This window comes from Peromyscus maniculatus, chromosome 5 (genome assembly GCF_049852395.1).
Source record: "Peromyscus maniculatus bairdii isolate BWxNUB_F1_BW_parent chromosome 5, HU_Pman_BW_mat_3.1, whole genome shotgun sequence".
In the NCBI taxonomy this organism is placed as follows: domain Eukaryota; kingdom Metazoa; phylum Chordata; class Mammalia; order Rodentia; family Cricetidae; genus Peromyscus; species Peromyscus maniculatus.
This window is the reverse complement of record NC_134856.1, coordinates 121,594,694-121,839,797: the sequence shown is the minus strand read 5'-3', so window position 1 is coordinate 121,839,797 and position 245,104 is coordinate 121,594,694. Positions and strand designations below refer to the sequence as shown.

At 45.6% G+C, this 245,104-nt stretch overlaps 4 protein-coding genes and 2 long non-coding RNA genes across 9 annotated transcripts; 2 read left to right on the top strand and 4 right to left on the bottom strand.

Moving 5' to 3' along the window:
• Nucleotides 1-10,994: 10,994 nt before the first annotated feature.
• LOC102922433 (N-acetyllactosaminide beta-1,6-N-acetylglucosaminyl-transferase) lies at nucleotides 10,995-59,778 on the bottom strand. Its single transcript, XM_006972791.4, has 3 exons — nucleotides 52,987-59,778; nucleotides 15,771-15,863; nucleotides 10,995-13,860 (listed from the first exon to the last, which is right to left on the bottom strand). Exons 1-3 carry the CDS (start codon nucleotides 53,906-53,908, stop codon nucleotides 13,670-13,672), a joined length of 1,206 nt encoding a protein of 401 aa, XP_006972853.1. The 5' UTR covers nucleotides 53,909-59,778; the 3' UTR covers nucleotides 10,995-13,669.
• Nucleotides 25,083-119,946, bottom strand: Gcnt2 (glucosaminyl (N-acetyl) transferase 2 (I blood group)). 2 transcript variants are annotated; one of them, XM_042278390.2, is made up of 3 exons: nucleotides 119,801-119,946; nucleotides 113,752-115,182; nucleotides 25,083-25,117 (listed from the first exon to the last, which is right to left on the bottom strand). In XM_042278390.2, the coding sequence occupies exons 2-3, from the start codon at nucleotides 114,668-114,670 to the stop codon at nucleotides 25,098-25,100; spliced, it is 939 nt and encodes a 312-aa protein (XP_042134324.1). In that variant the 5' UTR covers nucleotides 114,671-115,182; nucleotides 119,801-119,946; the 3' UTR covers nucleotides 25,083-25,097. The 2 variants fall into 2 exon arrangements, with proteins under 2 accessions (XP_042134324.1, XP_076429322.1); XM_076573207.1 differs by lacking the exon at nucleotides 25,083-25,117 and adding an exon at nucleotides 80,584-80,715.
• Nucleotides 62,550-80,341, bottom strand: LOC143273219 (N-acetyllactosaminide beta-1,6-N-acetylglucosaminyl-transferase-like). Its single transcript, XM_076571584.1, has 3 exons — nucleotides 79,423-80,341; nucleotides 78,638-78,738; nucleotides 62,550-70,614 (listed from the first exon to the last, which is right to left on the bottom strand). The coding sequence occupies exons 1-3, from the start codon at nucleotides 80,339-80,341 to the stop codon at nucleotides 70,420-70,422; spliced, it is 1,215 nt and encodes a 404-aa protein (XP_076427699.1). The 3' UTR covers nucleotides 62,550-70,419.
• A 29-nt stretch (nucleotides 119,947-119,975) lies between the features above and the next one.
• LOC143273475 (uncharacterized) lies at nucleotides 119,976-122,886 on the top strand. The gene is made up of 2 exons (XR_013051592.1): nucleotides 119,976-120,586; nucleotides 121,759-122,886. It is a non-coding gene; the product is annotated as an uncharacterized LOC143273475 (long non-coding RNA).
• Nucleotides 122,887-205,505: 82,619 nt separating this feature from the next.
• On the top strand, nucleotides 205,506-227,828 carry Tfap2a (transcription factor AP-2 alpha). 3 transcript variants are annotated; one of them, XM_076573206.1, is made up of 7 exons: nucleotides 205,506-205,662; nucleotides 214,720-215,154; nucleotides 218,280-218,331; nucleotides 220,146-220,377; nucleotides 222,183-222,301; nucleotides 224,227-224,368; nucleotides 226,137-227,828. In XM_076573206.1, the coding sequence occupies exons 1-7, from the start codon at nucleotides 205,630-205,632 to the stop codon at nucleotides 226,423-226,425; spliced, it is 1,302 nt and encodes a 433-aa protein (XP_076429321.1). In that variant the 5' UTR covers nucleotides 205,506-205,629; the 3' UTR covers nucleotides 226,426-227,828. The 3 variants fall into 3 exon arrangements, with proteins under 3 accessions (XP_076429321.1, XP_042134323.1, XP_006972850.1); XM_042278389.2 differs by lacking the exon at nucleotides 205,506-205,662 and adding an exon at nucleotides 209,880-210,040; XM_006972788.4 differs by lacking the exon at nucleotides 205,506-205,662 and adding an exon at nucleotides 212,476-213,467.
• LOC143273474 (uncharacterized) lies at nucleotides 209,058-212,402 on the bottom strand. Its single transcript, XR_013051591.1, has 2 exons — nucleotides 209,930-212,402; nucleotides 209,058-209,699 (listed from the first exon to the last, which is right to left on the bottom strand). It is a non-coding gene; the product is annotated as an uncharacterized LOC143273474 (long non-coding RNA).
• Nucleotides 227,829-245,104: the final 17,276 nt, after the last annotated feature.

Genomic DNA, 245,104 nt, shown 5'->3' with positions numbered 1-245,104 from the left:
ACCCTAGAGGTCTGGAGGTCTGTACAGACAGACAGGAAGTGACAGAGCTGGGTAGGAAGAGGAAGTGATGTAGCTGGACAGAGAGAGCAAATCAGATGGCAGAACAGCAAGGCATATAGACGTGGGTAGACAGGAAGTAACTCGCTTTTGGAAGCTGCAGTGTTGGTGAGGTAAGGTTGGCTGGTAGCTTTCCCTATTTTCATATCTCTAAGGCTTTCACTCCTATATTTGGCTCCATGTTTTTTATTTAATAAGATCATTTAGAATTCATCTACAGCAGGGAGATGATGAAACAGCTGAATCGACATGATTTCTTGGGGTGATGGGTAGATTGGAGGAGGATGTGATTATAAATATTTCCTTTATCATAACATCCCTATTCTAGAAACATCAAACTGTCTTCCAACTAGAGAATTTTATTATGGAATCATGCAATGGGGCCAGAAGAAATGGCTGCATGTCAAATAGTCTGGTCTGAGCGTTCTGTTTTCAACTTGTTGGTTGTGTGACAATGTCTGCCCTACAAAGGGAAAATCATAATAGGACTTGTATTGTGGGTCCCTTGTGATAAACTGAGGCAATCCACCAAAAGCTCTCAGTGCAGTGTTTCTCAACCTTCCTAATGCTGCAACCCTTTAATGTACAATTTCTCATGTTGTCATGACCCTCAGTTATAAAATTATTTTGTGGCTACTTCATAACTGTAATTTTGCTACTGTTAAGAATCATAACTTAGGGCCAGGCAATGGTGGCACAAGCCTTTAATCCCAGCACTCAGGAGGCATAGGCAGGCGGATCTCTGTAAGTTCCAGGCCAGCCTGGGCTAAACAGAGAAACCCTGTCTCAAAAACAAACAAACCAACCTACCAAGCAAACAAAAGCACCATAATGTAAATATCTGCTTTGTAGGATATATGATATGCAACCCCTGTGAAATGGTCCTTTGACCTCCCAAAGGGGTGGTAATCCACAGGTTGAGAACCCCTGTCTCAATGCTACACCGGGCACACACACAAATGTGGGTCCAAACAGGTCTCTTTAACTGAAAAAAGGGTGATGTCTAATCTTGGTTGTCAACTTGACTACATCAGGGAGCAACTAAAAGCCAAGCAGCCAGGCACACCTCTAAAGGATTTCCTTGATTGGATCATTCGAGGTGAGAAGACTCACACCGACCCTGGGCAACCCCTTCTGGTGACACCCCACATAAAAGGACATGGAAACCGGAAGTTTGGCTTCTTGCCTGCTTGCCCTCACTGTTGCTGGCAATTTCACCTACCCTGCTACTCAGACATCCTTTCGTTGGTATTAGAACCTACTTCAGGATTCCAGCATACATTGAAGACAGGCTGAGACATCCAGCCTCTTGGACTGAACAACTACTGGGTTCTTGGCCTTTCTGTCAGGAGACAGCCATTGTTGGACTAGCAGGACCCAGCCTATAAGCCACTCCAATATTATATATATATGTGTGTGTGTGTATGTATATATACATATACATATATATGTATATATACATATATATATATATCCCATAGTCTGTTCCTCTAGAGAACCCTAATATACAGTGATATTTGTGGCACCATAAGTAACTTTTTTGTACATATACAGCTGATCCCCAGTATCCCTAATTTATCTCTGGACATCAATACAAATTCTATGGCGGTCACATGGACCTTGTTAATGGCTACTGTAAACATGCCCCTCACCCTCAAAGACCAATAAGCATCATCACTCTAATAGCAGATCACAAATTTTTCTTTCTTTTAAAAAAAGATTATTTGTTTTTATGTATGAGTGTTTTGCCTCTATGTATGTGTATGCACTATGTTCATGCCTGCTGTCCAAAAAGGCCAGAAGAGGCGGTCATATCTCCTGGAACTTGAGTTATAGACAGTTGTGAGCTGCCATGTAAGTGTTAGAGATTGAACCCAGGCACTTTGTGAGAGCAGCAAGTGATTTTTTTTTTTTGCATTTGATTGAATTTTTTATTAAGAAAATTCTTTATTCATTTTACATACCAATCATAGATCCCCTCTTCCCTCCTCCCACCCCTTCATCCTCCCCCCACAGCCCACCCCATTCCCTCCTACAAGAAGATAAGGCCTCCCATGGGGAGTCAGCAGAGTCTGGTACATTCAGTAGAGGCAGGACCAAGGCCCTCCCTCTGCCTCAAGGCCGTGTGAGGAGTCCTACCATAGGTAGTGGGCCCAAAGAGTCTGCAGCAAATGATCTTAACTGATGAGCTATCATCTCTCCAGCCCCTGTAAATTTATCTTATAGCTACATAAAATTACCAGCACAAAACTAAATTTCTGTCTTAAACATTGATGTATAACATAAGTACTATAAAGGCATGATGGGAAAGATAATACTTTTTATTAACTTCATTCAAATATTTATTATTACCTGTGAGGAGGTATCTTCATTCAACAATAAACATCATTTCTTTTGCTTTCTTTCTTTGTTCTCTCTCTCTCTCTCTCTCTCTCTCTCTCTCTCTCTCTCTCTCTCTCTCTCTCTCTCTCTCTCTCGATAGGGTTTCCCTGTGTACCAGCCCTGGTTGTCTTCCATTTGTCAACAATGCTGGCCTTAAACTCACAGAAGTCTGCCTGCCGCTGACTCTCCAGTGCTGGGATTAAAGGCGTGTACCACCACTGCCCTATTGTGTTGTGAAATTAAGGAACTGAATAAGACTTTGTGTCTTCTAGAAGGTAGTCAATCTGGATATGGAGAGAAACACACATTAACTGTAACATGAGAAACTAATCTCAGAGGAATAACAAAAGTGAATGGGAAGGGAGAGGAAAGGTTGGTTATTCTGCCTGGGAAAATCAAATAAATGAGCCTGTCCTTCAGTACTTCTGTTTATGTTAAGCTTGTTCAAATGCCTTCTCTGCTTAAAGAGGGAAAAGAAGAATCAAGGACAAAGGAGGATTCTGGAATGTGGGAGCCAACCCAGAAGAAGTATGTAGGCTGTGTCAGAAGATTCTGCCTGGAGGGAAGACAGGTGAATGCAGAAAGAGCAGCGTGGGAGGGAGTGGGTAGATTCTCCCAGGGGTACGTTCATGGGTGTTCACAGGAAGTGCATGTTTTAAATCACTCAGCGATTATAGCCTACACTAAATCGGGACAGCTAGCAAGGACATACATGGGATCAGAATGTAGGCAGAGTACTCAGCTCGACCCCGAGAGTCCCTTGCCCTCCCTGACAATCAAACCTTAATACAACCATGATTTGCCATCCAATTCTCGGTCTGCAGGAAGTGACAGAGTAACAGGTTAAAATAAAATAAAATGAGTGCAGTCAGTCACTTCTTGAGTGTGGGACAGTCTACAATGAAAGAGCTAAGGAAAATGCATTTCAAAGAGATTAAATTCAAAGAGAAAAACTTGTACAGGTTCTTATTTCCTTGAGTCAACTCTACACATTTTTAAATCACTTATTTATTTTGATTTTATGTGCATTGATTGGTGTTTGACCTACATGCATGTCTGTGTGAGGTGTGGGATCCCCTGGAACTGGAGTTACAGACAGCTGTGAGCTACTGTGTGACTGCTGGGAATCGAACTGGGCCCTTCTGGAAGAGCAGCTAATGCTCTTAATTGCTGAGCCATCTCTCCAGCCACAACTCTCTATATTTTTAATATTTAGAGAACTTTGAACTGAGAATTCGATTAATTAAAGGAATTGATCTTATCCAGGTGATGATGGCATTATGTTGGGTGAGAAAGGTTCTCGTTTTTTTCTTCCTGTAAGATTCACAATGAGGTCAAATTACATAAAGTCCTAGATATGCTTTAGATTATTCGGGTTGTGTTTTTAGGTGGAAGGGGATAAGTATAGTATCATACAGACAGTTGTGAAGTTGATTGATAGGGTTGTGAGAGTTCACTGAATTCTATTTGAAAGAATGCCGAGAAGCTCCGAATTAAAACAGTAAAAGTAGGCTACAGCTGAACTGTAGCTAGAGTTTTCCTCTCTGGGTCCCAACAAGCCCTGGCGGTCCCTTAGCCCACTTATAAAATAAACATACAGACGATTATATTATTTAAACTGCTTGGCCATTAGCTCAGGCCTACCATTGTCTAGCTCTTACTCTTATACTCAGCCCATTTTTGTTTATATGTCACCACGTATTCTGTGGCTTTACCTGTTGCCTCTACATGATGCTCCCTGGATGGCAGCTGGTGTCTCTCCTCCCTGACTTCCTGTCCTTTCCTTTCTCCTCTCTGCTAGTCCCGCCTATACTTCCTGCCTGGCTACTGGCCAATCAGTGTTTTATTTATCAATCAATCATCCACAGCACTGAACAAATATGTAACATTGTCAGGAGGAGAGAAGGCATGGCAGATGATGGAAATGCAGACCTGAGAAGCTGCTCCAGGGGAGAGTTCCCTGGTGTATGTGTTACCTGGTATTGCTAGAGTGGACAGTGGAAGCTGTCTAGTGCCCATCAGGTAACAAGACTTCACTGCTATCAATTTTCTAGTGTAACTACGTAATGAACTGATTCAGATGCCCCTATGTATTCCCCAAAGCAGAGTCTTGCCCTGAGGACAGCAACTTAAGAAAGGGTTTGATTTGGCTCACAGTTCAAGGGTCCTCGTATAGCAATTTCCTCTGAACTGAAACATCTCATCCCTGAGGGAAGCTCACTGAGACCCAGGAAGTCCCTATAAGCAAGTTTTGGTGGCCACCAGCAAGGACAACTGAGGAGAGACCTTCATTTGTGTCGACTGCCTGCAAGATGCAGAGAGCACCCTACAAGCTCAGCTTTTATGAGTCACTGCCCACCATCAGGTGATACAGCTGCTTTTGGGCCACCCCTGCTCCCATGAGTCACCTGTCACTCATACTCATGGAAGAACTCATTGGTTCACCAAGTTGGAGCTCAGTGGTGTTATGACTTTGGCGTGTGGTCAGTTTCCTACCTGGGGTCACTAGATGTTTGTTCACGTCTCCCAGGAACAGTGTCACACAAGGGTATACAGTCAAGTATGACAGGAAAGTCGTAGCAACAGGAGCCTGAGACGGCTGGTCACCCTGCATCTGCATTCAGAAAGTAGAGACCACTGAATGCTTATGCTCAGTTCACTTCTCTTTTCTATGTAGCCCAGGACACAGCACACAGAGGGGGTGGTGGGATCTTCCTAATTCAATCTAATCAAGATAATCCCCCAGGATATGCCCAAAGGCCCATCTCCTAGGTAATTGTGGCTCTCATCAAGTTGACATTTGAGATGAAACATCATGACTACCCAACATATTGCCTGAAGTATTGACTGTTGGAGAATGTCTCTTTCCTGCTCTCCTGGAATGTGGAATACACACTGTCTACTACATTCCCTGAAGCCATAGCACATGGGTCAGGGAATCAAAACCTTCAATGGGGAATGGCTCCATTGTTGTATTTATTAATTCACCTTCACTGTTTTCACCCTGGCTTTTAGATGATCAGTAGACCTTGGAATTCATCTGGGGAGGTGTGTTTTAATCCCAAAGATGGGAAGAGAAAGACCACCAACTCAAATCATCATGACCAAATTAATGAAAGTAAGCAATTAACTAAAGCAAGTTTTTTTTATTTGTGTTGTTCATGGACTGCCTCCCCCTAAGGCGAGGTTTGAGAGGTTAACATTGAATGTGAGGAAGACAAGGCTTTCATAGCTCAGGTGTAGGGGGTTTCCAAATTGGGGGGGGGGGCTTGGTAGGCAAAATAGGCGGGGTTATAGGAGCAGGACAAACAAGTCAGTCCTAATGAACAAAGACATGATGGTAAGGTGGGCGTAACAAGGTAGTCATGACAACAGTTAGTCATACAGGGTAGTCATAGGTGGTCATAAAATCTTTTGAAACAAAGGTATGGTTGCAAGTGGTTATAAACAACTTTTTGAAACAAAGACATGATTGCCATTCCTGGAACAGGCAGGCCAGGACCATTTTCAGTTAAGGTTACAGGTGGGGCATAGCCCAATCCTTGAGAAACAGAGGTTTAATCATAAACAGAATGAAACTAGTTTGTCTGTATATAAGATGGCTTTTGAGCCTAAGATGGAGGCAGGCTGGTTCTTCAGTGTAGTCATCAGATGCACAATAGATCCCTGGCTTCCAAAGATGAGGTACTGCTTGGTTATTCCAAGTTGCTAATCCTACTTTACCAAACTGCTGGTGAAAATGATTGATCCAATTCTTCAAGAAGGAAAGCACAATTCTAATGGAGGGTGTGTGTGTACAAATCAAACACTGGAACTCAGATAGGGCACCTCTTAGCCTTTCCAGGCCCAATCACAAAGGTTAACTGAAAACTATGGCAGCCCAAGGGAAACAAAATTATTGAGGTTCTTACACTTCAGAAAAGATGATTTCAGTCACTCCATGAGGGAAAGAAACTTAGCTGACTGAGGCCAGGCTGAAGGCAAGGGGAACATGGATGGTGTAAGAGACCCAGAGACATTCTACAGCCTTCTGATGGATTGTAAAGATAAGGATTTAGTAGCTTTCTGTTCTTCTTGTTTGTGTGTATTTATGTGCACATGGTAACCATTTCTAATTTCTCTCCTGCTCACTATTAATTTATCAGCGATGGGAGATCAACTTTAGATTTGTACTGTAAGGAAACAGAACATTCCATTGGGTTGTGATCATGTAGTAGGACTATAGCTTGAGTTTCTGGGGAGAAAGGAACTACCATGTATTCACCCCAGGTAGGGCATGGATGACACACCAAAGAAACCATCCCACACTTAGAGCTTCATGAGCCAATTGGTATATTCTGGTTATTAACAGGAGTATGGCCAGGGTGGGGGGACACCTCAGGGCAGTTGGAACACTGAAACACTGTGAAGGCTAAAACAGGCTGCATCCCAGGAGCTGCCTGCTCAACTTGTAGGCGTCTCCACAGAAGAGTGTCTTTCCCCACAGCAACTGCTCACTGCCTATATGACTGTGGAGAGGGACGTGAGGCTTGTAACTTTCTGCACCTAAGCATGCTGATTTTCTATAGATTTCCAGGTCCTGTGAGCATATCTCCTCCCTCCAAGGATGTTGCAGCATGGAGGAAGTAGCTGCACAAGAAGGGATCATCTGCTGACTCTAGGACAACCCATCTTTCAGTTGCGGGGAGTGTCTTTGTTGTGGGATATTTGTACACTAGATGAAGATGCATGGCTGTGATTGGTGTAATAAAAAGCTGAATGGCCAATAGCTGGGCAGGAGATATAGGCAGGACTTCTGGGCAAAGAGAGGAAAGCTGAGAGGAGGAGCCTAGGTACATGATTTCGCCAGCAGATTGGGAGCAAGTTGGATGTGCCATACTAAGAAGCAGTAACCCAGCTATGTGACAAAATGTAGATTAAAAAACTGTGGGTTGATTAAATTATAAGAGTTAGTTGGGAAAAAGCCTAAGCTAAGGCCAAGCTTTCATAATTAATAATAAGTCTCCAGGTCATTATTTGCCGGCTGGCGGTCCAAAGATAATCCAACCAAAAAGCTTGTTACATGTCTTCACTGAGGGGGCATCGTGGATGGAAACAGCACTGTGATGTTCTGGGGGAGCTGACAAGCAATGGAAACAAGAGCATGGGGGTGGACAGCGCTGGGCACAGTTTCTTCCCCTTCAGCTCCAATGCGTTTCTTTCCAATACAGAGCTGGGCCCTTCAAACCCTTCTCCTTTGCCCGCTCACACAGTGTTTCATCAGCAAGGGCAGAAAGAGGGCTCTCGCAAGAGGAAGTGGTCTCCTTCCTGGTCATGGTCCTTGAAGGCATTGGCTTTGAGTCTAGTACTTAGAGCAGAAGTTCCTTAAACTAAGCTGGTGGAAGGGCAGATTCCTCCCAAATTTCATTAATGCCCTGCAGGTGGCTTCTGAGTGTCACTTGGGCTCTTTAGTGAGCCTGAAAGACACCCAGTGCTGTTCACCTCTGGCGAATTGTGTGGGCACCCCAGAAAGTAGCTTCTGAGAGAATGTCGGCAGCATCCTAGTTGTTATCTTCACAGAAGGGTCTGTGTCATCCTGCTGAAGGGCTTTTGTAGCCAGAAGTTTTCCTATGCCCTCCAGCCCCCCACCCCTGGTCCACAGCTGCTCAGACCCAAGTAAACACACAGAGGCTTATATTAGTTAAAACTGTTCGGCCATTAGCTCAGACTTACTACTTACTAGCTCTTACATTTAAACTCAGCCCATTTCTGTTAATCTATATGTTGCCGCATTTCCCGTGGCTTTACCTGTGTGCCATTACATGCTGCTCCCTGGATGGCAGGCAGGCGTCTCCTGACTCAGCCTTCTTCTTCCCAGAACTCTCCTTGTCTGCTTATCCCACCTATACTTCCTGCCTGGCTACTGGCCAATCAGCGTTTTATTAAACCAGTGTACAAAAGCATTATCCTACAGCAGACTTCCCGTCATTTTACCTGGGGAGCCTTGCAGATGCCTGCCCTGCACACTTGGCAGTGCCCCAGCAGGCGACTGAATCTTGCTGGCACCCCAGGGGGTGGTTTTACATTTGCAGCCTCATCCTGTGGCACCTTAGCACACTTCTTAACCATCCAGTGAGCCTCGGCTACACCCTCTTACTGAGTTCTGAGCCCCAGACTAGATCAGGGTCTTACGCTGTAGCCTAGACAGGCCTCAAATTCACAGCCTTCTTACTGCCTGTGTTCTGGGATTTGAGCATGTCCCCTATGCCTGGCCGATGTGTACAATTCATTGATTCTGCATGTATAGCCAAAGTGCTCAGTAAATAGCCCTTAGACTGGAAAGCCGTTGCAGCCCATGCTTAAGTTTCCCAACAGCTTCAGGTCAAGAGATATAAATAGGAACCCCCCCCCCCCACCGCAATCCACGGATGTGTTGTTTTAAAACTCCCACCTTTTCCTCATGGGAGATTTCCCAGCAGCAGCTCAAGCAGACTCCATAAGCTCTCTTAGGCAGCTCTCCTTGCTCATTTGGATGAGCTGTTTAGCCGTGCCTTAGAGACGTAACCAAAGTCTAGAAGCCAGCCTTCTTTCTGTGTGTTTGTTTCCCTCCTCCTGGCTGGGGATTGTGGGTGGGAGGCGCACTCAAGCATTCCCATCAGGAGGGAGTTCACACCTAAGAGGATGCTCTTTGGCCCTCTTTGGGCTTGACACATGTTAGAGGAGGATTGCGTGGAGTAGGAAATCACAGTCTGCAGCCTGTGAGAGAGGGGCAGCTTTATTAGCACACAGCCCACGCTCATACCTCGTCATCTACGGGTCTAACAGCAGAAGTGAATAATTGCAATTGAAACCATGTGACTCACAAAGCCCAAAACATTTGCTCTCTAGCCCATCACAGAACCAGTTTGCTCAGCCCCAGGTGAGACAAAGAACCATGACTGATTTGTTGGTTGATTGCTGGAACCAAGAGCAGGAACTCAACTTCAGGTCAATAGCCTCTTACACATTTTAATTATATTTTATACGTGCATTTATATATATGCACATGTGTACATATGCATATATTATTCATGCTTGGGTTCTTATTTTAGTTATTGGGTCACAATATATTACTGTCATAATTTTGATGCAGTAGGAGAGTTCAAGGTAACTTCTGAACCTGTGACACACGTTGTCACCCTTTTAGGACTCTTGGGCCACACATCACAACAGCGTGTTCTGGGCTCATCCCAGGGCTTCCCTGCCTAAGCTCTGGAACCAGCTATGTTCCAGGCAGACTGTGACTGACTGGAATTTTCCCAGGGCTAGAAAAATAAATGATGAAAGCAAACCCTAACATCCAGGTAGTCTTCGTATTCACCTGCAGATGGCAAAATTGCAGTGCAAAGTATCCCATCAGGCAGGGCCTTCTGACAACCTCGTCTAATGAGGCCCTCACCCCCACCCCACCCCACCCCACCTGTGCCACCACAGTGTTCTGGTGGCCTTGGAGTGCTCTGTTAAAACTTCATGGTCTATTTCAGAATTTTGCTTTCTCTCTCCATCTAGAATAGAAGGGACCTACCCCCTCCCCTTTTCAATTAATGGTGACTAGGAGTGATCACACTTGACTTGGTTCAAGTATCATATTTGACATGTGACTCATATCAAAGGTAGATCACTTGGTATCATTCACATCCTGTTGCTAGACAACCTGATGCTAACTGACCCTGAAAAATCGCCAACTTACTTGTGATAAGTTCTGTGATTTTGCCTGTTGGTCTCCAATAATGAGCTCAGTTGCCTAGCAGGCAGGAAGCAGCTGTCTTTGCAGATAGCCAGAATCAGATGCACAACTTGATGTGTAGAGGTGGAAACTCCTTGGAGGAAGTAGATTGCAGGGAGTGTATCTTTGTGACCTCTATCTTGTTCTGGCTCCCACCTGCATCCCTTTTCTGTTTCCTAGATGCTCTGCTATGCCTTTTTCCCCAAGGCTAGACTGACGCTTCCAAATACTGTGACCCTAAACAAATCCTTCTGCCTTTAACCTGCTTTCCTTGAGCATTTGATCGTAGTGACTGACAGAAAGCCTGACCAGCACAGCAGACTATTTTAAAATGACTTATGCCTGGGGGGGGGGGGGCTGCCTAGAACTCCAATGCAAGGGAGGAGTGGAGACAGGTGGATCCTGGGGGCTCATCAGCCAGCCAGTCCAGCCCAAATGGCAAGCTCAAAGTTCTATGAAAGACAGCTTCCATGCATACATACATACATACATACATACATACATACATACATACATACATATAACACACACAAATGCATAAATAAAACCAATTTTCCATTTCATTCTGCTGTTCTCAATGGCTCTCCCCTCACCCCACAAAGGGAAAGGTCCATTACTGGTTTTAGTGGACAGATGATTTTAGACAGCTACACATACATAGAAGTGGTTTTTTTTTTTTTGGTGTGTGTGTGTGTGTGTGTGTGTGTGTGTGTGTGTGTGTGTGTCCTTTTTAAAGCTGGGGGAACTGAACCATTGAACATGTTCCTTACTGCATATTAACCAGGTATCAAATAAACACACATACTATCCCTGGAGGTGGAAAACAATATATTACTTTATTTCCAAGAAAACAAAAACAGAAAACATCAACAGCAAAACAGATACCGTAGATGAGGGAGGGGACCTCCACAGCTAGCTTACTGGCTCAAATGCTGCTCTCTTCCAATAATAAAGTATGTACGACAAAGAGGGGACCAGCAATAGTCATGTAAACTTCTATTCCAGAAAATTTTCTCATTTTCCATGAGAGATCCAGTGTAAAACATTTCTTTTCAGGTGCTACCATCCAAATAACATAAAAAAGAGACCCGTCTTAGACTTCACCGTGAACAAGTGCATCCCTACCTTTTGACCCCTTATTACTCGACACAATCCCATTTGTTTTTCAGGAGAAGGAAAAAAAAGTTTTACATGAAAATGATTCCCTTTAAAGATGATTAAATGCAGCAGGCACAATTACAGCACAAGAATGACATTGTGGTAAGTGACGTCATTTAAAGCAAGTGTTTTTTTTTTTTCATTAGAACAAATAAATATTTATGAACACATTTTTAAAAATTATATCTATTCATTTGTGTGTTAGGGAGTGACTATGTGCAACCACACGTGTGCTGGGGTCAGAGAGTAACTGTGGGAGGGAACTCTCTCCCTCCATTGTGTGGGCCGCAGGAATCGAACTTGCATTGTTAGGCTTGGCAGCAAGCATCCGCACTTGCTGAGTCCTGACCTCACATTTTTCTGAATGACAGAACTTTTTTCTCCAAATTAACACTGAGTCCATTCTTAAACTCTGCCTTCTCTGGAGATATTAAATATGGCTTTATTTGACCTCCTCTCAACAACCCTAAGGAAATGAGCTGTGAGGATCAGCCTAAATTCTTAGAATTTGTTTCCTAATGGTCATTAGCCATCCTAAGGCTTGTGACATCATCTGCAAGATGCAGCTACTCACGTCACCCTCGAGAGAGGTGTGAGTTTTGAATAAGTGAGACAAGAAGGAGCTGGTGGGAGCCAACAGGCTTTAGCTTACATTTCCTCCTGCCCCCATGTCTGTGGATTAATCTGGCTGTAATTACTGATCCCTCTGGCCTGATGGAATATGCAGCCAGAACAGGGCACCTATGCAGTGTAGCCATTTTCTAAGACTCTAGAGCAGGGTTTCCAAAGCTGACACCACTCCCCAGTTTTATAGCGGAGAAAATACCTCGTGTCAACGCGTGACCCTCTTGTGTCAACATGTGTCTGGAGGATCACAGATGTTCAAGAGGCATTTAGTGAATGCAGGCTGAGTCAATGAATGAATGAGTGAGTGAGTGAGTTAGTGAGTGAGAAAGGACACAGATGTCCACCTACAATCGAAAGCTCTTAAGCATCCAGGAGCTCTTGTCAGCACCAATCATTGCAAGCTACCTGGATGCCTTCCTGGTGTGGTTAAAGCTGTGTACAACAGAGCTGGGTTCCTATCTCTCATATAGAAACGGAACCCCAGAAGTGAGTTACTCACAGGTTCCATACCCACAAAATAGCACCTTTCCTGTGGGAAAGAAAACAGTTCCCTCATTCCTGTGAGGATGTTTCAGTGTTCTCCACGAACATCCTGGAACAGAACATGGAAATGCTCGGCATCCCTGAGGTCCCCTTCCTGCCGCCACAGAGTGGCTCCTGTCTTAAGGGCATGTTCTGTCACTTCATGGCTTTGTACTGTAAGCACAACTTCAGACACAAGTAAACTGAAAATGTCAGTGTTCACAGGCCGTCTGTGCTGCTGAAGATGAAGCCCAAGTCCACACATGTCAGTCAAATGCTCAGACACGGTACTCTATCGTTCCTCAGCTCCTCGAGATCAGTTCCTTTTGTGTGTGTGTCTTTTGTTTTTCAAGACTGGGATTCTCTGTATGACCCTGGCTGTCCTGGAACTGGCTCTGTATAGACCAGGTTGGACTCACAGACCCACCTGCCTTTGCCTCCCAAGTGCTGGGATTAAAGGCATGCACCACCACCTCCAATCAGTCCTTGATTAAATGAAAGTGGGGAGTTACTAGAAAGCTCTCTCTATGACTATATATGGCTGAATGCATAGTTGCTACCAAGATGGTATGAAGCTTCCTCCTCAAATAAACCAAGGGTTGATAGTCTTAGACAGTATTCCCACCATTCTTCTTTCTGGCAGGATATACTAATATGAGTATCTGGCACAGAGAACCGATGCAATTAAATTTATCATCAACCACAGCAAGTAGACTAAGAGGCAGATGAGCATCAAGTGACTGCCAGACATCAGAGCCAGGTGTGGTTGTACACACTTGGAACAGCAGCACTTGCAGGGTGGGGTGGGGGTGGGAGGTGGGAGAACTGAGTTCAAGGCCATCCTGGGCTACCTGGCAAGAACCAGGGTAGCCAGAGATATATAGCAAGAGCTTGTCTTTAAAAAAGAAGAAAAGAAGAAGAGGCGGAAGAGGAAGGAAAGACATTCAAATGAAATGGCCAGGCTAGCTAAAAACACCAGGACGGCTGCACCCAGCCATCTAGTCAGTGAATGTATCACAGTGTCCAAGTGGATATTTTAAGCATAGCCATGAAGCCAAGTCCTGATATTTTCCTGAAACCCGTTTTTGAAGCCTCCAGCATAGCCAAGGCAAGAGTCTCTTGGAGAGGAAGGCTCTTCTTTACGCCTTTGATTTCCCATCAGGCCAGAGCTGCTGCGGATCAAAAATACCAGCTGGGTTGTATGGCAGTTTCACTCTGGTTGAGGGTTCTCTCTCGAAGCCGCAGCTCCAGGCACTCCACAGTGAGAGGGTACGTGTTGAGCTCAAATTTGTTAGCGAATAGGCTTTGTGAATTTACTAGCCATTTTAAGTCTCCATTTCCATAGATGCAAATGCCGTGTACATAGTGACCTGTTGGGGAGACAGGGCAGAAAAACAGTTAGACGTGCCTGTCTTTAGAAGACATGAGGGGTGAACTAGAGATGGCAGAAACCTAATCAAGTCTGATGAGATGCTAATGAAACATGACTGGGATGCCCTAGCCCACCGGGAGCTTAAACTGCTTAGGACCAAACGGCGCAAATATGCACTTGAATAAGACGGCATCGGACATAGTGAAAACAGCGTCCTAGAGTAGTTCATGCATGAGCACATGAGAGTTACAGGTAAGTTCTAGAAGCGCGGGGATGAAAGAGGCTCATTGGGTTTGTGTCGTCTCTTCTCTGAGCTCTGATGGAGTCTATGGAACTGTCACCTCCACCTTTGAGTGCCAGCTAGAGTAAGCCTCGCTGAGGGAGCATGTCAGCAGTGGACTCTGAGACAGGGCTTCTCTGTGTAGCCCAGGCTGGCCTTCAGTTAGCTATCCTATTGCCGTGTCTCCTGAGTACTGGGGTTGCACATGTCACTCTCAGGCCAGGATAGCACTGAAGTTCTCAGTCTCATCCCTTCACGACTGCTCCTCTCCAAACTGTCCCCACCATGCTCCGCAACCACCACCGCGGCCCACGCTGCTTCCGTCTTCCTGTCTGGACTGCTCTGAAGGGTGGCTCCTCCGGTGACTCCTTTGCGCGCGCGCGCGCACACACACACACACACACACACACACACACACACACACACACACACACACCGCGGCAGCCAGAGAGATTCAGTGAACATGCGGGTGGAATGGATCTCGGCTCTGAACTCTCAGCACTGGCATTTGAGACTCCTGAGCCTGGCCACTCTTTGCCCTTCTTCAACCACTTCTGACACACCATCTCCCCTGCCAGTCCCAAGCACAGCAGGCCCACTCTCCCTGACTCTCCCAGGGGCTACCCCCACACCCCTATAACCCTGATCCCTCCCAGATAATGGACAGCCCAGTGCTGGACATCACCTCAAGGTCACGTTCTCAGTAAGGCCCTCCCTACCAGATTTCCCTCATTCATTCGTGTTTGGTATTTGTGAGAGGGAATTAGGATACAGTCAAAAGACCCAAGAGGATACAGGGAGAAGAGGTCATTGAAAAGTCACAGGAGAAAGGCCAAGGAAGGAGCCAATTCTGTGACACGTGATCTTGCATTTCCAGTCTGATAGGTAAATTGTCCAATCATGCTGCGTTGTTACAGCAGCATAAGCAGGTAGATACACCTGCTCACTATGTGCTATGTAGTGTTGGGAGTGGATGATGCCCAGGCCAGATGGGATTCCTTCTTCATGAGAGTCAATAGAAAGGACAATGGCACATCTCTGCAATCCCAGCACTTAGGAGACAGAAGAGGGAGAACCCAGATCTTCCTTGGCTACGCAGCAAGTTCTGGGTGACTCTGGAATACACGAGACCCTGTCTCATTCCACCCCCACCCTGCCGCAAAAGGCGTTGACTTAGGGTCTCTAGTTCTTGTCTATTTAGGGAAGAATCCTTTCTCCTTGATGTCACCTGCCATGTGCCTGAGTGGTCACAAACACCTGAAGTTCTCCAAGTCACTCCTGGCCTGTGTGTAGAGGGAAGAGCGTGATGTGGGGACAAAGTGTGAGCATGCTCTGTCACAAGGTCGTGACATCACCTGTCCCAGCTCCTGCACTCCCGAAAGGAACAGTAAGCAAGGGGCAATGAGAAATCAGAAATTAGCAAGAACAGAGTTCATTTTTAACTTGAAAGTACTATCTCTCCCTGGCAGTTCTAAGGTTGAGAATGTCTGAGAAATGGAAACTTATCTTCAGGAGACAACGTGATGAGGTACCCAGCTTTCTCTGCACAAGAACCCCTTCTATTAAGTTAACAATGATCCCCATGCCAACAACAACAGGCAGTATGGCCTGAGAGCGGGAGACCTTACCATGGCAGCCTCCATGCTGAGCTTCCATATCATTCCACTTTACAGCTCTGAGGTTGCCCGTCCAGGATGCGTTAGGCATGGCGCCGGGAACTCCTGCAATGATGATAAAATAGCAATAAGAACCGGGAGCCCCACCCACTGCTCCGTCTCCACAGCTCTTCTTTGTCCTTCAGGCTGCTGTGTGCTGCCTGGCAGTCGTTTCCCTGGGGTTCTACACACCCGGCAGCAATGGCATTCTCCTTCCAAACGTGACAAGCCAAACCCTCTGCAAACATTGCCCCATGTCCTGTGGGGAAGCAACACTGTTTCATTTGAGCAACACAGTGGCAAGCCATCTCAATAGATTCTGGGTAAGCCATGAAAGGGCCCACTGAGCCATACAGGGCAGCTATGCCTTCAAATAACATGAAAGTCACGACTGGAAATGGTGGAGGGCTTTAGAATCCAGACGTCCAAGGCATTTGAGAGTATATAGAAATCAATACAAGTATGAAAGGGGCACGCTCTGCGGTGTGAGAACTGTAGCGTTTTCCACCATGACAAGTACAATCTACACAGAACGTTATTTAGAGGTAATGATGCAAGTATCTGTACCCAAAATGCAACAGTTCTCTCTTAGGAAACTCTAAGATGATAAAACATACTTTGGTAGGAAGGATAATGTCCCTTTTACACACACACACACACACACACACACACACACACACACACACACACACACATACACTTCCACATTCTAAACACTGGAAACTGGATATGCTGTATTTCTCTCTCTCTCTCTCTCTCTCTCTCTCTCTCTCTCTCTCTCTCTCCCTCTCCCTCTCCCTCTCCCTCTCCCTCTCCCTCTCCCTCTCTCTCTCTCTCTCTCTCTCTCTCACACACACACACACATTCTAAACACTGGAAACTGGATATGCTGTATTTCTCTCTCTCTCTCTCTCTCTCTCTCTCTCTCTCTCTCTCTCTCTCTCCTCTCTCCCACATTCTAAACACTGGAAACTGGATATGCTGTATTACATGGAAAAGCGGAATGATATTTCATAACAAAGAGGAATGGCGGTTGCTCTTCAGCTGGACTTCAAATAGGTTATCCTGAATTATTCTCTCTGCCTGCCAGCCCCGCCTATCCTTTCTCCTGCTTCACTAGTGGCCGTTCAGCTCTTTATTAGACCATCAAGTGTTTTAGACAGGCACAGCAACACAGCTTCACAGAGTTAAACAAATGCAACATAAACAAAAGTACCACACCTTAGAGTAACATTCCCCAACAGGACTGACATGAACTTACAATTTAAATAGAGGCAGAACTATTTAAAGGGTGGGATGGAGGCAAGAGTCAGTCAGGCCGATGAAGCTAGCTTTTGCCAAAGCCTGATCTGGTTGATCATTATCTCTCCCTTGGTTGTGAAAGGTGGCTGGAAGAAGTCCTGATTGCTGGGTAAGCCAAGTCAGTTCCAGGAGATGATTGCTCCTGCTTGGGTGTGATCTCACCGTGGGATAAACAGATCTACGAGGCTCTGCCGTTCCTAGAACTCAGCACAAGTGCAGGTTCACTAGAGACTTCCCGTCATTTTGGGTGGAACGTTGGAGTGGAGCCCCGGAGGAGAATGCTGTGAAAGCTGCTCCTGCTCCTTTTTGTTGTTGTTGTTTTTCAAGACAGGGTTTCTCTATCTAGTCCTTGCTGTCCTGGAACTCACTTTGTAGACCAGGCTGGCCTTGAACTCAAGATCCGCTTTGCCTTTGCCTCCCCCCAGTGCTGGGATTAAAGGCGCCGCTGCCACCACCACCACCACCACCTGGCCTGTTCCTCTTATCGTTAGGCCTTTCGGCCTCCAGTGAGATGAGACAGTTTTAGTAGCTTCGGATTTTAGACAGACACCTCTTAAGTGCAGAAGTAAGCAAAATCCAGGAGGCAGATGCAAAGAGAAGACAGACAAAAAAGAAGCCAGCCTGTCATCCACTCTTAGTTACCCTGTGATGAGGATTCAGGGCTTCTCAGGTTCAGTTTATAGTAACAGTGGGAGGGGAAGACCAAAGAGGGGGTCAGCCACGGTAATTTGAAGGTAGGGGAAGGACCCCCAGTGAGGAATTCAGGTGCAAAGGCAAGGGACTGGAGGGTGCCCAGAAGCAGATGGGGACGCGGCCCAGCCAGTGGCCCTGCAGCATTACTTCCAAGCTCAGAACAGCAAGACAATCCCTGTATCGGTTAAACTCTCAGTTTTGTGGTAATCTTACGGGACTTTTTAGGGCAAAGGCTTGGGCTCTGCTGCTCCAGCAAGCTAGGACTGTTTATCTACCTGTCCCCAGTATAGCAGTCAATGATTAGACAATAGTCATAGTGAAGAGGAGAGCAAGATTTACTCAGTGTGGCCACATTGGGAGGACAAATGACGGGGTCCCAACCCACCCCCCAAGCCAGTCTCTCAGTGTCCTGACACGAGGTTTCGGTTTAAATAGAGGCCAAGGAAGGAATGCACATAATCCCACAGCTTTGATTATGGTGCGGTCTCACCTATCACTGACTTTCTGCCCTGTTCTGTAAGGCGGTCAGAACTGTGGGAAATCCCTTTCTGGGATTATCTTTTCCCTGCCAGGACAGTTAAGATGTAATTTATTACTACAGTCTCAGATGGAAAACTGACTACTGAAGAAGATGACATTTTCCAGTAAGGGTAGGGGGTTAAAATCTAAGGCTCAAACTTTGAAAGAAATTTAATAGGATGGCACATTTAAAGTTAACCCACCTCAGCTGGGCGGTGGTGGCACACGCCTTTATTCCCAGCAGTCAGGAGGCAGAGGCAGGTGGATCTCCTTGAGTCCTGGTTTACAGAGCCAGTTCCAGAGAAACCCTGCCTTGAAAAAACAAAAACCAAAAAAATACTAATCCATCTCATTAAAAGAAATTAATAAAAAGGTACATTTCAGAAGAAAACAGTCCCGTCCTGCCGCCCTGTTGACACATGATAATTGTGTGCCAATCTAAATCTAGAGTTGTACCAAGTCTCCCAACCAGAAGGAACGGTTGTCACAGCCTTTCCTGTCAACAGGGTGGCTCTTTAACCCTGGGGCTCTCTACCAGGTAAGAATCCCGTTTCTTATTTTGTCTTTTTGGTTTGTCCCCCAAGCTTGAAAGCATGTAACAGAAACCACAGCAGTTCCATCTCCTGCTGCTTTGAGTTAAACACCATAAAGGTTACCATAACGCTTGCCTATCCAAAAAGAAGCTCCCTTATTTTGCTCTTGATACACACTCTCAAATAACCTAGAGCAAAAGGAAAAGAATTTATATTAAAACTTGCCTGGGGAGTGTGGGAAGCCAGGAAGGAATTCAGTTTGTTTTACTCTGTCAAACTAATCTGTGTGTGATGTTTATGAGTCTATTTAGTTTAAATGACCACACCAGACAACCGAATAAAACATCTTCCTGACAATACAGCTCTTAATCTTTAAGCAAGTACATTTCTGAGAAGACATTTTTCTCTTTCACGCTCATGAATATTGATTGCACAAACTGAGAAATGCATTCCATTATCCCAGTGTTAGGATCAGTACATTTACAACTAATGATTCCCTCCCTCCCTTTTGAATGGATACATACACTCATTAATCTCTAGCGGATGAAATTTCCAAACTCCTATACTTCCTGTCTGATGACATGTCGGTTTAAATATTATCTGTGGTTCATGTTTGTGCATAAAATGACATTTATTAACAGAAGAGGGAGTGATTCTACTTTGTCTCCCCGCCCCCATCTCCCATAGACCCCTGGGGCATAGAGAAGTCTGCAAGAAAAGGGTGTAGCCCCTGGCATAAAGAGAGCTATTCCAATGTGGTTCTTGGACCGCAACATTAGTATTACCTGGAAACGCACTGGAAATGCAGAACCTTTGGCCCCACCCAGACTTCTTGAAATAGGACCAGCACCGCCCTAGGAAGGCAGACTCCTCTGCATGACCAAGTCTAAGAAAACAAGAGGCACCCTCCAGAGGCCACAATGGCACCCTCCCTTCCCCTCCCTCTCTGAGATCCTTCCTTCATCCAGTTTCAAGTTTAATCCTGTTCTCTTTATCCCATCTCACTCAAATCTGTTCCAGTTGTCAAATTACTACACTTATATCCTTTCTTCAGTTGAATTAATTAGGCTCCATTGCTAGGACATAGGTATTTGTTTTTTATTTATTTTTATTTTATGTGTCTGCTATCCTAGGAGCCAGAAGAGAGCACTGGATCCCCTGGGGCCTGGAGTTATTGGAGTTGTGAGCTGTCACAGGGGTGCTAGGGCCCAAACCCAGGTCCTCTGCTCAGTATTATGGGGCATTTTTTAATGTCTGAGAGTTTCTGCACCAGTGAAGGGACTGAATGAAGTCAGTGGCTTTTAGTTTAGAGTGCATGCAACCCACAGGGAGGAAAATTACATCACCATCTCTCTCCCACATTCATATAATACAAACAGGAGTTTCGGAAAACAGGACTCCGGCTGCTTACACGCATGGCATTTGTTTACACTGCTATCTAGTGCTAAGTAGGGGTTGGAGGTATAACCCAGGTGGTAGAATGCTTACCTAGCATACACACAGCCCTGGGTTTGATCCTTAGCACTGAATAAACTGGGTGTGGTGGCTAAAGCCTGAATGCTGGTAATCCCACCACTAGGGGGAGGGGGCAGGAGGATCAGAAGTTCAAAGCCATCCTCTACCACCTAGTGAGTTGGGGGCCAACCTGGGATATATGAGATGCTGTCTCAAAAAAAAAAAAAAAAAAATGACTAAAGTGTCTTCTGAATACTGTGATGGGAAATAACTGCTGTCTACCTGATTCAATGCTGTTGTTGTTGCTCCCATTATTACTGCTATTGTGCTCACTGGGCAGGGGGCTGGGAGGATCCCCACAGGGCATCTGGGTAAGAGTTTATCTTTGACTTACAAGAAACCTAACAAAGGTTCATTTTTCTCATTATTTCCAGGATAAGGCAAAAAGAAGATTGTCAATGTTATCAGAGAAAACATTTTCACCAAAAAATCCAATTCTCTCATTTGCTCTTCATAGGCTTCTGTAAATAGAACATTTGAGATAAGGTTTGCAGAGTGACCTGGAATGTTTTTGTTGGGTCTCAGCCTTTACTGGTCAAATAACTGTGTTTGTTAAATAAATGGATGTGATTCTTTGAAATTTGAGCTCTATTTATATGAACCTCATTTTGCTCATTATCTCCCCAGAGCTTCCTCCTCACTTGGGGAGACTCGTGCATGATAGTAAGTTCCAGGAATTGCTTGATTCGAGCTCAGATATGTCCTTTGACACTCACTTGTTAGACACATGGGAATTTAAATATCAAATATTAAAAGGGATGTCTCACAATTTAATGTTGGTGCTAGACAATGAGACAATTCTAGAACAAGCTTGGCTAACCAGCAGGAAAAACTACCATAACTGCACTCTGCCTTTGTCCATTCAAACCAATTCCTTCAAAATAAGGTGAGAAAATAATTTTTGGAAGATACAGATCTATGGGGCTATTGACTATGACATTATTACCCATACTGACTGATACACAATTCTGAAGTCAGGACTTGTCTGTCTGCTATTATTAGTTGTTGGACTTTAAACAACTAATTACTCTTTTGAAGGCAAGGTGTGACAAATCCTGGTGGGATTTTGTCAGTATAGCCATCTCTACCTGTCCTTGGGGGATTGGATCCAGGATCCTCTCTCCCTGCTTCTCCGGATACCAAAATCTGAAGATGCTCAAGTCCCTCATAGAAAATGGTGTAGGCTCTGCCCATATAACTGGTCTGGCACAAAACAGGATCGTCTGTTTTTGTTGTTGTTATTGCCCCCCCCCCCCCCCCAGACAGGGTCTCTCTATGTAGTCCTGGCTGTCCTGCAACTCTCTGTAGTGACTAGATTATCCTCAAACTCACAGAGATCCACCTGCGTCTGCCTTCCGAGTGCTGGGGTTAGAGGCGTGCGCCATCATGGCTGGCTTAAGGATATTCTAGAGACAGCTATGTCCTTCCCTCTGGCTATCTGACTACTGAAACAACACTCCCCAAGGAATTGGGATTTCCCCAGGAATTTCATGCTGGCAGAACCTGGTGCCAGTCAGAGGGGAACATGTCTCCTAGGAACAGATTCCTGCAACCTTGCAGGAGGACTCAGAAGAGACAATGATGGACCAAACCACACCTTGTCCAGGATCCACTTAGCTTCCTGTGCCTCGAACCCTCCACTTCTACCTAAACCTCATACCAGGAGGAGAGAATAGACTTGGGGGTGAACCTCTCTGTCCTTCTGAATGTAGCCAACATTGACTAAAGCTCCTTTTGCTGCTTTTCATGGTCAGTTGTTTAACTGGCTGACAGAGAGTGGGGTGGCTGAGCCAGGCTTATTATCAAGGGTGTCAGGGCTCAGGGTCTGGTAACTCCAGCAACATCTGAAACAACTTGTCTTTGGATCCTGTAGATTAGCCACAGAATGTAATACTGTGTTCATAGTTCTCATCCCATGTTGTTCAGGGAACAAATGTTGGTACACGCTCCATAGAGCTCTGATTATTCTCTTCTTAGTACTTTCGGTCTGTAGTTGGTTGAATTTGCAGATGTGGAAGCAATGGAGAGAGACAGGCGACTTGTAAAAAGAGACACAACGTGTGTACTATGTTTAGCAATTAATACTTCATAAAAGTTTGAAGACAAAATCCTATTAAAATCTCAGGAACCGTGTATGTTTCCATTGCTATGATGAAATACAAGGGCAAAAACAACTTAAGAGAGAAAAAGATCACTTTGGCTTACAGTTCCCAAAAGATGGGTCTGTCAGTCTGCAACCACACTCAGGAAGTACTGAGGAACAGTAAGTGGGACGGGCTATAAAACCTCAAAGCCCACCCCCAGTGATGGACGTCCTCTATCAAGTCTCCCTCCCCTAAAGGTTCCGCAATCTTCAAACAGCGGTACCAGCAGAGGACCAAATGTTTCAACACACGAGCCCTCAGAAGACATTTTACCTCCAACCCACAACAACTTCTATATGATTCTCTATTGTGGGATGCCCTGTATACTGCAGGAAATTTAGCCACAGCCCTGGCCACTGCCCAGGGGCAATCCTCCAATCCCAGTGTGTCAATTAAACATCTCTGCGTGTATTGGCAACTGTCCTATGAGGCTCAAGGTCACCCTTCATTATATAAACAGAAAACAAAGTGACACACACAGAGTATCAATTTGTGTAAAGGTAATAAACTGTGTATAAACACTTGCGTGTAAAATGTAAGTCAAGGAGAGCAAGAGATGGCTCAGCGGTTAAGAACACTGGCTGCTTTTCCAGAGGTCCTGAGTTCAATTCCCAACACCCACAGGACAGTTCACAACTGTCTGTAACTCCAGGTCCAGGGAACCTGACACCCTCACACAGACACACATGCAGGCAAAACACCAATGCACATAAAATAAAAATAAATAAATAAATCTTTAAAAAAATGTGAGTCAGGCTGGGCAGTGGTGGCCCATGCCTTTAATCCCAGCACTTAGGAGGCAGAGGCAAGTGGATCTCGAGGCCAGCCTGGTCTACAGAGTGAGTTCCAGGACAGCCAGGGCTACACAGAGAAACCCTGTCTTGAAAACAACAAACAAAAACAAAGCAAAAACAGAAACAAAACAAAAAACAAAAGTGAGTCAAGGAAATAGCAGTTTGCTTTATTTTGAAAAATGTCTGTAATGTTAAGACTTCGTAACAAAGTTTATTAATATGTATCTAAATTATTGATGTAGTAGTTGGGTCTGTGACTATGCTAATAATTCAACAAAAGAAAAAATAGGAAACGTCACTGCTGATTATCTTTAACAGTAAACAGGGTGAATGCTAATAACAGGGATGTGGTGTCAAGTAACCTAGACCCTGTCCTGATTATAAATGTGACCAGTGAGCATCTGGCACACAAAGACCTGTTTTGTTTACAGTGGGTGTATTCTACAGCTTTTCAGTCCCTAAACAGTCCCCTAGCATCCACGATAGAATCTTTGCATTTATCTGGTAACTGCTAACAAATGGACTCTTCTCCAGCTGTGAGAAGAGAAGGGCGGGACAGATAAAGGGACCCCCCAGTCTCCCCCACCCACCCCCACCTCCCCGCCACAAGAGTTTTAGAATCCAAGTGATTTTGTAAATGTTCTGATATACCCCACCTTGTTGCCAATCTGTATAAACCAGAACCCAGAGAATAGATGGGACTCGGAGTGTGGAGGGGTGAGCCGATGTGGCCTGGGGTCCGGTGGGAGTTTGCTAGGGTTTCCTCCGGGCCGAACCGCCATTCTACCGCTGAGCTGCAGCTAGACCAGCTTGTTGATTTTATTTCAACATAAAAACTTACCTTAAAATAAAACCTATCTAAATTCTTTCTTGCATACTTCCTATGTCCTAGAGTAGGTGCTGGTGGGACACAGGCAGACACACAGACACACACACAGACACACACACACACACACACACATACACATCACAGTTGTTTTACCAGTAGTAGGAAGTGAACCCTGTGCTAACCTAGTCAAGTGCCTTAGTTCTGAATATGTGTGTGTGCGAGAGAGAGTGTGTATTAGTGTGTGAGAGTGTATGTGTGTATGTGTGTGTGTGAGTGTGTATGAGTGTGTGTGAGAGTGTGTGAGAGAGTGTGTGTGTGGGTGTGTGTGAGTGTACATGAGAGTGTGTATGATTGTGTGTGTGTATGAGTGAGTTGCGTGAGTGTGTGTGTGTGTGTGTGTGTGTGTGTGTGTGTGTGTGTGAGAAGGCAACCTCACACATTATCCACCTTGTTTTTTGAGACAGGGGGTTTTAAGGCCCTGTCTCAAAAAACGAGCAAAATGACATGAAATCACAAGTTGTTGATAATGGCTCTCCCTTCAGGCTACCAAAAGAAGCAGATGGGGTGAGGGTAAGGCTGGGGGAGGGTGTCTGCTGAAGAACCATGTGGGGAGGGCTCAGGTCCCACTGGCCAAAGACCACTCAGAGCTCTGGCGGTACTTGAGGGGAAGTTTTCTTTTCTTTTGTTTGTTTTTCTAGCAAACTTGGCTGATTTTTAAAAGCAGCAGCAGTTGGTGAGGACGGAATGAAGGGCCAAGTTGACACACCAGCAGCTTCCATTTTTCAATGTTTTAAATGTTGTTTTTTTATTTTTAATTATGTGCACACGGGTGGGGTGCGCACGGGGGGGGGGGGGGGGGGGGAGGCCAGAGGGGTCTTATGCTCTCAACCATCTCTGCAGGCCCTGTCCTTCAGGCTTGGATCCCTGCATCCAGCTTCTACACTCACGTGTTTCCTCAAGGCGGCAGCACGCTAGAAGCATCCGAGGAACTCTGAAAAACAAACAACCATCCCGGGGCCTCCACACTGGTGTTGCACAAGAACGTGATCCCAGCCCTGGAGAGGATGAGGCAGGAGGATTGTCATTCCCAGGCACGTCTGGGCCACATACACTCGGAGACCCTGTCACAAAGAGACAAAGCCTGAGCTCCCTCTTGGGGATCTGGATTAGGACCAACTGCTGCTATTTTTAGTTATGTATTTTTGTGCCTGTGTGCTTGGGGCAGCCAGAGGACATCCTTGTGTGCCACCCTCAGGAATCTCACTGCTTCCTTTCAGATAAGCTCTCCCGTAGGCCATTCTGGTAGTCTGCCTGACTGTGTGACCTACTGGTCCCTGGTCCTCTGGTCCCTGCCACTCCAGTGTGGAGAGTAGAAGCAAACCTCGCTTCAGGTGGATCAATCGCTTGATCGGTTGATTTTTTTTTTTTTTTTTTTTTTTTAAGAAAAGGCTTCTGTGGGCTGGGTTGTCTTGGAACTCAATATGTCCAACTCACAGAGATCCTCCTGCCTCTGCCTCCTGAGTGCTGGGACTAAGGGTGTGGGGCACTATACCAAAGCTGGCTCCCACCTTGGGTTTGTTTTTTTTTTCTGGGAGCTCTAAGGATCGATTCAGCTCCTCCAGTTCCAAGGCAAGCACTTCGCCTGCTGAGCCTTCCCTTCCCAGTCCCCACCCCCTTTTCTAAAGGCCAAAATGGAATTCGCTTTGATGTTTTCCCCTGAGGTCCTGGGAAAGCCACTCAGATCTTACATGTGCTAGTAAGTGCCCCCAGCGACGTTCCCTGGTTGGCGGTTTTGTTTGTTTGTTGGGAGGGGATGTGTTTAGACAGAGTCTAACTCTGAACTTTAGGCTGATCTGAGCCTCACCAAATAGTCCAATCTGACCTCAAAATTTAAGGGCCCTCCCGCTCCAGCCCCTCGAGTGTTGAGGTGACGGGCGTTTGCCGTCACACCTGCCGGACTCCCAGGCTTCCCGGACCTCTGTCCCTGCAGGACAGACACTCTGCAGGATTAGCTATGCTGCCCTTCCACAACACCAAGTGCTGAACCTCAGGGAGAAGAGACTTTATGTAACACAAATCGCTAAATGGTCTTTACTAATAAAAAACCTAGAGTCAGATATTGGGGTGAATTCTGAAAGATCAGAGAAGCAGAACAAGCCACAGCCAACCTCACCTCAACAGCTCCTCATCGGATCCTATTTCTATGAATCCTCAGCCTGAAAGCTTCTGAGTCCTCACCCAAAAGGATCTCAGCTAAAAGCCTAAAAGCTTAAAAGCCTCTAGTTCCTGGTCCTCACACTTTATATATCTTTCTGCTTCCTACCATCACTTCCTAGGATTAAAAACATGTGTCTTTCCCAAGCAAGACATGAGATCTCAAGTGCCGGGATTAAAGGTGTGTGCTACCATGCCTGGCTCTGTTCCCAGTGTGGCCTTGAACTCACAGAGATCCAGATGGCGTGTGTGTATGTGTGTGTGTGTGTGTGTGTGTGTGTGTGTGTGTGTGTGTGTGTGTGTGTGTGTGTGTGTGCCACCACTGTTTGGCCTCTATGTCTAATCTAGTGACTGTTCTGTTCTCTGACGCCAGATAAGTTTTATTAGGGTACACAATATATTGGGGGGGGAACAATATATCACCACAAGTTTATTTATTTTTTAATTAAATCTTAGAAGTTTTAGTTTCACGTTTCAGGAATTTAAAAAGTAACATCTGAAGAAGCAGCTGTTTATTTTTCAGTTTACCTAAATTAGCTGTTCCTGGCCTCTCATTCGCTTTATGGATCTAATTTTCCCTCTCAAGTGATTTCTCTACAGCTTTGGAAAAAAGGGTAACAAGGGTGAATGTAAATAATGTATAAAAGTACAAACAGATCAAAGTGAAAATACACATATACTATAAAACCTAATGCCTACAAATAATAAATTGATAAATGTAACCCACTATGTAAACAAACTAAAAGACCAAAACCACATGGTCATCTCATTAGATGCAGAAAAGGCCCTTGACAAAATCTAACACCCCTTTATGATAAAAGTCCTGAAGAGATTAGATATACAGGGGACAATACCTATACATAAGGGCAGTTTACAGCAAGCCCATAGCCAGTATCAACTTAAATGGGGAGAAACTCAGAGCAATTCCACGAAAGTCGGGAACAAGACAAGGCTGTCCACTCGCTCCATACTTATTCAATACAGTACTTGAAGTCTTAGCTAGAACACTAAGACAACTCACTGAAGGAGATCAAGGGGATACAAATTGGAAAGGAAGAAGTCAAAGTATCTTTATTTGCAGATGATGTGCGAGTATACATAAGTGACCCTACAAATTCTACTGGAGAATCCTACAGCTGATAAACACTTTAAGCAAAGTAGCTGTATACAAAATTAACTCACAAAAAATCAGCCTATGTACAAATGACAAAATGCTGCAGGCCACAGGAATATATATATATATATATATATATATATATATATATATATATATATATATATATATATATATCTCAGCTGGTTATGGCAAAATCACTACCTGAAGGGATCAAGGAATTCCTTCAGAGGAAGCCGAATTCCAAGGAGCTTTTAGTGTTATTTGGCTTGTTATATATCAGCTGTCCTCTGTTATGAAAATCATGTGTGCCTTCATAGTTTTCCCAATTGATTTTTCCCTAAAAAGTGCTAACAGTGTGGACTGATCACTCTCTGGACATACACATTCCAGGTATTTGGAGAACAGGCTCAGGAAAGGCTTCCTCCCCCACCCCCCCCAGCCCATCCATTTCTCCCCTTTCGCACTGGAATCAGATATCCCTTAGCCAATTTCAAGGACTAACAGAAATAACAGTCCAGACCACCACATGCTAGTCTCCTGATTTAAGGTATTTTCCACAAGGAGACACCGCCTAGGTCTGGTGGACCTTAAGTAATAGCTTTACACAATTTAGCTCGGACCCTCCTTTCTTACAGCCTTACTAACTTTATAGACTCCTAACTTCTTACCTAACCACTTCTAGGAATGTAGATTGAGCACACAGATCCCCTTTTTCATACACTAATGGCCATTAGCACTCAGGTGACCTCCTCTTTCACCACTCCCATTTTGGATTGTAAAAGAAAGCCTGGTGGTCACTGCCTGAGGAAAATGCTTACCTGCCTTTATGACCCCTTAAGAATTCTAACCTGGTGACCTTGCTCCACCAGAGGATTGCTATTGCTTGGGTTTATAACTGGATTCCTGAGAGACTTAGGGAGAGTTGAGAGAATACAGAGAACGGAGAGGTAGAAGGAGGGATAAGGAGGATTTTAACCAGAGAGAACATGTGGACAAGATGGAAGATGAGGAAGAGTCAGGTGGGGAAGTACTAGCTGGGTAAGAACGAGATGAAAAGGACCCAGATGAGGCAGAATTAAGATGAGAGAATTAAGATAGAACTTAGAGGGAGCAGAAGATGAATATCAGGCAAGAAAAGAGCTAAAAATGAGAGCAGAATAGAAGCTTGTAGAGAGAGAACACACACAGAATAATAAAGTGTGTGGACTAAGGAGTTTTGTGTACATAGATTCATTTCTTTTCATCAAAGATTAATTATCAGCTGGTTGTAGATTTTTCCTGGACCCTGGGAGGGGACTATTGAGGGGTGGACCCTTGTAGTCCTTGATAACAAAAGGGCTGAGAAAGAAATCAGGGAAACAACACCCTTCAGAATTGTTTCAAATTATATAAAATATCTTGGGGCAACTCTAAACAAGAGGTGAAAGACATATGATAAAAACTTTAAGACACCGAAGAAGACATCAGAAGATGGAAGGATCTCCCATGCTCATGGAGCAGTAGGATTACCATGGTAAAAATGGCCATCCTACCAAAGCAGTCCCCAGATTCAATGCAATCCCATCAAAATTCTAACACAATTCTTACAGATCTTGAAAGGCAATTCTCAGCTTCTTATGGAAAAACAAAACAAAACAAAACCCACAATAGCTAAAACCATCCAGAATAATAAAAGAACTGCTGGAGGTATCACTACCCCCAATTTCAAGTTGTACTACAAAACTATACTAATAAAAACAGCATGGCATTGGCACAAAAACAGATACATTCATCAATGGAGTCAAACTGAAGACCCAGACATAAATCCACAGACTATAAACTCCTGATTTTATAAATCCATAGACGTACGGACTCCTGATTTTTTGGTAAAGAGGCTAGAAATACACACAGGAAAAAAGACAGCATCTTCAACAAATGGTGCTGGTCAAACTGAATGGCTGCATGAAAAAGAATCCACATAGATCCATACTTATCAACCTGCACAAAACTCAAGTTCAAGTACGTCAAAGACCTCAACATAAAACCAGATCCACTAGACTTGAGAGAAGAGAAAGTGGGGAATAGCCTTGAACGCCTTGGCACAGGAGACAACTTCCTGAACAGAGCACTGATAGTACAGGCACTAAGGACAACCATCAATAAATGGGACCTCATGAAACTGACGAGCTTCTGCATGCCAAAGGACACTGTCGTTCAGATAAAGCAGCAGCAGCCTACAGAATGGAAAAAGAGTTTGACTAACTACACATCTGATAGAGAGCTAATATCCAAACTATATAAAGAACTCAAGAAGCTAGATGTCAGGAAAACAACCCAATTTAAAATGGGGTACAGATCTAGACAGAATTCTCAGAAGAGAAAACTCAAATGGCTGAGAAACACTTAAAGAAATCTTCAACACCATTAGCCGCCAGGGAAATGCAAATGGAAACTACTTGGAGATTTCCTCTTACACCTGCAAGAATAGCTAAACAAGTGGCATGTGGAGTAAGAGAAACACACACACATTGCTGGTGGGAGTGCGAACTCATACAGCCACCGTGGAAATCAGTGTGGCGGAATCAATCTACTTCAAGATCCAGCTATACCACCCTTGGACATAATAACCAAAGGATGCTTCATCCTGCCACAGAGACACTTGCTCCAACTTGCTCATTGCTCCTCTATTTATAATAACCAGAAATTGGAAACAACCTAGATGACCTACAACAGAAGAACAGATAAAGAAAATGTGGTACATTTACACAATGGAGAATCACTCAGCCATTAAACCATGACATGATGAAAGTTGTAGGCAAAATGAATGATGGAATTAGATAAAATCATCCTGAATGAGGTATCCCAGACCCAGAAAGACAAATACGATATGTATTCACTTATATGTGGATATTAGGTATTAAGTCAATGATAACCAAGCTACAATCCATAGACCCATAGAGGGTAGGTATAGAGTAAGGGACTGGAGAGACCAGGTAGATCTCGTTAGAAAGGGGAAGTAGAATAGACAGACATGGATGGATGGGGCTGGAATGGGAGGATCAGATGGGGAGAGCAGAAGGAGAGGAAGATGCAGGAGGGAATAATAGGGAGAGACTTAAAATTTAGGGGCATTTGAGAGGCAGCATGGAAGCCTAATGCAGTAGAAACTTCCTAAAATATATTCATATATGGCAGAGCAAGTGCACATGAGAGAATGTTATTTCATAAAGCATGCATTTTTTGCACAAAGAAATACTCCTATGTCACTTCAAGCTCAGCACGTGTGTGTGTGTGTGTGTGTGTGTGTGTGTGTGTGTGTGTGTGTGTATGGTATTGAGGCCAGGTGCTTAGCACATAGCTTACCACTGATCTACACTCCCAACCCCAATTATATGACTGTTAACTAGCTAATTAGTCTATACTGAACATAGGTGGCAAATAACCTTTTAAAAGTTACCTTTAGTGGACAAGGTTGAGAGAAGGTCTCTTTATTTTCTATCCATGTCTAACCTGGAATTTACTATGTAGACAAAATGGCCCTGCACTCAGAGATTCACCTGCCATGTAGATGGTTTTTTGGGACAGGGTTTCTTGGTTTTGAGTCTGTCCTAGAACTCACTCTGTAGACCAGGCTGGCCTTGAACTCAGAGATCTGTCTGTGCCATCCGAGTGCTGGGATTAAAGGTATGCGCCACCACTACCAGGCTGTGTTAGGTTTCTTTAACTCAGAGTTCAGGCGTCTCATATACATTTAGACTTTTGCTGGGCTTGTGAGCCAAAAAAAAAAAAAAAAAAAAAAAATTTCCTGAGAACATAAGTCTGACTGGATTCTGGAAACCCGGGAGAGTCTGCTGGTTAGGACTTTCCTGCAGTCTGTGTCTTTAGATAGAGCTCGAATGTTTATGTACAGCTTGGGTCAGGTGTTTTCAATGTGGTATTGACTGGGTTTTCTGAGACTGTCAATGAAACGTGCAGTGTTGCTGTACCACCTGCCGCAGAGTCCTGCTTTCCTAGTCACCAGACCCGCCTGGCTGGTGCGGTTTGTTTTACTGCCTGGGGGAAAGCCCTTCCTGACTCTGTTAGTAGATTATCGTTCTTGCTTTACACACAGTGCCTTCTTCACCTTCAAAACAAGGCACCAGGCTACACGAGGTTGGACCGCAATTCAAGAGTTCATTTACAACCTGTAACCACGCCCCCATCCATGTACAAACAATCAAATAAAAACTCGCGCACACAGGGTGGTTGTCTAATTTTAACCCCGATTTACAGTCCAACCCTCGTCAAAAGCTGTTGAAGGTCAGTGGCGGACGCCATTTGTTGCTGCACACACTGGGATATATATAGGTTGTTAGTTCTGGGAACCACGTCTCTGTCTAGAACGAGCCTAGCCTTGTCTGCAAAACAGCAGAACAGGTCTATTTGTAGTGCTCTGCCAGCTAACTTAAAAAGAGAAGAACCACAAGAGAAAGGTCTTGCCCTGGGCCTGGGAATCATGGGTACCCTTCCTATGCCCAGTCCTCAGGAAGCATGCAGCAATGAAGAAACCTAGGCCTGCAGCTTTCCCACCCAAACATCCATTGAGTCCGAACTTTGGGATGAAAAGCACCAGGCTTCAATTAGAACTCACAGAGCACGGGGGGCTGGAGAGATGGCTCAGCATTTGAGAGCACAGGGTTCAGTTCCCAGCACCCCACATGGATGTTAGCTTACCATCACCTGCAACTCCAGTTCTGCAGGAGCCCATGCCCTCCAGCCTCTGAGGACACATTAGGTACATAAGGGTACAGACATACCACACATAAAATAAAAAATAAGTAATTTTAGAATGACATTATACAACAACACAGGACCAGACATGTATGGGATCAGAATAGTCATGCCAGTGGGAAGGGGCTGGAAGGGAACCCTCAACGGTGCCAGAAGTACTGAGGACGCGCTTTCTCACAGGAGCTGAACAGGTAAGAAGCAGAGAAACCTCAGTGAGCTGAGGCTGGGGATGTAGCTCACTTGGTAGAACGTGTACTTAGCAGGCGTAAGGCCGTGAGTTCAATCTCCAGCACTGCATTAAACTGGGTGTGGTAGTGCACACACATCATCCTAGAACCCCAGCACTTCCCAGCAGCCTCAAACCGAAACAGAGAACGCAGTGATCTGTTCCATTCTGATGTGTACAGTTTCCATATGTAATACTGTACTGGTGCCCAGACCTCAGCACAACTGACTCCATGATGGAAGTACCATTCAGGCCACAAAACTCAGCATGTAGACGGCACTGCCTGCCAAAATGAAAACAAAGACCTAATCCATCGACATCCGTAGTTCCGGGAAAGTCTCTAAATGTTAGACTAGCCTCGCTTTTTGGCTTCCGTAGCTCTGCTTCTGGCTAACTGTTCTTTTTACCTGAGGTGTGTTGAGGTGTGTTGTTGTGGAATAATCTTTTTGCACACCGTGAAGATGTGCCACTCTGATTGGTTTAATAAAAAGCTGAATGGCCAATAGCGAGGCAGAATTTCCAGGCAGAGAGGACACTGGGAAAAAGAAGGTAGAGACACCAGGAGAGGCAGAGCAAGCCGGATGGGCAAGTACGGAGATGAGATAATAAAGCCACGAGGCAGAAAGTAAGTTAATAAAAATGAGTTAATTTAAGTTATAAGAGCTAGTTAGAAACAAGCCTAAGCTAAGGCCGAGCTTTCATAATTAATACAAGTCAATTTTTTTGTGAGCTGGCGCGGCCCGGCCTCCAAAAACAATCCATCCACAGTGTATCAACCCAGAATATGTCTTTTTGTGCTTAAAAGCTCAGCCTGAGAAAGGCTCAGAGCTACACTGGGGTCCCGAACACCTAATATAGTCACTGGCTGGCTAAGAGACTTTGTATTGGCTTAATCCCAAGTGAGATACCAAACTGTTCTGTCATTTATGGAGAAGACATCTGGGGGAAGTGACCCCAAAGAAACAAATACTTAATGGATACTAAAACTGCCAGGGAAGCGGCTGGAAATCATATTCACCAACAAATATTCCAAGGGAACTTTTTTTTTTTTTTTTTAAGAATAAGAGGCTGTCTTTCCAGGCCCCAGTGGCTACATTGTCTCTTTATGTAGCCGGCCTTGAAGGAATTCACAATCTTACTGTTCACACCTTCCAGGTGCTGGGATTACAGGTGTGCAGCACCAGGACTGACTTCTTTTTTTTTTTTTTTTGGTTTTTCGAGACAGGGTTTCTCTGCGTAGCTTTGCGCCTTTCCTGGAACTCACTTGGTAGCCCAGGCTGGCCTCGAACTCACAGAGATCCACCTGGCTCTGCCTCCCGAGTGCTGGGATTAAAGGCGTGCGCCACCACCGCCCGGCCAGGACTGACTTCTTTGATTTCCCTTTTAACAACATTCTGGAAAAGGTAAAAGTCATTGTGGTGGGAAACAGGTGAGGGCCCCCAGGAGTTTTAGGGGAGGGCCTGTCCATGAGAAGTGGCACAGAGCATCTTCAGACTGACAGAATCATCCTTGGTTGTGGAGGTAGATGCAAGTATGAAAACACCTTTGTACTGAGATGGGGATTGGTGGTGATCCTCCCAAGCTGGCCCTCAGCACTCAGGAGACCGAGGCAGGAAGACCATGCTTTTCATGCTAGCTTAAACTACATAGCAAGACCCCACTTAAAAAAAAAAAAAAGAAAAGAAAATCCAAACCAAGCAAACAAATATAGTAAACAATGTTGCAAGGGATTTCAATGCATATATATTTTTTAAATGAAAAATTAAGCTGCTTCAAAAATTCAACAACATAGCAAGGTGTGATGAAACTATCTCTTTTTAGACAGTGGTGATGTTTTCTGTTCTGTAGCTTATCTATAAAATTGTTCGTCTGAGAACTAAACAGCATCATCTAAGCACTGGAAAAGGGAATTCTCCTTGGGACCTACTAGTCAGTTTTAGTCAACACAGACAACAGTATATCTTCTTTTTTAGAAGATTTATTTGTTTGTTTGTTTGTTTGTTTATGTGCATTATTGATTATTTATGTGCATCAGTGTTTTGCCTGGATAACCTACTACTCAGTTTTAGTCAACACAGACAACAGTATATATATATATATATATATATATATATATATATATATATATATATATATATATATATATAAGATTTATTTATTTATGTGCATTATTGATTATTTATGTGCATCGATGTTCTGCCTGGATAAGTGTCTATGTGAAGGTGTCAGATTCCCTGGAACTGGAGTTACAGACAGTTGTGAGCTGCCATGGGGGTGTTGGGAATTGAACTCAGCTCCTCTGGAAGATCAGCCAGTGCTCTTAACAGCTGACCTATCTCTCCAGCTCCAACAGCATATTCTTATTGCTCTTTTACTCCAATATCTAGAATATTCCAGAAGACACTAAGAGAAACACTAAGTACACAATGACTCCTGTACTGAGGCTAGAGAGATGGCTCAGCAGTGGAGAGGGCTGATTCTCTTGCAGATGACACAGGTTTGGTTTCTGACACCCACATTGGGTAGCTTGTAACCACCTGTTACTCCAGCTCCAAGGGGATCTGACAGCTCTGTCCTCCATGGGCACCCCACACTGTGTGTGCGTGTATGTGTATCCCATACACATACACATAATTTTTTGTTTTATTTTATTGATTTATTTGTTTGTTTGTTTGTTTGTTTTTGCCTGAACATAAAAACAGGTTAATTTAAAAGTCCAGGGTTATTTTAAACAGTAAAATATTTTCTCTGTAGAAAATAGTATAAATGATAACATTTCCCAATAAGCCCTTTTAAGCCAAATGATAGCTGAATCATACATATAAATATTGATTAGATTCTGGGATACAGAAGAGACCTATCTTCATCTGTTCAGAGAGCTATGCTTTACTTAAGTTGACATACACATAATTTTAAAGATAAAATCAAAATTAAAAAGAACATTGCATTACAACCTAGAAGTCCTATGCTTTGGTGGCTGGAGAGATGTCTCAGTGCTTAAGAGCACTTGCTACTCTTCCAAAGGACCTGGGTTCGGTTCCCAGCACCCGTATCAGGAGCTCATAACTGTTTGTAACTCCAGCTCCAAGGGATCCCAGCTCTGGCCTCCAAGGGTACCTGTATGCACATACACATACCCACATGCAAAAACACACACCTACACATAATCAAAAATAATAAATTAAATCTTTTTTAGCCTCGTCTTTTACCTCAGCTCAGCTGCTAAATTGTGTCATATGAACTGACTGTCTTCTCTCCCTAAGCTGGGTCTCCTTTTTCGTCTTTACTGAGGCTACTTATTCCTAACTTCAACTTGAAGTCACTCAGTCTACTCTACGAGGTCATTTTGCTGTCCTTGGGTTAACCACTCAAAGTTTCCCTTGCATGCATCTTCTTGAACAAAACCATCACTGTTAGCATTCTGAACCACGCCCTGAGGCCGCCCAGCATCCTGAGGTCATTTTATGTGAAAGCCTCCTTTAAGGGAAAGCCCCTCCCTCTTTCTTCATCTTTTCCTTTTCCCCTTTTCTCGCCATGAGGTAGCACACACTTCCACTTTCCCTCTTCTCCTCCCTTTCTCTTTCTCTTTCCCTGCCCACCCCATTATAATAAACTTTCCACGTTGATGCCATGCCTGTATGGTGTGAGTAACTTTCCACTGCACCACGCCACCTGCCACTGCATCTGCACGGCATGTCTCCCTCATCCGTGGGGCACTTTGGCCCAACCCGCCAAGGCCTGTGCCATATCATAACAATCCCCACCACCACACTCAGAACTTTCTTCCATCCAAGCAGCAACTAGGGCTGACTGTGATAAGCCCCTGGGGATCAGATGCACTGAGGGTGGTGTGCAGGCCCAGGGTTGTGGAATATTCCTTTACACTGTGTGAAGATGTGTCACTGTGGTTAGTTTAATAAAAAGCTAAACAGCCAATAGCCAGGTAGAAGGTATAGCAGGGACTTCTGGACAGAGAGAGCTCTGGGAAGAAGAAAGGCAAAGTCGCCAGCCAGATGCTGAGAGAATGCAGGAGGAGAGGTAAAAGCTAAGAGTCACGTGACAACGCGTAGATGAATTGAAATGTGTTTTTAGGTTATAAGAGCTAGTGGGACAAGCCTAAACTATCGGCCGAGCTTTCATAATTAATAGTAAGTCTCTGTCATTTTTTTGAGCTGGGGGCCCAAAGGAAAATCCGTCTACACCCCAGTGCTTTAGAGTTCTATTACATGTCATTAAAGGGCTAAGATTCACGTCTCACATTACATACACTTTCTCTCTAGTGTCCTGTCTGATTCAAGCCCCCATATTTGGATGGGAAGGATTCACCTTCTCTTCTCGGCCCTAGTGCTCAGTTCCACATTGTCCTGAAGACAGACAAGGCGGCATCTAATTCATTCGACATACTCCTCCCTACCCTTGCCCCTGATGGGACAGAGGACAGAGGCTGACAGGGAGATGATAAGCTGTCCCTCATAGACATCTCTTTCAGGCTGGTTCTGGTGTCCTTTCATTTGTACAGAAACAATATTGCTGGTTTGTTTGGTTTGGATTCAGGTTGTCTGGAAATTGTAGGCATCCTCTTCCCCAGAGTTGAGACATCATCCCTGTCACGGTTGTCGGCCCCTGTGTTCTCTAATACTAAAACACCTGGTGCTCTCCAAACACCCCACACGGTACAATGGGTCCCACCAACCAGCATATTCTTAGTTGCTCTGTTCCTCTCACTTCCCAAAGTAGGGGGAGCCCTAGTGAGATGGAAAGTTGAGCGAAGGAGGCATTCAAGATGATCATGTCTGCTTTCTAGAAAATTTTTCAAGATCTTTGCAGTCATCTCAGAAATATCAGGAATTTGGAGGTTCGCCTTTTTCTAGTTCTTCTTCCTCATAAACTGCCCTGAATAAAGGAAAGGGCTTGGGAAAAACGAAACAACTAATGCCAGGCACCAGACCCCTAGACACGTAACTATGTATCAATCCGCCATGCACTCAAGGTGAACGTTATGGTTTCCCATTTATAAATAAAGAAACACACCGTCAGAGGTTACATGATTTGCCTTGTACATGAGAAATCTTCGGAGCTCCAGCTCCGTCTGAAGCCAAATGGTTGCGAACCAGGGGATGTCTCCTCTGTCTTTGTACACTTGTCACTGTCTGGTCCAGCATTTATGGCACACCACAATGTCTCTCTAGAAACTAGCGGGGAAACACTCCATATTAATACAGCCAGAGAAGAGGAGACGCTACACGCATGCTCAGAATCCAGCTTCCTCATTGGATCTCTACACCGCCCTTGGGCACCGGCCTGAGCTCACAGTCCTGCCAGCGGTGGTGAACGGCATCTGCAAATGGACATAGTCACTTCGACAATGAGAGAGATCGACTGTGCAGAAGCCGTTGTTCCATCAACCCTTCAGGTCACAGTGACACATAAATAGGAATCACTGCATTTATTACATAGAAAGACACAGCAGGGAAGGTCTGAGCTGGGAGCCAGGCTCCCGCTGCCCTGAAACTCCTAGCGATCTTAGGAAATCAGTTCCGTATGAGTAAGCTGAAGGCCACCTGTGACGGGTTAATTATTAGGCAAGAACCTCTTTTGCCATCACCTAGTCCAGTCTGTTCTTTTACAAAGCAGGAAACTGAAGCCCAGGAAGGTTACACGACATGCCCAAGGACAAACTGCAAGGAGAGAGCTTAGGACCTGGATAATAAATTAATAGCGTGGGGAACCAGGTTACTGGCCTGCCTCTCCTTTTTTATGGTGCTGGAGATGGAGCGCGTCTTTAATCCCAGCACTTGGGAGGCAGAGGACAGCAAGTGGAGAGAGAACCGGAGCTGGAGGGAGGCAGCACTGGCATTAGATCAAAACATATTGTACACATGAATGAAATTCTTCAGAGAATAAATGAAAATACTATTTTAAAAAAACATAAGGTGGAAGCGGTAGAGTAAGACACCAGACACTCCATATCGACCCCTGGCTTCTGCACATATGTACACATGTGGACGCACTCCTATGTACACAGAGAAATGTATGTGCACATATATCCACACAAGTCAAAGGTGTGCTGGGTGTGAATTGTAGCTCAGTGATAGCATGCACGGGCTATAGTTCAATCGCTGGCACTGCAAAATATGAAAAGAAAGAAGGGAAGGAGAGAAAGGAAGGAAGGAAGGACGGAAGGAAGGAAAGAGAAAGAAAGAAAGAAAGGAAGGAAGGAAGGAAGGAAGGAAGGAAGGAAGGAAGGAAGGAAGGAAAGAGAAAGAAAGAAAGAGAGAAAGAAAGAAAGAAAGAAAGAAAGAAAGAAAGAAAGAAAGAAAGAAAGAAAGAAAGAAAGAAAGAAAAAAAGAAAGGAAGGAAGAAAGGAAGAAAGAAAAGGGAGGAGGGAGGATAGGAAGGAGGACCTGTCAAAAAAAAAAAAATTACAAGCCACTGTTCCAATCCTGACTGTCTTCTGGGGTCTCTTACAGCCACCCGGCAATTCTCCCAATCATTCTACAAACATCTGTTAAAAGAGATATGGGCCAGGCATGGTGGCCCATGACTTGAATCCCAGCACTCAGAAGGCAGAGGCAGGCAGATCTCTAAGATCGAGGCCAGCCTGGTCTACAGAGCAAGTTCCGGGATGGCCAAGGCCACACAGAGAAACACGAGCACATCCATTCCCCCAGTGCTTTGTCTCCAGACACATCTCAGATACACTCTATGGGGATGAAGTTGTATTCAAATAATTCCTACCTGCTAACAAACTCTCAAACACCACCTAAACCTCCTTTTCCTCCCTCTTCAGCCCCCGGGGCGGCCCTGACACACTCCTGTCCCAGCCCAAGTGTTTAGGTTACAGCCACAGGACACCCAGCCTGGCTCCAAACTTCTGATGATGTGGTGTTAGCATTGGCTGTGTAATCTGTCCAGTCACAGACAGGCTGTCAAAGTGACAAAGTGGGGCCTCCAAAGGCCACGTTCTTTTCTCCACACCCCACGGCAAGGACAGAGCAATCTCAGAGAAAGCCCCGACTCTTGACAACAGAGCCCTTCCCATAATCATGCTGCACAGGATTTTGCAAGTCCGGCCACATCCTGCCCACTTGGGGTGTTCAGAGTCCTCAGAATTAACATGAATGTCACCTGTAGCTTCTTGCGGGAACAATTGCTGAACCTTACTGTAAACAGATAAGCACATCACAGGACGGGGGAGGGGGTACTGGTAATCCCAAGCTCGGTCAACCAGATGATGTAGCTATCGACATGTTACAATGTATAAGAAAATGTAACATTTATGACAAACCTGATTTGACTATGATTGTCAGAAATGAGTAACTTTCTTTTTTCAAAGGAGTATTATATTCCACAGTGTCTTTTTGAAAATTCCATTATAACAATTGGTTGAAAAGTGCAAATATTTTCACCAGCTTAAACATTTAGGGAATACATCAGTCAGACCGAGTGTCTTTGTCCCTTTTTTTTTTTTTTTTTTTTTTTTTTTTTTTTTTTTTTTTTTAGTTCAATCTGCCAGCATAGCTCCTTTTGAATTAGGAGAGTCAGAATTCTGCTTGAGATTCCCATTCTCTTGGCCACCACCTTCTTATTGTGGTATTGGGGAAGTGGGGGGGGGGAATAAGGGCAGTGTGCTGTTTAGGGGTGTCTTTTTTACACTTCTTTATATTGAACATTCTACTTCTACTAAAAAATATAACCAATAATCTGACAGCCATGCAGTGAGCCAATGTTTTGGTTTTATTTTTCAAATGTATATATATATATATATATATATATATATATATATATATATACATACATACATAAATATATACACATGCATATACATAAACATATAATACATATATGCATATGCATTTGTAATACATACATAAACACATATATAATACATGTACATATATAGATATAAACACATACATACATTTTACACACACACACAGCATCTCAGTTGTCCACTTAATGAGATCTAGTATCACCTGGGAGATAGCCCCACTGGGCTGGGATCCTGAAATATAAAAGAGCGTGAGATCACATTGAATCCCAGACCCAGAAAGACAAATGTTGTTGAATGTTCTCTCTCATTGGAAGCTCTCAGCTTCAAACGGAGATGTGAGCACAAGGTCTGTGGTAACTAGAGAAACCAGAGCGGGAAACAAAACAGAAAACGAGACCACTGCTAGGACCGGGGAACGGGAGAAAGAAGGAAGGAGAAAGCAGGCTACAAACAATCTGAGCAGGGAAAGGGGGAAGGGGGCCCCTGAGGGAGGGGGAGGGGTAAACACAGAAGAAGGCAGGAGAGTGAAGAGGAATAGCAGGACACAAGTGAGCTGATGGGCAAGCAGGAGACGGGGTGCTCTTTAGGGAAATAAGAGGGAGATAACACAGAAGGAGGGAGGTAAAATAATAATAATAATAATGATGATGATGATGATGATGATGATGTCTGAAAAAGGCACAAGGAATCGTATTATTAGCGATTCCAACAAACAAACAAACAAACAAACCAAAAGTGCTCCCTCCAAGAGCCAAAGCCCACCTAACAAAAACTCCGATACCATACATGAGAAACCTCTTTTGAGTTGTTGGCCAGGGCTGTCCAAGAGACTCCCAAAACATAGAGTCTATTGCCTTTGCTTTGGTTAGCCACCCACCCCCCCACACACACCCGGCCCAGGTGGAAGATAAGTCCCTATTGCTGAAGATACCATGCACTTCAGACACAGAGCCCAAAGGCCCCTGAGCTGGAACTGACCTGAATGCCTCCTCCTTGAGGACTACAAGGCACCACAAAGACTTTCAAAGGAGGAAGGCAACCAACAATCCTCCCTCTGTGATGCCTATGAACCACATCAATGACCAGCATGGCATGATAACCTGAAGAGTGTAGAGTGACGCAGGGCAGTGGTGGCGCACGCCTTTAATCCCAGCACTCGGGAGGCAGAAGCAGGTGGATCTCTGTGAGTTTGAGGCCAGCCTGGTCTACAGAGTGAGTTCCAGGAAAGGCGCAAAGCTACACAGAGAAATCCTGTCTCAAAAAAAAAAAAAGAAAGAAAGAAAGAAAGAGAAAAGAAAACACAACACAACAAAAGTGTAGAGTGATACATATAACTTGGTGGTAACCAACAGTTCTCTAACTGGACTTAAGACCTATTCAACAAAAGGGAAACCATGTCTAGTACCAGAAGATTAGCCATCGACTCATTGCTAGTAGAGTGACAGTTACTGGAGAGGAATCTACAACCACTTATCTATTAAACCAGAATAATCCCTGACAGCAGGCTATAAACATCTGTCCTTATATCCACAGAGAACTGTAGTCTTCACGCCTTATTAAGGAAACTTCTCTTGCAACAGATGGAAAAACCACAGAAAAAAACACTACAGAAAACCACAACTAATCAAAATGTAGAGTTGGGAGCCCAGTCCCAATGTATATATCTACAAAAACCTCCAAAGGCTCAGGGAACACTGTGAAAGAGAGAGCAGAGTCTAAGAGCCAGAGGACCAGGGAGTTTGCTATGAGACTGTGTCTCCTAGTAACTCCACCCGTGAAGTCTCATCAGCATGACTGCCCAGATAAGGACGACATTGATGTTCATGCCAAATCGGATGGGACAAAGCCCAGGAGGCCTCAACCATACACAAGGAATTACAGGCAACTGGATAAAATCTGGGAGCAGATGTGATCCTCTTCAGGAAACAACACCAATTGATTGTCTGGTGTCAAAGGTCAGCCCTGAAAACATACATACAAGTAACATTATACAGCCTGAAGAGGCTATACTTAGGAATACATATGTACACATACACAGGCACGCGTGCGCGCCATAACAATTAGTGAAAAGAGATCATGAATTTGAAGGAGGGTGGGGAGTGGTATATGGAAGGAAAGGAAAAATGTAATTTTACTATCATCTCAAAAATCAAAATAAGCCGGGCGGTGGTGGCGCACGCCTTTAATCCCAGCACTCGGGAGGCAGAGCCAGGTGGATCTCTGTGAGTTCGAGGCCAGCCTGGGCTACCAAGTGAGCTCCAGGAAAGGCGCAAAGCTACGCAGAGAAACCCTGTCTTGAAAAACCAAAAAAAAAAAAAAAAAAAAAAAAAAAAAAAAAAAAAAAAATCAAAATGAATCAAAAGAACGTGAGCTGAGCGGAAGTATTCGCTTGCTCTCCTCTCTCAGACTGAGAATGCACTGTGACCAGCTGCCATAGGCTTCTATTCCTGTGGCCTTCCACTACTAACCTCAACCGTGGGCCCGAATGATCCTGTCCAGGGCTCTGGGATGCTGCTAAGACCTGGCTGTGCAAATTACCTCTCCTGGGCCATTGTTACACTCTACACAAACGAGTTCTTTCTGAGACTAAAGAAAATAAAGCTGTCAGTCAACCCCAGTTCCTGTTCTTTTTATGCAGTATGGATTTCAGAAGGAACCCCCAAGATGTGGCTGCTGTGGACACGTTGTTCTTTCTAGTGGCTAGCACACTGCTGTGTGCCTGGGACTCAGGGCTTTTAGGCATCTTAAAATAATCACACCAATAACATTCAAGGAAGTCCAAGTGATCAAGAGTTTCCCTGAATCTCCATTCTGTTTCTTTTGGGGGAGGGGAAGGGGGATGATCGGTATCTAAACCTAGTTTTACATGGTGGGTAAGCCACGGCACACATATCCACTGGTAGTGAAAAAGACTAAAATTTGTGTGTGTGTGTGTGTGTATGTGTGTGTTTAAAAACATCTTCAGGGTCTCTGCAATAGGAACTTAGACCATTTTCAGACTTCCTCTGTCTTCTTGTTGGTCAGTGGATACCTTATGCTCTCTGTTAGTTCTTTATAAATATTTTTGAAATGTTGATTTATTTATTTTGTGTGTGGACGGCTGTTGAGAGCACAGGAGGTCAGATAACAACTTTCAGGGCTTGGTTCTCCCCTTCAGTGTGGATGGACAGTGTGGGTCCCGGATTGAACTCAGCTTGTCAGGCAAGGTGCCCCTGCTGACAGAGACAAAATTAACCTCGCCGTTATATTTACATACCACAAAGCCCTGGTATTTCCTCAGCATGGGTACGTCCAGACACTAGTCGCTTGTCTGTCAGAAAGTCTGCCATGTGCAGTCAACACCGTCAAGCTTTCCCTTCAGAAGCCCGCTGTCCTTTTCACCCGTCTCTACCTTTGTCTCAGTCAGCTAGGCTCTTACTGGGCGGAAACAAAGTCTGCTGCAAATCTAACTGTGCCTGGGTCTGTGAAGGATGGAGGAGCCCAGCAGTTTTCAACCCATCCCAGAGAAGGAACTCCATGGCGCTTGCTAGAAATATATAGATGCTGAGGCTGCTGACCGGGACCCAGGAATCTCTGCTGTAGTGGGATTCTGAGATGGCCTGAGCTCTGGCAAACCCCAGACTACACGCACTTCTTGGTAACGCCACAGAGGAGTCACCCTAAGGTTCAACAGAATCTTAGGGTAGCATCACCCATTTAGCAAACACTGGAAAGATTTAAAGTATGTTTTTCTGATTTCAACACCCCACCCCTTGGCTGAGAAAAATTTTTTTCTTTAGTCTCACAATTCAAAGAAATTCATAGTTAAGCTATGAAGCATATATTAATGTTTAATGTACTATTTTTATTACATGTATTTATTGTGTGTGTGAGCATGTGTACATATGTCACAGTGCATATGGAACTCACATGGGTCAACTTCTAGGAGTTGGTTCTCCCATCATCTGGGTTCTGGGGATCAAACTCAGGTCAGCAATCCTGGAAGCAAGTGCCTCCCCCCTTGACCCATCTCACTGGACTCTTAACTATTAAGTAAACACACATACCTCATGTAGATCTGTCATACAGCTTTCTAAACTCCTTCTATATATTTACATATCCTTTTTAAATTTTAATTTTAGCTAGAATACCAAATAACAGATAATAGAATAAAAACAAATAATAGAATGCCAAATGAATAAATATGCAAATGTGACATTTTCATATGTACACGTTGTAATACTCTTTGCTACTTTACCACCCCGCCCCTTCCCTCTACCCTTGCTGGTCCCCTTCCTTCCCCCAAATTGCTCCTCCTCCTCCTCCTCTTTTTATGTCCTCTAGTACCCCCTCTTGTCCAATAATAATGTACTTAACAAAATAGTCACATATATTTTAATCTAATCTTTGAAGGGCAAGCAAGGTTTTATTAAGAAGTAGCAATGGAGAAAAGTTGTCCCTATGGCAAGAAGGGGTCCCCAAAATGGGTTACCCCTAATTTATGTTTGACCAGATATTGATATTGATGAATTGCCTCCAATTTATGTTTGAGAATAGATATTGATACTGGTCTTGAACTCATGATCCTCTTGCCTCTTTCCTCTTCCTCCTGAGTGCTAAGATTAAAGATGTGCTGAACCATGCCCTCCACCCTCCCTCAGGCCTCTTCCCTTATGATGCCCTATACACATCTATACATACATGTGCATATATAAATTTAAGTATAGACTCTGAATATGAGAAGAATGGACCAAACCGTGTGTGTGTGTGTGTGTGTGTGTGTGTGTGTGTGTGTGTGTGTGTGTATGAGAGAGAGAGAGAGAGAGAGAGAGAGAGAGAGAGAGAGAGAGAGATACCATTTGAACACAAGGAAGAGTGGAAAGAAATGCTGAGGTGTTTAGAGATAATTAAAATGTCAAGTGTATATGGACCATTTTATACACTGAAAGATACCTACATCAACTATATGTGGCCTTGGTATACAATTAAAATTGAATCATTCTAAGGAGTCATTGAAATGTAATTACATTTTTGTTGTTGTTGGAAAAAAAAAAAAGGACCTCTTCGGCTTCCAGAAAAGGTCTGTGTTGTACAATTGTTAGAAAGAGTGATAGATGGGTGGCAGGGTTGAAGTAAAACAATGTCGTCATTTCTAAAGTAGACCTATGGCAGCCTTTTCTACCGGGAATAAATCCATGTTAAATTCAGCTTAGCAGATGTTTGCCAATTATAGCTGTATTTGTACATAATTAAATATTCATATATACTTTAATCCATTTTGTAGACAAGATCTCACTATGAAACCCAGGCTGGCCTTGAACTCATGATCTTCCGATCTCCTCCTCCTCTGCAGGGCTGAGATTACAGGGGCACAGAATTATGCCCAATTTCCGAATTTTCTTATCTTGTAAAAATGGTCTAGAGATTTGGAATTAAATGCTAATTAAGAGAAGTGCTTCCTAATTATTTCCTTCAGGGTGGGTAGAGAGCAAAGATGTTTGGCACAGCTCTCTATTAAAGGAGTGGCACTCACATTGTTTTATTGGAGCCCAAGGCTGGAAAGATTTCAATGACTTTACAAACTGCCACAGCATTAACATAGTTGGATTATCCAAAGGTGCCATGATCTCTTATGGCTTCTCTACTACCAAGCACTGAGCATTTTAATGGTGTTAGACTCAGGAGTCTAGGTTACAGAAGACCTGGGAACATTGTAGATAACAATCTTCCCCCAGGAGCCTCAAGAGCCAATCTGGATTTCTGGCCAAAGAAGAGCCTACACTCTCTTACCAAAGAAGGAGGACAAGTCAAACAGGTCACCCACCACCAATGCAGCATTTTGAAATCATCTCCCCCTTTTTATCACATTCATGTGATATGATCTAGCTATCCTAAAAATGCTATTTTGAAACTATTCAGTGGATAGAAAATCATGGAAGCACATTTTGTGAAATTCCTCCTTTAACTGTATAGATTTTATCTCCACATTGAAAGAACAATGGTCTTCTATACACAAAAACAGACCTGAGTGTTTGGAGTTGCTGACTGAAGTCTAACTCTACTGGCCCATGGCTGTTATCATTCTCAGTTAAGAGGACAGTGGACACAAATGTTTGTATCCTACATTATTCTAGAAACTGCATTCTAAATTTGGGCTGATGCACAGAGAACACAATACATGCTCTGAAAAGGATTGGGACTGGTCCAGCCACGCCCTGTTTAAGGCCCCAGGAACCTTCCCGTAGAGAACACAGTGTCTACACTTGAGCGCTACACCTGTTTGAAGTTTCTTCCTTCTGTTTGGGCATGGACTGTTCTTAACCTTTCATAGTCTGGGTTTATTTCCTAAACCAGCATTATGGAGCACTTTCACAAGAGCAGACACTGCATGAACCATGGAGCCGGCCAGAATGGTTCTAACAATGGGGTTGACGCAGTGCCGGGTGTGTGAGAAACTCAAAGCAGGTTTGTGTAACGCCAAAACTCGGTGAAGGTACCTGCATGCACTTCCTGCTGGTGCCCTGTCTTGGCATCAGATGCTGACTGCATCACCATCCTAGGGTGGCTACTTAGAACCATATTTTCTTTTTTTAAAATGACTTATTATTTTTACTTTATTTTATTTTATGTGCATTGGTATTTTGCCTGCATATATGTCTGTGTGAAGGTGTCAGATCCCCAAGAGGTAGAGTTACAGGCAATTGTGAGCTGCCATGTGGGTGCTGGGAATTGAACCTAGGTCCTCTGGGAAAAGAGCAGGTGCTCTGAACTTCTGAGCCATCTCTCCAGCCCCCCGAGAACCATATTTTCTAACACAGTACTCTGTCCTCTTAGCAGTCCATCTGGAGCTTTGGAGCTTACTAAATGTGCCTCCCTCTCTCCCTCCCTCAGTGATAGATACCATTTGTTTGCCTAACTGGAACGCATCACCACATGATGTTTTATCTACTGTTCTCTTTATCTCTTCACTATCAAAGCGCATTGCCACTCCAGGCACAGGACACGCTCTTACGCCATTCCCCCATTTAACTGTTCAGCTCTTCTCCGACCTTCCCCACACTCAGTAACCATCCAGCATTCCGTGGATGTTCCGTGAGCACGATGACAAGTGGCAGTGTGCGGTGTGCGGTGGTGACAGGGAACACAAAGATGGGCATCACATCTCTTGCTCTCAGAGGCTCAAATGCTGAGGAGATGGGGGCGAGGAGAAGTTTATTACCGGGCGACTGTCACCTGGTGCTGGGAGAAGCAGCTTTGGCTATAGAAGAGCCAGATATGGAGCGGCAGCTGTCCTGGAGGAGGGTATCAGAAAGACCAAAGAAGACATGTCATCTACTGCGGTCACACAGCATGAAGAGAAGTGGGATTTGAATGGTAGGAATGGAATCTTTATGACAGTGTGTCATAAAACAACACTAACAGGAAAGGCGTAAATTGCACAAGTGCAGTGGGATGGTCTTTCTGTACGCTGTGAATATGCGTTGCTATGATTAGTTAATAAAGAAGCTGCTCTGGCCTATGATGAGTCAGGTTATAGCCAGGCAGGAAATCCAAGAGAGAAAGAGGAAGAAGAAAGGCAGAGGCAGGAGAGACGGCCAGCCTGCCATCCACGGAGCAACATGCCAGCAGACTGGTAACACCACAGCCACGTGGTAATACATAGATTAATAGAAATGGGTTAATTTAAGATGGTAGAGCTGGCTAGCAAGAATTCTTAGCCACAGGCCATACAGTTTGTAATTAATATTAAGCTTCTGAATGAATATTTTATAAGTGGATGTGGGACTTTGGGTGAGAGAGATTTGTCCTGACCACGGGCCAGGCAGGACACAGGAACTCTTTCTACTACACAGAAGTACTAGGATCGAGTAGTCATCAGAGCATAATGAAGAATGAGTCATTTTATAAAGAGATGAGGGTAGGAGATGTGCTGTGGATGATTGTTTGATAAATAAAACACTGATTGGCCAGTAGCCAGGCAGGAAGTATAGGCGGGACTAGCAGAGAGGAGAAAAAAAAGGACAGGAAGGCAGAGAGGAGAGACACCAACTGCTGTCCAGGGAACATCATGTAGGGGCAACAGGTAAGCCACGGAACACGTGGCAACATACAGATTAAACAGAAATGGTCTGAGTATAAGAGTAAGAGCTAGACAATGGTAGGCCTGAGCTAATGGCCAAGCAGTTTAAATAATATAAGAGTCGGTGTGTTTATTTTATAAGTGGGCTCCGGGACTGGTGGGGCTTGGCGGGAGCTGGAGACAAACTCTCCAGCTACAGAGATGGGTGAGGTTAGGGTGATGGATGTCATGCCACTGTGAAGGTCATGGCCCTGAAGATAATGAGAAGCCATGGCAAAGCTTTAAGCAAGGATGGAATATGTTCACAAGCCTGCCTGACCACACTGCACACTTAACTACCATTGCACACTGGGGTAAACGTCCTCCAGTCATCAAGCCTCACAGAATTCTTTAGACCTAAATTTTAAAATGTTTTAAAATAAGTAATTGGCTTTTGAATTAAAAATAGCTCCCCACATGTCTGCCTGCCCCCTGTTTAAAGAACAAATACATCAGGCAGAATTTTGTTCCTAACAGACAACATGGGGCTGAAAAGAAAGACTTTTTTTTTTCTTCTGGATATATTTGTAGTGAGATTTTGAGACACTTGTAGTGTTTCCTACACGGTGTTTTGTTAGTGGTATTATTCAAAAACATAATAAAATACCTATGGGAGGAAAGGTAAGGAAACAGTAAGGTCAGTGGCTGCCGGAACACCATCTTCACAACTCTGAGCCTTTGAATATTTTTTCAAATTTGTTTTTGCATTGAGAATTGAACGCAGGGCCTTGTGTATGTTGAGCATGTACTCTGGTCCCTGAGCTACACAGTTGGTCCCTCCTATTTTTTAAAGCCAGCTCAACTATATTTATACGATTTGTTTATTTTATGTATATTGATGTTTTGTCTACATGTATATCTATTTGCACACCAGAAGAGGTGATCTGATCTCATGAAACTATAGTTACAGGTGGTCGTGAGCCCCCATTTGGGTGTTGGAAATTAAATCCCAAAAGAGCAGCCAGTGCTCTTAACTGCAGAATGATCTCTCCAGCTCAATATTTTAAAAATTAGAAACAGATATTCAAAGACAATAACAACAAACAAAACCCAAACCAACAACAAACCCCAACCTCCCCCATAAAAAGCACAGCAATGAAATTTGAGGGGTTAAGGTGGGGGGAAAATTAGCTCCAAATCAAAGCAACCTCAAACACTTCGTGCTCATCCATTCAATTCCTCAAACTTAAGAGTATGGAGTCGCGTCTGCTTCTGGCTCGGCCCCCAGCACATAGAACAGTGCTTGTTACAGTGCAGAACTAAATAAAGAACGGTTGATGTCTGAAGATGTCGAGTCAGTCTAGCTCACTGAACGGTGTTTGCTGCCAAGTCTGACAGCTTATACTCCATTTCCCAGGACACACATGGCGGGAGATGAGAACTCCTGTCTCTAGCGCGCACGCGCACACATTACAATGAGAAGATAAAGGAAGAGAGCTCTGTACTTGGGAAGACTTCTTTTCCACTCGGTGTGAGGGTGAAGTCCTCAAGACACTTCATTTTCTTTCTTCTCTACAAAGATCTCCTGGGACTGGGGATGTAGCCCAGTTGATCAAAGTGCTTGCCTCACATACACCAGGCCCTGGGTTCGAGCCCCAGCACCTCATAAAGCAGGCATAATATCAGAAGCCTGCAATCCCACCCAGCCTCTGAGGTAGAAGGAGAATCAAAAGTTCACGGTCACCATCAGGCCACCAAACAAATTTAAAACCAGCCTGTACTACATAAAACTGTCTCAAAAATTAAAAAATAAATAAAAACAGAAAGAAAAAAGTGGTGTCCCATATCTATTACTGGAGCAACCTACAAATGCAGAACATAGAGACAAAGGAAAGAATCCTTCGCCCTAAGGAGCGTTCACTGTGTGGACAGTGATGACGCTCCAGGCTTGATGTGGTGAGATGACATTGGCCTTTAAATCTATGTGTCAATTATCTCCTGTGAAATTCCTCATAAACCTACGCCCTGGCTTCTAATATCTCCTTTCAGAATCATAACTGGTTCGATCACATTCTCATCTGAAGCCACTGTGGAGGCTGGGTGTCGATAAGGGGTGGATCGTCAGGGAGACAGGGACAGAGAATAAGAATCCAGTAAGGAATGGGCCAACCTTGTTCCTGTTTCTTGATCCTGGAAGTCTATTAAGAGGACACAGGGGAGCAGGAAGTCAGGAGCACACACCACAGTGATGGGGGAAAGCGAGAGGACAGTCAAGAGGGTAGTGTCATTTCTCTTATTGCCACAGTGAGTCCAGCCCAGCGGCTGGCCCCACTCCCAGCCCCTGAGAACCTTCACCGATGGCCACTCCCCATGTCCACTGACTGGCTTGGAGAAGAAGTCCCAGACAAAATCCTCTGACCACCGCACATGGGCCCACATACATACATCATAAGCAAGAACACAATAATAACAAAATAAAACATTTTTTAAAAAAAGAAATGGGTAGAATAGAGCTACTTATAATGCACCATACTGAATGTTGGCTCACTCCTCCTCCTGTGAATCTGACCTGAAAATTTGGCATCTCTGAAATCAACTCTCATGGGACAGCTTACATGTCTGTCCCTAGCCACCAGGGGACACAGGAAATTGGCATAGCAGCCTGCAGGAGGTGGTGATACTTAATTCCAAAATGGGTGTCTTATGACTCTGGTTAACACAGTGGACCAAAAAAGCCTCATGTGTTTGCTGCCTTCCAACACACATAGGCGCGCGCGCGCGCGCACGCACACACACACACACACACACACACACACACACACACTACACACACATGCACACGCACGCGCGCACACACGTACACGCACGCACGCACACACACGCACGCACGCACGCACGCACGCACGCGTCCTTGCTAACCTTGTTTCCAGGTCAGACAGTTTACTTCCACAGATCTCATTTTCCCTAATCCTTTGTCCCTTCTGGTAAGACATTTCCTTCTAATATTCAGGGGGAAAAACGATTATTCCTTCTTTTACCGCTGCAACAGAAATAGTTGAAACTTCAGGCTACTTGAATCCAGGGCCAGATCCCAGCTTGACCTGGGACCAACTGTGTGACCCACATAAGCGAAAGCGCCACTCCAGTCTAAGGCTCCATTCATCTGCACATGGAGGTAAGAAAGGTGACCCTAACATCTGGTACCAACTGTACCAACTAAAACAATGCCAGATGCCACATGCAGAATATTGACATGTCTTTTAAACAGAAATTTGTCCGACTGGCAAGATAGCTCAGCAGGTCTAGGTGCATAATGACCTGAGTTCAATCCCCGGAAAGAACTCCACACAGCTGACCTCTGACCTCCACACATGGGCCCACATACATACATCATAAGCATGAACACAGTAATAACAAAATAAAACTTAAAAAAAAAAAACACAACAACGGGTAGAATAGAGTTACTAATGCACCATAATGAATGTTGGCTCACTCCTCCTCCTGTGAATCTGACCTGAAAATTTGGCATCTCTGAAATCAACTCTCACGGGACAGCTTACATGTCTGTCGCTAGCCACCAGGCTTGTCCACTTTCTGCCTCTAAGGGGAATTCTGTGACTGCCCTTCTAATTCAGCTATTAGGAATGCTGAATTATCAGAGATCTAAATATGTCTAACTGCCTTTTGAGTCTAGTATGAAGGTAGCTTCCAACAGCACTCAAAAAATGTGCCAAAGATAAGGCTGCCACTCAGAAAGCCAGGAGCTATTCCAAGAATGGCAGGCATAGGACCATCCTTGCCTAGACACCCACAAGCCACCCAGTACAACACTGGAAACCAGTGTACCGGGACATTCCCACTACAGCTCACACGACTTACGGGAAACAATTTTGAAAAGCAGCCCAGGTCCGAATCAAAGGAGGAGTCTGTCTGCTGCCATCGGTTCACAGCCTCCTGGCATACCTTGGCTCCGTTTCCAAATCACCAAAAAACACCCAAAAGACCTCCCCTAGGTGAAGGCACAAGGCTGTGCACAGGAATCGCTAATAAGAAAATGCTGTAACCTGAAAGCTGAGAATTCTATTTGGACCGACTCTGGCCGCAAGCACTCCCGTTTGTCTCCAATGCGGTAGAAACAGCCCTGCCCACAATGTTGCATGAAATTTGCGCAGTAACTTCCCTCAGACAGAAACATGGCCTGTTACACCTCATGTGCTCCAACATGCTTACTTAAAAATCCGTCTCCCAGCACTTAAGACTTCAGTCCTTATCTCGAACTATGACCAGGGTTAATTCCAAAGATGGGGTGGGTGAAGCACCCCAGCACCCATCTAATACACAGTAGAAGGTGTAACAACAGTTTTGCCAGTTACTGAGGTGCCCCTTAGGTCACTGCTTCTCGGATATTTATAAGACCACAGAGCCAGCACAAAACTGTCAGCAAAAGCAACCAAACTCATCATTTTCAAGAACTTAAAAAAATTTTTTTTCAAGTAACTTAAATGAACAAGTTCTTAGAACTCAGTAAGAGGGAGTATTGTGGCCATTGAGATGGGTGGGCAGGTAAAGGTATTTGCCACAGCCTGATGTCTGTGTTTAATTCCTGGAACCCATGCGGTAGAAGACTGAATGACACCCACAAACTGTCCTGACCTCCACAAACACACACACATTCGCAACCTGAAAATAAAGAGTAAACATGAAATTTAAAGAAAAAATGTCAATGACAATTCGGCACTGACCTGGAATCCTATTGAGTGTCACCCAAAAATGTTCGTCAGGACTATAGGTATCTTTAGACCATTCTAAGAGATCAATAGCCCTTTTGTCATTCATGATAAATCTGACAAAGTCTCTGGTGAGGGCCACGTAAGCCGTACCAAAGTAGATGGTCAGCTGGTGTGGAGGTGGAGTTTTCAAAGTATTTGTTTGTTTCATAAAAAATCCACCTTTGCCTGTACGTTCTTGGTGGACGTATTTAGTCCGCACAATTGCATGCTTTGGAGGCAGCACCCCTGGGGTGATGTTTTTTCCCTTAAATCTTTTCAGATGGTGAACTATTTCCTTGTTGGTTTTCAGGGGGAAGTCCTGCCCACAGGTGTTGAGGACATATTTCCAGCGGATCTTGGATGCCAACAGATCTTTCATGCAGTTCAGGTCAGCCTGGAGACGGGAGAAGCCACCATAGACCACCTTCTTAGTCTCAGAAGCCAGAAAAGCGTTCGGGAAGCACTCCAGTAACTGCCAGACCGCCTTTTTAAACTTCCAGGGGGCTTTTTCATCCACGTGCACGCAATAGACGTTCTGGGGCGTGTAAATGGCCCTGAAGAGCCTTTCAAAAGTGTTGAAGTCTTTGTGGATCACCATGGTGTAGGCCAGGGGGAAGGCAGCCTCTTCTTCGGACAGGGGTCTGGTGATATAGTGGCTCAGGGTCTTGTAGAGTTGGCAAGAGATTCTTCCCAAAGGATGTGGCAATGTGTTCCCCCACATGAGGAACGTATGATTTTGCAAGCCGTAATCACAGGCGATGACAGACGTCTTTTCGCTGGAGCTGTTGAGCGGCTGGTAGAGATTGGACGGGCTTAGCTGGCTGGTATATAAGACCACAAAAATCACCACGCTGAGAGCAGTGAAAGCGAAAACGCAACTCATCCATACGTTCATTATTTTCAGATCCGGGCGGGAAGAATTATCTCCGGAGACTGAGGAGTGATCACAGTTCTGAAAGCCCAGGCGCGAGAGGCGGACCCGGTTCCCCCAGATCCTCCGGCTTCTCCCGCAGAATTGCGGGCTCGCGCTCCCCAGTTCTCAAGCCGCAGGTCTCCAGTGTTTTCTAAGTCTGGTCCATCCTCTCGGATGGGCTGGAGATGCGCAGCTTTCCCACCGCACGCTCGCATCCGAAGCCTGGAGCCCCTAGCTGCCAAATCCTGGCCAGCAGGAGCCCCGCCCCGCCCAGCCTCTGGAAAGCCTCTTCATTTGCACACGAAAAACAAGAGGCACCTCCGAGCAAGCTGCGTTCTGGAACCGAGTGGTGGGACCAGGAACCGACTTTCTCAAGCGTCAACCCCACCCACCTACCTCCCCTCCTTCCTTCTAAACTGCTCTCTTTTCGCATACACCCCTGGCCTTCCAGAAGAGGTGGCTCTGTTTTCTGGCCAGCCTTAGGGCAACAGCTCCTCCGTGTCTGTTTCTCTTCTTTCTAGTTTATTTTTTAATTTTTTTTTTTTCATTTCAGTGTTATCTCTGCCCCTGGGCAGAGGGAGAGGTAAGAAAGAGGATTGCAACATGCCTAAATAGATAATCAGCAGGAAAAACAAAAACAAAAGACAAACAAACAAAAAAAAAAACTTTGTGGTGAGCTATGCTGGATTAAATCATTGCGATGTGTTATGCCTGCTCAGACTATGAGAAGCGGGAACTAGGAATCAAACCGTGGGACACGATTTGAAGACGACTTCTCCTATCAGAGGGTCTGAGCTGATGACATGCTATGGTGAAATGTGATAGCCTTGCTTTCTGTTTCACACAGAGAGCTTCAGATGTCTTGAGCTGTCAACACACTATTATTTGTAACAGTCAAGCACCTAGCCACCGAGTCTCTTTTAACAGCAGGACGTCATCGCATTTGTGGTTTTATAAAACTCCTGGGATTCTCTAGTCTCTTTCCCACCCACCCTTCTTTCCCACTTCCTGGACTCTGAAGAAAGAACAAATGCTTCTGGGCCGTTGTAAAATTCCTGGAAGTATCAGTCATTGTGACTCAGGGAAACCAGGAAGAGCAGGTCTGGTTACAAGGCTTGGAATTCTCTTAGCTTACCTGTGCACGTGTGGCCTGCCAGCTCACAGGGGATGGGGAATGCTTTGGGGGACCAAGGCTGGTCCTGTGACTATTTCTAGGCAGAATGAAGCTGGGAGACTTTGGCAGTTGCTCCAGGGAGAAGTTCCTTGCCTCTGTAAGAATCAGGCTCTTGCTATGAAATGGCAAATAAATGCCTAGCTACAGTTCCAGTTTGATTAAATGAGACTCCTCCTGCTCACACAGGAAGCAGGCCCCTGTCTGAGTGTGAATTCCAAAATTTTGCCTTTGGTTACTCTTTTTCCTTTTTTGAAAAAAAAAAAGCCTATACTTCTGATCCTGTTAATAAACTGATATTTTGATTTCTGTTCTTAATGACGTAAAAGGAAAACATTTACCTTAAGGCTTTTAAGTGGGTTAATTAATCCCAAGAACTAAACTGCCCTCAAGTTAATACTTTGTGTCCTGCCTCTCGGTGGCTCAGGATAACCTTTCTGATCACAAAAGAGACAGAAGACAGCTAACAGCACACATGGTTGGGCCCACACACCAACAAAGAACTGAGCAGTCAGGAGAGGCCGATACAGGACCATCCATCCTGCAAGGACTGGCTTCTCATTAACTTTGCAGAGGCTCATCTTCCAGCTAATGAAAGCAGAACAGGATTGGGACTCTGGGTGTGATTCTTGCCTATAGAACCAAGGTTATGCTCATTTATCTATTAACTGACATGATATTTGCATCTCAGGGCCCAGTATTGCCAGTCAGCACACTCCAGTATCACTTAGGGTTGCATCAGAGTATTTCACATTGTCATTGCTCAATTGTCATTATTTCTCTGTTAGGAGCCCTTTATCTCCTTGCAATGGATACTTTGAAAGGTAGAATTAATTTTTGATCATGGCTGCCCTCCCATGCCATACAACACAAGGAGTCTTCCCAGCCTCCACACAGGCACAGGTTGAATCCTCCATGTCCTTGTTCAGTCATGGGAGCTCCAAAAGTAATGGTTTGATTGAGTCCTCCAGACTCCAGCAAGATCACTCCACCCAGTCCTGTATGGAAGGCTTCAGTTGTGTCTGTCCAGCAACATCTAACTCTTTGGCCTGAAAGGAGGTCAGAAAGTAAGCAGAAAATCCTCCAGCAACGAACACAATGATCAGAAGTTGTGGGTAGGCCTTGTGCTCTCCCAGGCATGGGGAAATGAGAGCATCGTGCTGGTGGAGGCTGACAGTGAGCTGACAGATGCAGTTACCACCTGGCCAATGTGTGTGGCCATCAGAAGAGGGAGGGGGCGGTGGGGAGGGAATGAGAACCTGCACCCCTTCCCTCCCAAAGCAAGCATCTCCCTTGCCATGCTAGCAACTAACACCAACCAGGGACCAGGTGCTGCCGGCTCTTCTGATGTTCCAAAACATGAGAAAAATCTGACTTTTATCAGAACAGTTCACAGCTTTTAAATTGCTATCCGGCAATTAACAGATCTTAAAATCAAAGTACATACACACTCATACACACACACACACACACACACACACACACACACACACACACAACATTACTTAGTCCTCAGGATGATACTTTTTACCACTTTGCATTTACACATCAAAACTCAGGCAGTATTAGCCCCCTTGGAAGCTGGCATTATTGACTCTGTTCGCATACCACCATAACACACTTTCTCAGAGCCAAGCATGGATGTGGGACCAGCAGACAGAGGCACCCTACTGTGAGCAACAGGTGATGGTCCAAGAGAGAAACAGGTTCAAGTTCAAAATCTCATGAGGTCATTTGGATTCCAAATAGCCATCATGGTACGGCTCAGAGCCCATCTTTTTATGTAGCCTGTTTATGTAGCCAACACTGGCTTTGAATTTACTTAGGTAACCCAGGCTGTCCTCAAACTCTCAGTAATCCTCCTGTCTCAACCTCCTGAGGCCTGAGATTGTTGTGCCACCTCCACGTCTCTTTTCAGTGCCTGTTTTGTTGCTGTGTAAGATCAACACCTCAAGCCTTTACAAAGTCAGGTATATGATTAGCTGTGAAAGGACGTGAAAACCAGGAAGCTCAACGCCGGCAAGCCTAGATCAATGCCAGATTTCCTCTGACAATAAGCAGAGTACAAAGGCTAAAATAGAAATACAAACTAATAGTCTGCACATTCTGTTTGAAAAAGTGGCTTTCTTCTTTCCTGAGAAAACAGCCAACGGCAGACGCACCAGGGACCTATGCTTGAAAGGTCACAGAGGCTTCAGTAGTGGCCTCAGGGGACCCACGATGGCTTCCTGGACTGTGGTGGAAGCCCTGGGGCCAGACCACAGGGATCATGAAGGCAGAGGTGAAGACAGGGAATGGTCTTCCAGCACTAAGCTGGGATGCTGAGTCATGGGTAAAAAGAACAAGTCCCTGGGAAAGGTCAGTCTTTTCCCTCTGCCCATCCAGAGTCCAAATTATTGGCTTTTTGCTGCGGACATCTCCCCAGGGTGAGGCTTTGAAGATCAGGCTGGAGTAGAAGTAGACTCATATTGGCCATTAGACAAAGTTCAAGATGTTGTCACCATTGGAAACTAAAATGGTCATGATGGCCTTGACGTTAACTACTCCACCTTGGCCAAGGTCTCCACTGATCCTGAGCAGACAGGCTGCTAAGATGGCAAGGCCATTAAGTCCCACACCGTCCTGTGACAGGTGGCAGACCTCTGTCCTGCTTCCTCTCCTCCCCTTCTGTGTCCGAGAAGCCAGCGCTGGTTCCAATGGCTGCTCTTACTTCGACAGAGGCTGTGCTGACACCTGGGTGACTTCACCAAGGCCACTTTTGATGTTGTCTCCCAAACATATAGCTACCTGACCCCTGACCCCTGGAAAGTCCATACCATGTTCATCAACTCTCCCTATCAGAACTCATAGCCCATCTTCTGAAGACCCATGCCAGAATCTCCCTGCATAGGATACAGGACCCACACACATTTCTGTTGCTGCTATTGTTTTTGTTTTCAAGACAGAGTCTCCTGAATCCCAGGCTGGCCTTGAGCTCACTATGTGGCCAAGGATGAGTTTCTATTTCTGATTCTTTTGCCTGTATCTTCTAAGGGCTGGGATTACAGGCATGAGCTAACCTTGCCTGGGCAAGCACTCTGCCAACTGAGCTGTATGCCCAGCAACTCCATAGTGTTTTATACAAGAAAAATCAAGTGAGTTAAGTCTGTTTTTTAAACAACAACAAAATGCCACAGCTTTGAAACATATCTAATAATTTTTTTTTGTGTGTGTGTATAGTGCTGAGCATTGAGCCCCAGCACACTAGGGAAACACTCTACTGCTGAGCTGCTCATCAGCCCTGCAATGTGTTTTAACTAATCATTTTGTGCTTCAATGGGTTGTGTTGTCGAGAAAACTCACAACCGCGATCCAACTTTTCCATCAAAAATTCCAGGCAAATATGTTTATCATACCGTATCTGTCGGTAACACCTTCTCTGAAAGGGTCAGGTAGTAAATATTTCGAGTTTGTAGAGAGCTCATTTATTCATCCTCTTGCTGTTATTACACAGCTTTGTGCTGCAATAGCACACATGTAACTAAAGCATGTTGTGACTGTTTCGCAGCAAAGCTTCCAAGTGTGGACACGAAAATCCGAAAGCAACGTAACTCTTGACGTCTTGAAGCGATCTGTTCTTCCATGCTGTTCTCAACTGGTGAAAATCAAACTAAGTGGGCAGTGGTGGTGCACACCTTTAAACCCAGCACTTGGGAGGCAGAGGCAGGCAGATCTCTGAGTTCGAGGGCCAGCCTGGTCTACAGAAAATCAAGCCAGGACTGGGGAGATGGCTTAGCAATTAAGAACAAGGGGTATCCTGCAGAAAGATCTGGGTTCGATTCCCAGCACCCACATGGCAGCTCATAATCATCTGTTACCCCAGTTCCAGGGAATCTAATGTCCTCTTCTGCCCCCGACAGACATCAGGCACACACATGGTGCACAGATATACATGCAAGAAAACACTCATACACATAAAATAAAAATTTAAAAATTCTTAAAGAGAAAAAAATTGAAGCCAGGCATGGTGGCACATGACATTAGTCCCAGAACTCAGGAGGCAGAGGCAGGCAGTTCTCCATGAATATAAGGCCAGTTTGGTCTACATAGTGAACTGCAAGACAGCCAGCGGTACACAGAGAAACCCCGTCTTGAAAACAAGCAAACCAAAACAAAAAAAGGGGAAGGAGGGGGAGGAAATAGTAGACAATACCAAAACAGGTCAGAGTAAGGCCACAGGCGGTCTCAGGCTGATCTCTGCGCTAGATTTTTCATTCTGCATCTCAAGCTGACTATTGCCACTTAACTGTTGCTGAAATCCATTGTAACATCTGCATCTTTCCCCAGGAAGAAGTATGGAGGGATGGAAACTTTGGTCATCCTTATGTAGACAGGGAAGCCCTTTTACCTACACCGTTTGAAAGGGCACAGTGCTGGATTTAGGAACAGTTTTGACAAGTAACCGACGCTTTTAACCTCAAGTTCCTCATCTGTAGGATGCAGATAACAGGAGCTACAGCGCTGTGGAGATGAAGTGGGCCAGTGTGCACAAAAGCACTTGGCGTACACATACCCTGGTGCCACCCGTCCCTGGTTTCCAGGAGGGTGACAGAGGACTCAAGAGTGGACAAGTTTGTTTGGCTAGCTCTAGACATGCTAGGGCAGAATCTGATGCTGTCATTATGGTGGATGCTCCTGTATGCCACAGCTTCCTTCCTTCCCTTCCTTCCTTCCTTCCTTCCTTCCTTCCTTCCTTCCTTCCTTCCTTCCTTCCTTCCTTCCTTCTTCTATAAAATGGAGATATTAAAAACACAGTTGGATGGCGACGGAGAGATGGTTCAGTAGTTAAAAGCACTGACTGCTCTTCCAGAGGACCCAGGTTCTATTCCCAGTGCCTACATGGCAACCCACAACTATGGCTAACTCCAGATCTGAGGGGTCTAGCGCCCTCTTCTGGCATCTGCAGGGACCAGCCAGGCATATGGTACACAGGCAATATATGCAAGCAAAACAAAAATAGGTATGAATAAACAAACAAAAAAAAAAAAAAAGGAAGAACTCACAATTAAGCAACAGGCTTATTACAAGACTGAACTAGGCAGGCACGGCACAGTGTGGTGCCTCAATCACACACCCTGAGAACATTTATTGCCCTCAATGTGCCTTAGTTCCTCTATTACTGAGTTTGATTGGAGGGTGTTAATTTTTGAGACAGGATCGCATGTAGCCTAGCCTGGCCTTGAACTCCTCATCCTCTTGACTGGCCCCTCCCACAAAGTGCTGGGATGACAAATGGTATATGCCTTGACGGTCAGCTAAGTCTTCCAGTGAAACAAGAAAAGGTCTAGGAGAACAGTAATGGCATCTGTCTAATGAGCCACAGGTGTCTTCTCCCCCTGTCCCATCGTCCCACCTGCCTAGCTCACTCTTCCAGACACACTTTTCTGCTCCCCTTAGCCAGCCCCACTGGGTAGCAGGGTTGCCCCTCTGCCAGCTGGAACTCCACCTAAGCAAATCCAAAGCCAGCAGGGAACAGGAACCCTCAACCCTACATTTTATATGCGTGTGACTATTTGGTTCCATTTCAAAGAACAGCGTAAGTAACTATCTGTCTTTTGAAACAACCTTTACTGGATCCCCAGTGTCTCCTTTGGGGGAGGGAAAGATTGCAAATTCATGAGACGTCTCCCCACTCCAGGTCTAAATCTGCGTGTTCTCGAGGTCTCTTCTCACACCAACTACTTCCAAGTGAGTCTCAGACCCACGGGGTGTGTTGAATTGGGCATGCTGTTTGTTTGTTTGTTTGTAGTGGTGCTGGGACAGAATCTCCAGCTCCCACAAGCTAAGCATGAAGTCTCTACCAAGCTCCAACCAGACTGGGAGACATTTCACAACATCGCTGTCCTCAGGAGTCTGCATCTTCAAGATCCCATTGTCTGGACATTTGCAAATAAATGGAAACAAAACAAGGCAGCCCTCTGCTCCAGTTTCTAATTTCAATAACCCTACGAAATTTTAAATTCGTTTCTAGTCTCCCCAAGCCACTTTTTCTCAACAGAGCCTGACGTCTGCTCAAGTTTAGACAGTTTGTTAGGATGGAGTTCTTGGGCAAATTACCAAACTCAGGGATTTCTTCTGCTCCCTTGGAAATTATAGCTGACACAAACCTGCCTGCAAGATCTGTCCTGCATTGGTATCACAGTTCTGCATCTGCTGCTCCCCCTGGATGAACCGGCTTTAGTTTCAAAGTGCTGGTCCAGGGAACAGAGCACAATTCCTTTTCTTTCCTCCTTCCTTCCTTCCTTCCTTCCTTCCTTCCTTCCTTCCTTCCTTCCTTCCTTCCTTCCTTGTGTAAGAATGAGCACTTACTCCAGATTCAAAGCTGCTATACTTGAAGTCACTAATGTCTGAATGAACTTCGCTAATCTATAGTCTTGCTTCTCCTAAGACAGTGAAGCTGTGTATTCGGCGCCATTTACTCACTCTGTCTGAATGTGCTCTTAAAGGGTCTGGAAGCTTGCCTGTCTGAACTGACGGCAGTGCCTGAGCTGCAGGAGAAAGCCTTTCTCCACAGCCAGTCAGGTGTTGAGCAGTTACAACAAGAGGCATGCATCAGTGAAGAGAACAGAGAGATTGGAGGGACTGATTCTGGCCTGAAGCTGCATAGCTGAGGATGGATGACCTTGCACTTCTCATCCTCCAGTCTCTGCCTGCTGAGACCTGGGATTACAGGGGTCTGCCACCATACTGGTTTATACAGTACTGGGAATCAAACCCTGGGCGACGTGCATGTTAGACAAGCACTCTAAGCAGCGAGGTGACATCTTCAGTCTCTAATTAATTCTTGATTTTGATATGCCTTGGGAAAGAAGGGTGAGTGAGAATGGAGCCAAGGAGTCTCAGGGTGACCAGATATCCCCGTTTGTCCAGGGCTGAGGGAATTCCCAGAACATGTCATGCTCAGTGCTAAAACCTAGTAAGACCTGGGCAAACCAGGAAGAGCTGGTCCCCCTGGGCACCTTTGGTCCCGTCCACTCTCAGACTGAGAGCCATTGCTGGAAAGGTATTACTGACTGCGGAATCGTCACTAATTGATCAGAATGAAAGGGAAAGAGAACCTCAAACCATTGGCAAGGCTGGGGAAAGAACCAAACGGCAGAGTGTCTACAGCCCACAAAGAGTCTATGTGACCCTTCTTCACATTTCTCCAAACCAGTGAGGCATGGGGGCAGAATGATTAACATTCACAGGATGGGTTCTCAGTGAACCCAGAAGAATTCACCTAAACCAAAGCTAACTACAAATTCCTCACTCCCCCTTGTGGACAAGAGGTTTTAGTCACAAAGGATGGGGAAACCTAAAAAGATGATAATTATCATAAATGATACTATATCTACCCCTCCTCCCTGCACCAATACACGTGAACTGGAGGTCTTTCTATGTTGTATGGCATTAATTAAAGGGGGGGGTGATTTTATGAATGAGAACATTTATTCTAAGATGGTCAGGAAGTCATAAGAGGCTCAAAAATCCTTTTAAAGGGCAGACCAAGCAACCAGTCATTTCGTCTCTCTGGCTCATAACTTCCAAGTTTGCGCGTTAGGTTTGGAATGAAATGCGCCCCGTGGTTCCTTCTGTCTTGAAACGTCACCATGAGTCCCGCTGCCAGCACAGAGTGGAGGGCTGTCTGTATAGGGAGGTTGCAATGGGAAGCTTGGTCTAGACTGAGGGATGGCCAGGGAAGTCCAAAGGTTGTAAGATAATCGATAAACCAAAGAGGCTGTGAAGTGGGGTGGAGGGCAGCTAGCTCAGGCACCGCCTGTGTGGGAGCAGAAAAGGGCAAACAGGGAGTGGTCGGCCCTTTCCTGGTACTGCAGGCTCTGAAGAAGGCAGCTTCTACACGGGAACCCAGAGATGAGCTGGAGTTCCAGGCCGGGGTCTCCTTTCTACAGAATCCCAAGATCGAGATGGAACTCGGACTTGAATAGAGTACAGCTCAATGAAGGAGGAGTTATGCAAGAACTGGGGTGCAGAAAGGAGATGGCCGCTGAGGAGGTCAAACAGGAAGTGTCTTGAGAGGGGGTGGGCTGACCTTGGCCCAAAGCGGAATCCATTAAGTGGACCTGAGCTTCCAGCCCCCGTGAGAACGAACCATGCTCTATGCTCTTGTGTCTTCACCGTTAAATTTTGATCTTTTCAATCTGGCTGAAGGGAAAGACCATGACGTATGGAGACTGTGGAAGTGCAAGGTTCAGGGACACAGCTTTGATCCCGTAAACTCCACCCTACTGTTTCCTAGAATCATGACACCAAAGGGACACACAAGGGAAACACGTTTGGAAACAACTCTCTGCCACTCATGGCTTGGTCCGGAAGGAGCTTAAGGAAGGATCACACACACGCTGTGTGGGTCAGAGGGCGAGAGAGGTCTCTGAATAGTTCTGTCCCGGAGAATCACATTAAAAGGTAGTTCCTATGGCTCAGCAAGAAAAAACCTTATCCCCACAAGCCTGATGAAGTGAGTCTGACCGAGTTCCAACCCTGGAACCCACGTGTAAGTGTAAAGCAGATATGGTTGTGTGCTGCTGTAATCCTAGTGACCCTGAGTGGAGAAGGGAGGCACACAGGAATCAGCCTTTGGGCCAGTGTAGGGAGCAGAGCAAGCCCTGAGTGAGGGAGTTTCTGATGATGTATACTTATGCTCCCAGAACTCCAGAGCTCACCACCATGCCCACCTTGAACCCACTGTAACGCATACTCCCAGAACTGCAGAGGCTGAGGCAGGTGAATTTCTGTGAGCTCAAGGTCAGTCTGTCACATGATGTGGAAAAAGAAAAAGGAAGAGCAATGAATGCAAATTTGCTTCAGTTACATAAAGCTTTCTAAGGTTAACAATTGTCTGCGGCAAGACTCACGGTTAAGGGCAGGGGTGTACCACCATGATGGCAAATGTTGGGCATCCTGAGAACCGCCAAAAGTCCTTTGTCCATTCCGAAGCCAGTTCCTCGGAGCTTCCCCATCCCCCACCCCACCTTCAATGACTCAGCACCAATGGCCCAGACATCCAGACATCACCAACTGCCAATGTGTTTCCATGGTAGCACATGCTCCATACCTCCTATAATGCCTTCCATCATGGCCTGCCCTGCCCTTGTCTCCATCCCTGCCCAGAGGCAGCCATTTTGCATACCCACCCCAATACATTGCTTGCACGAGGTCTGTTTTCGTGATGTGTTTTTTTGTGGCGTTCTTTGACCCCATCGCCCAGATTCTCTTTCTCTGTAAAACCCTTTCATCGGTCCTGATAACTCAACTTCTGGCTCACCAATTGCTCCTCCCTCCACCCATCACTGTCAATTGGTAAGCGATCCTGCTCAGTCAGTGTAAGCACACCCCTGAGTTCAAGGAAGTGACCGTTGAGTGTCCAGCACCCCTCTGGTACTCTTGGAGGCAGAGGTACCCCCAGCCATGGTTGGTCCTCTTCACCAACCCCACTCCTGACCCCTTCCCTTGGGTAAAACTTCATTCTTGAGATTAGTTTTTCAGCTTTTGGCTTCACTCAAAAGCCCTGGTTCTAGGCACCAAGCCTCCTCAAGCTATTTGCCCTGACCCTTGTTGAGAGTGGTGATGACCCACTGAACAGCTTATGTCTTCCTCCAGTCCATCCTGAGTCCTGGGGACACCCTTGACTACAGGCTGCAGTGATATTTTCCCTCCCCACGCCCTCTTTCATTCATGGGAACAGGGTCTTCTGTACCCCCTCATTCCTTTTTGGGGTACCTCTCAGAAGGGCTCCAGTGTCTCCATCTGGCACCTGACTTGAAGGGCCCCAAATTTATTTGCTTTTGCAATAAAATTTGACCTCAAATATCCCTTAGATAACCAATCCAAATGTCCACCCAATGGCACCCTAGATCTCAATATTATTCGGGACCCTTACAAACACTGCATGGTCCCCCTCCTACCTCCACACTCCCGTCGCTAAGAGACTCTTTAGCCAAAAAACCCGTTCAGCAAGATCATTCTCTTAACCTCATGATGGGTTAACTCCATGAAAAAGGGGGGCTTTACAACAACTCAAATGTGGTCTTTGAAGCATTGGCCTTTGAGTTGCCAATGACTGCTCATTTTTGCTTCTTCAATGCACAATGTGGCTCGGTAGATAAGCACGGTATATTAGCTACCTTTTTATTGCTGTGATAAAACACCCTGACCACAGCAACTTGTAGAAGGAAGGGCTTACTTGGAGCTTACAATTCCAGAGGGATTGGAATCCTTTTCCATCACAACTGGTGGAGGGAGTAATAAAGTCCTCAGTGAATGTGTGTTGTTTGATACGGGCACAGCCATGTCAGGGACTGTTGCCTCAGCCCCACAGGAGGGGCAAGGGATTCCAAAGCCTTCCAAAGGTCTGAGTGCAAATGTTGATAGCGTGTGCAGAAAATATCCACCTTTCTGTCCTCGGCTGTTTATGGCCTGAAGACTGCTTCCTTACAGAGAGGCTGCTCCAGCCAAGATTGTCTAAACAGGCCTCCTAGTTCAACTGTATACAATAACCCTACCTCCTTGTTTAGCTCAGTTAATAACCCCGTCTCTTTGTTCATCTGGATGTAATAACCCCACATCCCTGTTCAACTGTATATAATAAACAGACTGAGCTTGCGGAGTGCTAGGGCTTCTCTCTCGGAGAGGCCAGAACACCCACGTGACTTAATAAGTCGAGACAACTTACAGACACTGTTAGAATCAACAAATGCTTCTGTCAGAGCTGTGCTTTGATGAAAGTGTGTCCAGAGCCTTTGACTATTTTGAGGGAGCACACAGGCCAGAGATCATCTGGATGGGTCAGAAGGCAGTCAGCTTTTAAGGATTGAAGGCCTGAGGTAAGGGTGGTAATTAGGAGAACCCAGAACTCACTAGACATCCTTCACAGGCAGACGAACAGAATGTGCTGGTTGGATGGGAGGAAGAGCACATTGAGTCCTGGCCGGGGAGAAGTTGGCCACCAGGAATAATGATCATGACTAAAGAAGTGAGTTTGGAGGGAGCAGGCAGATGGAAGGGAGGATCTGCCAAGTGGGTATGAGTAGGAGATTGGAAACAGGCACCCCAAAAGCAAAGAGGAATGTAGGGGAGAGGCAGGTGAACTAGGCATGGCTTTAGAGATGTGCTGCCAATGGCAAGATCACCAAGACAGAGGGAGAGTGGGAGCCCAAAGGGAAGGGAGAACAGAATCAAGGAATGTGTTCACCAAACCCTCAATGGCCTTCATCCCAACTTCCCGGAGAACAGTCATCCTAAACTCAGCTGGTATCCTAGGGTCATTTCGGAAGCTGGTGACCAAGAATGCACAGAGGACAAAATTATCCGTTTCAGTGGAAGTTTCCCAGCAAGGGATTAGCCAAACCATGAACTCTGACACATTTGGCTGTGTGGACAGCCCTGTCAGGATCTTGAAGTCGGAGCTCAAAGTTTCACAACAAATTCTTCATTCAAAGACAGCTAGCGTCTGTCTTTCTCTTTGAGAGGTTTATTTCTCCTTACTTTTTTTTTTTCAATTTGACTTTATGGATGGGTGTTTCGCCTGCAGGCACGTCTGTGCACCGTCTGCACACCTGGTACCAAGGAGACCAGAAGAGGCCACCCCCTGGAGTCACAGACAGTTGTAAGCCGCCATACAGGTACTGGGACCAGAACCTCTGGAGAGCAGCCAGTGCTCCGAACCGCTGAGCCATCTCCCCCTAGCATTTTCATTCCATCTGCCTTCTTAAGTGAAAACAAGCAGCAACAACAACCATACAGCTCTAGAAGAAAGATTCTGCAGATTGCAGACAGAACATTGAATTGTGTGGACAAAGATAACGAATTTCCCCCGGCTTTGGCGATTGCTATCTGTTCTCTACATCCAGTGAATGGAATCATTCAGGCAGTTTATATATCACAAGGGTCAGGCGACAAAGTCCGTGTACTACTAGAAAACAGCGTCGCTAACACTCGTAATTGCTTTGGGAAAAATCCCTTGGGAATGTGTCGTATTAGGACGACATGCAGGCTTTCCATCATTCTAACACAGACAATTTCCCCTTTAATCTTGCTCCAGATGGCTGTTTCTCCTAATGAGCCACAGATGAAGAAGCTGGCTAGTGCTGAGGCTCTTTTGAGCCTCTTACCCACAGATGTTCACTGTACTTTAACATTAACCAGTCTTGGGGACCACACCACAGCATAGTGATAAACAGAGTCCTTGCCTCTCTCTGGACCTCCTGGGATGGAGTGGAGGCCAGGCTGGGATGAGTCCCACCACTTAAATTTATGTCACATCTGGGCGTGGGCACACACCTATAATGCTAGCACTTGAGAGGCTGAGAAAAGTGGACCATGAGTTTGAGGCTAGCCTGGATTACAAAGTGATGACGAAAATGGAAGAAATAAGGAATTAAATCTACATAAGAGAATCTGCAGACTGTGGTGTTTCCTCAGGATTGAAACTTCTCTCCTGGAGAGAGGAGGGAGGCTTAGAGGCTTATGACACCCATAAGAAACTTACAGAACTTTTTTTTTCTTTTAACAGTGTTTCTCTGTGTAGCACTGGCTGTCCTGGAACTTGATCTGTGGACCAGGCTGGCCTTGAACTCAGAGATATGCCTGCCTCTACCTCCAGAATGCTAGGATTAAAGGTGAGTGTTACCACTATGGTGGCATTCTATTTGTACTGAAAGGTGATTTTAATTGTATGTTAATAAATAAAGTTGTCCAGGGGTCAGAGCTATTAGAGCCATAGAAAGAGCGTGGCAGTGGTGGCACACACCTTTAATCCCATAGATCTCTGTGTGTTCAGGGATACAGCCAGCATTGAAGACATATGCCTTTCAGACCTAGAGGGCTGTACATTCAGACAGTGATGAGGCAGTCACATGTTTGGGTTTACAACCAATGAGAAGGCAGAACAGAAAGACTATTTAAAGACGTACACACAGGAAGTAGGTCTCTTTCTTTCGGGAAGCTGGGAGCACCACAGAAGAAAGGGTGAGATTTTAGCTCTGAGCTCTGACCTCTTGGCTTTCTCTTTTACATTGGTTCTGTGTTTCTTATTTAATAAGACGGTTGGTTACATCTACACACCACCACTGGGAAAAACTTACAGAACTCTAAAGACCCCTCTAGGATATTATAGGAACAGTAAATGGTTGCTAGGTGAAGAGAGTCTTCAGCTATGTAGTCGCTGAAGTTGTCCAGGAAATCCAGGGACACAGTTTTTAGAGTCATTGGGCTATCCCATGATACAGCTTCTATGTTCCTGTGAGTAGTCTCCTACAACAGCCCCTTACCCACACACACTTCTGCTTGACTGGAATCCATTCTCCTGTGTGCTGTGACCCTATCAGGAGCGAATAGGCATTTCTGTGCCAGTCCTCAGGAAAAGTCAAGAACCATCATCCAGTCCAGTGTATGTAAATGACATGAATCTGAGCCTCCATTATACTAAGCACTGCTAGTGTGTGTTACCGGTGGTTGTGGTCCATCTAAGGGAAAGCTGGGCATGAACAGTTGCTACCTAGGAACATTCAAGACAGTAGTACAAGACTGACTGACAGCCAAGTGTGGGAGCCCAGAGCGAGAATGAGAATAGGTTTGCTAGAGAATGTGATTCTATGCTGTATTTTAAAGGAAAAACGTCTGCCAGTCAGGTGTGAGTGAGACCAGAAGAACGTCCCAGGACATCCTGTCCTGGCAGAGGGAATGGCGTGGATCGTGACAGGGAAGCTGGAGGCGGCACGGCTGGGACCCACGAGGTGTCTGGTAGAGCTAAAATGTAAAACAGAATGGGGCACAGATAGAGGAGGTGCTGCAAAGTCCACAGTCCAGGTGGCAGTGAGCACCCCTGTCCCAGCAAAGAGGTTAGGATGTCACACTGTGGATGCATACGTTTCTAAGGAAAGAAGTGGCCGTATGACCAGAGATGCTTCATGAAGGTCATCCTGTCACTGGAGGGTAGGCCAAAGTGGCCTGGAGAGCTGAGATGGCTTAGCAGATAAAGGCACTTGTCCCACTAGATGGATGACCTGAGTCTGATGCCCAGATTCCACGGTGGGAAGATGGAATTGACTGTAAGTTCTCCTCTGACCTCCACACTTGTGCTGTGCACATGTACACCCACCCATGATAAAAGTGAAATACAAATCATTCTTTAGAGTAGTCTGGAATGGAGTCAGGTTTAGAAGACATGTTATTTTAAGAGAGAGGGGCACAGGATGTTTCACATAGGAACAGGGAGGCAGCTGGTGCCTGGGGTGCTGGTGCCTAGGTGCGGTTTACTGAATGTCCGTATGAGTGTTCAGCCTGGCACCTCCCTCGCCTCTAGCTTCACCTGCTGATACTCCCTGGGAAGGTGCTCTTAGTGTTTATCATCCTACAGCATTGGCACAAGAGCCGGTAGAGTTCACGCTCGGCCCACTTCACCTCCACCCTTTACCTCCACCGCAGCTCCTGCCCTCGGCCCCTCTGCCACAGCCCCACGGGCTGCTTTTGGGCTCTCTCATGCAGTCCCTATTCCCTCTGCCTGTGACTTCCTTCCCAAGAGTGTGCTGTCATTTGGAGATGCAGATGGCATGCCATCCCTGCCAAGAAGATTTTGTAACCTACCTGATCTGAAGAATGCCCTTTTTTGTATCATAACATTTACCATAATCTCCAATTCTCTTGCTTAGCTTCAAACGTTTTATTCTCTTCCTTCCCCTTCTAGAATATTCACTCCATAAGGCAGAGGCCTTACTTGTCAAACTCATGACCAAACGCTAGGTCAGCCTCCAGTTCCATATATATCTATTGACTGAATCACTGCTTTACAGATGAAACTACATTCTCCATTAAGCATCCCTAATCCAAAAATTTTAAATCCGAAGCCCTCTAAATACTAGAAGCACATGTAGAGAATTCCACCATGGCAATTTGTGCACAAAATTATTAAAAACATCATAAGAAATTACCATAAAGCTATGTATATAAAATATAGGTGAATTTTGTGTTTGGACTTCGAGCCCCATCTTTAAGATACTACATTATGTTCGTTCAAGGATTTAAAATTTTCTAAAATCAGAAACGTTTCTGGATCTAGACATTTCAAGGTGTGGGATACACAACCTGAACTACAGTTACCACAAACACTAACACATCAGCTGTTATTCAAAGGACTGGTCTAATTGATTAAAACCTCATCATGTATTTGACAGGTGGAGAACATGGGATACAAAAGTGGGTGACCTACCCAAGGCCATACAGCTTGTACATAGCAGAATCCAGATTCAAACTTTGAGCCACAAGGCGTATGCTTTTAGCACATGGACTAAATCTGCTCTCTGAGGCCAAACTTTACAAATGGCAGATGGTATGGCTGGGGCTGGAAGACCCAGGACTCTGACTTGGTACTCTCTGACTTAGAAGTCTGCATCCCAGACAGAGCCAAATCTCCGTCAGTGAGGGTGAGAGGCAGTGCAAGGTCCCAGTCCCAGGCATCTGCGTAGGGAGAGCGTGAGTTTATCTATGAGCATGAGTAACACCAGATGTGTATGCATTCTGGGCTTCAGCACAGTGTTTATTGCTCATCTGCCCAGAGCACATCTTCCCATTTGCAAAGCATTAATTCAAGTACCCACCAATGGGATTTCTGGGAAGAGTCAACAGAGATGATGTAGACCCATAGGCAGATGTTCAGTAAATGTGAATTTCCTTCCCCTTTCTTGGATCTCTCACATGAAAAAGCCAAGGGTTCTGAGAAAATGGACCATTAGGAGGAAAGGGAAAAATTCTTGTGGGCCCAATTATATAATCATTCCACAGCTTAATGAAATATGAATTTGTCCTTTCATTATCTGGACTCTTGGAGTTATTATAATAATTAAATGAAAGATTAATAAAACTAGGTTTAATTTAAAATTAGTACATAATGTGTTACTTTGCTTTTTCTTGCTTAGTATTATACGGTTCTGTTTGTTCTTTCTTCTTACTAGGACTTGTCCTGGAGGAGGTGGGAATGGAGAGTGGGCTGGGGGTAAGGGGAGGGGGTGGGAGGGGGGAGAATAGGGGAACCCATGGCTGATATGTAGAACTGAATGGTATTGTAAAATAAAAAATATATATCACAAAAAAAAATATTTTTCTGGCAGCATAGAAAGAAATGAGTGTCTCTATGAACATTTCATACACGTTTCAGTGTGTGTGTGTGTGTGTGTGTGTGTACTTCTAGGGATCAAACCCGGGGCCTTGAGCATCCTAGGCAAGCTCTCTACCATTGTGCCACTAGTCCCAGGCCAATACACCTGGTGTTTGTCCACTCCTCCCTGTCCTACATTGTCAGGTTAAATTTCCTCATCTGTACATTGGGAACAGCAGGCCTCCTTTCATAGGGTCATTATAAGCATTGAAGGAGCTCAAGCATAAGAAATCCTTTTGCAAACTAAGTATGTCCCCACACAATGAAGTCACACTGTGATTCCAAGATTTCTGTGGCTTCTGGGAGGAGCTTTATCCCCTGTGTGGGCTAACTCCAATTAAACTCTTGTAGATTGTGTGTGTGTGTGTGTGTGTGTGTGTGTGTGTGTGTGTGTGTGTGTGTGTGTGTGTGTGTGTGTGTGTGTGAAAATGCACAGATAGGTATGTTTCATATTTAGGGATATTCATGTATATTACATATATTTGGGAAGCTTATAAAGCAGGGTTTTTAACCTTCTCAGTGTTAGTTATATACCTCCACCACAGCCCTAACTTTCCCATCCCTCTCCCCATTTAGGTTGCCAAATAAGAAGCCCAGTGTATGGGATGCACCCCTCCAGTTGTTGGTCAGGGGTATTCTGGAGACCCTCAAAATGATACAGGTAACTGTAATTGCTCTTGGTGGTCCACAGAGCTTGATGGTAAGACTCTTTTGCTAAAGCCACACTTTAGTCACAGGATGCAGAGAGACCATGTTGTCAGTGACCAGGAAGCTTCCTTCCTTCTGGCTAGCTTTCATAGTATTAGAAGGTGCTATGTAGGCTGCTGAGTCCTATCCAGCTGTGACCCCTGTGAACTATAATAATGACTGGCATGGCAAGATATGCCCCTGGATATCATACTGGCATAAATGTTAGAGGTAACCAACCATTTTCTGATTGGATTTGAGACCTATTCCACAGGAAGAAACACATGCCTGGGACTGTAAATCTGGCGAGGAACCCATCATTGATTGGGGAGCTCATAGGCCCAAGGGGTGTACCTACTATACTATTACTTTGCTAAACTAACATGGTATCAGACTAGTCTCTCTAAATATGCATCTCTCTTATAGATGAGCGTAGCTTGCAGACCTCATCAGAGAAGTTTCTTTGTGCAGTGGATGGTGGTTAATGCAGAAACTTACAACTGGTTAAGTTACAAGTGCAGAGAATAAATATCTGTGAGGAGCTCTGCCACAATGAGGCATCTATATCATCCACCCACCCACCAAAGCTCAGGGACTATTAGGGAGGGAAGAGTGAAAAATTATTAAGAGTCGGGGGTTGGGGGTAGAGAGACTTCAAAGAAACAGTGTGTCTGGGACATAACAGCTGAGCTCATGAACTCACAGCAGCCATGCTAGACTGAACAAGTCCAGAACAAGAGCAAGCCGGCCAGCATTCCAGCATGGATCAGGGAGGGGCTCAGTAGGCCCCTCCCCTCACAGAGGGGCTATGGATAGGTAGATCCTCCCTCTCTCTCTTAGGGGGAGGAGTCCATTTTCCGTAAGGATAGGGCTCCTAGTGGGTTGGTTGCGTCTTCTAGTGGCTTGCCCCCAGCCAGAAGCATTGGGGAAGCACAGATGGGACTCGGTAAGTTATTAAAAAAAAAAAGCAATGCAGTTGGGAGCAGGTAGGGAGTAAGGCGTGATTGTGGGAGGAGTAAGGGGGAGGAATGGAGTAATTATGATCGAAACACGTTGTATGCTTGTATTCTCCAAGAAATGATTTAAATAATGTATATTTAAAATAAAATCTTCTGTGGGAAGATGATATGGTGACAACATCATGCCTTTCCCACAAAGATTATTGCTATATCCATGTTACAATTTCTCAGGGGGTTAAAGCCACATAGGTGGTTCCCCTTTAATACCAAGTGAGGACAATATGAACAGCGTTCTGGTGTAGAACAAGGAGACATCCAGGCACAGGCGTGTGCCTGACTGTCCTGCACCTTGCCACAGTGCCATTCGGAACCAGGGCTGGCCCTTTGCCTTTAGTTTCTGGGCAGGAAAACAACCCAAGAAAGGCATGTCAGCACTTTACAGACCTTGGCTTTATCCTAATGGTAATCTGGACAAAGCAGTACCAATGTGAGGTCCTCCCTCCTTGATCTGTTCCTAGAACTGCCGGGAAACCATCTTCTCTTCTTCCCAGGAAAGCCAGCCACCCCAACCAAGTAACGCTGGAACTATTTCTGGCCTCTCTGACACTGTGGAGAAAATCTGCCCAAGAGAAGCTAAGCCAGAGCAAGTCAGAAACAGGGGGACCAACTCATCCCTGTTGCCCAAGGATATGTCTGGTTCCCAGGCTAAAGTCCCAGGCCCTGCCCCCTCACCCCCACCCTTCGGACTTGGGCAAATAGAGATGGCTGGTCCCCTATGGATAGAGGACTTGGTAGGAAAGACACTGTACACTTTGTTTCACCCTTGACCCCGCTTGATTTGGAGGCCAGATCCCAGGGCTGTGGCTTCATGAGTAAGCTCTGGAATTCGTTTAAGCTACTTTGAGCTGAGTTCCTGACACTCGCACCCTAAAATGTTAACACACTCTCCCCAAGAATGTGTCACAGTTAAAATGGGAAAATAAATCAAAGTAGGGAATACGTTATTTTTAGAATTTAAAATATGAGGAGGAAATGGGGTCATGTGGTCTCTTCTAAGGTGGAGATCATTTTATCCAACAAAGAAGAACTGAAAATGTACGTATACAAATAGGCCGGGGCGGGGGGGGGGGGGGGGGGGGGAGGCAGCAAATGAAAACATTGTTGGGAAACAATCATGGCCGAGAAAGGTCAGATTGCTCATGAGCAAAGACTCTTAAGAACAAACAAGGCTGTTGGGGGCAGGGGAGAGGGCAGAAGGCCAGAAGGCAAAGTAACTTCACCTTTTCCTTCAAATCTGGCCTGCCCTGAAGGAAGAAAAGGCAACTTAGCTATCCCAGCAGGCTTCGAAAAAACTAGACCAGCCAACGCTTCCATAGATGGGGATCCATTTCACAAGACTTGAACCAGAAATCTTCAGGAGGGCTTGGGGGGTGGGGGCTCAATGGGAGAGATCTCTTGTAGCATCCACCATGAGGCATGTCTGACTTTGTTCCCAGCCCCTCCCCCAAATACAACAAAATGCAATACACTACATGATCATACAGTGCTACATGGCCATATAGAGCTACATGGCTTCTAGAGGTCTGTCTTGGGCAGAGAAATGAAAATATGACAGAACAAGAAGAGCTAGGGAAGAAGAAGGAAGAAGAAGAGGAGGAGGAGACGGAGAAGGAGGAGGGGGAGGGGGGGGAGGGGGAGGAGAAGAAGGAACAGTTCTTTGAGGTGGCCTGTACCAGTGAGAACAGAGCAAGTCATGGGTGCCTCAGCACCTCCTGCTGCCTAGTGACAGAGCAACCTGGGACCCCACTCAGCCTCCTCTGAAAACTGCTGTCCAGATGTGCTCAAGAGCCACTTCAGAATGGCAAGCATGCTCCCTGGCTTTCTGAAGGCCTGAGACCGGGGTGGGGGCCCTGGCCCTCTTTGTGATCTTCCTGGGTACCTTATGTTTTCTTCCTCTCTTTCCCTTACTCCCCACGCTCTTTTTCTCCCCCCTCCTCTCTTCCTCCTCCTCCTCCACCCACTCCTTCCCAGCCCCCACCTCCTCCCTATATCGTTCCTCTCCTCCCCCTTTCCTCTTCTGCCCCTCCTTCCCATCACCTTCCCTCTCCTCTCCTTCCCCTGATCTCCTGTCCCTCTTTCCATCCCTCTCCTCCTGTCCCCCCTTCTTCCCCCACCTCATCTTCATCTCAAGGTCTTGCTGCCAGGCAAGGGTCCCCCCACCAAGCCACCCTGGCAGCTCTCCTACTTTCAAGCAGCATTTCAGTTTTATCCTCCATTCTTAGTTTTTCTCATTCTGACTCATGCTGTTCTTTCTGCCTTAGACCATTTTCTTGATGTTTTTTAGAGTGTTGGAAAGAGCACATCACCACACTGGGATGCTCTCATTGTCTTTAGAGAGGCTAATCTGGTACTTGTGGGTTTTATTTTTCCTTCTCATAGCTGTTTTGTACAGGAATTAACCTACATATTTTTCCATTGGTTCATTTTTTTTATATGAACCCAAGTTCCTCAAATTTTTAAGAGGGCGAGTTCACAGAGTATGGCTAGCTTTGGGCCATACTTTTTTGCTTTGTTTTGCTTTGACTTTTTCTTTTGTTCTTCTGTGCTAGGGATGGAACCCAGAGCATTGCATGTGCTAGAACAAATGTCTTATCGCTAAGCTACATCCCCACCCCGACACATTCCTACTGCAGTGATTAAAAACTAAGAAACACGCCATTCTCTTCATAGAAAGACAACGCAAGGAAAAAGTAAGCCAGCGCTGTGATGATGTCATGTGGCACACGGCAGCCTCTCTTCTCAGCCTCTTAAATGATTCATACTTGGTTTTCTGACACCATATCAGATGCAATCAACCTCTCAGTCATATTTCTCTTGGGAATGTTCTGGGGTACTGATACATTTGGGCCGCATCTTTCTAACACACTTACACTTTGAGTGATGCCTCTGAAGGAAAAAATAACACTGTGCATGCACATAAAGTGTGGGCACTGGAGAGCCTCTCCCTTTAAAAGGCGACAATGCCGAACACTGAGTGAGTGTGATTAAAAACTACCTGGGAGTAGAGAGTCAGACACACACCCCAAATTTTAAACCACAAAGATGGCTCCACGGTTAAATGCCAGCATTAGCCAAGCACATGGTTAGATTTTTTTTTTTACATTGATTTGAAGATTGGAGAGTGCTTTTAATGGTGTGTGCTTGAATTCACTTGTAATTTGGGAAGGCCCCACCTAACAAACAGGATTTCCTTTCCCTCTAAACCAGGATGGCCCCAACTGTCCAAGAAAGGAAAAAGGCAGAACCCCAGGAAGTGTCCTATTATCCTGAAGTGTGTCTCATGCAGAGAGAGCCCACTGGCAAGGCCTGCACACACACACACACACACACACACACACACACACACACACACACACACACACACACCCTCCTCCACAGGGAGTCGCTCAGCTGATTGCCCTCCCTCAGCTCCTGCAGAAAACGGAGCACCGTCAATGAAGCTAACAGGCAGTGTGACTCCCAGGCTCCAAGCACTGCCCCCCACCCGTATTACTTCAGGTGCTGTGTACCATGTTCTGGGCACTGTGTCTTCTACAAAGAGTGGCCCATGTCGGAACAAGTGGGCTCTTTCTGCCTGACCCTCTCATTTTGTAGCTGGAGATGGGTGAATGTCCACACTTTACTTGAGGTTATACTGTTGCTGCAAGAAGGGAGAAGCTGGTATGCCACACCACAGACCTCCAGACAAAAAGGTTTTCTCTCCTGGACTAAATTGGTTATCCTATTTTGAAGATGGAGTCTTGTTATGATGCCCAGAGTAGTCTCAAATTTCTGGGTTCAACGGAGCCTCCTGCTCCAGCATCCCCACACTAGGATAGCAGATCGATGCCACCATCCTGGCGAGACTGGTCGGTCATTCTTTATCTCTCATCTTGCCTTTTGACTGGCAGGAAAGAGGAAGGAGGCTGAGGGAGAAAGAAGATTCTTCTGTCCTTGATTATTATTATTTTTTTTAATTTGGCATGGATCAAACTGGCCACTCCTTGCTGAAATAATCAGAGATATTTAACAAAAACCAAAACCCAATGTCATGTCTGCCTTCCTCCCTCATTTCTGAGGCAGGGCCCCGATGTCTAAGCTGGCTGTCTTTGAACTCACATCCTGCTGGTCCTCTCCTGAGTGCTAAGAGTACAGGCATGTACCACCACACCTGGCCATGTCTTTTTCTATTTTAAAAGAAGTGACAAGCCATACTTTGGCCGAGTTACATAATGACCTTATCTCACTCAGGACCATCCCCGATGTGCACATGGTTAGACTCCAACTCTCATGAATTTTAAGAGAATCCTGGAAATAGAAAAGGAATAAATATTTAAATATGAAAATCAGCTTCTAAGTGCTTAGTGTCCCCAAATTATATGCCAATAATAGAAGCAACAGATTCAGGGTGAAAAGACGATAGAGTACGCCGAACCTGAGCTAAGTGCCTCTGCCAGCCACACTGGGATGCAGAGACCAAACCCGCTGGTATTTTCCAGAACACGAGCATGTTTATTACCCGGCAAGCCCTGCCTGCTGCCCCAGAGCACTTAGCAGCCTTCCCAGCTTGGCATTCCCCCAATGGCAGGACAATGATTGCTTTTCTCTCACCGCAATCGCGCTGTCTAGTTCATTAGCAAGCCATTTGTCTTTCCCACTGAGTCCAAAGCACGCTGCTGCCTTCCAGAGAAATGCTATCACAGTTTATATATGTTTTAAGGAACGTGATTCAGGGCTAGCAAGATGGCTCAGCAGATTAAGGCATCTGCTGCCAAGATGGACCCAAATGGGGGAAGGAGGAAATCAACTCCCAAAAACTGTTCTCATGATCGAACTTGGGGGTCACAGTATATACCCTAAGAAGTTAGAGATCCGGTGATGCCCTGCATCCCCTCTACCCACTGTGGCCACAGTGGATAAGTCTCTTTTTGCTTTTTACTGTTAATGTGACTGTGTTAGCTGGCTTCTTGAGGACAAGTGACCAAACTTGGTTTCTTGGGATAGAATAGGACACTCTGACATCCACATCTGTGCCATGACATACTCTGCCCCCGCACACACAAAATAAATAAAACTGTAATAAAAATAATTGGTCTAGTCAATTATTAAAGGTAAAAAAACTCTTTTGATAAGAAAGAAGGGGCTTTGTCTTGGAATCACATTATTTCTATGAAGTAAAATGTAAGGTTTTTTTTTTTTTAATATATCAAATGTATTTCTTAAATTATCTATACATAAGTATGTCTATTGTGCAAGTACCTGCACATGAGTGGAGGCGGCTGTGGAGGCCAGGGTCAGATCTCTGGAACTGGAGTAGCAGATGGTGGTTGTGACCGCCTACATGGGTGCCAGGAACTAATTGACCTCTGGTCCTCTGGAGGAGCAGTATGTGCTCACAGTGTGATATTTGCACAGATCCAAGCATCTCTCGGCATTCTGCATCTTGCACAGTTAGCTACAGCCCCATACCTAGCAAAGCCCCGGCTTCTGCCATTTGTTCACTCATCACTCGCCTGCTCACACTCTTTCATCTAACACAAACCCACTGAACATTTGCTATGGGGACTAACCACTGGAGATAGAGCAGTCATTGAGAAGCAAGTGACCTCAACTTCACACAGCTCCCACAGAAAAGATCAGCAACAAATCCATGCAGATTGGTATACATGATCGTTACACACAGTGACTCTTTGCCGGGAAAACCGGGCAGTGCGCTGGCCCATGGCTGTGGGTGAGGAAGGGGTAGGCAGTTGGCCGGAGTTGTGGTCTGGCAGGTGAGAAGGAAGCTGTATGGTTCTGGAGGTGGGCAGAAGGGTGGCTCAGGTAAAGATCTTGGACTACGAGGAAGTCTGATAAGTCTGTGGAGAAGAGAACTTCTAGTATGAACTAAACACGGTGCTAAGAGAGGACGGCGAGAGATGTAAGCTGCCAGCGGCGCACGGGACAGCAGTGCTTGGGAATGATCCCACAAAGAGCATTATGAGCACTCATAAGAGACCAGGGTGAGGACTCTACACTGCAGTCTACATCTCTAATTCCTGTTTCAGTTTCAAGAGGCAGATCCTTCACAAGTCCTATAAACACAGCCACCCCTCAGCATCCCTGGGTGATTGGCTCCAGGGCCCCATTGGGTGATCAAAGCCTGTGGATATAAGTCCTTTATATCAAATGGTGCAACATTTTCATATGACCTATGCACACACATCCTCCTGTATATTGATATGGTCTCCTCATGACTTGTGACTCCTAACTCAGTGGAAATGCCATGTGATTATTGTTAAACTGCATTGTTTAAGGAATCGTAACAAGAAAGTTTACATATACTCAACACAGGCACATTGTTTTTAAATGAATATTTTCTATCCAAGGTGGATTGGACCCTGAGGTGCCACACCCATGCATAAGGAGACCTGCAGGCATTCCTTTGCATGTAACATGGACTCTCACATACCTGGAATCCTATTGAGCGTCACCCAGAAGTGCTCATCGGGACTGAAAGTGTCTTTGGACCAATGGAGCAAGTCAACTGCCCGGGGGTCATGCAGAACAAAGTTGGCAAACTCTCTCGACAGAGCGACATAGGCAGAGCCAAAGTAAATGGTGAGGTTGTGGGGAGGTGGAGGCTTCAGTGCGGTGGTTCTGATGACATAGGAAAGCTCTTTGCTCAGGTGTTCCCGGTGCACATACTTGGTCCTTCCAATTGCGTGAGCTGGGGGCAGCACCCCTGGAGTGAGATTCTTCCCCTTCAGCCCTTTCAGGTACTGAACTATTTCCTTGTTGGTTTTCAGGGGGAAGTCCTGCCCACAGGTGTTGATGGCGTATTTCCAGGGGACCTCAGAGGTGGACAGATCTTTGATGCAGTTCAGGTCAGCCTGGAGCCGGGAGATCCCGCCATAGACCACGGGTTCCATCTTAGAGGCCAGGAAGGCGTTGGGGAAGCAGCTCACTAACTGTTCCACTGCACCTTTGAATTCAGCTGTTGCCTTTTCATCCACATGAACACAGTAGACATTTTGAGGCATGAAGATAGCCCTGAAGAGCCTTGCAAAGGTGTCAAAATTGTGATGGATGACCATGACATATGCCAAAGGAAATTCGACCTCTTCCTGAGATAAAGGGGCTGTGATATAGTGACTTTGGGTCACATATTCTGTGCAAGAAGGCTTCTCATGGATCATCAGTTTGTTTCTCCACAGGAAAGGGGTTTTCCCGTTGATGAAGGATGTGCACACCTGCGTCAGCATCACAGAATCTGAGATGTTCAGCTTCTGGTAGCTTTGATCTCCCCCAAAACTTAACAGGTAGAGCACAATAAAAACGATGACAGTGGTCACAGAGACTATGAAGAGGTAACGCATGGACGGAGGCATGCCTTACAGAGGGGGGAGATGTCAGCGCCCATCAAGCTCTGCAAATCCCTTCCCAGACTTACTAATTCCTGGGAGCTCTGGCTGTGGTACATGCTCCAGTCACTGTGAATTCCGGCCGTTTCATCTTCCCCAGCCCAGCTGCGGGCTCTCTCCTCAAGCCGATATTAGAATCTGATCCCGCCTCTCTAAAAACCTCCTTTGTCTAAATCCCAGCAGCAGGTTGCCGGAGCCCAGCCTTTTCCTCCTCTTCCTTTGGCCTCCCCGTTTGCATCTGCGGGCTGCTTTCACTCCCGCTGGTACTTCTTTTCCAGTTGAGTTTCTCACCCCTCCTTACGTTCTTTTCCCTCAGGGGTTTCTCCTAGCTCTTCCTCCTCCTGTTACAATCACCACAGCAAAAGCCAAAGTTGAAGGGATGAGCCGGCTAGGCGTACGGCTTCCTGCCCTCCTCTACTGCCTCTCCCGCCTGCTCTGTCGCCTACTCTCCGGGGTGCGCCAGCTTAACAACCCAGGGGATCTAACACAGCCTCCGTTCTGTTAGCTGCAGTTTCAGGAGACTCCGCTCAAATGACACACTCTGAAATAAAAGCACACCTCCTCCATCCCAGCTCCATTGTAATGTTTTCTGGCCCCACCCCACCAGTTTCCAAAACAAGAGCTCCCAGGGGGAGGAGTTCCGGTCCTAGGGGATCTGACACGGCAGAGGTGGGGGGGGGGGAGTGACTTTGACATGAACCCCTCTCCTCTTACTCAGGCATCTGCTCTGGTGTTACAGAATGTTGGGGTCTAATGAGCAGGTAGTGAGCTATACCCTCTAATTTGGATGAGACCTGAAGGCTTCGCAGAAAGGAGCTTGAATCCTGGTCAGAAACGACCTTCCGATCTGCATCCAAACAGGGTTAAGAGTTTAATCATCTCTATCTATTCTTCCATTTTTTTCCCCATGACTTTACATTAAAAAACAAAGTGAAAACAGGGTCTCCGGCAATCCAGGTTGTCCTGGAACTTACTATGTAGCCAAAGCTAGCTCTGAACTCCTGATGGCCCTGACTCTACTTCCCAAGTGCAGGCTTTCACCCACACCCAGCTTTCCATGACCTACTTTATGTGCAATCTTAAGCATCCTCTGGGCTGCTGATTGCCTTTCCATTTTCCTTTCCATTTGTCTGCATTTCACAAGGTAGAGTTTTTATTGACTCCCAGTGGAAAATGAGCTTTTGTTCCGGCCTGTGAAGAGAGGGTGCTCTTCAGGGCTCATTCTCCCCCTGGAAGGTCTCTGCGGATAGACTGGAACACCTTCCTACAAGTAGGAACTTGAGACTCAAAGCACCCAGACTCCAGCCCAATGGCGTGTCCTCAGCTGGAGTTTCACTCTCCCCGCTTTTACTATTTACATGTTTTGTTTTTCTGCTTACGGATTATTTTTCTTTCCCCCTTACTGAACTCTTTCTGCACCTGCCTCAAGCAAATGTTCTGAGGAGCCCTCCCCTGGGTCTTTAGCTCAGCAGTGAAAGAAAACGCAGCCATTTCATCAAGCAGCTCCCTTCCTGTCCCGGGTCTTCTTCGGTGAGGTGCAAAGGACAGTTCACTCTCTGGCCTCATCCCTTTTCCAAAAATAACACTGTTAAATATTAGGTTATTACGTCTGCTGTGTCTAAACAACAGAGGATAATTTTGGCATCGGTAATTTCATTTTGGCAAAGCCTTGTGGCTTAGAATGAATACTGAAATTGTTGCAGCCTGACAAAGCCCTCGGTATACAGATACATAACTTAATTAGGGTAACCGAATCTGTTTACATTACCCTTTCCAACTGGCCAATAACATAGAGGTTCAGATTTACACAGACTGAGGGAATAAACATTAATGACATTACTGTATTAAGAAGTACAGATACCAACTAAAATAAGAATTACCATAAATGAACTTAATCCGGTACCATGCCGATGATGCTGTTCACATATTCAAAAATATAGCTATAGTTCCTTTTGTGCCTGCTCTTGGACCAAATTCCTGGATTAAAAGTCCTTATAGGAGAACATTTTACAAAACTGGTTATTGTATTAAAGGATGCCCGTTGCCTGTTACTCCTCCTTCTGAACAGGCTGCAGTCCAGCCTGCTTATCCCGAATGGATGCTGTGAGCTTTTTGCTATTGAGATGGGATACCTCAGCCTTTCCTACCTGCCTTTTCCTACAGTCAAGAACAAAGCCGATACTCATAAGCTTAGCAACCATGCCCCTGGTCCTCACTTTGGAAGCAATTACTCCTGAACTAGCCAATTAATCAGGCTAGACATGTCTTTCCTTCCCTGGGGCCATCTTAAAGATATTCTCTGTACTGTAGACAGAAGAACCCTTTATGTGGTGAACACTATTCTTTTTGAGGGCTGAGTGTGTAGCTCAGTGGTAAAGCACCTGTTTAGTATCCCTAAGGCCCTGGGTTCAATATCTAGTACACCAAGGAAAACACACACACACACACACACACACACACACACACACAGAGAGAGAGAGAGTTATTAAGATATATAGAACACAGCTCCAAAATCCAGACAGTATTATTTATGTGAAGCAACAGAAGACTTGGAAGTTCCCATAGTCCTGTTATCCCAGCACTTTAGAGATTAAAACGGGAAGAATGGCAAGTTCAAGGCCAGCCTGGGCAACTTAGTGAGACCCTATCTCAAAATAGAAATAAAAACAAATACTTTTCAAAAAGAGAGAGGAAAAATGGGAGCATAGTGAAATGCAGTTTTAAAAATTTTAAACTGCGGCTGGAGCTACAGCTCAGGGGTATCAGGTTTAGTACACACGCTGCTCAAGGCCCTCGGTTCAAACCCCAGCACTGAAAAAAAGATAGGAAAGAAATGAAAGGCCATCAAAGGTGAAGGGAAGGCCTGTCCTTTGGGCACTCGGCACCTCTGACCTTCCCCTAAAGGAGGGAAAAGATAGAGCTCACCTGACCCTGCAAAACCCAGAGAAGAGCAAGAGAGAGGCATGAGACTCAGAAAGTTGCCGCTTGCCCCACCCAATCAACTGTAAAGGAGGAAAGACAGGGATGTTATGCAAAAGCAAAACAAACAGTTTGGGTTTGGGCTTAATCCTGTTGCCCAGAAGTACACAAAGGATCACTCGCAGGAACACCTCCAGGCAAGCTGGGGCAACTAGTGGAAGATTTCTGGCTTCCCCGCGAATCTTTCCCCTGCTGAGCTGCGGTACCGACGCACTCTCCATTACGCTTTCATAATTGTTCTGGGATTTGGTTTTCATCCCCAATTAATCATTATTCTTTACTCAGGGAAGAGCTTGAGGAGACACAGGTTCATACAGAAACACCAGGTTAGTCAGGTTAAATAATAGCAAAAAGGGCCCAGGAAGCTTGGCTGAGAGAGGACTGACTGAAAATTTAAGGTCGTTGCATCGAGTTAACAGTATGAGGTGAACTTGAATTCGTTCTTGGGCTTCTCTTTGGAAGGACATTTTTACGTAGTTTGCTTTGAGGTTTGGTTTGATTTTGTGGCAGCACCTTTATGAACTGACCAGGCCAGCCTAGAACCCTTGATGCTCCGGCATTAGCCGCCCCCCCCCACCCAAGTGCTGGGACAACAGGCATGTGCCTCCATGCCTGGCTCTGCAGTTGGCTTTGCTATGGGAGCAAATCAAAAATGACGCAGGGATTCCCTCTTCATTTAAAATGTAGAGATTTGTTTTCACTTTGAAGGAAGCTGAGAAGGTAGAGGACTTTGACATCCCCATTTACTCTGTCTAACCAATTAAGTAACTCCATCCCGGGTTGGCTGACGGTTTAGAAATGACGCTTTTGGTGTATGTTTCAATAGTGATGATCGTGGCAGCGCTAAAGTGAAGGAGGATGACATTTCCAAAGCCCATCTTTCACCAAAACAACAATTCTTCCACCACTCCTACGTCTTCCGATGGGGTCCTCTCGGGAAAACCTTCCTCCTGGGGCCAATCATTTTGCTTTCTATTTCTTTTATCTAATTAACAACAGAAGAAGTTGTTGTCTGATCTGCAGAACCCAAAGCATTATTTAAAATTCTTGTCTCAGTGTGGGTCGGGGCATAGTTAACATGGAGCCCTTTGAAGGCCCCAGTGGTCACCAGTCCATGGCATCCCGCATCAGCTGGAGGGAACTGCACCTGATGTTGCTGAGGCAAAGGTTGATCACGAAGACTCTTGCTGGCTGCAAGATGGTTTGAAGCAAATACTTGCAAAATACAGTTTACAGTGCATCCAGATCGAGTCATGTTAAGGTGCACCCAGTGACAGTATTGCATTTAGTAATCAGAAACAATAAGATTTTGGCTTTAGAGAATGCTTAGAAAATGACAGGGTCCCAGTTTGTAGCCCAGGTTGAAGCCCTGACCCATCTTGAATTAGTTCTCCTGCCTCAGCCTCAGCTTGGTAACATCTCCTGACTCTGAATCATATTTCAAGATGTACCTGACAGTCACTTGTAGAGATTAAGTATTTAACCTTGGGAGAATAACAACTCCTTAATTATGTTGCCAGAACAAGGGTTCTGCCAAATTGGGCATGTCTGTAGCTGTGGGGTAAGGATGGAACCAAACAGTGGTTTGCCAAAATGTGTTCCCATTGCCTGGGATTGCGGTGGGGGTGAGATCAGGATTCTTGGCCCAGGAGTTCAGTAGGTACCAGAGCAGTCAGATGACTTCAGTCCTAGATAATGATGGTCGTGCAAATCCCTGGAGAACCCATGATGGACCAAAGACCAAAACTCCTTGATTCCCTACCTCCTCCATGGTTGCATTGGACTTCCTTTGCTATTACTGAGCAATATGCTTTAAGAAAAAAAAAAGTTTGGGGATTAAAAAATACCGCACTATGTAAAAAAAAAAATTAGCATGAACTAAAATGATAGGTAACCTGATCCTTACAGCAAAATTTATCATGGAAAATGAATGGGAAGAGTGGCTGCCCCAGAGTATCAGTAATCTAAGATGTTGGTCCTAGGGTATCCTCTGCTCCATACATGTCACTTATGGAAAAAGACAACATTTTGCATATACCCTATGTATATCTTAAAACCACCTCTAGAGGACTTCAATACCTAGTGCAATGTAATTGTCGTATAAAGAGTTGTCACGCTTTGCTATATAGGGAATAATGACAAGAAAAAAGTCTGAACGCGTGTAGTACAGATGCCATTGTTTTCAAGACAAGGTCTTATGTAGCCCAGGCTGGCCTTGAACTCACTATATAGCTGAGGTTGATCTTGAACTGATCTTCCTGCCTCTACCTCCCAAGTACTTTACAGGTACATACCACCACACCCAATTGCTAATATTTTTTGAGAGAATATTTCCTATCTGAGGTTTGTTGAATCCATGGATTCAGAGCCATGCTATGACAGGCCAACCATACAAAGAAGAATGCGAGAAGTCGAGCATGCAGACGTATGGCGGTTGCCACTGAAATGAGAGAAACCCTAGTTACAAGTCACTCATCCCCCTGATGCGTCTCTGATTACAATTCGCAGTGGCTACCCTTGTGTGTGATCTGCCTTCACAAGCCATGGGAAGGAGACCTTCACACACACTGCTGTGTGGAACATCCAGTCTTTCTGAATTAGGGTGGAGGGATGTCTTAGAAAAGAATTTTAAAAAATAAGAACAGAAAACTGGCTGGTGTGGATCTAGCTCAGTTGATGGAGCACTTGCAGAGTACACGGGAAGTCCGGGGTTCAGTCCCTAGCCCCACATATACCAAGCACTGGCCATTCATTCCTCTAATCCTAGCACTCAGACAACGAAGGCAGGGGGATCTGAAGTTCAAGGCTGTCCTATCAGAGCCCAAGGATGTGACTCGGTGGATAAAGTGCTTACCATCCTAGTGTGAGGACAGAAGCTCAGCTCCCTAGACCAGCATCAAATTATGTCTTTGATGCCAGAGCAGGAAGCACAGCCGTAAACCGGCTCCATAGACTGGCTGCCTCTTAGAGCTGCAGGTTCAGAGGGACCCTGCCTCAGCACCTGAAGCGGAGAGTGATGGATGAAGACTTTTAACGTCAACCACTGATCTGCACAGGTACCCACACATGTGTGAACATGCATACATGTGCTTGAACACCACACACACATACACATAGGAAAAGTGAATGGGGGGGGGGTATTAATGAAGATGTGAGACAATGAGAACCTTCTAGGGAAGGGTAATCAGTGCCTGTCAGAAATCAGGAATTTCTACAAACTTGTGGCTCATACTTGACCCAGAGTAAAACAGTCAAATGCCTGCTAACAGTTATTTCACAGGGCATTGCTCAACCCTGGCACGGTTGACATCCAGGGCTGGAACGCCTCCTGAGTGCCTGTGTGTACAATGTGGGATGTCTAGAGGCAATCCTGTCCTCCATCCTCCAGATTACAGCAGTATTCTCTGCCTCAGCCTCCAGCTGTGACCGCCACAGATGTCTCCAGGTCCTGTTCCTTCTCTGTATTTAGTAATGAGAAATCTTGAATAAAATTGAACAGCCTGTCATTTTTTTTAAAAAAGTAAATTTCCTGAACACGATGTTGAGCCCAAAGGGCCTGCCATGCTGTATATTCCTATTTCTATAAGAACACAAATAGGTGAATGTCACCTGTGCTCTTAAACATGCCAGTATCCAGTGGAGTGTCGCTCACAGGAGTGTGCAGCCTCATCTGAACATGTATGTGTGCATTCTTCAAACATGCATGAATGAGTGAGTGATCCCCGTTCTGAAACAGACACTTAGAACTGATTTTGCTGTTGACTCTTCCTTCACACAGGCCTACAAGTAGCTCAGAGCAGGATGAAAACCCTGACATCTCTGCCTTCACTTTGTGTCTGTCTCCTTTACTTTGCCTGAAGGTACAGACGTAAATCATGGTTCATAACTGTTCCTTCTGAGTCACCTCGGATTCCCTAAAGAGCAGAAACAGACACCTCCATGCCAGATGAGGACAACTGTCCCCCATGACAAGGCTGCACCCTGGAGCGGAAGGAACCATCTCTTGAGAATCAGAATGATGTGGTAGTTTGAATATATTTGGCCCCCATAAGTTCATAGGGAATGGCACTATTAGGAGGTGTGGCTTTGTTGGAGTGGGTGTGGCCTTGTTGGAGGAAGTGTGTCACTCTGGGGGTGGGCTTTGAGGTTTCCTATGCTCAGGATACCTCCCAGTGAATCTGTTGACTTCCTGCTGCCTCCTGGTCAAGGCATAGCCAGCTTCATGTCTGCTCCCCGTCATGATGATAATGGACGGGACCTCTGAAACTGTAAGCCACCACCTCAGCTAAATGTTTTCTTTGTAAGAGCTGCCATGGTCATGGTGTCTTTTCACAGCAGTGAAAACCCTAAGACAAATGATATCCTCAACTGATGACAGCCATGGTGATCAAGACTTCTTTAGGCCGCCTTACAGAACCAGAGAGGAAAGCATTATCAGCCTGACCACTGGAACCAGGATGGCAGAGTTAGCACACCCATGGTCCTCTGCATCCCTTCTTTCTTTACGTAAACCTAAATTTCCTATCAGGACCCTGAATATTTATTTCACTGGACCCCTCTGTCCATTTCAATGTGGCTACATTGAAGAAATCCCATCATCCACTCTTCATTGTCTGATTTTATCATCATTTGGGGTCCTGTTGTGGCTCCTAGGGCCTCAGATTTTGCTCCCAAAACTCCGTTACATTTCTTCCCCCAGAAAATACTTTTAAGGTTAGTGGGGGATCAAGAGCCCCCTTTCAAATAATTTATTGCTGTGGATACCCTACAGTACCACATCCCAGCTCATTCTCCATGAAGGACTTCTTCCTAAAGTAGGAACTTCTCAAGGTTTTTCTACACTGGTTCTTTTGACACCAACCACCTAGCTATTACATAGCTGTTGCCTCCCTTCCAGTGAACAATGTGAAGCAGAAAAACAGTTAAGAAAATCAGGAGGTTAATACTTAGTCCAAAAGGACACTCTGAGGACAGAACGAGGCACTGGCCCTTTAAGGCAGCTGGATTCTAGATTATGTAAGGAGGGGGAAGGAACTCAAAGACAGCCTGATTGATGATAGAACAGGAGCCAGGAAATATACATGGCCTTAGTAGCAATTATAGCCCCCACTTTGCTGATAAGAAAACTGAAATTCAGAATGCTACGTCACTAGTGAGATATTAGCAAGCTTGAGAGTCATGTACAATGGACTTTTAGCTTACAATCAGCAGCTCGGAAAACTGCTAAGCCCTGCTCAGAGTTACTTCATAATGAGGAAAGGTGTGACTTGGAGGCTGCGCACCACTCTGCATCACTCCATTTGTCTCCATTTTGAGCACAAACACAGTGGCAGGATGACTGTATCTCACTGCACACATAGACACCACACCTGCCCAGCACCATCCATAAGCACAGGTCAACAAATGATGCTCCTAAAAGTCCACTTAGACAGTTAGCAAAGTAGATTGGGTTCATATGAGCATAGGATTGTATAGAAACCAACCAACTAACCAAACAGGCCCAAGAACCTCCCTGTGGTGATATTTCATTTGTGCACCCCAGTAAAGCTTACCTGAGGATCAGAGGACAAAGCCAGCCACCATATTAAACGTAGAGGTCAGGCAGTGGTAGCACATGCCCTTAATCCTAGCATTCAGGAGGCAGAAATTCGTCCAGATCTCTGTGAGTTCAAGGCCACACTGGGAACAGAGCCAGGCATGGTGGCACACGTCTTTAATCCCAGTGCTAGTTAACCATAGAGGTCTGGAGGTCTGTACAGACAGACAGGAAGTGATAGAGCTGGGCAGAAAGAGGAAAGTGATGTAGCTGGGTGGAGAGAGGAAGTGAGATGGCAGGGACAGAAAGGATACAGGTGTGAGTATACAGGAAGTGGCTCTCTGGCGGAGGATTTCCTAGAGATAAGAACATGGCTGGCTTGTTCTGCTTCTCTGATCTCTCAGTTTTCACCCCAATATCTGGCTCCGAGTTTTTTCTTTATTAATAAGACCATTTAGCAATTCATCTCTCCCAAAACACTGGCTTGAAGATGGTCACAACACTCCCACCTACACCCCTAAAAAGGGAGACATCTAATACTGGATGACAATGGCCCCCACTGATCTGTCCTCTTGCAACTGGTGGCAGGGGCAGAGGCTCAGCTTCACTCCATCCTCCACAGAAGCCTGAAGCATTCCCATGCCCCAGAAACCCCTACTAAGCAAAACCAAGATTCATGGTTTCACTACAGAAAAGAATTTCAGGATGAGCCAGGATGAAACAGAGTTGGAGTTTATTAAAAGATCTTTTAACATATATATTAAGCACAAAGATTAATAGAGAGATGCTCAAGGAGAGAATAAAAATAGCTACCTATGGTGTGGGCTTCACAAGGGGGAGTCTGAGTTTCTTTACAATGGGATTTGGGTGGCTGTCAAGATACATGTCTAAAAGTTGCTAAAAATCACCACATACACACGCAAACACATACGTACTTTACAAACTGCTCAGAGATGTAGTTTACAGCCGTGGCAAACGTTCAGGAATCTTCTTGTGTAAACAAAGTTGTCAGGTGGATTTATGAGGGGTGGGGTTTAGGTTGAAGACTGAGAGAGGAGTACTGGAGATTGGAGATGATATACCAGTGTGGCACTACGCAAGCCCGGGGTAGCTACTGTCCTTGACAAGGTGTCTTTTGGAAGACACAGATGTCTTTGTGGGCAATTTTGGCCTGAAGATTCCTGACTCTGTCAGTGGGTCAGGCACACCTTCTTTCTCATGCTTTCCTTCCCAGGTCCCCACAACTGTCCCTGTCTTTCTGTCCTTTGGAATCTGACCACCTGGTGTGTGCTAAAGAACCTCCAGAGAACTCCCAACTGTCCTTGTGGTTTCAGGTCAGTCTGGTCCCCAGCAGTGATACAGCCTGGTAGAGTTGTCATCTCTTCATCCATCTGTCTGTCCATCTGGACCTGGACCCCGAGACTTACCAATGTGACCTCCATGGTCCTGTACCTCACCTCTGCAGTTCAACTCAACCCTGAGGCATGGCTGGGCTTGCAAGTCAGCAGCTCAGCTCTGCTCACCTCCAACAGCTCTCCAAACTGGGCTCATTAACATATTGTCTAACCATCTGCAGTGAGTTCCCTCTGAGTCTGAATTAGCTGCCCCTGCTTCCAGGTAGGCTCATCACCAATGTGAAATAATCCTTTTATACACTGTGAAGATTTGTCACTCAGACTGATTTAATTAAAAGCTGATTGGCTGGTAGCCAGGCAGGAATTATAGATGGAACAAACAAACTAGGAGAATGATGGGAAGAAGAAGAGTGGAGTCAGAGGAGACACCAGCCAGATGCTAAGGAAGCAGAATGTATAGAAAATGAAGTAAGGAAGCAGAATGTGTAGAAAATGAAGTAACAAAACATGAGCCATGTAGCAAAGCATAGATAAGAAATGTAAGAGTTAGGTAGTAACAAGCCTGAGCTATCAGCTGAGCATTTACAATTAATATTAAGTCAATTATTTGGGAAGCTGCTGCTAGTTATTTGGGAGGTGATCAAGCCAGTGGTCAGGACAGGAAAACTCCACCTACACTATGTGCAGTGAGTTCCTGTTGAGTCTGAATTAGCTGCCTCTGCTTCCAGGAAGACTCTCATGACTCCTTAAACTTGTCTGCAGGCCTCTTTGATCCTCTTCTATTCATTGTATAATCTACATATATCCATATATATAACTATAATTATTGAGTAATATATAATGTGTGATCTAATCATTAATATCAGCAATTAAGATTACAAACTAAGAACTTGTGTTTGCCAGTGGCCAGCCATCAACTGAAATTGGGACTACCTTGCCAAAAAACTGATGTAGCTTGTAATTAATAAATTTTGACATTGTGAAAAGACACAGACATGTCTTTCTTAATTTCTGGCATAACATGCCCACATCTCAACAAGAACCAATAAATGAAACTGTAGCACTCCAATTGTTACCTACCCTCGCCCCCCCCCCAAACCAAGTCAGCTGGGGAGATAGCTCAGTCAGTAAAATGCTTTGTGCAGGCAAAAGGACATATGTTCAATGCCCATAATCCACGTGAAAAGAAAACAAAGCCACGTAATTGCAATCCCAGGTTAGGGAGGCAGAGACAAGTGAATCCCTGGGCTGGGGATCCCTGGCTAGCCAGGCTAACTGGATTGGTGAGCTTCAGGTCAATGAGAGCCACTGCCCACTGGATGAATGAGACCAGAGGTTGTCTTTTGCTGTACACACACACCATACACAAACACACATACCATACACACAAACACACACAAACACACACACACACACACACACACACACACACACACACACACACACACACACACGAGGCAACAGAAATCAAAGGAAGAGATACTTTTAGTTAAGTCTCAAAAACACACACTTCCTATTTTACAAAAGGGAATTATGGGGCACTGGGTGGAAGTTCCCTGTGCTTGGCAGAATTCCTTGTCCATGGACTTGTCCTCTGACCTCCGAGACCGACAGACCTGCAGGGTGCTGGCTTGATCTCTCTTTTCCTTTAAAAAATCAGCTTCATGCTCCACCTCCTGTGTCCCTGTAACCTCACTGATTTTAAAAATATTTATTAATGTGCTTCCTTGTGGGTGTACGTGCCACAGCATGGGTGTGGAGGTCAGAGGACAGTTTTCATAATCTCATGGGATGGGGCTGCAAAATAAAAAGGGGAAAAGGAGAAAGCCAGCTGAGTACCAGCATTCATTTGTCTCGACTTTGGACATGGGGCCAGCCCTCAGACTCCCGCCGCTACACCTTCACTGCTGTGAAGGACTGACTGTTCCTCCTCAAACTGTGAGCCAAAACCAATCTGTCTTTCCTTAAGTTGTTCTCATCGCAATCCTGTCACAAAAGCAGGAAAAGCAGTTGACACACCATTCTTTTCTCTTTCTGCAGATAACAGTCCAAGATGTCAAAGTCATCCCCCTTGGCACAGAGAATGCTCAGCTCCTACAAGGGTTACAATCCTAACCTCCTTAGGGCCAGAATGGTTACAATCCTAACCTCCTTAGGGCCAGAATGGTTACAATTCTAACTTCCTTCTGGGGCCAGAATGGTTACAATTCTAACCTCCTTAGGGCCAGAATGGTTACAATTCTAACCTCCTTCTATGACCAGAATGGTTACAATCCTAACCTCCTTAGGGCCAGAATGGTTACAATTCTAACTTCCTTCTGGGGCCAGAATGGTTACAATGAAGATACTATTATTTGAATGGCCAGAAAACATATAAAGATTTTAATGTTTTCAACTTTTATTACTCAAAATTGTTACACTTAAAAGAATTATACAGTTTTCTTATGTGCCACCCATAATAATTAGCCACATTGCCTCATTATGATCCTCTCTCTCCCTCTCCCTCTGTCATTCTCCAATTACGTGAACATTTCCAAGTGTGTCCCAATAAAGGCTTCTCCTGCATCATCAGTAGATATTCATTACATTTAATCCACAAACAAAGAGTATGTCTGGGACCTCCGTCTAGATGAAAGATATATTGACATATTATAATAAAATTAATTGCCATTTTAATAAAAGTTACATCATTTCACTGAGTAACTTTCATGTGGCCCTTTTAGTCCCTATCCTGCTTCCAGTCACCATATGAGAGGGCTGGTCTATAGAAAGAATGTCAGTGAGCTCTGGCTCTAGATGGGTACACCAGTGAGGAGGCAAAAGGAAGTCAAGCCTCAGTTTCCCCATCAGAGAAGGAGATCATGAGGGCCCCCCAGTGCTAGAGAGGAGCTTGGTCACGTGATTCTCTGTTGTCACACCCATTCTGCTTGTCAGTGGAGCCCAGCTCAGTCCATCCATCCTTCCTTCCTCTCCCCACTGGCTTTCCCTGCCTCCTTCCCTGCCTCCCTCCCTCCCTCCCTCCCTCCCTCCCTCCCTCCCTGTCTCTCCCCATTCTCCTCTCCTCACCTCTTCTTTTCTTTTAGAGTTTGCTTTTCTATTTGAGTCAGCCAGTTACTGCGTAGCCCGGACTGGCCTGGAACTCTCAGGGATCTACTTGTCTCAGCCTCAGAGTGTTGGGATTACAGAGGTAGTTTTAGCTCTGCTCTTCCTGGTCACATTAGCATGGCTGTAATCTTGGACTGAAGTCCCAAAGACCCTGTTCTCCAAGAGTTCTGTCCACAAAGAATTTTCTCTATTTATTTATTTATGTATTTATTTATTTATTTATTTATTTATTTTAAGATTCTCAGGTAGCTCTGGCTGGCCTTAAACACACTATGTAGCCAAGAATGACTTGCCACTTCAGATCTGCCTGCCTCTACCTCCCCAGGGTTAGGGATTATAGATTATTTGTTACCTTATCTGGTTTATGTAGAAGTGTTTAAGCCTAGTGCCTTGTACATGCCAGGCAGACACTCTCAAATGAGCCACATCCAACCCCACAGTACATTTGTTTAACCATTCTTACCTCAAGACTAGAAGGAATAAACCTAGCCAGGCGGTGGTGGTGCACACCTTTAGTCCCAGCACTCAGGAGGTGAAGGTAGGCAGATCTCTGTGAGTTTGAGACCAGCCTGATCTACAGTGTGAGTTTGAGTTCCAGGATGCCAGGGCTACTGAGAAATTCTGTCTAGGAGTGTGTGTGTGTGTGTGTATGTGTGTATGTGTGGGTCGTTATATTTCTAGGCTGGGTGGTGGTTGTACATGCCTTTAATTGTAGCACTCAGAAGGAAGAGGCAGGTGCATCTCTGAGTTCTAGGACAGCCAGGGCTACACAAAGAAACCTTGTCTTGAGAAAAAAAAAAGAATGAGTAAAAGTCCATTATTACTAATTTCAGGTATTACAATGCTCCCATAATTTCCTTCTGCACTGGCCACATGTGAATCCTGTCTTTTGTATGTGGTTCTGGGATAGTACGAGCAACAGGGATTGGCTGAAAGGACACAGCCAGCTGAAGGGCTCCCACCTGCTTAGTCTTGGGTAATCTGAGCAGCAAAACAAGTAGAACTAGTAATGTATTGTAACCTACCGACTAAAAAGGAATCCAAATCCCTAGGAATCCAGATAAACACATGGAGACATAAGATACCTCTGTCTTATAGCCGAATGCCAGCTAATCAACAGAGAATGGAAAGTGAAAGGAAAAACAGGATTTAGCAACTGTTAAGGCAATGACTGAGTGATTCAAAACCCATCTGTAAGAGAATGAAACAGGACTGTGTTTGGGTGGGAGCTCCACCTCAACCCCTGGCACCCTGGCATCCACATACCCAAAGAGCCTGGAATGTTCTGGCAGAAGATCCACCTCAACTCCCCTCCCCTATCTCTTTCCCCAAGCCCACCCCTTCAAACCCTGCCAAACACAGCTCCTCCCCCAGAGAGGCTCAAGACCACTCCCACAGGGTATATAAGCTGCATCCCAGAGAACAGACATGTGGTTTTTCAGGTCTCTTGTCCCGTCCCCTCCCTGGGGACCCAGAGAATCACCTGAAACACTCTACCCATTAAACCAGGGCTTTTTCTAATTCATTCTGATTCGGTTTGATTTGGATTGCTGCATTGGCGGAGAGGCTTATTGGGGTGCAAAAACTTATCAGACTGAACATTTGTCAAACAGGGCATCTAAAAAGTCTAGAATTATCTGTCTACAAAATACTATCTCATAACCAATGCAAAATACTATCATTTCACTTTACAGAGGAAAAACTTGGCAGGCACTGTCTTAACCAAATGAGAAAAAGTAGCCTCATCACCGTGGAGACAAATAAACATGGCAGGCCTGTGCAACATTATTTCTTTAGGATTGCTGCCCAAAAGATAAACTAAATCTAATGATGAGAATTTTCCAACCTGAATTCTTCAAAAAATGATAAGGTCACCAAAAATAGACAGGAATTGTTCCAGGTGACAGTCAAGCACACAGCTGAAGACTCTTGATCAGAACACAGATTTGTGTAGTCCACTACTGCCATGATTCACAACCAGTGGTTCTGGAGTTGAGTTTGTGGATTCAATGTAATGAATATCTACTGATGATGTGGGAAAAGCCTTGATTAGGACACACTTGGAAATGCTCATGTAATTGGAGAATGACAGAGGGAGAGAGAGAGAGAGGATCATAATGAGGCAATGTGGCTAATTATTATGGGTGACACATAGGAAAACTCTGTATAATTCTTATAAGTATAACAACTTTGAATAATAAAAGTTGAAAACATTAAAATCTTAATATGTTTTCTGGCCATTCCAATAATAGTGTCTTCATTGAATACTTTGCCTGAGGAACTTCTGAAAGACCATGCATGGTGGTGGTGGTGGCGGGGGGGGGGGGGCGGGGGGGGGTTAGATTAAGCAATGCTACCCTGGCTTTGGACTCAGCTTCCTTATCTGCAAATAGAAGATAACAATAGCCACCTCTTTTTGGTTACTTTTCTTGTTACTGTGACCAACTGTCTTGATAAGAAGCATTGGAAGGTACTGGAGAGGGGGCTCAGAGATCAAGAGCACTTGCTGCCTAGACAGTTATTGTTCTATTGCTGTGAAGAGACACCATGGCCCAGGCAACTTCTAAGAGAAAGCATTTAACTAGGGGCTTGCCTACAATTTCAGAGGGCTAGTCCATGAACATCATGGCAGGGAGCATGGCAGCAAGCAGACATGGTACTGGAGCAGCAGCTGAGAGCTCACATCTGATCCACAAGTTGCAGTCAGGGACTGGGGCTAGTATGGGCCTTTTAAACCTCAAAGCTCACTCTCAGTGATAACCTCCTCCAACAAGGCCTTACCTCCTAATTCTTCCCAAACAGTTCCACTAACTGGGGACCAAGCATTCAAATATAGGAGCCTATAGAAGCCATTCTCATTCAAACCACCAGAGCGCTCTCATGGAGGACCCTAGTTCTGTTTCCAGCATCTGCATGGTGGCTTGAAACCATCTGAAACTTTGGGACCCAAAGCCCTCTTCTGATCTCTGTGGTTACCATATTCATGCGGGCAAAACACTCATATACATAGAATAAATAACCTTTAAAAATAAAAGAAGCAGCCAGGTTGTGCACACCTTTAATCTCAGCACTTGGAAGGCAGAGGCATGTGGCTCTCTTGAGTTTGAGGCCAGCCTGGTCTAGAGTGAGTTCCAGGACAGCCAGGGCTACACAGAGAAACCTTGTTTCAAAACAAACAAACAAAACAAAACAAAATCCAAAAAGCAGTAATGTAAGAGCTGAGTGCACACCTTTAATCCCAGCATTTGGGAGGAAGAGGCAGGCCAGTTTGTGAGTTCAAAGTCAGCCTGTCTACACAGTGAGTTCCAGGCCAATCATGGCTAAACAGTGGGACCCTGCCTTAAAAAAATCATAAAAGCAATATGCAGCAGAAAGGGTTTATTGTGGCTTACAGTTTGAGGCAATTACAATCCACTGTGAAGGGGAAGAGGTGAAGGTGAACTCCATGGTGGCAAGAACGTGCAGCTAGGACTCCTCATCTCTTGGTGGGACCGGTGTTCCAAATGTCCTGGCCTTTGCCTATGCTACTGGTGTGAGTAGGTGGCCAGGCTGTAAACCATTGCCTGCACATCAGCATGCATGCAGGAGACTGACTCAGCAGTGAGGTTCGGAGTACAGCAAAGAATGAGGTACCCTCCTGTGTACCCTGCATCTTGTTGACAGTGACCTACGATTGAAGTTCATTGTTGACAGTGACCTACGATTGAAGTTCGTATTATTCCTAACTCTGCCTTTTCCTTGATTTCATTTCCTCCTTTTGAAAAAGAGATTTATTGTGTTACTTATGTGCATGTGTGTATGTTGTCTGTGTGCATATATATTTATATATATGTATATACATATATATGTATATATCTGAGGCCCCAAGGGAGCCTCAGATCTGGAGCTAGAGATACAGCTGTTGTGAGGTACCAGATTGTGGGCACGGGGAACTGAACTTGTGTCCTCTGCAAGAGCAGCAAACACTCTTAATAGCTGAGCTATCTCTCCAGCTTCTTCCCCTTTCTTAATCCCCCTTTCATTGCTCTGGAAACCAGATGAAACTTACACCCACGCCTGGCTTTTTCACAGTTGAGTAGAGACATTAGAGCCTCGGTGAGCAGGACTGAGCCCTATCAACGTCTCAGGAACACCAAAGAGCTTTGCATGGCTCTGTATTTGAATGGAAAATTATGTGAGGGTGACTGACTTATCCTCCATAAAAATTGTTATTATTTCTTCACCAAGGGTGAAAGAAGGTTAGAATTTTTTTTCTTCTTTGTGTATCCCTGGCTGCCCTCGTACTTCCTCTATAGACCAGAATGGCCTCGAACTCAGAGATATACCTACCTCTGCCTCCTCAGTGCTGGGATTAAAGGCATGTGCCACCACCACCTAGTGGCCTCAGAAGGAAGTTAGAATTGTAACCATTCTGGCCCCAGAAATAAATTAGGATTATAATCATTCTGGCCCTAAGGAGCTTAGGATTGTAACCATTCTGGTCATAGAAGGAGGTTAGAATTGTAACCATTCTGGCCCTAAGGAGGTTAGGATTGTAACCATTCTGGCCCCAGAAGGAGGTTAGGATTGTAACCATTCTGGTCACAGAAGGAGGTTAGAATTGTATCCATTCTGGCCCCAGAAGGAGGTTAGAATTGTAACCATTCTGGCCATAGAAGGAGGTTAGAATTGTAACCATTCTGGCCATAGAAGGAGGTTAGGATTGTAACCATTCTGGCCATAGAAGGAGGTTAGAATTGTAACCATTCTGGCCCCAGAAAGAGGTTAGGATTGTAACCATTCTGGCCATAGAAGGAGGTTAGAATTGTAACCATTCTGGTCAAAGAAGGAGGTTAGAATTGTAACCATTCTGGCCCCAGAAAGAGGTTAGGATTATAACCATTGTAGGAAGTTGATTTTATTCCTGACTGGAAACTAGGAAAGTAAAGCAAATGTATGTGGAATGCTGTCAGACACTGTCCCAAGTTTGACAAACTAAATAACATAAGAATTGTCAAAGCAGCAAGACCCCATAAGAAAGCATAGCTGGGTATTGTTGCACACATCTGTTATCCAAGCATATAGGAGACAGTGGCAGGAACATCAGGAGATTAAGGCCACCCTTAACTACTTAGTGAGTTTGAGGCCAGCCTGGGCTACATGAGAGCCTGTCTCAAACAAAACAAAACAAATACTAATACACAGAAAAGAGAAGACTGTAGTCACACTGTGAGATGAAAGAAACCGAATAGCAAAAGCCACAAACACTCCCTAGAATACTAGGACAGGTCCGAGAGCTCTAGGCTAGGGAGCTGGGAGAGAACAGACACAGACTGGAGACAGGCTCTTATGAAAAGAGAGGGACAGGACACTTGGTTCCTATAAATCCACAGAAAGGGGGTCTAATTACAGTAGCCACGTGCCCTGTTTGCACCAAAGGGCCTACTTTTTGTTTTGTTTTTTCCTTTATTGTTATTTAATTGCCTGGTTAGGCAGAAACTTGAATTCACCCATTACTATATTATGTTGGACACTTAATCTCTTCCTTTCTCCTGCTTCCTTTCCAAGTTGTCCAGGCTACCCTTGGGTTCTGCCTTTCTGCTTCTGTCTATAAAATAGCTGGGACTGCAGATGTGTGCCACCACATGCAGTATGACAATTTCACTTCTTCATGGGTCTCATTTTGAACATAAATGCAGTCATTTGACACAGAAGAATGACGAACTTGGGATCTGGGGACCCCAAGCTTGGCAGTAGATCCCTCATCTTCTATGTGCAAGGTCCTGGGTTCCACTGCAAACTTTTGAGAACATTAAACATAATGTTACAGTATGGATCAGTGATTCCACTCTTGTTATCTCCTAAGGAGACATGAAGCATGTGTCCCCCAAAGTTGTTCACTAATGTCCATATCAACATCATTCCTCAGAGATAAAAATAGGAACAGCCCAAGTGTCTGTCAGCAGACTAAGGGGTTTTATCATTGATTATTAGAATCACTATGTTTTGTGCTGGAGACTGAACACACAGGAGCTGCTCCGGAGAGCCATCACAGGCTCAAAGCCCTGCACCCCTGCAGCCCTGCGTCCTTACATCCCTGCACCCCTGCACCCTTGCAGCCCTGCGCTCCTGCATGAAACAACCCTGCAAAGCAGATGAGGAGCAAGATACAGATTTAAACTCCAACAATGATGAACTTGAAACCATCAACTGTGTGCTTCCATTTGCACACAACTTCCAGAAATGTGATCCTAAGTTAGGATTGGCATGGGAAGTGCCTGTCAGTGGGTGGGATTACAGGCATGAACCTCCATATCTGACTAGGTTTCCTCTGGAGGGGGCATTAATTTATTTCCAGGGAAGGTCACACTATGTAACCCTGGCTATCGTTAAACTCACCAGGCAAACCAGGCTAGCTTTGAATTCATGGTGATTCTCTTGCAACATAAGGGAACTCACAAAGAAAATTCCAGTATCTAACAAAGTCCTAAACCACAGTCCTGCGGGGAGAGGAGGTGACGGTAAGGAGTGTCAGGGGGAGGGGCAGAGGGAACAAGGCTGTGCTACCTCAGCGGGGAGAGTGCAGAGGTGGCGGTATAGAGAAGATGGCTCTTGGCAGCAGCTCCTGTGTGCTCAGTCCCCAGCACGAAACACAATGATTCTAATAATCAGTGACAATAATTGGCTTTTTTCTAAGCAAAGAAAGACTAAGGGTAAAGCTGGCATAGAGTTCTATCTGGGAACAGCAGTTACTCAAGATTTCAAGTCAGAGCCAAACAACCCACTTTGACTACATTTTCTGGATATTTTAAACCACAGCCTGGCAGGGCTAAAATCACTTAGGCAAATTCCATGAATTCCCCTCCCCCCTTTTATAGACAGGAACAAAACCCACACAACTTCAATCTTCAGACTCATGAAGAGGGTTGTTTATACTGAGCAGTCTGATGACTGAGAAATACCCCCCAACCCTCACCCCTGCAGATCACCCACACTCCCGAGAGTGTTTTCTGAATGGTGTTACAGAGGTGGCAAAGGTGTGCCCTTTGAAGAAGCCTGTAGGGGTGAGGGCATGGCAGGATAGGACTCCTCCCTATGGACTGTTTAAAAACTTTAGCCAGAACTGGGCGAAAAAAGTAGATAAACTTTCTGCAAGAGAAGAGAAAAATGTGTTTGTAGACAATATTTTCCAAGATGACCCTAATAGTGCAATCGTCTCTGGGTACTTGTGGAGCTCTAGTTCTGGACCTGTCTGCAGACACCAGGGTCTGCAGATGCTCTGGTCCCTTCTATACCATGACATAGTGCCTGCACAGAGCCTAAACATTCTTTACATGATTTAGACTTTAAACCAGCTCTAGAGACTATAAAACCTACACAATGTAAAAACAGTGTAACGTGAGTGATTATATGACTATACCGTATTGTCTAGGCCCTAGACTCTAGGGAAAAATGAGAAGGAAAAGGCCAGTATGCTGCTTTTGTTTTTTCTCTATTTTCCACCTGAGATTAGTTAAATGCTAGGATGCTAAGCAAACCTGTCCAGAGAAATAATGGATCTTTTCTTCCCTAATCATGTTCCTCATTCCACAAGCTTTGGGCACCCCTCCCCGGGATGAGGTTAGATAAAATATAGAATGTGGTTGCAGTCATTCAATCCACTTCCTCACATCTGGTATTGGCAGAGGACACAGGAACATGCTATAGAAGGAACTGAGATCCACTCGATGCAATGGAGGTATCATAAGGGAAGCATGTCGGGGCTGGTTCTGGAGGAGGAGGAAGTAATGGGGAGGTGACATGTCAACTGAATCTCAAGGGCAGCTGAGTAGAATGAACAACAAGGTCAAGAACATTCCATAACCAAGGGAGAGAAGGTACAAGGGTATGCAGAACATTTGTCTTGATAGCAATAACCTAATGTGACCTAAGCTCTTAGGACAAAGTTTTAAACCAGCCCCAGAGTGCTACTTCCTGGAGAAAAGAGAGTCCATAGAGACACAGGTGACTGAGAAAACAATACACCTGAAAAACCCCTGTGGCCACATCCCCCATCCTACTCACAAACTTGACCTGATACCTTCAAAAATCAAACACTCGGAGGCTTTGTTTTGTTTTGTTTTTCTTAATCTTATAATGAAAAGTTTTAGAGTAGTAGTATGAAACCCTCTAGAGTCAACAGTAAGAAATTCTTGTTTGCCGGGCGGTGGTGGCACACCTTTAAGGTGGATCTCTGTGAGTTCAAAGACAGCCTGGTCTACAGAGTGAGTTCCAGGACAGGCTCCAAAGCTACACAGAGAAATCCTGTCTAAAAAGAAAAGAAAAGAAAAGAAAAGAAAAGAAAAGAAAAGAAAAGAAAAGAAAAGAAAAGAAAAGAAAAGAAAAGAAAAAAAAAGGAAAGGAATGGAAAGGAAAGGAAAGAAACCCAAGTTTGCCCCCTCTCTCCTTCCACATCAAATGAGTGCCTACAATGTACCAGGTTTAGAGTGTGTACTCTAACCCTTCTACCAGACTTAAAGAGATATTTCATCCTCAGAATCTAAAAGAGGAATTAGGCTCTGAGAAATTAGGTATCTTGCCTAAAGACTGTTAGTGGTAGAGCCAGGCTTTAAGCCAGGATGATTGGCTGCTAACTCCCCTTGCTGTGGGTTGGTGGTGTAGCTCAAAGGCAGAGCAGTTGCCTGCCCTGTATGAGGGTTGGGTGCCAACCCTCAGCACCACAACAATAGTGATGATGATGAGAGTGGTGATGATGATAATGATGGTGGTGGTGGTGATGGTGATGATGATGGTGGTGGTGGTGGTGTTGATGGTGATGATGGTGGTGATGGTGAGGATGATGGTGGTGGTGGTGATGGTGATAGTATCCTACCAATGAGTACCATCTGATTGTGCAGAGTAAGCAGACATGTAGATTGTCTGTGAAACCCACTCAATAGTCCTCATAAATCTAAAATGCATCTTAATTGACATCAGCGGCTCTGGTCCCATTGTTCCCAACTCTCAGTTTCTTCACTCTATTCTTTTAAACTTAAAAAAAGTTTTAAAATTCATTTATTTGGTATGTGTATATGTGTGGGTGCTGGAATTGAACTCAGATCATCAGGCTTGGTGGCAAGTGCCTTTACCTACTGAGCCATATCATTGGGTCTTCCAATCTACTTTTAACTTCCTCATAATAGAATTAAGACAGGTCACTGCAAAAAGAAATGCTTGGCTGAAATAAATAAATAAATAAATAAATAAATAAATAAATAAATAAATAAATAAATAAATAAATTGTGGCTAGAGGAACAATGTAATATAAAAATTGGCTTGTGTCTTTGTTTGATCCTTTGAGATCCTAAAAGATGATTAAAGGGGCAACACAATATTTTTAAAAATATTTTTATTATTATTTATTTGCATGTACATGTATGTATGTCTGTATATGTGCATCTAACTGAGGTTAGGGCCACCCCCTGAAGTTGGAGCTACCTGATATGGATGATGAGTTGAACTCGGGTCCCCTGCAAGGACAATATATGTTCTTAACCACTGAGTCATCTTTCCAGCCCCAGGGGAATATAATCTTTGTTATTCAAACTGTTTCCTTTTCTTTGTGCATTTACGTGGGTGAGAGTACACAGGTGTGTATGTGTGTGTGTGTGTGTGTGTGTGTGTGTGTGCGCGCGCCTGTGAGGGCAAGAGGACAATCTTGGGTGTCATTCCTCAGATGCTGTCTGCTTGTTTCTTTTTGAGGCTGAGTGCTTCCGCCACTTAAATCTCAGCTCCTGGCACCTGGGTTCAAGGAACACACCAGTCTCCACTGATTACAACATAGATGGTACTAAAAATGAAAATGCAATAAGCCTGCCATGTCCAGGGTCCAGGAGAGATGCTTGCTACAGGATGCTACAGGGCTGGTTCAGAGTCTGGCTCCAAAGACAATAGAACATGAGAACAGATAGAGTCTGTTTTCTGGGCTCACCATCTCCAATTTCTTCCTTCTCTATTCCTTCACCTTCAGGCACTGTGCTAGTTTGGAACTGAAACATCTTTGCAAAAGCTCGTGCGTTTCAGGCTTCTCCCCTAAGGCAGTGGTGTTGTCGGTGGGGCCTTTGGGAAGAGATCAGGGAGGTGGAGTCTTTGGGAAGAGATTGGATCATAAGGGCTCTGACCTCATTAACGGTTTCACAGTTTAATGGGAGATTTGAAGATGGTAGAAATGTCAGGAGGTGGAATGTAACACAAATCTTAAAAGGTATTATTAATAGAAAATCTGGAGCCAGATATTGAGGTAAAAGCTGAAAGATTAGAGAAGCGGATCAAACCAGCCACAAGTTCTTACATCTACGAAATCCTCAGTCTCAAAAGAGTGAGTTCCTGTTTCCTCATGAATAATATACCTTTCTGTGTCCTGCCATATTACTTTCTGGGATTAAAGGCATGTGTCACCACTGCCTGGTTCTGTTTCTCTCAAGTAGCCCAGTGTGACCTGGAACTCACAGAGATCCAGAGGATCCAGAGATCCAGAGATCTCTGCCTCCTGAGTGATAGGATTAAAGGTGTGTGCCACCACTGCCTGACCTCTATGTCTAATTAGTGGCTGACTCTGTCCTCTGATCCCCAAGCGAACTTTATTGGGGTGCACAATATATCACCACAGTGGAACATCGCTGGAGAAATATCACCAGAGGGTGTGTTCTGTCTCTGACCCATTCTCTCCTGTGCTTTGCTTCCGGGTAACCTTGATCCAAACAGCTCTGCTACACTATGAACCTCTGGCCATGATGCTCTGCCTTATCGAAAACCTGAAAACAACAGAGCCATGGGCTAAAACCTCTGAAACTGAAAGCAAAATTAAATCTTGACTATTTTACATAGATGCTCCCAGAGAAATGCAAATCAAAACTTGTGGGAGCCCACAAAGGTTTTCTAGTGAGATCTGAGCTTGCTTTACACAGCAGGGCTGCATTAGGGGATGGCTTGACCATGTGCATGGTCACCAGGTGCCTGGGATTGTCTGCACTTGGCTGTGCTGGGGGCAGGTCTTGTGCTCTACCCCTTGGCATTCCTTTAAAAGCCCTTTAGTAGAGACAGAAAGGGCTGGTGGGTTTTGACACAGGCCTTCCTGAGGCTGTCCTATATTTCTCTCTCTCTCTCTCTCTCTCTCTCTCTCTCTCTCTCTCTCTCTCTCTCTCTGTATATATATTTCTTTTTATATGTTTCTAGTTTCTCCTTGCTCAAGAGTACCCTGGGAGAAAAAGAGGGAGCTGGCCTCCCTCAAAAACTACATGGCTATTTCACCCGACCCTAGTCAGAATGACTATTATCAAGAAACCAGATGCTTGTAAAGATGTGGGGAGAAGAACTCTTGCACTCTGCTGGATAGGATGCGAGATGGTGCAGCCTCTATAAAAATCAGCATGGGCTTGGCGGCAGTGGTGGTGCACATGCTTTTAATCTCAGCACTTAGGAGACAGAGGCAGGCAGATCTCAGTAAGTTCAAGGCCAGCCTGGTCTACAGAGCGAGATCCAAGACAGTCAGGACTGTCATATAGAAAAAACTTGTCTGTGGATATCGCTCTGTATAAATAAAATGCTGATTGGTCAGTATCCAAGCAGGAAGTATAGGCAGGACAAGCAAAGAAGAGAATTCTGGGAACAAGAAGGCTGAGGCAGAGAGACACTGCCAGCTGCTGCTGTGACAAGCGAGATGTAAGGTACCGTTAAGCCACGAGCCACGTGGCAATTTATGGAGTAATAGAAATGGGTTAATTTAAGATAAAAGAAGTAGATAACAAGAAGCCTGCCACGGCCATACAATTTATAAGTAATATAAAGCATGTGAGTGATTATTTTATATGGGGGCTGTGGGATTACAGGGGCTTGGTGGATCCTGGAGAGAAGCTCTCCAGCTACAAATGGCACCCAATGGCTTGAGTTTCCACCTTAAACCTGAGAATATTTAATAATTCTAAACAGAGCCAAAACCAGGTTCCTGCTTCATGTCTCATATGGGCAGCTAGACGCCGCAAAACGTGGGTTTGAACACTGGCGGGTTCCTGGCGTGTGCGTTTGACCGGCAGTATGGCGGGAATGAGGCGTCTGCCAGCGGCACATTATGCTGTGTGGTAGATTTAGTCTTTACTAGTATATATATATAAAAAAAAAGAGGTTTCTGGGCTACACGCTGCTTTAATAAAAGCATAGACCCACTATTTCTGAGACTTGATGACTCCCAGGGCTGGAGAAAATGTACCACCGCCATATTGGAAAGCTAAAGTGGGCGGAGCCAGCAGCCAAAGCACCCCGTTTCAGTCTTAGAATGGTGCAGTTTAAATCAATAGGTTCACAATAAGACTAATTCAGATGGAACAGTTTATAATGCATGTAAAAATGTACATAGGCTTCAAAAAATATATACCGTTATATAAACAAATAGTTTTTAAAAATAAAGTCTTTAAAAAAAACAAAGGTAATAAGCCACATAAAGATGGCTATCACACAGAGAATCTGGATTATGTTGTCTTTGATATTTGTAACTAAAGAAAAACATTTGATTGTAAAAGCTGTTGAGTTATGCCAAAAAATTTTAAAGGTACCTTGACTTCAAAACCTGATCAGAAGTGGAGCCGTTCAGCTCAGTAGCCCAGGGGAAAACAGCAGGGGAAAATCACTCACGATGATGTGCTAAGAGTTAAATATCATCTTGTGGATGGGATTAGAGAGGAGTGGATAGGAGTTAGTTGGGTGGGAGAAAGGCAAGGAAGACGTGAGAGTAGGATGTTAGACTTGAGGAAGAAACAGTCCCACAGCTGGCTGTCTCTCCCAGAAGTTTCAGAGAGAAGCCGCTCACTGGTTTTCGAGGTCCCTTTTATGACGAAGGGCTAGGGTTGATAGAAAACAGCTGTAGAGATAATTGGCTGTTAGCGACTGGACAGAAGAGTGGGGGACTCAGGGCTCAAGGCTGCCTGTGGGGTAGATAAGTGCAAGAACACAGTCATGTGGAAGGCGAGTCATCAAGATACCTGAGGAGACACATTTTCGTAAGGCAAAAGGGCAGTTGTATCTCACAGGTTCAGTTTAGCAAGTCAAAGGGGTGGCCATACATCATGGGGTCACAAGTTCAGTGGAGGTTGAAAAACATGATTTGCAGGGTACATTAGGTTTAGGACACAGAAACTTATTCTTGTAGTGAAACTTAGTAACAATGTATAACAATGTGACTCTTGTTTTCAAAGTTCCAGGGACTTCTACTTCACAATGGTTACCAAAGTTGATTGGGTAATGCCCTGAAGCCTGATGTGAACTCCCTGTCTGCTAACCAGGTCTCCCAGTCTACCTGAGGAGACACAAGAACTTCTCAAAGGCTGTATGCACAGGTAGCCATGTTTTTGCTTCCTCCTTTTAAACCACAGGACAGTGCCACGTGGGTTATAGTAGATCCTCCACTTGGGACGTAGGTTTAGGCAGCTGTATGGTTAATGTCAATCTCACTGCATTTCTGCTACAGGATCGAAAGCAGGTCCCCTGGGAGTGTGCAAATGACACTCAGAGATGGCTGAGTATGGAATCAGACATATACTAGCGGCAAGTGAAGAAAGTCTGAGTCACAGCTTAGTACATCCCACAGCAAGTAGGAACTCTGGAATTCAAAGAAAATAGGCAAAGCCAAACAAGCAGAGATAGTCAAGCTGATCATCCCTTCATGGCATGGAGGACTGGTGTGTGGACAACATGAGCCATCCGTGACAGACCTCACCCACTGGCCACATGGAGAAGTGATATTTTTTATTAACACACTTATTTATGTTACTAACATACTTACGACGTTATTTATATCAACTTCACCAGTGTCCTTTTGTTTGTTTTAGTGTGGTTCCTATGAACTTTGAAAGTAGACATGTGGTCAGTATTACATTTTCTTGGGCAATGTTGTTCTGGTTTTCCATGAAAATAAGAGTCTAGAATCTGTTATACTAGATTCTTCTTCCAAAATTGGGGTTGGTTCTTGTGGGATGAAGTGCTAAACAGTCTTATTAATAAAAAACCTGGAGCCAGATATTCAGGTTAAAACCAAGAGATCAGAAAAGCAGAAAGACGCCAGCCATAGTCTCACTACTTGGAGATCCTCAGCCCAAGAGACCTAATTCCTGTATACCCACACTTATATGCTTTTCTGTTCTGCCAACTCATTTCATCTCTCTGCCCAGCTACATCACTTCCTATTCCTGTCCAGCTCAGTCACTTCCTGTCTGTCTATACAGACCTCCAGACCTTTATGGTGAGTGCTGGGATTAAAGGTATGTACCACCACACCTGGCTTTGTTCCCAGTGTGGCCTTGAACTCATAGAGATCCAGAAACATCTCTGCTCTCCAAGTGATAGGATTGAAGGCGTGTGCTACCATTGCCTGATCTCTATGTTTACTATAGTGGCTGGCTTTTTCCTCTGATCCTCAGATAAACTATTTTGGGGTACACAGATAAAATATCACCACAGGTTCCATTTTTCTTTCATTAGGGAATCTTAATTTATTCTAATCTTAATAAAAAAAAATTGTGTGTTTCTATGCACACATGTTTGTGGTGTGTGCACTTGTGTGCATGTGCATATGGAGACCAGAAGTCAATGTTGTCTTCTCCAATTGCTAGTTGAACCTTATTTTTTTGAGACAGGGTCCCTCCTTGAACCTTGAGTTCCTGCTTTGGCTAAGCTAGCCAACCAGCCAGCAAGCCCCAAGGACCCTATCTCTACTCCCTAGCAATGAGATGATGGATGTGAACAGCCATGCTTAGCATTTTTATGTGGCTGGCAGGGACCAAGCTCAGATTCTCATGCTTGCATGGTAAGCACTTTACAAGCTGAGCCATACCCTACCCCCAATCTTTTTTTTGAACTGGAGTTTCATGTAGGCCTTGAACTTGCTGTATAGCTAAGGCTGGCCTTGAATTCCTGATCTTCTAGCCTCCGCCTCCCAAAACAAGAGATCTTTTAATTAAGGTTCGTCAAACATTTTTCAAATTGCATATTTTTTTTGTCAACCCTGGTCCAAGAGTGTCCAACCTTTTGACATCACTGTGGGAGCCCAGATTACTCAGGGTCAGAGAATCTGAGCTTGCTTTACCGGCAGGGCTGCATAATGAGATGATTTGGCCGTGGGCATGTTTACCGGGTGTTTGGAAGAGTCTACTCTTGGCTGTATGGTGTGCCTTGATCTTGCAAGGAAGAGGTCTTTTGTATAGAAAGCCCTTTTGAATAAATGCCTAGGGTGGCTGGATATTGATCCAGGGCCCTCCCAAAGCTATCCTGTACCTCTGTCTTTCTATCTTTCTATCTAATATTTCTCATTCCTCTCTCCTCCACCCAAGAACCCTTCCAAAAGACTCCCACACATCATGGCATGACCTTGTCATCTACAAATGTGTTGGGCCACACTCATAGCTATTCCAGGACACTGCATTTGGACTCACTTGCCTTGGTCCCTTCTAGTTGTGAGATCTTTTCCTCTGTCCCTTTGCCATCATTGAGAATCTTCATTATAAATCTCCAATCACTGTGACCAACATAATAATTTATCCTCTTGCCCAAAGCTCCACACATCACTAGAAGAACTCTTGCCATAAAAATGCCATTGTTTTACACATTGGCAGAGTAACAGCTGAACAAGACAAACACTTATGTCTCTAGTTCACTTCTACCATCAGACCCAGGCCTGCATACAGGCCTGCCTTAAGTAGGAAAAGAGCAGGACCAGACACTGTTCTGCATCAAGGAGGGAACCTCTACCCACTTAACCCAGCAGCTATTCAGAGCTCCAGGCATCAGCACCTTTGGTTCCCCTTGCTTTGCTGACACCACTGCCCACCAGGGTACAAACAGAAGAAGTCCAGGTCCAATGCATGAACCATGCAGAGAAGCAGGGTGTTGGTGATAGTTTCTGTTCAATACACAGGTAACAGCTGTGGACTCTTGGGTCGGGATGGGAAGAGACTCTGGGCCATACATGTGTCCAGCATAGGGTGTTCCTCCACAACACTCACCAACCTCTGCCTCCCTGGCTTTGCTCAGTGTCTGTCACACAGCTGCCCACTGTGTTCCCAGCACCTCAGCCTCCGCATCTCCTGTCTCCTGACCCCAGACTCTTGTTCTGTCTTTAGTGACAAGGTTTTTCATGAAGACACTTCAGGTCTTTTTCAGTCGAATATCTTTTTGTTTATCTTGGTCTTTTATAAGAAAAACAGAAGTGGGGTGTTTGGTGTTTTAACCCTTAGCTGCTCTCCTGGGAACAATGCTGTAGAGTTTGGTGGCAGGCCTGAGTCCATGTCACAGTGTAGGTAGCACGGGAGGAAGAAGTGGGGATTTCACCTTTCCCGTTTTGGTCACTGCTAGGAGGGAGGGCTGGGCACAAGGGGACAGCTCTATAATCTCAGTACTGAGGACGTGGAGGCAGGAAGACTGCTGAGAGTTGGAGGCTAGCCTGAACCAAAGATAAATAAATAAATAAATAAATAAATAAATAAATAAATAAATAAATAAATAAATAAATAAATAAGAGACCAAACTTTAATAGCTGGGCAGTGGTGGCACAAACTTTTAATCCCAGCACTCAGGAGGCAGAGCCAGGTGGATCTCTGTGAGTTCAACGCCAGCCTGATCTACAGAGTGAGTTCCAGGACAGGCTCCAAAGCTACACAGACAAACCCTGTCTCAAAAGAGAGAGAGAGAGAGAGAGAGAGAGAGAGAGAGAGAGAGAGAGAGAGAGAGAGAGAGAGAGAGAGAAACAAAAGAGTTTGAGGCTAGCCTGGACTACATGCAAAACCCTGTTTCAACAAACCACAGAGAGGGAGGGAGAGAAGAGAGAAGAGAGAGAAAGAGGGTATACTTAGGGATTTCCACCTGTGTTTGAGGCCGGCTTCTTTTAACTCAGTACATCACCCTCTTCCCGTTCTGAGAAAATCAGACCTCGAACACTTCCTATATCTAGGAAGCTTTGTGTGCAAAGATCTAAGACAAGTCTTCTCGATGGCTCATATCCCAGCCGTAGGGCTCTGCTCACTCCTTCCAACCCCGCCCGAGGGGCAGCCTTCAGCAGCTTGCTTAAGCTCCATGTGACGGTAACATTCGCAGTGTGTGTTGCATTTCCAAACTAAAGAAACTCTAATCAGACAGAACTTTGACGGCAGCTGCATTTCCCCCCCTTGAGACGGGTTCTCCCTATGTAGCCCTGGCTGACCTATAACTTACTATGTAGACCAGGTTGGCCTCACAGCAATCCAACTGCCCCTGCCTCCCGAGCACGGGAATGAAAGGTGTGCCCTGCCAAGTCCAGCTCTCGTTGCTTCTCATGAACTCTGTCTCTACTACTATTCAGAGTTGAATTAAAATAGAACTGACTCCATTCACTGTACACAACATGAGATTGCTCAACTCATTTGGAACTTGTGTCAAGCAAGGTAGAACTAATTCAGGAGCAACTGATATACACACTAGAAAATCAGTTCTAATTAGATGGTGGTGGTGGTGCTGGTGCACGTCTTTAATCCCAGCGCTCATGAGGCAAAGGCTGGTGGATCTCTGAGTTTGGCCAGCCTAGGGTAAGTTTCAGGATATCCAGGGCTATACAGAGAAACCCTGTCTTGAAAAACAAAAAACAAAAAGAGGAACAAAAAGATCAGCTTTAAAAGATGAAGTTTAGGAGACTGCAGCTTATCACTGTGTCTTTGCTGCTGAGAGATGAGTGTGTGGTCTAACAGATTTGAAGTGTCTTTGTGTCAACTGAGAAGGTACTGGTCTAGAACTCCTTGGCGTTGTTTATGTTTCTAATATAATTCCAGGAAGGAACATGCTCATTAAAAAAAAGAAAAAGAAAGAAAGGAAGGAAGGAAGGAAAGAAGGAAGAGAAAAGAAAAGAAGAGAAATAAAAGGTTGTATCATTCTCCCACTTTCGTTTTTGAGACAGGGTTTCTCTGTATAGTTTTGGAGCCTTTCCTGGAACTCACACTGTAGACCAGGCTGGCCTCAAACTCACAGAGATCTGCCTGCCTCTGCCTCCCGAGTGCTGGGATTAAAGGTGTGTGCCACCGACCCGGCTTCCCACTTTGTTTTTTAAGTTTTGGTTTTTGGAGACAGGCACTCATGTAGACTAGGTTGGCCTTGAACTCTTGGTGTCACTCAGAATGACCTTGAATTTTTGATTCTTCCATCTCCCAAATGCTAGGATTATAGACATGGTGATCAATCTACTTCCCATTTAAAAGGATCAAAATTTAGCCATCAAATTGTATTTATATTATTTAATCTTAATTTTATTCCCTTTTCCAATATATATTTTGTTTTTACCTTAATTATATGTATGTGTGTGTATCTGTGTGTGGGTGTCTGCATGTGAGTAAAGTGCCCTTGGATACCAGAAGAGAGCATCAGATCCTCAGGAGCTGCAGCTACCAGTAGATGTGAGCTGCCCAATGTTGGGATCTGAACTTGAGTTCTCTGCAAGAGTAGTACACGCTCTTAATTATTGAGCCCTCTCTCCAACACTATAGTGCCTCTCTCTCTCTTTACTGAGAGAATCTCAATGTAGTTCTAGATGGCCAGGTACTCATTATGTAAACCAACCTATCCTTGAATTTATAGAGCTCACCCTGCCTTTGTTTCCCAAATGCTGGAATTAATGATGTGTGTGTGTGCCACCTCTCCCTGCCTCATAATGGTGTTACTTTAAATTAGGAATTAGTTTTAATGTTTTCCCTTTTGAGTAGTTAGCATTTGCTCAGCCTCTTACCTTGTGTAAAAACCCACATCTAGGATGGGTCTATAGTCCCAGAGTGGGAGAGATCAGTAAAACCAAGCCACACAATAAAGTTTTTTATCTTGACTCTGCTAATTCATTTTTTCATCATCTATAAAACAGGCTTGAGTCATATCTCCCAGTCTGTGAGTAGAACTCCTGTAAAAAAATTTTTTCGTTTACATTAACAGCAATGTGATATTTTGTGATACAAAATGGAATAGGAATCAGTCTATTATTTTAAGGTGTGTTACTTTTGTTTATGTTGCACTTGTTTAACTCTGTGAAGCTGTGTTACTGTGCCTGTGTAAAACACCTGATAGTCTAATAAAGAACTGAACGGCCAATGGCAAGGTAGGAGAAAGGATAGATGGGGATGGCAGGCAGAGGGAATATATAGAAGGAGAAATTTGGGAGAAGAGAGATCTAGAAGAAAAAGGAGCCAGAGAAGGAAGAGGACTCCAGGAGCCAGCCACCCAGCTACACAGCAAACCACAGAGTATGAGTAAGATTTACAGAAGTAAGAGAATGGGAAAAGCCCAGAGCAGAAGGTAGATAGGGTAACTTGCTAAGGAAAGATGGTAAGAAACAAGCCAAGCTAAGGCCGGGCATTTAAAACTAAGAATAAGCCTCTGGGAGTGATTTATTTGGGAGCTAGGTGGTGGGCCCCCCAAAAGAGTAAAAACTCCCAACAACAAAAGGGGGAATCGGTTGTTTATAACTACATGGATGAATCAGGAAAATATTACACAACCTGAACAAAGCCAGACACTGACAGACAAAATACCATATGATTTCACAGACATGTGGACCCTAGAAGAAAAGAAAAGTAATTGATAGAGCAGAATAGTTGCTGTAGAGAGGGAACAGAGAGTTGAAGATCAAAGGGTTCAAACTCCCAGACAGAGAGAGGAATAGGTTAGAGAAGACCGCATAGCAGAGGGACTGGCAACTGTACATCAACCAAGACAGCAATTTTCCAGGGTCGCCCCCCAGAAATGATAGGCAAGCAAGGTATGCTAAGTAGCTTGTCACTCAGCCCATACTGTGTTCTCATAGCAAAACACATTGTACTCATCAATGTATAACATCACGGTTTGCCAATAAAGCTAGTAATTTAAAAAAATCAACAAATAAATATTCCACACTCAAAAAACTAACACTTGAAACTGCCAAGAAGTTTGTTATTTTCAATCACTTTTTACTGCCAGGCACGGTGGTGCACACATTTGATCCTAGCACTCAGGGACCAGAGGCTGGCAAATCTCTGAGTTCAAGGCCAGCCAGCCTGTTCTACAGAGTGAGTTCCAGGATAGCCAGAGCTGCACAAAGAAACCCTGTCTCAAAACTCCCCACCTCCAAAAAAAAAAAAAAAAAGTTTGTTTTTTGTTTGTCTTTACCATCTTTTGAGAAGCTTACTCAGCATTGATCATGTCATATATATTAATAAAAATGAAGACAGGTACAGTGGGTCATCACTGTAATCACCCAGATACTCAGGAAGTCACAGCAGCTCAGGAGTTCCAGGCCAGCTTGGGCTGGACACAATGAAACCAAGTCTCTTAAAATAATAATAATAATAATAATAATAATAATAACACTGTTGATAGGAAGATGAGAGTGGGAGAGAGAAACAGAATATACATACCGGGAATCCTATTGAGTGTCACCCAGAAATGTTCATCAGGACTGTAGGTGTCCTTGGACCAGGAGATTAAGTCCAATGAGCGCTGGTCTTTGAGGACAAAGTTAGCAAACTCACGGGTGAGGGCCACATAGGCAGTGCCGAAGTAAATGGTCATATTGTGAGGAGGGGGAGCTTTTAATCTTGCTGTATTGTGCACGTAGGGATTTCTATGATTTAACAGTTCCTGGTGGACGTACTTGGTCCTTCCGATTGCATGAGCTGGGGGCAGCACCCCCGGGGTGAGATTCTTCCCAATGAACCCTTTCAGATACTGAACTATTTCCTTGTTGGTTTTCAGGGGAAAGTCCTGCCCGCAGGTGTTGAGAACATACTTCCATGGGACCTCGGAGGCCACCAGATCTTTCATGCAGTTCAGGTCAGCCTGGAGCCGGGAGAAGCCACCATAGACTACAGGTTCCATCTTAGAGGCCAGGAAGGCGTTGGGAAAACAGCTTAGTAGCTGCTGGACAGCATCTTTGAAGGTCTCCGGCGCCTTCCTATCCACATGCACACAGTAGATGTTCTGGGGCATGTAAATCGCCCTGAAGAGTCTCTCAAAAGTGTCAAAATCTTTGTGGATGGTCAGTGTGAAAGCCAAAGGGAAGCCAGCTTCTTCTTCAGAGAGAGTTTCTGTTATGTAGTGATTCTGAACCCTGTACTCAGAACAGGTGAAGTTTTCCAGGGTCATTTTCCTTGGGCTCTCTGCTGTGTAAAAACTCTCCCCACGGAACATTTGAAAACAGACTTCTGCTAAGACTGAAACATTGGCAATTGCCCTTGGGAAGTGATTGTTCACCCACAGTTTGCTGTTGTAAATAAATACAAATGTCAAGGCAGCAAGAAGAGACAGACTAAAAAGACAGTAGTTCCAGGAGCCCATTTTCCAGGAAACCAGCCAAATGTCTTTAGAGATGGGATGAGGAGCGAAGCTTCCTTTAACTTACATTTTCTCCAAGTCTGGACATCGTCCCACCTGGATGCGCTTCTGATGAGCCTCGAGAAGCTTCTTGGTCCTTTCTCCTCTCCCTTCCCTCTTCCTAGCTTGCTTATCTTTTCATTTTTAATGGACAGACTTCCGCTGCAGCTCCATTGCCCAGCCTCCAACCAACTTACAACCAATTACTACACAAAATTGCCCCACCCCAGGGAGGCTCCCGGGGCCGGTGACCCTACCTGTCCCCACAGGAAAATCACTATCGGTGATCTTTGGGCGATGCATTGCTCTGAAACTGTGAGTCAAGCCTCTTCTCTCCGTGAAAGGCTGCTGGTAACTGCCTGCTCTCTCGGCTTCCTGTTAATCATTGCATTCAAATGACTGCGTTTGTTTGCTTAACCAGCTTGGCCCAGCTAAACGCTTGAGTTTGGAGCATGTGAACACTGCCTGGAGAGACTCTGTCAATTAAAAAAAGAAAAAAAAAGTCATGCTTGACAATGAATTGCATAACCCTGCTGTTTTTTACCCATACTCCCCGCCCCGTTCCTCACTGGCTGGGCTTGCTCTAAAGCAAGGTGGATGACTGACTGCCTGCGGAGCCAAATTCTTTCCTGAGCTTGATTTTCTGTGCTGCTAGGGAAGGTCCTTAAAAAGGCATACTAACTCCTACTCAGACCTCACCATCTGACTCACACAAAGCAACTGGGACATTCTGAATAAAGGCTAACTGTTCAAAACAAACAAACACCAAAGAACCAACATTTTCCCATCACCCCCAAATTCCCTGGAAGCTAAAGTTACTGAATGTCAAATTTGCTCTGTGTTCCCCCACACAGGTTACAGGTGGAGTGCTCTGATGCCCAGAGAAGAGAGGAGCCGAGTCAGTTTTAATAGTACAGGCGTAGAGACTTTCTGATTTGGAAGCTTTGGTTATTTATTTACTGCCCAGGCTGACCTCTAATGACTGACCTCACCTGATTTTCCCTCCTTGGACTCTTCAGATTTACCGGGAAACTGAGGCTCCCTTTTGAGGTTCTTAGTCTCATTCATACAAGAATTTAGAAATGGACTCAGAGACCGGTGGGTGGTGGTCCATGCTTTTAATCCCAGCACTTGGGATGCAGTGGCAGGTGGATGTCTGTGAGTTTGAGGTCAGCCTGGTCGACAGAGTGAGTAGTTCCAGGACAGCTAGGGTTACAGAAAGAAATCCTGTCTCAAAACAAAACAAAACAAAACAAAACAAAACAAAACAAAACAAAACAAAACAAAACAAAACAAAACAAAACAAAACAAAACAAAACAAAACAAAACACCACTAAAACAAAATGAAAAGGCTCAGAAAGAAATGCCAGGACTACTTCATTGTGTTTAAGAGAAGAACACAGTGTAGAATCCCAGCCGCTGCCAGGAGGAGGGAACAGTGGGGGGCATCTCACCTTTTAAGTTAGGCGCAGGGTGGACATAAACAGAAAAGGACAGTGCATGCTGAGAACGGATGTGGGCTAGGGAACCCAAGAACGGATGTGGGCTACGGAGCTGAGGAAAGAATCCTGACAGGCAGCTTATGAGCCTTTAGAATCCCCTTCCTCTCTGGGTTATAGTCTGAGGGCTTTGTTTCTACACAAGCTCTTCGGAAGATGAAGCTGGGGAGAGAAAGGGCTTCCGGTCTTCCTCCTCAGACTGACTTCTTTCCCATGTTAATCTCGATGGAGCTGGGACTCCAAGTGTGTGTCACTATATCCAGTTCAGATCTGTAAACAGTTTAAAAGGTGTGTCCTGGTGTACAGTGGATAAGTGATTTTTATCACCGTAGGTCAAACATGAGAATAAACTTCAGATAATGTATAAGAGAATCCTTTACCAAATGAAGTTGAGACAGGAGAAGCAGAAGTGTACCACAATGAACAGGAAACACACACACACACACACACACACACACACACACACACACACGGCAGAGGGCGGGGGGAGATCCCCTAACACCCATACTTCCAGAAAATGACATTGCTACTGTCTTTTCCTTTGAAATCTTACTCCTCCAGTACCCATCCTGGAGTCCAAGCCAAGTGTATTATTGTTAGAATCCACTGATGAGTTCCGTATCATTTGGCGGCCAGTGGCATGTAGTGTGAAAGGATCTCTCTAAGGACTGGCACTCGTGTGTCCTCGTCTGTCTGTTGCTCTCCACATCGTTTGTACACAGCAATCAGATGGACACCGACTGAAAGCTTAAGCTTTCATTTCCCAGTTTCCTTGCTCACTTTAGCGAGAGATTCCAGACACGATGGTTTATAAGAGATAGATATTTGTGTCTGCAAATGTGTCTCATTAAACATCCCTGCTTTTCCAATGTATCTTAGTTATAGAGCCAACATAATATTGTCATTTTCATATTTCGATCTGAGCCCCTACTCACAGGCATGCACATTTTGATTAAAAACACAAGGAGAATTCCCAGTGTAGCTCATTGGTTGGCCACTTACTTAGCATGCTGTGAATCATGGGTTCAATTCCCAACATTAAAAAACAAAACAAAACAAAACAAAAAACACCAATGGCTGGAAAGAGGGCTCAGTGGGCAAAGGGCTTCTTGCCAGACCTTGATGACTGGAGTTTAATCCCTGGAGTCCACACGGTAGCAGGAGAGAACTGACTTCTGAACGTTATCCTCTCATCTGCGTGTACTTGTGTGCGTGCACAGACGCATACACAATAAACAAGTAAATGTGGTAGACTAAACTAAACTAAAAGATAAGGAAATGCCAAAACAAACAGAAAAATGCAAGTTTATATCTTGTTGTTTAAACCAGAGATGTTAGTACATGGCCCTTCATAGTGGCTCTTCTCACTGACTTCATAATTTGCTCTTTTAGAGTACAAGGCCAGGGTCATTGAGGCTTGATTTCCCACAGCTGAAAGCAATGTCATCATGACCATTCCCAGCTCTTTGTCACATGCATCAGATAACCAGAAAGGAGCTGTGGGTAAATCCTTAGGACTGTGACAGTCTCTAGTTGCTCTAGGAACTGGTTGGGCCTCGTGTGATGCAGCTGTAGATAGCCTCCTGGTCTGCATGATTCCAATGCAGCTGTAGATAGCCTCCTGGTCTGCATGATTCCAATGCAAATAGCTCCTTCCTTGAGGACCTTTCAGGTGTCCATCCAAAATGCTTTGGAACACATCACTCCCTCAATACAGAAACAAATCTTTCCAAAGAGGAAAACAATGCCTCTAATTTGCACTTCATTTTTTGTGTCCCTCTAGGTAGACATCATACACATCAAATGAACTTGACTGTGGGGCAGAGGAGATAGAGACGTCAATGCCTGGTTTTATGCTTGCCTGCACTGGTGCAGCCATTTCCACAGTATTGCCTCCTATTTTATCTAGAAGATGGCATCAGCTTTGTTCTGCCTCTCACCTCAGTTCTACCCCTTCAGATACTACAGGCGCAAAAGCATCGGGAATCACCTGGCTGTCCTTGACTTTGCAACTCGCCCGGTTTGCCTATGAAGCCATAGATGTAGGAGTTGGTGCTTGGTTGCAGGGGTACCCTGTGCCTAATCTGAAATGCCAGTAGGGTGCTTCTAGAAATGTCTGTGGTTATTTTGGATAATACCAGTCATTTTAAGAAGAATGAGTATGGGCCAGTGAGACGGCTCAGCAGGAAAGGCTCTTGCCAACAAGCCTGACCACCTGAGTTCCATCTCTGGGACCCATGAGGTGGAAGGAGAGAAGACTTCCATAGGTTGTCCTTTGACATCCACATGTACACAGAGGCACCTATGCATGCATGCACACACACCCATAAATAATAAAAAATGAAGATGATTATATTTTCTTTAGGTTTATTTTTACTTGATGTGTATAAATGTTTCACCCACATTTTTGTATGTGTAGCATATGTGTGTCTGGAGCTTGAGAAGGCCAGAAGAGGTTGTTTGTTAGACTCCCAGAAACTGGAGTTACGGACAGTTGTGTACTGCCCCGTGGGTGCTGGCAACCAAACCCAAGTCCTCTGTGAGCACAGCATAGCCCCCTGAGCCATCTCTGCAGCCCCATCCTATCTGGAGCCGCTTTGTTGCCCCAGAGGTAGCCATTTTTCTAGATCCTGAGTTCTATGTGAAAAGATTTTGCACCCTGATAAGCCTCTCTGCTGATGCAGCAATCCAAATCAAACCAAATCAGACTGAATTAGAAAAAGCCCCGGTTTGATGGGTAAAGTGTTCTGGGTGATTCTCCAGCCCCCCAGAGAGGAGACAGGGACGAGAAACCAGAAAACCACGTTTCTGTTTTCTGAGATGCAGCTTAAATCCCCTATGGGAGTGGTCCTGAGCATCTCTGGAAGAGGAGCCCTGTTTGGCAGACTTTGAGGGGGCAAGTTTGGGAAAGAGATGGGGGAGGGGAGTTGAGGTGGAGCTTCCACCAGAACATTCCAGACTGCAGGTATATGGTTGCCAGGGTGCCAGGGGCTGAGGTGGAGCTTCCACCAAAACACTATGCTCTCCCAACAGGGCAGGGCAATAAGTGACCCAAAGGAACAGAGACGGTTCGATCCAGCTTGAACATTAGATCAAAGTCAACACCCCACATTCCAAGTTCAAGAGGTGACCAATCTGAATAAAAGAAGTCAGGAACCAGTATAGACCTGCTAACCATTCAGTAAATCTCAGGGTGTGCGCATGTTTCAGAGTCCAGATGAACATATTACTACGTCCTGAGGGCACACTCATAAACTCTCACTGAAGGACATTAATCAGTTTTTATTACCTCAAGACAGCTGTACTGAAAGCTGAATTCAGCACCTGTGGGAGGGGATCCCCTCAGTCTCGCCTAGGCCGCCCAGAGTAGCTTTCCCACAATTCAGTTCATCCTGACATCACTTCTGAGGCCAAATCCCAAGCCAAATAAACTGTTTGGAACTTTCTGAATCTAGGAAAGTCTGGTGATGTTTCAGAGAGAGCAGAACCTAGATTAAACTCATTTTTTAATATGAAGTTCACCGGCATCTTGCTGGGTTCATTTCCTACTCTCCCTCCTCCCTCCTCCCTCCTCCCTCCTCCCTTACTTACTCACATTTTTACTGCAGTTGAATCTCGAGTCCTTTCTTACTCTCCCGGGTGTTAGCAGCCACAGGAAATAGCCTGAAGCACCAGAGTTTTAAAATAGCCGGGAAGCCTGGTTAAAAAGTTCCCTGGATTGGGTAAAGGGAGGCGGGTTCTCCACAGACTTGGAACATCTCGTAGTCATGTGTTCTCATGCTCCCAAGCTCAGTCTGGGTGAAATTTGAGAAGACAAGCCCCATCCCACCCCCTCTGTCTCAGGCTGGAAAGGACTCTCCAAGTTATCAGCTTCTGGATTTGGATTTCCCTTCAGAGCTAAGTCACCCACGAGTCTCATTTTTTTTTTTTTTCAGTTCTAAAGAAAAACTGCACTGATGTCCTGAGGTACTGGGAAGACTGTGGCCGCAAGGCGGCTATCACACTCCCCTACCCAACCCCCACTGTGCTCAGGGCTGCTCAGTGATGTCCAAGCTAATTTTAGATCTTGAAGACAAGCCACAGGGAAGAAAGGACAATGGGTAGAAAATGACCAGGTTCTGTGAGTTCACTTAAGATGGCTGGAAAGAGGGCCACAAGGAAGGGTAAGAGAAGCCGGTCTTGTCAAGTACAGCTAAGACATGTAAGGCTGGGGCTGGAGCGGAAAGATCCTGGGTGCTTCTGTACTCGTGAGAGTCCTGCCTTCCTCTGCACGCAGACACGTCCCTGGCTGCTCCAGGCTTCATGGGCTAAGCTAAGGAAGGAGGCGAGCCCCGAACCACAAAAGCGTCGACAGCCCCACTTCGCTGAAGAAAATCATCAGGTTTGACTTGGGTATATTTATATTTTTAGATGGGGTGTTGTTCTAGTTTTCTGTTACTGTTTATAGATGCCATGATCAAAAGCAACTTGGGGAGGAAAGGGTTTATTTCATCTTACAGTTTATGTGAAACCGGAACAGGAGCCACATTGTTGTTAAGGAGCCACAGTGTTAATACGTTGTTATTAAGTCTTCCTACCTTACAAGAGTAAGTTTCTGATTCCTAAGCCCTATGTGTCCTGCAAACCATGTTTTTCAACCTACACTGTCTTGTGACACCATGATATACACCCACCCCTTTTGCCTTGCTAAACTCCTGAATACCCGTGATGACTCCCCTTCCAGATGATGTATTCTTGTAGTTATCTACCCCAAAGACATTCCGGAGCCCTGAGTCCTCCACTCTTCTGTCCAGGTGATACTATGACATTTATCTACCTCAGAGGCAGCCTTGAACTCTGAGTCCCTGACTCTTCTGTCCAGGTCTTACTGGCCAATTAATCTCAACCCCAACCCTTCCTCATAAAAGGGGCCTCAAAAGACAGTGAGGGACTGCTCTCTGAAACCCCGACTTAGGGAGAGGTAGTCTGGCCGGTTCCTTGTGCACTTCTAAATACAGCTTGCTTTAATCAGACAGCCATGGGAATGGTTTTTTCCTCAGGTCTAACACAATCCATCACCAAGGAAAGGCTAGTCAGGAACTCAAGTAAGAACCTGGAGACAGGAACTGAAACACAGACTATGGAGGAATGCTCATTAGTCCCTTGTTCCTAGGTTCATGTTCAATGACCTTTCTTATACAGCCCAGGTCCACCTGCCTAGGAATGGTACCGCCCACAATATTTTGGACCCTCCTACATCATTAGCAATCAAGAAAATGCCCCATAAACATGTCCACTGGCCAGTCTGATGGAAGCAATTCTTCAACTGAGGGTTCTTTGTTCCTGATATGTCAAGTTGATAACCAAGTTTAGCTGTTAGAAGTGTTTTATAGATTGGATATATTTTATGCGTCAGATATATCTTACACGCTGGCATTATATTGTGGGGATATATCTTATCTTATACACTGGCATTATATCGTGGGGATATATCTTATCTTATACACTGGCATTATATTGTAGGGAAAAGGTCTAGTCCTCATCAAGTTCACAATTGGATTTTTGACGTTACAGAAACTGAAGATGGCCGCTGTGGATTGAGTTCTGTTCAAGGCTGAGACTGAGCTAGAGAGAGTGCCAGGAAGGAACATCACTTCCCTTCTCCCAGTTTCAACGTTCCACTCAGTTAGAACAGTGGTCAAAGGAGCAGACCACCCTGCTGCAGGGTCACCAGGCCCGGGCCCCCAGTCTCCCTGCATCTTAAAGACCAGTCTGCAATGAACCAGTGGGTGCTTTACTCTGTTTGGCCAATGCATCACTAGCTGAGGAACGAGACTCCACTAAGTTTCAACAAAGGCTGGAGGTGGGAGTGCACACCTGTCATCTCAGCCCTTGGGGACAGACAGGAGGGTCAGGAGTTCGAGGCTAGCACTAGTTACATAATGAGTTTTTTTCTCAAAAGTAGATGAAATTTAAAAAGAAAAAAAAACTTCTTAATTTGTTTAGTTACTCTTTAATATCAGGAGAAAAGTTTTCATACACTTGCAACTGTACATGGTCCAGGGTTGTTATTGTTTGTTTTTGCTTTTTTGGGGGGGCCCCCGCCACTCAGCTCTCAAATAAATCACACACAGAGACTTATTCTTACTTATGAATGTCCGGCCTCAGCTTGGCTTGTTTCTTGCCAGCTTTTCTTAAATTATCTTGCCTACCTTTTGCTTCTTTTTCCTTTTCTTCTGTATATCTTACTTTCATTCTTACTCTGTGGCTGTGTGGCTGTGTGGCTGTGTGGTTGTGTGGCTGTGTGGCTGGCTGGGTGGCTGGTCCCTAGTGTCCTCCTCTCCTTATCCTCTTACTCTTTCTCCTTTTCCTCCCAGATTTCTCCCTCTATTTATCCTCTCTGACTGCCAGCCCTGCCTGTCCTTTCTCCTGCCTCGCTGTTGGCTGTTCAGCTCTTTATTAGACCAATCAGGTGTTTTAGACAGGCACAGTAACACAGCTTCACAGAGTCAAACAAATGCAACATAAAAGAATGCAACTTATCTTTGCATCATTAAAACAAATGTTCCACAGCATAAACAAATGTAACACACCACAGGGCACTTTTTCTTTCTTTCTTTCTTTCCTTCTTTCTTTCTTTCTTTCTTTCTTTCTTTCTTTCTTTCTTTCTTTCTTTCTTTCTTTCTTTCTTTCTTTCTTTCTTTCTTCCTTCCTTTCTTTCATGTGTGTTCAGAGGACAGCTTGTTTGTTCTCCTTCTGCTGGGTCCGGGGGTTGTACTCCAGTCCTCAGGCTTGGCAGTAGACCCTTTTACCCACTGAGCCGTGTCACGAGTCCTCGGTTCAGGGGGTCATTTTTGTTTTAGGATGTTACTGAGTGGAGTTCAATCTTCACTGGAAATTTTTGGGGAGAGATGGGTTAATATACATTTTAAAATCCAGAGTGCCAATTATCGATTAAATTCCTTAACCTTTCACCTTGTCTGAGGGTGAGAAACAGATCGTTACAGTCCATTTTCAACCTGAGATGTGCTTAGAGTTGAAAGTTAAAGGGGGCATTAGGGCCCTCCCTCTCCTCTCCCTGCTTAAGGCTTGTTTAAAAAAAAAAAAAAAAAAAGATCAGAATGGGGGAGGGGCAGGCTCAAGCCCCAAATTCTTCATTGGATGAGGCTTTGTGTCCTCGCCCAATGAGATGGGGAGTTGGAGTTTGGGCATCCAATTTCGAACCAATAGGAGAAGAGGACAGAAATCTCTCCCAGTCCAAGGATTTTAAAAACTACCATCTTGTTGGGACACGGTGCCTCACTTCTTTAATCCCAGTCTTTGGGAAGCAGGGGCAGGCGATTCTCTGGATTCCAGGACAGCCTGGTCTTCAAAGCAGGTTCCAGGACACAGCCTGGTCTACAAAGGGAGTTTCAGGATAGCCAGAGCAGATACATAGAAACCCTGGCTTGAAAAAAAACAAAAACAAAACAAACAAAAACCACCACCGTCGAAAGCTACATCCAGGCACATGCCATGCTGCCTTTCTTTTTGTCACTGTCCCTTTCTACGAATTTTATATTAAGGACTGCTTTGCTTTTTACTAGTTTCTTGAATCTTTAAAATCTTATTTCCAATAAAGGGGACTGGGGAACATAATATAAGCATTGTTTTTCATAAAATGTCAAATGTCATACTGAGGATACCAACGGATACTAATGGTGTAGCAAGACATAATAAACAATGCCCCTCACAGGTAGACTGGGGGAAGGGAGGATGGGAACAGGAAGGATTAGGTTGGGGGGGGAGAGAGTACTAGGAGAGACAACTAGAATTGGGGGGCATTTTGCCGGCAAGGTAGGAACCTAATGCAATGGAAACTCCCAGGAACCCACAAGGGTGACCCTAGCAAAGACTCCTAGTAATGGGAGATATGGAACCTGAACTGGCCATCTTCTGTAACCAGGCAAGACTTCCAGTGGAGGGACTGGGACACCAACTCAGCCACAAACCCTTCGACCTACGATTGTTGTTGGACCTGGCGGCAAAGCATGCTGGGGTAATGGTGGGAGTGGCCAGCCGTGACTGGTCCAAATTGAGACCCACGCCGCTGGGAGAGGGAGCCCATCCTGACACTGCCTGGAGGGCCAGGAACCAGAGACAGGACAGCCCAGAGACCAAGGATAGACCCAAACAGGACCAGCAAAAAAGAAAAAAAAAGTCAATGAAATGATTCCTAATGATACTCTGCTCTACTGGTAGAGTGGAATCTAGCATAATCGTCATTAGAGAGGCTTCGTCCAGCGACTGATGGGAGCAGATGCAGAGATCCACAGCCAAACATTAGGCAGAGCCCAGAGAATCCTGCAGAAGAGGGTGAGGAAGGATTATAGGAGCCAGAGGGTCAAGGTCACCATACGAAAAAGCCCACAGAATCAACTGACCAAGGTTCTCAGGGACCCATAGAGACCGAATCGACAATCAGGGAGCCTGTATGGGACTGACCTATAGCTTTCACATAGCTTGGTGTTCCTGTGGGACTCCTCACAGTGGGAGTGGGGTCTGACTCAGACTCTTTCGCCTGCTTTTGGGACCCTTTTCCTCCTACTGGGTTGCCCTATCCAGCCTTAGTATGAGGGGATGTGCCTAGTTTTATTATAACTTGATATGCTGTGTTTGGTTGATATCCCTGGGAGGCCTGCCCCTTTCTGAACAGAGAGGAGGAGGAGGAGATCTGGGGGAAATGGGGTGGACTCGGGGGGAGAGGAAGGAGGAGAAATTGTGGTCAGGATGTAATATATGTGAGAAGAATAAATAAATAAAAAGAAAGAAAGAATGCTTTGCCTGCATATGCTAGAATAAAAAAATGCATACATATGTGCTGGGGGGGTTGTTTTGTTTTGTTTTGTTTCTGAATACCAACCCCAGTATTTTTCCACATCCCATATTATCATTTAACTTTTGTTTGCGTTTTCCCCATATTTATGTAAATGTAGTTGATAATACTTTATCATATGATAACACTTTACTCTAAATGTGAATTCACTGAGTAAAAGTGCAAAATTATAGTAAGAAACAAATTATTGTTATTAGTGTTACTATTTTGTTTTGTTATTCATATATGTATACAATGTATTTTGATTATATGCACCCCTTTCTCTTCCAACTACTCCAGGATCTCCGTCACTCTCTCCCTGCAGCAAGCTATTCATTAAAAAATCACGTCTTTAGAAACAGAAATCTTAGTTGTCACAGTCCAATGTGATTCATTCACTCACTCATATCCCATCATATATTCCCCACCCCCAGTCAACCACTGTACTCAGTTCTGGAAATACAGAATGTAAGTGTAGCCCAAAAAAGTACAAGTCTCCTGGGTCTTAGCTGCCCCAGGGGAATAAACGGAGGTAATGATGGGAAATCAGGTCCTTTCAATGTCCTCCTTCATGTATTTTTCCAGCCACTTCTCAGCAGGGCTGGTTCCCAGAGGGATAAAATTGCCTGGACACATTCCACAGAGGCTTTCCACAGGAATCCATGGGAATCCTCTCAGCCTCTTCCATGTAAACTCAGTTCAGTGCGCTGTTTCTGAGTGGAGTAATAAAAGCTGGAATGTGCAAATGGAAAGATCTGTTCGCCTCCAGTCACACCCCAGAGGCTTGAAAATCGTGGTCACAAGAAGCAGCCACCCAAGGTCCTGATTCCCCAAACTACAGTTGCCCAGGTATATGACCTTCCCTCCAGAAACCTCAAGGGCTCCCGGTTCCAGAAGTGCTCTAGGAAGAAGAGACTGGGAAGTTAGTCGGGTCTAAGTAACTTCACTCTCACCGAAGGTACAGGGCTCGGGAGAGTCAGCCCCGGGCAGCCTTCCCCTTTGCCACTCAGAACTTGCCTCTTCCAGAGAGAACATTCTGGATTCCTGTTCAAACCCTTTCTTCGTACTTCAGTACTTCGTACATTTAATTGTCAGTAAGATATCCTCCTATATGGCTTCAGATTGAATGGAAAAAGACAAAAAAAGGAGGAAGAGCCGGGCGGTGGTGGTGCATGCCTTTAATCCCAGCACTCAGGAGGCAGAGGCAGATGGATCTCTGTGAGTTCGAGGCTAGCCTGAGCTATAGAGTGAGTTCCAGGAAAGGTGCAAAGCTACACAGAGAAACCGTCTCGAAAAAACAAACAAACAAACAAACAAACAAAAAAGGGGGGAAGACAGGACTACTCCCAAAGTATGGAGAAGATTGTTATTGTAGATATGAGAGAGAGCATAGCCAGAAGCAGAGACATCTGGGAGAGTCCAGAGGGAACAGGACTCTGAGCCAGACCATGGGAGGAGATGATGGAGGGGGGAACCAGAAGACTGGGAGTGTAAAGGGTAGACAAAAAAAAAAAAAAAAGCCCTGGGGAGCAAAATGTCTGGATTACATAGGAATGGGCAGCCGGACTCGGGGAGTTTAGGGTAGGGGTGGAATGTGCCAGCCATACCCTGTAACAGGTAGAGACTGGGGGATGCTGGCAGAACCTGGTGGCCAGGTCCGCTTTGATATGTTAACTAGGCACCTCAGTTAGGCATTTATCCCCTGTCTGAAACCTAACACAGGCAGGAATGACCTCTAACTTTGATGGGTGTCCCATTCAAATATGTCTCCTTTGGGGATTGGAAATCCTGGGCTACTGGCAGGATTTGGTCCAAATCCTGGGCTGGGAGTCTGAAGGTGGGTCATATACCTAGAGGCTGCCTCTTCCTCTTGATAATAGGTCCTTCCAAGGCAAGGCAAGCCGGCTTTTTACCCTCTCTTCAGGAATGAAATGCACCCTGCCACAGGGATTATGAGCTACTGTGGATTTTTATCAATGTCACTATCTTCTTTTGAGTAGTTCAAAGTTTTGGCAGGTTTTAGAAACAAGAAAAAAGGAAGAACTGTCAAATTACACCCCTCCTCCCTTTTTTTATGTGTGTGAGTGTTTTCCCTGCATGTATGTATGTGTACCATTTGCATGCCTGGTATCCACAGAGGTCAGAAAAGGGCATCTGATGCCCTGCAACTGAAGTTACAGACAGTTGTGAGCTGCCCATGAATGCTGGGAATTGAACTTGGGACATCTGTTCCCTTAACCGCTGAGCCATCTCTCCAGCCCAGATCACCCAGGGTTTAAACTGTCCACTCCTTGAAAAGACTGAAAGACATCGACTCGTAGGTAGCAGTTGTCTCTCAAGGGCTGACACGGTGAGATCTTACTTTCTTTTACATACTTTTTCTACTTTTCCTATTTCCCTCCTAAAATGGTCACAGGTTATTTTTAATTAGAGTGTGTTTCCTGTTTGTGTAGGTTTGCCTCATTATCTACTCTCTCCCTCATACTAGCCTGCACATGTGCCGGGCACAGATAGAGAACTCAACTTCCTCATTAGCATGTGACTTACAGCTTCTCCGTGGCCTTGAATTTTGTGACCTTGGGGAACATGGAAGACACAGACCCCAGTGAGGAGGGATTTTACAAGAGGCGAATGAAACCCGGTCTGGAGGTGGAATTTGGAGAAGAGGGACAGCGATTCTGAGCAGCAGGACTGAGTCTGCGCACTGCCAAGGACTCAGTTAGTCTTGAAGCACCTGCTGGACCAGGTTTCCTGGGACAGTTACTGATGGCTTCTCGATTTCAATTGTACGTACTCAGGTGATGATGATGATGATGATGATGATGATGATGATGATGTGTGTGTGTGTGTGTGTGTGTCCGATCTCAGTTCTCATAATTTCCTCTAGGCCCCACTCTTTTTCTCAACACCCTCATCCTTGCTTCTACCTTCAGAAAGCCAGCAACTAAAAAAAAAAAAAAAACAGCAAAATAGCATCTCGTAAGTGTTTGATGGCCACGTACTATAAATGAAAAGAGGGACTGTAGTCTTTCCTCTCTTTAACTCCAACAGCTCTTATGACTAAATACACCAGACTTCCCATTGTTAGCAGATATGCAATACACCAGGCCAGCTTGTGTGCTGGTGGGCTGACGGGAACTTACATCGTATTTTAGAGCAATTTGGTCACATGTATCAACAACTTCAAATGTTCCTATCCTTTAACCTAGTAACTTTTTTGTTTGTTGTTGCTTTTTTTTTTTTTTTTTTTTTTTTTTGGTTTTTTGGGTTTTTTTTTTTTTTTTTTTTTTTTTTTTTTTTTTTTTGAGACAGGGTTTCTTCTCTGTGTAGCCCTGGCTGTCCTGGAATTTGGTCTGTAGACCAGGCTGGCTTCAACCTCAGAAATCTGCCTGCCTCTGCCTCTGCCTCCTGGGTGCTAAGATTAAAGGTGTACACCACTGCTGCCTGGCCTAGTAATTTATTTCAAAAATGCATAACATGCCCAGTGGTGATGTTACACACCTTTAATGCCAGCACTCAGGAGGCAGAAAGGCAGGCAGATGTGTGTGAGTTCAAAGCCAGCCCTGTCTACAGATTGAGTTCCATTACAACCAGGGCTACGTAGATAAATCCTGCCTTGGGAAAAAAAAAAAGACATAACACTAAGTGTGAAATTAGTACATGCAAACAGATGTTTCTTGTATCTGGTGTTATTCAGCATTGACACTAACATTTCACATGGCAAAATGTTAGGAAGGGGGCTCTGGCGGGGGGAGGGGATCTAGAGGATGAGAAAGCAGCAGAGGGTAATGAGTGGAGAAAGACAACCACAACATGCTTTCTGTCCTATGTGGAGTCCTGTGGGGGGGGGGGGGTGAAGAAGAAAGACAGCTCATAGGGAGGGAAGGAACCAGAGGGGAAGGAGGGAGGCAATGGGAGACAGGTGTGTGTGTGTGTGTGTGTGTGTGTGTGTGTGTGTGTGTGTGTGTGTAAAGCAGAATGATCTATGTGACTGCAAATGCCATAGTGATATTCGTTATCCTGTATGCTAATACCAACTATTGCAAAGCAAAGCAAACCAGGAGGGACGGCCGGTACTGAGAGAGCAAGGTGTGGTCTGCTCATGCTACAAAAGGAAAAGCACTGGATTCCTGCTTCCAGGAGGCTGGGGAAAGTCACGTGGCGGTTGACTAAGTGAAAGCAGCGGGATACAAGATTATATCATCACTTGGGATACAAGATTATATCATCACTTGTGACCAAACTGCAATCAGCAATGCAGAAACTGAAGGAAGCCTGAGGATGTAGCTCAGTGGTTAGAGCTCGCAGGCCTTGATTCAATCTCCAGCACTAAAGAAATAAACAAACAAACGAATGAATGAAGGAGGCCAATGTGTATTTTTGGCTTTCTTGTTTGTGTTTTTGCACTTCCCAGATTTTCTACAAGAACTGATGTTTTATGAAAAAAAAAATACTGAAAACTTTTCTGTCCACATAAACCTAGTACAGTTTTAAATTTTTATATAGAGGTGAGGCCTTAAAGATTCCTGTAAGCCTGGATCGTGGAGAGCTTCCATTCACTTGGCTGACAGTCCTACCAGGCTCACAGTGAATAAATAACCTGTACCTAAGATGTGGGGTTTCTAAACAATATACCATCATTGCTTTAAAAGAAAAGAAAAGAAAAAAACCAAACCAAACTAACAAAACTCCAACCAAATTGTTCTGGGAACTTGAAGCAAAGATTTGGGACATAGAATGTCAGGAGACATTTGGCAAGCATGTTCTACAAGCAGACACATTGAGTGTCATGTAAGATGTGCAAGTTACTTTGCGTGGTTCCGCCATACAGAAAAGTCTACAGGCTGTATGGAAAGTTTGGAAATCTTGTCAAACACACAAAATATATCAGGGGGCATTTTTTAAGGAGTAATACACAAACACACACACACACACACACACACACACACACACACACACACACACACATACACTGATGACTTCACATAGAATTGAAATCAAATCCCACGTACCCAGAATCCTGTTTAGCATCAAGCAGAAGTGTTCTTCAAGAGAGTGGGTATCCTTTGATCACTCAAGTAAGTCAATGGCCCTTCCTCCTCAAGAACAAATTAACAAATCCCCTTGTCAGTGCTACAAAGGCAGAGCCAAAATGTAGCTGGTTATGGAAAATGGTGAGGTTATGGAGAGGAGCATATTTCTGTGTACACGTCCACAGCGTGAAGGAAAACAGCCCGTGTCTGTGTTCCAAGTATTTATAGTTAGTCCTTCTGAAGGTGTAAGGAGGAGGCACATGCACTGAGGCAATGTTTGGTTTTCAGGGCATTGAGGACATACCTTCAGGGGACTTCGGAGGTCACAAGGTCTTCCACGCAGACCATGGACTCCCTCTTTGAGGTCAGAAAGGCAATTGAGAAGCAACTGAGAAGCTCTCTCACCAAATTTGTAAAATCACATTGTTCGGTTGGAACCTCCAGCTCGCCCCTGCATGATCTGGGAAACTCCATTCCTGTTCTCTCTCTCTCTCTCTCTCTCTCTCTCTCTCTCTCTCTCTCTCTCTCTCTCTCTCTCTCTCTCTCTCTCTCTCTCCAAACCCCAACCTCTCAGAGAATCTCCAACAAAGAAAAGGCTCCAAAAAGCCCAGTTCCACATTCCTGGTGACTATTGCAACTTCCTCCCTTGTTGCCGCCAGCAGCCCAGTCCCCACCTAAGCATTCCAGCATTTGACCATACTTGAGTACAAACCCCTCGCCTGTAGGCTATATAATCAATCTCCTTGCTACAGTTCGGGCTTTCAGCTTCCCTGGCCTCGATCTCTGGGACTGGAGAACCTGCCTGGGAGTGGCTTTGCTCAAACAAACCTGTTGTTACACTTTTTCAATTTGGCTTGATCTGGCTTACTGCATCGGCAGAGAAACCTATTGGGGTGGGGCAGGGGACCGCAGAAAATCTATTACCGATGTGGCCTCCTCATTTGTGTGGACACAGTAGACATTTTGGAAAGTGTAATTGACCTTGAAGAGCCTTTCAAATGTGCTGGTCTTTGTGAACAACTATCACATAAGCCAAAGGGAACTCAGCCTCGTCTGTTAATGTGAAACTGCGGAGAGACTTTGGTGGGTTTGGACCAAGGTGCCTCTGGGCCGGTGAGGCACACCATGTAGACACAGAGGATGGCAGCATGGATGGAAAATTACTCATACGGCAGATGTGACATCCATGTGGCGAGTTTTATTATTAAAGGGAGGGAGGAGAGAGAGAGACAGAGACAGAGACAGAGACAGAGACAGAGGGAAAGGTTTGTGATACCTCTGGAAAGAAGGGGGAGATTCAGAGGAGGGGAGGGGCTTTTTCCTCTTAAGGGGCTTTAACGTAATGTCAGGACACTGGGCAGTTCTCCAAGGGGAGGGTCAGAATACTAACATAGTCCATGGACAGAGGGCTCATTATGTAGTGATTTTGATACAAATATTCTTGGCAAGTTCTATTCCTCAGTGGGGCCATGGGTATATTTTCACCAAAGACATTTTTTTCTCTCTCTCTCTGTCACAATCATGCCACAGACTTCTACAAGGACTGAAGCATTTGAGATGTTTCTTATTCTCAGGGATTTTTGTAGAAGTAAATTGTTGAGAGACAGTAATGAAAGAATTGTGGACACAGCCGTCAGCACAGTAACAAATCTGAATGCTTCATTTTTCCTATGACGTTCATGTCTAGGTTCATCACTTGCCTGATTTCATTTCATCACCTGATGTGGAATAATCCTCTTGTACACTGTCAAGATTTGTCACTCAAATTGGTTTAATAAAACACTAATTGGCCAGTAGCCAGGCAGGAAGTATAGGCGGGGTGAGCAAGCTAAGAATGGTGGGAAGAGGAAGGGCAGTGTCAGAGGAGTCACCAGCCAGATGCAGACGAAGTGAGATGAGAATGATGTACTGAGAAAAGGTACCAAGCTATGTGGCTAAACATAGGTGAGAATTATGGGTTAATTTAAGTGTAGGAGCTAGTTAGTAATAAGCCTGAGCTACTACTTGCTAAGCATTTATGATTAATATAAGCCTCTGTGTGGTACTTTGGGAAGCAGCTGCTGGATATTTGGGAGTTCCTGGTGGGACAGAAACTTTCTGTCTACAATCACCAATGCCAGCCAGTCTTAATCCACATACAGACACAAGGTTGGGGGCAGATCTGCTCTAACTTCTTGTTTTGGCTAGGAGGGGAAGTGGAGCAAGAAACCGTCTTATGGAAAAGCACATCAACTTCAAGTCTGTGGCTGTTATCTGATAGAGAAGGAATTGAGGGACTCTGAGAACGAGATGCTGGGAACAACTGATCCACTGATAGAGGAGCTGAGAACGGAGGGACACCTCCCTCTACGTCAATGCCATGTAAAGACCCTGCAAAGAGGTCTCAGTGGCCAACTCGGGGTAGACAGCTCATGTTGGGTGAGGACGGAATGTGTGCTGTTCTGTGAGTACATTTCCAGTATAGAAAGTACTGTCACAAACACTAATGTCACTTTTCAACAAAGGGGTGCTGTATTTCTTCAAGTCAGGCCATCACAGCTGTCCTAAGACAGGTCCCCCTGACAACCCCTCAGCCACACTTGCTCCATGCTTGGATCTAGAAGTAAAGAATACGAAGTCTTCCTTTTTCAAGACTGGAGGAAACTTAAAATTTCTTCACATCAACTCAACTTACAAATGAAGAAAAATGGAAGTGGACCTCGGCCAATGTTCTGTAGCAGGTTTGTCTCCACTGTCTCATTGACAGCCAAGGAGATGTGGGCTGCGTATTCATGGTGCAGACTGGGAAGTTGAAACTGAGAGACAAGTGGTCTAACAATAATCGAATGGCATCGTGGGGTCTTAAACTTATATTTTCCTTTCCGCTATCCTTCCTTCTGAGTGGGCATCTCTAGTGAGCGTCCTGCAATACTATATCTTTCTCTTTCAGCCTCTGCAAAAATAAAACAATAAAATTGTTTTGTCAACCCATGAGTTAATAGCTGGAGTTAACTCCAGCATGTGATAAATACTCCCAAATGCCAGGTTCTATTGTTTGCTTGTATGAGTCACTTCTAAGGTCTGCCTACAAATTCATAGCACCGCCAGCAGTCCACCGTGGCCCCATGGTGGCCTGACTGTGGTCTGAACCTGGTCAAGATGTAGTGCTGCCACCCAGTGTCCCTGTATGAAATAGTTCAATGTGTCCTTTCCTTTCTTTGCGGTACTGAAATAGAACCTGAGGCCTCCGTATCCTGGGCAAGCATTCTACCACTGAGGCTCAGTCCTCCTGTTCTCTTAAATTTTTTTTTCTTTTTTGAGAAAGAATCTCACTAAGTTTCCCAGGCTGGCCTTGAACTTTCAAATCTTTTCATTCAGCCCCATGCAGAGTTGATATTACAGACCTGTGCCACCAGCTCCTCCCTTTTCTTTTGAGAGGGCTAAAAGTCTGTGCCTGGGAGGAAGGGAGACTTTGCAGAGGTTATAGCACTTTATTCCCAAACACACTGTCAGCAGCTGGAAGAGAAGAACAAGCTTTGGAAGACGCGAGAAAGTGCCTCCATGTAACCTTTGGAGGGTTCAAACCCCACATGGCCCCATCCTCCAGCAAAGCTATCTCAGTGATGCTTGAGAGGTGTCATGAGGCATGTGTGTGATAGTTAACTGAGTTATTATCTAAGAAGGGCAGTACAGGATGACTTCTATGAACTTTATTGTACCATTAGCAACTGAGAAGCCTCAACAGAAGCTCTGAACCAATGGGACCAGTGACGGGGTTGTGAGAAAGAGAAGCAAGCCTGGTCTGGAGTGTGGGCTGCTGGCTGGGATTCTTTGCAATGTACTGGCAGGGAGAGCTGAACATCCAGGACAGAAGATGGACAGACCATACACTTGGGGTTAGGAACCATCACTCAGGCTATTTTCTGTAGAGACCCATCAAAAGCCCTGGCTAGAAACATAGCTCAGGGGTAGAATTCTTGCCCAGCATATGCAGTTCCAGTACCATAGAAAGAAAGAAGCAGGATGGGGGGGGGCACGGGAGGGACCCCATAAGGTAGAGCCCCCTTCCTTGTCCTAGACACATGCAAATAAAAATTAGTTTTCATGTTATTTCAACACCACATTTTAAATTCTCACTCTCCTGCTGTTCAGAGCTACTTGCTCTCCAGAAGGCCACCCCGTGAACAGAAGGAACAGATGTTGGGTGTCTTATCTGTCACAACATTTTATAGGGGAAGAGTACGACTTGTGAGAGCAGCCATGGGGACAAGTTACTTCTCTTCTATTTGTCCATGGTAAGGCTTCCAAAGGCAAAATCCCACAGGCATGCCTAGCTCTAACTATCACACAACTGATGACACATTCAACAATGCACGAGATTCGACATGCAGCTAAAGGACAAACTAAACAGTGCCTGTGATTATCTCGGTGTCACAAGACTTGCTCTTATATGCACTCTCTATTCCCAAATACCAACCTTAGCCAAAAGATAATATTTGTGCTTTTCATAGGCCGATAAAGTATTTGTACTTTGAAACACAGAGTTGATAACACTTAACTGTGGGCTAGCCTTATCAGGATTTAGTAAATAGGTTCAAAGAAACACAAGATTCTGGAGCCTGGGTGAGCAGGTGGATCTAGATGCCCTTTGGAGGGCAGCTGATTTTATAATAAGTCTTATTTATGCACATTCTCTTTGTCCTTTGTTATCTCAGGGAAGTAGATTCTTTCTTATAAAGTCCAGCGTTAGTCCAGGACGCCAGCTTATTCCCAAGCACCCATTTGGTGTCTCGGGTCTTACAACATGTCCTTGCACTTCTGCCAAGTTAGCTGGAGTGCAAAACCATCAAAGGAAAATCTGACCCTAAGTCCCTTTGTAATCCCTGATACTGACGTTCAGAACCCGAGACCTCCCCATTCCACCCCGAATCATGGATGTCAAAGGGTTTTGTTTGAGACAGGGTGTGTTGACTCCCAAGCAAGCTTTAACTTCACCATGTAGTTGAGGACAGCCTTGACTCCTCATCCTCCTGCCTCCACTTCCTGAGTGCTGGAATTACAGGCGTGTGCTGCCATGTCTGGTTTACGTGGTACTCAAGACTGAAGCCAGGGCTTTGTACATTCCAGGCAATCATGCTACCAACTGACTTATATTCTGAACCCCAAGACATACTTCAAAAAGTTGTAAAAATAAGGCAGGTGTGGTGACACATGCCTTTAATCCCAGCACTTGGGAGGCAGAGGCAGGCAGATCTCTGTGAGTTCAAGGCCAGCCTGATCTACAGAGCAAGTTCCAGGTCAGCCAGGGCTACACCAAAAGACCTTGTCAAAAAAAAAAAAGTAAGAACATATAACAAAAGTTACCATTTTAACTGTCACCCCGTATAGTAGTATTATCTATGCTATATATACGAATTATAGAACTTTCTCATCACCTCTTCTGCAAAAATATTTGTCTACTAAACACTGGCATCCTTAGAAAGTATCCTTTCTCAATAATGGTGAAGGCTGAGAAATTCCTCAGTATAAACAAACAAACAAAATGGAAAATAAATAAATAATAAACAACATGGAAAACATAAATAATGATAAACATCATATGCTATTTCTATTTTCATGAAGAAAATTTGATTGAACTTCGTGAAATTAAAGAAGTAAATGAAGAGGAAACTGAAGCAGTGTCTTCCTGTTGGTCCTCTGAGGGTGAGGAAAAGTTGGTGGAGGATAGAAACCGTAGTTCCTGCCCTGGTACACTCTGTCCTTCTCCCATCTTCTGACCCCTGGCTTTTGAGACAGCGCATCCTCACCCAATTAAATATTTTTGGTTTGGGTTTTTTTTTTTTGTTGTTGTTTTGTTTTTTTGAGACATGGTTTATTTCTCTGTGTAGCCCTGGCTGTCCTGGATCTTGCTCTATAGACCAGGCTGGCCTCAAACTCACAGAGATCCACCTACCTCTGCCTCTGGAGTGCTAGGATTAAAGGTGTGCACCACCATTGCCTGCCTTCCAATTCAATTTTTTTTCTGTAGCCAAATGCTTATACCCTGGGACCATGGCTTGACCAATTAAAAGATTTTCTAAAAGTCAATTTTTTTTTATTTTGTTTTACTTTCTTGGGAGGATGGTTCTGCAGAGGTATGCTAACCTTGGGATATGGCTGCTTTTGCCTCAGGGAATGTTAGACTCAGAACAAGGTGTCTGCTGCCTCTAGGCAGGACCAGAAGGCATTCACTTCAACAAACTCAGATTGCAGCCTGGGTTAGGGTATCCTGACACCTCTGTGGAGAACGGCACCCTCGAAGTAGCAAGCTAAGACCTTTAGGGCTTTTACTACTAGTAATCTTGAATGACCTATGCCTGCCTTTGCACAGAGAGCTAGCCCAAAGGAACGACAACCCACACTGAAACCGTTATTCTTCTCCAAAATAATGAGCTGCCCTCCTGTGGTGGTTTGAATAAGAATGGCCCCTATACGCTCATGTATTTGAATGCTCAGGGAGTGGTGCTATTTGAAAGGATTTGGAGGTGTGGCCTTCTTGGAGAAAGTGTGTCCCTGAGGGTGGGCTTTGTGGTTTCAGAAGCCCAAGCCAGGCCCAGAGTCTGTCTGTCTGTCAGTCAGTCTCTCTCTCTCTCTCTCTCTCTCTCTCTCTCTCTCTCTCTCTCTCTCTCTCTGGATCCAGATGTGGAACTCTCAGCTTCTCTAGCACCATGTCTCTCTGTGTGCCACCATGCTTCCCACCATGAGGATTAAACCTCTGACCCTGCAAACAAGCCCCAATTAAATGCTTTCCTCTGTAAGAGTTACTGTTGCCATGGTGTCTCTTCACAGCAGTGGCTCACAGAACAGGATACCTCCTACCCCTCCCAACTGGAGCCCTGCACAGGTATCCTACCTGGAAAGACTTAATGACTACCTTTTAACAACTATGAAAACAGCCTTCCCTCTATCCCTGTAGCTCAGTCCCTTCTCCAGAAACTAACCTGCTGCAGCTTCTGCATCATCTTTGATTAAATAGTTCATTTTCTAGGGTCATTTGTAAATGAATTCTTAGCTCATGTGTCACCTGCCTGTCACTGATGTTTCCTAGCATGACACTGTCTACTAGCTTAAATGACTGTTAGTTATTTCAACTTTTATTTTGGATCTGAAGGGGTGGGGGTGGGGCAGGGAGCTAGTCTGTGAAAATCTAGCTGACACTGTTGTTTGGGTTTGGAATTTCATTTTGTTTTGGGTATGTATACAAACCGCACATTGTAGATAGACACTGGAGTTCTTTCTGTCTCTCGGAGATGGCTGTGAACATCAGGGCCCACGTGTCTGCCAGAGTTCCCAACTACAATTCTGTTTTTAACAGAATGCCACACAGCAGTCATTTGCAAGGAGTAGAGATGTACTGGCCCACTGTCCCAGAGACTAGGAAGTATCGAGAGTCCTACCATGAGGTGAGGGCTTTCTGCTGCATCATCCTGTGTGGGAGGAGAACAGAACAGAAAGAGGGATGAGGGCCATCAACACCACCCAAGAAGGCAGAGTCCTTATCATCTCTCAGGAGTCTACCTTGTTACTGTTGTTGTAAGGGCAATGAAGCTTAAATGAGCTTTGAAGTACTACAGATTTGATTTACTACAGATACTCAAACTATAGCTAATTCTTGTGAGCATGTATTTCCAAGTAGAATTTGTTGGTCATATGCTAATTTTATGTGTAACTTTAAAAAAAAAACCAAGGTCACATGTAGCCCAGGATAACTTCCAATTCACTATGTAGTGGATGACCTTGAACTCCTGATCCTCTTGCCTCCACCTCCAGAGTCCTAGGATTGCATGCCTGAGACACCATGCCTTAGTGTGTGGGGTGCTGTGGGCTTCTGTGTCGGCCTCTCAAGTGCTTGAATTATAGGTCACCACAACTAGCTTACTGAGACACCTTTTTGAAGAGAAACTTGCCCTTCCATAGTGCCATTACTCTGTGTGATCTAAGGCTGTGCCCAGAACATGTCACAGGAAGCCTCTTTTCTCAGCCTTCCAAGTGCTGGATGACAGACCTGTGGCGCCACATCTAGCTCTTTTCCAGTTTTCTGTAACTGCCATGCTCATAGCCATATATTCAAACTGACCCTTACACAGACACTTGCCTTTCACAAGGCCGGAGGAATAATGTCTAAGGAAGACATGTGGGCAAGGCCGAGCTGAAGCTTCAGCAAATACTGCATTCCTTAAGAAGTGAGTGGTGGTAGTGGCGCATGCCTTTAATCCCAGCACTCAGGAGGCAGAGGCAGGTGGATCTCTGTGAGTTCGAGGCCAGCCTGGTCTACAGAGCAAGATCCAGGAAAGGCACCAAAACTACACAAAGAAACCCTGTCTCGGGAAAAAAAGAAGTGAGTTCAGTTAGGAAATGTCAGCCATACTTACTTTTAGTAGAGCTCTCATGAGAGTTTCATCTCAGTTTTACCACGACAATTGACCATCAACATATTCAAATGTGTATATTCAGAAATTTTGTAATACTTTTGCTTTTCAGAAAACTCAGAAGGCCAGTGTCTCCTTATGCTGGAACACTGCCTAACATTATAGAGCCAGAGAGACATTAATGCATGTGAACACATGACCTCTCACAAACCCATTTGTTATGGAATATTAGTTTAGTGATGCAAAGATGTGTTGCATCCTTTTATGTTGCATTTGTTTAACTCTGTAAAGCTGTGTTACCTTGTCTGTCTAAAACACTTGATGGTTTAATAAAGAGCTGCATGACCAATAGCTAGGCAGGAGAGGGACAGGGGGGGGATGTCAGGCAGAGAGGATAAATAGGGCAAGAAATCTAGGCTCAAAAAAACAAGAGAAGAATGAGAAAAGGAGAAGGAGAGGAAGATGCCAGGGGCCAGCCACCCAGCCAACCATGGGGTAAGAAGGAAAGAAAGATATTTAGTATAAAAAAAGGTGAAAAGTCAGAGGCAAATGTAGTTAAAGAGAAACAAGATAACTTTAGTTAGAAAAGCTGGCTAGAAACAAACTAACCCAAGCTAAGGCCAGGCATTCATAAGTAAGAATAAGTCTCCATGTATTTATTTGGGAGCTGTGTGGCAGGCCCCCAAAAAGATTTAAAAAACAAAACAAAACTACATTTTGTGTACCAACATTAGGCTTGAATTACTACATAGGGCCTGAAAAAGCTGAAAGAGAAAAGAAAAGGAAGAAAAGAAAAAGGACACGGCTCCTTTAAGAGGTGCTACTGTTCAGCCAGAAGTGCTAAGTAAAAACAGCAAGCTAAGTAAAAAAAAAAAAAAAAAACTTGTGGCAGCACAGGCATCACCTTCCTACAGCTAGGAAAGCTGAATGCAGTTTGGGCCATGAACTTTAGGCTTGGCTCTCAAAGACCCAAGAAGTGGGCAGAGCCAGTCACCAAAGCTGTGGTAAAAAAAAGAGGACACTCCCTGATGGGAAGTCCTAGCCACTCCAGTAGCAGTTTAAAGGCTCACATGGTCAAAAAAGACTAGAGATATGCAATAAAAAGAAGTCCAGATTGGAAAAAAAAAAAAACCTCTAAACAGGTTCCACTGTATTTAACAATGTATGTAGGCTTAAGAAAAGAAGAAGAATATAGACAATCATGGAAAGAAAAATAGTTTAAAAAATAATAAAATAAAGTCTTTAAAGAGAAAAGTAAAGTAATATAAAAAAGAGGGCTGGAGAGATGGCTCAGCAGTTAAAAGCACTGGCTGCTCTTCCAGAGGTCCTGAGTTCAATTCCCAGCAACCATCTATAATGAGATCTGGCACCCTCTTCTGGCCTGCAGGCATACATGCAGACAGAATACTACATACAGAATAAATAAATAAATATTTTTTTTAAAGTTTGTTAAAAAATATAAAAAAAAAAAGAATAAGCCACATAGAGATGGGAAATACATAGGGAGTCTGGATCCTGTATGCTGCTGTACTGACCTTGAGTTTTTTTATTGCTGATAAGCAAATGACACCTGCTAAGAGACGTGGGATTGAAAGAAGGACTGTTGAAATAAACCAGCCCATATACTTTAGGAATGCTTTAACTTTAAAATGCAAGTAAAAAAAGTATATTTGTCAAATGGGAGTCAAAAATGCTTTGGGGAAGAGGTTTTGCTTTTGTTTCCACAGGAAATGAGAGGCTGTCGATTTGTTCCAGGTTAATATGGATCGGGTTTGATTGCGGGGAGACCTCCTGAATCTTGACATACCAACCAGAGGTTACAGCTGGTCTTCCCAGGACCTGGCCATTATCTCAGTTTTCTCAGGGACCCCTAAAGATGCCTTTGCCCACAGACAACAGGAAGCAGTCTAGAGAAGATGATGCCTGCATTCCCAAGAGATGGGGTGGGTGGTTGCTGGTTGTTTGGTGGGTCATGGATGTTTGTTATCATTTAGGGGAATATAGGAATATAGGATAAAAATGCAACTGTTGGTGGCCATGTCAGAGGAGCAGCAGGTGGCAGTTGACTTCAGGGTGTCAGCCCACCCACTCCCTGATGGGTGAATCTCAGATAGACAAGGTCCAGAGACCACAGACCTGGAATGTCTTTTGCTTCTGCTGTGCCTTTACATGTTTGCTGCTGCTGTCTTTCTCTGGTATCTGGCATGGTGTGAAGGGGTGTGGGGAGATCCCCATTGCCTGTAATGTAGTGTGTTTATCTCGTGGAAACATCTGTTATACTGGGCATTATTACCTGTGGGTTATTAGGAAGATGGTTTCTTCCTAAGCTGTACTGTCTGTACTGTCTAATTAATAATAATAGTAATGTTAGAAAATAAAATATAGAAGTGTCACACTGCGACAATGCATGAGTTTCTATTGAGGAGTCATATAGACTGTGGCTTAGGTTAATGATTAAGAAAAACAATTGAGTCTCAGTAGCCCAACTAGCTTAAATTCTTTTTAATCTTAATGTTGGGAGATGTGTTCACAGGTTTCTGGGTGCACAGCTGAAACAAGGCTTTGAAAATAACTTAAAGTTAGACTAAGTCATTTTTGTCAAATAGCTTTGAGGTTAAAACACTCGAGGAGATAATCTAAAGTTTTACAAAGGCACATAGTTGAATGTGGAACTCTTTAAGGTCAGGGAACAAGAACAAAGCAGCCCAATTATTATTAGCTGACGCACTTTCTTGCTAGGATTGGTTGATGACCAAAGGTGATGATTAATTCCTTAGATCCATTTCTGCCCAAAGAGTTAAAAACAAAAACAAAAACAAACTACACCTGTTGTCTTTCAGTCTAGCACCTCAGGTGCTGCCGTTTCTCCTTGGACCCAAAACATATTTTGTTTTTGAAGTTAAGCATCCTCACCTTCAGTTAGAAAAATATTTAATCTCTCTCTCTCTCTCTCTCTCTCTCTCTCTCTCTCTCTCTCTCTCTCTCTCTCTCTCTCTCTCTGTGTGTGTGTGTGTGTGTGTGTCCAACAGATTGACTTCAGGTCTCTTCCTCTGTCACTCTGTATCTTAAATTTTCAGATAAAGTTTCACTGAACCTGGAGCTTTCTCTTTTGGCTGGACTGGAAGGCCCAAGACCCACCTATTGGTGCTGGGATTCCTCCACTCTCAGCACGGGGAATGCAGATACAAGCTTCCATGCCGGACTTTTAGGTGGGTGCTGAGGGTCAGAACTGGAGTCCTTATGCTTGTAATAGCAAGCACTTTGCCCTCTGAGCCATCTGTCCAGCCCCACAACTTAATTTCTAATGGAGATATTTCTATATCTTATGAATTTGCTACAATGAACCTTTGAAATACTGAGATATTTTTAAAAAGAGAGAGTGCTACCAAAATACAAACATGCTAACAGAAGTACAAGCAGTTTAGGTGGGGAATGGGAATAAGGAAATCTGGACACAATGAGTTTGTGGTGGTTTGAATAGGTATGGCCCCATAGACTCGTGTGTTTGAACTCTTGGTCCATGGGGAGTGGCATTACAGGAGGCACAGCTTTGTTGGAGAAGGTGTGGCCTTTTTGGAGGAAGTGTGTCACTGTGGTGGCAGGCTTAGAGGTCTCATAAGCTCAAGGCTTGCCCGTGTGTCTCAGTGTTCACTTGCTGCTGCCTGTGGATCAAGATGTAGAACCCTCAGCTCCTTCTCCAGCACCATGCCTCCCTGCATGCTGCCATATTTCCCACCATGATGATAATGGACTAAACCTCTGGAACTGTAAGGCAGCGCCAATAAAATGTTTTCCTTCCTAAGAGCTGCGGTGATCATGATGTCTCATCACAGTAAAATCCTAACTAGGACAGAATTTTGCCAAGTTTGAGTCCAGAGATACATTTTTTTTTTTTTTTTTTTTTTTTTTTGGTTTTTCGAGACAGGGTTTCTCTGTGTAGCTTTGCGCCTTTCCTGGAACTCACTTGGTAGCCCAGGCTGGCCTCGAACTCACAGAGATCCGCCTGGCTCTGCCTCCCGAGTGCTGGGATTAAAGGCGTGCGCCACCACCGCCCAGCCAGAGATACATTTTTATAACAACTAAAAACTGAGCAGTAACCAGGAGATTCCAATAAAAGTGAGTTTGGACTCAGAAGAGAGCACACCGGAGGAGGCTAAGCTCTAGACAGAAGAAGGAAAAGAGTTGATCATGTCGGACTCTTCTTCAATTTTTAGACAGAGTCTAATGTGGCCCAGGAAAGCACTCTACAAACTGAGCCACATCTCCAAGTCCCATGCAGGATTCCTAATCAGTAAGAGCAAAGGCCAAGGATGCAGGATGCCAAGGGCAGAGACAGATGCCAGTCCTGTGGATGAGTATCTTTGTCTTATTCCTAAGCAGAATGAGTCAAAGCTTTCCAACAATGGCCCAACCAAGAAGGAGAACTGAGAGACACGGATAAGGAAATGCTCTCGTGGAGCCCAGAGGGCCTCACATCCCTCGGAGCACTGCAGAATGATCACTTCCTTTGCTACCTCACTAAAATTGTCCCTCAGACTATCTTAAGACTACAGGTGCCCCCAGCAAACCTCCATGACAAACCACGGCTAATCCCTGATGAAAACACTGACCTGTAGTAAAATGTATGGAGCATGAAAGGCTGAGGCAGGAGGACTTCTGTGAGTTTGAAGCCAGCCTGAGCTGCTGATAGGCATCACTGGCAAGAGTGCATCAATGCCAGTGCCCAGTGTTGGGTACAAATCAGAGGTCACATTCCAGACAGTGGCTCCACTTGACCAGTCTCAAAAGCTGTTGCAAGGCAGCACCCAGATATCAAAATGGCCCCGAGGAAGGCGGAAGCAAGGCCACAGAAGGCTCTTCGCTGCCAGGGCCACATCCTTTCAAAGACAAGTGGTTGCGATATGTACTTTTCAAGGCTGGTCAGAGGTCTTTAATGGACATTAAGAAGCAACCAAGAAAAACATTGAGTCATTATCATATAACTTCATTTGGTTACTGTTGGCATGTTTGAAAACCCCACCCCTAACCCACCTTCAGGAACCTAGTGACAGCAGCAAGTCTTCAACAGCTGCCCCAATGCGACACATTTCCACTGCCGCCAGGAGCTGAGTATTCTCCCTATGTGCATACGATATATTCCCTTAAAAATGCCAGTGCCTTCTCTTCCCACCCTCTTTCCCCTTCCACCCTCGCTCGGAGGCAGCTTCTGCATACCCCTCCCTCCCCTCAATAAACCTCTTGAGTGAAATCTTGCGTGGTATGATTTTTGCAGCATGCCTTGGCCTAGACTCACCGAGGTATGTTACCACTAAATCATTAACAGTTACATGCTCCTATTGAGATGACTGGGGAGCCAGACCAGAGCCACGACAGGTTTCTGATAGCCCTGCCAGGGACTTGGAGGCAACCAATCAATCAGCAGGCACCCCACAGCCTTCTGCTGGCTCAGCAGGCGCCCCCCCTCCCGCCCCCTAGCCTTCTGCTAGCTAAAGATGGCTTTTCCTACCCTCCTCTCAACAAGTCCCTAACCACTACAGCCTCCAACCAATCAGCTCCCAGACTAATCTTTCCTCTACCAATCAGCACCTCCCTGAAATTCCCCTAACTCTGCTTAAAAGGAGCTTGCGACCTCCCTTCGGGATCGCTATTTGCCACCCCAACACGCTGGAAATAAAAGCTCTTGCTAAATTGCATCTGTGACTTTTGGTCTTTCTTGGGGGTTTCTCTCGGACCCTAACACCTGTCTCACCATTAAGCTTTTGTGCAAAGAACCGAACACTTTATTGTCCTTTAAAAAAAAAATTCAAAGCAGAAAAAAATCTCACTTACTCACATTGACTCACTTGTTGGGTGAGCGATCATCGGCCTGAGAGGAAAACTGAGTCTGGAATGAAACTTCATCTTCCTTGAAGAAATGAGCATTCCTCCCTAATATGCAGCCCCCTGCCCTCACCCCCACCCCATCCCCACACACATCGGCCTACAAGTAGGTACAGCAGCTCCAAATCGAGTTCTTACCAGTTCTGCAGAGCCATGGTGGTCTGGGTCTGTTTAAACCAGGCCCAGATCTTATATTTTTGGTTGTGAGCCTAGCCTTTAACGGCTGAGCCATAATCCCAGCACTCGGGAGGCAGAGCCAGGCGGATCTCTGTGAGTTCGAAGCCAGCCTGGGCTACCACGTGAGCTCCAGAAAAGGCGCAAAGCTACGCAGAGAAATCCTGTCTCGAAAAACAAAACAAAACAAAACAAAACAAAAACCAGGCCCAGATCTTTAGCTTTTTTATGGCGGCCTTTTCTTTATTGAGGCTCCCCCCCCCCACCTCAGATGACTTCAGCTTGTGTCAAGTTGACATCAAACGATCCAGTACAGATGCTATCTTTCAGAAGTTATTGCCACAATAGAACTGCATCATGGGACAATTGGCCTCTGTCCAAATAGCTGGAAAATTAATTGATGTTAGGAAATACCCCACTTCCAAATACATTTAGTGTTAAACATGCTGTGAATGAAAACAACTCATTTGGAATTGGGGAGATGGCTCAGTGGTTATGAGCACTTGGCGTTCTTGCAGAGAACCCTGGTTCAGTTTTCCAGGACCCACACAGTGATTCACAACCACCTTTTTTATTCACATCCTACCACTAGGGTGAAAAATCTTGTCCTAACTGAAAGATTCAGGGGATAAACTCCTTTCTTTGAAAAGATCTGTCAGGGTTTTCATGTGTGTTTTCAGACCTTGGATTACTTTATCATCGGAGAACTCATTGTGAGCACCCACTGTGACATGATGGGTTTGCCTGCAAGCAAAGACCCTTGTCCAGGGGGTATACAGAGTGTCTGCGTGCCAACTCGATTTGGGCAGTTTCATAGCATCCTCTCAGCACTTCAGGGTGAGGGGAGGCACCCCAAGTTGGAGGACAGGCAGAGGAATGGAAGCCATTGGTCTGACTTCACAGACAACTTTAGTGAAGGTTGTGCTGCTGCGACTCTTAGAAAAATCACAGAACCATCCAGAGTGAGGGTGAGAACCAGGGGCCTGGCTGCTGCTCTCTGCTCAACCCCTGTCTCCTCGTGAGCAGGCCCTGGTCTTCACCTGTGCCAAGCCTGTCTGTGGCCTAGCACTCGCCCAGTCTTTAGAGCTACTGGGTGAAACGTCTCTCTGTTGCTGCCACCTGTGCCAATGTAGAGGGCAGGCCCAGGCCCAGAGCTTCCCATGATGCCCAGATGGAACGTAATACAAACCATGGGAGTTTCCTGAGTCTTTTGGGAAAGGAGACGGCAGCCGTGTGTCTTAGATTTGACATTATGAAGCACTTATGGAGTAGCTCATGTCTGATTGTCGAGGGAAGCTTAAATGATACACTAAGTCACTGTTTTGAATTAAAGGAGGAAAACAAGAGCCTTGACTTTGAAAATGCCCACTGTCCTCAGCACGCTGTGCCAGAAACAGATGAACACATCTGTGTCTTTCCCCAATGTTGGAATTTATTGACTAACAAGAAATTCACAAGCTTCAGCAGATCTAAGGGCAGAAATTTGTCAGATAATCCCACAAAATTTGGTGATCTGGCTAAGACAAATGCAGGGCTTTTTTATTCCAATCGTAATTACTAATATTAACTCTCATATCACACAGGACACAGTAAATCTCTCTTTCTTTCATACACACAGACACACACACACACACACACACACAGTGTGTGTAGACATGTGAGATACAGAATGAACACAAGTTAAAGAGGCTATTGCAGAGGTCAGTGGGCCTTAGAAATGACTGATAGAGATGTAGGAGGGTATGTACTGATAAGGTAACACACTCACACAAGCCATAGGGAAGAAACTGCTGCTGAGGTCCAACCAGTCACGATGGAGAGTGAAGAGGTGGAGTTGAGTCCAGCCGTGAGGCGAAGGACCGCACTGGGTTGGAGCAGGAAGAGCAGATTCAGGTCCAGATGGGCAAGCAAGGGGACATAGACCATGTCAACCCTGGGTGATTGAGCTGAGCTGCAAGGACACCCTGAAGTTCTCTGCCTGTAGATCTTTGATATATACACCAGGTGTAAGATAGCTGTGAATACCAAGTCAGGTGTCCATCATTCATGGGGTACATACAGGTGAAGGAGTTACACTCTTCTCTAGTTTGCTGTGTCTGATCAAGTCATGGTTTTATGCCCATGTGCTCTAGCAGTCTTTATTCACCCTGACAAGTATATAGGGTGGCATGCTTCCTACCCAAGCAATAAATCACTTAGTCTATGCTCCATGGGTGGTCCTGAACAGATGGTGGTATTGTGGGTCTACCTGGGGGGTCGTAAGTCATCCCCTCACTAAAAACGGAGTCTCTCAGGGCAGGACACAACCTGAAAAGCTACTGTTTTGTGCAATATAAAGTAGGTTAGAACAGGACATAGGCTGATACTAACACATACTGAATGCTGAGGAAACTATGCAAATGGATTCGCTCTTCCTTATTCTGTCAACAACATAGACATTTTTGTTCATTTTCTCAAGGAGTATAGAGACTTCTGTCATAGGACAGCCACCTGGTAAGAGATTAAGGCTGGATATGATGGGCAATGGTGGCACACGCCTTTAGTCCCAGCACTTGGGAGGCAGAGGCAGGTGAATCTCTGAAGCTGAAGTTTTCCTTTAGGATATAGATATGATAGGTTGAAATGGTAGGTTTTTGAACCTACTTTTAAAGAACAACAATTTGTTTAAAATGCTTTACATTGCTATGGCTTTTAGTTTATTGATACAAATTTAGAGTTAATTTTGTTATACTGTATATATTTCTACTCTTAAGGTATTCTGTTTATATAACTCATTTAAACTGTAATAGATAATTAAGAAATGCAGATTAATAATTAGTCTTCTATGATAATCAAACTTATAATCATGTTAAATTTTCTAAGTATATCATAGATATAATTCAATTAGTTAGGTAATCTTCAAACACTTCAAAGACCTACAGAATATGGCATTTAAAATGTTTTAAAAACTTGGACTTTCTAGACAATGAAACATGTCTGTTCCTGGCAGCACCAATTTACTTCAAAGAGAAAGATGGGAGTCGAAGACACTCCATATGGAGTTTATCTTCTTCTGGACAAAAATAGCCATTTGGACAGGAATCTGTTCTTGCCTGGACTGCTTGACAAAATGTTGTATTGACTAGACATGCAGGACCCATAGGAAGGTGACCACTGAACTTTACAAGGCAAGATGGTCCTTCAGGTTCCTGCTTCACAGAAGAAACTGTCAGACATTCTACAGGACAGAGAGAACCAACTGAGAGACTCTAGGCCTATAGGCTGAAGAATGGATTCCCCAAAGGAATTTTACATTACAAAGGAACTTTGGGTGACTATCCAGGCAGCCAGCTATCTCTGTCATTCTATATTTTTGGAAGTTGCTTACAATGCTCTTCTTAGTTACTTAGGTAATATTATAGCCTTCTGGAGTCTTTGATGTAGTTGAAGACTAGATAGTTGTAATTTTGCTTAGTTATGATAAAAAATAAATTAGATATAAAACTTTAGAGTCACAAATATAGGATAGATAGAATATTTTCTTTAATTTTACAAAATACAAATAGACTAAATATTGTAACTGTAATTCTTGCTTGATAACTGTTTTGTTATATGTAATTTTACTTTGTTAAAGTTAAACCTTTCCTTTTTGATTAGACAGAAAAGGGGAGGTGCTGTGGGATGTCCTATATGCTGTGAATGTGTTGCTCTGATTGGTTGATAAATAAAAAGCTGATTGGCCAGTACCAGGCAGGAAGTATAGGTGGGGTAAACAGGAGAATTCTGGGAACAGAAAGGCTGAGTAAGCAGACACCAGCCCACCATCCAGGGAGCAGCATGTAATGGTACACAGGTAAAGCCATGGAACACGTGACAACATATAGATTAACTGAAATGGGCTGAGTTTAAATGTAAGAGCTAGTCAGTGGTAGGCCTGAGCTAATGGCCGAGCAGTTTTAATTAATATAAGCTTCTGAGTGATTATTTTATAAGTGGCTGCAGGGTCTGTTGTGCTGGGCAGGACCAGAGAAAACTTCAGCTACAGATCTCTATGAGTTTGAGGTCAGCTTGGTCTACAGAGTTAGTCCAGGACAGCCAGGGCTACACAGAAACCTTGTCTCAAAAAACTAAAACCCAAAACAAAAAAAAAACAAAGTGGCCTCCACTGTTGAAAACTGGGTGGGAGACAGGTAACAGAAAAATTAAATATGTCCAGAAATAACACATGTTTAAATGTAAAGCCTTTGAAAATGCTTAAACTGTATTGTTTTACATTGGCATATGAAGCAAAATGTCATGTCACGTCCATGGAACTTAGTTAGCATTTTTCGCACAAGAACCAAGGTTGTCTTGGTTAGGATTTCTATGGCTGTGATAAAACACCATGGCAAAAGAAACTTGGGAAGGAAAGTGTTTATTTCAGTTTACACCTCTCAGGTCATACCCCATCATCAGTGGAAGTCAGTGCAGGAACTCACGGCAGGAACTGAAGCAGAGGTCATGAAGGAATGCTGTATACTTGGCTTGCTCTTCATAGCTTGCTCAGCCTGCTTTCCTGAATACTCCAGGACCACCTGCCCGGGGATGGGTGGAGACCTTCCACATCTATCATTAATCCAGAAAACACACTTCAGCCTTGCCTATCAGCCAATCTGATGGAGGCATTTTCTCAGTTAAGATTTCCTCTTTCCAGAAAGGTCTAGGTTTCTGTTGAGTTGACAAAACCAGCTGGCACAAAGGCCTCCCAATCCAGGAGCTATCGCCTCTTGTCCATGTAAGAGGGCCCTAAGGCATCAAGTGGTCCTAGAAATTCCCTGTCTTGTACTTATTTCTCCATTTCGTTCTGTCTTCAGCCTGTTATACCCAAGAAACCACAACCCTTCAGTTGGTTCCCACTACTAGCACTTTCCCTTCCAAGAAATCTCCTCAGGTCTGATTACTGCTGCAGGAAGCAGAAGTAGTTCCTGCAAAACCAACACAGCTTCCTGCTGCAAGGCTTTTGGTCTTTGGTGGGGGGGGGGGCGGGGGGGGCGGGCGGGTGCTGCGGCCACACTGGGGACTTTTCCTAGGACTTTTGTTGGTGTGCTAAGGGTGGTTTCACATGGGAACTGAGCCAGATGGTTTAACATTTCCAGTCTTTTGTTTTGTGTATTTTATATAGTTATTGCTTTGAGAATGAGCAGCAGAAAACATAGTGCAGGGATCCAGACCACACCAAACTTGAAACATTCTGGGGGGAGGTGATGGGGAGGTGATGGGGGTGGGGGTGGGGTGATAGAGGGAGGTGATTGGGGAGAGGTAATGGGGGAGGTGATGAGGGAGGTGATGGGGGACAGGTAATGGGGGAGGTGATGAGGGAGGTGATGGGGAATCTGATGGGGGAGGTGATGAGGGAGGTGATGGTGAAGGCGATGAGGGAGGTGATGGTGGAGGCAATGGTGGAGGTGATGAGGGAGGTGATGGGGGAGGCGATGGGGGAGGTGATGGTGGAGGTGATGGTAGAGGTGATGGTGGAGGTGATGGTGGAGGTGATGGGGGAGGTGATGGGGGAGGTGATGGTGGAGGCAATGGGGGAGGTGATGGGGGAGGTGATGGGGGAGGTGATGGGAGGAAGTGATTTCAATGGTCTCAAGGTGTCCGTTATGCAGCCAGTGGCTCTTACTTAGTTCAACAGATGTTTTATCTCTTAAGTTTGCTCTTTTAAAATTCTCCACCGACTTCTGGTTTCTGGCTCCTTCCTCTGGGATGCTGGAGGCCAGGCCAGGTGTGCACTCTTCCATGTGCTGTTGGAATCTGTGAAAAAGTTAGCACACCAGCGGTTAACCCGGCTCTTCTGACTGCAGCAGCATCAGGGCAGACTGTTAGACTAGATGGCCAGCAGGCTGTCAGGACTGGGCATGGGCGGGTGTAGGAAGGGACTGTGCCTAGAGGGCTTCCTTTTGTCTTTCTATGTAGATGATTTTCCTCTCATCAGTCTAAGGCTCCTGTTTCCTAGAAGTGAATTAACTTTGTTCTTGAGGGCTAAAAACAACAACAAAATAACAACAACAATAAAAACCAGATAATGGTCTGGCCTGTGTCCCTCACCTGAGGTCCCAGCTATGCAGGAAGCTAAGACAGAAAATGGTTTGAGCCTTGAAATTGGGATCAGCCTGGGCAATGTGTGTGTGTGTGTGTGTGTGTGTGTGTGTGTGTGTGTGTGTGTGTGTGTGTACATGAGAGAGAGAGAGAGAGAGAGAGAGAGAGAGAGAGAGAGAGAGAGAGAACAAAAATGCTCCTAGTTTTACAACTGGACCAATCTCAATAAACTAACATAAATCATAAGTACTGGAAATGAAAAGTGTATTTGGGGACTGGGAAAATGGCTTGGCGGTAAAGTGTTTGTTATGTGAACATGAGGACCTGAGTTTGGATCTCAGCACCCATCTAAAGGCAGGGCGTGGTGGCATCAGAAACCCCAGCACTAGAGGCACAGAAGCAGTCATATCCCAGGAGCCAAGTCAGCAAGCTCCAAGTTCAGTCAAAGAGACCATGTTTCAAGAAGTAAGTTGGAGAGGCTGGAGGGATGGCACAGTGGTTAGAGCACTGGATGCTTTTCCAGAGGACTTGGATTTGATTCCTAGCACCCACACGGTGGCTCACAGCCATCTATAACTCCAGTTCCAGGGGATCCAATACCTTCTGGCCTCTACAGGCATCAGGCAAACACAGATTGCTCAAACATATATGCATGCAAAACATCCGCACATTTAAAATAAAAACAACAACAACAACAACAACAAAACCCAATGTGGACAGTGTAGCAAGTCTTTCTCTTTCCTACCTTCCAGTTCCCAAATAACCACATGGGGAATTCTTGTTAATAGGAAAGCTCAGCCTATGGCTTAGACTTGTCCCACTAGTTCTTAAATCAACCCATTTCTATTCATGTATGTGCTGCCATGTGGCTTGTGGCTTTTCTCTCTCCTGCATGTCCTGCACCCTCTGCATCTGGTGGGTGACTCTCCCTTTCTTCTCCCCAGAGCTCTCTCTGTCTAGAAGTTCTACCTATATCTTCTGCCTAGCTATTGACCATTTAGCTTTTTATGAAACCAATCGTAGTGTAATCAAATATCTCACAACAGGAGAGAAAAAGACCCTCAACATTGACCCTCTGACTTCCATGTACACACATACACACATGTGCATACATACAGACACATGCATACACATGCACCACACATACATAGAACATACACACACCAAAATTGTGTGTTTAAAATACCTAACTTGTAACCATCGCAGCACAAACCACCGTGGAGCATGGGATGCCACTCCCACATGATGGAGGGCTGACTGGAAGCCATAGTCACTGTCTTTATTCAGCCTATCCAGTGAGAATTTGACTACACTTCTAGCCCAGAAAAGACCCTTTCCTTTCTCACCATGATTGTCTATATCCCTCAAACTGTAAGCCAAAGTAAGCCTACCCATCCTTAAGCTGTGTCTCTCTGGTGTTTTGTCACAACAATAGAAGTAACCGATACAGTCAGGTAAGCAACTGAATTTAGCTTGGTGACATGGAACTTCAGTATGAGTGACTCCACTCTGAGTTTTAGTCAGGTCTGTTGGTTTGGTGCAGAGCCTACTCCATAGCAATGGTCTTCCAGATTTCTTCCTTAACTACCATATTTCTCAAGAAGAGATGTGTCACTGGAGTTCTCAGCCACTATTTCAAGCCTCACAATAGTGACACCCAAATCACCTTTCCAGGCTAGCCCCTCTAGAGTTGCTTAGTGCTATTTCTAGAAGCATCAGTCACCAGTGTGAGGATCAAGTCCTTGAAATCACCCAGATTCTTCCCACTCTCCCTTCCTGTCAATTTCCAGGTATGTGGACACTTCCTCCTAATTCACCTCCTCTCTCCATTTCTGATGTTGACACTGAGCCTTTCACCTGCTGCCCATTCCCCATGCCATTGTCCTCTACTCCTGTATGCCAGACACACACAGTGAACGTTCATCTTCATGGGGTTTAATGTGGGGTAGGAAGCAGGGAAGGGGGTAGGAAGACAATGAATAGTCTATGTGAACTCAAAATTTGACAATATGGTAGGTCTTAAAAATTCTCATAACATACACAGAAAGTGATGATGTAAGATGATCAATATGTTAATGAGCTTGGTTGTGGGACTCATTCATGATGTATAGATATTTTTTAAAACATCATGTTACACCCCTTCAATACATGTGCTTAATGAATATACTTCATTAAAGCTTGGGTAAGGGTAGTATGAAACACAAATAAGACAAGCTGTAATGTGGTGAATTCTAGAAGAGGAAAATTGGAGCTGGGTGAGGTCATTGCTTGAGGCCCTGAGAGAGAACAGGCTGAGGTTTGGGAAGAGTGGCCAAGATAAGCTTCCCCAGGTAGGTGTCAGCAGATAAGGGACCAGAGGGGAATGCAAGATATGGGGAAGAAGGTCCAAATGAAGGGAATCGCTCACTGAAAAACTAACCTGTGGAGGTGGTGGCACACTCCGGCAGGAGGATTGTGAGTTTGAGACCAGCCTGCACTATAAACAAACACCCTGTTTCAAAAATAAAGAAAAGAAAGAAACAGACAAGAACTAAATATCAGCCTGGTCTATACAAGAAGTTCCAGGCCAGCCACGGCTATATAGCAAGACCCTGTCTCAAACAAAACAAAAAACTAAATTAAATAACATTTAATTTAAAATTTGGATTTATTCTCTGTAGCCAGATTAATATTCTTAAATATCATTTTTCCTTCCCTTCCTCTCCCCTCCTCTCTCCTCCCCTCCCCTCCTCTTCCCTTCCCTCCCCTTCCCTTCCCTCCTCTCTCTCCTCCCCTTCCCTATTTTCCCCTCCGTTACTCTGTTCCATTTGCATTCATATCATAACTTTTCAAATATTTACTCACATCCTCAAGAACATGAATTCAGAGGAGAACAGAATGCTGATGACTTTGAAATGGTGCGTCTGTGATTTACCACATGACACACACAACCCCAAACAATATGGCAAAAGCAAACCAGGTGATAGTTCTCAACTCAGCTAGGGTAAGTTACTGCCCAAAAGCCCCCCCCGCCCAACCCCTGGCTCCAGCCTTCTCTTCACCAAAAAAGAAGACCCAAAATCCTGGGAAGAGCCAGCCTGGCATGGTGGCGCATATCTTTAATCCCAGCACTTCGGAGGAAGAGGCATGTGGATCTCTGTCAGTTTGAAGCCAGCATGGTCTACATAGAGAGACCCTGCCTAAGGAAAAAAAAGTGTAAAGCAAGTCTAAAGCATGGTAGAAAAAAAAATGTGTAGGAAGCATTATTTTTCATCTGTGATTCAATATTATGCAATTCCATGCCACTGTTACCACCTGAACATGATGGCACTGTTAATGTGTTCCATTCAGAAGCATTGCATGTGTCAAAACATATTTATTGAGTTGGGCATAGTGGCTCACACCTGTGATCCCAGCATGCCAGAAGTTGAAACATGAGGATCAGGAGTCTCAGGCTGGACTGAACTACAGAGCAAGTTCAAAGCCAGCCTAGGCTTCATAGTCAGACAACAAGAACAGAGAATGTCTTTACCCTGTGTTTGATCGCCCTTCATAAAGGGGGCTGGGTAGCCACAGTTCCCGTTCTTCTTTGTCTCAGGAGAAGAGAGACTTATCTGGCTGGTGAATTCAGAAAAAATAGACTTTAAGTGGCTCAGCAGCACTGTTTTTCCCATGGAGACCAGCTCACCTTGGAGGATACGGGTTCCCTGCTCCATGTCTTAGGTCTTCCCTGAGCAGACCTTTGTCCTGGTTGGCTGTGGTGTGTCTGTCTAGATTAGGAATTCAGTCAGCTGGTCCACTTGATCAACATGTTAAGCCACATTCTGTGAATGGATTAATTCTGTAACGGGTAAGAATCAGTGGGCCTGAGTTCAGCTCCCAAGCATCCAGCATAAAAAGCCAGATGAGGGGATGGTACACCTGTAATCCTGGGGCAGAAGAAGGAGGGAGGAGGAGACTGCAGGGTCCCCGGGGCTCTCGCTGAGTCAGTGAGCTCCAAGTTCAGTGAGATACCCTGTCTCACAACATAGGTGGAGAGCATTTAAGGAAGACCCAGCATTGACACCTGACCTCCACATGTATGCACACAAACACACAATACAGACAGCATGCAAGGAGTTCAAAGTTTTAGTCAACTCCCTGACGAGGAAACTAGTGAAATGTCACAATCAATTCAAAGGACAATGAGTCGCCTAGATTAGGACAAAGACGTGTATAAATTAGGGGTATTTAAATAAAGTTGTTGTTGAGGTGGTTCTTGCCAAGTAGCTCAGGCTGGCCTGGGGCCACTGTATAGACCAGGCTGGCTCAGAATAGCAACTCTCCTCCTGATTCCGCCTCCTGAGAGTTGGTGTCCTAAAACTCCCTCCCCCACACCTGGCCCTTTAAATGAGTATTTGAACAGAGACAAAAAGTGGCTTTTTTATCATAGCAGGTTCTGGAATTTTAGCAGTAAATAGACAGATCCAGCAGATTAATTAGAGTCTTGTTTAACTATCTCCCCTTGGTTCCTAATTTTCATGAGAAATGAGATTTATTTAGTGGATCTCCTCAAAAATCCAAGGAGCAATTTCCTTTAATTCTGGCTCTCTATCTTTAGTATCAATATTGTCTAAGCCTTGCTGGTTAACTATATTATTTGTTGTTATTGTTATTGTTGTTGTTAGGGGTAGGTGCATGCTTGTCGATCAGAGGACAACTTTGTGGAGTCCGTTTTCTCTTACATTTATGTAGGTCCCAGGAATTGGACTCAGGATGCCAGACTGGGGCAGTATGCTGGTTAGCATTGTCAGTCTGATGTAAGCTAGAGCTGTCTGCGAAGAGGGAGCATCAACTGAGCGTTGCCTCCGTCAGATTGGCCTGTAGGCATCTCTTTGGGGGCATTTTCTGGATTAATGGTTAAAGTGGGAAGGCCCAGCCCACTGTGGGTACTGCCATCCCTGGGCAGGTGGTCTAGGGTGGTATAAGAAAGCAGGCTGAGCAAGCCAGTAAGTAGCATTCCTCCATGTTCCTGCCCTGACTTACCTCGGTGAGACAGTGTGACCTAAAAGCTGTGAACTGAAAAACCTGGCTTCTGGCCATGGTGTTTATTACAGCCACAGAGACGTAACTAAGGTGGGCAGCAAGCACCTTTGGCCACTAAGCAATATCACTTGCTCCCTTTAAAGACTTTTTTTAAATTGACTCTTTGTGAAATATATTTAACATAAAAGCTGTTATTACACTGGGCAGTGGTGGCACATTCCTTTAATCCCAGCACTCGGGAGGCAGAGGCAGGCAGATCTCTGTGAGTTCGAGGCCAGCCTGGTCTACAGAGCAAGTTCCAGGACAGGCTCCAAAGCTACATAGAGAAACCCTGTCTTGAAAAAAAAAAAAAAAAGCTGTTATCACTGGATTTTAAACATACAGCTGAGTGGCATTTAAGATGTCCATATCGTCATGACCATCATCATCACCCATCTCCCAAACCCAAAGTCTGCACCCACCAGGGTACTTTCTGCTTCTGTGATTCTGAAGCCTCTGCTTGGGGACGGAGTCTCATGTCCCAGGCTGGCCCCAACCTCACTATGTAACCAAGGATGTCTTTGGACAGATGTTCCAGCCTCCACATCCCAAGTGCTTGGATTACAGGTGTGAGCTGCTCTGCCCAGCTTAGAGCCCGTGCCTTTAACACCTCTCATCCCGTCCCTTCCCAGATGTCCCGGTACAGAACGCACATCTGCTGTGTGGAACTCAATCCTCCCCGTCCCGCTGGCTCATCTCAAGACCTCCCTCCAGCAAACACTCTTGCTTCCTGCTTTAAGTAGGAAGAGAAAATTCACAACAGCCAAAGAGAAATGGAGGGCTTAGCTCAGAACATTCTGTACCGTGAAAGGCACAATCACTAATCTTAGGGAACTGATGGCAAATATTTGTAACATAAAAACCAGACATGATAAATAGGTACTGTGGGGAGCAGATGCAGTCCTGAGCAAATATGGATTATTGACAAGGACCCTAATGCCTCAGTCATGGGACAATTATCAAGGCTTCGCCAGGTCAGGTTCAGGGAATTGTCAAAGCCTTCCCAGAGTGGATGTTGACAGAGCATACAGAAAGCATCAACCACACCTTCCTCCTCCCAGATGTTTACAGCCTATGACTCTTCCCCCACTGAGCTCTCCTGTGGAGAGTAGCTAGCTCCTTCCAGCTGCGTACAATAAACAGTCTGAGGTTCTCAATGGTGTAGTAGGTGCCCCCCATCAGAGTGAGAGTGACCCATTTGATCTCAGTTTGTGTGTGTGTGTGTGTGTGTGTGTGTCCTTTCTTCATTCCACCGTTGCCCCAGTTAGGTTTCCAGGACCGAGCTGTGCTGGATCAGGCAATGAAAAAGATAAAAACCCTCATGTGACTCGATAAGCAGGAGCTAATCCATGGAAGAGTGAGCACAAGATAGGGCGATGGACAGAAGAAACATGGCTTATAAACTAACGTGGACACGGATGGATTCACAACACGCCCCCACGCTTGGGCATGTTTGTGCATGCCCGGCAGACCTAGACACTCCTGCCTAGCCAGTTCCAGGTCAAAATAGCCATTTCCGGGTCAAGGTGTCTCCCGTGACCAGGACCCCGTGGCTTTGCATGGTTGCGTAAGAGCGCACAATGCAACCATGTGATCTGCGCATGCATGTGTGGAGTAGCTGCATCGACCTGTGTACCCGTGTGCGCCACCCTGCCTTTATATTTCCGGCTTCCTTCTTCTTTCTCACACACGTGTCTCTCTGCAGGCCTGAGCACTCGTCTGTCCCTTTCATCTTAATAAAACTCTTGTTAGTGGATTCTGTCGTGTTTCGTGACATTTCCTCGCAGAGTAAGAGGGCCACTAAATAACTAACAGACATCCTTAGAGAGGGCAAAGTCAGAAGGAAATAACGGCAAGGTGACTAGACTGCTTCGGAAACAAAGTCTGTGGTGCTCATGCTGCCTGAGATTAGAGAGGAAACGGTGCTCACGGGCTGTGGAAATTGTTGGAGTCGAAGCTGTGTGGAGCAGTGTGCGGTGTCTGTCCCTGTCCTTCATTCTTTCTGTACTTGTCCAGTCAATCTACTTGTAAGGGGTTTTTCTATGAAAATATCTTCAGTGGGATGGAGAGCCGGCTCAGTAGTTAAGAGCACTGGTTGCTCTTCCAGAGGGCAGGGGTTCAGTAGCTTGACAGCTCACCACCATCTGTATGCTAGTTCAAGTTCAGTGGTGCTCAGCCTGTGGGTCAAGAACCCCATGGGGTCCAATGACCCTTTCACAGGGGTCACATCAAATATCCTGCATGTCGGATATTTACATCACAGCTCATAACAGTAGCAAAATTACAGTTATGAAGTAGCAATGAAAATAACATTATGGTTGGGGGTCACTACAACATGAGGGACGGTACTAAAGGGTCGCAGCATTAGAAGGCTGAGAACCATGACACCCTCTCCTGGCTTCTGCAGGCACTGCAGACAGATGCTACGCAGACATGTAGACAAGACACCCACACATATAAAATAAAGATAAAGGTTAAGAATTTTAAAAAGTTCCACTTGAAAATATTAAAGCAAAATATCTTCAGAAGCACAATGCATAATGATATCTAGCTCTGGTTTATCGGTACCTTACCAATCTATGCCAATACCATCCCCTCAAATGTATCACATTCTTTTCATCGTGTGGTGAATATACAACCACAGATTTACGGTTATTTTAAAAATATGTGAGCTGCTTACTAAGAAGGCAGGAAATAACTTTGGAAGGCACTCAGGAAGCTTCCAGGGCACACACTTCCCTTCAGTTTCTAACACAAATTGGTCATATTCTTTCATACGCAGTAACTCAAGACAGGGCTCCATGCCCTCTTTCTGCACACTGCTTGGGGTCCACAGAGGAAGGGGCCTTCCTAGTCTAAACCGAACAGATCTGCAGTGTGCAGCTTGAGAAGGTAGACAGGGCATGACGGTGCCAACATGGTCAAAGTTACACCTGAAAAGACTCAAAAACTTCAGAAGACAAGGTAAACACAGAGAATCAGATACACACTTAATGAGGAGGGGGCTGGAGAGATGGTTCCAAGGTTAAGAACACTGGTTGTGGGTGGCAGTAGTCCACACCCTTAATCTTAGCACTCAGGAGGCAGAGGCAGGCGGATCTCTGTGAGTTCAAGGCCAGCCTGGTTTACAGACTGAGTTCTAGCCAGGGCCACACAGAGAAACCCTGGCTCAAAACCAACCAACCAACCAACCAAACAAACAAACAAAACCCCAAACCAAAACAAACAAAAACCAAAAACAAAAGCACAAAGAACACTGACTGCTCTTCCAGAAGATCCAGATTCAATTCCCAGCAACCACATGACTGCTCACAACCATCTGTAACTCCAATCCCAAGGGCTCTCACCCCCTCTTCTGGCCTCTGCCAGTACTATATGCACATGGTGAACAGACAAAACATCCATACACATAAAATAAATATGAGAGAGAGAGAGAGAGAGAGAGAGAGAGGGAGGGAGGGAGGGAGGGAGGGAGGGAGGGAGGGAGAGAGAGAGAGAGAGAGAGAGAGAGAGAGAGAGAGAGAGAGAGAGAGAGAGAGGAATATCACAGTATTTGTGCTGTTGGGATTCCTGGTTTGTAAAATATATCCTACAAATGTATGCAGGTACCTTGGACAGGAGGACCCAGCATCTCTTCCTCATTGTTCAATGAGAACACTCAAAGGTGCTAGATAATTGGCTACCAAAAGATACTGGCAGGACTCCATTGAAGCCAGGGATCTCCTCTCTCCCTGTGAAGGGACAGTTGGTACATGTTTTCATACAGCCCTGTGAAGGAAAAACTATTACTGAATTCTTGTTGAAGACAGGTAAAAATGCCACCCAACACAGCATTATAAACTCACTTAAAACATTAGGAGATTCATCCCCACCTTCTAACTCGTTGTATGGTTCTTGAGCATAAGCATTGTAGACAACAGCCAGGTACAGGTGGAGCACAACTTTAATCCCAGCACTTGGGAGGCTGAGGCAGGCAGGTCTCTGTGAGTTTGAGGCCAACCTGGGCTACAGAATTGGTTCCGGGACAGCCTGGGCTACACAGGACCCTGTCTCAAGAAAACAAAAACAAAAACAAAACCCTCAAAAATTGTAGATGACGATGTCATGTCCCAGAATCGAGACACTGACTGTGCTTGGGGGCTGGCCTTGAACTAAAGATCCTCCTGTCTCTGTGTAGTGTTGGCATGTTGTCAAATGCTTCTGACATTTCCCCCAATGCATGAGAAATAGCAACCAGGTAACTTACTTAGTCTAAATGGGAAAGCACAATTTTGGTCTTGACAATCACTACTAAATGGTTTTATTCTGGAGAAATAACTCATTTCCCCTTCATTCGGTGCTATTTGTGAGAGGTTGCCTCCTAACGTCACAGGAGTCAATGAATGTATAGGTAGCAATCATTATGGTAACATGGGGGTGGTGGTGATGGGGGAGAGAGGGAAAGGGGAAAGGAGAAGAGAGGGAGGGGAGAAGGGGAAAGGGGAGGGAGGGAAAAGGAAAAGGTGAAAGAAGGGGAAAGAGGAAAGGGGAAGGAGAGGAAAAAAAGGCAAGAAGGAGCAAGAAAGGCAGAAAGAACAGTGGTGTGGCGCCATCTGCAGGTTTTAATATGAATTGCAATTGTTTGGTCACTGGGTTTGATCTGTTTGGCAGTCATTTCAGAAACCGATCAAAGAACTAGAATTTAGGAACATTGGAGGAAGACCCTAGCTGCTTCTTTCTGAAGGAAGGCCCAATCACACTCTTTTTTCGCAGGACAATGCCTGGTTCCTGTGGGTCGGCCTCCGCTAGAGACCTATTGCCCCAGGAGTCCACCCCAACTGCCTATCTGGCCAGTAGCTTTTTGGTCGATGTCCCAGACACCCCGGACACGCACTGGAGAGGCATGCTTTCCTTTTTCTTTGCGTGTGGCAGAATCGGCAAGTCCTACAGATAGAGCCCCTGCTTCAGCTCCTTCACAATGAATCCACCTTGGGTGCAAAGCACTGGAACACTGGATTCTATGTGGGTAAACCAGACACTCAGAGTCTCCCAGGAAAGCTCATTGGAGACCTGGGGAGGCTACTGCTGCTGCTGTGGTGGACAGTGTGAGCGGTGATCTGAGAATATCTCTCCCCACCACTCAGGTCTCTCAGACTAGCTGGGTATGGTGGCCCACACGTTTCATCTCAGCACTGGGCAGGCAGAGGCAGGAGGGTGGGAACCTGAGACAAGCAAGCATAGTCTATATAGTGGTATCCTCCTGCAGAAAGAAAAATCCCAAAGACAAAAATCTTTCCAGAATGCACTAATGACAGACTCGGGAGATGAATGTCGCTTGGGCAAAGCTGTGCACGTGTGAACTATGAAAGGGGTGTGGGGTGTGTGTGTGGGGGGGAGATGGCAAAATACACATAGCACAAAAGTTATCATCGAATTATTTTTAAGCATACAGATCTGTGATATTAAGTTAATTCACATGATTGTATGATGACTACAGACCTCCTCATGTAGCAAAGCTGAAATTCTGGTCCATTGACCTTCCCTTTCATGTCCTCACAGCCCCTGGCAATGAGTATTCCATTCAGTTGCATTTATAGTGCTAACACAGCCGGATGTGGTGGCCCATTCCTTTAATCATACCATTTAGGAAGCAGAGGCAGGTGGATCTCTGTGAATTCAAGGCCAGTCGGGTCTATGTGGTGAGTTCTAGGATGGCCAAACAAAAATAAAACAATTATGGTTCTGTGTGTTTTTGTTTGTTTTCTGTGTGTGTGTGTGTGTGTGTGTGTGTGTGTGTGTGTGTGCTTTGAAAGCATGTGAGCGTGTGGGGGTGGGTGGTGTTAGCATGTGAGGATGTAGATGTGGTACAAGCATGTGAGGGAGTGAGTAAGTGTGTGTGTGTGTGTGTGTGTGAGAGAGAGAGAGAGAGAGAGACAGAGAGACAGAGAGACAGAGACAGAGAGACAGAGAGACAGAGAAGCAGAGACAGAGAGAGAGACAGAGAGAGACAGAGACAGAGAGGCAGAGACAGAGAAAAGAAGACACACACACACACACACACACACACACACACGGGGGGGGGGGGGGAATGGATGAAGAGGCTAGAACGGGGTATCCAGGATCATTTTCTATGATTCTTTGCCCTATTGCTTTCTAACTGGGTCTCTCACTGTGGTGGTTTGAATGACATGTCTCCCACAGTCTCTGGTGTTTGGATACTTGGTCCCCAGTTGCTGGAACTGTTTGGGGGGCTTAGGAGCTACGGTCTTGCTGGAGGGAAGTGTGTCACTGGGGATGGCCAGTGAGATTTCGAACCCTTCACCATTCTCGGTTTGCCTCCTCAGCTTTCTGCTCCCAACAGAAAACACACTCACTGAACCTGAACTTCACTGACCAGCCAGGGGGCTCTCAGAGTCCACCTGTCTCCTCCTTACTATTTTCTGTTTTAATTGTTTTGAAAAGACGCCACCCTGCTGTGTGTGAGGTGGTCTCTTAAATCCATGGGCCATGGCTAGACACTGGTACTTTAACAAAACTGGATCCTTCTGGTGTGTGCAAACAGACATTCCAGAAAGATGTTTGTGTCTTTCTTCAGAGTAGACACTTTGCCTCTGAGCCGTCCCCCACTCCTGCTTGTGTTTTTCATTCAGCAGCATTTTAAACCTTTTGGTGTACAAGCCTCGTGCCTTCTTGGTTTAATGAAAAAATTTTAATTAGTATCGAAAATGGAATTACTTTCCTCATTTCTGGCATTCCCTCTCATGCTCTGGAGACGTCATTGCTCGGAGTTTAGTTGACTACTTTTGTAATAATGTCAACTTTGTTAAAATCACAAATGGTCATGTTTATCATGACCTTGCAGATAACGTGTCTAAATAAGTAAATGAATAAATGAATGTACAGAGGCTCTCTGTGTGTCTACGCGGTTTGGCTCAGTCATGTGCTGACCTGGTGTCTCACAGTGGGAAGAGAAGCTTGCTCCTCTTAACTGTCACCTGCTTTGGTTTTAGGATAGCAGGAGAGTGATGTAGGCAATGGCTTTATTAGTGTTTGGGCATAGAGCTTGACTTCAAACCCACCTGCCATTCTGCAAGGCTGTTCTGTCACAGAGGGAGGCGTTTAAGGAGACCCAGAGGCTGTGACAGCATGCGGGGTGAGCATCCACGCAAGGAGAACAAAGATGTCCCCACTGAGCTATGAACTAACAGCGGCACATGAATTCTCGGAAAGACGGCTTGCCAGGCTCATCCACCTGCTCCTGCTTCAAAGGTCAAAGCTTGCAGCCGGATGACAGTGCGGGTCTGTTCGCATGGCCTGGTCCCTCAAGGAGAGTCGTGGACTAATGATGCTTTCGGTCTTCTGGGATCAGCAGACAGTCAGTTCCGTGCTAATCTGCAACAGAGCAAGCGACAGGACTTAGGGTCCCTCCTTCTGGTGTGGGGTAACTGTAGTAAGCCAGCACAAGTGTGATTGGGGAGTGGCTTAGAGCAGTGGTTCTCAACCTTCCTAAGGCTGAGACACTCTAATGCAGTCCCTCATGCTGTGGTGACCCCAACCATAAAAGTATTTTGTTGCTATTTTATAATTGTAGTTTTGCTACAGTTAATGAATTTAATGTAAATATCTGGGATATGACCCCCCCCCCAAAAGGGTCAAAACCCACATGTAGAGAACCACTGTCTTAAAGGACCAAGAAGAAGTGTACGTAGAGCCGGGTGGTGGTGGTGGTGGCGGCGGCGGCGGCGGCGGCGGCGGCGGCGGCGGCGGCGGCGGGTGGGGGGAGGCAGAGGTAGGCGGATCTTGGTGAGTTCAAGGCCAGCCTGGTCTACAGAGCGAGATCCAGGAAAGGCACAAAGCTACACAGAGAAACCCTGTCTCGAAAAACCAAAAGAAGAAGAAGAAGAAGAAGAAGAAGAAGAAGAAGAAGAAGAAGAAGAAGAAGAAGAAGAAGAAGAAGAAGAAAAAGAAAAAGAAGAAGAAGAAGAGTATGTAGGTGTCTTTCTCAAGGTGCCCCAGCCCCTCCTTGCCAGAGCTCATCTGAACACATCACGAGAGACATAGTATCTAGTCTAGTTTTTTTTTGTTTTTTTATCACCAAGTCTAGTATTTCCTACAATATAGATTAAGTAATATTTACATTTTTATTTAAGTGGTTTTACTTATTCATTTTAATTTTCAGACAGGTATACAATGTATCTTGATCATATCCACTTTAAACTTTCCTCTGTGACTCCTCTGAGACTCCTTAATATCATCTCCCCCCCAGCTTCATGGTCTTTCTTTTGCTTTGGTTATATAACCCAGAATCAAATTCCTGCTCCTCATATGCACATAGGTATAGGGTCATCCACTGGAGTGTGGGCCACCTGCTGGTAGCCACCACCCCACCCCACCCCAAAAAGGACTCTCCCTTTCCCAGCCAGCCACCAACAGCCAATAACTCCTCAGCTAGGGGTGGAACCTTAGGAGCCCCTCCCCCATCCATCCGGATTTTTAAAATTTGTTTTTCTGTCTTACAATACATCCCAACTGCAGCCTTCCCTCCCTCCCCTCCTCCCAACTCTGACACCTTCCCTCTCCCCCAGATCCACTGCTCTTCCATTTCCCTTCAGAAAAAGAGCAGGCCTCCCAGATGTCAACTGAGAACGCAGACAGCATAACAAGATGCAATAAGACTCGACACAAACCCTCATATCAAGGCTGGAGGAGGCAACCCAGTAGGAGAAAAAAGGTCCCATGAGCAGGCAAAAGAGTCAGAGACACCCCTACTCCCATTGTTAGGAGTCCAACAAAAGCCCCAAACTGAAGAACCGCAGCATGCATACAGAGGGCCTGGTGCAGACCCATGCAGGCTCTGTTATTGTTACTTCAATTTCCGTGAGCCCCTAGGAGCCCTGCTTAGTTGATTCTGTGGGCCACATTCTCCTCCTGTCCTCGACCCTCTCTGGCTCCTACAGTCCTTCCTCCCCCTCTTCTGAAGTTCCCTGAGCTCCACCTAATGCCTGGCTGCGAGTCTCTGCATCTGCTCCCATCAGCTGCTGCAGGAAGCCTCTCTGATGATGACTGGGCTAGACACCGATCTGTGAGTGTAGCAGAATGTCATTAGCAACCATTTCTTTGACATTTTTATTTTTGTCAGTCGTGTTCGATTCTATGCTAGGCCCCAGGTCTCTGAGCCATCCGGCTTCCAGATCCTGGCCTCCTATTCGGGGTTGGCCATGGGCTCCCTCCCACGGTATGGGCCTCAGGTTAGACCAGCCATGGGTTGGTCATTCCCACAGGCTCTGAGCCACATTGCCCCAGCGCATCTTGCAGGCGGGGCAGGTTGTGGGTCACAGATTTTGTGGCTGGTTGGTGTCTGAGTCTCACCACGGGGAGTCTCGCTTGCTTACAGAAGATGGCTGGTTCAGGCTCTATGTCCTCCATTACTAGGAGTCCTGACTAAGGTCAATCTCATTGGTTCCAGAAAGTTTCCATTGCACTAAGTTTTCACATCGCCCCTAAATGCCCACCTATTTCAGTTGTCTCTCCCTCCATCCCTCCCTCCTCCACCTGACCTCTCCTGTGCCCATCCCCACCTGCCCCCAGTGTACCCACAAACTTTATTCTATTTCCCCTTCCCGGGGAGATCTATGCATTCCTCCTAGGCCTCTCCTTTTTATCTAACTTCTCTGGATGTTTGTTTGTTTGTTTTGAGACACGGTTTCCTTGTCTAGCCCTGGCCATCCTCTGTGTGTGTGTGTGTGTGTGTGTGTGTGTGTGTGTGTGTGTGTGTGTGTGTGTGTAGTGCTGGGGATGGAACCTTATATCTTGTACATACTGGACAAGCGCTCTTCATGAACTTACCCCTACCCAACTCTTTTGAAATCTATTTTCACATGCGTTTTCCACGTTTATATTCACACGTTTGCACAGCCATGTTTTCTTGTATGTATGTATAAGAAAACTGAGGTGCAAATGTTCTGTGTCTTTTTTGCTGAAACTCACTGAGCTCTGACTTATTTAGAAATAAGGAAATAAGGCATGTAGAAAGGAGTGAATGCTGGTAGAGCAGGCATGCTCCTGTAGGGTGACATTATAGAAAGATCTGCAAGCAAGTCTGGCCCATGGGAAGTACTGCTTCTGTAGGCAAGGAACCCAGATCTTCCGATTTCTTGCCAGGGCTCCCCCAGTCAGTGCAGTCACAGAGAGGCTTGAGAAGTCTGTGAGGTCTCTATACCTGCAAGTCTGTAGGAATTGGGTGTGGCTCTGTGGTAGGGTGATTGCTTGCCTACTGTGTACAAGACTCTGGATTCCAGCACTGGGAAGAAGAAAGAGCAGGAAGGAGGAGGGGGAGAGAGGAGGAGGGAGGGGGAGGAGCCAGACCAGTCAAGCGAGGACAAAACACAAAGATGAATCTGTACACAGAGCTCTCACCAGACACTGAATACTCTGGTGCTTAGGTCATGGACTTTCCAGACTTCAGAACTGTGGGTGATGCACATCTGTAGTCCAGAAACGGCATGTCTAAGGTGTTGTGTTAGACTAGCCTCCGTGGGCTGAGGTGGCAGAGAGGGCTCCAGCTTTAGAGCCTTTCTCCTTTAGATCCACACTCACTCCGGCTATCAGCTCTGTGTCCTCCAGAACTAAGCTGAAATCTGAAGTTTATTTTCTTTTTACATTTATGTGTGTGTGTGTGTGTGTGTGTGTGTGTGTGTGTGTGTGTGTGTGTGCATTCACTTGCCATTGTACTCATATGGAGGTCAAAGGACAACTTGCCAGAAGTGACTCTCTTCTCCTGCCACTTAGACCCCAGGGATTACACTCAGGTCTCCGGGCTTGTCAGCAAGCACCTTTACCCACAGAGCCATTTTACTGGCCCTATTGGTTTGATTTTTGAGATAGACTGCATCTGTCGCCCAGGCTGGAACTCCTGATTCCTGCCTCATCATCCCAAGTGCTGGGATCAGAGGTGTGTACCACTTCTTCTAACACTGTCCCCCAAAACAAATGCATTAAAGTCTTGGTACCCAATGCAATGGTGTCCAGAGATGGGGCCTTTGGGGCTTGTGATCAGATCATAAGCACTCTGACATCATCAATGGATTCATAGCTAGTTGACTACTGGGAGTGTGTGGAAAAGTTGGAAGGTCAGACCTAGCTGTAGGAAGTATGTCCCTGGTGGCATTCCTTGAAGGGTATACTTTGAGCTTTGTGTAGTTAGCTTTCTTGCTAAATTATCTTTGGACCTCCAAGAAAGCTTGGCTTTAGTTTAGGCTTGTCCCCAACTAGCTCTTATAACTTAAATTAACCTGGCTTTTCTTAACCTATGTTCTGCCACTGGGCTTTTTTTAAAAACTCTCCTTCATTCTGTATGTCCAACTTGCAATTGTGCTGCTACATAACCTCTCCCCCAATGAAACACATTTTTGACTTCCTTTCTAAAGTCAAGACATCTTTAATAAATATATATAGGCTGCTTTAATTTAGCAAGGAAGCGGGAGGGGCACAGGAGCTGAGGTCAGCAGCTTCTTATGGCGCCAGGAACATGTTTGTCTTCTGCCATGGTGCATATGATGAGGTAATAGATTAGTGAATCTGGAAAATACTCTTTTCTGTGTTTTATATTTTTCTAAGGGTCCATCATGTTGGAAAGTGATCTCCGTCATGGCAGATGTCTTGTCAAATGAGTCCCCTGTGCTCACACCAGGCCATAACAGAGGCTCTGTGTGAGTTCGCTGAACGAACACTCAGAATGTTCAAAATCAATCCCGGAGAAATGACGCATGCATGCTTTGTGGGCTAAGGGGCCAGCGCTGTGGTAAAGTGAGTTCTTGGCATGGCTTCAATCTACAGCACCAAGATCTAAAATTACAAAAGAAACTGTGAGGGCTGGTGAGCTGGCTCAGTGGGTAAACACACCTGCCACCAAACCTCCTGACCTAAATTCAGTCCCTGGGACCCCCATGGGGGAAGGAGAGAACTGACTCCCTCAAGTTATCCTCTGACCTCTACCCATGTGCCGTGGCACATGGCACCCATGCGTATACACAAAAAAATAAATTCAAATGTAATAAAAATAAATTTAAAAGGAAGCTGGGTAGGCGCTTCAGTGAATAAAGCTTGTGTTCTGAAAGCTTGAGGATTGGAGTTTGAATCCCCAGCACCCACATAAATAGCGGAGTGTAGCTGCCCCCCCCCCCCCGACACTGGGGGCCAGAGACAGGGGCATCTAGAGAGCTTGTGGCCAAGCTATGTTGCTGAACTATGACTGCCTGATTCAGAGAGAGACCTCGTGTTGAGAGAGAGATGTGGGAGAGTGATAGAGGAAGACACCTAAATAAAGAGTAACTGCTTTGATATATTCATCTCAATAAAGCAGAGCAGAGTCACTGATGATAGAAAACACGGGTGATCATGAATATAAATCACCATCATGGCTTACAGAGAAGACCCAGTGTCTCTGCCCGGATCTGTCCCCTGTTCATTATCAAAAATAGAGAAACAGGTGAGACTGAATGCAGCTATAATTTCATTTCCCTTTCACTGTTGGGGATTGAACCCAGGGTCTTGTACTAAGCAAATACTCTACTGCTGAGCCACATTCCCAGCTTTTCATTTCACCTTCTAGGCTAATCAGTAAAATATTCCCCTACTCACCATTGGTAATGGGTTCTAATTTATGTTTTAGAGAGTGGTTCTCAACCTTCCTAATGCTATGACTCTTTAACATGGTTCCCCATGTTATGATGATTATTGAGGAATATTTGTTTACACTGTAAAGATGTGCCTCTGCCTAAGATGACTTCTGATTGGTTTACTAAAGAGCTAAATGGCCAATAGGTAGGCAGGAGAGAATAGGTGGGACTTCCAGGGGAAGAGGAACTGAGAGGGAAGAAGAATCCAAGCAGCGCTCAGGAATCACCAGCAAGATGCAGAGAGGAAACAGGAGGTGCAAGATGGAAGAGAGGCAATGCTGCATGGACAAAGGTAGGTTAATATAGACGGGTTAAATTAAGTTATAGAGCTAGTTGAGACAAGCCTAAGCTAAAGGCCAAGCTTTCATAATTAATAATTACTTTTCATGTTGTTATTTGTGGGCTGGCAGTCCAAAGAGAGTCTGACAAGAAACCTTGCTACAGGTGATTCCCTAACCATACAATTAACTTCACTGCTACTTCATAACCATAATTTTGCTACTGTTCTGAATCGCACTGTAAATACCTGATGTGCAGGATATCCGATATGCGACCCCAAAGGAGTTGTGACACACAGGTTGAGAACCACTGCTTTGGTGATCCTTGCAATGTACCTTACTGATTATAAAAATGATATGATGATAATATCTATTATTAATTGGGTATTTTTCCTCATTGGATTCTTCACAACTATATTATGAAGTAATGGTAAAATTATCCGTATTTACATGTATGCCCATAGATTTGTGCTGCCCTCAGCAGTTAACTCAGGGACTCATGGCTGGCCAAAGGGCTGAGAACAGGTGACTGTTGAGTGCTCAGCCCTAAGTGGGGCATCTGTACCAACCTCTACCTCTAGGCGCAGCGTACATTGTAGAAAACAGAGGAATGGGGTCCGAGCTTGCCTTTGCTTACACAGCAAACTGTTCTAGTGGAGCTGGCTGCTGAAAAGGCCTTGCACTTCAAGCCTGCACTTTTTGCATGCTTATTGGAACACAACTGACAATAACTGTACATACTCAAGGTGTATCTGTGCTATTTCAGCATGTGTACACATCGTGAAATGATGACCACAACTAAGCTAACGGACATGCCCGTCATGCCACTTAGTTCGATTTTCTTTCCAGGGTCATGAGAACACTTAGGGAGTATTTGCTCCAAGCTCAAGTCTGCAACAATATCATCAGCAGTTGTCTCCATGCTGGCCATTAAGCTCTACAGGTCTGTGGTGGTTTGAAAGGAAATGGCCCCCCAGAGGGAGTGGCACTATTAGGAGGCACAGCCTTGTAGGAGTAGGTGTGGCCTTCTTGGAGGAAGTATGTCACTGTGGAGGTGGGCTTTGAGGTCTCATATATGCGTAAACCATGCCCAGTGAAGCAGACCACTTCCTGTTGCCTGCAAGTCAAGATGTAGGACCCTCAGCTCCAGCACCATGCCTGCCTGCACGCCACCATGTCGCACCATGATGATAACGGACTAAACCTCTGAAAACGTAAGCTATCCCAATTCAATGTTTTCCTTTGTACGAGTTGCCATGATCGTGGTGTCTCTTCACAGCATAGAAACCCTGACTAAGACAAGGTCACTGTGGGCCTTTAGTACTTTGTGGGCAAGCGGTGCTTCTCCAGTTTCACTGTTTAAACCCATCAGCCCAAGGTCTTGTTAGCATGAAGATTCCGAGTCTACAATGGGTCCATGTTCTTTCTATCCAGCCCTAGGTGCTTCCGACATGGCTGGTCTAGAAAACACACTTCCTGCAGCAAGGTGGCACCAGCACGTTTTCTTTCTTTCCTTTTCAAAAATTAAAATGTAATTCCACCACTTCCCCTTCCTTTTCTTTCTCAAAACAGTGCTTTCTTTCTTTTTTGGGAGGGGGTGGGAAGGAGTAAGGAGGGGTTGAGATGGGGTCTCACTCTTTATCCCTGACTGGCCCTGAACTCCCGGGTGCAGGCATTAAAGACATGCGCTATCAGGTCAGATCCCATTCTCTTCCTTTAGAACCAAAGACCCAGTATTCCTTCTGGATAGAGTTGTCAGTACATGGGTGTCTCACACTCCCAGAAATCAGAAGGGTGCTTCATGGAAAATTGGTTGAGTGACATCAAACTACATAAGCTTGGCCCGAGTGTCTGTTTTTAGTTCCAGCAGTGGCTCACAAATAAACATACTGACTTCGAACAAAAAGTCACAGGCAGAGAAACGGAATCCGGATGGCTGTGAGCACCCATTGCATTAAGTGTTTCATGCACTCCGCACAAACAGATGTAGGGAAATAACACTTCTCTTTGTGTGCAGTTCGCTGAACCCACTGGCACGCTCCGGCTGTCGCTGAATATGGATGAGTCTTGCGAGCGCCTGGTTGCAGGAAGCCGTTGGGGTTCCTCCTGCACAGCCGGGTCACAGCATCCTCGACCTCGCTGCCACGCTATCTTTGCTCTTGCTTATGAATGCATGTTACTTTAAATGTTCCGTGTTGCTTGCTGCTGCATAAATAGAGCAGTGTCTGTCCCTGGCCGCCATCCTAATGTGGTGGATGCACATGAAGAGCATCCACATCAGGGAATGTAAATACAGCTGAAAACTGCTGTTATCAGAAGATGACTTAAAAATTTCTTAGCCTCAAAACGCATTCTCCACCGCTTCTTTCTTTGTTTTTTTTTTTGTTTTTTTTTTTGTTTGTTTGTTTTTTTTTAATCTGTGTGTTTATTGCAGCGTTGGGGAATCTTACCCAGGACCACACACATGCTAAGCAAGTGTTCTGCTACTGAACCACACCCCCAGTTCCCTCCCTGATTTTTATGTAGGAGATACATTCTATAAATATTGGACTGAGTCTAGAACGAATCATGAAATAATAATACGCTAAATAAGTGGGAACACTGGCAATATTTAGCAAATAAATGTGTGTGGCCACAGAAAAGCTTAAGAAGGAAGCAGGTCATTGAAATGTGGTCAGAGTTATAATTTATTTCAAATGAATGCTTTCATATTGGAGAGATGACTCAGTGGTTAAGAGCACTTGCTGCTTGTGTAGAGGACCCAGGTTTAGCTCCCAGGACTCACATGGCAGATCATAACCATCCGTAACTCCAGTCCCAAGGGATCTGATACCCTTTTCTGGCCTCTATAGTTATTGCACAGCGGTGATGCGCATGCGTACAAGAGAAAACACTCATACACATGAAATAAAAATACATAAGCTTTGATAGAATATTGCTGCTGCCTGTGCTACCCCAAAGCATACTGGTGAGTTGAAAGAACAGAGCAGAGACGGCTTCTTCCACTGACAAGTTCCAGAACAGCCTTTTGGAAACTCAAGTGGGTCAGAAGCTGAGCCTGTTGTCTACTGTGCTACTTAGTTCTTTGTCAGCTTGACACAAGCCAGGGTCATCTGGGAAGAAGGAACCTCAAGTCTGTAGGGGCGTTTTGTTGTTGTTGTTGTTTGTGGATTGATATAGGAGGGCTCAGCTCACTGTGGGTGGTGTCACCCCTGGGCAGATGGTCCTGAGTTGTTTAAGAAAGCAGGCTGAGCAAGCCACGAGGAGCAAGCCAGTCAGCAGCACTCCTCCATGGCTCTGCTTCAGTTCCTGCCTCCAGGTTCCTGCCTCCAGGTTCCTACCTCCAGGTTGCTGCCCTGGCTTCCTTTGATGATGGCCTGAAGCTATGAGCAAAATAAACCCCTTCCACACACAAATGGAATTTTATCACAGTAATAGAAAATCAAACTAGGACATTTAGTATAAGCAATTATTTTTTATTCTATGTGAGACTTTCAGGGGGTGAGTTGGGGGTGGACATAGGAGCTACAAGGATGTAGACAAAGATTCTTATCTTCTTCACTAAGTCTAGCTTGACAATAAATCCTGTTGTCTTGGTGAATGAGCACTGTGTTACCCCAGGGTTGCGTGGGACTGAATGCTCATTTTCTCATTCTATCCAATTCTAAAGCCCAGGCAGATGGTATTAGACAGGCTTTGTACCAAGACCTTTGAGAAAAGATGAAGACATGAGGACAGAACCCTTGTCGAAGTATTAATGTGCTATGTATTAGACTCCAAGAGCTGGTCAGTCCTGTGCTCCAGATGGGACACAGTAAAACAAGCGCCCTGCAGGAGCTGGGAAATGGGCCTTCACCCGGCACGGTGGAGCCCTGACTTCTCCTCCAGAACTGTGAAGAATAGGTTTCACTGCTTATACTTTCTTATGGCAGCCCTCACAGACCACGGCGGTGGATCTCAAATTGGTGCTCCAGTTAGAAAATCCAAATCCAGGTCAAAAGTGCAGGTTTCACGGCTACCTGAACTTGACATTGCTTTCTTCTTTCAATTTTAAACCCAGAATCCAGTCAGGCTCCCCTAAGTGACCCAGTCTAGCTAAATACACCTCTCCTCATTCTCAAAGCCTACCCTTGATGCATTAATTTTTAGGAGGTATATTTTGAAGTATTTTGGTGTATTCAGTGTTTACAGTTGACTTAGAAAAATATGTATGATTTGTCTATCAAACTTGTCTAGCTATCTGTTAGAGAAGCAATAGTGTTAAAATAATAGTTGTTACCTAATTCAAGCATTTTGGTGTTTTCATGTACCATTTTTTTAATGGATGACCTTGATTGAGTGTGATGACAGAGACTGCGGAGTCTATCTTGTTTCCTGATGTATTATAAACACCTGACAACTAATGTAAAAAAAAAATCAAATAAAAATAAGAAAACCATGAGATTTCTGAGATGAGAAATTTTTTTGGTGTTCACCCCAGCCTATTTACTCCTGGCTACCCACACCTCTTATCCTAGGAAGGGTGTGATCCTCACCTCCCACATAGAATTACCCTATTGCTAAAGAATCAAGCATAAGAAATTGCAAAAGGAGGCGAGCACAGATCCACGTGCCCAGGATGTCAACAATTCAAGTAACCTAGCTGCTTGGGTAGAGTCTCACTTACGGTGGAGCAGGTCCTCACACCTGTTAGAAGTGATGTATTTAGGGGAAGAATAATGGTATTCACTCTCACCTCAGAGAATAATGCATGTTGGGGATTGCCTCAAACATGCTAGGCAGATGCCTCAACACTGAGCTTCCTCCATCCCTCTTTCTGGACATTTTCTAGTTTGAGATGGGGTCATGAAATTGCCCAGGTAGGACTTGAACTTGATATCTCCCTGCCTTAGCTTTCTGACTGGCCAGATTACTTATAGGCTTGTACCACCAGATCTAACAAACTCATGTTTCCTGTGCTATTCATTTTAGGACTACCTTTCCACTCTTGTTTTTAGTTATTAGTTGGGGACTGTTCCATTCATTCATCCATTCATTCATTCATTCATTCACTCACATCATTCATTCAAAAAGCATTTATTGATTGTGTTCCATCTTAGAAGACACAAACAAGCACAATAAAATTGCTTTAATCTGAAGTCACATCTTCTTGCATATCACCACCCATATACTGTCCCAGCCTCATAAGAACACTTCCTACTGCTGGGGGGGTGGGGGTGTATGGGTGGCACGTGCCTTTGCCTGGTGCCTGCAGAGGCCAGAAGAGGGCATCAAATCCTCTGGAACTGAATTACAGATAATTGTGAACCACCAAGTGGGTGCTGGGAATTGAGCCTAGGTCCTCAGCAAGAAGAGGGGGGTGCTCTTAAGTGCTGAGCTGTTTCTCCAACCTCTCTGTTGGAACTTTTAATTCAGTATCCGTTTGATAACGTTGTGTGAAGAAAGCTTTTGAACACACCCAAGTGTAGCCGTAAGTTTTCTCAGGTCCCGCCAGGCCCTGAGGTCCCGCAGCCACTTATAAAATAATCACTCAGCAGCTTAATACTAATTACAAACTGCATGGCCTATGGCAGGCTTCTTACTAGCTAGCTCTTATAACTTAACCCATTTCTATTCATCTACAAGTTGCCACATGGCTGTGGCACTACCGGTCTGCTGGCATCTTGCTGTTCCTTAGGCGGCGGCTGGAATCTCCCTTGGTCTCCTTTCTCTTTCCTGTGGGAACAATATATATTCGCAACGTACAGAGACACTTCCTCCAGCACCCAAGAGTTGAAGAGGCTGTACAACTTACATGTTTACCAGCTACCTCAACAGCTACCAGTCTCCAGCGCGTCCTAGTCCACACACCTGTCCATCTCCCTGCCCTGTTACCCACTCACCAATCAATCTCCACTGTTTCATTTTGTTTTTGGGAGGATGAATTTCAAAGTGGGTCACAAGCCGTCTCATACTGCTCTCTAAGGGTCTCCTTTATTAGAATTCAGTGGTGGTTTGTGGGTTGGAGGGATTTGCAACAATGAAATGTGCCATTCAGTGAGTTGCAAGACATGCTATATGTCCACAGTAGGCAAACCTCTGGCAAAATTTAGTAGATTAAAGCCATCCCCAGGAAATCTAGATGTCCAGCTTTATAGTCCATCCCCACTCTCCTCAATCTAATCGTCTAGATTCCTCAGCCCCCTCCCTAATTTGTTCTTAGATTAATTTGATTTGTTCTAGAATTCTTCATCTCTCCCCTGCACACACACACACACACACACACAGTCATTTGTCAAAGTTCTGGGGGCCCTGGTTCTCGGGGTTCTTCCATACTGAAATGCTGAGGGGCTCTGCTCATACCCTGTATTGATTACCTGTCTCCTTGCTACAACAAAAATACCCGACAAAAGCAGATTAGAGTAGAGAGCATTCATTCCGGCCCACAGTTTCTGGCTATGCCGGCTATCATGGTGGGGAAGGTGTGGTGGGGAGGACATGGTGGGGAAGGCCTGGTGGCAGGAGCTTGAGGCACTTGGTCATGTTGCATCCACAATCAAAAAGCAGAGAAGGATGCGTGCTAGTTCTTTGCTTGCTTTATCCTCTTCTTGCAGGACCTCATCTACATTTAGGACAAGTCTTCCCAACTCAATACAGTCTGGAAACTCCCTCATAGACATGCCCACGGGCTGCATCTGTGTTGGTTCTAAATCTCACAAATTGACAAGAGTAACTATCCCATGGCTCTTCTACAGAATGGCACAGAGTTGTACAGAACCTGTACAAATCCTCTCATACTTTAACTCATCACTAGGTTCCTTTAATGCCCAGTGCAGTGTGCATGCCATGGAAACAGTTGTTAGATTGTATAGCTTAGAAAATGTGAGGGAAAAAAAAGTTTTTCCTTGGGGGGTGGGAGGAGGGAGGAGGGGGATCTGTGGGTGGTATGTGGAGTGAGTAGAAAATTTCTTAATAAAGAAAAATGAAAAAGAAAGGGCGGGAGGGTCTTCCTGTGCTTGGTACAGACCAACTTTTTCCATGTAGTTTTGACCCTCTAGTTTAGAATCCTAGATACTGGAAGATGACTGATTAAAAAAGCAAATAAACAGCAGCCAGGCATAATGGTTCATACGTATAATTCCACCTACTACGGAGGCTGAGGCAGGAAGATTGCAAGTTCAAAGCCTGTCTGAGCTGCAGAGTGAACTCAAGGCCAGCCTGGGCAACTTGGTGAGACTCCTCAAAATAATGAATGGAAAGAAGGCTTCTGGGACTGAGAGGGTGTAAAGGAAGAATTGGGGATGAGAAAGGGGAGGAACAATTAAAACTAATTTTGTTTTTAAAATGCCATAAGGAAATTTAACTTTTGGGGTGCTAATTTTTTTTTAAAAATGTGAAAATTGAAGGTGCTGGAGAGATGGTTCAGCTGTTAAGAGAACTTTCTGGTCTTACAGAGGCCGCTGGGTTTGGTTCCCAGCACCCACATGGTAGCTCACAACTATGTGAAACTCCAGATCTGAGGATCTGGTGCTCTCTGGGGTTTGGCCTCCATGGACACTGCATACACATGGTACACAGGCACACATGCAAGGAAAACAGCCGTACACACAACACCAAATCTCAAAAAACAACTGAAACTAAAAGCCCCAGGGAGATTCCAGGCAGTGCACTGGGTGGATATGCCCAGGGACTTGGGCTAAATTCCTTTTAAAAATATCTTAAAAAATAAAATGAACAGTAAATTCCAGTATTATTTTTAAAAACAAAAACAAAAACAAAAACAAAAAAACTCAGTCATGCTGTGTATATCTGAAGTCCATTCCTCAGGTCCACCAATGCTCAGCGTTTCATCATGTTCTGACCTTTAAGTGGATATCCACAAAAACACATTGATGGAGAGGAAAGTATTAGAGGCCACAAGGAGCTCGCTGGGTGACTGTCCACTTGCTGTCTGCAACGCTAATCCTGTATTACCTACCAAGTGGGCACTGGATGTAGCTCAAGGGGTAAAAGTCTAGCAGTCTTGTCTAGCAGTCTCAAAGTCCTGAGTTTGATCCCCGGCACTACATAAATTAGGTTGGTGGCACACACCTGTTATTCCAAAACTTAGGAGATGGAGGTATGAACATCAGAAGTTCAAGGCTATTCTTGCCTCCCTAGAGAATCGGAGGCTACCCTGGACTACATGAGATTCTGCTCCCCCCCACCAAAAAAAAAAAAAACTGTTCAAGTTATGGCAATAGCCATTCCTCTGGGAAAGGAGTGTCATGAGAATGCTCCTCAGCCTGGCTGTCTTCCTTTCTCTTGTGTCTTGATTCTGAACCCAACAGTTTCCCATAAAGGAGTGTCTGCTTTTTGCGGGATATTTAATCACACTGTGAGATGTGTCTCTGCCAAGGCAACTTCTAATTGGTTTAATAAAGAGCTTGAATGAGAGGCGGAATTCGCCAGCAAGATGCAGAGGGAGTTGGAAGTGTGGTACTGAGGAGAGGTAACAAGTGGCAGAATGTAGATTAATATAGACGGGTTAAGTTTTAAGAGCTAGTTGGGAACAAGCCTAAGCTAAGGCCAAGCTTTCATACTTAACAAGAAGTCTTCTTGTCATTATTTGGGAGCTGGCAGTCTAAAGAAAATCTGACTACATCTGCTTCTCTGTCAACATTCTAGAATGCATCTCCATTCTGCACACCCCTTTCCTTCTCTGTAGTGGCATCTGGGATCTGTTGATCTGGCCTGTGCCATCTGCTGATGTGCTCTGGCAGAGTAGTTCAGGCAAGCCTTACCTAAGACTTCCTGGTTTCCTCTGAATTGCAGAGTGGGAGGTATATGGAATGCTAAAAGGGATTTTAAGCATCATTGAGTAGGTGTGTGGGTCATAGAATCATCAGCTCATCAAGGCACAGCCCTGATGTCATCAAAACTCACATGATCCACCCCACAAGCACTAAGCAGCTGCACCAGACTCATGCTGCCAAAGATCTTTCCTCTTCTTTAATGGAAGGAAGGCTAACCTTCCAGATCTGTTCCCCCAATCCTGCAGGTCTGGTACCAAAGCTCCCATGTGTTTGTTTTTCATTAGGAAATTTATTGGCATGAGTAGCAGAGTGCAAACAAACACTAAAAGAAGTTACTGACTTGGAAGAACAAATACGTCATTTCCCAGCCCACTCAGTTTATATTTTCCTCCTGAGTCTCACAACTTCTTCTCAAATCTCAACTTGGTTCATCAGCTTTCTGTGATAGCAACTTATAACTAATATAATCAGATTACAAAGACAGAATGATTGAAGCCAGGCATGGTGGCTCATGCCTTTAATCCCAGCACTCTGGAAGCAGAGGCAGGCAGAGCTCTGAGTTCGAGGCCAGCCTGGTCTACATAGTGAGTTCCAGACCAGCCAAGGCTATAGGGAGAAACCCTGTCTCAAAAAACAAACAATAAAAACAACAAAAGGACAAAGAAGAAGTTCTGGTGCAGTGTTGGCTTCAGCAATGACCCGTGGGATCTGCTGCTTTTGGGGCTGTGCTAAGGCGGCATTTCATAGTGGGAGCACGTGTCAGAACAAAATCCTTCACTTTATGGTGGGAAAGAGAAAGAAAGAGCAACAAGCTGAGGACCCTTTGTCCCCTTATTAAAAAAAAAAACCAACCAACCAACCAACCAAACAAACAAACAAACAAAAAACAGCTCCAATCACCTAAAACCCTAACACTTGGCCCTATCTCTCCAAGAGTCCACCACACCTAAGGTATCTCTCTGGGGATCAAACCTTAATACATGGTCCTTTGGGTAGAGACACCTCAGCTGATAAATACATTGTAGTCACAGAGTAAAATGAAGGGTGTAGGGCCAACTTGAAACACTTCTCCTCAGTGGTCACAGTAAACTTGCAACTCTTGAGACTGAGATGTTGCTCAGTGGTTAGACTGTTAGCCTGACAAATGCAAGGCCCTGGATTTAGTCCCCAGGACTGACAAACAAAAACAAAAACAAAACAAAACAAACCAATTAATCCCACCACTCATATTTCCCTGTCTCTTTGCTCCCAACGAAGGGATTTTACTTCTTTTTTTCTATTCCCTCCAGAAACTTTCAGCACCAGAGAATAGATCTTTCTCCACCACACATACATACACAAAAAATGGCAGCTGCATGAGGCAAGGGTTGTGTTAATTAGGTCCATGCGGTCATTGTTTCGTAACAGTAGGCATGAACTATGAAAACTACATCAAAGCATCACGGCTGGGGGTGTTGTGCACACCAGTAAATCCCAGCTCTGGGAAGGCTGAGGTGGGAGGATCAAATCAGAGACCGACCCGCCTAGGCAAGGCAGTGAGTTTGAGACCATCCTGGGTTACATCATGAGAACCTGCCTCAGCCCTACTTCTGCAGCCCAAGCATGAGGAAACAAAAGCATCACTTTCATATTTGAACTTGTACGATTTTATTTACCACTTAGACCTACATAATGCAACAGTGTGTGTTCTAGTCATCATCCAAGACCCAAAAATAAAATGCTAGTGTTTACATTACAGGTTTTATGCTATAGAAAACACCAGGTTGTAATATAACATTCAAAGACCATAAAGGTAACTTCCTAAATCTGTCTTTTTTCCTTCTCTCTCCAACAGACACACCTCCTTTCCAAAGACACAGACTATCCCTGGGCACTTCAGTCTAGCTAACCAAGATTTCCCAATGTACGCACGCTCTTTATCTTCCCATCACATAACAATTAGCATACCATGGCAGGGGCTACAAGTTGTCTGTCCTGGCATTATTTATGCTACTCTTTCTAAGTCAGCACTCTCAATTTGAGGGATATTATTCTTTGCTGTCCAGCTTAAAAAGCCTGCATTTTCTGCCTTTCTCTTACCTGACAATATAGTTATGGATGTAACATAGTGCCTAGAATCCAAGTTTGTGCTGCATTTTTAAAAGCCTCTCGCCTTTGAGAGCTGGGCTGTGGATTTGCTGGCTACAATGAAAGCAGCCTCCTTGGACCATGAAGCAGCTACTCAAGACTGGAGGGCAACTAGATAAAAATAAGCTGGGTCCTGAGGATCATGGAATCTCTTTATGAGCCAAGGCTAGGGAATATTTGGTGTGTGTGAGTGAGTGAGTGAGTGAGTGAGTGAGTGTGTGTGTGTGTGTGTGTGTGTGTGTGTGTATGTGTGTGTGTGCATAAGGGAGGGAGGGATGGAGCAGAGAAATAGTATAAACCCCTGTGATGAGGCTATTATATTGCTTGCAGGGAAAATAATTCCTTTTCATTTCTGACAATTTCATACACGTACACACTGAACTTTTGGTCATTTTCACCCCAGTTACCTCCTTTCACCCACCCTCTCTTCTGTTAAACCCTTCTTCCTCACAATAGCCCCTTCTTCTTTGGTGTCTTCCTTGTTATTTTGACCCACTGAGTTTCATTCTGGTTGATGCTCGAGCATGCTTTGGGTGCTATTTATTGGGACACGGGAAACGTATCAGTGGCTACACTACTGAAGAAAATAACACACCTCTCACAGCATCCAATAACTACCCAGCACTCCTTAGTGAGGTGAGGAGTGTCTTTCCCACACATGATAAAATGGTGGTTGTGAGCCACTTTGTGGGTACTGCAAATTGAACTTGGGTCTTTTGGAAGAGCAGCCAGTGCTCTTAACCTCTAAGCCATCTCTCCATACTTTCACATAACTTGAAATCAGATATGTCCAGCAGCATCTTTTTCCTCATGATTGCTTTGGCTATTTGAGGCTTTTTGCTTCCATATGACTCTCAAGGTTATTTTTTCTGACTCTGTTAATAATGATTTCAATTTGACTAAATCTGTATTTTTTGATAGGATGGTCATTTTCACAGTAGTAATCCTACTGATCAATAAGCTTGGGAGGTCTTCCATCTTTTAAGTGTCTTCTTCAATTTCTCTCTTCTGTATTTTAAAGGTTTGTTGTTTTGTTTTTGAGGCTATTATGAATGAGACTGTTTCCCCAATTTCTTTTTCAATATCTTTGTTATTGAGGTATAGGAAGATTATTGATTTGTTTATGTTATTTTTTATCAAGACACTGCTGAAAGTTTATCAGCTATAGGAATTTTCTAGTGGAGACTTTTACATATAGAGTCATATCATTTAAAAATAGAAATACCTTGACTTTTCCATTTCTCATTTATATCTTTTTATTTCCTTTTCCTGTCATATTGCTCTAGTTAAGTTTTCAAGCACTGTATTGAACAGGAATGGGGAGAGTAGACACCATTGCCTTGCTCCTAATCCTTGTGGGAATGTTTTTCATTTTTATCAATTTATCATAATGTTGGTTGTAAGTGTGTCATATATAGTCTTTATTATGTTACAATATATTCCCTCCATCACTACCCTCATGGGGCTTTCATCATGAAAGGATACTGGATTTTTGTCAAAGGCCTTTTCCGTGTCTATTGAGATGGTCATGTTGTTTCTGTTCCTAAGTCTCTTTAAGTGATGAATTGAATTTATTGATTTACACATGTTGACCCATCTCTGCAGCTCTGGAATGAAGTTAGCTTGATCATGATGAATGATTTTTTTTCAAGACAGGATTTCTCTGTTTAACAGCTTTAACTCGCTTTGTAGACCAGGCTTGCCTCGAACTCACAGAGATCTATTTGCCTGCCTCTGCATCCCGAGTGCTGGGATTAAAGGCGTGTGCCACCACCGCTCGGCTAGATTTCTGACTTTTTAACTGTAAACACTTAGAGGTTTTGTTATGTTGTGCTTTAATTTTATTTAATTAGAGGACTATTTTTTCTCTTTTGATTTCTTCAGTGACCCATTCATCATTCAATACCGTGTTGCTTAATCTCCATGACTTTATGTGTTTTCTATGGTGTCTCTTGCTACAGATTTCTAACTTTATTCTACTGGTAAAATACAAGGGATTATTTCAATTTTTCTGTGTTTGGTGAGACTAGTCAGGCAGCAGTGGAACCCACCTTTAATCCCACCCAGCACTTGGGAGGCAACTCAGATCTCTGAGTTTGAGGCCACCCTGGTCTAAAGAGCAAGTTCCAGGGCAGCCAGGGCTACACAGAGAAACCTTGTTACAAAACAAAACAAAACAAGAAACCCAAAACAAAAGTATATATTTGGTGAGACTTGTTATTGTGTCCCAATAAGTGACTTATTTTAGAAAAAGTTCATGGACTGTTGAGAATATATATTGTAGTGTTTGTTCTCATTGAGATTCCAAGTTACAGCATTATCCCTCCCTCTCTCTCTCCCTCCCTCTCTCTCTCCCTCCCTCCCTCCCTCCCTCCTTTCTTCCTTCTCTTCTTTACTTTCTCCCTAGGAACCCATGGCCTTATGTACACTAGGCAAGCTCTCTACCAGCTGCACACCCAGCCTTGTGTTTCATGAAATCGAGCACCTTCATATCCTACATGACTCCAACTCTTTCAACTCCTTGCTTTTTACTTTTCCATGGTGCTGTGGGTTGAAGCAGAGTCTCATTCATGCTTAGCATGCTCTCTACATGTTCTGAACTCTGTATTTTTTGTTCATTGAACTTATTTTTATTACTACAGATCATTGTACAAAATTCTAGATGTAGTCAGACTTTCCTTTGGGCCACCAGCTCACAAATAATGACACAGAGACTTATTAATTATGAAGGCTTGGCCTTAGCTTAGGCCCTTTCCAAACTGGCTCTTATAACTTAAATTAGCCTGTTTCTATTAATCTATGTTCTGCCACATGGCTCGGTTACCTCTCTTCTGTACTGTATGTCTGACCGCATTAGTGTTGCACTGGTGTCTCTCAGTGTCTCTCTCTTGCATGCATAGATTCTTCCTGAGTTCCTCTCACTCCCATAAGTCCCACCCAATATCTCCTGCCTAGCTATTGGCCATTCATCTTTTTATTAAACCAATCATAGTGACACGTCTTCACACAGTGTAACCAAATCTCTCACAACATTTCCCCTGTTTTGTCTAAATAAGAAGAAAAATGGTTTTATCTCTAACATAATAAAACTATATGTAATAAGAACAATTATCAGGGCTGGAGAGATGGCTCAGAGGTTAAGAATACCAACTGCTCTTCCAGAGGTCCTGAGTTCAATTCCCAGCACCTACATGGTGGCTCACAACCATCTTTTGTGAATTTCTTTTCTGAATTTGGTAACAAGAAAAACTGTAAAACTATAACTATCTAGTCTTCAACAAGAGCAACAATTTCCAAAACTATAGAAACAACAGAGACACCTGGCTGCCTGGACAGTCACTCAAAGTTCCTCTGCAACATTGGGGCATCCATCTTTGGCCTACAGGCCTAGAATGTCTGACAGATATTTTTCTGAAGCAGGAATTTTGAAGGATTGTCCTACCTTGTCTTGGCGAAGTTCAGCAGTTGCCTTCTTTTGTGTCCTGCTTGTCCAATTTGGAAACCATACTGTCAGCAGTTGAGGCAAGGGCAGTTTCTTGCGCAGTGGCTAACTTAGCTACAATGAAAGCAAACTCTGTGTGGAGATTCTCTGATGCCTGTCATCCTTTTTTGAAGTAAATTGTTACTGTCAGGAGTAAATGTGTTTCATTGTCATGGAAAGCCTTGTTATTAAAACATCTTAAGAACTATATTCTGTAGGTCTCTGAAGTGTTTGAAGACAAGACCATTTGTCTATCTAAAATATGTCTCTGTTTGACCTTGAAAACATACCTAATATGGCCACAAATTTGGTTGTTAGATGACTAACTACTAACCTGTATTTCTTAATCATCCTAAATAGTTTATAATAATAACTTTCAGGGACTAGAAATTTACAGTACATTGTTAAATGAGCTGCATAGGTACAATACCTTAAACAAGAGTAGAAATATATATACAGTATAACAAAAATAACCTCAAATTTGTATCAATATACAAAAATCCATACAATGTAAAATATTTAAGATGAGTAGTTGCTTTTTTAGTTTAAAAATAGATTCAATATCTGCCCTTTTATCATATCACTTCTATATCTCCCCTATTTTTTTTCAGAAAGAGATTCCTGAATCTAAACTCTTTTGCATAGTTTTTTCCCTGACCAGTAACAACTTGTAACCAATCCCCCTAAATAATGACAAACATTCATAATCAACTGAACAACCAAAAACTACCCACTCCACCTCTTGAAATGAAATGTGGGTGTTGTATTCTTAAAAATACTTCCTGTTGTCTGGGGGCAATGGCATTTTGAGAGGCTGGATCACCTTGGCTACTTGTCTTCATTGATGTCTAGTCCTTTTTTTTTTTCCTGAAAACACACAAACTTTTAAAGGTAACATGTATATCTGCACAAACACAAGTATGGAATGTGTGGTATACACAAATCAGCTAACCATGATTCTCTGTTCTATGTTTGAGCAGGTAGAAGACACCTGTCAACTTTTTAAGTCCGTTCAGACTGTATAACCAAACTGTAATATAAATCTCCATCCATGCAATATGAAAGGATGGCATGTAATAATAAGTCATGAGAACTCTGTAGCCAGCAAGATTTATCATGTCTCATCCAGTCTCAGAGTTATTCCCATAGTAGAGGGATCAGCATGTATGTCACCTGTCTTGTAGTTTTTCTTAGTTTGCAGCCAAGATTTTTTTTCAGGGGTTCCCCTCCAATCAAATCTGATCTTTATTAATTTTGAAGAAATCCATAGCTTTTTGTTTCCTGTGGAAACAAAGGCATAAGTTCTCCCCCAATGTACCATATTTCCTGACTTCATTCTGAAGTTAAGACATTCTTAAAATATATAGGTTGGTTTAATTTTGCAGGTTTTTTTTCTACAGTCCACTGTCTCTCAGCAGCATTTGCCCTTTGCTCACCAGCATTCAAAAAATTCAAAGTCGAAAAAGTAACATAGAGGATCCAGTCTCCCTGTGTATTTCTCATCCTTACATGACTTATATTTTTATATTACTTTTTTCTTGAGACTTTATTATTTTTAAACTATTTATTTATTTATGACTGTTGATACCCATTTTTTCCCTCAGCACCTAAACACATTTCCAGACACACTGTACAACCTGTCCAGAGGTTTTCTCAGCCTGGACCTGGCTGCTTTTTCTTCACCTCTGCAGCATTTCTCTAACCGCCTGTGGCTCCACTTTGCACATTGCACTGGTGGCCATTTCCATCCACCGGCAGTGGCAGGCAACAGCAGGAGCCACACCTCTGTAACCTGGAGCTCCTAGCCTACTAGCCTACCTGAGAGACCATGGTTGCCTAGAAGCAGCATCCAACTCCATTCTCAAAACTTTTTTTTCAGCTTTCTCAGGCCCTCTGTGGATTTTTGTGTGGTGCATTGAACACCAGATGTAGTCGGATTTTCCTTTGACTCACAATAATGACACGGAGACTTATTAATTATAAAATCTTGGCCTTAGCTTAGGCTTTTCCCCAACTAGCTCTTACAACTTAAATTAACCTATTTCTATTAATCTATGTTCTGCCACATGGCTCGGTTACCTCTCCTCTGTACCATATGTCTGACTTCTTCAGTGCTGTGGGATGTTCTGTATGTCAAATTGCTCTGATTGGTCAATAAATAAAACACTGATTGGCCAGTGGCTAGGAGGAAGTATAGGCGGGACTAACAGAGAGGAGAAAAGAAAGAACAGGAAGGCAGAAGGAGTCACTGCCAGCTGCCGCCAGGACAAGCAGCATGTGAAGATGCCAGTAAGCCACAGGCCAATTGGCAAGGTATAGATTTATGGAAATGGATTAATTTAAGATATAAGAACAGTTAGCAAGAAGCCTGCCATGGCCATACAGTTTGTAAGCAATATAAGTCTCTGTGTTTACTTGGTTGGGTCTGAGCGGCTGTGGGACTGGCATGTGACAAAGATTTGTCCTGACTGTGGGCAAGGCAGGAAAACTCTAGCTACACTTGAGTGTCATGCTGGCATCTCCCTCACACACCTAGATTCATTCCAAGCTCCTCTCTCTCCCCAGAAGTCCCTCCTAACCTTTCCTGCCTAGCTATAGGCCATTCAGCTTTTTATTAAACCAATCCCAGTGACATATTTTCACACTGTGTAATCAAATATATCACAACATTTAGATTTCATTGCAACGTTGCCATACATGCATGTGCTTTTATTACAATAACCTTGCGCTCATGGGGAGTAGATAAGTTTTGAGTGACTGTGTATTGTTGACATAACCATGGCCATGTCAAGGACTCCACTGCCTCAGCCCCATGGAGGTGGTAAGGCCTTCCCAGGTCAGTGTCAGAGGCATGGCAAAGCCTTCCTTCAAGAACAGATGTTATGGATGACTGACCTTTAGCTATAACCAATATGTGCAGAAACTATTAACAACATTTCCTTCCTCCCAGATGACTACAGATATCCCCTAGAGATACCTGCTACTGAGATTAGCGAACCTGTCACTGCCTCCTCCTCCTTCATGCTGAGCAAAACAAACACACTGAGTGAGTTTCTGGGTTGCTGTTGGTGTGTCTCCATCAGAGTGCATGGCCTGATCCCTGTGTGTCTGTGTGTCTGTCCTCTCTTTACTCCTTTATCTCCTCAGTCATGTTTTCAGGATCCAGCCTCACAAGCCATGACAGCCCCAATATCACTCACTTCCATACCCTTCCTTCACCCCATTCATCTCCCCCTCTACTGTGTCTGTTTTTCCTCTGGATTCTTCACATGAAAGAAAATGTGAATCTGGCTTATCTCACTTCACTGGATGATTTCCACTTTGACTCACTTTTCTGCAAATGTCATATTATTCTTCTTTACAGCTAAAAAAAACCAGACAAACAAACAAACAAACAAACAAACAAACAAACAAAAAACCCAACTGGGAATGGAGCAATGGCTCAGTGGGTAAAAGCACTTGTCACCAAGCCTGATGCCCTGAGCCCAATCCCCAGGCCCCATGTGGTGGAAGGAGAGAATCAACTTTTGCAAATTGTCCTCTGACTTCTGCAAGTGTGCTGAGGCACGCTCATACTCACACAATACATACATAAACACACCAACATAATTATACACAAATATATAGTTAAGTCAAACCTCTTGGAAAAGAAAAGTTGAAGCCAGGGAGTAGTGGTTCATGCCTTTAATCCCAGCACTCTGGAGGCAGAGGCAGGCAGATCTCTGAGTTCAGGGCCAGCCTGGTCTACAGAATGAGTTCCAGGATGGCCAAGGCTACATACAGAAACCCTGTCTGAAAGAAAGAAAGGGAGAAATAAATAAATACATACATAAATACACAAATACACAAATAAATAAATAAATAGATAGATAAATAAATAAAAAGAAAAGAGAGAGAGAAAGAAAATAAAAGATGTTGAATTGTAGTTGGAATTTTCTTTGGGCCATCAACCAGCTCCCAAGCTCCCAAATAAAGACATACAGACTTATTGTTAATTATAAATGCTCAGCCTTAGCTTAGGCTTGTCCCACTAGCTCTTTTAATTTCACCTGTTTCTATCCATCCATGTTTGGCCTCAGGCCTCATTTTACCTTTCTTCCACTCTATATGTCCTACTTTCCTTCTCCATTTGTGTCTGTCTGTCTGGCTCCTAGTGTCTTCCTGTCATCTCTTTTTCTTTCTTCCTTGAGTCTAAATTCCTCCTCCTACTTATTCTCCTTGCCTAGAAGTTCTGCCTATACATCCACCCTTGCTATTAGCATTCAGCTTTTTATTAGACCAGGTGCCTTAGGCAGGCAAGGTAAAACAGCAACACATCTTCACGTTGTTAGACAAATGCATCACATCTTTACATGGCTAAACAAACGCAGCTCATCTTTGCATAGCTAAACAAATATTCTGCAACATTGAACATTTTTAAAATCTCAGTTATATATCTCTATGTATTCCAAAATATTTCTTGATGGGCATCTAGGCTGGTTCCAGATCTTGCCTAGTGTGAGCAGCGCTGCAATAAACACGGATGTGTAAGCACCCCTGTGGTACAGTAGCTGGTAATGTTTTGGGTACATGGTCAGCAGTGGTCTAACAGGGTCGTAAGGTAGCTCTGTTTCCACTTTCTAAGGAGACACTGATTCCCAGAGTGCTGCAAGCCTTTGAAACCAACTCTGTGATGTTGAACTTGGTCCTCAATGCAAGCAGTAGCATATTTGTTAGGTGTGGGTCATAAACCCTCATTTCCTACCACCAGGCTTCTGAGGGAGCCTTCTGTCTGTTCATGACTGGGTGAGCTGGGAGATAAAACACTTTATGATGGACAAACAAAATCAACCTAATTATGAAGAGAGTATGGGTTGTTTCCAGAAGTAAAGAGCACCCTATCTTCATGTTCTGCCTGCTTTACAGGCATACACATTACAGGTACAGATTTGGACTGGGTCCTGCAGACAGGAAAGACCATGCCTGTGATGTTAGGATCCTTGCGCATTTCTTAGAATATTAATTAGATTAAGCTGAAAGCCAGGGTACCTTTTACTCCAATTAGAAAAAGGAAAAAAAGTGTTAGCAGCAGGTAAGTTACGGTATTGACAAAAGATAAAAATCCAACAAACATGCTTTGAACAAAAGTCCAGTAGATGGCAGTGTTGACCAACTTTTGTTAAACAGTGACTTCCTGAAGATGCTGATTAGAGTTGGTTGAATAAATATCTTTTCAATTTCAGGATGACAGTTGTGTGTGGTTTGATTATGGGTCGTGCTATATATAGTAAAATAATAAAAATCACAAAGGAACAACAACAATAAAAGCCCAGCAGAGCAGCGTCACAAGGAAGGAGTAGCCAGTGACTTTGCGCTCCAGAGGCTTTGTTGCTTTGTTCCTTCACACATTCATAGGCCCAAGCAGGAACTCAAGTATGGTTGTATTTGGACATAGGGACTTAGGGAGATAAAACTGCATGAGGTCTGGGGGTTGGGGTCCTAATCAGCCAGGGCTAGGGCTCTTGTAAGACGAGGAAGAAGGGTTGGGGTGCAGCTCAGAGACGAGAAGGTCCTTAGCTTGGCAAGAGAGGGATCTGGTGTTACCACCAAAAGAAGAAAAAGAGGAGGAAGAAAGAAAGGAAGGATGGAAGGAAGAGGAAGGAAGGGGCGGAAGAAACTCTGTCTCACAGAGTGGGGGCGGAGAGGCGAGTAGATTGTCACGGAAGGGCACTACAAGAGAGTCACTGTCTATCTGCACATAATCATATGTACCTGTGATCAGGAGTCTGAGCTAAGAAGATCCCGAGTTTGAGGCCATTGTGAGCAACATAGTAAGAGCCATATATGTAAATAAATAAATGAAATATAAAGTAAAAAAAAAAATGTGAAAAGAACAGAGTTGCCTTCAAGCCAGACAGAATGACCGCACCAGGAGCCAGCCCTGGAAGCGCTGGAGCTTGGACTTGCAGCCTCGAGAACTGTGAGAGAACAAAGGTCGGAGCTTCAAGCTGCCGGGTCTCGGTCTCGGGTTCCCCAGCAGAATGGCGCAGTATTGGCTCTGCAGCCTGTCTCGGGAGCTCCTGGGCAGGAATTAGTGCTCCTGTCATACCAGTATGTGCACAAGGTCACGTGGGCAATGAGTGGCTTGAGTTGAATTTAGTGAAGACTGGGGGACACTCTGATTACAAGGCCCCTTTGGTTTTCTACCTCCCCCCGCCCCGCCCCCCCACTGACTTCCTGCCTATGGTCTACTTCCTGTCTTCATGCCGAAGATCGGCTTCATTTGGAGTCACAACAGCTATGGACACAGCCATTCCATCCTCTCACAGGAAGTCTGGCTTCTAAGAGTCATGCTCAGTGATTTTCCTCTTCCCTCTTGGCCCCACCCTTCTTGGGGGTGCCTAGCAGATGTCCTTCATCTCCCTAACTGGGAGAACCCATGGCTCTGTCCTGAGTCTGTTCCCTCTTCATCTGTGACCACACCCAGGCAACCTCAACTAGAGAATTAGTTAATTTTTGTGTCCCTGTGACCAAAATACCTGACGGAGCCAATTCAAGGGAGAAAAGGTTGACCTGGGTTCCTGGTTTCTAAGGAGTAAGGTCCTTCGTAACAGGGTAGCCAATCCTTGGCGCAAGAGCTGCCCTGGGGACAATTCATAAGGTCACATTCCAGGAAGCAGAGAGGAAAAAAGGAAGGAGTGGGTATCATCCTCAAGGCCCTCCCCTAGAAAATTCCATCAGCTAGACACCACAGCCTGATGAAGAAGTTGTTCAAAACATGAGCCTATCTGTGGAGCATGTTTCAGAGTCAACCCGCACTGATGAGGCACACCTTTAGGTGTGTCTGGGAGAGTATTTCCAAAGCAGACTGAATTCCGGAGGGAAACTCACCCTGAACGTTGGTGGCACCATCCCATGTGTTGGGGAACCAGACGGAATAAAAAGAAGCCAGATTGCCACCCACATTCCCCTTTCTCTGCTTCCTGATCTGCAGGTGTGAGGGAACAGCCCCTCACAGCCTCATTCCTGCACCCCATCACCACACACACACACACACACACACACACACACACACACACACACACACACACAGCCTCCTGGTGGAATTCTCCAAAGGAAAAAACCCTCAATTGCTTCTATCAGGTATTTGGTCACAGCCACGAGAAAAGCAGCTGCAGCAGCAAGTACCAAAGGATGCTACCAAGAGCAACAGCCAACCCACTGTAGGAACAGGAAAGTGGGACAGAGTTCTAACTTGCTGGTGGTGTTTACAATTGCTGTGAAGGTAAGGTGGGCAAATTCTCATGGTTTTCCAGGTTTACGTGATCATGGTTGAAATAAGTGTACTTTTTATATGACTTTTGTACTTGGTTGTTTTTTTTTTTTTTTCTTTCTTTTTTTTTTCAAAACAGGATTTCTGTGTGTAGCCCTGGCTGTCCTGGAACTCGATCTGTAGACCGGGCTGGCCTCAAACTCTGAGAGACCTGCCTGCCTCTGCCTCCTGAGTGCTGGGATTAAAGCAGTGCATCACCACCGCCTGGCAACTTTTGTACATTTAAATATGCAACTGCAACATGATTATTTACATAAATGATGAATAACACTGTAACGCTAATTGTGCTTTTTCAAATAACATAATTTTTAAATTAAAAAATAACATAAACAATTCTACAGATTATTATACAGAATTCATTCAGGGCTGATATAATTCAGTGTCCCTTAAGGACACACCTAATTTTTACATTTGACATTCCTGGATATTCTTGGCCTGTTTTCATATGGTTCTCTTCACAGAAGATAATGAGTCAATGAGGTAGCTTTTACCTTATTTCTGTACCAGAGAGAAGTCACTTGGATTTTACAGAGTGAGACATGAACCATATATAAATAATGGCAAATCTAAATGGGACTGATGCTCCTGTGTTCTGACTTGTTCCCTGGGAAAGCGACAAAGACATTGCCTGGTTTCTTCCAGTCTCCCAGCTGTGGTTTCTCAGTTAGTTGTATGTTTCGACTAGACCATCATTTCTAGTCTGAGTTGCTGGGGGACTTGAGGAGCTTGTACATCTGGAGAAGACTCAGGAATCACTAGGACTGACAACTTGCATTCCTGCTTGGGAAATGAGACTCCAGGACAAGAGGGAACTTGCCCAGGACAGCCAGTCAGCTTGTGGGTAGCTGACGTTAGAATCGGGCTCCTCTGACTGCAGTTGCCTGATGCTAGGGAAAACACTGCTAAGTATGAACACAGGGAGGTTTGGAATTTAGGAATCATGGCCAGAGTGGCAGAATTGTGAGAATGGAGAACAGGACCCAAACAGATCCAGTACCTTGCTTCCCCATCAGATTGAACTGTGACCCTCAGAATGACTTCATGACTGTCATCCCACACATTCTTGACACCAGATATCTCCAATTATTATCGATAACATGTAGATGAATTACTAAAAGGTCTTATTAATAAAAACAAACCAGGAGCCAGGTATTGGGGCGAACGCTGAAAGATCAGAGAAACAGAACAAGCCACATCCAACCTCACCTTGCCAACTTCTCAGCTGATCTTGTTTCCTCAGATTGGAAGCCTCTGAGTAAATAAAATATCAGCACAATAACACTGTTCATCAAATGCCACTGATGAAAGACGTCAAATAACATGTCTGTTATTTAGATGAGGACACGCGGACATTTTCTATTCTGTAAACCTGTTTTCCATTCAGCTAAATGTTAGGCTACCTGGAAATGGAGAAAGTAAAAGTCTAGCTGGTTTAATCTGAAATGTTTTGTTTCCTGCCTTTGGGGCTGGGATTTTTTAACTCTTAAAGTTTAGGCTGCTAATCAGTAATAGCTCTCTCAGCTAGGAGCACAGGTTTAAGTCTGGATGTATGCGCATCTGATTTGCATTGCAAGATCTACATCTTGCTGATGAGCTCAGACAGTCTGGAAATGTAAGAATGTCAACAACTAGACTCAGGTTTCTGTATGCAACTGAGGGTGTGATCTCTCGGTACCTTGCCTTGTCAGGCACAGTAGGCTAATATCTGCTCTGTCTGCTACTGATGCAAGATAAATGAAGAAGGCTTCTTAAATATGACCATGATTTGGAATCCTATAATCAGAGACATATCATTCACTAATTGACGTTGATGAATTAGTGAATGATGAATTTGGTTTCTCTCCTGACTATGGAGCTCATTTTGGAGCGGCTGGCCAGCCAGCGAATTTCAGGTACTTACAACCACAAAGAACAAAGACCCTGTCTCAAACAGGGTAGAACCTGAGGACCCACAACCGAGGTCCTCCTTTCAGGTCCACATTTGCACTGTGTGCCCCCACTCCAACACACGTACACAAGCAAGCATAAGGAGAGTGGAAGGGGCTAAAGACAGAAAAGATTAGATTTGAATGAAGGAGCTCCAAACACATCAATGATTAAAGTTAAGTGTTAAGATCAATCAGAAAGAGCTGATATGCCAGTAAAAATTTAATGACTTGTGGATTCAAGCCAAATGGTAATTCAGCTCTTATCACCAATAACACACAGAATCTGGGCATGGTGGCTCTCACCAACACACACACTCAGGAGGCTGAGGCAAGAGGACTACAGGGATTGGGTCAGACTGGGCTATTTAGCAAGACCCTACCACAGGGGGAAAAACTTACAATAGCCGGGTGGTGGTGGCACACATCTTTAATCCCAGCACTGCAGAGGCAGAGGCAGGCGGATCTCTGTGAGTTCAAGGCCAACCTGGTGTACAGAGCGAGATCCAGGACAGGCTCCAAAGCTACACAGAGAAACCTTGTCTCGAAAAAAAAAGACCAAAACCGACAACAACAAAACTGTAATAATAACAATAATAATTAATAATAATCACATAGAAAAAGATGGAAGTTCAAATAACTTTAAGACTTGTACATATTGGGTGGAGACAGAGCTCAGTTGATAAAATGCTTGTCTAGAATGCATGGAATAGTGAGTTCAGTCCCTGGCACCACATAAACCAGACGGGGTGGCAGGTGCTGGTCTAAATCAGATGCAGTGTGGCATATCTGTAAGCAGCACTTAAAATGTGGAACCTGGAGATGAGGAGCTCAAGGTCAGCCTCAACCTCACAGCCAGTGTGAGACCTGCCTGAGTCACATGAGACTTTGCCTCCTCTCCATCCTCTCTTCCCCAAATTTGTACATAACCTGATTTATGATCCAGCCTGCATATGCTTAGAGTTTTCTAAAGCTGTCAAATTCTAAATCAATTGAGTTTGAATCATTGCAGGTGCCTCTGGCCTTAGTAATTGTTTTTCTATTTAAGGATTTATTTTATTATTTTAATTATGTAAATGGAGGGCTCTGTGTGACACCTGAATGCTGGTGCCTGCTGAGGCCAGAAGCATTGAATCCCCAGGAGGTGGAGGTAGGAGCAGTTAGGAGGCACCTGACATGGGGGCTGGCATCCAAACTCAGGTCCTCTGCAAGAGCAGTGTGCACTCTTAATCAGCTAGCCGCCCCTCCAGACAGGGATATGAACCAGGAAGTGTGTGATTTGGGGCCGGGGGGGGGGGGGGGGCAGGAGTGGGTAAAGATGCTTACTTCCATGCCTGGTGACCTGAGTTCAATCTCTGGAACTCACATGGTGGGAAGAGAGAACAAATTCCACAAAGTTGTCCTCTGACCTCCACATGTGCTGTGCCACAGATGGCCACATCTCCGCAGAGTGTGGAGTTCCAAGGACAGGTTTCTGGGTGTGTTCTCTTCCACCATGTGGCTCCCAGGGATTGAACTCCTGTTGCGGGTTTTGGCTGCAAGTGCCTTTATCCAAAGAGTCATCTCTGCTTGCCCAAATGTGTGACTCAAGTCAAGATTCATCCCTTTGGGCAAAGGAGAGTCCCGTCCTTTCTTTAGACACTTGGTTGCCTGATAACAAAGCAGACCCTGGGAGGAAGGGGAGAGGCAGCATCTTCCTGACCCCCCTGGAACCACAGAAGGTCAGTTTCATTTTGAAGGCACAGTGGGACAGAGCACAATGGCTGGCCATTACAGAAACAAATTCTTTCTTGTCAGAGCTATCCAGACACTGAAGCAGGTTTTCCAAGATGACAGAGAGCCGAGGTCATGGATTCCAATGACGAAACAGGAAACTCATTCACAAGCTTTTGGCTCACTGACCTCTAAGTTGATGGCTTGCTAGAAACGGGTAACTGGGTTTTCCCAAAGTCTCTTTTTTATTAACCTCCAGGAGAAGAACTGAATCTAAGAGCTAGGTAGGACCTCAGAAAAGATGTGCCACCAGTTGCTCCTGGTTTCAAGTTTGAAGAGCTTGGGACATAGGGATTGAGCAATGACAAGATTGTCCCAGAAGTCAGTGGCAAAGGTCAGACCCTCCTTCCTCATTTCCATATCCTTTCTGGGCTTGTTCTTTCTGTGATCTTTAACTCCTTATAAGGATTCTCTGCCTGTGCTTCTGGGGACCTAAACTGTGGACTGGTTCCCAGCAAAGCCCCACATGAATAGGATTTAGATTTAACTGTCAGTTTTCTAAAGGGACACACGAGGGCAGCAAAGGTTTAGAAAAAATGTCTGGTTCGTTGGCCAACACAATCGGAAAATGCTTAGGATTGTCGGGGTTTTGTCTTGGGTTTGTTTATTTGATACCCCTCCGATTGTTTGTTACTTGTATGCTTCAATAAGGGATTGGGGCCATCAGAAGAAGTGTCCTTCACCATAGTTCAATCTGTTTCTAAATGTACTTCTGCTAAGCTAAGAAACGGTGAAAAGCACTCCTTAGAAGTTGGAAGTGTGGGCTGGTAAACGGGATTAGCTGGAGAGGGTGATTGCTACCAAGTCTGATGACCTGAGTTCAGTCCCAGGGACCCACAAGGTAGGAGGAGAGAATAGACTTCTGTGAGTTGTCCTCTGGCCTTTACAAACGTGCACATGTACACAACAAACAAACAAAAAACAAAGAAATGTTAAGCTACAGGCTGGAAGTTTGTTTCCTTTTGAATGCTAATTTTGAGTCACATCCTTACAGAAATTGTGAGGTTTGCTGTGAGGTGGAGATTAAGAATCAAGAAACTAGGGGTTGGGGATTTAGCTCAGTGGCAGAGCGCTTGCCTAGCAAGCAGTAGGCCCTGGATTCGGTCTTCAGTTCCTGGGGGAGAGGGGGGGCAGACAAGAAACTGCTGGGGAGGTGGTGGTGTATGCCTTTAATCCCAGCACTGATGATGGGGGCAGAGGCAGGAGACCTCTGTGAGTCTGAGGCCAGCTTGGTCTACAATGAGTTCCAGGACAGCCAGGGCTATACAGAGAAACCCTGTCTGGAACCCCTCCCCCCACCAAAAAAAGAAAAAAAGAATCATGAAACTTGGTGGAGATTTCTTTTTGCTGCTATACCAACACATTTTGATTGTATGGATTTTTTTTCCTCCTTTGGTAGATATATATTTTTAAAGTTCTTTCTTATGCAATGATTTCATTTTTATTATCTTTTCTTATCTATCCCTAATAAGTCCCAATCAAAGCATGACTGTTGAATTTTCAACTGCCTTTCTACTCTTCCCTGTTGATTCCGAAGGGCAGAACAATGGTCTGACACAGTGGCAGGTTCCTGTAGCTCTAGCTACTCAGAAGACTAAGATAGAAAGAAGTATTGCTTGCAGGCAAGGCGGTGAGGGTGGGGAATGGGACTGGAAGGACCGGAGGGGCTGGTGCGGGACATACTGAGAACACTGGGACTTTAGAATCACAAAACATGAGTTCTTTTTTAAAGAACTCGTCTTTTAAAAGCATTTACTTATTCATCTATTTATTTGTGTGCGTATATGAGTCCTTTGCCTGAATGTGTGTCTGTGCTACCATTTTGGAGGCACCTAGTGCCCTTGGAGGCCAGTTGGGGGCATCAGATCCCCTGAAACTGGAGTTACAGGTGGTTGTAAGCTGCCATTTGAGTGATGGGAACAGAACCTGGTCTTCTGCGAGAGTATTAAATGTTTTTATTTTTTTGAGACAGGGTTTCTCTGTGTAGCCCTGGCTATCTGAAATTCACTCTGTAGACCAGCCTGGCCCAGAATTCAGAAATCCACCTGCCTTTGCCTCAGGAATGATAGGATTAAAGGTGTGCCCCTGGCTGCATCAAGTATTCTTAATCTCCAAGACACTGCTTCAACTCCACAGTGTCCAGACACTTGGAGGGATGTTAAAAACACAGGCAGGCACAGGCACAGGTCTGCATAATCAGGTGACATTCATATTCTCTGGTTTTCTTTTCAAAGAAGGTTGAGCTCATTGTTAGAAAGTAGTCACGAGAAGAAAGAGAGAGAGAGTGAGTGAGAGAGAGAGAGAGAGAGAGAGAGAGAGAAAAGTCAACACTGAAGTGAGCCTTGTCCAGAATCAAGGCCTCTCCATTCTGCACACCTTCCTGCCCACATTGAGCAATGGAGACATAACATCATTTTTCATTCCACCCCTCCCCCAAGTTTACAAACATTCATTAATCAAAAAAAGTATTCTAATCAGGTCTTAAATTGGAGATACACGTTGGTGCATTAACTCTTTAGGAAATGTGTGTAGAGATAGAAGGCCACTAGCCTGGGCATCTAGATCTGACTGTTTCTGTCAAAAAAAATCTACGTACCTCTGGGATCATTACACAGGGGTGAACTGGGATCAGTATATACATTTGCAGAGAGTTCAGTAAATACTTACTTAAAATTTTACAAGGAGCATTATGATAAAAACCCTAATGTGCTCAAAGTCTAATTGGGGTGGCTCTTCCTTGGGATAAAATGATGGAAAATGGACTGAGTGCTGTCTCTCTGAGCCCAGCCACTGTTTAACCTCAAACACTACAAGTCAAATTTTCCCTGTTGCATGCTGGCATCTCAACACATTGGAACTTGCCAAAGCCCTAGAATGTCCACTTCTTAGCCTCTCTTTCTAGTAGTAAAACTAAAAAGCACATATATGTGTGTTAAAAATAGTGCTGACACCCTAGGATTTTTTTTACTTATTAAATATTTGAATGGAATAGGAATACTTAAGCTGGGTATGTGTCTTTACATGCTTGTACTTAACCTGCATCTTACATAACAGTTGCTTGAATATTCTAATAATAACAGGAGACAGTTTTAAGTACATATCCTTTATTTAGTGCACATATGAGTTTCATTCGAATTTAATTTTTCAAAAAATTAAACTAGAAACTAAAAACAGCCAAGTGCTGCTGTAAAATCCTTGCTCAACTAAGTGTCACACACAACTGTGCCTTTAGAAGTTCCCCAAGCAAATGAAAACCAGTTTTTCATAATTAGAAATAAACTATTTAGGCTGAAGACCACAATTATCCTAGTATCCTATAATTTGTGTATTTTACATAGCAATTCTCAAAGTCAGAAAGTGTGTATAAATTGTCAGGTTTGTGTATTTGTTTTCAATCACTCAGGGGGATGGGTGGAGGGGGGAATCACCTTTCCCTTCTTCTAAGCACCACTCTTCAAAGGAAAATGGTGAAATTCTCACATTCCCAGCCCCGTGACGGAAATGATCTAATTAAAATGGTTACACAATTTACATTGTGAGCTTCAGTACCAGAGGGTTTATGTTAGGCAGCAGATGATGTCAGAGGGTCTGTGAAAAATCCCCCAGCCTCCTCCCACTCCAGTGGCACGTATTTGATCTGGCTTTGTTAAAATCTGAATAAAACTTACCATGTTAAAATAGAGGAAAATGTCATGTGACGTCCTCCCTAGGTGCCAGAGCAGTGTTAACTGCTGTTTTATTGGAGGTGGGCTGGAATGACTTTAAAAAACCTACAACGTACCTCCCCAGACTCTGAAAATCCAGCTATGTCTGAAACCCAGAAGTATCTGCTGGTCGTTTTGTGATAGTCCATAGTCTTATAAAGCCCAGCACACCTGCAGGCACTGAGAACTGTCTTTATAGTCACACTTTCAAAAATAAATAAGGCTCTGATATTAAGAAATTACCCAGCAAGGCTTTGGGGCCCCCTTAATCACAGTACTTGGGAGGCCGAAGCAGGCCAATCTCTGTGAGTCTACACAGGGAGTTCCATCCGGTACAGCCAGGGAGAGACCCTGCCTCCAAAAACAAAACAGCAAAAGGATAGATAAAGAAAAGGAGAAAGGAAGGAAGGAAGGAAGGAAGGAAGGAAGGAAGGAAGGAAGGAAGGAAAGAAAGAAAGAAAGAAAGAAAGAAAGAAAGAAAGAAAGAAAGAAAGAAAGAAAGAAAGAAAGAAAGAAAGAAAGAAAAGAAATTAGCTTGGTGGGTGGTGGCGCACACCTTTAATCGCGCCGGATCTCTGAGTTTGAGGACAACCTGGTCTACATAATGGAGTTCCAGGACAGCCGGGGCTACACAGAGAAACTCTGTCTAGAAAAAACAAAAACCAAACAACAACAAATTACTAGTGCTAGAGCTGGTGGCTCCCATCTGTAATTCCAGTGTGTGTGTGTCGGGGGGGGGGGGCGCGGGGGGGGCTGAGACAGGAGGACTGCAATGGGTTGGGCCAGCCTGGGCTATAGAGTGAGAGAGACCCTGTCTAGAAAAGAAAAGAAAAAAGAGAAGACAACGGGGGCGTTGGCGAGGGGGTCAACTAAAATATAGAACTTTGCTTTTAATAGCACCCGAGGTTTTCGCTGGGAGAACTTTGGGGTCCGGGGATCCCCTGAACTAGCACTATCAGTATCAGATGGACCCTTTAAGGAGACGGAAGAGGCAAAGCAAGTGCCTCCACTTTTTAAAACAAAGCCCTCCCGGGTATTTCCAGATTAGAGTAACAACTTAAAAAGTCTCAGGCCACGCCTTGCAGCCCAGTCTTCCATCAGTCATCTAAGATGAACTGAAAGCAAATGCAATCTTATTCACGCTTGTGCGAGACTCGGATTCCCCCACATCCCTTGCCGCTGCAGGAAAATAAGTGGAAGGACCTGGATAAAGGGACCCAGGACAGAGCGCTGGCGACAGCCCGGATTTTGCATGGCAGAAAGTTTTGAGGCTTCCTTCCCAGACTTCCAGGAGACTTGCTTCAATTTAGGAGACTCTCTGTCTCCACCACCCTCTAAATTCTGAATGGGAAGGAGCCAGATCGGCTCCCCGCCCCCTGGCCCGGCAGGATTTGGCGCCGCAGTGCGCAGCGGGGACCGTCCATCCCGAGGGGGCGCCCTGTGCTCGGCGCCGCCCCCAGGCTGGACTCTATAGCCACCAACCCTAGCTCCCCCCGGAGCTGGGAGGAACAGAGTTGTTGGGGCGGGGGCCTGGACGTACAGATGGCCAGAAGCCCCTGGTGTCCCCTTGGTGACGCCAGCAGGCTACGCCCACCTGTTTGCTCACGTATGGTACAATCCAGGCAAAGATACCGAAACTAGTGGACAGACTCCACCAGAGGCACGGCCGAGCCACGGAGGCACGCATCCTCTTGCAGATTAAGCTGCCGGAGGGACAAGCGCCTCCGGCCAAGAGTTGCTTGCTAGAGCCCCCAGGCTTGGAGCAGCCGCCTTAGGGTTGTTTCGTAAAACTGTGCCTGCCACTGAACCCCCAGGCGGCTGCAGGAAAAGTCATCGGAGCTCCTGCGTCCAGGAGACCAGTTTTGTACAAAAAAAAAAGAAAGAAAAGAAGGAAGGAGGGAGGGAGGGAGGGAGGGAGGGAGGGAGGGAGGGAGGGAGGGAGGGAGAAGGAAGGAAGGAAAAAAGAAGAAAAATTGTCTCAGGAGAGGGAAGGTGCGAGAGAAGGAACTGCGACAGTGGTCAGTTAGAAAAATTAGGAGACGGGATGGAACAGAAAGAAATTTCTCTCATAATTTAGGGGCCAAAAATGAAGAGTGGCTGCAGATTTTAAAAGTCATCCTCTGTGGGCACAGTGGTAAGGAGCACTTGTTACTCTTCCAAAGGACCCCAGATCAGGTGAGGGGACGGACCCTCATTGGGCTGCTCACAATATCCCTGTAACTCTAGCTCCAAGAGATCCTAAACCTTCTTCTGGCTTCTGCAGTCACCTTCACACAACACACATTAAAAAAAAAATTTTTTTAATCTTTTTTTTAAAAAAAAAAAAAAACTGCTTCACGTGTGTAGTAGCAATCTGATGGATAAGGCAAGGAAAGCAGCTGGTTAAAATACCAATTGCCAGGCCAAATTCCCACCATTTTCAGTGGAGTTACTTCAAGTGCCATCTGAGGACTTGTAGAATCCTACAAATTCCCAGTTAATAGAACTTTCCCCTGAAAAAAGCTTGCAGGTTGTTACGTTGTTTTGTTTTTCTTCTTCAGTGCTGGGAAATCAAACCCAAGGCCTCACTGCTGGGTCAGTCATGGAGTTAAATCCTCTTAAAATATCTCTGCTCCATTCCTGCTCGGAGACATTCTTATGTAACTGCATCAGAAAGCTGCTTGGGCATCAAAACTGGAGAGCTCAGCAGGTGACCTTGCTGGAGAGCAAAGCTTGAAAGCCAAGCCTTCTTAGTCATCCATTGCTCCCCAGAAAGCTTTTTAACTGGAGAGGAGGCTGGGTGACCTCACATTGGGCTTTTGAAGATCTTCCAGCCAGAATTCCACAGCCCCTGGAAAGGACACTGTCACATCGGACAGAGATCTTGCACCAGGACTCACTACCTAGCTATATGGGAGTTGTTAAGGGTGGCACCGTTTCTCCCAGGCCTGCAACAAGTGCAAATGAGACTTCTACACTGGAAATATTTCCTGCCAGATCTGGGGCAAATTTAACTCCTTTTTTCACTCTGGGCTCAGGCTAGTCTTTTAGAAGCCAACATGATCCCCATTCCCCACCCCCTACCCACCTTCCCACCCCTGTGATCTCTGAAAGGCTAGTTAGTGGCCACAGACTTTCCAGGCTGGGATGACAGAGACCGAGACTCTCCAATTCAGGTCAGTTTACATGCACAAACTCCCAAATGTGGATGCACTGTGCTTCATGGGTGCTGGCCCTTCAAGAATTCTCGATGGGGGATGGAATGGCCAGGGGTGGGGGTGGTGAGCTTGGGCGCAGTTTTGGATGTTCAGATACTAACTCAAATGTTGGTTAGAGTAAGATGTGAAAAGTGATACCAAGAACAAAAAGGCAATCTGAAGAGAAGAGCTCCTTCTCTTAACTTGTTTGTTTGTCTGCAATGGAGAAGCAGGCAGAGGCACCTGGGTGGAACCCCCAGTCACCCCAGTATGTTAGATTGGCTACACAAAGCTCCCCTCACCCTGCTTTAGACCTCGAAAGGCTTAGAAGACTCCAATTTTTCTGGGTAAAAAGAAGGATCTCTTGGGGTTTCTTAGGACACCAACCTTTCCAGTTTTGCCTTGAGATTTAGTGGGTACTGCCGGGCTCTAATTTTTTTCCCCTCCAGAAAAAAATCAGAAGAGTCACCTCAGGTTCAGGAGGCAAAATCTACTGGCACCAGTTGTGAGTTTCACGAGCACCCCGGCAGCCAAGGACACACAAAGGGACCCACCATTTCCAGTAATTCACACACACCCATGTATTTCGAAGGGCCTTCAGGGCATCCGAAGACTTGAGGAAAGTTAGCATTGGATTAGGGAACAGCGGGTGGGCTCATTCCAAAGAGCCAGGAGAGGGGATTCCACACTTGGCCAGGCCCGGTCCTAGGGGTCGGCTAAGCTCTCCCCCTTAGGCTCCAAAGCCCAGGTACTCTGGTTCTTTTTCGGCCTGACAGGAGAGGACACGGTGGGACTCGCTGTGGCCAAACGATTTATTCTACATGTCCCCTCTCACCCCACCCACAGCACCACGCGGTTCTGCAGAGTTTCGCTCCCAGGCAAGATCACTTTATGACAGGGTGTGATAAGTGGTGATTTTGTTCCTCTTTTGATGGCAGGATTGCTTTGTAAACAGAAGCACAAACTCGTTCCGATAGTGGTTCCGCACCAGTGCACCAGCAGCCCTGGCACAGCGGTCGGCCGAGGCAACCGCTGCACCTGTCGCCCAGGGCAGAGAGGGCCCGGAGGCTGGACGCGAAAGGTCTGCACCGAGTGGTGGCGCGCTCTTCCAGCCTTCGGGGCACATTCCCAGTCACGGGCCCTTCCTTCCCTCTGGTGCACACCTAGGGCCTTTTGCACAGGATGCTGTCTCTATTGGCGTCTGGGAGAGAGTCAATATAGGGCAGCCTGGACGCACTCCAAGGTCGCAAGTCCTCGTTTCAGCATCTTCTCCCTAGACACCTTTGCAAAGCGGCGTGACTTCCTTCTCCTGTGGTTTCCTGGTAATCCTCTTCTTTTGCCTTAATCCTACTGGAGAGTCCAGAGGGCTTTGGGGCCCTGGAGACATCGCTTCCAATGGAGGCCTCAGGTACAATGGGAAAACGCCACTCACACCCCCCCCCCCCACACACACTTTCTTTTCAATCTCCCTTCCTGGCTCGGACTCTAAGAACTAGTTTGCTATTCAAAGTTGAGTTGAACTTTCTCTGGCCCAAGGGCAGCCAGGAAGGTAAGCCACTGCTGGGGAAGAGGGCGTTGCTGAGGACTTGCTCATTGATTCCTGATCCCCCAAAGGGAAAAGCGAACCACACACAGGTCACCACACCAGCCACTTCAGAGTTATCCCACTCCTCAGACTTGGGTCCAGATTCGCAAGGACTTTTAAGGAACTTCAGGGGCCAGCGCTAGAAATACTGCACCAGACACAAATGGGAAGAGTCTTGGTGGCCCCGGGGTGAATGAAAATGAGGTGCAGAGAGTAATCTTAGCCGCGGATTCCTTTTGCGGTTTGGGGGCTGGTGGCGCTAAAAGAAAGAAATGGATTCCTGTGTAGCTGATACTCCAGGCCTGGCAGAGCCCCAGCTCAGCTCTACCTGCAGCTGGAGTTGTGTGCCATCTGTCACTCGATCTTCTCTGCCTTTCCCGGAGAGCGCGTTCTGGAAGCGCACAGAAAGTTTGCAATCTGGTGCTAAGTCATAAGGCCCTGTTAGTTGCGGAGCCTACGGGCTCTAGTGCTGGGCACTGCTGCTTGTCTTGGAGGGCGACCCTCAGCCTAGGTTCTGGAAGTCCGGAGGCGGCTCAGGTCCGCTCTTCCATCCTGTCCTGAGCAGTGCGGATGTTTGAGTCCCTCTGAGAAGGGCGAAGACAGATGAGAAGAGGCACAATATAGAGAGGCTGTGAGGCTGGTTAAAGTCTGGATGGACAGGATTTTGAGGAGGGGATCCTGGGAGGGGTCTAGAGGAACATTTCAGCCTTGGTGGGTCAGCGGTGAGAAAAATGGAGCTGACTTTATCTTGAGCTGAACAGATATTGGGTGCTATGAATCCAAGGTGTGTTTGGAGTGATAGGACTGAACCACTTCTTGGAGCTAGGCAGCCTCTCCATGCTCATCGAAGGTCATGTGACTTGCTAAAGGGATTTGTCTCAGCTTCCCCTCCTGAGTTCTCACCAACTACTCACTTTGAACCGAGGAAACTGAGTTTCAGATAACTTCAGAATCTTGCCCAAGACCACACAATCAACAAGTGAAAAGGGTGGGAGTGTTGTGGACTCTGAAGTTCCACTGGAAAGCCACATTCCAGGTCTTTTCTCTTTTTCCATTTTCTTTCTCCGCCCTCCAGCTTCTGACAATGGATCCCCAAGACTGTCTTTCCCAAGGTTCAGGCTCTTTAATTTCCAATTTCCCTGCCCTGTCTGAGCAGTGATTGACTTTGTACACACCACCACACCGACGGCCTTGCTTGCCTCTTCCTGCATGCATCGCCTTGCCCGCCAAAAAAAAAAAAAAAAAAAAAAAAAAAACAGGGTGGAGATGGAGCTCCTCATGCTCCACCCCGGCCTGGCACAATCCTGTTTGGTGTTTCAGGGCCGGGCCACGCACTCTGGGGGGTGAGTGATGGTTCCATTTATGTTAGGGAACGGCATGGCTGACCGGATCTGTAACTACCACTCACTCGTAAAAGAGCACAGCGCCCCCCAAGGGAACCACAAGGAGCAGCACACACTGCCTCCACATGCGTCTTGGATACATAAATACATAAATACATAATACATAAATAAACTAAAAGCAGATTTCACCACTCTTCGACAGCCTGTAAAAAACAAACAAACAAAAAACAAAATAACCACGGAGAGTTCAGTGTGGACATTCATGAGTTTAAAACACCACCTGACTGTTGTCTCTAAAACAAAATAAAGGGGAAACAACCCCAAAACTCTACCTACAGATAAACTCCAAACTTGTTGAGCAAGGTTTTAAGACGGGTCCAAGAAAGTTTCCGATCAAGTAGAAAATCGGCACTGAGATGAAAGGCCAGCAGATTAAAGGACCCCAAGGACAGCACCCCTCCCCTTGACATTCAAGTGGGGTGCACCATCTAGACCAGCCTCCCTGCTACGATGGGAAGGAGTAGTTTTGGGGTGGAGACGTCTTCTCCATTCTGCAGAGCTGACCTTTTACATATATTTGCTGACATGCCAGAGAAATGGTTTGAGACCAGTTCTTTGTTTCTCCCCAAGTCCCCGCGATGGTAGGTAGCCACAGGAAAATGACTGAGTCTGTCCCAGGTGCTCCAGGCCTGAGCTCAGTACAACCCGAGATCTCATGGTTCCCGGGGAAATGGGCTACTATAGTTCACTGTGGGAGCAGGGCGCCCACCCTCGGGCGAATCTCCTTGCCTTGTTCCTGGCCAGGTGTGATTGCTGGCCGAGATGAGCAAGATGGGAGCCCCAAATCCTGTGGCTTCTTTTAAACTCCCCTCTAATTAGAAGCAGTAGTGAAGTCACTTGAGCGATTTTATCTGTCATGGGAAAGCAAACCCCAACCCTAAACCTCAGCTGCCCAGCCCAGAGCCACCAACGCCCCACTCTCGCTTTTAAAAGTTTTTAGTGAAAAAAGAGAAAGAGCCTAGAAGCCATATGGGGCGTGTGGATGGGACCCGGAACCGTGGACGTGGGCTGGTGGGCTTTATACTTAAGTGGTACAATTTTCAGGGTGAAAGAGCAAGTGTGTTTGTAGTCCTCCCCCGGCCCCTCTGCCCACGGGAGGAGACTAAATCTCGGAGACAGAAATGAAGCAGAATTGCGAATATCTTCACCTATTGAGCAACATTTGATCTGGAATCCACCGCGGAGGCCGCCCTGGGGGTGGAAGTCAGATCCGCTAAGGCAGGCAGTGCCTTGAAGCTCGTGGGCGGGTGAGGAGGAGGGGGCGGGGACCCTGTCCCATTGCTAGCGTCCAGGTGTGCCGGGACTCGGGATCTGGGCCCTTCTCCAGGTCTGGCCCATCCCCCACCCCATCCCCCACCTCTAACCCAAAAGTTCCGGGGGCTAGGGAAAGGTGGAATGAGCTTGCAGATGTCCCCACCACACGACTGCTCACACACACGCTCACACCCGCGTGGGACTCGGCAACCTTCAGCAGCCGGTCCCTGGCTTCGGTTCACTAGCCAGGGACTGACCGGGAAAGCGGGTTAGGGCTGTTGGGAAAAGCTGGAGCTGATGGTGAGATTGCTGTAGCTATAAATCCATCACTTCCCAGGTCAGCTCAGAGAGGTGCTGGGACTGGGGCTGGAGGAGTGAATTCCTAGGCCAGCGCGCATGCGTCTGCAGGTAGTAACCCAGCTCTTTATGGCCAGGTGAGATGTTAGTGAGCAGGTAAAAAAAAAAAAAAAAAAAAAGAGGATTTGCCTAAGCGATTCCAGGGAGCGGGCCCGGCAGAGCCCTCCAGCCCATGCCCGGCGGGGACCCGTCGCCAGGAGCGCCGAGACGCGATGTCCATACTTGCCAAAATGGGGGACTGGCAGGTACGGGGGTTTGCCTTGGCTGGGACTGAGGTGGGCGGGGGTGGAGCGGAGGAGGGGGCCGGGAGTGGGGAGGCGGAGAAGAAGCGCCGTGGCCCAGGGCAGGGGAGTCCTAGGTGAGGCACGCCTGGCAGCACCCAAGAGTGCTCCTAGGAGAGAGAAGACCGGATGAACCAGCGCAGGCGGCGACAGTCTCGACAGCCCTGGCGCTGGGGGCCAAGCGTGCCGCCCTCCGGGCCAGAGTCCGGGAAAAGTCCAGCGCACGTTCCACAGGTGGCCAGGTGGCCCCTGGGGTCACTTGTGGTTTGATCTCCAGCCATTTTCCCACCCTCACCCGAACAGAAACTTAGCTGGATGACTAATTAAGAAGTGGGGAGGGACGCGGGGCTGGAGGTGTGGGTTCCCCGATGGCTGTGCCTGCCCCGCCCTTAGACCCCAGGGTTGCGCGTCCGGGTGGGGTTCTGGTGCACCTGTCCGGTTGGTATCCCTACATTTGGGGGACCTTTGGAGTGGATGGAAAGTGGTCCGGATGGCTAGATAGCCGGGAGCACATTTTTTGAGAGACACTTTTTAAAGTTAGTTCAAAGTTTAGCTATTCGCTCAATTGGCTTCCTAGGATGGGTTTTCGGTTCTTGGACTACAGAACTGTGGGGTGGTGAGTACAGATAGCAATTTTCGGTACTAGAGCCTGCCAAAGGTAACCCTGCTAGGCCGCAGACACCCCAAAGCGGATAGGCTCTGGGTCTGGCCTTTCCTGAGCCACAGACCCCGGCCCCCGCCCCGGGAACAGGCTTCCACACATTCTCCTTACAGGGAAACAAGGGCGTCTCTAGCCAGGTTGAAAAAGCCACGCTGCCTCTCCCCGGTCGGGGATTTCATAATAGGAACCGCGGGGCCCTGTTTTTGCCCCAGCCAACAGAGAGGCCTGGTTAGAGAGAGATTCTGTAAGCCACAAGCCTAAGGGGCAATCTGAACCAAAGGCTTCGTTCGACCTTCCCAAAGGAAAAACCAGAGCTGAAAACTCTGCTCCTCCCAGGACAAGGCCCTGGAGTTTCTTTTTTTGTTGTTGTTGTTTTTTTTTTCCCTTCTTTTGCCTGAGAGTTCAGCCATGAAGTTGGGAAGAGGTGTCTTCTTCCTTGCATTCCCAGGGGTTGGAGAAAGAAACTTCTGCGTTTGTTTTCGTCTTACGTTTTCTACTTTTATTTGTTGAGTGGATTTTTTATACTCCCTCTCTAGCTAAAAATACTAAATAATATTCCTTCCTCAAACTTAGACCGACTTAATTTTAGGATGGAAACCCCCACTCTAAGCACAAGTGCTGGAACCCACTTCTGTCCCGGCACCATGTGGGCTTAACTCTCTTTCGGGGTGCTGAGACCTGAGGCAGTTATTCTTAAATTCTGAAGAACTCTGCAGGGCGTGAGAAGGTGCCCACCACCCAGGGTTGGCTGGGGCTGCGGCCAGGCCTCCAGCCAGGCCAGAGTAGGATTTGAAAGCCACCGATTGCTAAGGAATGGTGGAGCCCAGGGCCTGCAGCTGAGAGCCTTACTGTTTGGCAAGTGGCTGGAGCCAGAATCTGGGGGTGAGGGCTGGTGGCTTTGAGTCCCATGGGACCAGATCCACCAGGCTTAGTCACTTGAGCATCCCCCCGACTCGATGTTGACCATCAGACAGAAGATCATTCTGGCCCTTGTATTTCTTTGTCTCTCCTGGTGGGTGTCACAGTCTCTTTCTCTCAGGTCAGGCCTACATCCTCAGCCCTAACTCCAACCTTAGCGCTGCTGTCCCAGGGAACCCGGGCCCCTGCCCAGACCCAGCACTGGCTGGGGGGGGGGGGGGAGATGGGTTGTGGTAATGAAGCTCATGCAAGCGTGAGCTTCGTCTGGCTCAGGGGCTACCCAACTGCTCCCCCCAGCCTTTCATCAGCGCCCACACTGCGGGGCGGCGGCGGCACTGAGCTGGCAGGCCCCAATCTGCACGTCAATGGTGCCCCTGGCGGGAATAGACAACAGTTTAAGTAGCCCTCAGCTGGTTGAGAGCCTGAGATCTGTGGGGCACTGAGCAGCGAGGAGGGGAAGGGGGATGAGGGTCGGGTAGGAGAAGATAGAAACCCTTAAGCGCTTTTCCCCAGGTCACAACTGAAGGAAAAGAAAGCGAAACTTAAAGAGTTCCCTCAAGCACCCTGGCAAGTCCGAGTCCGCAGGATGTAAAAACCCGTGCTCCAAGGCCTAGGAGCTGGCCTAGAGGTCATAGGGCACCCGGCTGCGGCTGCCTCTGGGAAAGTGGAGGTACTGGCCCCTCCCAGAAGCTGAGCTCCAGGTTTGGAGCCCTTTTGGCTGCTCAGCAGGCCTTGGGGAAAACCTTGCGGGGTCTTGCATGGAATGTTGACCATTTTCTGGGGACAGAGTGGGGTGCCAAGCTTCTACACCCATCAGCCAAGTGACTGCTTAAATGTGAGGCGTCATCTCCAGGGAGTACCCAGGGCCTTGGGTCTTTGAAGGGGAGATTGTCCCCTCTGGCCTGGCCTCTGGCTTAGCCAGGTAGGGTCTTGAGAAGAAAGCTTTGCTCCCCTTCGGCTTTGAGTGGAGAGAGTGGGGGGTCTTCCCTTCTCTTGTCTCTTTTCCACCTGTTACTCAACGCTTGGGTTTGGTGAAGTCTTCACTCCCATGATGGATTCACTATGGAAATCCAGGAGGCCTAGAGGTTTTTTGGGGGTGGAGGTGGGTGAGGAGGGGAGAAACAAAGAAAAAAAAAAAAAGAAGAACCAGATGAACCAGAGGTCTCTGAGGAGACCTGCTGCTACTGAGCGGTTCTCCACAATGAACAGGAGAAAGACAGATGGAAATATTTTTTAGAGTGTTAGTGGAGAAATTCAGCCAGAGAAATCCCTGTATATCAAACTATCACATTAAAGTCTTTGAATTTTTTCTTACTTTAAAATAATTGCTGAAAGGGAGGAAGGATCCCCCGTGGAGTGAACAAGCCCCTGAGTGGAGCTGGAGAGCCAGCCGGGAGTGGTCAGCTTGGGCAAGGGGGTGTCTCCTTCAGCTTCTTCACCAGCCGGCCACTGCGCCGCCAACGCTCCGGCGTTAGGAACATCAAATCATGAAGGATCGCGTCCTTCTTTAATTAAAAAGGAGAATCTTGGGAAAACTGGAGCCGATTAGCGCAGGAAGAGTTGGTTCCCAGTGATTTATTTTGATGCACGTATGACACGGCATGGAGAGTCCCAGGCGCTCATGGGTCTGCTTTTCGGCTCACTCCAGAAGCAGCTCTGCGTCTCCATCCGAATTCTGTGTTCTTGTCCACGTTGCACCTGGGAAACCTTCCAGCCCAAACACCCCGCTCCAGCTTCACACAAACCGGAGGAATAACCCCCGGAGCTGTCGAGTAACCTCTTCAGGGTACAACTTTTATTTTACACGTAGCAATTAAGAGATCGCAAACCCCAACCGAGCCACCGGAGCCGGTTGGCAGAATCTCCAACCTGGGGGGAAAGCGCAAAGCTAATAAAACTCCCAGGGCGCTGCAGCCCGAGGGGGTAACAGCCGTGAGCGGAGGCGATCTCCAGTTGGGCAAAAATCCTGGAGTGACTTTGCTGGTCCTGGTTTGGTGGTTACGATTCATTGCGAAAGGGATAATGATTTCTAATAAAATCGGACGGGGACGAAAGGCAGATCGGTTAGTGGCGGCTGTAGTAAGTAGCAGGGGTAGGGGGTACTAAAAGTTGGTTCCTTGGCTCCGCCGCTGGTACCCTGCGCAGTACCGAGCTTAATCCAAGGCATCTTTGGCTGGCAGGATCCGAAGACAGGCAAAGGGGAAAGGGATGAAATTGGGCCGGGGTGGGGCAGCCGGAGCAAGGGAGGGTGGTGGAGCTCTGGGTAGAGCTGTTGGGCTAGCAGGCAGGCGTGCAGGCGTGTGCTCTGGGAGCAAGTTCGCGGCTTGAAGAGGCCTTTATACCTGGGTCGGAGCGGCCGGCGGCAGATTGTGGTACTGGCGAGCAATTGGACTATTGTTGATATGCTAATGAGGCGATTAGGCTGTTGGTGAAGAGCAGGAAAAGGGAAAAGTTTCTACCATTAGAGGGAGATCTCCGAGCGCACACGGGAGCTCTCTAACCCTTCTCTCCTCCTCCCTCCTCGCCCTTCTCCTCCTGGCCCTCCTCCTCCTCCTCCCCCTCCTCCTCCTCCCTACCCTTCTCCTCCTCCTCGCCCTCCTCTCCTCCTCCTCCTCCTGTGCTCACCGCCCGCAGCCCGCACTTTGCGCTAACCTAGAGAGTAGCTCCGCTGGGGTGCGAGGCGCAGAGGGGCAAATCCGATCACGCCGATCCATGAAAATGCTTTGGAAACTGACGGATAATATCAAGTACGAAGACTGTGAGGTAAGCGCGGCGCCGGCTCAGTCATCCTTGCAGCCACAGGCTTGGAGATCGACCCTCCCTCTCCTCCTCCTCTCCACGCAGCTAGCGGCGAACGCGGGTGGAACAAACTTTCGCCAGTGCTGCGCCCGCCCCTCGAATTCGCCCGAAGAGCACGGGGGAGAAGCCGGAGAGGGTGGACGTGGACTCTGCTTCTTTCACTTTTGTCCTTAGAAGCCCGTGTCCCACTTCCCCCCGGTTTTTTCTGCTTACTTTTGGCTTTGCCTGAGAGTGTGGAACGAAGAGACAAGCTTTTTTTTTTTTTTTTCCTTTAAACAATTGCTGGCAACTGGGCACGTGCCAGTGCACTCGGGTGTCTCTGGAGCAAGAATCTGGGGTCACCTACGGTAGCAGGAAGAAAAAAAATGTTCCCCCTTTCACCTCCTCTCTGAGATGAATATTCCTTTTTCTTTCATTCATTCCTTTCTTTCTAAAGAGGTTCCCTTCTTGCATTTGGAGAAGGGCCCACACACTTCTCCCTGACCTGGGCCGCACCTCCCTGTAAGCGGGTTCGGCTTGGAAGCCCTCAAGTCAGCCTCTGGGCTCACTCCCTAGCTTCTGTATCCCTTGAAGTTCTAAGCAGTTTCTCCCGCTGAGCTACGGGGTGGACACACCCCACGGTGGTGGCCGAGTGCAGTTGCTCTACCGGCCTCTCTGAGTCGGGGGGAAAAAATCGCCCTGGTGCCTGCCGGCGCTTAGCTGAGGGACCCAGAGAAGCCTGGCTTAGCTGCCGATCACCTTCGGTTTTCGATAGTCCGCTGGGACCACAGAGCGCTCCCCTTGGGAACACATTTAAAAACCCAGGGCCCCAGAGTATGACTTTTGGGACAGCCAGGGAGGCATGGAAAAAGAACCAACCGCTTGCAGGAAACCGCCTCAACCTTGCTTTTACAAACCCCATTGAAAGGAGCTGATGAGTGCACGGGGCGAAGGAGGGGTGGGAGGCCCCGTGATTATCCAAATAAATATGTAGCAGCCTTGCCATTTGCTCTTCTTCTTTTACTTTATTTCTTTTCCCTTTGGCATTTGGAGCTGGGGTTCCGGCAGCAGCGTCTGCGCGGGCTCAGAGGCAAGAATTCTGTTTGAAATCAGAAACTGGGCTTGTGTGAAGGAAGTGTCACCCACTCCCTCCCCTTTTCCTTTTGAATACTATTTTACGTCTTTCTTCATTCTGGCTCCCCCTTTACCCCTCCCCACCCCCAACCTGGTGGATGGGACACCAGGTGGCATCCCATCAGTACCGGCGCTTCTCTAGGGGCTCCTGTGGAGCGTCAGGAGGGGTGTAGGACCCCACGTAGGACCAGACACTTGGTTTGCGTGTCTATGGGTGCCTTTTGCGGACAGGCCTAGGCACTATCGAGCAGTTGGTTCCTTAGGGGTCTGGGTTCCCTCCCCAGCCAGGTGATTTTTCACTCTCTTGGAACCTAAAAGTCAGTTCCGGGTGCCAGCGTCCTGAGTGGGAGGGTTGATAACCTTCCCGTGGCCCCACACACCGAAGGGGTCTCGAGGGGTAGGGCGCGAGATGAACTCGAACCCCCAGAGAGGCTCTGGAGGTGCGTGAGAGCGGGGCGGGGAGTGCGGGGGAATGATGAGAATGGAGTAGGAGAGAAGGGAAAAAAAAAAGTCTGGGCAATTTCAACAACTTTGGTGGCGGCGGGCTAACCAGCGCTAGAGCAGGGATTTCGGGTTTCCGAGCGGGCTTGGAGTTGTCTGGTTTGGCTGAGGCTCTGCAGGGACACGCAAGAGGCGAGGTGCCGCTTGTTCCGACAACCGGGCGGGCAGACTGGCAGTGGCGACGCGCGGGAGAGCTAGCCCTGTCATCTAGGGGGTGTCGGCGGGAGTGGCCCAGCCAGTCGGACGGGTTTGTGTCGGGAGCCCGGAGCCCTTGCCAGAGGCGCCTAGGCTGGGCCGCTTCGCGTCTGTGCGCTCCCGGGGCCGCGTCCGGGCTCCCGCTCCCGGAACCCGGTCCAGGGACCAGCCGAGATCAGAACAGCCGCAGCCGAGGAGCGCACGGCCCCGAGGTCCTAGGGAAGGCAGCTCGTCGTGGCCAGGCGGAGGACAAGGGTTGGCGAAGCGGGCGGGCCGGTTCCAGGCGGGACGCCTGGTCATGGAGGAACAGCGCGGCAGCGGGCAGCCGAGTCCCGAGTCCCAGGCCCCGCTGCGCAGCCGAGAATCCCGCGGCCGGAGAGCGGCGGGAAGCACCTCCCAGGCGCAGAACCCGGTGGGCAGCCGCGCGCGGGTCCCCGGAGCTCCAGCCCGCGGCGCGCGACCCCCGCTCCATCCCGAGGTCTGCCCCAGCCTTTTAGGTCCGATTGTCCTCCCTCGCTTCCTCTCCCCTCCCCCTCCCCCGCGGGCTCCCCCTCCGCAGCTCCGGCTCGGCCCCCTCCTCCCCCTCCTCCTCCCTCCCTCCTGCCCTCCCTTCCTCCTCCCCGGCGCTCCCTCCTTCCTCCCTCCCTCTCTCCACTCCTCTCTCCTCTTGTCGCCCACACTTTCTTTCTCGCACACGCACGCAGACACATCCTCCCTCTTCGCGCTCTCGCCCCTCGGCCTCCCTCTCTCGCCTTCTTTCTCTTTCACTTTTGCAGGCCCTGCAACCTTTTAAAATGTTGCCCCTTCGCTGTGATTCGCCAGACGCCGCGCCGCGGCCCCCCGCACGCTCGCCCGCTCCCTCCGTCGCCCGCTTTTTGTCTCTCGCGCTCCCTCTCCCCACCTCCGATTTGCTACACTGAGACTCCCGTCAATGACTGCATTGAGAGCCGGCTCCGGCGCGAGTTGCCTCTCCGCTTCACGCTCGATTTCCAGGCATTCTTCCCTTATTAAGTATTCGTGTAATATTAATAGTCATGAATATCTGCTATTAGGAGGCTCCAGGAACGCTGCCCAGCGCGGTTATTAGAAGCTGAAGTGGAGCCGCCGCTAAGAAAAGAGGGGGAGACACGGATTAAGGAACACTCACACACACTCACACACACACTTCACACACACACTTTTTTCCTCTTTTTTTTTTTTTCTTGGTATTTTTTGTTTGGTTGGTTTTTTGTTTTTTTTTGTTTTTCTTAAAGAACTTTGAATCCTAACCGATCGCGGCAGGATAGAGATCGTGGGTTCGACCAGCTGAAGGCGCCGCGCGACTCGGTGGTACAAGTTCGGATGGATCCGAGCGGGGCTCCGGCGCTCGCGGGAGCGTCCGCGCGGTGACTGGAGTCCTGGGTGGCGCGGGGCTCTCGGAGCCTTTTGTGTGGGGCTCTCTCGGGCCGCCGGGCAGCCGGGTGCTCGAGGCGTGGTGGTTTTTGGCCTTTTTTTTTTCTTTTTTCTTTTTTCTTTTTCTTTTTCACCCTGACTGGTTACCCCAGACTCTTCGCAGATGTTAGTTCACAGTTTTTCAGCTATGGTGAGTCCCACCCCACCCCCACCCATCCCTGTTTCCTTAGGAATTCTGTTCCCCAAACCCTCAGCCGAGAAACTCTCTGAGGTCCAGGGCTTCCCGGCCTGGGTTCCCGGTGGACATCTCCTTCCATTTGCATTCCTATCTTCCCTTTCCTTCTTTCTCTGGTTCTTTTCCATCCCCAAATCCAACGAGTCGCCACTACCCTGTCTCTGCTGGACCTCTCCGCGCACGCAGACCTACCCGGCAGCTCTTTGCCTGGGCCAGTATCTCGCCCGGTTCGTCTTTATTTCCTCGCGTCTTCACTTGCTCCAGAGCCACTCTCCACATCTGATGCTTAATCCATCTGTGGGGGGTGAGAGGCGCACCCCAGTGTGTCCCCTAGCCCGGGGCCTTGAGGCTGGACCTTGAAGGGTTCTGGTTCTCTGGAACCCACTCTTGGCTTGCTTTGCAAGAGGAACGTAAAGTGAGGGGCTTCGTTTGCCCTTTGGGGCTGGGGTGGAAGGGGCGGGGGCCTCCGCCCCGGGGTGCTCCTCTTTCTTTTAAAAGAACCGGGTAAGGCAGAATCTTTCTATTTTAAACCCCAGCTTGGCGTCCCTTACTCCCCATTCATATCATAAAACAACCCTATCGTGTAAAAGCCTAACAGAGGAAGCGGAAAAGACAGACCCCCCCCCCCAACCATGCAGTTAAAACCTTTAAGCTGGTAATTTAAACGTGTGCTTTCTTACGGCCCCTGTGCGAAACATGTTTCTATTTAAATAGTCATGAAATGGTAATAGTCTTTGAAGGTTTATGATTTTTCCCCCTCCAGATTAATGGAAGAGTAAACAATAACGCAGTGGCAGACAGGTTCAAATCCGGGAAAAGCAAAGGCCGATTCTGCTGTTTAATATTTAGTGGCTGTTGGAATTTTGCTTAAGGGAGGTTTGGTACTACGGGTGTTAAGGGCTGTATGTACTGCAGGACACCCTTTCACATCCCCTTCCTTCCTTTGAGAGGAATGTCTAGGAGAGACTGCTGTGCCCCTGGATTTACATATTCTGATTTTTTTGCGTTTTTTGGAAAGGCCTGCTTCACTTCTTGGGTATTTTCCAATGTGAACAATGTAGAGCTGATACCCCCACCCCGGCGTCCTGCGGAGGGGAATGGGTGATTTCCCCCACACTAGCTTGCGGAATGGATTTAGTGGGGGGGGATAGCTAAAACTCTGCGCCTCATTTCTTACTCTTTCCCTTTTCGTCTTGCTTTCTTCCAGGACCGTCACGACGGCACCAGCAACGGGACGGCACGGTTGCCCCAACTGGGCACTGTAGGTCAATCTCCCTACACCAGTGCCCCGCCGCTGTCCCACACCCCCAATGCCGACTTCCAGCCTCCCTACTTCCCCCCGCCCTACCAGCCTATCTACCCTCAGTCGCAAGATCCTTACTCCCACGTCAACGACCCCTACAGCCTGAACCCCTTGCACGCGCAGCCGCAGCCGCAGCACCCGGGCTGGCCCGGCCAGAGGCAGAGCCAGGAGTCTGGGCTTTTGCACACGCACCGGGGGTTACCCCACCAGCTGTCCGGCCTGGACCCTCGCAGGGACTACCGGCGGCACGAGGACCTCCTGCACGGCCCACACGGGCTCGGCTCCGGGCTCGGGGACCTCCCGATCCACTCCTTACCTCACGCCATCGAGGACGTCCCGGTAAGAGGCGGCGCGGGCCGCGGGGAGGGAACGCAGCCCTAGGCTCACCTGCCCTCGCGCGGAAGCTTCGTGGAGCCCAGGCCCGCAGGGCCTTGGTTTTCCTCAATAATAGTTGGGAGTGGAAGTGAGACTCAAACAACTGAATTTAAAAATGAGAAAGTAATTGAGAACAATGCTTCCTGGAGCTCGCTCAACAATGCCTGGGTCCACCACTTCCAACCAACACAGAAATAAATCAGGCGATTGTCACCCGTCACTGTAGCGTCTCCTCTCCGTGACAGTAAATTGTGTAGATCTGGGGAGGATTTAATTCCACTGCGGAATATGTTGGGAGGATTTCTCGCTGTTCTAGGAAAGAGGTTAAATTTAGCCTAGGAAGCCCCTCAAATGCGCTCACAAAGTAAAAGAAAGTGTGAGAGACCTGGGAAAAAGGTCCCTGAGCCGGGTTTTAAAAGCATTAGTGAAATCCAGAAGTTATACCTCCCCTATCCTGATCAAAGGAAAGCAAGTAGCAAATCCAAGCACCCGGACATTAAAATGAAGCTTTCTTCTCTTCCTGGGGGTGCTAAGTGGTGACCTCATAAATCATTAGCTAGGTTCCCAACGCCTATCAGAATCTGCTACACTGCATATTCAATTAAATGTTTGGAGACTATTGGGCGCTGCGTTGAGTTCTAATTCAGTTATCAATAAATGCAGTTTAAAATGATTTCTAAATAAGGACGGCCTCAGTACATGTACTATTTACAGCATAACTCAGACTATTGATAATTTGAAAATACTTTTAAAAATTAAATTGCAACCAGCACCTCAACTTCAGCTCTATAAATTTATGGTTTTCTCACAATCTTCCTGAAATGGAATTAGAGCAAGCCAATTTTTTTTTTTTAACGCTGTAAAGACTTCTGTTAAAGGTACTTTTCTTTGGAAAGGAAATGTATCTGGATGTGATTTTTGCTTAAATGCTATTTCAAATTACTGCATCAAATATAGCAGTGGTATGTCTGTTGACAGTTTAATGATTGCTGAATTAGATTGTAAGGAAAACGGCCACCTGAACTTACCTGATTGTCTGGCAGATTTAAAACGTTCTTGAAGTTCTACAGGAAAATAGAAAATTTATTACCTCTCTCATTTAGCCCAGTTAATCACTGAAATTTGTTGGTTATGCTTAACAGCCTTGCATGGAACACAGGAAAGCAGGTACTTGATCCAATGCAAGGCTTTAGTAAGCATTGTTTGTGTGTGTGTGTGTGTGTGTGTGTGTGTGTGTGTGTGTGTTCATATTTATATGTTTTTAGAAAACAATGGTTAGTAAATTTGGGGCAATAATTTATAATGGTAATTTTGAACAGAACTAGAAGTTATGGTGATTTTAGTTTTCTTTCTCAGAGAGTCTCTGAATCCTTGTCTTTGCCTGCTCTTTGGGAACACTCTAACAGCAAAATAATATCTTAAGCTTTTGGAGCTACTGTGTATTGGAAATAGATCTACTTCTGCAAAAATATCCTGTGGCTGATGGGAATTCTGATACCTGTGTGGCCACTCTTTGTGATAAAATTGGTCAGTAGGAGAAATTAACCAGATGATCATATAAAACCAAGAAACCCAGTTGCTGCTCTTCTCACCCTCCCCCACCTTTCCAGGGGGAAAAAGATCTTTCGAAGGAATTTGGGTCAGGAAAAGGGTTGTTTTCAATTTTCCCATTGCTGCCACAGTTAACTTTTAATAAGAATGACTGCTAAATATTTAAGAAAATCAAGTCGATGGTGAAAATTATTTAATCATTAATATCTCAGTGGGGTTTTAAACTTAACAGTCTTCCCTGTGTGGACAAGGTCTAGCTAGAAATAACAGAAATAAAAGTATTATGCCACACTACATTTACTTTATGGGTTTAGGGTGCATGCATAAAGGGATCATATTTCCCCATATAGTTAAAACACAAGAACTGCAGCAGTAGTCATTTCTGAACATTTCTCAATTTAATTATACTTAAATCCAGAAGCACTTTAGGCAAGTTACAAATGAGAGCATTGAGTATAATAAAACCTGTAATAAAGCAACTTAGTACCATCCACCCGGAATCATTGCGATCAGGCACAATTAACAGGAGCATAAATCCAAGACAGAATGGAAAATGTTCGAATCAGTATTATTGTTGGACAAAGACTAGAGAAGGAAGTAATAGTTTTTTAAATGGCAATGCCTGTGCTTGGTAACGATTGCGAAATCTTCTCTCTCAGCAACCCTGGTGCTAATTTGTAAACACAGCCAGACATTATATTGCCTGTCAGTTTCTGCATTAGAAAACATGATTTCATTTTACTTTCTAATCACGTTTTGATTCTAGCACACACATGCACACACACACACATACACACACACACACACACACACACGTATACCCATCCATCTGTAAAAAAAAGAGAGAAAGAAAGAAAGAAAGAAAGAAAGAAAGAGGGGCACCCCACACTGCTGCTGGACAACAGGAAAACAGCCTCAAAGGATTTTCGTCCCTGATATTCCACATTCCTGCCAGATTTGCTGTAGGCAGCGGTTTAAAAAAAAAAAATCCTAGCTTTCCCTGAGTGAAGGAGTGTGTGTGTGTGTGTGTGTGTGTGTGTGTGTGTGTGTGTGTGTGCTTTGTTGCATTACCTGCAGGGTTTCCAACACTCTGCTGTTACTCAAGCTCCTGTCATTTCTATTGTGTTTCCTTGGCTGTGGCTGCCTGGACACTGGGATCCCTGAGGCTCCCAAGCTGCTGAGGTGCCACACTAAAGCTAGGCGCCTTTCCGAAGGTTGACCTGACTGTGAAAAAGATTAAGAACTCCAAAACTTCATTTAATTTTCAAAGAAAGTTTTATTCCCCATCCCATCCTCTTCAGTGCGGATTATCTGCTGGGGGTGGAGGGAGGAGAAATGGGCTGTGGGTGTACAGTGAAACCTCTTGAGTTTTAAAGCTCCAAATTCAGTAAGCCAAGATGAGATGTTTATATATAAATGTCATTATGAGGGAGGGGGGACTCCCATCCTCCACCTTTCCCTCCCCCATCTTGCAGGGAATATTCATTTCCTTTTGTTTTGATTATACACTTACATTCATGTGTATCCTTTTGTTGCAGCATGTAGAAGACCCGGGTATTAACATCCCAGATCAAACTGTAATTAAGAAAGGTAAGCCATTTCCTTCTGCATTCCAAGCATGTCCTTACAGGCAGAGTGCTATTTAAAAGAACTTGCAGGACTGTATTTTTTTTTTTTTTTTTTCAAATAGGATTTCCTAAAGGCTCAGAATTAACAAATAGATAGGCATAGACCAGTGCTTAAATAACCGGCTTTCAGGATCTTGGTAACGGCAACAGGCTAGCTTTGTTCAGATCATGATTTCAGCACTGAATTTAGTTTAATCATATTTGGACAAGATGAAATGTGCAATAGTTGACCTGATTTGGAAGTGGCATTTCGATTTGGAAATGGTTTCATAGTTAAATCATTGTGTGGAGTTAAAGGCCATGAGGGTTAAAAAGTGTATCAAGCTGAAATAATACAAATACTTTAATATTAATGAAAAAAAAGCACTCTATCAGGAAAGAAAACTTTCATGTTCTCTTAGTTTCTAGTCTCTTGACTGAGTCTCAGGGCTTTAAAACTTGGTGAATTAGGTTAACAAAAAGGTAGCTCTTGGTTAAAATTAGCATCTTGAAGATGCCACTATTAACCTATGTATTTAGAAATTGTTGAAAAGGTGTTACATGATTTGGCTAAATTTATCATCTGCATTGTGCTTAGTAGAAATAAAGTTTCTTATATTAAATGCAGTAGCAGTATATTTTTGTTGTTATGGTGGCAATAATTTCAGGATTCTAGGCACCACCAGAGAACGATGCTATATAAAACTGTTCCCATTTCTAACCCCAATCAGTGTATTGTTAGCTAGTTTAAAGTTTCATTTTTGCATCTGTGAAGTCTTTGTCATGTCAAATTAGATGTGCAAGGGATAAATCTTAAGAGGTGCTCTTTCCAAGTCGACATGATAATTGGCTCTTTTATTAGTAATCTCTCAAGAGTTCGTTTAACTCCTATTGTCTCTATTAGCCTCCCCAGAGCTATTAATGTCACAAGTGATCTATCCAAAACCTAGAGCCCCTCACCTCCCCATACGACTAGAATATCCCCATTAAAAACAAAACAAAACAAAACAGGAACGCTGTGATGAGACTGTGTGCATATTATTATTATACGTCCCCATGTGGAATTTTAAGATACAAATGCATTGTACTTAAATGGTGGCGGATGCATCTGAATTACATTGGTGTTAAGAAATGGACCCCTGGTTTTGCTGGTCTTGAATTTGTTTTCTAACAATGGTAGGTCCAACAATGAAGAGCTTATGGTTTTCACTGATTGTATATCCTACCCCCCCACCCCTTCGAAGGGGCTTAGGCAGACAGGGTTCATTTAGTATTTGCTCAACAAAAGGATGCATTCCTAGTGTTCAAGTGGTAGGCCTATTCTTGAGTTCCGTTCAAAACTGGGCTTGGAATGATCTCCAAAACTCGAGTGTCTTTTAAAATGGAACATAAGGGTCTATCGATAAAAGGGTATTCGTGTGATGTGTGACAACAGAATCCACCACTTGCCAGCTAAATGCTCATTTACCGGCTGCAGGAGCCATCGAAACTATCCGCTGGTTTTAGCAGCAATTTCTTTCCGCACTGAGCCCTTCGTCTGCAAAACCCTGGCTCCACCAACCCTGCCCTAGGTTTGCACAGGAAAACCCACCCGCTCTCTCCCCAAACACGATCTCCTGCACCTCGCCGGAGCCCTCCGCGAGCCCAGGGGGTAGGGACAGCCCCAGCCATCTCTAGACAGCTTGCGGCCAGGGGGATGGCAGGAAGCCGCTGCGGGATCCCAGAGCTGAGCAGCGCGCGGTCCGCCCGCCCCTCGCCCCCCGCCCCCCCAACACGCGCCCGCGTCTGTCTCCGCAGGCCCTGTGTCCCTGTCCAAGTCCAACAGCAACGCCGTCTCCGCCATCCCTATCAACAAGGACAACCTCTTCGGTGGCGTGGTGAACCCCAACGAAGTCTTCTGTTCAGTTCCGGGTCGCCTGTCGCTCCTCAGCTCCACCTCGAAGTACAAGGTCACGGTGGCGGAAGTACAGCGGCGCCTCTCACCGCCCGAGTGTCTCAACGCGTCGCTGTTGGGCGGAGTCCTGCGGAGGTGAGGCCCGGCCCCGCCCACCCCGCCCCGCCCCGCGGACGCGGCCCCAGTGCGCCTGCGCCGGGGCGGTAGCGGTCCCGCACGCTGGCAGGGGAAGGGGCGGAGAGGAGAGAGCGTGGAGCCTGGTGGGCGGGGCCGGAGGCGGGGTGAGGCGGCGCGCCTGCGCACTCGGGGGACTCGGTTTGCTCCAGCACGCACGCGCAGCTCTGGCTGCTGCGGGCTCAGTCCCGGCCTTGGCAGCCATGGGGCGCCGTGCAGCTGCCTTTTCCCTGGATGCTGAGCAGGTTACAAGCTCAGGAAAACTTCTGGGCTTCTTGCTTTGCCGCACCACACTGGAGGGTCTCTGATGGGAACCGGCCGCCCTTGAGTGGAGGCTGGTTTTCAAGTAAAGCAAGGGAATGACTTCCGCTTGCTGCATGGCTTCCCCACCCCTGGTTGCTGGCACACCTCCCTCCAGAAGGCACCCCCTACCCCCAAGCCCAGTCTGGGTGCCCGAGGCACTAGCTTTTGACGATTCTGATTTACTGTGAAGTGTGACAGGCAGTGTGCAGGGCACGTTTCCAGTTTCCGTTCATTATACGCAGTCGCTCTCAGGGACTGCATCCCTTATCACAGGATTCTCACCTCTCTGAGGTCAAGTGGGCCCTTTAGTAGGTAAGATTTCACAAGGGCCAGGGAGACAGAGGGTCTCTTTCCTCAGAGCCAGCTGTGTGTGCTTCTCGATCCTAGGATTCTATCCAATGGTGTGAGTTGTCGGCCTAGTGTTAGTTTTGGCCAAATAGTATGTCTCTTACTCTCCTCTCCGTAGAAGACCCGTAATTCACTGTCTAACTTTCTTCCTGAATCTTAATGACCCGGAGTTGGGCCTTGGTGGGTACAGCCCACCTACATCCTCTAAGAGGGTTTTGCAGAGTTGATACCAGCGACTCTCACCATCGTTCAGTCACTTGGTTTTTCCTTGGTTCCATTACTGCCACGGATCTTTCTCTGCCCCCTGCTTTTTCCTCCCCTTCCCCCATCACCAGTATCCGAGACTGCTTACCTAAGGGAGTATAATCTAATCCACACAATTAAAGAACCACTTGAGTAGGGAATAAAATCTGAAATTAATTAATTTGCTGTTTTATTTAAACAATTTATCTTAACCACTTTCTGATTATGGGAGTCTATTTAGACATCTATTTAGAAGTGCCTCCATCGTCTCTGAAATCAGGGAAAAATTTGAAGGCTGGTATCAGCCATCATCCTTTTGACATTTCCAGTTCTGCTCCTGACGTGGCATGTAAACAGTTGTCGAGATGCATTTCCCATTGGGACCAAAGCCAGAGCAGGAAATGTGAGCGTGATGATAACTTTGGTTACTGGGAGCAACCTACCAGCAGATCTTGTGAAGACAATTTAAAGACCCCACTGGGGTTTGTGTTATTGTAGCCACAGGGAAAATACACAGTCATCGGCTGACCTCAAGAATACCTCCAACTCTAGAGTTCAAAACTGTGTGTGTGTGTGTGTGTGTGTGTGTGTGTGTGTGTGTGTGTGTGTGTGTGTCTTCTTCAGGGAACTGAAAAAAACGAGAAGCTTCCAACCTGCTACAGTAGTCTCAACAATAACTGAATACAATGGGTGCTTTACAGTTTTATCTCCTATGACCTTTCTGTATGGTTCCTTGGGTTCTCCTCCCCTGCTTGGGACCATGCTTCTTGGTTTTTAAGAACACATTTTAGAAAGTACTCAAAATGACTTCAGTGTGACACAGAGCAAGTCAATATTTTCTAAATCCCTGTCTTCATGTGTTTATGAAACAGAGCGAAGTCTAAGAATGGAGGGAGATCTTTAAGAGAAAAACTGGACAAAATAGGATTAAATCTGCCAGCAGGGAGACGCAAAGCTGCCAATGTCACTCTGCTTACATCACTAGTGGAAGGTAAGCAATCCACTTACTAACTAGAAAGGAGCTGTTGTCTGGGGAAATGAATAATATTTAGTGGCCAGATGTTTGAGGAAATCTTGTGCACTTTGGTGGTTTCACCTTTCCATGGATTATAACTGTAACTGGAATGAATAGAATTCTGAAATGTCAAGGAAAAACAAGAAACAAAACAAAATAAAGCAAACAAAAAACAATCCAGAGCCTATTTAAGATACACTCATGCCTATGTGTTCTTCTTCCTCTCTCCCACAAAATTCCCTCGTCCTCAACACAAATTTGACCTAAACAATGCATAAACTTAAGAGCTGCACATTCCCCAAGTTCCTGTCTCCTCTAAAGAACTCAGCAGTAAATCACTTAAGTTATTCTGACATCTGCATTTGAGAAATGCGTGACCATTACTTCCTGAATTAATGTGAGAATCTTTGACCTGCATCCTGATTTAAGACCGTCCTGAAAGCTCGGGGTTAAAAGCCATTGCAGGCTGATGTTTTCCAAACATCTCCTTCCTTACTTCTTGCTTCACTGTGTTCATTTTCTCCAGAATGGGAAAAAAGGGAGCAATTTTAGAGTTTGGATTGTTGGATACAGAGAGAGCAAAAGCAGTGGACACATTGTAAAAGAGTTTCTTACGGCAGGTTTTAGCACACACACACCCCCTTCCAAATTTCTTAAGACAAAATGGCATCCCTGTCTAGTTAGACAAAAACTGGCACCAGAATCCATTTACATTCCTACCTCCTGGATCCCTAACTTTTTCTGATACTCAGTTGGTTTAAGGTTGGGATTAAGGGTTGGGGTGAATACATAGCTTTCTTGTGCATTTCTTTGTGGCCTATTATATCTCATGTTAATAGGAAAATAAAAAGATAGTGATTTACTCCCAGGCAGATTTATATTTCAATGAGGCATGTTTATCTTATTTGCATAGTGTGTTAGGGGAGATATTGCCATTGGCTCCAAGTTTTTTGGAAGTTTCTAGAAAACATCTGAAACAAATGTTTTTGAAGGAGGAATTCTATGATTTCCATGTGTTAAATGGTGTTGAAGATGATGATAATGTAACTTTTCAAAAAACAAGCCATTGTTCAGGGACAAAAATTCAAACACGGTAACACTATATTAAAAAAATGGTAGCATGTTGAAAATCTGCTTCTCGTAGCCTTCCCCCTAAATTCTCCGTCCTGACAGTGGTGGTGGCAGCTGAGGATGGAGCGTGAGAGTCGGTCTGGGTCTGGGGGTTGAGAGCTGCAGTGGAGAGGCAGTTTCTGGAGAACTGTTACTGTTTGTGATCCGCTCCATTTTATGGAAACAAGCTCCGCGAGAGGGCTTTGGTGCTCTAATTGGCGCATGCGTTCTTCCGGAGCTGGAGCTAATGGCAGGAAGCCCCGCAGTAAAAACCAACTGGTTCAGGAAATTAAAACCAAAGATTCGAAAATCAACAACACAGACAGACTCAGTGGAGTGGCCCTCAAATCCTCCCGGTTAATCGGCCTGGATGAACAGATAATTATACGTGATCAAGTTAAAATGTAAACTCTCATTTGTTTCCTCGCTGAAAAGCTCAAGGAGTAATTATGAAACCTCATTGATGAATGTGTTGATAGGTGTGAGGCTGGATCAGCGGAGCCATTTCCAAACAGAAGTTGGGGAAGCGTCAGTCGGGGATGGGTAGGGGGTGACGGGTGGGCTTAACGTTGTCAAACCATCTTGGCCTTGTAAGCCAGCTTGGCACTTGTGCTGATGAGTACGGTCTCCTGGTCTCACAGAGAAGAAACGTCTAAAGTAAGGAAACAAGGGGTTTCTGTTCCTTCCAGCTTGTAGTGAAGAAAAGGACGGGTGTTGGGTGTGGAGAGGAAACTTTGATCCCAGTTTCTTCGTTCTCTGGCCCTCACTTCCCTCCTTTTACCTCTTGCCAGGAGAAGCCGTCCACCTAGCCAGGGACTTTGGGTACGTGTGCGAAACTGAGTTTCCTGCCAAAGCAGTAGCGGAATTTCTCAACCGACAACATTCCGATCCCAATGAGCAAGTGACAAGAAAAAACATGCTCCTGGCTACAAAGTAAGGCATTTACCTCTGCGGGGTCTAGGCTGTTCACTGTCAAAAGAAACAAAACTCATCTTGTGTTTTCTTCTCTTTTCTATTCTTTCGGATCAGCTTTGCTGTGAATTCTGAAGTGGGGCACAAACGTAAATCAGCACAGTCTGTATCAAAGAGGACACAGAGTGGGGTTGTTGGGGTGCTTCCTGTGTTCTCCTGAACTTCATTCTCTTTCTTATTTGCTAACTTTTAAAGGAATGGGAATGTGTGTGGGACGCAGTGAGGATTTCACTGAAAGAGTATGTGTTTGTGACAGTGTTGTTTCATAAAAATCAGACTCAAGTCCTCAGAGGTACCAACCAGGCTTGCCTAGGCCCACATTTTCTCTCTTATCCGGTATGTTCTCCAAGGGCAAAGATTAAGCTGGGACCTGCAAAATGTGCCATCCAGAATCTGCCCTACTTTACCTTTAATCCTGGATTCCATTTCTTCTGCTCTCAAAAGTCTCTCTCTCTCTCTCTCTCTCTCTCTCTCTCTCTCTATCTATCTATCTATCTATCTCACACACACACACACACACACACACACACACACACACACACACACACACACACACACAGATAGACGGAGTCACAGTCATACTCTAAACTTTAGCCCACAGGCAAGCTGTCAAATGGGTTTCAAGATGGCCCAAGTTTATGTTCCCATAGGTGCCTGGGCTGAATAGACTTCTCCAGACTGAAAAGAAAATGACTGTTTTGATGTTTTCTGGAAATTTAAAAGGCTTGTTTAGAAGTCCTTAGCAGAGAATCGAGAGGCTGAGAGGCCTTGGGTGGGGCAGTGTGGCCTGGCAACACTGCTTCCTTGACCTTTCACCTCCAGGCTGCAGCCATCTCAGGAAGGCCCTGCTAGAGCTGGCTTCCAGGGCCAGACAGGCTTCCTTGCAGAGGATGTCTTTCTCTGTGGCTCTCCACATTTTTCTTTGAAGACAGTCTGTCACTGACCCCAGAGCTCACCATTTGGACTAGGTTGGCTGCCCAGCAAACCACTGGGACCCCCCTGTCATCCAGGAGTTGAAGCTATAAACCTTCAAGCTGGGCTTGTACACGAGTTCCGGGGATCCGAACTCAGCTCCTTATTTATCTGTGTGGTCTAGCCCTTTATCCAGTGAGCTCTCTCCCTGGCCCTGCTGTTGTTGTTTTTTTTTTGTTTTTTTTTTTTTTGTTTTTTTTTTTTTTTTTTTTTAAGCTAAGTTTTCTTTTTTGTCGAAATCCAAACCTCCTTTGGTTTGTAGAAGATGACTGAGAGGAGGCTCCATTCCACCAACTCTTACTGTGGTTCCTTTGGGTGGGGGTGTGGGTGGGGGTGGGGGGCTGTGACGATATTTTGAAAAGCAAAACTGTTGGTTCTTCAGTACTGGAGAGGGACACTTGTGTTTCTCCCTTCCGGTGTAACTTTTCTTTGTCCAAGTCCAGCCCCCGTAGAATGCTTTCCTACGTTCAGGGTGCTTGCTCTGAATGAGAAGGATGTAGGCCGAAGTTTGTTGTGCCTGGGGGGTGGGGGATGGGGAGAGAAGAGGAAGTCTTGTTGAGGTAGGAAGGCTATTCATTGAAGGGAGGAGAGAGAGTTTAGCAGGCTCCATCCTTCTGCGGGGCCTGGTCTTGGGTCCCCGAGGGGGGTGGGGGTGGGGCTAGGTGGCAGAGGTGACCGCGGGGAGAGATGCTTTTTCTCGCTGTCCCCAAGGCCGGCTGGGAGCTTCACCTGGCTCTCTGTTCCCCTCCCGCTGCAGACAGATCTGCAAAGAGTTCACTGACCTGCTGGCTCAGGACCGATCTCCCCTGGGGAACTCGCGGCCCAACCCCATCCTGGAGCCTGGCATCCAGAGCTGTTTGACCCACTTCAACCTCATCTCCCATGGCTTCGGCAGCCCGGCGGTGTGCGCCGCGGTCACCGCCCTGCAGAACTATCTCACCGAGGCCCTCAAGGCCATGGACAAAATGTACCTCAGCAACAACCCCAACAGCCACACGGACAACAGCGCCAAAAGCAGTGACAAAGAAGAGAAACACAGAAAGTGAGGCTGCGCGCCCGCCCCGCGCCCGCCCGCCCTGCCGCCCGGCTCTCCGGCCCGCGCCCCCCCACTCGCCCCTCCCCCGCCCGGCAGGTGACAGCTCCGGGACCAGCCACTCCTACTGCTGCTGCTACGCCGCGCCGCCGCCGCCGCCGCGCCGCCCCTCGGCCCCAGAGTCCTCCGGACTGCTCTCCTCTCTCTCGACTGCCAGGGAGGCAGGCAGCCGCTGCCTGCTCAGCGCCCTGCCTCAACTTCCCCATCAGCACCAACACCCCCTTCTTGACCCTCATCTGGAGCCTAAGAGAACAGAACAGGTCGTGAAGCCAGCAAAGAGAAGAAGTTCTGTCGCGTTTGTGAACCTCTTTTTTTTTTTTTTTTAAATCAAATCAACAACAAACATTAAAACTTTTTTTTTTCTAAAAAAAAAAAAAAAAAAAAGAACGTTAAAAAAATTTAAAAAGTATACGAGCTTCATGGGACTAACTCATCGCCTTCCCTTGCATACTTCAGATTGTAGCCATACTTTAAAAAAAAAAAAGGCAAAGAGGATAATGACATTTTTATCAGTATTGTGAATAAACTTGAACACAAATACAGAAGTTCTATGTCCTGTCTTCAGTTGTAGGAGTTGTCTCTGCAAGGTGCCCACTTGAACTTCCTCTGATGACACAAATCCACTTCTATAAGGGAATCAGTGTTCACGTCTCTGTATATATTTATTTATGTGTAATTTAATGGGATTTGTAAATATGGTGAGTCTGTTTTAAACCTTTTTTTTTTTTTATTTATCTGGTGATCTCGTTTACCTCCTGTTTAGTGGGTTTTGGGTCCTCCCTATTAGTTCCTCATGTGGTTTTACTTACTTAGAAATCCAGGGTTTGGGTGATCCCCCTCCCCTTCTGGAATTCATGAATTTAGCCCCTTGGTAGCATGTTAATGATGACATTGAAACAGCTGAACAAAACTTTTTTTTAAAGTAAAATAAAATTTTATATATAATTAGTATTACATTTAGCTTTTCATTGAACTCAAAGGAGAACCGAGTGACATTGGGACACTGGAAAGATTTTTTTTTTTTAATGGAGCGGTTTGATAACCCTCCCGTGGTATCATGGGGAGAAAAATAAAGTTTATTTGAGTTCACTGTCCTCCCTAAAAGCGTCCTCTGAGCAATAAACGAATATTGTCTTTAAACCAAGGGTTAGGGGTTTCTCTGTGCTCTCTCTCCCTCCCTCTCTCTTTTTGTTCACCTCCAAGCATTTGGGACCACCTGGTATTCTGTGTCTTCACTGGCCACATTGGAAGCACTTCTAGATGTACTGTGTTGGGCCGCACTGGCAGTAGTTTCCATGCCTGTCAATGTATCATAGTCCTTTGTTGCCCAGATAAATAAATATTTGATACGCTTTCTGTCGATTTTTTTTATTCAGTGGCTGTCTTTACCCAGGCGTATTTTTGTTCTTGGCAGTATTTTTTATTCAGTATGGTTACAGTAATTGAGTTTAACTCTCCCTTGGCAATTGCTCTTTGCAATAAGCAGCTGAACCCATTGTTTCCCTCAAGTATAATAAAAACTTACTTTCAACTTGGAGTTCAGAGCAGGGTATCATTTAGATATTCCACTGAGTCTGTATTCAGACAAATGACACAATAAAACCCAATGTATTCTTTTGGATAAAAGATTGTTTGTACTGCTAAAGGAATGACATACTATTGCTTCCTGACTGGGAGCATTAACTTTATTATTAAAAATAAAGTTTTATTTTATTTATGTTGATCCTTTAGGTTTTCATTTGCATTTTGGAAGCCAAAATATTTAAACTCTCAGAGCTAAACATTAGGAATGACGAAGCTGGTGATAAGTGGAAGAACAGAAGACCTCTCCTCCCATAACTGCGCTCCAATCTGTCTCAGAAGAAAACTGAAATTCAAACGATTACTTCATTAGTACAAAGGAGATGGGCATTTCAGCCTTCACTTGTTTGCGTAGGCTTTCGTGGCTTAAGCTAACCCTATTTTTCTGGGAGGAGAGAACGTGGCAGAAATACACATGGAACACAGGAAGAGAGGCCAATTGCCCCCATTTGCTTTAATATTTCATTTGGAGATGAATTCACTACTGGAGCCAGTAGAGGGGAGTGGCGAAGTAGATGGATCCCTAGAATTTTTAATCACCCCCCCCAAATGCAAGCACACCCCTTTTGATCTGGACTGGTTCCTCCTTGGACCTTTTAGAAACACAAACCGCCTCAGAAGTGGGGTAGAGGTGGGGGTGGGGGAGGGCCGCCCTGCAAAGCTTTTCTATCTGTCTTCCACAATAACAGGACTGTGTGCCTGCTCTGGGGGAAGGAAGGACCTTCTTACTCAGGAAGATGGCGAATTCAGAGCTTTTGTAAATGGAATTTGTAATTCTTTGCCTTGGAAATGAGGTGGCTTTTTATTTTTATTTGACTTACGGCGTTGTACAAAAAAAGAAATATTTTAACAGAGATACGGAGGTTGGCTAGGTGGAAGGCTCAGAGGGAAGCTGAGTAGATGGGCACGCTGAGAAGAAATGACTTTGCTTCTGTGTTTTGGCACGCCGAAGACTAGGAAGGCAAAGGTCTTTCCGGAGTGTCCATTTTGCGACCTTTCCCTTCTAATCTCCTTTGGAAGGCAATGTAAAATCAATCTCCACAAACCAACGAGAGTTGGTCGGGTCTAAATTCTATTTTCCAAAGCCAGAGAATTCATAACAATGGTGGGTTTAAAAAAAAATTCAAATGGAAAGTGTATTCTCAGAACGCAACGCGGCAATTGTTTTTTAAAGCGGTTATTTATTATTTCCTAGAGAGACTGGTTAACTGTAACGTAGATGTAACAAAATAATGAGGCGAATGAACCCTAACTGTACATACTGTTGACAGAAATGAAATGCACACAGCGTCGTAGCAGGTGAAGTGAAGCATTGTCTATCAGGACTGTTTTTCTTGGCTGCATCTCAGATTGTGTGGGGGATCCTAACCTCAGGCACAATAGCATTCATAAACAGCCGTACTTTGCTGCTCTTTCTCCAATGACACATAAATACTCATTTTAAAACGAAAACAATCTTATTAAATACCATTCATTCATATCTGGATTTACAGATGCTTGTTATGTTGGAAAACCTGAACCCAATATAATCTTTGCATCCCAAGAAAGATAGAAAGGAAACGGTGGCTGGAACAGGGTGAGGTAAAAATAAACAATGGTTTTCAAATGCAGAGAAAGAGTAATTTTTATTCTGTAGTTGGGCTCATGATGTTGCCACTGTTTCTAAACAAGAAAATTTAAAGAAGCTATGTACATTTAAGAGGAATGAGATACAGGAGGTGATTACAAAAAAATTTTTTTAATAGAGCTAACCAAGGGCTATGTGAATTTTGGCTTTTTCTGTTGTAACTGAACCCTCCCAAACATGTCAGGATTGCTCGACAGGTCTGGTGTTTATATGCTAACAACAAAGATTCTCTTTGGATTAAACCAGATCAGGATACATAGTTGAATTAAAAAGATACTCGCCAGGCTATGCTAATTACCACACCCAATTTTCATGGAAACACAATGCTCTTTCTAAGTGACTAGTCAGAGTCACCCCCCTATACTTCAACACCCTTTAAAAAAATCACAATCCAACCCACTTTTCCCCAAAATCGAATATTAATACAATTTGTGTTCTTGATGGAACTACCATCAGGGCCGCAATGCCCCGCAGCTGAAATAATATTTAAAATAGAAGGGATTTGACATTTGAGAAGTCAGTGGCTGAAATACCCAGTTGTACTTAGCTAATTCAGTCCTTAACCTCTGGTTTCAGATAAATCAATTACAGTCGATTCCACTTCAGTTCAGAAGTGCACAGGGTTTTAGTTAATTGAATACATTTTATTCACTTGCTAGGAATATTCATTTATCAAAATTCCAAATTTAATGTACGTTTCTTTACAACTCAGGTTATGTTAGACTGCACAATCAGATCCAATTTACCTGGATTCCCTCAAATCCTGCTTAAAATTCAAATTTTATCTACTCTAATAAACAATGCTTCCCAGTTCCTTCAACCCAAAGGGTGTTCACAATAATTCTATGTAAGGCAGGAGAATTTCCTCATAAAGGAAAAAAAAAATCATGTGGTCATTAGCCACGTTTTAAGTTTAAATAGGTTAAAAACAAAGCTGAATTATTTCATTTTTAAAGTATAGACTTGAAATAAAAAAAAAAATGACCTGCATGGTTCCTATTAGAGTTTTACTTTGCTGGACAGGTACACAACATTTTGTGGTCTTAAAGTCACAGGCTACCTTCTTAACTCTAGCTCTTCCCCTGCCTCCCACCCTCGGGCTTTTGAGAAATGCGTGAATAAATAGGAACTGTTAAGCAAAGCAGTCCAGTTGCATGTGCCCAGATGAAGTTGTGCTTTAAGCAGATATTGATGTATGCAGTGTTTTATATTTATTGTTTGCAGCATCCTGCTGGCAGCCGTTTACTCTTTGGAAAGGAAAGGGGTTAATTAGCGTCATTATCAATCACTAATGCTTGCCTAACGTGTCCAAAGAATAATCAAGTTAGAGGAGGGCATGAAGCCAACAGCTGCTTCAGCCCAGTTACAGATCTTTTAAGCCACTCAGTGATGGGGTGGAGGGAAGGCTGAGTGGGGAAGAACCTTCATTGCCTGGTTTGTAAAAGGGCTATAAAAACCAGGTCAACTCACTAGAGATCCGAGAGGCAGAAGGGACAACATAAATAACCAGCATTTCCATCCCTTGAGTTACATACAGGTGCAGAGATGGCTGCGACCAAGACAAGACGGTTGAAATTTGCTCTTATTTATTTGATTATCCCAAGTGGAGACTTGAAGAAACAGATCCATGTTTCCTTATTGCTAACTGCTGGATGGGAAGAGCAAGGCAGGGGAGAAAGGAAGGAGGGAGAGAGAAGAGAAAATCCATGAACACAAAAGTCAACTCCCAGAAAAGGTCAATCACTCCACCCTGGAAGAATAAAATCTGAGCAGTGACAGCACCTCTCAAACCTCTGCATCCTGTCTTAGGATGTATTGGAATATCTGTCCTTGTAACTTTCAATGAACCATTCTTTTCTATACTCAACTTGGCTGAACAGCTGAACTGAACAAATATGTCACCTCAGCTTCCTGTTATTCTTAATGACACTGTCCTCCCTTCAACACACCTGAGACTAGAAACTGAAAGTATATTCCTCTTGAGTATTCCTTCTAGGAGAAGCTCATCTTTAATAACCCCGAAGACCAAGCTAGCCATGAGTCAGAACTAAAGGTGTTATTAATGATCAAAATTGAGTTAACTGCCTCTCAGAAAGTAGGGATGAGCTAAGTCAAGACAGACAATTTATAAACGAGTGAGCAGTACAATTAAATGAAACATTGATGTGTGGACATAGACCAGGTATATTCCCAACCAAACCATTCTCCCTCCAAAGAAATAACTGGACTGCAGAGTTGTCTGTAGAGTGGGGAGAAAGGACTATGCTGAGCCAAAAAACTGTAATTCAGCTATGTGGAAAGTTCCCATGTTTAAGACAAAAAGTCTGCTGTGTATAAAAAGAGGAAGGAATGGGGTTATAGGATGAGTTGGGGGGCTCAAAAAAATACAAAAAACCCCAGAACTTATGTGTTATTCCTATGCAAGGTTGTACTTTTCTTTTGTCTCTCATGGCAGGAAGGGAGCAGCCATAACTTAGTTTCACAGAGCACGTTTCTTTCTGAACAAAACAGCAATGTTACCAGTGCTGGGGTAAACTGGACGACCAGAAGGTGGAAGGAGAAGAGGTTTCCATACCCTGAGCAGGACTTGCTCTCTCTCCCTCCTTCACAGGAAGAGCAAGTCTACTAAACGCGAGCTTTGCAGATTGACTTTCCGTTTCCACGCTAACGTTAACTTAGGAGTGCGGATATTTTCAATTGCAAGGAAGGATTTTCTTTTCTTTTTTTTAAAAGTGACTCAAACCGTGCTAAAGGTCGCCTTAGGCAGCTGAGGAGGTAGCTCAGTGGTAGAGCACTTTGCTAGCTCTGGAGGCCGGCAGGTCCATCAGCAGCATTCCAGAACCAAAAACAGACAAAGGCAACCTCCATCTTTTGGGTTCCAGTAACAATCTTAAATACAAACCCTCTTAAGTGATCCCATCCATTGGGCTGAAATTCCCAGTCAATCAGGTTCTCAGCTTTACCAGCCTGGGCCACTGTTTTTGTCTAGGAATAAATCTCTGGGTACTCTCTAGGTCATCACTCTCTAAAACTCCAACATATCCTGGGGATATGGAACACACACACACACACACACACACACACACACACACACACACACACACGGTCAAACTAAATTTAGCTAATACAGCTTAAAATAAATTTTTTTTTTCCTGAGGCACTGAGTTAATGCTAGGATCAAATTTCCGTTTGCTTTGTCAGCTACCAAATCCTATTTCAGGATGCCCCTTGTCTTTTTTGGAACCCCAAGTCTAGGCTGCGCTTTTTGTCTCCTGAAGGGGATTGTCCTGGGAGGGGGCGGTGCCTTGTGCACCCCCTGGCGGGGTTTTATCCAGCCTTCCCAGGACAGGCCTATTGAGAGGCACTCCTGCTAAAGTCACTCCCGATCCCCCCACGATCCACACTGCTTAGAGCTCCTTGCATTGGGAACAATTCACAACTCGATTTTGTTGGTCCGAAGGTGAAGGTGCAATGCGGGTGGCAGGTTCGAGCCCAACCTGGGGTGCCCCAGAGACTAAGGAGGGGCTAGGTTGGGGCTTCGAGGGCAGCTAGAATTAGGAGAGTGCAGCTGGGAGGTAGCCTGCTACCTGCGTCCAGGTTAGCTTCAGTTAAACGGAAGCGCAGGTCTGAGAAAGGACTGAAATCCCTTTACGACTCCTCCACCTCCACTGTTTCTCTGCGTGGGTGAGGTGGGGATGGGGTTCAGCGAGAGCTGGAAGGTTTGGAGTTAGGGTTTTAAGGGCCCCCTTCACAGGATCGACTCTAATTAACGACTGCAGGAAGACTGGGAAAACTTTTTGGCTCCTCCAGACCCTGGACAGCACGGAAGTTCCCTCACCCCTAGCCCAGGACTGTACACAGGCCCACTCCCCGAGCGGAATCCTTTCACCCCCACAGCCTTCTAGGAGCTGCCAGTCCTCTGGCCAGTGCACCAATTTCTGCCCCACAATTCTCCCTAGGCCTCTCTTGCCTACACCTAGAACGTCGCCGGCCGCCGGTCCAGCGCCCCTTGCCCATTGGCTGTATACTGTAGCCTGGTGCGGTCGCCATCAAGATCTCCTGCTTTATTTTAACAATTTATTTCACCTCCCAATCCCCATGTGAGAGAACACCCCAGCCTAAACTAGTTAATAGTGTGGAAATGCCATTCATCCGACTTGGTCTGGGTCTCCACAGCCAAGCCTGAGTGTCTCAGTGGGATGACCCTAGAAAAAAGGCTTGGGTGGTGCCCCTAGGCGGTATTTGGCCCATTTGCACCTCTGAGATGCTCCCTCCCCCTCGCCTTCCATCCGTCCGTCCGTCCCCCCTCCCTCCTTCCTCCTCTCTCCTCCTCCTCCATCTCTCCCCCTACTTCTTTCCTCTTTTCTCTATTCTTTGTAAAACCCACTCTGACTTTTCGGGGACGGGGGCGGGGAGGCAAGCTGGGCTGTGCCGGGGAGGGGGGCTTCGCAGATAGTTGATATTCCGGGTCCAGCCGCTCTCCGCGTTCCCATTCTCTAAGCTCAGCCGGGGGGAAGTGTCGCCCCGGGCCAAACATATGCTTCTTTCCAGCGCGCTAATCCACCTTCAGCGTGGAGCCGTAATTGCTCGAGTGTCCATGGATTCTCTGCGCTTTGTCCCTCGCTGGCTCCCATCAGCCCTGGCACACGCCATTTCAATCAAATCTTTTCAGAAAACTGTCTCCTTTTATCAAGTCCCAGCCCGTGCGAACGACGGGAGCATTTAACAAAACACCCTGAGTGTTCTGCCGGCCTCCCTTGGCCCTGAGCAGGGAGCTGCGTTTATAGCAACAACTTTTCACCGAGTTCAGTGGGAGGGAGGGAGAAGGAGGGAGGGAGGGAGGGAGGGAGGGAGGGAGAGAGAGAGAGAGAGAGAGAGAGAGAGAGAGAGAGAGAGAGAGAGAGAGAGAGAGAGAGAGAGAGAGAGAGAGAATGAATCAGAATCACAGGCCAGACCCAAAGCAGAACTCTTCTAAGCCCCTGGTGTCAGGTGTACTGGAAAGAAAAGGTCAAAGGTCACATTCAAAGCGGAAAACGTGTTTCATCTCAGTTATTTGTTTATTTTTTCCCTTGAAATCTCAGAAATGAATTGCTTCTGCGTACTGTTTGGCCAGCCCGGTGGGATGAAAAGGCCGGCAGAAGCTAGCTCGAAGCCAGCAGAGTGTAAGGAGAGGCCCTGCCTGAAGGACGTCACTGGTGGGCTCTGCCTCTGAAAGCTGAGACAGAAATTCCGGGGGCTGGTTTCCATGGACATATCATATCTCTTCGGTTGCCAGTAACAGGCGCCAATAAAAGTTGTATGTGGCCATTTCTACCTGATGATCCCACCCTCTTGGTAAATGTGAACACTCCACACACTCTATTATTCAGTGTTTTAACTGTATTCTGAGCTTTTGGAGAAAAGAAGTGGGGGGCGATGGAGTGAAAAGAGCACTAGGAAAGACCCCAGAAGCAGATTAAAAATTATTTTTTATACTGGAGAAAAAAATACAAAAGCAAATATATAAAAGGAAACACGAGGTTTGGTTTTGTGTAGCAATTATTATGCAAATACACAGGCAGAAGCCACTGTAGTTCTGTTAGGGGAAAGCTTTGCTGCTAGCATATAAAATGAGAGCGTGGGGTAAAGAGCAGATCTCAAGCCCCAAACCATCCCACATCGAGATCGAGTTCCATGACATGGGTAGTTTCTTTCTGTAACAATTTATTTCATGATAATCGAGAGGAAGGAGGCTGTGCTAATGGGCACACCTCTATGGGCACACCTCTATGGGCACACCTCTATGGGCACACCTCTATGGGCACACCTCTATGGGCACACCTCTATGGGCACACCTCTCATCCTGGGGATCTAGAATTCAGCATGTCTTCAAGTCAGGAAATTCCCTGGAGCTCTCAGGCAGTTCTCCTGCTTGGGCACTCTTAGGCTGAAGTACTTGCTCTGGTGAGGTCTTCATAGTTGCCTGGATATTCAATGTCGACCCCACTGGCCCATTTCCTAAATCCGAAGAAACTGTTGGGGCCACCTGAATAGATCCGCACAGTTGAGTCAAGTCAATGCCTAGGTGTTTTAAGCCAATTTCCATAATCACATTTTAGCACGTGTTTGGAAACACGCTTCCTTAAGCCTCTAAACTGTTCAGGCTTTGGGGTGGAAAGCGAAAGGTGGGGGTGGTGGGTGAGGAGGGGCTGATTCCTGCAGGACCTAGAAAATGGGGCTTAGCCTTTGCTAGACTGCACTAACTTTGTCAGTGACTGCAAGCAAGGAAAGGATGATTTCTCTGGACATCCCAACCATGGTGACTGTCTGGAGACTGATTTTAAAATTCGTGTTCATTTGCTTAGCTCACTGGCCCTCTTTTGTCCCTGCACCTACATGGTCAGTGAGTTCAGAAGAAACACTAAGCATTTTGGGAAGGAGGTCAGCATGAACTGTCAGGATGACAAGGGCTAGAGATGCCCAGTGAGGAGGGGACAGCACACTTATTAAACAGGACAGAGTCTCCCTTTTTCTCATTTCCCCCTTCCACAGCCAGTTGAAGGGAAATGTTCAACAAGACAATGCTTCAGAAAAGGCAAAGTGTTTCCTCCAAATACCAGGGAACAGAGGGATAACAGCTCCCCCCACCCCCAACTGAAGCTTGTTCTTCAAAGTTCAAACAACGCTGGAAGGCTCCCTGATGTTCATGGGATGGAAACTGAATGCGTTTCTCTTTTTGGGGTGTTGAGGTGAGGTCTCACACACCCCAGGGTGGCTCCCTCTGGGGCTGAAGATGACCTTGAAAGCTTGTTCTTTGCCTGCCCCTGCCTGTCCAGGGATCACAGGCCTTGGCTTTCAGGCCTGGTTTCAGTTTCTTCCCCCTTTTCATCATGACATATGATCAGGTAGGTCCAACTTCTTGGATCAAGCCCTCACTGGAATGAGGTGGGCTTGGGGGGGGGACCCATAATTAGGAAACCGTGCGTTTGGGGGTGTGTCTAGCCAGCCCTGGGACCACACCTGTGAAAGCTTTAAGAACAAGACTAGAGGAAAATTTGGATCAGGAACAGCTAAAATGAAACCAGCCCCTCAATAACAAGATCATTTTTTTTTAAAGAGGAGTTCTACCTTCTTAAATGCTCAAAGGTCAAGACCTCAATGACCCCCACCCACAATACTATTTTCTATTTTCTAACTCTAGTTTAAGACAAGTCCTGCTGATTGGGTTCAGGAGGACCAGAGGCAAGGATTCCAGGAGTGGCCCTGCCTTACAATCTCCAGGCACTCCTGAGCCTCCCAGCGTCTGAGTAAAAGAGGGAACCACCACCTGCTTGTTTTTCAGGGGACCTTCTGTTCTAACCCAAAGTAGCGTACAGGGGCTGACTGGGCAAAAGGTACCACTAGGAATCCGGGGTGTCTTAAAAATAGTAACTCTTCTATATACCCTCTAGCTCAGGTCTCAGCCCTTAGCTAAGAGAGCGTCACAGTGAGTGTCAGTCAAGTCAGTGAGTCATTGTGAGGTGTTGCTTGGGGAAAAAGATGGAGTTAGAAAGTTTGAGAGTGTTCTTCTGAGGGGAGGGACTTATAAGGAAACAAGAGTTCAGATAAGTCTTCTGACTCGCCTCCCCCCATCCTCCTCCCCCTCCCCTGAGCATTTTGGCTGAACTTAGTGTCTCTTTGTATTCCCCTCCTTTGCTGAGGAAACCTTAAGAGCCTTCCATAGGCTTCGGTTTAACCACAGCCTTTGCTGAATCTGGTTTATGGAAACCAGACTTCTCCAAGAGCCCAGTCTTCTGGCAGCAATTAGTCTGGCTTTTCTTTAACAAAATTCTTTGTAATGCCATTCAGAAAACTGGTTGGTAGGAGTTTGTGGTACTGTGTGTGTGTGTGGGGGGGGGGAGAGTATGGAACGAGTGGGTGGGGTGGGGGATGGCGTTAGAGAAGGCCAATTTGTATGATTTGGTGGAAAAAATTCTCAGTGTTCACACATTAAGTTGGGGAGCTGTGAAATATTTAATTAGTGCCCTGGCTGGAATCCTATTAAAACGGCCTCGATTTTAGAAAAGCCTGTTTGTCTCTTTGCTATGTGCAAAGTAAGGGACAGCATTGTCCTCCTGACGTGCCACCAAGTGATCTTAAACATTTTGCCAAGGCAGCCTAAGATCGGGACTAGGTGAAGTGAGTGAACGAAAGGTCCTATTAGTGAATATCGGGGAGGACTCTGCAGGCACGTGGGAGGAAGGGCAGTCGGCACAGTGGGGTGGGGAGGGTCAACAGTCTGTCTTCAGGTCATCAGCAGCTTCTCTGTTCTTGACGGGTGGGGGGGAGTCTGCACAGTCCTAGACCGCCCCCCCCCCCATGTTTAAAAACCCAACCCCACAACACATACACACTGACAACAAACAAGAGGTCCATTCATCGGGTCTGCCACCTTCTCCGGTTGGTTATGCAAATATTAAATTGAATCAACTGGCTAGAACGTTCAGCCCGTTGCTGAAATATGATAGAAAAAGAAGTTGAGTATTCCAAGGAAATTGATTCCAACAGTTCATTTTCAGTCTTCCAGTCGGTGTGGAGGTCTGCGTGTCTGAAGGTGGAGAGAGACACAAATACATCTTGTTGGAGTTGAGGCTGCCATTCTGCAAAGCTGCAGGCAGTGTTGGAGACCCAGCCCCTCCGTTTGCTCCTGGGGAGATAAGAATTCAAGCCATTTCGCAGGCAGCGCAGAAAACTCTGGGCGGCTCATCTCTCGGGCAGAGGACTTCCCTCTGAATACTTCTCTTGGCTGGGCTTTTCACAGACTGCAGAGCAGAAGGTCAGTCTGGCCAATTTAATTGAGAGTCCACCTCAGGCGTGAAGGCAGCCAGCTCTGGCCTCCAATCCTGCCTCAAGCAAGGAAAGATGGTGGAGACCGACCTAGAGCCCGCTGAGGGCAAGCATGCTGACTCCAGGCACAGGGACTTCCTTTGGGTTGTGCGGAGCAGGGTCTTGTTTCAGAAAACCAGAATATTCTTTCTTTTTTCTAGGCCTCCGGAGACTTCAATTTCTCAAACTTAAGAACAACCTAACGCCTGCAGGACCTCAGTTTCCCTATTTCAGAGACCAAAGGGAAAAGTTTCTAGAGAGGTGGGTGGGAGGGCAAGGCTATACTTGATTCTCAAGCCGTCAAGGTGCTGGCTGGCAGGAGGGGAGGTGCATCAGCCTAGGGGAGAGAGTCTTGTTGCGGGGGGGTGGGGGGGCTAGTGACACCCCCCTCCCCTGCAGAGTCCCGGGCACCCAATCGCAACCCAGAACAACCCGGGCGGCCGCAACGCTGGCGGCTTTCCACCGTCAACGTCTCCATCCCAAGCATCAGGGGGAAAAATCCAATCTTTCTGCAACCCAATACATCATTCCAATAAGAATGACTTCACTTTAATAAAGATTTAATACGCTAAATCTGTCTTTGTCGCTGATTGATGTTTCTTTGTCCTGAAGCCGATTTGGGTTTTACTGATCAGGAATTCCGAGGGCGAAGCTGTAATTCAGACTCTGGGGTTGTTGTTACTTTTGATAACACTCGCAGAAGAGGAAAACGTCCCCGTGTGCTCACGGCCACGCACACGCGCTAGCAGGCCTGTCGCCTTGCTCTCTTTGGGTTCCGGGTACCCGCATCTAGAAAGCTCTCCCGCGAACTGCCCTGGACGTGGGGGAAGGGAGCTGGAGCAGAGAAGAGGAGGGGATGGGAGGGGAGGGGAGGAGAGGGGAGAGGAGGGGAGGGGAGGGGAGGGGAGGGGAAGGGAGGGGAGGGACATGGAGCACCGCGTCTGTCGGAGAACCATTTGCTCTGAATCACAAATTTTCACGGCTTAGAAAGAAAAGGTAGAGCTAATGTCTAGCTCAATTAATAAACATGGTAATTTCACACCCGGAGAAGGACATAATTTCATCCGAGCGCTATCGGCGCCATCACAAAGGGTCAGGGCGCAGCTGCGGCGAACCCGGGTCATTACGGAGTCGCCGAGCAGCTCCCGCGCCCCGGCCCAGCGCGCGCCTCCGGGCGACGGATGGCTGCGGGCGAGGCCGGGGCTTCCCCCGATAAAGGACTTACCCACCGTGCGGGGAATGGAGCGGCTTTCAGAGCCCCAGTAATCAGCTCGCAGACGTAGCGCCCGCCGCGGGGGCCCCCTCCTCTTCCCCGTGTCCTTTTTTTTTTTTTTTTTTAAATAAAAGATGCCACAAGCTAGCACCCTCTCCCCACAGCCTCCGTGTCTCTTCCATCCTTTTCTCAGGAAACCACGATTACTACAATGAATGTTCGCACACATATCCATTTTTATTTTTGAGAGCTTTCCTTTAATGCACCGGCCATAGAAACCTATTGTATCTGGACATTTTTAAGACAGTTGTTGTTGATAAATTCCTGATGTCAGGATTTGGGTCCAGGAGCTGGGAGACAAGATATTAGCTTCAAATTCATAATCTTTTAATCACATTACACTTTAAGTGAGCACGAGTGATTTCACCCATCAGTGATTTATTTAAGCATTTGGGACACAATTACTTGTGTCCTACACCGAATACCGACTGGAGCACGGTTGGTTAAAAAGAAATCTTGAGCTTGAGGAAGCCGAACCATCTCCATGATGTGCCCCTCCTCAGAATCAAAATTCATGCGTAACCAGGACCCGCAGGGCCCTTCTCCTCAAAGCAATGGGCCCCGAAGGCAAATCTACTCGAACCACAAGGGAAGCGACGTTCCCCCTTTTCCGGGTTTAGGTTTTTAAAGCGGATCTTCAAAGCTAAAATAAATGCCCATTAAATAGCCGCATGCAAATGGGACAGAGAAGGGCAGCTAAGCACACAAAGCCAGTCTCAAATAAAACAGAAGCATGATGGATGACAACCCGGATGCTGGAGTGTTTGGAAAAAATTATAGTTGTCCAATCTCCCAGGTATCTGAATTATTGAAGAGCGATGTGCATATTTCAACGAGAGAAGGTGGCTGAGGTTAGGGACCAGTAGTTGGCGTCGGGAAAGCCCTAGAATGAAGTATTTGGGGCGGGGAAAACTCCCCAGCGAAGAATTTTTTTTTTAACACATCCTTCTCTGGGCCGCCAAGGAGACAGTGTTACCCTGAGAGCTGTGGGACAAACGGGTAGAGAAAATGGATCATTTTCTGTGGCCGGGAACCTCCCGTTTCCGGCCGGCCGGGGGTCGGCGACTTCTTCTTCTGGGCTGACTGCTAGGTCATCCCGGCCAGGCACCCATGGATGGGCCGGAGGCAACACGAGCCGGAGGTGTTACGAGGCTCAGCGGAGCGCTGGACGTTGTTGGGGGCCTGGGGCCTCTGCTAGTGTGGCCCCCACAGTGCTGGGTTCCTGGGAGTCAAGCTAGTGGAATCTGTTCTTTGTTCACGTGTTTGCCTGACCTAAGAGTGAAGCAACCTTGCGGGGCAGGAGGGGTCGCCTCCATGGGTGGAGAGAACGAGGAGAGCAGGGCAGGGTAACGGGTGCTGCTGAAGCTGTACAATCTCTAGGGATTCACTCGGGCAGGGCGGGTTAAAGAAAGGGGAAACAGGAGTTCCCAGGATTCAGCCGAGAACATCTCAATCTCCCGCCCGCCCCTCCCCTCCTCCGCACTCCCTTTCCCTGCCCTCTTTCCTATCCACTTCCTTGTTCCCTATAAACACGCTGGAGATATTTTGAAAAGGAAAAGGAACCCGTTATGAACTCAGTTGCATGATTTAGAGTGCTTGCCCAACATGTGGGAAGCTGTGGGTTCGAATCCTAGAGCCACATAAACTGACTATGATGGTGTATTTCTGTAAACCCAGCACTCCAGAGATGGGAATAGGAGGATGGCCAGTTCAAGGTTGTCATAGGCTAATACAGAATTCCGGGCCAGTCTGTGATACATGGGACCCTGTCTCAAAAATGGGGGGGGGGGAAGAAGGAAGGATCCATAGGAATTCCCTGCTTACAGTCATTTTGGGGATAGTGGGTGTGGGGTATGGGATCAGGTTTGATGGCCTCTTATCTATGAAGTGGCCCCAGACTCTCCCCCTTTTTGATGCTCTAGGGGTGCTGGGAGGGTCCAAGGTTGTCCCAGGCATGGGGAGAAGCCGGTGTTTCCCACGCATTGGATCCCAACCCTAAACTTGATTCCATCTTGCTGTTCCAGTCAAGCTCGGTGGATTCGTAATAGCGACGACACAGAGTAATTACATATTAGAAAACAAAACAATCATTACACCACCCAGTCCACACACCAGTCAGCGAAGCACAGTCGCCCTGCTGGAAACAGCTAAGCCCGGGGCGCCCCGCGGCTGACTCAGCAGATCGCTAGAGCCTGGAGTCGGGGTCTATACAGACCTCTTCCCAGGACGCATGGCAGATGCTTGTGGGCCTGTCCTGGTCACCTGCAGGCTTGAGAGGTTCCATTAATACCACCTGATTTCAGGGCTGTCCATCGGAATGGCACGCTCCCCCCCCCCCCATCAAGTAACGATTTTTCTTTTCCTTTTCTTCTTTTTTTGGTGGGGTGGGGAGAGCTTTTGCTTACTGTCATGGGGAACTCACAGATTCTTGGGTTTGAACTGCTGTTTTACAGTTAGACTACAGACCCGAACTAGAGTCTCTGTATGTGAATTTCTCCCAGCACCTGTCACCCCAGTCCTTTGTGCCCTCAGGCAGTGACATCTTGGGGTTCTGCTGAGCCATATTTCCTTCCTCCTGGGGATTTGGAGGCAGATCTAACCTAGAGAGGAGAGTGTCTCTGTGTTTCCTCACAGTCTGGGCAACGCCCCCAATTTCTTTGGGCCAGCAGTGGGAAAAAAAAAACCCTCAGCCGCCCCCTTCCCCCCCAGGACCAGGGTTTACCTGTGCTCTTGTTAATAAGGGCCCAGGCCTGCAAGTGGGTAAGGCATTTTGGGTACAGTCACAATGGAGGTGTCATCCACATTCCAGTAAATATACCTGCTGTCCCCATTTGGAGCATTTTGTGGGCACAAAACACTACGGGATCATATAACTCCATACTGAAAAGACAGAGCCAAGGCCTCTCCTCCAGCTTCTGGAAGCCTGGCTTCCCAGATGTTGGAGCCCTATTCAAGGTCAGGTAGCTTGAGTCCTCTTAGGCCTCAGATGTGTATGTAGTAGTCAGCTGCAGATAGCAACTGCATGCTGCCCTCAGCCAGGCCCTACCACAAAAGAGTCCGATTAGGCCCAGGAGGAAAGGGTATGTCCCTAGGCTTTGCGGGGTATTAAAAGCCCATGGCTTGTGTGGGATACCTACCCTCCCTCTAGCATGCCCTCTATAGGGTTCCAGAGACCCAGTTGTATGTGGGCAGCTTTCCTTCCAACCCCCCTCCCTCGGGGGCTAAGAGAAGGACAAAGGACCTACAAAAAAAAAAAAAAACAACAAAATATCAGCTTGACCTGCCCCCCCCCCCACCAAAGAACACTGTTTAATGAGGTGGAAAATTCTTCCACACAAATTGCTTTTTCTACTACTTTATGAGAGTTCATAAATGTTAATGAAATCCAGTTACCAAAAAGTAACCATACATCATTGCCGCTGAAGGGAGGCAGAAGAAGGAAGGTGATGCTTAACATGCACCCATAATTAAACCAGCAGCTGCAAGGATGGTGCTGCCACCGACCAGGTGGCTGAGTCCCAGGGCAGCATTGTCCCATTGTACCCCATCAAGGCTGGCCACGGGCGGGCGGGCGTCTTCTTCACTTGACAGGAACCAGGCAGCTTACCTGGCAGGCGCAGCAGCGGCAACAACAACAGCTAGAGATGCGGAAGACAGCAGATCAGAAAGAGAGCAGAGCTCCGGAAGTGCTCCTTGCTTTCTCACTTTTTGACATGGAAAGCTTGGTATGGACTCAAGATTCATCAGACCCTGTGTGGAGAGGGAGAGGACCCCCAAGCTCATGGTCCAGAAGATGAGGGTGTGAGCTCTGACTGAGCAAGGGAGTTTCTTCTCTCCCTCTTGCCCTCCTCCCTGTCTCTCTCTTCCCTTCCTTCTTTTCTATCTGGGCTTGAACCCAGGGCCTATGGGATGCTAAGAACGGGCTCTACCACTGGTCTACACTCAAACTTTATTTGGGCGTTTTTATGCCTACCTTGGTGCGTGCAGACAAAGTGAAGGATTGAAAGGATCTATGGCAGGAGGTTAAATAAATCTTGACAACATTCCAAAATGAGACTGTGAGTCTTAAGCACGCTGTATGTTCAGTATTCAACAAATGTGTTTGGTCCTAAGGTTACAGTAAACAAACTGTGCATTGATGCTCTGCCTGTCTGCTTCCGTCTTTCTCTGTTGTGTTTGGTTGAGACAGGGTCTCCCCTGCAACACCGTCTCCCACCAAACTTGTTATGTAGGTGAGACTGGCCTTGGACTTCTGATCTTCCTAACTTTACCTCCTGAATGTTGGAATGGCAGGTCCTCTCTGTCTTCCTCACCACACCCAGATTCCCTTTCTCTTTAAGAGCTACAGAAATCAAAAGTCATATTAATGTTCTCTGTAACTAGATTTAAGTACTAATACTAATAATTGTATGTTATCTATGTATGTATGTATGTATGTATGTATGTATGTATGTATGTATATCTATCTCTCTATCTCTCTATCTCTCTATCTATCTATCTATCTATCTATCTATCTATCTATCTATCTATCTATCTATCTATCTATCTATTTTTGAGACAGGGTCTGACTATATATCCCCAGCTGGCCTTGAACTCACAGATAACTCCTGCTCAGGCTTTTAAATTTTCATTTACTTTTAAAGTTAGCTTACGAAGTGGTAGGTTTCATTACAGTTTTTTTTCTTTTTGGTTTGTTTGCTTGTTTTGAGACAGAATTTTTGTAGCACGAATTGTTAGAAGGTCTTATTAATAAAAGCAAACCCAGAGCCAGGTAATGGGGTGAACCCTGAAAGATCAGAGAAACAGCATCAGCTGAGGAATTGGCGAGGTGAGGTTAGTTGTGGCTTGTTCTGTTTCTCTGATCTTTGTAGCTGAGAATGGATCTCAGCTAAACTGCTGCTAAAAGCTAAAAGCTTAATGAGACTCTAGTTCCTGGTCCTCACGCCTTATATACCTTTCTGCTTCCTGCCATCACTCCTGAGATTAAAGGTGTGTGTCACCATGCCTGGCTGTTTCCAGTGTGGCTTGGAACTCACAGAGATCCAGACAGATCTCTGCCTCTGGAACGCTAAGATTAAAGGCCTGTGCTACCACTGCCTAAACCTATGTTTAATACAGTGGCTGTTCTGTTCTCTGACCCCCAGATAAGTTTATTGGGGTGCACAATATATCAAGCTCAGTATTACTCTATGACCTCATCTGGTTTGAAACTTGCTGTGTAGCTCAGGCTAGCCTGGAACTCACAGAGATCCACCTGCCTCTGCCTCTTGAGTGCAGGCTACATCCAGCACATTGTGGCACTCTCTC

Bases quoted from the DNA above. Each gene is read 5' to 3' on its own strand.
- LOC102922433 (XM_006972791.4), bottom strand. From the start codon at position 53,908: ATGAACGTATGGATGAGTTGCGTTTTCGCTTTCACTGCTCTCAGCGTG. The intron at 15,864-52,986 runs GTCAGTGCCGAA...TCATCATTGCAG, and splicing joins GACACTCAATAGGATTCCAG to GAGTTCCCGGCGCCATGCCT. The intron at 13,861-15,770 runs GTAAGGTCTCCC...TCTCCCCAACAG, and splicing joins TCAGCATGGAGGCTGCCATG to GTCACTATGTACACGGCATT.
- LOC143273219 (XM_076571584.1), bottom strand. From the start codon at position 80,341: ATGCCTCCGTCCATGCGTTACCTCTTCATAGTCTCTGTGACCACTGTC. The intron at 78,739-79,422 runs GTATGTGAGAGT...CTCACCTGCCAG, and splicing joins GACGCTCAATAGGATTCCAG to ACCACAACTCCGGCCAACTG. The intron at 70,615-78,637 runs GTATACCAATCT...TCATGCTCATAG, and splicing joins TCACTGTGTGTAACGATCAT to ATAAACTCACGCTCTCCCTA.
- Gcnt2 (XM_076573207.1), bottom strand. From the start codon at position 114,670: ATGGGCTCCTGGAACTACTGTCTTTTTAGTCTGTCTCTTCTTGCTGCC. The intron at 80,716-113,751 runs GTATGTATATTC...TGATTGTAACAG, and splicing joins GACACTCAATAGGATTCCCG to GAGGAGGAAGAGCTAGGAGA.
- Tfap2a (XM_042278389.2), top strand. From the start codon at position 209,990: ATGAAAATGCTTTGGAAACTGACGGATAATATCAAGTACGAAGACTGT. The intron at 220,378-222,182 runs GTGAGGCCCGGC...TTTATGAAACAG, and splicing joins TTGGGCGGAGTCCTGCGGAG to AGCGAAGTCTAAGAATGGAG. The intron at 222,302-224,226 runs GTAAGCAATCCA...ACCTCTTGCCAG, and splicing joins GCTTACATCACTAGTGGAAG to GAGAAGCCGTCCACCTAGCC.